We start from the raw sequence: 279,680 nt of genomic DNA, 5'->3' as shown, positions 1-279,680 counted from the left end.
AAAAACCCAAAAAACCCCAAAACCAACAAACTTACCAGGTGTACAGTTTTAGAAGTAGATAAGTGTAGTACTAATGAGAAATTGGCAAGTCAAAGCCAATTAGCCACAAAACAAAGAATTTAGGCTGGTTAAGACCGAATAGACCAAGGAGCACCGTAACTATGCATGCCCCGAAGACAAAGTTGAAAAGTTCAAGTGTGAAAAACACTTTAGAAGCCTTCAACAAAGACCCCAGAAGACCCCTGAAGTGCATGCGCAGTGCAAAGAATTATCTAATAACCATGAGATCATGCTATGTAAATGAGTTCTGGCATGTATGCCATGATGCTGTAATGACATAGCAACATCAAAGCAAAATTTACTGTATAAATATACCACAGCACTTTACAAAGGCAGGTGAGTTAGGAGGAAAAATCCCCCTTACCACCAACGCTGCAATAAACAACTATCTGTTCTATAAACACCAGTCTATGGGGATTTATTTCCAGCCTATCAGGTTTATGATGCCTGTCGGGCATCATAACTGTATTTCTCCACACTCCCCTTCAACCAATCCTTTCCCAAACTAACACCATATTGCCCGCTCTGGGTATGGGTTGCCGAGACCCTTTCTCGGTGCCTCTTACTGCTCCCTCTGGGTGTCCATGTCCTTAAGTACCTCTGGGAGAATGTGCAAACCATCTCAACATTCTCTGAAAGGACTCTTCCGAGGTATTTTGGGATCCTCATCCCTATAGTCACTACCCTTTTTAGACTTTTCTTTGTTGCCCAACCTGGGCATCCTGCCATGTTTTACTCCCCGAAATTGTACTCAGCAGTGAGATTTGCTGACACCCTTTCTCAACTTTACTGCCCCTTCTGGGTGTCAATATCCTGTGGACTCTTCACGGACCCCTCTGGTCCACCTCTCATCTGCCTCCTGGACAGTCTCAGGTACCCAATCAATTGCCTGGTGCTGGCCAGTGCTGAAGGGAGCTGGTCACCTAAAAACTGGTTGAGGCACGCCTCCAGCTCCTCTTGCCGTGTGCCAGACCCAGACTGTGGAAGGATCCTGGACAAGGCTGCAGTTGTCAGGAAAACCACAAACGCCAGAGGTTTATGTTATAAACGAGGCGGGCAACTTTTTGGCAGGTTAACTCGTTTATTAATTAGCAACTGAGAACGAGGACCCAAGATAAGCTCAGGCCCTACATTACAAGCCAGAAAAATGAACAATGTGACACATCGGGTACTCCCTTGGACCACAAGTTTCCACCAGAGAACCTGGTACTGAGCACTTGGTCAGTTTTTATAGTCTCTGTCACCTCCAGGACTGGTGCGCTTTCAATCTCACTGATTGGCCACTTTCCGGTGTTCTGATTGCCTTTTAACATGGTGCATCCTTGAGCAATCATTTCTAATTGGATCCATTCCATTGGTCGGCTCGTTTTCCAGTCAGGGTCTTGGGTACTGATATCGTCTCATGGGGTAATGGTTCTAGAAGGTTCCTTCTATAAAGTCCATCAGGTTCCTGTTGTACCTGCCTCTAATGGTTATACCCATGCATTGCTTCCTGTACACCCGTGCGCTTAACTCATTAGCTTATAACTATTTAAATTCATTGTACATTAATTAGGCACTTTATTTACCAATTCATCAACTAATTATCGATATATAGGTAACCAACCTGTGAAAGCCAACCATCTGTAACAGTTTATGTCCAAAAAAGAGACAGAGGAGGCCTTCAGCTTTATTCAAATAAAGGGAGAGGGTCCACCAGGGCACACGCCCACAAGGTTTTCTCTCTCTCTCTTAGGAGGGTGCAGCCTCCTTTAATCCTAACTCCAGACCGCATGTTGCCCTCTAACTTTCCCCATTGGCTGAGGTAGTAGGAAAGTACAGCATTTCCAATCCACCTACTACATATTTCCCCCTTGAACCTATTATGTTATCTCAAAGTTCAGAAGTTCAGGCTTGTGCAGACCCTTGTCCGTTTCAGGAGCCAAGCTGTCTGGGCTCTGTAACAAACCTGCTGCCCAAAGTTAGTAAAGACATTAAGACCCATTTCAAAGATAGTAACACCCATAATTTCACCTATCAAATTGTTTACAAAGACATTAGCTTTCCTCTCATCCTTTTGACCTTTTGTCCTTTTCCCTGTAAATGTTTTGAGCCTGTCGTTAGTGGGAGTCCCTGCACTAGCCAAAGGTGCCAACCTCCAACTGACACAGGTGGCCTGTACACTCCAAAACCTCTGACTGCCACCCCCATAGGTGGTCTCCACACAGGAAAGAATTTCTTCCTCATGTTCAGGCAGAACTTCAGGCTTAAGGGTTTTTGCCCATTGCCTCTTGTCCCATTGCTGGGCACCACCGAGCAGGGCTGGGCTGCAGCCTCTTGGCACCCCTCTTTAGATATTCACACACGCCGATGAGGTAAATGCAGGACAACGCATGCCCAGAGGGACCCTGGGCTGCAGCCACAGACGAGGCGAGGCAGCCTCAGCAGGAGCAGGACCTGTGTGAGGCCCTGCCCAGCCCAGTGGGGAGCAGCGCCCGCAGAGGCACCTTGGCCCCTCTGCTCTGGGGCTGTGGCAGGGCTGGGGCTGCTGCGACTCCCCCCAGGGCTGCCGCCCACAGCAGAAGATGGAACGAGCCCTGCTGGGCCCAGCCCGAGTGATGGGGGAAAACAGCGGGAGCCGCTGCCTTCCTTAGGTCCCCAGCTGTTTCTTATCTCATCACCTGGGAAAGGACAGGCCCTTGATGGCAGCTGTGCTCTGGCATCCCAGCTTCCAGCCCGTTTAACCCCCCTGCAGTGGCACCGTTCCACCCACCGTGCCAGACCGGCCCTCGCTCACAGACCACCACTGCTGAGCAGCTGCATTACCCTGCCCCACGGAGGGTGGGAAAAAAAGGGAGAAAACTCAGAACAGCATTTGGGCCTCCACCTTTTCCCTGCCTCCCTCCTCTGGGCAGGCGAGACCCAAAGGCCACGTGGCAGAGCAGTGCCCAGATGGAGACGCTGCTGTCCACCCCCAGCACAGCGACAGCGAGTGCTCATGCAGAGCTTGTGCAGAGCTTCTGGGGCAGCTCGGTCTGAGGAGAAAGGGCCCTGCAAAACGGATCACAAGGCAAAGACATCATTGTCCTTCACACAAGGTGAAAGCTAGGCTGCCTCGAATGCTGTCCCTGACAGCAGAGCTTGCTGTACAAGACAAAAAATGCTGGTTACTCCTTATCTCCCTAGCTGATATTCCCTGTAAAATTGGGTCGCAGTGTGGCTGAGGCTGTAGAAGGGCAGAGCACGGGACAGGTTACAGCAGGGGAAAATGCACAGGTGCGGTTTGGCCTGGATTGGAGGAAGCACATGCAAGGCCTTAGGAGTAAACTTTTTATTGATAGAACAAGGGTGTGAGGTCTGTGTTTGCCGTCCGGGGGGTCTTCAGCTCTCCTGCCACACGCCTTGCTCGCCTCAGACCAGCTTTGGGTGCACTGATCTGTGCCGTGCTTTGGCCTGGGCAGGGGGCTTCGGACCCACCGGAGGGATGGAGTGTTGGGAAAACTGTGGGTCCAGGGAGGGGAGAGTGTCCTCAGCAGCACAGCTCTCCTCTCCACCTTGGGATGTGGCTGGGTTTGGGGATAGGTCATTGAAAATTCTCTTCAGGGGGTGGTGCAGGTATACACTTACAAATCTTCCTGAATACAGACTGAACGGCCTGTTTTGTTGTGCTTGTATCACTTATATCCGAAATGTTGACTGAGATTGCTGGACTCCCTTCTCTCACCAAACCCTCCTCCACCTCTTCCTCTTCCACCTCTTCCTCCTCCACCTCTTCCTCCTCCACCTTTTTCTCCACCACCTCTTCCTCTACCTTTTTCTCCTCCACCTCTTTGTCCTCCACCTCTTTCTCTTCCACTGCAGGATCCTCAGGCTCCAGGGTTTCAGCACAGCCAGTCCCTTCTGCAGGGAGCTCTGGCCCTAAGGGAGACAACTTTAGTCCCATGCTCACTTCCTGGCTTTGCTGTTTGGATGCTCCAGGGAATCCTGGCTGCATCTGTCTGTTGGAGACCTTACCCCTGGGAAGCTCGGCGTACTCGCAGCTGGAGTCTTCTTCAAACTGAGAAGCTACCATGGATTTCAAGAGGCAGTGAACACTCTCAATAACTTGTCTGGTGAGATTGTCAAGCAAAGCCTGCACACGAGCTCTGTCTGAGGAGGCTGTTTCAGCTTCCTTGGATTTGTCTGCTCGGGTGGCTCCTCCATCAACAGGCTGCTCCTTCCGCCTGGGTGCCCTCCCTTGCTCTGAAGCTTTGGACTCCAGACGGTTCCCCAAGTTCTCCAACACCATTGCTAGAAGCTCCTTGGCCACCATTTCCATTTCCTGATGGTGGTCTAGAGGTGTTTCTACAGGCTCTGTTCTCATGCAGCTGCTGAAAACTGTTCCTCTGATCCCCTGGGCAGCATTCCTTAAAAAGTTGACACGCTGATCCCGAGGGACCTTCAGTCTTGCAAACACTTTGTGTACAATGGCCTCAACCACGTCTTGCAGCTTCTGGGCTTCTACTGCAGTCAGTCGCTCAAAGACAGCTTTAAAGAGGCCGTCAGCAGTGTTGTCCGGCTTCCTCTGGGAGCCAGCGGCAGTGCTGGCATCGTCCTGGCCCAGCTCAGCTCTGGAGTAGGTTTGGCCCTCGTCAAAAGCTATTTTCCTCCTTCTGAATCTCCCCGATTTCAGGGGGGTCTCTCTGCTTTTCTGTGGATGTGGGCAAGAAGGTTTCTGTGGCTTCAGGTGCCGCTCTGCCTGGCAGGAAGTGTCAGTGGTTCCTGGCAGTTTGAGGCCAACCTTTAATTTGGCCAGGGGTGGCAGAAGCCATTCCTGAAAGATGACACCAGGCTGTGGCTCATGTTGTCTGGACAAGCGCTCGGCCCCTGCGTGCTGAGGCTTCCCGTGGGCCCAGGCCAGCACTCTGCTTCAGCCAGGCCACGAGGGCAGGAGAGGAGGGCTTCCCTCATCCCTGCGCGTGCCTGCACGTGGCCGTGCTGCCCGTGCCCAGCCCAGCGCCCTGCGCTGGCTCAGCTCCCAGCCGCTGAGTCCTTTCCCCACCACTGCGCCCGGCCCAGCAGCACAGCCCTCCTCTCTTCTGCACTGACCACGCCCCCCTCAAGGAACGCCCCAGCCCTGGGCACCGCCATCCCCGTGCCCCTGAACACCCCACTCTGCCTACCTCTTGCTGCCCCAAGATCTGTTCTGCCTCCAGCTTGAGCCTGGGTCAGGTAGTGCCTGTACTCATTGAAGTCCTTCACAGTGCAAACCACCTGTGGAGGGACGAGGGCAGAATCCCCCAAGCACTGTCAAGCCATGCAGATGGCCATCCCCAAAACAGCCCGGCCCCAGTGGGAGGGGAGCTGCCCCCAAGTCCTCCCCCCTGCCCCGGTGTCAGGGCCCCTGATGTTCCCCCAGCCAGGGCTGAGCAGGGCTCCTCACCCCAGCTCTGGGACTTGCCAGGGGGATGTTGTTGCTGCTTCTGCTCTCAGGGACACCAGCACATGGCCCTGCCCTCTGGCAGCAGCAGGCGGCTGCAGCAAGGGCTGTGGGAGCCCCACTTGAAGAGGGCTGTTCTTGATCAGCCTGATATCCAAACCTACCTTGTTGTCACAGGTGACGAAGCCCTGTCTCTTCAGCAACCGCAGGATGTCCTTGCGATTGTGGTAGTATCGAAGGTGGGGGTCATGCAGGCAGTTGTATTTCAGGCTGAATTGGTGCAAGTAGGGATCGTCCAGATTGAAAGAAAGACCTGGCACATGAATCTGTAAGAGCAATTTTTCGGAGTATGAAGGAGGCAGGTAAGAGCAGCAAAGTGGTGCCATGTGGTACTTGTGAAAAGCTGCCAGAACCAGTGAAGAGAACAAACAAATGCTTTTTCTCTGTGTTCCAGGGAGCCTGGAGCTTCCCTCTGCTGCCCAGCCCTTTTCGATTGAAAGGCTGCAGTTCCTGCTCTAGGTGGCCAAAAGAACTCCGCATGATGGGAACCCCATGAAAGCGAAGGGCTTTTCTACCTTTCTCTTCTTCCTTTACCTTTTCCCCCAGCTTGCCCCTGCAGAACACAGGCTTGGGTCTGGGTTTCACATGGATCTTGACTCCAAGTGGCAGGTCCAGCAGGAAAGAATCCATTTCACCCGAATCTCCTTCTCACAGGTGTGGTCTTCTGTGGCCAATCTGTGAAGACACAGACACTCAGGCACTAGCTCAGTATTCTGCATGGCAGGTGCAAGAGAGCACAGGCCCTAGAGCAGCCCCCCGAGCCCCAGGCTCCCTGGCTGAGCCCCTCTATCAGCCCTGCTCTCCTCCCCCCTAATTCCCAGTGCACTCAGCAGTGCCTCTGCCTTTTGGCAGGACACCAGCAGTGAGATGGAGCTCCACAGCTCATTCCAAGAGCTCTTGTGGTGCTGTGATGCTGAGCAGTGCTCCACAGATCCTTCCAGGAGCTCTCATGGTGCTGCAATCCCTAGCCGACTCCTCATGCTCCAGAGGTCTCCCAGCGATGGGGCATTGTTACATCACGGTGATGTCACATCACCGCATTGTCACATCACTGCGCTGGCATTGTGTCACATGGAAACCGCTCACCACACCCGGGGGGGAGGGGTGACCTCCTGGAGGCCCCTTTGGACAGCCCTGTGTGTTATTCATGAAATTATGGAGTTGGCTTTTGCATGATTGAATGTTTAGATTTTGTAGGTTTAATTAATTAAGATAATTAAAAATAATCATTTAAGTGGTTAAAAAGGGTTGATAATCGTTGTTGAACCTTGTTATTCCCTGTTAAAATTGTTTATGTCCCCTAGTTACATGTTTGATGGTGATTACTGTTCACATCTTTTTTGATTACCAGGTTTGGTGGTTAAGAATTAGTGATGAAGTTGTGTTGGTCAGGTCACTCCTTTTATTAAATCACTTGCTGATTACAATTTTTTTTTAACGGTAAACTTAATAATCCATTGTAAGTGTCTCCCTCCCCAGAGACTTCAAACCGTCCCCACAGGCAGCACCCCAGAGCTATCCCTGAGGGATTGCAACTTGACTCCTTGGCAACCGTGCATACAAATGAGAAGCCTTTCCCACCACAGAAGGAGATGACATCGCCCCTTCCCGCTGTCCCCTAGCAGCAGGGAGCCATTGGAGGAAAGACATTACCTCAGAGATCCCCTCCCCAATCATCTGAAGCCTTGAAGGCAGGACTGTGGGCGGTCTGTGGGTGTATCTGGGAGGGAACAGAGGATATAAAACCCCGATACAGACTGAAAATTTGTCCTTTCTCCTTGGATTAGCTGTTAGAGCGATGTGACGCTGGGACATTTGGTCCTGATCTCTATTTAGAGACCCTGTTAAAGAATTTTGGCCTCAGATTAGTTGAGGCCTACCCAGCATCGCTGGATTGCTGCATTGAGGCATATAGCCGGTTCGGCTTAGAGTTTTTGATATCTGCGCCTGGACTTTTTACCTTTTGTTTTAACTTTTTCTTTTCCACAATAAATCACTTGTTCTTGGACAACCACACCAAGAGTTGTTGGTTTTTTTTAACACAGTGTGGGCCACCCCCTCCATGTGACCCGGCTGCAAGAGCTCCTGTTCACAGGCCCCTTCCCCCCTCCCCTGTCCTGTCATTCTGTGAGGCAAAGTGTCCTTGACAGCAGGAAGGAATGGGAGGAATTGCCACACCAGAGATGCCCGGTTTGGGCTCTGCTTTTCCCCCTTTCCCTTTTTAGACCTTCTTCCCTATTGTAGCGGGCTGGGTTTGTAACTGGGCAGAAACACCAATTTAGTGTAGTGGTTTGGTCCAAAATACTCATTACTGTTTACCTTCTGTGAGATAAGAATTAGGAGAAACGCAAAGCAGGCACCAAACTTGAATGAATATAAAGAAATTTATTAACAGACCTAAAAGAAGAAGGAAAAAAAATTTATACCACACCTTCAGAACTCTTCTCCTCCCCCCACCTTCCTCCCTTCTCCCACTGACAATGTAAAAAGACAACCCTTGAGATGTTCAGTCTGTTTACCAGATGTTTAGCACTTGTTCAGATGTTTACCACTTCCATAATAACCTTGTTCAGTCCATTTAGGAAGAGGAGTCTTTTGCTCATGCTATGAACACATTATCACAACGAGACAGCCGCCCACTTCCAAATGACTTTGTTCAGTCCATTTAGGAAGAGGAGTCTCTCTGCTCACATGTGAGTCCCTTCCCCCAACTTGCAGCTTTTCCCACAACTGCTTTCGAGGGTCCGCTCTTGAAGCTTTTTGGGGTACAATTTTAAGGTCAAGCCGTTCAGAAACAAAAGTTCTCTTCACTCATCTCTGGGAGCATTTCATCTCTAAGAACAGAGACCCTTCTCCTTCCCTGGGAGCAAAGGGTCCTCCTCATCTTCATCTCTAGGACTATCTCTGGGAGCATCTCTAGGAACTGAGGTTTTCTCCTTTCCCATTTGGAGCCAAAGTCCTTATCGCTTCCATCTCTCCCTGTCCAAACTTCTCATGAAATTACAGCTGCGTCAGCATCTGCCTATCTCAGCGCAGGTGCTTTTGCTCACGAGTTGAACACTCCACCCCCCAGATCTTCATGAAATTACAACGGGATACTCTGATGTATCATAGCTTCACAACAGAATTTCAGCTTAAAGCATCTCCTCTTTCTCTTCCCTCACCCTCAGGTTTTCAGCTCTTCACAGCACTAAAAGGGTTAATCTCACCTAGGCCTTGCAGCTGGAATGTGGCTTATCACAGTGGAGGGGGGGGGAGCCAAGCCGCTCTGGCTGCCCACAGCAAGGCTTTGGGGGGGGAGGGGGGGTTCCGTGGGTGGATCAGGGCCCATCGGCTCCAGGATGGCCGTGGCCCGGCCCGGCCTGGCCCGAGCAGGGCCTGGGCCGGGCTCGCTGGCCCCCACACGGGGCCCACAGCCACCTGTCCCAGCACCGGAGACGAGAGAGAGAGGCTCTGCCTCGAAGTTTCCTATTCTTAAGTGTGCATCACAGAGGCGGTCACAACTCTAAGTGGCTTAAAGAATTGTCCATATTTGAACTGGCCATCTGATAGGTTCTGTCAGGTCATAGAGGAAGCTGTAAGAACAACATCACTTCCGAGACTCAGCTTGCTAACCTGTGACAGCCTGTCACTGTCAGCCACAGCAGAGGCTGTGAGAAAAGGCAAAGGCCAACTTTCCATTTCTCCCTGTCCTCAGAGCACCAGATTCACAGTGCATACAGACAACTTGTTTCAAAACTCACGTGGCTCACCAAGGGCGTCAGAAAAAGCACCTCACAACCAAGGCTAGCAGGAAGAGGCCAGCAGAAATCCATGCTGATGGTTGTCCAAGCCCTCATGTCCAATGGGCCAATGGATATTGGCATTTGGACACTGCTCCTGCCAATGGCCCTTGGATATTGGCCCTGCAGCCACCAGTAGGAACCAGTATAAACCAGCAACCACGTCCCTTCCAGCCCTAACGTATCCCTGCATCTGCCAGTATGGACCCATATAAACCAGTATTGATCAGAATAAATCAGCAACTACCCCCCTTCGAGCCCAAAAGCCCTCCTGCACCTACCAGTATGGCCCAGAATAAACCCATACAGACCGGGATGGCCCAGCAACCATGCCCTGTTACAGGCCTAAAACTAGCCTGTACTCAGAAACCAGTATGCACCAGTATCCATCCCCCTTTCCAGCTGTAAACCCCCTACAGCCACAAGTGTGGACCAGTCCATTCCAGAACTCACTTAGGGGTGCCTCGACCTCCAGAGGCAGGGGGGTGGTAGGGGTGTTAGGGGGAGCAGGAGCTCCTCTACCTGGGGAGGGGGAGTATAAACCAGTATAAACCAGTCCAGACTGGGGCAGGTGGGGAAAATTCAGAGTCACAAGGGGCCAGTGGCAGTGAGGCAGGGAGGGGCGGGAGTGATCAGCCGGGGAGGGGGAGAGGGGGAAGTGCCAGCCTCAGCCGGACCCCCCTCATTGATTGACAAGTGGGGAGCGGCTCCCGCCCAACCGGCGGGCGGGGAAAAGCGCCCTCAGTCATTGGCTGGGCGGGACAGGGGGCGGGGCGAGAGCTGTTCCCGCCTCAGCCGAACTCCCCTCAGTCATTGGCTGGGCGGGACAGGGGGCGGGGCGAGAGCTGTTCCCGCCTCAGCCGAACTCCCCTCAGTCATTGGCTGGGCGGGACAGGGGGCGGGGCGAGAGCTGTTCCCGCCTCAGCCGAACTCCCCTCAGTCATTGGCTGGGGGTGGACACGGGGCCAGGGAGGGAGGCAGCGGAGTGAAGCTGCCTTTGTGAAGGCCATGCAGTGCCACAAGAAAGAGAACAAACAAAAGGGTGCGTCCACAGCAGGGACAGGGAGAGGCAAGGAAACAAGCAGAGGACTCCAAAGTGCTGTCTGGGAACACGTGTCATGTTCCAGAGGAGCCCAAGGTTTTGCAGAGGCAGTGAAAGCCCACTTTACCTGCTCCTGATCCTGGGCTCGGCATTGCCTTCAGGCCTCTGTGTCTTCTTTTTTTCTGGTCTGCCAAACACTTCCTGAAATTCCAGGATGGTCTCTGAGACAGTTGACAACTGTGCCTCTTCTGCACCAACAGCCTGATGGGTATTCAGAGAGAGGATGATTCCATTTCTTTTCAAAAGTTGTACCTCAGAAATCTCCATCTCGGGAAGCATCCTTGAAGCTCCAGCAGTGCAGCTGCTCTTCAGCCCTCGGTACAAAACTCTGCTCAGTTCAGTCCATCACTCTACTCACCTGCTCAGCTCCTTTCCACACCAAATCTCAACCAGCCTGTGTTGGATCCCCTTGCGTGGGCACGGGTGAAGCAGTTCCCCATGCCCAGCTTTTGGCCTGGACCTGCATTTAAGGGAAATCTGCAGAGTCATTCAGTGTCAGTCGTTCAAGGCTTTCCATGAAAATATTTCACTGGAGCCAGAGAAAGAACTGCACACCCTTGCCTAAAGTCCTTCTCCAGCTATCTTCCCTACTAGTTCATTCTCATAGTGTGTTGGTGTAATAAATGAATCAGTTTCGGGGTGTTGATCGTTACTGTTTGGATAGGATATAAAAGAGGAGAGTTGAAAGTTGAATAAATGGGCATGTTAACTGAAGAGAGATTGCGAGTACGGGTGTAATGCTGGAATGTAACCACTGGATGGGGGTATAACAAGGACCAATGGGTTTAATCGAAGGAACTTTCCAGCACATTACCTCAATAGGGTACAAGGGATGAGGATGACGCCCTAGACTGTGATTGGAGAACGAGCCAACCAATGAAGTGGACTTGTTTGAAAATGATTGGTGAGGAATGCACGAAGGTATAGACCAACCAGTGAACAGGAAAGGGACCAATCAGCGCGAGGATTAAGAAACGCACCAGTCCGGTGGTACCAAAGACTGTAAAAGCCACCAGGTGCTCTGTACCGCGTCCTCCTGTGGAACTTGGGGTCCAAGGGAGCACCCAGTGGGTCTCACTGTCTTTTTTGTGTGCGTTGATTTATTCTGGCTTGCCACGTGGAGCCTGGGCTTATCCTGGGTTCCCGCTCTCAGCTGTTAATAAATAAACGAGTTGGCTTTTCTTTTTAAAAAAGTCTCAGCCTCGTTTACAACACAGGGGTTGCAGTAAAGACCCCGAGATGGATCTGACAGCTCCACGTCAGCTGGCAAAAACTGTGATTTTGCGAACATGTGGACGTCCCTGCAGGGAAATGCAGTGAAGTTTACAGAGCAGAAGTGCAGGTGCTCAGAGTGAACCATCTTTTTCGCCATGGTCCTTATATCCAAACTGTTGCCTGAGATTGCTGGATTCCCTTCTCTCACCAAGCTCTCCTTCACCATTGCAGGATCCTCAGGCTCCACGGTTTTGGCACAGCCAGTCCCTTCTGCATGGAGCTGTGGTCCTAAGGCAGGCAGCTTTACTCCTGTGCTTGATTCCTGGCTCTGTTCTTCAGATGCTCCAGGGAATCCTGGCTGCATCTGTCTGTTGGAGACCTTACCCCTGGGAAGCTCGGCGTACTCGCAGCTGGAGTCTTCTTCAAACTGAGAAGCTACCATGGATTTCAAGAGGCAGGAAACACTTTTATCAACTTGTCTGGTGAGATTGTCAAGCAAAGCCTGCACACGAGCTCTGTATGAGGAGGCTGTTTCAGCTTCCTTGGATTTGTCTGCTCGGGTGGCTCCTCCATCAACAGGCTGCTCCTTCCGCCTGGGTGCCCTCCCTTGCTCTGAAGCTTTGGACTCCAGACGGTTCCCCAAGTTCTCCAACACCATTGCTAGAAGCTCCTTGGCCACCATTTCCATTTCCTGATGGTGGTCTAGAGGTGTTTCTACAGGCTCTGTTCTCATGCAGCTGCTGAAAACTGTTCCTCTGATCCCCCGGGCAGTGTTCCTTGAAAACTGTGCACCCTGATCCCGAGGGACCTTCAGTCTTGCAAACACTTTGTGTACAATGGCCTCAACCACGTCTTGCAGCTTCTGGGCTTCTACTGCAGTCAGTCGCTCAAAGACAGCTTTAAAGAGGCCGTCAGCAGTGTTGTCCGGCTTCCTCTGGGAGCCAGCGGCAGTGCTGGCATCGTCCTGGCCCAGCTCAGCTCTGGAGTAGGTTTGGCCCTAGTCCAAGCTATTTTCCCTCTTCTGGATCTCCCCGATTTCAGGGGGGTCTCTCTGCTTTTCTGTGGATGTGGGCAAGAAGGTTTCTGTGGCTGCAGCTGCCACTCAGCCTGTTAGGTGGCCTCCCGTGGGCTCTGAGGACCCTGAGAAGGTGTCAGCATGTACTGACCAAAGGGGAAGCGGTACTTTAGCTCCACCTGGGTGCCAAAACACGCCAGTGCTAAAGCCGCTGTGTCAGGGCTCTGCAATCAGGTCTCTTGTTCTCCTGTTTATACACAAAGCGATAATGGATAACACATCACCAGTGTCCTGGTACTGGACTGGGCCAGAAAGGAGGGTATTGAGTGGATTTTTCACATATTACTATCCCAAGGGAAATGTGGTGCTGGAGTGTGCAAATGGTTTGTTAAAATACTGTCTGAAAGCACACAAAGCTGGATGAGATGAAAGGTTATCTCCTGTATGAGAAAAACAACGATAGGGACTGATGTGCAGGCCTGTATCTTGGGGTTTCCTGAGCTCCAAGTCTTTCAAATCAGATACAAAGAATAAAACTGAATCTTTTCAGGACAATCTGAAGGTGGGCCAGCCAATCATGGTCAAATTACCCCGAATTCTGATTGTACCTATGACTCTAACAGCTGTCCAAGAACCACTCTCCTGGGTGGCTACTGCCCCTAATGGCCACCAACACAGAATCGGTTCCAGATGGATATTGCCCATGTTCTAATTTCTGAAAATGAACCAATCTCTGGTGCATCTGCCAAGATATCTTAGTTTATTTTAGAGGTTAATGATTGCTGTTGGTCATCATGCTGCTGGTAACACCTGAAACACTGCCATGGATAGCAGTATCCTTCAAATGCCTCAGAGGCCACCCTAAGTGGGGGCTTGTGAGCACAATAGGTCTCGTGGGCCAGTTTATAACTGTCTAAAAGGATGTCCTTGTCTGCAGCTGGTAGATGGTCGTGCAACAGGCAGAAGTCCTTTGGAAGCCTGCAGAAAACACAACCAAAATAGAAACACAGAACATGGAACATCACTGGTCTCACCCTGAACCTAAACCACTATAAATCAAAAATTATAAAACCAGTTAAAACACCTTGTGACCTTGTGAGTGTGTCCTGGAGTGTGCAAGTGTGCCTAGCATACCCCTATCTAAATCAGCTGTCTAAATTAATTATCTAAAATAAATTAACTGTCAAAAACACTGTAAAATTGCCCCCAAACATCTCACTGCTTGGACTCTAAGTAGTCAAATCAGTTGGACAACAACAAATATTGTCTAATACCACTTGGTCCTTAAAGAGAGCAGAAATGTCCATGCAAACCGAGGTGACAGCTACCAGACCAAAGTGTTCGCTTTTCATAGGTACCTCTTCTCCTGGAGGGTGTTCCTGGCAGAATGAGAGGACAACTTCACCTTAGAAGGGATGTAACTGGTACATTAAGAACCTGGAAGGGGATATTAAACACCACCGATTTTGAAACCCTGGCTAATAAATTAGGCACAAACATTAGTGATTTGAGTACTACAGAGCAACCTTTAAAGTCCTCCTGATGCACTTCAGGAAACACCCAGTGGTCTGCTTCGACTCTCTTTTCCATCTCAGGAAAATAGCAGGATCCTAATCAGCAGTGACTGGCTGATGCTTTGGGAATTGTTCCAAGCACTGTGTCTCCAGCACTAACTGTATCCGAGCTCACCCACAGCTACCGTCTGCCACCACCGTGATAATCAGAGAAGGAGAAAATGAATTTTTACCCATTGAAATTTGAAAGATAATTTGGGACAATGCATTGGCTGTAAGAAAAAATCACACATACATGTGGCAAACAGTTGATGTAAATGCCTGCATGGTGAGAGAGGGATTTATATGTGAAAGTAACCCGCTGAAAGTCCAGAACAAAGGGTCTGTCACATTGAAATATACTCCAACAATGATCCTTAATCCATCCTGGTATAGATAGGACAATATCTATGTTTTCAGAACCCCCTGTGACAACTTAACAGTAGATAACACATCCAGTTTGCCAATCACTCAAAAGTAGGTATTTGTAACTTTACTAACATAGCAGGATGTATTTCAACTATTACCTACTAGAAGCTGTGTTACAGAACCTCCACATCAACTTTTCTCCAACACCAGTTGGAATGGACATTATCCTGGACAAAAAACTGTTGGAACATCCTGGCCTGCACAAACTGCTACAACAGCTGAAGAAGAAAAGTCAGAAGACACTGATCAGTGTCCATCACAATAAGAAAAAGGCACATCATGTCCTAGAACATATGAAGAGGGATGGAGCAAATCACTGGTGGGAAAACTTTCTTGGCTGGTCCCCAACTGCCACAGGCTTTTTCAACTTAAGGCTACATCCTGCAGTTGTGGTACTGGCACTAGCTGGGATTGGGTTTGTGTCAATAACTGCAGTGTACGTAAGAGTGTGGTACCTAATCCAGCAATCAAGAAAATGAACTCATCCAGAAATACAGAGTTTGAAGGAAGGAAAAGCAATGTGTTTGTTTTGCCAGAACCAGATGCTGTGTTTTATTTCATAGATATTGCTAAGTTTTAACATTTTGATATAAGAACTAACACCTTTTAAGTCATGTGGGTTAAGGTAAATGACAAAACATAGGAGACTGATGTTTCTGAACACATTTGCCCATACTCTTTACATACACCATGGACACTTCCACAGCAGAGACAGAAAAGGTACCTGCACGACCACTCCAGGAGGCAAAGACTGTCTACACTCATGGGGTGGGTGTAGCAGGATGCTCTGCTTGAGCTGGCCTAGAGCAGCTTGAACTTTGTCTTACTTACAAATTATCAGGGATGGACTCAGCAAGGAGGCTCTGCTGGTTTTAGTGCTGAAGGGTGCTGAGACCAAGGACCTGGAATTAGACCCAAAATAGCACAAAATTAGACAGGTGCTTCCTGACTGAGGCTGGCATCAGCAGGAGCCTGCAGGCTGAGAGAAGGGAGAGTCACGAGTGTCAAGTAGAAGAAATGAAAGAGCTGATAACATCTTTTTCAGCAATATTTTGCTGAGCCGGTGTATTGGGTTGAACCTGAGTTGATGGACAGTCTTTTAGACCAATGACGCTTCTCACAATTTACATATTTAAACCGCACAGAAAGGCGGGACTTCCCCTTTTTGTCGGAGCTCGCCTGCTGGAAGGTGGGGGGGCTCCGAGCCTCCCGGCCCCGCTGGGCTGGGCCGGGGCCACTGCCCCTTCCCCCCTTCCCAACACTGCGGCACGGACTCTGGGTCACTGCGGGGGGACTGTCCCAGAGCTGCAGGCATCTAAAACCACCATGGACTGCTCACAGCTAAACCCATCCAGCGCGGCTTCTGGGGACAGGCGGGTCCCTCTCCTCTCCATGCGGAGCCGACGGAGCCAGCGGGAGCCGGCAGAGCCTCCTGTCTGCAGCCAGCACACTTCGTGCTGAACTGAAGAAGACACCACACAGCCAGCAGCACAAAGGGAGCGAGGCTTTCTCCACCATAAAGCCTGAACAAGAATGCTCGTCAGCATGGCAGCTTCAGAGTCAGAGAGAAAGAGAAAGTGAGTGACGTGAGACGAAGCTGAACATGGCAATGGGAGAAAAGGGGGTGGTGCCGCAATTCTCGCACGTAGCTTAAAAACCTTCTTGCATGCCATGGTAAGAAACTGTAATACCACAAACTGTTTGTCTCTTTAATCCATTTAAAGAACATGGGGGGATGGAGAATCCTCGTGTGGCCTGTGAAGATTGTGAAGAGTGCCTATGCCAGGCTATATAGAAGTAGTAAGAGGCTGTTAGAGACTTGTGGCGAAGAAAAGCCTTTGTGTGCAGGCCAAAATAACTTATCCTTAAAAAGATTAATAACCCCATGTGATGGCCCATGTTTTGCAGTGTGAAGGAACTGTGAGATTTTTCATGGGAGAGATGTTTTACACACAGCAGATTGATTGTTTCTGGGCGGGTCTGCTGTTAGTAGCAGATTGGGAACCACATGCAACTGAAGAAAAACCCTTTTTTCCTTAAGCATAAGAGAGAAGACTTTTCAAGAACTGGAACACTGACTAACATCCCATGTTCTGTTATCCTTTGTGCAAGCTGGGTAAAAGGAGAGAAGTGCTGGAAGCGGGGGGGGGGGATTTGCTTTAATTTCTTGTTATTTTCTCTTTACTTTTAATTCTATTAGTAATAAAACTCTTTCATTGTACTGCAACTGTTTAAGGTTTGTGCCTGCTTTGCTTTTCTCCTAATTCTTACCTCACAGAAGGAAAATAAGTAAGTAATGAATATTTTGAACCAAAACCACTACACTTAATTGGTGTTTCTGCCTGGTTTCGAACTCAACCCGCTACAGCCGGCATGACAACACCTGAATTAAAATTGTGTCTGACTGACTGTCAATCACTTTATACTGTTACAGACCAATCCCACATTTTCCTAGCAAGGATTTCTTGCCTGCCTCCCTAAGGTGTGTGAAAATCCTTCCCTTGGGAGGAGACATCCCTCAAGGATACAGCTCGAGGCTGGGTGAAAGAAATTGCCCATGGTCACTGGAATGAGTGAATAACATCAATCTATTTGAAAAGATAGCTCTAATATAACTGATTTAATAAGAAGGGCACTATATTAGCTATTCTATTGTGTAGTAAATAATTCCAATTAAAGCCTTCCGTCCTTTTGTCCTTTTCCTTGTAGATGTGTTGAGCCTTTCATTAGTGGGAGTCCCTGCACTAGCCAAAGATGCCAACCTCCAACTGACACAGGTGGTCTGTACACTCGAAAACCTCTGACTGCCACCCCCACTTGGATTGTATTACTCCAAGAGGGAGAACATTTGAACACAGAAGCAGTCTTGGAAAATGGAACAGCTGGAGATTGCTCCAGGTCAGCCACAGGGGGGAAGATTTGGATGAACTTTGCTGTTTCAGTCTTACAAATAACAATAGACCAATAGAAGCCAAATTCTGAAATTTCAAGCTTTAGTACAACTGTAATAAAAACAGGACCTGAAAGAGATAGACTGGTGGAACAGCCTGTCAAATCTATTTCCTTCTATTACCTCAATATTGAAACAATTTCTGAGTTTGGTATTAAAGAGGCTCACATTTTTATTTATCATAGAGATCGCAGTCTTACTCAAGATTGAGTCCTTCTTAAGTAGGGCCAACAGGTCTGTTATAAATAAAGGGGTTTTCATAGACTGATTGAGTGGTTAATAATGTTAACGAGTTACCTAAGTTAGATAGTGCTGAGTATAGTAATTTGTTAATTGAAACGTTGTATTAATTACCAAATGATATGCGATGATGTACAGGTATAATACTTTTATGTCACCATCAGGGCGTGTACATGGGTTTGTTCCATGGGAAGGGTTCACTAGAACCTTCCAACAGGACATTGTGATTACATCATCCTAAACGTGGATTGGAGGACAAGATGAGCCAATGAGATGGACTCCTGATCAAATGAGCCAGTGACATCACGGATCAAGAAAAGGACCAATCCCATTTCAGGACAAGTTATAAGAACTTTCCTGGTGCCTAGCACCAGGTCCTCCTGCTGTGTACCTGGCGGTAGGAGCACCCGGCATAGCGCGCACTGTGCTAGACTCTGCTTCATTGTTCGGTTCACTGAGCTTATCTCAGGTTCCCATTTCCAGTTGTTATTAATAAACCAGTTAAAATTTCAGCAGAGTCAGACCATTACGTCTGATAGGTCTTGCTCAAGTTCATGGATACAAATATGATTCTGCTCTGATTTAAAGTGTGCAGGGCACGTTGTGTGCGAAGAAACTGCAATCTAAAGGTGACTTTGCAGACACGAGCAAGAGAACTTGACTGACAGCAACCTGCCTGTGTAAGGGATTCTGTTCTTAGAACTGTGAGAGATAAAATAATGTTTTGCTTGAGCCATTGTTTCAGCCATAAGAAGGTACACTTATGTGACATAGGCAAAGATGTAGCTAGTACGGGACTAGGCCTTGTGAGCGTGGGGCAGGAGGAAAAGGAGAGTGAACCAATGCTTGTCACTAGGGAGAGAAAGGGGAGAGGAAAGGAGGTGTTGGTTTGAGCCCGGTAGGCAGCTGGAAAGAATGTGAGTTATTGAGTACCCAGCCAATGGGAAAGAGGACAGGGACCCCCACCAGCTGGGGAAGAGCATAAAAGTGTGTGCATTTTAGGGGGAGGTGTGCCTCCTCAGTGGGATGCATCCAGCTCAGCTGACTTGTTTATATTAATAAATAGTTTTGCTTTGATGTCCTCATTCAGTTTTATCAGTGACCGTGTATTTCTCACAGAACAAAACACATCAAATTGCCTGAAAACAGCAAAGTTTCAACAAAACTGTGCAAACTTAGCGAGTATTTCTTGTGCCTGATTTCACTTGCTTGGCAACATCTTCCATGTAATACCTTCAGGGCAGGGCCAGCAGCCACACACTGGCCTCACAGTCCCACAGCTCCCCAGGCGGGGATGAGGGGCTGAGGATACCACTGGGCTCCTGCTCCCACAGAATCCCTGGATGGGTCAGCTGGACAGGATGACAGTGGCTCATCTGGTCTGTTAGAAATGAACTAACTTTTAGATACAATTAAATGGGGACAAAGTAGTGGAAGCAAAACAAAACTGCTTATTAGTGATGATTCAGTTGAGCCAAGTGTATCCCTCTCTCCTGAGGGCCAGACACACACCCACTCCAAAAAAATGGCTACCTTTTATAACTTTTCCTGGCCGGGGCAGTTTCCTGTCCCCTTTCCCATTGGCTGGGTACTCGGGAACTTACATTCTCTCCTGACCGCCTACTTTTCTGTCCCCTCCCCTCTCACGCTACTTCCATTTTGGTCAGGTCTTCAACCCTGCCCCTCTCCTAGCTCACAGCAACACCCAAGAAACCCACCAGAACAAATCCAAACCACAAACAACACCACATAGAACCAACAACTTTCATTATTTAAGTTAATAACCTTTTGGCTTCAGCAAAATATCACCTCATCTCTCACAATCCACCCTTTCCTTTTATTATCCTTTTTTGCTGAAGGCCTTGAATTATCCTGTCTGGCCAGCATAAACTGACTCGTTTTGCCAAGTAGTTATAAATAAGATTAATCAGTCTTTTATTAGGTTGGTGTTAAATTCAGTCTATTTATCTCATATCTGGTGTTCGAATAGGATCTTAGCCACATTTGAGGTATTGAGTTGCAGTTGAGGTAGGAAATGCTTCTACCCAGTGGGTAAGGTGGTCAACTATTACAAGAAGATATTTCCATCACTGTATTTTGGGGAATTCAGTGTAATCTATTTGTATATTTTGAAAGGGTCTAAGGGCTAGGGCTCTTCCCCCACTAGGGTGTTTTCTCATCACTTTTCTATTCACTCTTAGACAGATTACATATCGTTCTGTCACTTGCTTGGCTATTGTGTAGATTCCAATATAACCATAGGTTCTTAAAAACTGGTCACATAAAGCTTGCATTCTACAGCGTGCTTCCTGATACAATCTAATTAAAATTTCTCTAGCAATTGCTTTATTCACTATTTGCCTCCCATCCAGTAAAAGCTACTTGCCTTCCTGATTTCTTTCACCTCCTAATTTTTGTAACTGTTCCTCTTCTTCCTTTGTAAACACCAGGAGTTTTACCTTCTCTGCCTTTCCACTAGGTACTACTGCTAGCATCTTACTAGGTACTACTGCTAGCATCTTTGTTTCCTCCTCCTCTGCGGCCTCTTTAGCTAGCCTGTCAGCTAGATAGTTGCCCTTTATTTCTAAAGTTCCTCCTTTCTGGTGTCCCATTATATGAACCACTGCAATTTCTTCGGGCAGTCCCAGAGTTTCTAGGACTTCTGAGACCAATTGTTCATGCACTAGCTCCTTCTCTCTGGAAGAAATTAGTCCACGTTCCTTCCATATTTTTCCAAAGGTGTGTAATACTCCAAAAGCATATTTAGAATCAGTATATATAGTTCCTTTTTTTCCTCTGAGTAGTTCCAGGGCTCATTTTAAGGCATATAATTCACATGTCCAAGCTGACCAGTTATTAGGTAACTTCCCTTTTTCTAGCAAACTGCTTTGCTCACCATCCACAATAGCATAATCATTACAGTGTTTCCCATTTATAAACCGATACATCAATAAAGATTCTTTTCCTTCAGCTAAGGGAGTTTCTTGTAGTGTGTCTTGGTTTGAAAGACAGGTGTCTGCTAAGGAAGGCAGAAGCCTCCCTTGGAATGGCAGATGGAAACCCCTTCCCTCCGAGTTATTATAATTTTGAAATCAAGGGGCTTTTTAGGTGAAGATGTGGGAAATAGGAATAACAGTTCTTTACTATTATATATGTATATGTGTATAACCAGCCAAACAAACAACAATAACTATGGCAGTAGCAGCAAACAATCACAAACCCAGCCCCAGCCTTCTCGGCTGTCGGGCCCTTTCCCCTCGGGTGCAGTTCTGCTCGCAGCCGGCAGGGGCGCTGGCGGCTCCCGGCGAGCAGGGCAGGTGCGATGGTTCCCCCGCGGCTGCAGGGGGCGCTCCGGAGCGAGCTCGGGGAGCACGCGGCACCGGTGCCCCGGGATCCCGGGAAGGGATGGGACAAAGGCTTCACAAACCGCTGGGCAGCTGATCCCGGTGTCCAGCCGGACCCTCGGGAACAGCAGGCTGGAACGGCAGGGATGAGCACAAATCCCCGATGGCAGACGAGGTGTATCCAAATGGAGAACCCCCCTGGAGGTCAGGGCAGGCAGGGCGAGCACGGCTACAACGTAGCGAAGGCTCGAAGCAGTGGCGGGGCAGGGCGGCCGCAGCCCGGCTCCCAGCGGGGCAGGGAAGGTGGGCTTGGGATCCCGGGGCTGCTCCAGCAGAAAGAAAAACAGCCGAAGAACAAGCAGCTTCCCTCTCTCTCTGAATGCTGAGACTGACTGACCACACACCCAGGTGAAACAAAAAGAGAAAAAGAGCAGCCAAGTCTTTTGTTCTTCTTAAGCATCTGACCATTTGTTCCCCTAGCAACATGTATGAGGGGAAAATTCCTTTAACAGAAAAAAATCCCCAAAAAAACCAGGGGAGCTCCTAAAACCCCAGCATAGTGCCTCTCTAATCTTTATTTGATATTCAATGATCACCATGCAGTCATGTTCAGGGATTTCTACTCCTGCATTTCCGTATAAAAACTGAGAGGAGTTTAAACTTTTGTCTTGTGATTAATGTCAAATCCTCCTTCTCCATTAGAATAGTTTCATATTTCAAAATTCTAGAATCTGTCAGCCACCTCCCAGACTTTTGATTTAAAACGGTACTGATCATATGCAGAGTAGCTACAATTAAAGTACCTCCGAAAGTTAATTTTCTGCTCTCGTCTACTGATAAAGTAGTAGCAGCTATAGCTTGAACACCGGTGGGCCATCCTCAGGATACTGGATCTAACATTCTTGAAAGGTATGCCACAGGTCTCTTCTGCCCTCCCCACATTTGGGTTAATATTTCATAAGCTGTCCCTTCTTCCACACATACAGATAAAAAGGTTTTTCCTAAGGAGGGCAGTGCTAAAACAGGTGCTTGAATTAATTTCTTTTTATACATGTTCAAATTGCTGTTTCTGACCCCTATCTGAATTGACTTTTTCCCCTTCCTCTTGTAGTTTTTCATACAAAAACTTTAAATGCTGGGTATAATTCTCAATCCATAGGTGGCAATACCCAAGCAAACCTAAGAATTTTCTTATTTCTTGTTTGGTTTTAGGAAGGTGCATAGAAACTATACCAAAAATATGTTCCAGGGTTATCCTCCTCCACCCTTCACATATCAGATGCCCAAGATATTTTACCTCTTTCTCCACAAATTGTAATTTATTCTTAGACACCCTTAGTCCTTTTTCTCCCAAAAAGTTCAACAGCTTAATTGTGACATCTTGGACTTTCTTTCTCTTCCCCTGATATTAACAGATCGTCCACATATTGTAACAACTTTGCCTCTGGATTTAGATTAAACTCTTCAAGCATCTGTTCTAGAATTTCCCAAAACAAATTTGAAGACTCTGTAAATCCCTGTGGTAAAGAGGTCCATCGTAACTTTGCTTTCTCCCGGTAGTGGGGTCTTCCCATTCAAAGGCAAATATATCTCTGCTGTTTTATGCTAGTGGACATGTCCAAAAGGCATTTTTCAAGTCAATTACACTGAACCACATATGATTATGGGGAGTCTTGCTTAGTAAAGTATATGGATTAAGGACTACGGGTGGCGTACTTGTTAAAGTTTATTTAATTCTCTCAAATCTTGAATAAGTCTATATGTCCCATCTGGTTTCCTGATAGGTAAAATAGGGGTATTGTAAGGGGACATGCAGGGTTGTAACAATCCATCCTTTAAAAGTTCTTCAATTATATTTTGTAATCCCCTTCTTCCTTCCAAAGATATAGGGTATTGTTTCACATGGACAGGTTGGTTCCCTTCCTTCAATTTTATTTCCAGGGAAGAGATATTCAGCTGCCCTCTATTATCTTTAGCCACCCACACCACCAGTTTTATTTCCCTCTCATCTTCTATAGTCAATTTAAATAGCTTTACCACCCTTCTATCCTCCTTTAGAATCACCCCAATCCCCAATTGCACTTGTAGATCTCTCCCTAACAAGTCGGTGCCAGCCTCTGGTATTATTACAAAACAAGACGTTATTTCTTTACCATTTCCCAAAACTTTCACTTGTTCTACTGTGGCATTTAAGTAAAACCTTATAAAATGAAGGCCTTGTTGCCTTTGTAAAATTATGGCTCAGGCCTGTTACTTTGGCTAGAGAAGGAGTGTGAGAAAAGTCCATGAGAACAAAAACAATTTGTTTTTACTGATGAGAAAGTAGTATCAGCAGAAGCAAGAAAGTTAAACAGTAGAAGGAGAAAACAGCAACATATCTGCACCTGTTATTTTTCTGAATGCTTGAGTGCTTATGCTATAGGTAGCCAATGGTAGTATGTTGTAGTTAGCAAGAGCCAGTGAGTCTGTTGTAATAGTTTAGCAGCCAATGAATCTGTAACATGAATGATAACATACAAAAAGTGCATAAAAGAGGCTGCTTTGTTTAATAAACGGCTTTTTGGCCCTTGAAAGAGGCACTGTCCGTGTGTCGTGACTGCCCCAACAGCGACATTCTACTATGGGGGCATGAAATCCCTCCCCTTTCACTCCAATTATTCTAGTTTGGTCAGTCCCTTTCACACACCCACGGGGGATTTTAATTAAACTTGATCTCTCAGCTCCTGAATAAACCATAAACTCGTATTATTCTTCCTGGGGTCCTAATTTTAAATTTAGCAAGGGCTCTTCATGGTATTTGGACCACCAAAAATAGAGCCCCTGACACCCCTTGTGCATAAGCTCCTGCTTCCATCATTTGAAACTACTACTCTGTGTAGTTCTGGGCATTCTCTTTTAAAATATCCCACTTTTCCACAGTAGAAATGTTTCTTGGGATCTGTGTGCCAGGTGGTCATCCCCCATCCTCTTCCCTGGGGCCTCCTAACATTAGGCTGGTGCCTTCCCCTGGCAACTCCTCTGCCTCTCCCAGCCTCATTTCCAGTTCATTATTTTAGTACTTGTTCTACAGTGGCCACCATTAACTTGGTCTTATTTTTCTGTTTTTCATCATCCCTTCTAACATAAACTTTCTGAACTTCCTTCAGCAATTCTTTATCACTCCAATCCTCTATTTTTTCCAATTTCTTCTTCATGTCTGGCCATGCTTTGGTAACAAAATTTACTTTTAATAGTTCTCAGCCTGCAGCACTTTCAAGATCTATTCTGGAATGGTGCTGCATATTCTTTCAGAGCCTTTGTGACCAGGCAGTGGGCGGCTAATCATGTTGTTTATTTTCAAATGCCTTTTCAAAATTCTGTCCTTTTGGTGCTGCCTCCTTGATTCCTCTTATCACCAATCTTTTATAATCAGACATGTTATTCCTTCCCTCAATTGTATTCTGATCCCAATTAGGTTTTACTATGGGAAATTTCTGTTCACCGGGTATTCCCTCTTGAACATCGGGTGGATTTTCTCTCTCCCATATTCTTATTCCTGCAATTCTTACCATTTGTCTTTCCTCTGGGGTAAATAGAATTCCTGAAATAGATGCGTTTCCTCCCAGGTATAAATATTTGGGCCTAAGAATTGATCCAGTAGTTTTGCTACCCCCAAGGGGTCCTCATTTCCCTTTTAAATTCTCTTCCTTCAATACTGTTTAGAGGTACATTAGCAAACCCTACCCTTCCTTGTGCTCCATGCATAGGTACCTCTCTCAGGGGAAACATGGACATATTTGTGTTAGCATCTGAGGTGGTACTTGAAAGGGGGAAGGGGAAATTTTGGACATCTCTCTTTAAGTGTGCTAGCTCTCTAGTCCTTGTCCTCTGTGACAGCTGGTCTGTCCTGCTTTGAGATTTTCAGTACAACCAGCCCCACTACATGGGCCCACCATTTTGTGGGGACCAGCTCCACCACAAAAATCTGTCATTTTAGGGGGACCAGCCCTACCACGTGGATCCACCATTTTAGGGGGACCAGCTCTGCCGTTATTGTCCCTTTGCTGCTCTGCTGCTTCTTCCTCTAAATTTAGACCATTCGGTCCCCTGTCAGGCACATAGGGAGAGGGTAGGTGGTCTAAGGGGTCCCATTTTTCCCTCTTTCTCTCCCCTTTAAGCTCCCTTAAGCTCTTAGTTACAAATATGGACGAATATTTTCTCTAGCAAGCAGCATAATCCCTCTCTTCTATCTTGTGAGGTTCTTTTGTGTTTACATAAAAATTTAGTGCCTGACATACCCATTCGTCTGACAACCCATATCTCAGCCAGTGCAATAGGTCTGACCCAATAGGTTCCTTCATCCATTCCAACATACAATTCCAGATCATTTTTCCCTGATCCTTCCCCTGGGTACAAGCCAGCTCCTCTTGTCTCCGGTTCCTGAGCATCCTCCCTAAGGGAGGTATGCTCGGAGTGGAGCTCTTACGTCCCTCTCCACTCCTCCTGACCTTCCTGCTGCAGCTGTTGCCCATTTCCTAACACTCCCGCCAGGACTCCTTTCTCTCAAAACCACTCCCTTCATCCCTTCTCTGGCTGCACCCCTTGCAGGATAACAAAACCGCAGTTAGAAGGACTCCACACTTGCTTTGCAGGCAATTTTGCATCTCAAGCACACTCAGTCCTGCTTCTCCCAGCCACCCAGGTAATACTCGACAGGCAATTTCTTACCTGGCTCCTGTGCACAGGTGTTACTGGATGACGTGCGTGAACTCTGCTCTTTCTCTGCCTTTTCTCTCTCTCTACTTTTCCTCTACCCTCTTTTACTTCGAGAGTCCCCTGTCCGGGTCTCACCTGCAGCCCTCAAGGGACACGACAACAGGTCGGGGCTGCTGAAATTAGTACGGTGTGCCTCCCCTCCTCCCGTTGTCCTGTCTTGAAGGATCAGAGGTCAAGGATCCCGGACGAGTTCCCAGATTGTTAGAAATGAACTAACTTTTAGATACAATTAAATGGGGACAAAGTAGTGGAAGCAAAACAAAACTGCTTATTAGTGATGATTCAGTTGAGCCAAGTGTATCCCTCTCTCCTGAGGGCCAGACACACACCCACTCCAAAAAAATGGCTACCTTTTATAACTTTTCCTGGCCGGGGCAGTTCCTGTCCCCTTTCCCATTGGCTGGGTACTCGGGAACTTACATTCTCTCCTGACCGCCTACTTTTCTGTCCCCTCCCCTCTCACGCTACTTCCATTTTGGTCAGGTCTTCAACCCCGCCCCTCTCCTAGCTCACAGCAACACCCAAGAAACCCACCAGAACAAATCCAAACCACAAACAACACCACATAGAACCAACAACTCTCATTATTTAAGTTAATAACCTTTTGGCTTCAGCAGAATATCACCTCATCTCTCACAGGACCAACCTTGCTGCTCAACAGGGGTCATCCCATAGCATCTAACACAGGATTGTGTCCACATGGTTCTCCAATATCTCGAGCGAGGGAGACTCCACACCCTCTCTGGGCAATTTCACCTATCAAATTGTTTACAAAGACATTAGCTTTCCTCTCATCCTTCTGACCTTTTGTCCTTTTCCCTGTAAATGTTTTGAGCCTGTCGTTAGTGGGAGTCCCTGCACTAGCCAAAGATGCCAACCTCCAACTGACACAGGTGGCCTGTACACTCCAAAACCTCTGACTGCCACCCCCATAGGTGGTCTCCACACAGGAAAGAATTTCTTCCTCATGTTCAGGCAGAACTTCAGGCTTAAGGGTTTTTGCCCATTGCCTCTTGTCCCATTGCTGGGCACCACCGAGCAGGGCTGGGCTGCAGCCTCTTGGCACCCCCTCTTTAGATATTCACACACGCCGATGAGGTAAATGCAGGACACGCATGCCCAGAGGGACCCTGGGCTGCAGCCACAGACGAGGCGAGGCAGCCTCAGCAGGAGCAGGACCTGTGTGAGGCCCTGCCCAGCCCCAGTGGGGAGCAGCGCCCGCAGAGGCACCTTGGCCCCTCTGCTCTGGGGCTGTGGCAGGGCTGGGGCTGCTGCGACTCCCCCAGGGCTGCCGCCCACAGCAGAAGATGGAACGAGCCCTGCTGGGCCCAGCCCGAGTGATGGGGGAAACAGCGGGAGCCGCTGCCTTCCTTAGGTCCCCAGCTGTTCCTTATCTCATCACCTGGGGAAAGGACAGGCCCTTGATGGCAGCTGTGCTCTGGCATCCCAGCTTCCAGCCCGTTTAACCCCCCTGCAGTGGCACCGTTCCACCCACCGTGCCAGACCGGCCCTCGCTCACAGACCACCACTGCTGAGCAGCTGCATTACCCTGCCCCACGGAGGGTGGGAAAAAAAGGAGAAAACTCAGAACAGCATTTGGGCCTCCACCTTTTCCCTGCCTCCCTCCTCTGGGCAGGCGAGACCCAAAGGCCACGTGGCAGAGCAGTGCCCAGATGGAGACGCTGCTGTCCACCCCCAGCACAGCGACAGCGAGTGCTCATGCAGAGCTTGTGCAGAGCTTCTGGGGCAGCTCGGTCTGAGGAGAAAGGGCCCTGCAAAAAGGATCACAAGGCAAAGACATCATTGTCCTTCACACAAGGTGAAAGCCAGGCTGCCTCGAATGCTGTCCCTGACAGCAGAGCTTGCTGTACAAGACAAAAAATGCTGGTTACTCCTTATCTCCCTAGCTGATATTCCCTGTAAAATTGGGTCGCAGTGTGGCTGAGGCTGTAGAAGGGCAGAGCACGGGACAGGTTACAGCAGGGAAAATGCACAGGTGCGGTTTGGCCTGGATTGGAGGAAGCACATGCAAGGCCTTAGGAGTAAACTTTTTATTGATAGAACAAGGGTGTGAGGTCTGTGTTTGCTGTCTAGGGGCCCTTCAGCTCTCCTGCCACACGCCTTGCTCGCCTCAGACCAGCTTTGGGTGCACTGATCTGTGCCGTGCTTTGGCCTGGGCAGGGGGCTTCGGACCCACCGGAGGGATGGAGTGTTGGGAAAACTGTGGGTCCAGGGAGGGGAGAGTGTCCTCAGCAGCACAGCTCTCCTCTCCACCTTGGGATGTGGCTGGGTTTGGGGATAGGTCCTTGAAAATTGTCTCTGGGGGTTGATGCAGGCCCATGCTGACCAATCCGGTCCAATAGAGACTGAACAATCCGATTCGCCATGGTCCTTATATCCAAACTGTTGCCTGAGGCTTCTGGATTCCCTTCTCTCACCAAGCTCTCCTTCACCATTGCAGGATCTTCAGGCTCCATGGTTTTGGCATAGCCAGTCCCTTCTGCATGGAGCTGTGGTCCTAAGGCAGGCAGCTTTACTCCTGTGCTTGATTCCTGGCTCTGTTCTTCAGATGCTCCAGGGAATCCTGGCTGCATCTGTCTGTTGGAGACCTTACCCCTGGGAAGCCCCAGGATTTTGGTGTACTCGCAGCTGGAGTCTCCTTCAAACTGAGAAGCTACCATGGATTTCAAGAGGCAGCGAGCATTCTTAACAACTTGTCTGGTGAGATTGTCAAGGCAAGCCTGTAGACGAGCTCTGTCTGAGGAGGCTGTTTCAGCTTTCTTGGATTTGTCTGCTCTGGTGGCTCCTCCATCAACAGGCTGCTCCTTCCGCCTGGGTGCCCTTCCTTGCTCTGAAGCTTTGGACTCCAGACGGTTCCCCAAGTTCTCCAACACCATTGCTAGAAGCTCCTTGGCCACCATTTCCATTTCTTGACGGTGGTCTAGAGGTGTTTCTACAGGGTCTGTTCTCACACAGCCACCAAAAACTATTCCTCTGATCCTCTGGGCAGCCTTCCTTAAAAAGCTGACATACTGATCCTGAGGGACTCTGAGCCTCCCAAAGACTTCATGCACCACAGTGTCCACCACGTCTTGCAGCTTCTGGGCTTCTACTGCAGTCAGTCGCTCAAAGACAGCTTTAAAGAGGCCGTCAGCAGTGTTGTCCGGCTTCCTCTGGGAGCCAGCGGCAGTGCTGGCATCGTCCTGGCCCAGCTCAGCTCTGGAATAGGTTTGGCCCTTGTCCAAAGCTATTTTCCCTCTTCTGGATCTCCCCGATTTCAGGGGGGTCTCTCTGCTTTTCTGTCGACATGGGCAAGAAGGTTTCTGTGGCTTCAGGTGCCGCTCTGCCTGGCAGGAAGTGTCAGTGGTTCCTGGCAGTTTGGGGCCAACCTTTAATTTGGCCAGGGGTGGCAGAAGCCATTCCTGAAAGATGACACCAGGCTGTGGCTCATGTTGTCTGGACAAGCGCTCGGCCCCTGCGTGCTGAGGCTTCCCGTGGGCCCAGGCCAGCACTCTGCTTCAGCCAGGCCACGAGGGCAGGAGAGGAGGGCTTCCCTCATCCCTGCGCGTGCCTGCACGTGGCCGTGCTGCCTGTGCCCAGCCCAGTGCCCTGCGCTGGCTCAGCTCCCAGCCACTGAGTCCTTTCCCCACCACTGCGCCCGGCCCAGCAGCACAGCCCTCCTCTCTTCTGCACTGACCACGTCCCCCTCAAGGAACGCCCCAGCCCTGGGCACCGCCATCCCGTGCCCCTGAACACCCCACTCTGCCTACCTCTTGCTGCCCCAAGATCTGTTCTGCCTCCAGCTTGAGCCTGGTCAGGTAGTGCCTGTACTCATTGAAGTCCTTCACAGTGCAAACCACCTGTGGAGGGATGAGGGCAGAATCCCCCAAGCACTGTCAAGCCATGCAGATGGCCATCCCCAAAACAGCCCGGCCCCAGTGGGAGGGGAGCTGCCCCCAAGTCCTCCCCCCTGCCCCGGTGTCAGGGCCCCTGATGTCCCCCCAGCCAGGGCTGAGCAGGGCTCCTCGCCCCAGCTCTGGGACTTGCCAGGGGGATGTTGTTGCTGCTTCTGCTCTCAGGGACACCAGCACATGGCCCTGCCCTCTGGCAGCAGCAGGCGGCTGCAGCAAGGGCTGTGGGAGCCCCACTTGAAGAGGGCTGTTCTTGATCAGCCTGATATCCAAACCTACCTTGTTGTCACAGGTGATAACACCCTGTTTCTTCAGCATCCGCAGGATGTCCTTGCGCTTGTGGTAGTCCCGAAGGTGGGGGTCATGCAGGCAGTTGTATTTCAGCCAGTTGAATTGGTGCAAGTAGGGATCGTCCAGATTGAAAGAAAGACCTGGTGCATGAAGCTGTAAGAGCAAGTTTTGGGAGTGTGAAGGAGGCAGGAGAGAGCAGCAAAGTGGTGCCATGTGGTACTTGTGAAAATAGCAAGGTACTTTGAAGACCAACACTCTTCTCCATCCTCCTGAAGGCACAGAGGCCCTCAAGGAAAGACTGCCAGGCCATGCTGGGCCAGGCTGGGCTGTGATGGGATGGGCTGAGGGAGAGAAGACAAACCCCGGTAGCAACCCCACCAGTAAATAGACCTCTTAGGCCACCAGGAAGAACTGCTGACCCACCCGGAAATGAACCTTCCAACTGAAACGGTCAAGCCCAGTGCTTCAATGTAGAATGGATGAAACCAGTCTCCTTGGGCTAGGCAGGCCCAAGGGCTGTGCCAGCTGCCTCTGCCTTTGCCTCCAGCAAGTCTCTGCCTTGGGAAGGTGCAGTGCAAGCTGGAGGAGGAAGACAGTGTGTGCATTCCCCAGACAGGGAAATCCAGGCTCTTCCAAATATGCCAACAGAATAAGCAGGAAAAGGTTGGAGTTTCCCTCAAAGGTGCACCAGAACCTGGCTCGACATTGTGAGATGAGCTGGAGGGGCTCATTGCCCTGGCACCCAGACACACACAGCCGCCTGCTGCAGGCAGGGGCCTGGCCACACACATGCCTGGTGCCAGAAACCAGTGAGGAGACTGACAAGTGCTTCTCTGTGTTCAGGGAGCCTGGAGCTTCCCTCTGCTGCCCAGCCCGGCCTGACTGAAGGGTTGCAGCTTCGGTGGCCACAAGAACTTCTGTGCATGATGGGGACCCCATGAAAGGGGAGAGCTTTTCTACCCTCTTTTACTTCCTTTACCTCTTCCCCCAGCTTGCCCCTGCAGAACACAGGCTTGGGTCTGGGTTGCACATGGATCTTGACTCCAAGTGGCAGGTCCAGCAGGAAAGAATCCATCAACCCAGCGGCTCAGTTTCCTGGGTGTGGTGTTCTGGGGCCGAGCTGGGAGGATACAGACACTCAGGCAGTAGCTCAAGAAGCATCCTGCACTGCAGGTGCAAGAGAGCACAGGTCCTGAGGCCCTAGAGCAGCCCCCTGAGCCCCAGGCTCACCGGCTGAGCCCCCTCTATCAGCCCTGCTCTCCTCCCCCCTAATTCCCAGCACACTCAGCAGTGCCTCTGCCTTTTGGCAGGACACCAGCAGTGAGATGGAGCTCCACAGCTCATTCCAAGAGCTCTTGTGGTGCTGCAATCCCTAGCCGACTCCTCGTGCTCCAGAGGTCTCCCAGTGATGGGGCATTGTTACATCACGGTGATGTCACATCACCGCATTGTCACATCACTGCGCTGGCACTGCGTCACACAGAAACTGCCCACCACACCCGGGGGGGAGGGGTGACCTCCTGGAGGCCCCTTTGGACAGCCCTGTGGGCCACCCCCTCCATGTGACCCGGCTGCAAGAGCTCCTGTTCACAGGCCCCTTCCCCCCTCCCCTGTCCTGTCATTCTGTGAGGCAAAGTGTCCTTGACAGCAGGAAGGAATGGGAGGAATTGCCACACCAGAGATGCCCGGTTTGAGCTCTGCTTTTCCCCCTTTCCATTTTTAGGCCTTCTTACCTATTGTAGCGGGTTAGGTTTGTAACTGGGCAGAAACATCAATTTAGTGTAGTGGTTTGGTCCAAAATACTCATTACTGTTTACCTTCTGTGAGATAGGAATTAGGAGAAACACAAAGCAGTCACCAAACTTGAATGAATATAAAGAAGTTTATTAACAGACCTAAAAGGAGGAAAAAAAATATACCACACCTTCAGAACTCTTCTCCTCCCCCCACCTTCCTCCCTTCTCCCACTGACAATGTAAAAAGACAACCCTTGAGATGTTCAGTCTGTTTACCACTTCCATAATAACCTTGTTCAGTCCATTTAGGAAGAAGAGTCTCTTGCTCATGCTATGAAAGCATTATCACAACGAGACAGCCGCTCACTTCCAAATGACTTTGTTCAGTCCATTTAGGAAGAGGAGTCTCTCTGCTCACATGTGAGTCCCTTCCCCCAACTTGCAGCTTTTCCCACAACTGCTTTCGAGGGTCCGCTCTTGAAGCTTTTTGGGGTACAATTTTAAGGTTGAGCCGTTCAGAAACAAAAGTTCTCTTCACCCATCTCTGGGAGCATTTCATCTCTAAGAACAGAGACCCTTCTCCTTCCCTGGGAGCAAAGGGTCCTCCTCATCTTCATCTCTAGGACTATCTCTGGGAGCATCTCTAGGAACTGAGGTTTTCTCCTTTCCCATTTGGAGCCAAAGTCCTTATCGCTTCCATCTCTCCCTGTCCAAACTTCTCATGAAATTACAGCTGCGTCAGCATCTGCCTATCTCAGCGCAGGTGCTTTTGCTCACGAGTTGAACACTCCACCCCCCAGATCTTCATGAAATTACAACAGGATACTCTGATATATCATAGCTTCACAACAGAATTTCAGCTTAAAGCATCTCCTCTCTCTCTTCCCTCAGGTTTTCAGCTCTTCAGAGCACTAAAAGGGTTAATCTCACCTAGGCCTTGCAGCTGGAATGTGGCTTATCGCAGTGGAGGGGGGGGGGGGCGGCTCCGGCTGCCCACAGCAAGGCAGAGGGGGGTACCACGGCTGGAACAGGCCCATCGGCTCCAGGATGGCCGTGGCCCGGCCCAGCCTGGCCCAAGCAGGGCCTGGCCGGGCCCGCTGGCCCCCACACGGGGCCCGCAGCCACCTGTCCCAGCACCGGAGACGAGAGAGAGCTTGGGGGGGAGTTTTTCTATTCTTAAGTGTGGATCACAGAGGCGGTCACAATTTTAAGTGGCTCAAAGAATTGTCTGTCATACATGAAATCCCTATTTGTGCTTGGTCTTTGCATATTAAGTGCTTTAATTAATTAATTTTGAGTTAATTATTTTTAAATTGAATGTTACAATTAACCCATCAGCCCAGGTACAAAAATCCAGTTCCATTATCAGGGTTTTCATTTGTTTAAAGTAGTTTATTAAGAGAGTTGCACCCTTCCCAGTTAAAATTTTCCCAGTTAAAAATCACAAACTTGCCCCTTCTCAAACTTCAAACCACCTATACATCGTAAGAGTTACCTTTCCTGTGTTTACTGTATACTTTTACAAGTGTTTTGAGATGTGTTGGACTTGCATTCTGATTCCAAGGCCAAAACCCCACCCAGTCTTAATAGCCAGCAGCTATTTTTAGCTACAGAGCCATTACTCTGCAGGCATGTTCCGTGGCAACCTGAATACCTGAATTTTAATGAAGGCATTGTATTCCTTTATCTCAACTGATACCACCCCCTCCCCCCCCCTCCCCGACAACGATGAGCCATTGGTGGACGGAGATGATCCATCAAAGGGAAAGCACCAATCACTTTGGACCAAAGGGGCGGGCTGTGGGTGGGCTGTGGGTGGACTGGTGTGGGTGGGCTGTGGGTGGACTGGGGGCGGAGCAAAAACTATAAAAAGGACGAAGTGGCGAGGCGGGCTCTCTTTTCCCCTCTTGCTCTCTCCAGAGTAGCTGTGGGAGATGTTGGTGCTGGGGCATTCAAAGCCTTACCCCTTTTAAGGGGCTTTTAGTAATTTTTTTAAAGTCAACCCAGCACTGCAAGTTCTTTTTCTCTACCTGACGTCTAGTGCTGTCTCAGCCAGAAGATCTCACATCCCTGCGCTCCTGGGGCATACCATCTACTGAGCCATAGGATCCCAAATTTTTATATTTTTCTGATTTCTGTAATTTTTCAATTTTTCTGTTTTCAATAAATTAATCTTTTTAAGAGTTGTCTCATTTCTCACATTGTCCATATTCAAACTGGCCAGCTGATAGGTTCTGTCAGGTCATGGGGAAAGCTGTAAGCACTCCTTTGCGAGAACATCACTTCTGAGACTATGCTAGCTAACCCATGACACCTGTCGTGACCAAGCAGCCACAACTGGGGAAATTTCAGTAAACTGGATATTTGGCCCATCCCTGGCAACATCTATTTCCTGGGTCACATCTTGAGAAACAGAAGAGAAGCACAGGCTAAGGGAAAGCCCTCTCCTCCCCTTTCCTCAGGTTCCCCTTCAGCCCAGACACCCCTCTGCTGCCTTCCCAGTCTCCCCTGCCCTGGCTTCCACTGCTCCTGTCTTCTCTTGTTATGCATATTTTGATCAAATAATCCATTAAATCATATAAAAGGGTTAGCTATGATTTTAAGTACAAAATTGGGAAGTATAAGGTGTAGGTTTCGGGGGTTCTGGGGTCCAGTCGGGACGGCCGGACGTAGACGGTAACGGATGGAGACGAGAGATCTCTATAGGCAGGTCTCGGGACACAGCCGGTTTATTGTAAAGGGCGTGGGTATTGGGGCACTGCTCAGAGCTGCTAGACTCAGCTCTGAGCAGGCCCAAGAGAGCAAGAGAGTGAACGGGTGAGAGAGAGAGTGTAAGAGCAAGAGTAAGAGCAAGAGAGTGAACGGGTGAGAGAGAGAGTGTAAGAGCAAGAGTAAGAGCAAGAGTAGAAGTGGAAGAGAGAAGTATGAGAATCGAAGTAGAAGTGAAGAGAGAATGAGAATGTCTGAAGTCCTGGTTACAATACAATAAATCATCTTCTGTACTGAATATTCTAATTGTCACTAACCAATCTAATACAAGATACAAATCCTATAGCATTTACATACAGCCTATAGGAGTTCTTATATTACCATAGAGTGTTACATCTTAACTTCTAAAAACTACTCTTTGGACCCCTTCTGCTGAGCTAGTAGGGTCTGCTCTGACCCTTGGACCTGCCTGCTAGCAGAGGGTATTGTTCAATCAAAAGGGGATTACTTCAGTGGCCATACCATTGTTTTCCAGTTGTTCAGTAACTAAGACCTGGTATTTCAAAAGTGGCTTTCATTTCGATGTTGCCTGTAGTTTTCATATTCCCAAAATCTTTTGTCAGGCAATCATATTTCCAAGGCTTTCCTGTTTCATCTTCCCCAACAATAAGGTACAGAAATATCAGGAGTGCTGTGTTTGGAATGTGTAACTGTAGAAACCTCCCGAGGAAGTTACTAGACCTTTCTATTTCAGTCGTGCTCACCAGTTATGCTGCTTGGAAACCCACTACCCTTCCCATCTTGCTTTTAATATTAAGGATTCCAATCAGTAGACCTCAGGAGAGATGGCCAATGATTGTTTTAGGATAAGAATATTGATCATGTTATAAAGTATTAGAACCATTCAATGTAAAGGTTGAATTTAAGAGCAGGCATAGTATGCACAGTTATGTAAAAGAACGTACATAACAATGATTCAGCAGAAGAATATATAAAATGGATGGGTTTTAAGTGGAACATGTTTCTGGAGGAGTTATCCCCCATGTTCCCCGCCTGAATAAAGAAGTGTCTGCATATTCACATAAAATTGGTGTTGGGTAAGTTTATTTTGTCCCGTTTGGTGACACTCTCACTTCCTACCCCTTCTTGGCTGCATTTGGTGACGTCTCCAGTGCCTGTTCCTCCAGCCCATCTGGTTCCTTGGGGCAGCTTTTGCACTGCAGAGTCCTGCCAGCCTCGCTCCTTGCACAAAGGCAAGAGACAGGCAGAGCAATCTGTTGGAAGTGCAGTGATTACCACGGGTCTCTTGGGAAACAGCGAGGGGCACAGCCCAGGGATGGTGTCCTCTCCTCACAACGCAGTTTCTGGCACACGCTCCAGCTGCAGCTCTTCTCCAGCTCGCCAGGCGGAGGAGCAGCATCGGCTGCGCCCCAGCTTCCCTGTGCCACATGTCCTGCCCAGCCGCAAGGGCCGTGAGCCCCGCAGTGTGTTCATACACATCCTCACCTCGGGCAGTGCTCAGGCAGCTCCGGCAGCTCCAGCATGCGGTCCCAGGAGGCTGAGCAGGAGGCCCTGTGTGCAGTTCCTTGGCAGCTGCAAAGCACAGGTGCTGAGGAATACACCTGGTGCAGGGAGCTCAGGGTGCAGCTGCAGTGCCAGCTCCAGGCTGAGCTCTGGCTGGTGGGAGCCTGAGGCAAGATCCCATGACCTGCTGACCTTGGCAGGACCCAAAGGGCCCAGGGACTTGTAGCACAGCCAGGTCAGTGGACACTCAGAGACAGGGCAGATGCCTGACTCAGGAGGAAGAGCTGAGCACACTTTGGTGTGATTGGACTGTGAAGGGATAAAAGCCCAGTGGTTCAAGGTCCCTTCCCAGAGGTACTGGCTCGAGCTGTGTTCCTGCACCGTGAATAAATTGTTTTGTGGAATGAGACGTGTGAGACTCTGCTATGGGAAGCCTGGTCTGACTGTGTGAGAGTGGGGAGAGTGCAAGGAGTCAAGGGGGGGCACTCTTTTGCTCACTTGAGCTGCCCACTGTGAAGGGGATTTGGTGCCAAGCAGGAACAGTCTGGCGGTGGGAGTATGACTGCCAGAGTTCCTCCGAGATGCTCAGGGAAGTTTCCTTAACGAGAGAGCTGCCTGAGAGCTGGAGCAGAGCCCAGACCGTGCACCTGCTGGGCTCTGCCTGTAAGAAACCAGGCAAGGTGCAGCAGAGTGCCCTGGGCAGGGGAAGGCAGGTAGGCAGAAAAGGAAAAGGAACAAGTGAAACCGCACCCCCACAGTTTTGTCAGACCCCTGTGTCTGCGTGCCCGTCCTCTTGGACTTCACTTCGGGATTGGGGTAGGCGCAGAGCATTGGGAAAGGGAGGGCAAGGCAGGGCAAGGCGAAAGGCAAGGCCACGCCGGAAGATTTGTCTCATGGCTTGGCTGTCGCAGGAGAAAAGGCCAAAGGTGTAATTACTGACAGTTCCACTGGATGGCTCCCGAAGCCCAGCGGGGACAGCAATGCTGAGCGCAGCCGGCACACTCGATTCAGCTCCAGCCGCTCTCTCGTACCACAGCCCAGTGTTACCAACCACAACAGTGATAACCTTAGCCCAGAGCCAGGGAGGATGAACATTCCCACGGGAACACGTACGCCAGGAAGGGTTTTATAAAATGCACCTGTGAGCACACGGGCAGGAACTCCGAGAGCAAACTGTGACCCGCAGCTATTAAATAAATACAAGAGATGCTTACAACACTTTGTTTCAACACACTCTGTTCAGATCTATTGTTATCTCAACTCTGTGCCCCAGGTTGAGCACCAGTAAGGACTGTTGTGGTTTAACCCCAGTCTGTTGTGGTTTAATCCCAGCCAGGAACTCAGTCCCATGCAGCCACTCTCTGCTCTGGTGAGATGGGGGGAGATTTAGGAAAAGGTAAAACCCAAGGGTTGACACAAGAACAGCTTAATAACTGAAACACAACTAAATATATTTATATTACTGCTAGTACTACTTCTACTTTGACCAGTGAAAAGGAGAGAGAAAGAAATAAAACCCAAGAGAAACCAGCAGTGCCCAAGAGTTGCTCGTCGCCCAGTGACCAATGCCCAGCCCCTTCCCCAGCAGCGATCGGCGGCTCCCGGCCAACCCCCTCCCAGTGTCTGTACTGGGCAGGAGGTTCTGTGGTCCGGAATATCCCTCTGGCCAGTTGGGGTCAGCTCTCCTGGCCATGCTCCCCCCTCGCTGGCAGAGCACGGGGCACCAAAAAGTCCTTGACTTGGAGTGAGCGCGACTGGGCTCCAACTCATGCGTTACCAACGTTGTTCTCACTCTGAATCCCAAACACTGGGCTGGACCAGCTTCTGGGGAGAAAATTCTCTCTCCCAGTCAAAACCAAGACATCCAGCAACCCCTGAAACTCCATTCCTGTGAGCCCTGACTGCCGCTGTCCCCACCTCCCTCAGTCACCCTTCAGCTCTCCCCACCACCCCTTGAGCCCCCGCCCCACCAACAGCTCCCCATGACCCCGGAATGCTCCAGCCATGCCCTGTGTCCCCCCGCAAACCCCCAGTGACACCCCCTAGACCCACTCACTCCTTTGGCTGCTTGAGGGCCATGATGGGCACTGTGGGGAGACCCCTGCCTGGAGCTGCTGCTGCTGCCCGGTGCCTGCTGCCGCTGCCCAGTGCTTGGTGCTCTGTTCCGCCGCCCTGCACTGCAGCCTTGGCCCCTCTTGGCACAAGTTTCTATTCCCTGCTGCACACACAGGAAATGTAGCTTTTAATCTCAGAAACAGCAGCCACAGAGGAGCAGAAAGACATGCATGGAGGGTGAGGGGACCATGACTATGGTGCAGGGACATGCGGATACAGTTACAGGCCCAGGGCCATCAGGCCATAGCCATGGGGATGTGGCTGTGAGGGCTACCTGGCAATAGGAGTATGGCCATGGTGGGGGTATGCAGGTGAGGGATGTGCTGTTTTCCCTTCTCATGGGGTCACATGATCCAGGGGCACACTGGGATGAATGCAGCCACTTGGCTTCCATGTCCACATGATGGGTAGGGTTCTTCTTGCCCTGGAGGTGGGGACCATCTTCACCTCTGCCTGAACCAGTTGGTGGCTTCACAGAGATCCTGGTGCTCCTGGCACCATGCCAAAGCCCTCTACGCCTTCTCATTCCCTGTCCTGTCCCCATAGAGCTCCGTCTCCCCAGACCCGACCTCTCTGTCCTGCCTGGGCACAAGGTGACTGTGGGAGCTGACGTGATGCTGCGCTGCACCCCCACACACCCCAGCACCGGCTGTTACCTGTACCTGGAGGGCCAGATCCGAGCCCAGCTGCTCCCAAGGGAACAAGGTGACTACAACCTCTCCCACGTGCAGAAAGGTGACGGCGGCCGCTACAGCTGCCAGTGCTACGCCATCAATGCTTCGAGAGAATGGTCTGCTGTCAGCAGGACCCTGGACTTGGTGGTGAGAGGTGAGACATCCCCCAGCCACATCCTGCTCTACTCTTCCTCCCTGCAATCTGTCACATCCTGGGGGAACTAGAAAAGAGGATTTAGGGCAGGAAAGCAGCTGTAAGAGGGGTCCAAGCAGAGGGTTCCAGCTTCCTTCAGCTGTGTTTGAGCCTGGCCAGCCCCTCAGAGAGCCTAGAGATGACCTACAGACCCTACAGATACAGGATTGCTGGGCTGACAGGTGGGGATAAGAGTCAGAGGACACCTCTCCCTGCACCAGCCCAGAAAGCACCCCTGTCCTGGGCTGCATCCCCAGCAACGTGGGCAGCACGGGAGGGAGGGGATTCAGCCGATGGTGGACAGCTGCTCCACCTGCCCAGGACACCCTTCCCACGGCATCCAGGGCCTCAGGCTGTGGCAGGGATGGAGCTGGGCACTGACAGCCAGTGGAGAGCAGCTGAGCTGTCCCTCAGGGCAGCTGTTGGGGCAAAGCCACGAGAGATTTGGAGGGAAAAAGGGAAGAAAAGGAAGAAGGGGAAGCGCCATTTCTCACTGAACCTTGATTCCTGCTGTGCACTCTCCACCCCTTTGTTTGATAACACCTCAAATTCCCATTACATATTGCAGGGAATACCTCTGGCCTCAAGAAGGGAAATTGTGTAAGAGCTTGCAATAGCCTCACTGTGCCAGTGAAAAATAATTTTCTTCTGAAAAAAATTTTATTAAAAAAAAATTTAAAATGTCTGGCTCTAGGAGATGCTTGCAAATGCAAACACCACAAACACTGTTAATTGTTTGTAGCGCAGTCTTTGTGTCCTTTTGAGTAGCTGCCCTCAGACAGATGCACTCACAAGTCTTACTGTTGAGGGATTATGCATTTCTTGTTTGGGCTTCCTTCTCCATACATCATTCTCTCTCCTTACCTATGTCTTTGTTCTCACATATTCACAGTTTGTCCCCAGAAATCATCTGCTTCACGAAATAATGCTTCATAGATCCTAATCCTCAACATAAGGTGAGGTTTGACAACACCAGCTGAATGCAAGACGAACAGATGTAAAAGGCAGGGAGTAGCCCTGCCCTGAGGAGTTGATCCCATTTCTCATATCCATGAGCTCTTTGTCTTAGCAGAAATCCTTCCATTCAAATGGAGACCAGAGGTGCTGCTACCTCAGGTCATCATCGCTTCTGGCAGGTCTGGCTCTTGGATGCTTGGGATGTCTCTCCAGAGACTGATGGCCCAGGGATGTCTGTGCAGAGTTAAGGCTCAGAGACTGATCCAGCTTCCGAGTCTCTGCTTCCAGAACAGCAGCTTTGGGCTCCTTGAGCACAGCTGCAAAGGAGCAGGACAGCTCCCGGTGAAGGTCTGACAGCTCCTGGCTGGTCCTTGCACACCTCTCAATGTAGTTCTGCCGGTGCTGTTGGTCTTGGGCCAGCTGTGACTGCAGCAAGGACACCTGAAAGAGGCAGAAAGCCCAGCTCAGTCAAGCCCACGCGGGCAGGAGCATCCGCAGCCCCACGGTACCGGCTGTGGGGGCAGACACAGCCTCCAACTCCAGCCCTCACCAACACTCTGCCCCTGGGGAAGGGGAAAGGAACAGGTTCCCTCACTGCCCCTGAACGGAGCTCAGATGATCAACAAGTCCAGTTCACGGCTGGCAAACCCTTCCCTCATACAACCCTCAGCCACCACAGGTCTGGGAGAGAGAGTTCCAACAGCATTTAGGAACCCAGCTCTGATTCCCAAAGCATGCATTCGGGCCACTGACCCCTTTCTCCACGGGCTGTGCCTCAGCACGAGGGCTGCAGCTCCCCTGAGCTACTGGAGGACTCTTCTATTTGAGCTCCTGGACAGGCAGCTGAGGAACAGGGAGCAAACTCTCCCTCTCTCAAACTTTAGAGTATTCCACACAGGAGCAGAGCACAATGTGGGCAACAAAGCCCAGTGGAATAATAAGCCTCTGGCATTGCCTCAGATCCCTGGATCGCTGCTAAAATGCAAGCTCCACTGTTACGGAGTCAAGAGAAAATGGAAACAGGCAACAAAGGAGAACATCCTGGCCCAGACTGCCCAGGGAAGGGTTCAGAAAACAAGTAGCTGTGGGGCTTCGGGCCACAGTTTAGTGTTGGGATTGACAATGCTGGCTTAATAGTTGGACTAGATGATCTCAGAGGGCTTTTCCAATCTTAAGCATTTTATGATTCTATGATTCTGGTATTTTCAGATGATTTCCAGCGTTCTGAATTTCATCCTATCCCTCTCCCCCACTGGCTGATCTTTAGACAAGTCAGAGATAAGACCAAGGCAAAGGATGCTGTTTGGTTGTTGCCAACAGGTGCATGACTGACGATACCTGCTGTACTCACTTCCTGACAGCCAAACCCAACTTGGGCTGCAGCAGCAGGCACAGCTGTGCCCATTAGTACAGCCACAGCAGCCTTTGATGGGAGTTTTCCTACTCCTCACCTGGTTCTGTAACTCAGCTAAGCGCTGACTGCAGTGAGCATGAGACTCCTCCTGTGAAGAAAATGAAAGGATGGTTTTTCAGTCTGTTTGGTCATGGCCACGGGCGATATTCAACTTCTATTAGGTCTCTACTGTAGGGCTGCTGCCACTGGGATTTCCCATCATTCCTCTGTATGACCAAAGCCTCCTCACACCAAAGAAAATGCTGTTCTCACCTGTCCAGAAGTGGGCAACTTGTGCTGCTCAGACTCAGAGAGAGAAAATCCACAGGTATTGGGGAGTAATCGACCCCTAAAACATCTCTTCAGTTTCCTCCGTTCGTGTTCCACCTGCACGTTGGATGGGAGAAAGGGTCACAGAAACCTGTCAGCAAACATGGGGCAAAAGGACCTCTGGACATCAAGGCGAGGAGATCTCTGCTCAGAGACCCTCAATTGCACCAGACAACACTGGGGGCAAAGAGCTCTCGCTGGGGGCTGTGCAGGAGAGGCCAGTGTGTGTGCGGGGACACGGGGCCAGGGAGGGAGGCAGCGGAGTGAAGGTGCCTTTGTGAAAGCCATGGGCTGCCACAACAGAGAGAACAAACAAAAGGGTGCACCCACAGCAGGGACAGGGAGAGGCAAGGAAACAAGCAGAGGACTCCAGAGCACTGCCTGGGCACACGTGTCATGCTCCAGAGGAGCCTGAGGCTCTGCAGAGGCAGCGAAAGCCCACTTTACCTGCTCGAGAGTCCCCCTGAGTTCAGTGTTTTGTTGCTTGAGCTCCACCTTTTCATCTTCCAGCCTTGCAACTGCTCGCTGCAGACATTCGAGGCTCTGCAACATGAGTCTCTTCTCAGAGAGGCATGACAGCTGCTCCCCTTCAGCAACAGCCTGCTGGGCATTCAGAGAGGAGATTCCATGAGCTGATGCTACGTAAAGGTTAGAAGGGTGTTACAATCAATACATCGGGGAGAGTGACCACAAGAATGGACTGGTCCTTCTTCTTAAGTCCTTCTTCTCCTCCTTGTCCACAGGCCAACACAACACACTCTAGGGGCCCTCCTTCAACTCCCGTTGGGGAATTGAGTAGTTTGTTCTGGATCTGCTTCCCGATAGTTTTGTTCAGTGTTCCCCATTCTGGTTTTGAGACACTGGAAGCACTGATTTCCTATCCAGCCACTTCATGGTTTTACAAAGTTCTCTTGTGTCTCCACCTCCCTCTCTCTCAGCCATTTCTTGTTGGTTGTGAAGACTTACACATTTACATCTTCCTCTCAGGGAAGTTATTTACCATCTTTGGTCATCCTCTTTGACCATCACTGTAAATTCTCTTACCTACAGTTCTACTCTCTGTCCTTAGGCAACCAACCATGTGCAAGATGTGGGTGAAGCATGTACTTCTGCAGTGATAAAACTATGGTTCTGTTCTCTATTCTCTTTACCTGTTACATCCTCATACAGATCTGCTCATTGAAAATATCATGTTATCAATCAGGCCATATGCACTGCTCTGAACCTAGTCAGGAGCCAACTCCCCCCCTTTGTGCTTTTCTTCATGAACTGCTCCTTGGAGCACCTATAAATGTAGTCTTGGTATCAGCACTAAACCAATCTGTGTATGCAACTGCATTACCTGACTGAATGCTCTTGCATACCTGACCTACATGGATGTAACTAAAATCTCCTGCTCTTTTCACATTTCTTACCCTTGTCACTTCTTTACTTCCCATCAACACATCACAATACTTGTCAGCATCCTGATCAGGCTGCAAGTAGTATTTCCCAAGTCATAAGTAAATGTATAATGCATAAATACAGTGTTTTCTTAGTGCACTTTTAACATGCCAATATACTAAGGAATACTAGAATATAAGCAAATTCTTGGCAAAGCTGCAGCACAGGCCATTGCAGCTGTTCCACTAGCAGGACCTGAATCAGTTCACTTTGGAGAAATCCACACAAATTTGCCTCCCATGATTTTTGGATGGCAGTACAAACAATGTCCTGAATGCATAATTAAGCATTTAACCTGACCAGGCAATGATAGAAATCCCATTCTTTTAATATGCTGAAAAAGAAATCTCCATCTCAGGAAGCATCCTCAAAGCTCCAGCAGTGCAGCTGCTCTTCAGCCCTCGCTACAGAACTCTGCTCACTTCAGTCCATCACTCTGCTCACCTGCTCCATTCCTTTCCACACCAAATCCAACCCCCACCTGTTGCCTCCCCTTGCCTGGGCACGGGAGAAGCAATTCCCCATGCCCAGCTTTTGGCCTGGAGCTGATTTGAACAGCAGCTCCAGAGCTGCATCAGTCGTTCCAGGCGTGCCAGCAAACAATCTGGCAGCCAATGGTCTCTGGCTGGAGCCAGGCAGACACACAAGGCTGCCTGCTGCAGCCCGGGCTGCTTTGCCCAAGCAGGCCTAGACTGACAGGGATCTAGAATCCCACCTCTTCATGGGAAACTTTATTGGAATCCTTCAGGGATGTTTGAGTAGACTGAAGATCAATCCCAGTGCCTACCTGTTGATGAAATCGGTCTGTGTCTCTCTCTGAAACCATTCTCTGCAGGATGGTTATTTCTTTCTTCAGATTCCCATTGGCCATTTCACTTTTGCTAAGGGCAGCGCTCAGGACTTGAGCGTTCTCTCTCCATTCATGTTCTCTGCTTTCTCTCTGATTCAAAGCAGCAGCCACACACTCCAACTCTTCACCACTGGCTTCCCTCTCAGCTTCCAACTGTTGGGGTATTTCCTTCTGCCTTTGCAAGAGATGGTCTCTCTCCTGGAGAATTTTCCTCTTCTCTACTTCCTCTTCCTCCCATTTTTGGAGTTCTTGGATTTGTTTTTTTAGGGTTTCCCCTTCACCTTTCCATCGCAAAGCCAATGTTAATTCTTTCAGGAGTTCACTCTGCTTCCTAAGTTCTTGTTCTCTCTCTATCAGAGTCTTCTTTAAATACTTGATTCTGTCTGTCTGGTACTTGATCTCTTTATCCTTCTTTGTCAGAGTCTGCTGAACATGCTGGAGATCTTCCCGAAGACCTCTTATTTCCTCTTCTAACTGCTTTTGCTCACTTTGAGCCTTGATCTCTCCTTCTCTCTCAGGGAAGGCTTCTTTCAGGAGCTCTTGCTCTCCACCATGTCTAACCTCTTCATTCTTCTCAGTTAGCCTAAGCTGGAGATTCTGCAAAGTCTTCAGTTCTTCTTCAAGGTGCTGGAGTTTTTGCCTAAGAGTGTCATTGTCTTCATCTTTCTTCCTCACCAGTTCCTCAAGCAGAGTCACTTGCTTCTGGCATGATGTTAGTGCTACTTTCACGCTTTCTTCACGAAGCTGGAATGTGTTCATTTGCTCTGTCTGCTTGAGGAACTCCAAATGGTTCTTCTGCAAAATCTGGCTCACTTTGTCTAGATCCTGCTCTAGACTTCTGGCCTGCTTGCCTGCCACCTCCTTCTGCTCTCGAAGGTCCTGGAGATGCTCTTGCAAAGACACTATCTCTTGATCTCTAGCTTCAAGAGAAGATTCAGCATATTCTAGTTTATGCAGTATGGCTTTAGTCTGCACTGCTGTCTCTTCCTTCTGCTGTTGAAGCTTTGTGATGGCCTCCTCCAGAACCCAAATCTTTTCCTCTTTTTCTTTCAGAGTCAGTGTTGTTGCTTGGAAATTTCTTTGCTCAGCTTCATGCTTTTCCTCCTTTTCCTTGCATGCCTCACATTGCTTTCTAAGGGACAAAATTTCCTGCTCTTTTTCCTTTAGTTCCACTTGAAGATGCTGCAGAATTTGCTTCTGCTGTTCAGAGTCTTGCTTTTCTTTTTGGAAGGTCTCAATCAGTTCCTTCTGAGATTCAATCATTAGATCCTTTTCTTTCAGTATTGTCTTAGAGTATTCTAAGTCTCTGTGCAAGACATTCATCTGTTCTTCTGTTTTTTCCTCGTAGCTCCTTGTTTGTTGCTTTTGGATGTCCATAAGTCTGTCTTTCTCTTTCAACGTTGCTAAAGTCTGCTCCAGTTGGTCACGCACAGTCCTTAACTGCATTTCCATGACTTCTTCAACTTCCTGCATTTGCTTTTGTTGTGACTCAAGCTCTTGATCTTTTTTAGATAAAGAAAGTGTCATGATTTCTACTTTACCAAGAAGCTCTTCCAAATGCCCATCTTGCTGTTCCTTTTGCTGCTGCAAGAGCCTTAACTCTTCCCTTTGAGTGTCACACTCACTCTCTCTGTCCTTAAGAACAGCCCTCAGGTGTTCAAGGCTAGCATTTAGAGATTTCACATCTTCTCTCTCCTTTTCCAGTTCTTGAATCTGCTGAGTCAGAGAAAGAAGCTCCAGCCTTTTCTCCTTCAGGTTTCCTTTCATATCATCAAGATCCACAAGCAGATTTCTGACTTGTACTGCACCATGCTGTTCTAGAATCATTATTTTCTCCTCCTGGAATTTGATCTCAAGGTGTCTCTCCTCCAGCTCTTTGTTCATCCTGCTGACAGCAGAGTTCTGCAATTCCAACTGCTTCTCCAGCTCCCTTATCAGTTCTTGCTGGGATCTGATCTCCCGATCCTTCTCTTCCAGCTCTTGGGTCATTTTGCTTAAAACAATCCTTTGCTTTTCTTGCTGCTTCTCCAGCTCCTGTATCTGTTCCTGTTGAGATTCTGTCTTCTGTTCTTTCTCTGTTATGTCCTTAATAACCTGATTAAGAGCAGTTTTATGCATTTCTTTCTGCTTTTCCAGCATTCTCATCTGCTCTTGGTACAACTTAATTTCTCCCTCCCTCTCTGACAGGATGTCAGTCACACGAGTGAGATGCTCCTGCAAAGCTTTGGTCTCTGCTGCCTCTTTCTGAAGAATCTCCATTTTCTTCCCCTGGTTTTGCAATTCCTCATTTTTAATTTTTAACATGGACAGTGCATTTTGGAGTTCTTGTTCAAGGGAGTGATTCCTGTCTATTGCTGTATTTGCCCGGGTTTCAGAAGCTGTGACTGATTCCTCCAGAAGTTTTATCTCACACTCTAGTTTTTCTTTATCTGCCTGCAGCCTGTCCTGTTCATGCTGCAAAACAGGGAGAAAAAGGGTCACTCATTCCCTCTCTGGGTTTGCTTTTCATACCAGATCGGGACTCCTGCCACAGGCAGGCAAAGGCTGCCCCTCTCTCTCTGCCTCTCGGGATGCCTCAGACCTTTGCTGGGGCCACCCTTGACGCTGAGTCTTTCCCAGCTCACTCAGCCCATCCCAGCTCCCTTTCTGCCCTTCCCCGACCTCTTGCAGCTCCACTCGAGTGTTCCTTTGGGGAGCAGCTGCCAGAACTGCAGCCAGGATTCCAAGCCCATGCTAAGCAGGATTTAGGCAGTGCCTAAATGAGGATGTGCTCTCCATCAGGGAGAAAGGGAAGAGCAAACACCCCCAGCAATTCATTCCCTGCAGTTGGGCTGACAGGAGTGGTTTTTGAGCTCTCCTGTGTAGAGTTTCCATGGCACCATCCCCAAGAGCCCCACTGCCCTCGCTTGGAGCAGCAATGGCCACATCAGTCTGTCATTCTCTGCTGCCACTCAGGACGAGTTCTCCCCTTGCAGGCACACGTCCTTATCTGCATCAGCACTTTGCTTTTCTCTCTTTTCTCCCCACTGGCTGCTCTCTGATGGCCAAGGCCAAACACCTTTCTATTAACAGCAAACTTGGCCTTCTCACCCCTCGTTCCAGGTCCAGGTATTTGAAATCTGAACGTGGGTTTGGACACGAGGAATTGCCCAGACCATGCAATGTCCATGGAGCCAGTGTGGACATTGAGAACTACAGCTTGTAGGGCACAAAACTCCAGCATGGAGGAAAACCAGCAGCCTCAGCACTAACTGGCTTTGACATGACTACGACATCTTTTCCTCCTTATTCAGAAGAATGCAATTTGACAAGTTCAACTGCAAAGAGGTGCTCCTTAGAACTATTAACACAAGGGCCAAACATAGCTAGGAAATGGCCCTTCATGGCATCTGCCCTTCTCACCAGCACATCCTTCCTTTCCTTCTCCAGGCTCTCCAGTTTCCTCTGCAGAGATGCCACCTCCTGATGAAGAGTCACAGCCTCTTCCTTCAGGGCAATGGCCTCTTTCTCCAGGGCAGTTTCTTGAGAGGTCTTCTGGTGTTCTGCCCTCCACATCGCTGCAGCAGGAAGGAGAAGGAGAATGAGAACAGCAAAGCAAAGGCAAACTGATGTGCATCCTGCAGGGACAACAGCACTGTCTTCTCGGCCTGCCTGTGTTTGCCAGCCCCTAAGGCCACAAGGGCTTCCAAAGCTGACAGAAATGAAGGAGAAAAAAGCAGGAATCAAAGGGGCAAGGTTCAGAGGAATAGGAAAGTGTCTTTGCTCTTGGGCTTGTGCAGAATGAGCAATCCAAGAGAGACAAAGGAGCGGGGATGCCTGTGCAGCCCTGCTCCAGAGAGGCCAATAGCCTGGAGGCTCTGGCAGGGCCTGGAGTTGGGGGGAATCGAGCTGAGGCATCCAGCTACAGCTCCTCAGCACAGACACAGCACCTGAAAGGCACCACCTGTGCACGGGATCAGCCATAGCACAGCCAGATGGCACTGCCAGCCACGGCATCTTTCTCGAGAAAAAGCTTTCACTGGCACTGGATGGATAAATCTCCTGCTGGTTGTTCTTCCCCTCTGCCATCTCTGGGCACTTTTGCTCTGCACGGGATCAGAGATCCCTGCTGGTGAGACAGGATGGAGCAGTGGGTGCGAGAGGAGAAGCTGTACCTGCTCGAATTTCATCCAACTGTTTCAGCAGCTCCTGATTGCTGGCTCTGAGATTGTCCCTCTCAGCCTGCCCCGTGCCCAGCTCCAGCTCCAAGGCCTGTATCTTCTTCCTCGCATCACTCTGGAAGAAGAGGTAAGAGGAGCAGAATCACCTCACAGGGCCACTGCTGGCAGGAGACAAAGGGCTACAAACACTAAGGCAGAAATAGCCCAGGTGGGAGAGGGCAGCTGGACAGAACTGGTAGATGTGATCGTGATCCTCCTTCCTCCCCATGGCAGTGAGCCAACCCCCCTACAAGGACTGCCACCCATCCTGGCCTTGGCACTCTGCTTGTCCAGCATCCCAGCAGCAGGACAGGATTTATGGGTGCATATTACCAGATCTTTCTGGGAATGCTCCAGGTGCTGCTGCAGGTCTTGCAGAGCTGCTGCCACTCTGTCCACTGTGAGCTCTGCGGGGACATCGCCATCCTGAGAAGCACTTAGGCCCAAGACATGACCCTTTTCTGAAAAGAGAAGACATTGTTTCAAGATTTAATCCAGTGGTCTCCAACAAACAAGGCCTCTTTCTACCTAGGAGGAGGTGCCTTTGTCATTGTCCTAGAGCTCGCCTTGCAGCAGGATGTGTGTCACAGGCTGACGTTATTTTGATGACCACTAATGTCAGCACTGCCCCAAAGACAACTGCATGGGCCCTGTGGCTTGACAGGACTTGGGCCCTTCTCCCTTCTGACTCTGATCAGTTCTCTACATACAAACATGGACTTGTGTCTCTGCAGGGAGACAAGACTTCCCAAGGCCTGAGTCAGCCTGAACTGACAGGGTGAGTGTGTCATACCAGGATGACCCAGGAACCACCCCCTCACTCCACCTGCTCTCCCAGCCTCCCACACTTGCCTGAGCTCCAGGTAACCAAGTCTCTGCTGTCCCTGATCATGTGGTGGAGAACCAGGAGCAGTTTGTCCAGCTGGGATTGAGTTTCCTGGTGAGCACCACTGGCCTGTTGACACTTTGTGGCCAAGGCCTCTGCTCTGTTCTCAGAGCTCTGGAGCCTCACACGCAGCTCAGACACCTCAGTTTCCAGCTCCTGCTTCTCTCGAGTTGCCTGGGTAGCCTCCATCTCCAGCACTGCATCCTGCAGGGCCCGCATCTGGAAGATGGATACACAGAGCCTCAGGGACAGTGCTGCTCCTGAGGCAGCAGAGCAGGCAGTAGAGCAAGCAACAAAGGAGAAATGACTTCAGGCAAAACCACGCCCAAAACAGAAGGCACAGAGCCAAGGATTCCAATGGAAACAAATGTCCTGAAAACAGGGAAAGGGAGCCAATGGGCATCCTTGAGGCTGCAGCTCTGAACACCGGCTGAACTGGCTGCGGTGGAAGTGCCCTCCCCAGCCTGCCATAGCCACGTCTGTGTGCCCACATTGCTCGGTGCCCAGCACAGGCACCAACTCCATCTGGGACAACACTGCTAACAGAGGGATGGAGAAGCTCCAAAGGAGTCTGCTGCTGCTTCTCCTCCCACATTTCCTGCTGGGACCCGGGAGAGAACGGGGGAAAACATCGGCAGCAGACACCAGATCCAGCCTTGGCCTGTGGGTGCAGCAGCACCCCGGGGCAGAACACGGCAGCAGTGGATGCTGCCGGGAGGGGAAAGCAGTTGGGGCCTCCAAGCCAAAGGTGATGATGTGTGTCCCTGGAGAAGAGGATGCCAGGGCACAGATTACCTGGGTGTTGAGATCCAGCAGTTCTCTTCTATGTTCTGAGTGGAGCTCCTCAGCCTGGTGAAGAGCAGAACGAAGCTGAGATGCCTGATTGATCTGGGCCAGGTTCTTTTCTTCCAGGGTTCTGAGGCTCAGATCCTTCTCTTCCAGAGACAGAGTCAGCCTGTGGAGCGAGGCAACAGATGGCCATGAGAGACATTCATGTCCCTTGGGTGCCTCAGAGTGGGTGGTGGAGTTGACCACTATGTGAGGCAACACTTGGAACGTGTCAAGCCCTGTCTTGGGGTAGATGATGAGCGAGTCCAGAGCTTACGAGTCAGGATAAAAGGACAGACAAGTAAGGGTGACATTGCTATGGGTGTCTGCTAGAGGCCACCTGAACAGGAGGAGAAGTGGATGAGGCTTTCTACAGGCAACATAAAGCAACCTCAAAGTCACAGGCCCTGGTTCTTGTGCAGGACTTCAGCTTCCCTGCCATCAGCTAGAGAAGCAACACAGTGTGGGATGTTCCCGGAAAGCATCGATGACAACTTGCTGTCATGGGCAGTGGAGGATCCCCCAAGGAACAGCATGCTGCTCAACCTTACCCTAACAATCAGGGAAGGCCGTGTTGGACATGTGAAGCTTGGGGTCAGCCTTGGCTGCACTGCCTATGAATGGGACTGTGGTGTTCAGCTGGGGGGGAGGGCAAAGCAGGGCAGCAAGCAAGATTACAACCATGGACCTCAGGAGAACTAACTTCAGCCTCTCCAGGGATCTTCGTGAAAGAAGCACATGGGAACAGGCCCTGCAGGGTAAAGGGGTCTAAGTTGATATTCGAGAATCATTTCCTCCAGGCTCAACAACACAGCATCCTAGTGAGCAACAAACTGGGCAAAGAGGGCAAGAGATCTGTGTGGATAAGCAAAGAACTCCTGTCGTTCCTCAAGCGCAAGCAGGAAGCTCAGGCCACTTGGAATGAATATAGACAGATAGTCGGAGTAAGTAGAAATGAGACAAGGAAGGCCAAGGCCCACCTGAAACTAAGTCTGGGCAAGGAGGTCAAGGACAACAAGAAGAGCTTTTTAAAATACAACAATAACAAAAGGAAAACACGCAAGGATCATGTGTGTCTGTTCCTAAATGGAGCAGAGACCCTGGTAACAGAGGATGCAGAGAAGGCAGAGTTCCTGAGTGCCTTTCTTTGCATTGGTCTCTACTGAACAAGACCAGCCCTCAGGGATCTCTGGCCCAGGAAACCAGGCTAAAGGCCTGTTGGAAGGAAGACTATCCCTTGGCAAGACCTTCCTTTCAAGGAGGACTGCGTTAGCGACTGCCTTGGCAAACTTGACACCCACAAGTCCATGGGCCCTGACATGATGTGTCCACGAGTGCTGAGGGAGCTTGTGGACACCAGAGAGAGGCCACTCCCCATTATCTTTGAAAGGTCATGGAGATCAGGAGAGGTGCCTGGAAGCTGGAAGGAAGCAAATGTCATTCTGGTCTTCAAAAAGGGCATGGAGGAGGACCCAGGGAACTATGGGCCTGTCAGGCTCATCTCAATCCCTGGAAAGGTGATGGAGCACCTCATTCTGGAGGCCACCTCTACCCATATGGAAGGACAAGAAGATGGTCAGGAATGGTCAGCATGGATTCACTAAAGGTAAATCATGCCTGACCAACCTGATTGCCTTCTACAATGAAACAACTACCTGCGTGGATGAAGGGAGAGCAGTGGATATTGTCTACCTTGATTTCAGCAAGGCTTTTGACACTGTCTCTCACAACATCCTCCTGGGGAAACTCAGGCAGTGGGGGCTGGAGGAGTGGACAATGGGCTGGACTGAGAACTGGCAGAAGGGTGGAAGGCAGAGGGTTGTAATCAGTGGCACAGGGCCTCGTTAGAGGCCTGTCATTAGTGGTGTCCCCCAGGGTTCACTCCTGGGCCCACTATTGTTGAACTTGTTCATCAATGACTTGGATGAGGCGGCCAATGGCTCCCCATCAGGGTCACTGTGCATCCCCTCAGAGGGATCTCAGCAGGTTGGAGAGATGGGCAGAGAGGAACCTTCTGAAACTCAACAAGGGTCCCGCACCTGGGGAGGGACAGCCCCAGGCACCTGCACAGGCTGGAGCCAACCTGCTGGGAAGCAGCTTTGTGGAGAAGGACCTGGGGGCCCTGGTGGACAAGAAACTCCCCATGAGCCAGCAGTGTGTCCTTGTGGCCAAGGTGGCCACTGGGATCCTGGAAAGCACTGGGAAAAGCATTGCCAGCAGGTCAGGGAGGGGATCCTGCCCCTCTCTTCAGCCCTGTGAGGCACATCTGGAGTGCTGTGTCCAGTTCTGGGTTCTTCTGGACAGGAGGGACAGGGAGCTCCTGGAGCGGGGCCGGTGGAGGCTGCACAGCTGAGGAAGGGACAGAAGCATCTTTCTGATGAGGAAAGGCTGAGGGAGCCAGGGCTGCTCAGCCTCAAGAGGAGCCCCAGCTGAGAGGGGCCCTCAGCCCTGGGTGTCCCTGGCTGCAGGGAGGGCTCAGGGCAGGGCCCTGGCTCTGCTCCAGGGCCCAGCAATGGCACCAGAGCACCGGGCAGGGCCTGAGCCCAGGAAGTTCTACCTGGACAGGAGGAAGAAATTCTTTCCAGTGCAGTGACTGAGCACTGAACAGGCTGCCCAGGGAGGGTGCGAAGTCTCCCTCACTAGTGATATTTCAGAATCGTATGGACACAATCCTGTTCCACGTGCTCTGGGATGACCCTGCTTGAGGGATGGAGGTGGGACCGGATGAGCCACTGTGGTCCCTCCAACCTTACACATTCTGTGATTCGGTTCACCCAGCTTAGATAACAAATCATGGGTTTAACGTGTCTTATGCCAACAAAAGGCATCAGGCTGCCAGGCTGATCCAGATGCCAAAGGCTTCAAGTTACAGGACCCAAGGCGGAGCTGCTGGATGTGTCCAGCTCCTTACACTAAAAGCCTTTGTCTTCAGGAAAACTCTAACTGAAGGCTTGAAAGAAAAGAAAATGAAACACAACATCCAGACAACGAGACGCGTCTGCACGGAGAGTTCAGAACTCTGCCACGTAGGAGATGCTGCCAGAGCCCCTGGCAGGTGCAAAGATGGCAAAGAGGGAATCCATTCCCACAAGGCAGAGTCCCACAGGCTTTCATTTACCTGGCTTTTTCCTTCTCTAGGGCATCCAAGGAAGCCCGAAATCCTGAATTTTGGCGTGCCACTTCTTCCCATTGACTCCCTTCCAGCTCCAAGTTCTTCAGGTGCACTTGCAGCTCCTTGTTCTGATGTTCTGCCTCCTCCAGCATCTTCTGGAGGTGCTCAACCTCCAACAGCTTCTGCCTTGACTGCTCCTGGGCCCAGCTCACATCTTGCTGGGCTCTCTGAACAATCGTTGCCTGGGACTCTCTGGAGGCTGCCAGCTGAGATGTCAACTCTCCCACCTCCAGTCAAACAGAACAAAGCAGTCAGAGGCTACAGCCACAGCCTGTCACTGTCAGCCACAGCAGAGGCTGTGAGAAAAGGCAAAGGCCAACTTTCCATTTCTCCCTGTCCTCAGAGCACCAGATTCACAATGCATACACACAACTTGTTTCAATCTCTACGTGGCCCACCAAGGGCACCTGAAAAAGCACCTCCCACACCAAGGCTAGCAAGAAGAGGCCAGCAGGAATCCATGCTGATGGTTGCTGGCCAACAGCCCAGAGGACTAGCCCAGCTGTCCAGGGCAGCAGCTGAGATTCAGCAGAGCACTGAGGGTCCTGCAGAGCAGCTGCCAAGGAGCCCAGAGCACGAGGCAGCCCCAGGGACCACCCCAGCAGCTGCTGCTCTGCCATGGAAAAGCAAGAAGGGCACAGAGCACCCGCTGGATGACTGCGGTGCCACTGCTGTTTCACTCACCTGCTTTGGTAGAGCCTCCCTCTGCTCAAGGAGGAGATTCATTTCCTCTTTGATGCCCACTAGCAGGAAATTGTTTGAGTCCTGCCTAGCAGAAAGCTCTTCTCTCAGGGCCTGCAGGAATGAGCAGGGAAAGAGCACAAATGAACAATAAGGAGCAGGGAAGGTGCTCCAGAGAGCTGGAAGAAGCAGCTAGCAGAGACAGCTCCCCTGAAGGCAAAAGCTGTGCTGAGGGGGTGGGCATCAAGGAGAGAAAAGCAGTAGAACACAGAGCTGGGGAGACCAGCAAGGCAGTGCAGGACCATGAGTATGAAGGTGAGAGAAAGCGCCTCAGGTGGCTGAGGGAATGGAAAGGTGTCGAGCTGAGCAAGGCCTCAGCACTGAGCCTGTGGCCACTGGGGAAGACACAGAAGTTCTCACCCGTGTTGCCCCTCGCATCCTTGCCAGTGCTTCCAGAACCAATCCAAAGGCATGCCCTGTATCAATAGATCTTGGAGCTGAGAAGATGTCTCCAGAGTCTGCATGCAGGGAACTGTCAGTGCAGATAATGCTGACCATGCTGTCACTGTCGTCTAACACCATCTGAAAGCCCACATCCAGCTGTTAGTCTTTGCTCCTTTTACTTGAGTTTCTTTATCTTGTTTTCCTTTTCCTCCCATTTTATCCTGGAGTCATCAAAAACTCAATTCTCTCATTTCTTCGGTCCACAAAGAAGGTTTGTCCCTGTGGCTACAAGTACTCCAGGGATTCCTGAATACAGCTACTCTTCACAAGTGTGAAGGGGCTGGAGGCTGCCCGAACACTCACCTTCTTGCAGCTGTGTAGAAGAGCTGACAATTAAACCCTTCTCTATTAAGAGAACTTTAGGACTAAGTTAAGGTTACCCCTGAAAGTTGTGATTCTGGGGAGATTATAACGGTCAGTGAACACAGAGGGAAAGAGTAGAGTTAGCAAATGTATCGACTGAGAAAGTGACCTTTCATAAAGGTCTGAAGAATAACAGAGTCATTGCTCAAAGAGGGTGGGGGAATTGCCCAAGAAACACTGGAATACAAATGTCAGGAAAACACAGTCTAAGAGAGACCTAAGTGGGGTGGTGAAGGCAAAGTTACTGAAACTTCTAGTGACTCAGCTGAATTGTCACAGGACAGCAAACTCACAAGCTGTAACAGGTTCTGTGTCAGAAAAGTGGTCTAAAAATTACACAGGCAATGGCAGTTAACACAGATACATGTTATGTACTAACTCTAGTCCTTGGGCCAGTCTGTTGCCCTGCTCAAGTACTTTAAAATCAAATTTACAGGGATGTGGTCTCTGTACCAACTCTATACTCACCTCAGTGATGCTTTTTATGAGCTTTTGAAGGAAAAGATTCTCTTCTTTGGCACTGTTAGTCAATGAAGCTGCAAATTCTTTCTCTATCCAACCTGATTCCTGAGAACAGAATAAAGAAAGGGTGGGCAGGGAAGAGCTGCTCCCATCTGCAGCGTTGCCATCCTCAGTAGCATTGTCACACTGCTAAGTCTCAGGTCTAGTGATTCCAGTTTATTCCTGCCCATAACTATTCCACTTCTTCTTTGCTAAAACTAAGAGGACCAACAGCTAGTTTTTATAGACTGCTATTAAACTGTCAGTTCCAAGGAACTCTGATCCCCAGAGACCTGAAGTCCAGGCACAAAAGCATTGGTGCCACCTCTCAGAGGAAGACACCTGAACTGTCAGCAGTTCCTCTGCCACTGCCTGCACCTGGACTGATGCCACATCTGGCAAACATAGAAGGAGCACTTTGGCAAGGTGCCTGATGTTCCCATACACTGGGCATCTTCACCACTGTTTCTCCTGAGGAAGCCACACCTCTGTGTTCAGGCTGGAGAGCAAAGACTGGGCTATCTCCCAGGTAAAGATAAAACATACTAGAATCTCCACTGTGTCGTTAAGTGTTTTCATGGTCTTCTCCTTCTCCTCGTTCTGCTTCTGAGACTGTACAAGCAAGGCTGAGAGCTCCATCACCCTGAGAAGAGAAGGTCTATGTGCCATTCCAAAAGCTTTGCACACCAGCACCTGTTAAAGAGCCAAGCAGGTCCCCAAAGCATAGCAGAGAAAAGTTCAACCCAGGAAACACAGCAAAGGCAGCATTCATCTCTAGAGGTTAGTAGGCTTGATGCTGCAAAATTGCACTTCTTGCCCCCAAGGCCTCTGCACTCAGTCTTGCAAGGAATTGTCAGCACCAAGGTGCTACAGTGCTCATGACAGCCCCAGGCAAATTCCTCCCAGATCCATCAGCACAGCCCTGAGTAGTAAAAGGGTTGTACAAGAAACAACCCTCTTTATGTTGAACTAAGTTTTTCACCAAGAATCAGTTAACAGCAAAAGCACTATCAGAGGCCATCTCTCTTCCAGTCTTGCCTTACTTGGAAGAACTTCTGTCAGGCAGATACTTTTTTCCATCCTTTCTGTTGAAGGCAAGAGTTTGACTGGGGACAGAAGCAGGGCTGTGCAGAAGGGGTATGTTCTAAATGTGAGCACAGCCCAGCCGTGAATCCAAGAAGCTGCCACAAAAGATAAGGTTGGTAATAGCAAAGTTAGAACACCTTTACCTGTCCTGAAGCTCTTTCTTTTCCATGTCCCACCTGACTTGTAAGGCTATCACTTCCTGAGCTGTCTGGTTTATTTTTGGTTCCACTTGCTGCTCTGCCTGATCCTTCAGGACAGGTTTACCCGGAGTGATGGACTCCCTGAGCTGCACACAGGAGTTCAGGCGGGAGCAGTTTACAAGAATAGACCCAGAAAGCCTCATTTGTTCCGCCTTCAGCTCTGACAAATCTCTGAAAAGGAACCAAGAAAGAGCCACCGTTCACTCCACCATCTTTGTCAGCTGACTCACTTCTGAAGCATGCAATCAGGCATCAGGAAGAGCTGGCAGTCAAGGTGATATCTTCATTGGGGACAAGTCATTCACCTGACACTTGGGGACCAGGACACATCTTGACAGCTGAGCAATGACTTTACCAGGTAATCAAGTGAGGAGTCTGTTTTCTCCTCAGATATAAGAAGTAAGATATGACACAGGCCAGAAGGCCTCAAGCACCTCTAATTACTCTTATTAACATACTCTAATTATCATTAATAGATATCAGGAATTTTACCAAGATCCCCAGCTTTTATACACTGTGCTCTTAAGTGCTCTGTTACCATTCCCACTTGGACTGCTAAGAGGCTCAAGACTATACTATAGTATATTATATTATACTATATAATAAAACATTTCAGGAAGGTGGTGTAAGAATCAGCCTGAAATGCTGTAACATAAAAGCACAAACAACACAAGGACTAAGTAGCAGGTCAGACGGGCACTACACAATATGGAAGACTTATAATCAAATAAGACAAATGGCTGACAGTAACCCAGAGCTTGAAATTGCGTGCTGACACCAGAAGAAGGTACTATTATGGCTACACTATTTTTCTTGGTGTAGAAAGCAAATGGGAGAAAAGAACCTCAGAGAGCCCAAGAACAACAAAACAATCATAAAAAGAGGTATCAAACTAAGCAAAATAAATTGGCCAAATGCAGTAACAGAGTAGAGAAGCTATTCTTTCTCTCAACAATGCTGGAAGAGGAGTAAGTAGATACAGATTGACCAGAATAAATGTATGCTGGAAAAGAAAAGGGAAAAAATATGCATTAATGATCTTTCTCTTAGGAGCAGTGGGAAAAGAAACCTGGTAAGATTTTTTAAAGGCAGGTTTTCATAATTTTATGAAAGGGACCACTCTGTATGCTGCATGCACAGCTTCAGTGAGTCTCTTCCCAGGTGTCCACACATTCCAGTGCCTGTGTTCATATGCCCACACATCACCACAGTCATCACCTGCTCAGGGCCTCTCATGGCCCAAGCCCTTCAAGTTTATTTGAAAACCAGCAGCAAATAACTCTTCTAAGAACAGCCCGAAGCATGCTGAATGGCATTGCTTCTGACTGCCAAAGGTGAAATCCTACCTCTTGCTGTAACTAATGCAACATCGTGGGTCAAAAAGCAGGACCTAAAAGCAAGCAAGCCACATTTTTTCAGCAGAAGATCTCGCCTTAGCTTCCACTCACCGGTCTGTGGCAGTCTTCATTTCCAGGAAATGGCGGCGGAAGGTCACCACCTGACGCCACAGGCTGAGCAGACGGTTATGTTCCCCCCTTAAGTAGTTGTCATAAAGCTAAACATGCAAAGACAAAAAGAAAAGCCAATTCAGCCTTCACTGTCACTGTAACATCTCTCAGATAGGAGAAAGTAAAACATCATCACCAGGTGCCCTTTAGTAACTACTGCACCAGGGGCATCAGGGACTGAAGAGGTACCACAGAGGCTCACAGCAGACCTGCCAAGAAGGGAACATCTATACTTCTCCTGTAGCAGTGGGTAGCAGCAAAGCAAGCTGATCATGATTCATCACCTTGCCTTGCAGAGGTGTCTCAAAGTCTCGGCAGAGGAAGACAAACACAAGCCCCTCCAAGCCAAGTGTCAGGCTGGCTTACAACAGCCAGTCAGTACAGGACACCTGTCTTGTTCTTCTGTTGGCCACTTTGGATCTGAACAAACACAGACTGGTCTCCCTTGGTCAAAACAAGGATTTAGGAAGTATTAAGGAGACAAGCATTCCTGTGACTGCCCTACAGAAGACAGTGCCCAGCTCTGTCTTCACGACCGAGCAGTGCAGTCACAGCAGGTGGGCATCAACCCCGAGCACCATCTGCTGACACTCCTCCCTCCCACACCCCTGTCCAGCACCAGTACATCCTCGGCAGAGCCACAACTTCCACACAGCAAGTTCTCTATGCCAGCAGCAGAACGCATTCCCATTCCCCTCTGGCATCACGGCTGCCATTCCCGTAGCTCATCCTCACCTCACGTTCACTGCGCCATTCACTCTCCTTCAACTCCAGCTCCTCCCGGGCCTTCATCCAATCCACCGTCAGCTTTCCAACATCTTCTCTGAGGGCGGAATTAACCTCGCTGGCTTTATCAAGGTGCTCCCGCAGGAGAGTGTTCACTTCTGCCAGATTCTCACACCTTGGAAAGAGAGAGAAACAGCAATGAGATCACTGAACAAACAGCTCTTCAGCATCCCTGTGATTTTCCAGCTCCCTCAACACTGACTTTGTTGTCTGAGAGGCAGTAAAAGCACTTTCTAGGGTTAACTAACATTTCTTTGTGATGAAAACCTCATTTGTTTCTCTGTGCTTTAAGCTTTCAATTTCCATCTATGATTTTGGTTTCCCCTTCAACCTTGACGATGCCCACAGGTAACAACTTGCCCCCTCTTCATGCTGATGGTCACTGGATATACCACCTTTCTCTAGCACTGTCCAGACTTGTTCATCTACTGAACCACAGAATAATTTAGGCTGGAAAGGGACCTTTCACCCGGAATACACACACCACCTCCCCACTCAAAGCAGAGCCATTCAGCACACAGCACTATTACTGCACCACAGAAAGCAGATTGTGGACCTTTCTCCTGTCAAAGCAGCTTGCCCAACCGCTTCCCTTGGGGAGACCAGGTAGCATCGACAGGTTTTCCCTCACTTCCACGAGCATCCAGGATACCAAGTATGAAGAAATGCTTCTTCCTTGTACCTTTGCTGCTCCTCTTCCACCTGAAGCAGTGCTTTCTCCAGGCTGTGGTCTGCTGTGGCTTCCCACCTGCCTGGAAGGGATCCCTTTAAGAAAGGAAATGTTTAGTCAAATGCTGGTGTTTCCTTCACCACTGTCTGCATTCACCATTTTCCGGGTATCTCAGGAGCTCATGGCTTCTTCCAGGTGTAACAGTGTTGTGACTACAGTGAGGAAGGGATGGGAAGGGTGTTACTCAGTCTAAGCAGGTCTCCTCACTCTCCCACTGCTACGTATCCTCAGTTGATGACCTCAAGTGTTGACTTTGACTTGAAGCCTGGGAATGCTCTCCTATTCTCCTTCTCTTTCGTTTCTAGGTTTACTTTAGCCATGAAGCAGAAAGAAAAGCATAGAGCCAGTTCTGTATATTGAACACCAGCCTTCCTGTCTTCCAAAATGCTGTTTCAACTGGTTATTTCTCCAGGACAGCTGCATCATGTAACACGCAGCACACTCCTCTCCCGAGACCCAGGACAAATGTAACTCCAATAAAGCACTCTTTCACAAAATCAAAATCCTCAAGTGGGTTTTCTGGACTGGCATTTCTGGGACTACTGACTGTTCTAAGAATGGCAACTGGACAAAACACTGACGAAAAACTCATAGCGCTTCTCTAAACCCTCAGACGGTAAAAATCTGCTTTCCCGTCATTGGCTTGTGGAGGGGTTTTATTGGTCTGCATTTGGGAACAGTAGATACACTCTCTTTAGTTCACAACCTGCACACTCACCCCTCCAGCTTTCACTTGCTGCTCCAACTCTCGACACCAGGTCTGGTACTGGAGTACCTGAATGGATACAGAGAACAAAGATGAGAGAAGCAGCTTGTAATAGACTCTGCTCCCCGTGCATTAACTTTTCACTGAGTCTGTACAACCCAAGCACAGTGATGCTGATACACTTAACAAGAAGTCAATGCAATATAGGGAAGCTTCACTTTAATATGACAGAGATTGAGGCGGGGCTTCTTTTACACTGAGCGCTGTCGGCTCACCTGAGACAGACAGCAAGCGGAACGATGGGACAGGTGTAGGCAGCTCTGCCTGACCTACGGCCCCCACGTACCCCCAGCCAACCTGTGGCTGTTCAAGGGGGTCCCTGAAGCGATCGAAATGAGTTTTCAAACTTGCTTTGCAAGCAAACCGGCCCGACTCCTGCCCGGGACAAACCCTGCTCACGGGGGCGAACAGCAGCGATGCTGCAGGCACCGAGCTCAGGAGGGGCTCGGCAGCGAGACCGCGGAGGGACGGGCGGTGCCGGGGCCTCCCCGCCCCGAGCTCGGCGCCGCCCGCCCAGGGAGGCCCCGCGGGCTCCCGCCAAGTGCCCCCGGGCAGCACGGGCGGCTGCCGCCCCGCCGCCGGGCACCCCCCGCTCCTCACCTCGTCCTGCAGCTGCCGCACCAGCCCCGCCTGGCGCTGCTGCGCCTCCTCCGCGCTCCGCAGCCGCCGCCGCAGCGAGCCCGGGCTGAGCTCCCCGTGCCCCGCACTTCCCGCCATGGCCAGCCCGGCCCGGCCGCTCCGCCCGGGCTCTGCCCCGCCCGCCCCGAGGGTCCCGCCCCGCCGGCCGCGGGCGGAGGCAGCGCAGGCTCCGTGAGGGGCGGCGGGGCCTTCTCGTTGCGGGCCCCTCACGGCGCTTGCGCTCCGCTGAGCGGGCAGGGAATGCAATTAGAAAAAACAGTGGTAGCGAACCCTCCGCTTTCATCGGGAATTGTTCTGGGAGTTAGTAAAGCTCATTGCTAAAAATATGTTTCATTTTGTATTTGGCTGCTGAATGACGCCGACGCGTTTTCGGTCCCTGCTTTTTCCTGTGACTATGAATGCTTCATCACTGACATTCTGGTTTTTTAAAGAGGTAGAACAAATTAATTGCCACCGAAATTCTCTTTGGTCAGCTAACTTGGGATCTCTGAATCTCTCTCTCAAATCTTGTATCCTTTAAACGGGCGTCTATTGCAAAGATGAACAATAGCTATAGAAGGCGACTCAGGCTAATTAACATTGTATACCAAATGGGAGGGACTCTAAGTAAATAGGCTTCAAGGAGCTTGAAATAAACCCTGTATTTCTCTAACTGGTAACAGGCAGAGATACCAAAAATTACGAAAAAAAAAATTTCCTCTTAATTCAGAGCTGGGGGAGTTAGGTACATCTGTGGAATCAAGAAACAAAAGTAAGACTCCCACTCAGGATATTCCATGATTCTATGATTCTGTGCCTTGTAGTTCATTACTGTTCGAAGATGTGGCCAAGTTTCTTGATAACTAATGACACAATTATTTCTTTGGACTTCCAATTTTTTATTTAAAATCACAACAGTGTAGCACAGTGTTTTAAAATTATGCCACCTTCACATGGAAGTGGAAACCATTACATTTATTTTGCTCTGGCCCAATACAAGCAAGTTTTAATTAAAACATCTGTGAGTTTTGTGCAATTTTTTCCTTTTGAAAAGCACAGAGCTGTTAAGTTGCTTCCTAAAATTATAACTTCATACTTCTAAAAAACAGTTCCCCAAGAGCTAAGGTGCAGAGGTCTAAAATCCTCACAGAAGTAGAATGTTAATTAGTTTCAATAAGCAAAAACAGTGTGACAGCAAATGGCCTAATATGGAGTTAACTCAATCCTGTAAGTCCTTTCTGGAAATTAGTTCACCTGGGAAAGGACAATGAAATTCCTCATAGATGACTAGAATAAAGATCTCCACGTGCAGCTTCAACTGCAAGTTTGCAGCAGTGAACAAATTCTAACTCTTGGCATCGCGTATCCAACGGAGCTGCTTATCCTCAGGGAATGGCAATGTTTTCAACACTATGAAATCTTCCTCTGGCTCCCCAGAGTGATCCTTTCCTCTAGACCATGCTGGACATCCAGAAGGGCTCGTTGAGATTGCCTGAGAAGGTGTCACAGCTCATGTAGGCATAATCTGGGGATATGGAGAACAGCAGGGAGTGCACTCCCACGGAGCAGGGACCCGGGTGGTCCTCCCTTTTCAAATCCCTACTCACACTGTGTGAGGGAGGATCTGCTGTCACAGAACGGGCCAAGAAGGACAGGTGGGCGATACGAGCCCAGCCACTTGATGGTGCACAGGAATTTGGCTGGTGGTGAGCATTTTGAGGCTCGGAGCACCGCTTCCACTGTGTCCTGTATCTGATGCAAAGCCTCACCAGCAGGAGAGTTCCTAGCTACATACTGAAGATACCAGTGGAGTTTGAGTTTAGCCAGCTGGAATAACTCCACTTTGGTGTAGGGTTCATAGGAACCCCCCAGTCTGTGGGTCTTGTTCATGGTCAGCATTCCACTCTGGGGGCTGTGGGGCTTGGTGCACTCTACAGCATCTGTGCTCCCATGGATCCAAGCACTGAGATGCAGTTTGCTTCAAGAGAGCCTCTTTTAAAGAGAGAGATTAGTTTACACAGCTTGTTTTGCTTGCTTTTCCTTTCTCTTTCTGTCTAGCTCTATCCAGCCCACTAAGATATTTTAATCTCAGACATGTAAATATTCTTTGAACATATGAACAATTATGCTTTTAATCTGATTTACTAAGACAAGACCCATGTAATCACATTGTCCTACCTCCTGCTCTTTCATGTCCATCTCTTAAATTGTTTGTAAATCTGTTTGCAAATCTCAGCCAAGTTTGATAGAGCAAATGACCTTTTAAAGATATTAAATTCTGACAAGCATTGTGAAAGCTGGAAGCTGGATAGATTAAAAGTGGAAACTCAACATTTAGCTACTTTTGTGGCTTACTGGCAAGCTGATCAATACCACCATGGCACAGAACCAGACACAGCACACCACCCAGCAGAAAGGTGGGCAATATGGGAAGGACAAAATGATGGCATGGCTGGGAGGGCCATGGGATGGTGTGGAGTAACTGCTGAGGAATGGTTTTACCAGAGGTAAATCCCAGGAGAAGCTGCTTTATTTTGTAGGGAAATATCAAAAGCACAACTGACACCAGAGGAAGGGCCATTAGATCAAAATCGGGAGGATCATGATTTGAATTTACCTTATTTGTGACATCTGCAAAATCACTGAACTCTTCTATCCTTCAGTTCCTCCATCAAAACCAGTGAAGCATTCAGAGCTCCTCATGTCATGCAGGTTGTTATTTATGAAGGTAGTTCAGTGTTTCTGATACTAGTCAGGGTGCGTGGGGAATGCTACAGCACACACAGAACAAGCTAAAAGGTGGTGTACCTTTTCCCTTTCTTCTTAACTCAGAAAGAAAAAGCAATTGCAGGAGAAGGACTGGGTTTAGCATCAGTGCAAGATGAGAGATGGGTACCAGTAATCCCTGTTGAGTCCAGCCCAGTGCCTCTTTTCTTGAAGGCTCATTTAGATCAACAGTTCAGTTTTTGCAGCTTATGAAAGACACACTTGCTCCACACTCTCTTCTGGATGGCTGAAAGCCGCAGGACAGTCGTGACCGTGAGGAACGCTGGTTTTGACCTGCAGCCTTCCTGGAGCCCCGGGGTCAGCAGCTCTTGGACATTTTGCATCTAATATTAAAACAAACGCTGGTGTTCAGCAGTCTCTGGAGGAAAGACGGGGTTCGGCCTGACTCCAGCTCCCGAGTGGCTCTGGAGAAGAAGGAGGAGGAGGAGGAGGATGGCTGCCTGCAGGGTGCACTGCTGCCCCACAGCACCGCGCCCGCCCCACGGGGCATCCCCTCCGGCAGGAGCTGCTTCTCCAGCTGGGCTGACACCGGTTTTTTTAAGCACAGCAATAAATAAGCCAAAATACACTGACTGCGGGCACGGCCCTGTTGTGTTTGTGTAAAATTAAATGTTACCCTCGTTAAGCGCCTGCGTTACAGCGCAGCCCTTCAGTCACAGAGGGACGAAGTGAAGCCACTGTTACAGTTCTCTGGCAAAAGAGATACATGAATTATTTCTAAATTAGTTTATGTATGTGTCCAGTGGACTGTGTGACAGGTCTCAGTTGTTGATCTTGCAGTTTGTCCTGTCTAAACGTGAAGTTCATCGAGGGCTGAGGCAGAGGTCATACTGCCACTTGAAAAGGCATCCTCTGGAGTTTTGAGCCTGTGGAGCTGTTTCACATGAGGCAGAGTATGACTCATGCTAATGAAAAGGGTAAAGAAGATTTTTTTAAAGAAATATATCGCAGTTAAATTAGTTTAGACAGCATGACATCAGAGAGTAATTAAATAGGTTTGTTGGAATTCCGTTTCCAATTCCAGAGTTCAGGTTTGTAAAAGATTTCTGAGCACCTGCAGGTCTCTGTGTGTGAAATATTTTCACTGGAAAGGATTCAAAACTCAAAACTTTAAAAAAACCTTTTAACACAGAGGCAGCATTACGCCATTCTTCCTTCTTGGAAAAAAAAAAAAAGCCTTGGATTTAAACAAGACTCCTTCAAGTTTTCAGTCAGTTTTACAGAAGAAAACGAGGTGGTAAACTTTCTCTTTTCAAGAACAAGTTCTTTATAGCTGCTAACTGAAGTCAGGGGAGATCATATCTGAGTACATGAGCATTTCCACTATGGGACTGGATACAAGTATTGAACAACGATATTTGAAATGTTTTAATCTCAAACGAAAACCATTTTTGCTAACTTTGGTTTTTAATTTCTTTCATGTTTTCTTCTGCCAAACTGGAGGAACCTTTTCTGATTTTTTCTTTAGTGGCATTCAGAGGAAGACCAGAGGATGAAAATCCTGCATTTTCTCACTTTACTGCTTTGGCATTTGACTTGGCTGTCTCTGGATCTAGTTCCTGGAGCGCTGAGTAATTCTGAAGCAGGCCAGGGTAACCCAGGATCTAAACTAGGTTTTTTGAAAGCAGAAGGAAAGGAGAGGAATCCCTCCGCACGGGCAGGTACACTGAGGACTGCAAGCCATGGATACAGTGCTGGGACCTCAAAGGCCAGGACTAAAAGCAGTGCTGTTCAGGCTGGAGCTCTGCTGGCCAAGAATGATGAGTCAAAGAAGGTTCCCTCAAGAACAGCAGCCACGGAGGGCAAGGTAGGACATCTCCCCAGCAGACCTTCTGGAGTAAGGACAGTGACTCCAAAGGTTCAAAATCTTAGCAGCAAGGTGGCTTTGAAAAAAACTGGCACAAGCAGTACTGACACTGATTCTTTCAAAACCAAAAAGACTAAAGAGCCTGTAACCCAGAGGGAAGCTAAGGAAACTTTCCGACATCCCCCGATAACGCCACATGAATACATGCTCTCTTTGTACAGGACTCTCTCAGATGCAGAAAGAAAGGGTGTTAATGGAAGTGTAAAACTGGAGGCTGGACTTGCCAATACAATAACCAGCTTTATAGACAAAGGACAAGGTAAGAAAGGAGCTTGTGTGTGAGTGTGGACAGAGAGAGATGTCTGAGTGTGTTTATAAATGCAGAGAGTATTGGAAAATAATCATACTTTGTTAAAGTCAAATAGCTCTTTTTAATGTAAATGAAATCACACAACTTTGCTGCAGATTTTGTCCTCCTCCCTTATCTTGGAAAACTCATTTACAGGCAGAACTAGATGGTTGTGTGGCAGCCAAAGAAAACATTTAGAAAGTATTTTAGATGCATATTGTTGAAAATCAATCAGTCTTTGCATGCTTAGGTGTTTAAAAACCTTTTGCATTTTTTTCTTATTTTCTTTCTGACTAGCTGGAAACTAGCTCATGGAAACGGATAATGTTAGACTGTAGTGTGCCTAAGAACATATATGCTAAGAACGGAGTTATTCTGTGAAAAAAACCCACAAATTGCAGTATGAAAGGGCCAGTGTGGTTTGTTCAAGGTAGAATTGTAAGGAACTACACTGCAGACCCAGGAGTCATTATCCTGTGGGGTGGGTGTATCTGTACTAGCTCAAAACTTTCAGGTACCACCAAGGAGCCCACAGCTCTGCACAGACTACCAAGGGTAATAACTTCCGGGACTCCAGAACCTGCAGCTCAACATTCCGGTTCCAAACACTTTTGGAAATTTGGGCTAGTGTTTGCTTTCACAGGAGAAATAACCAAGGTCCCAACGAATGATGTTCACCTCACCACTCTGCCTGGGGAGCCCCATGTTGCTTCCAGTGACATTTGTAAGAATTTTGTCACACTCTTAAGGAAGCAACACAGGCTACAGCTGGTGAAGGAATTGTGATGAAAGACTCACCAGGACTGGATTTGTTTGCCATCTCTTCATTAATAGCTTGGCTGCTGGGAAGGGGGGATACACTGCTCGCAAGTGCTGCCTTCAGGTTCTCAGCTTGCCACTGGAAGGCACTGTTAATGGCACGTCACTGGAAGGCTGGCTCAGCCATATTCCTCACCAGCTGAAGCAAGCAAACGTAAAGTCAGGATAAAGGGAGGGATGTTTCTCTGCCCAGTTTGAAAAATTGTGAATCATGTGGGGTTTAGTTAATTAGGCAATTATCCTTGTGTCTGGCAGTTCCTGGGGATGCTGATTTTAAAGGACTAATTCACTATTGTATCATCTAAGGGTAAATTTGCTCATGTTTGGAGCCAGCATGAGGCCTGGCTACCACTGAAGCTCTGTTTCAGTAATTTAAGTCAGATATAAGTGGTGAATAGGTCCTGTGAGTGCTCAGCCCTTAAAAAGCATTATTTTTCAATTGGCTAATCACAACTTTGAAGGCAGAAAATGCCACTGGTGAAATAAATGAGATTTCTACAAGGCAGACTCAGAAGCTCATTTCCCTAGTGAGTCCCTGAGTTCTTCTGAGTCCCTGCATGGAGCTGATCCCTTAGACAAAAATTGCTCTTTCTGTTCAGTGGGCTAAATTCCAGGCTTATGAGCAAATTTGAGGAAAACCATTAAGAATTGAATAACTGATATTGGTCTGTGCTTGATATACATTTAAAAATGTGTGTGCTTTTTTTAGATGAGCGAACACCAACTATAAGAAAACAAAAATATATTTTTGACATCAGTGCATTAGAAAAAGATGGTTTGCTGGGAGCAGAGCTTCGAATACTGAGAAAAAAACCTTCTGATACATGGAAGTCTCATTCTTCTGGAAAAACTTCCCAAGTGAAATTATTTAGTTGCTCTACAAACAGACAAGCCTCAACACTCCTGGACTCTCGAACTGTCAGTATCACTGATACACCCAAGTGGGAAGTGTTTGACATCTGGAAACTTTTCAGAAACTTTAAAAACTTGGTGAACTTGTGTTTTGAGCTGGAAACTTTTGACAGGGGGAGAGCTGTTGACCTCAGGAGTGTGGGATTTAATAGAACGGGAAGACAGGTCAATGAGAAGGCTCTGTTCTTGGTGTTTGGGAGGACGAAAAAAAGAGACTTATTCTTCAATGAAATCAAAGCTAGATCCGGCCAAGATGACAAAACTGTTTATGAGTACTTATTCAATCAGAGGCGGAAGAGAAGAGCTCCTCTAGCAACACGGCAAGGGAAGAGGCCCACCAAGAATCTGAAGGCGAGGTGTAGCAGAAAAGCCCTCCACGTGAATTTTAAGGATATGGGCTGGGATGACTGGATAATAGCCCCTCTGGAGTATGAAGCATATCACTGCGAAGGGCTCTGTGAATTCCCCCTCCGATCCCACCTGGAGCCCACCAACCACGCAGTTATCCAGACATTAATGAACTCGATGGACCCGGAATCAACCCCCCCGACTTGCTGTGTCCCAACCCGTCTGAGCCCCATCAGCATCCTTTTCATTGACTCTGCAAACAACGTGGTCTACAAGCAGTACGAGGACATGGTGGTGGAGTCGTGTGGTTGTAGGTAGCAGAACAGCTGCTCACATGAATATGTTATGAAAAGTAATACAACACATTGGACATAGCTTCTCCTCAATCACGGTTAACTAGATTTCTTACCTCTAGCGTAAGTATGTTTACAAGGATGTAGCAATAAATCCAGTGTTTCTGTATGTCACTCCATGGACATATTTCAGTAGCATTTGGATGCTGTCACTCAGCTGGATTTAAGGCCTTGTGCCGCTGGCAACACAGGACTGACTCTAAGTGAAGTCCATGACAGAGAAGATGATATCTCTACACCTTGAGATCTCCTGCCTTTAGCCTTGAGGCAGTGGATAGAGATGGTATCAGTGAGCTGTGGATATGACCTGTTTGTTCCTTTGAACATTGTTCTTGAGACTGAATTTCTGTCTGATTCCCGTGTGCTTTGTCCATTCATAAATGTCAGAAAAGAGTCCCAATATTGAGAAGAGTTGTGTTCTGGTGTGTCCCCATCTTGGTGTAAATAGTTGCACTGTAATATGATTTCTTTCTGATTAGCTCTTGAAACTATGCATATATTAAAAGGGGTCATTAAATATAATATGTTGGTTTAGTTTTAAGTTTTACATGAAAATAGGTGATGCAGGAGGTATTTGCTTCCATGTATGTTTTCCTCCAAGCTACATATCTTTCTTAAGTATCCACCTTTCCATTATTATGTAGCAAAATATATTATTCTGTATAAGGTCCAAGTTGTTCTCAAATGCTCATAGTAAAAGTGTTCAATTATTGCATAAGATGTAATAAATTATTGACACAGTGCTGCATTGTGCCTAGTTGTCCAACTCTGCATAATTATAACGCAATTAAGAAATTTTTTTATGTTTTTGTACAATAAATACAAGTGAAAGGGACTTTTCTGTGCAGCAGAATACCAGGGGTATGCAAAACATGTCTGTGTATTTTGCTGCCACAGAGAGAAACTATGGAAACATTGAAAGAAAGATCTGAAAGGAAGGCCTGGTTTGATCTGGTGGGGAATGACACTATCACTTGATGTATTTGGGGCAAAAATGAGTTATGCAGATGGTTGCAAAAGAGCTTTGGTATCCTTTTATTCCACCCTCCAAGGGCTGTGTGCTTGTATATCCCCTTTATCTATTCCAGACATGGATTTTAAATGGTATTGCTCCTGTATGTTTCCACCCACAAAAGTAGTACCAAATGTTCAACTACAGACGGATCAGCAAGGTCCTATGAACCATCAGAAATTACTGAAGGAGTTTATCAATAGTACAAAATAGAAATGCTAAGGTTTGATTTTCCTTAGACCATCATGCCATAAGATTTCCTGGCTCTGCACAGCATCACAGGTGTGGGTACTGGCAGGGAGCTGAGTACAGTCCCCAAGGTCCTTTTGCTCAGTACCCCAGTCTGGACATGCTCAAGCTCACACCAGCAGCAAACCATCCTAAATTCCTGGTCAACGGCCAAAAACAGTGACATAAAGCTCTGCCCTTCCTCCTGCACTCTCTGGGCAGCTGAGCCTTTAACCAGCTTAACATGCCTGGATAAGCAGCCTTGCTGCCAGACACCTGGGGAAGCCCTGTGCAGGTGACCTGCCCTGTGCCCTCACCTGCAGCTCGGGGATGCAGAACAGCCCTGCAGGGAGATTTGGTCTGTGAGATTTGCTCAGCGCTGTCATTCCTGCCTGCAGGGGCTGACACTGCCTGGTTTTCCTGCCTGCTGCAAACCCGGAGACCAGAAAGCTGCCCTTGCCCGGACAGTGAATGCCCAGCGTGCAGGGCAGCAGGCACAGAGAATAATGAGCGCTTGCAGCTACTTCGTAACAAGTGCATGAGAAATTCGGGCATTTTATGGGTCGGGGCTGCCCGCAGGGATGCTCCATCTCCCTTCCGGACTCTCAGTGTGCACTCCCAGGTCCTGCTCTTCCTCATCCTGATGGAGCCTTAGGCCAGGCCCAGCAGTTACTAACCCCAGCACTAACTACTTATCACCAGCCAATCTTTCAAAACTTCAAGTATAAGCTTTACTAAAAGCTGATTTTTACCATTGCTACTGTAGGAGAGAAAACATTCCCCTGCCAAGTCCACAGCCAGGAGGGCAGCTCAGGCTTTTTTCCCCCAATCTGTTCAAGCAGTTCTTTTTCTTCTCCTGGCTGTTTTCAGGTGTGTTTGCAGCTTCCTCTAGCACTGGCTCCAGCTATCTCCTGGAGAGGTTTGCTAGATGACCATGACAAAGGGTTGTCTCCTTTCTTCCTTAGGTAAGTGCTGCTCCCACTCTCTGGGAATGCTGTTTGCACATTCCCAAGGAAATCTCTGTTCTGACGTATGAGACACAGCTGTGCCATGCCAGTTATTAACCACACAGGCATGTACCTCAGTGGCTCAGGGTGATCAGTTTAAAATAGCAAATACGGCCTATTTAAATACACTTGAAGCAAATCTAAGTTAAGACAAGTTAACTCCTGGGATTAGGACTGCCTGCATGGGGCAGTTTGCTTCAGTACCACCTGGGTTCATCAGGTGCTGGAACAACTTTGGTGGACAAAAGCACTGGTAGTACACACAAGGCATGATGATAGTTTGGAAATCTGAGGGGGAAAATTCCTGCTCAGTTCACGCTGCAGAGCTGGTGACCAACCTGCAAGTCCTGGTGAGTCTGGTCACGATAGAAAGTTTCTAAAGCCTAGTTGGTATAAAACTCTGAGGTTCTTTCTTGCTGTCCTTGTATGACTTTTTCAGTGCATGAAAAAAGCAAGATAAGGGTTCAGGTAAATTGTATTTAAATTGAGTATGTATCAGCATCTAAATGGAAAAATATGCCAAGGTTTTGCAATTATCCCAAAACAAACAGTATGATCTGAGGAAAAATTAAAAGAAATACTGACAAACTAAAGTATTCAAAAACGCCCTTTGGTAATCATTCAAAAGCCCATATTCTGGTTGGTTATACCTAGAAAGAAAAAGCAAAAAACCAAACCACAAGTAGGTCTGTAATATCACTTCAAACAAATTTGAAACTACAGACAGTAAAATGCTGGAATTATAATGGATTGTTACTGCTTCAAAATTGGGTTTGGCCAAAACAGAAGCAGTTTCAGCCCAAGTGTCCAGGTTAGGAGGTAACATGACATTCAGTTTGCTTGGCTGGTCTCTCAAATGTGGTGACATCCAGAAGGGACAGCCCTGGCACTGCTCAAGATTGGTTCAGCTCTAAGTGAGGAGTTTATAATCATGGGCAGAGGAACAAGGGAGGTTTTTTCACTTTTAGGTCTTAAATTGTATTCTTGGTTTATACCATTAGTTATAAACCAGTATGGTGATGTCCTTTTGCATTTACATTGGGAAATTGTTCGATAACACTGGGAATTGTGGTTCAACACTATTTTATTCTGGAATGCTCTGCTGACTTTCCCCATGGTGTAAATGTGTACTAGCCTATAGGTGCTTTACTGGTACATTGTTGGAGGCATTGGAATCCCCTAGCACAGACTTCTGTCTACTCACAAATTGTTGCCAATCTTGTCAAGACTTTACATGGCAATCTGCAGTTTCAGTTACCTGGCATGAGAACAGAAACAGGCATCGAAACTTCCCAAGGTACACATATGTCACAGATGAGCACAAAAGAAAAACCCAGGCGGGGTTCACTCAATCTTCATTCCCCTCCAAACCCAGGGGTTTAGGAATAAGGCACACCCTGGAGTTGACACCCAGCACAGAAACTGGAGAGAAATAGAACCTTGACATTGGCCAAGGAAGCGGTGGAGTCACCATCCCTGGAAGTGTTCAGCAAACAAGCAGATGGGACATTTGGTGATGTGGTTTAGTGGAGGTCTTTTCCAACCTGAGTGATTCTGTGATTCTATGACTGCAGGATCTTGGCACTACTTTCTTTAGCCAGGTCATTATATAACGTGCAAAGATGGACACCCTAAATTATTATTACGGCTTTCTTCCCATGGGTGAGTTGGTGTGAGCAACTGGATGGCAGAAACCTGAGCTGTAAAGCAATACAGGTTAAAAGTTCAGCTTTCCACCTTTATGATGGCAGGTTTCACTCTCTCACTGAAAATGCCTCATTTGTATTTACTTTTTAGGGTCATTATCTGTCCCATGAGAGTCTTTGTGAAGGTCCAAATTTCAAATAAACAGTACACTATAAGACAGGTATGTGTGGATAATTTTTGTTGTGTTTGGCTAAAATATGGGTACTAAGCTCAATAGGTAAACATAAAAGTATGCCATTGAAAACAATGCATTCCCATTAGTGTTTGAATATGTGCCTAAACTCCGTGTACACTTTTACATGGTTATGTCATTTCCTGTGTAAAATGGGCTTGTTTATACAGCAGCCATATGAAAGATGCAGGAACCCGCTATGTGGGCTATTTGAAGCTTTCTTTAAAAAACATAAAAACCCCTTGACCCTTGTATAATAAAAGGTGTTAAAAGATACTGCTTTTATAACATCTTAGCCAAGACTAATAAGAATGTACAAAGCAAACAATATTTTTTTTTACTCCATAGTCCTGGTCAATCGTGTTATTTTATGGATTTACTATTGCTGTTGGGTAGTAAAATGATATTTAAAAATAAAATTGCAGGAGATTTCATTGCTTCTCAACAAATTCAATAAACAATAATCTTAACATTTTTTGAAAAACAGTAAATATGGAGCACTAAATGCACTTTGCTGAGTGCTCAGAATAGCCCATTTATTCTGTCATTCTGAGTTCACTGATGTCCCTGTTTTCCTGGTTGTTTTTTATCAGAACTAGTTTCAACTTTCTGCAGTGATTTGGCCAGCTGAAGTAATGCAAATGGATTCAGTTTCCCCTGATGTCATTTTGAAGGGCACAGCTGTCAAGAAAAAATGACTTAGTCAACAATAACAGTGATTAATTGGCTGACCCTCTGCTAGGGGACAGAAAATGTTCTTTTCACTGTTTTTTCTCTTAGAATCTCTTTGATATAATATCTTAAGCCATACTTTGCCATTCAGGAATCCAGGCTGATCAGCCTCTGCCCATCATACTGCCAGAGAAATGCCATTAAACTAATTAAATTGAATTAAAATGAAGGTATTGCTTCTGCACATCCGGTTTCCATCTGCCTGTTTTTACACAATGCCATTGATTGTGTAAAAGTCAGAAATAAGCCTCTAACTGATAAAACCAGACACATTTGAGTTTGCTCATGCAAATGCCTTCAAAACATTAATCTTTCCCCAGAAATTCTAGAAGAGAAACACAACTTGGGTCCTCCCCATGCTGAGAGAAAGGGATAGATATCTTCCCTTCAGCTCTCTTTTCTGCAAAGGTGAAACAAGACTCATAAACTTCAGATGGCAAAGAGGTCGTTAACTCATAGGATTGGTGATCAGGTTACAGGAACCCAGCTAGGGAGGATAAAGGGCTAAAGGCAGTGAGGGGAGAAGCAGGAGGAGGTGCTCTAAGGGAGCTCTAAGGGAATGTGGCTTGGGAGAGAGGACCTGGGGACAAGTGGCTCTCGGGGGGATGCAGACAGGCAGCCCCCACAGCAGGAGACGACAGCAGGGGCTGAGACTGGGTAAAAGAACTGAATAATAAGGTGGAGCAAATGCAGGAGCAGCTATAGAGCGGATGTACCTCCAAGTATGCATGAGCTGGGTGGGTGTCAATGCTGCCAGTGGAACAGACATATCCCAGGTAACAAACACCAGGACAAGAGGACACAGACTCAAGGTGTGCCAGGGGAGGTTCAGGTTGGCCATCAGGAAGAATTTCTGCACAGAAAAAGTTGTCAAGCGTTGGCAGGGGCTGCCCAGGGCAGTGGTGGAGTCACCATTCCTGGAGGTGTTGAAGAAACAACTGGATGTGACACTCAGTGCTGTGGTCTAGTTGACAAGGTGGTGATCAGCCAAAGGTTGGTTTTAGGATTAAATGATCTCAGAGGTTTTCTCCAACCTAAATGATTCTGTGATTCTCTCAATGTACCTACCAGGAAAAAAACCCCTTATTCTGAGGGCTTGGTGCAAGTAATTCTTTCTTAGCACTTGCCTGTCCTTCCCATGCTAGTGGCTTCCAGAGCTTTACTGAGAGCTCTAGCCCAGGAGCTGCTGAAGGCTTAGAGCAAGAGCAGGCTGCTGGATCATGGGATGAAACAATTGTCAAGGTTGGAAAAGACCTCCAAGATCATGGAGTCCAACCCTTAACCAAACATTGCCAGGTTTACCACTAACCCATGTCCCTATGTGCCACATCCACACATTTTTGAACACCTCCAGGGATGGTGACTCCACCACTGCCATGGGCAGCCTGTTCAATGACTGACCACCCTTTCAATGAAAAAATTGTCCTTAATATCCAACCTAAACCTCCCCTGGCATAACTTGAGACTGTTTTCTCTTGTCCTGCCACTTGTTCACCTGGGTGAAGAGACCAACCCCCACCTGGTGACAATTTCCTTCTCTCCTCAGTATCCTTTTCTCCAGGCTGAGCCCGCCCAGCTCTCTCAGCTTCTTCTCCTCACACCTGTGCTCCAGACCCTTCCCCAGCTCCACTGCCATTCTCTGGACACACTTCAGCCCCTCAATGTCTTTCTTGTCATGAGGGACCCAGAACTAGTCCCAGGATTCAAGGTGCCCAGCACTGGAGGATGATCCCTGCCCCGGTCCTGCTGGCCACACCTTTGCTGGTGCAATATTTCAGAAGCTCAGCAGAGGCAAATAATTTCTGACAGTGGCATTGAACAGCCAAGAACAGCAGTAACTTTCCCACAACACTGACTATGTGCTGTTGTGGGAGTCCAAACCAACAGAGGTTAGAAACCTGAGTCTGGATGATGAGGGACTTTCATTTATGAGACTTTCAGGTGGATCACAAATGCCTTTGCTGGGCCACAGGCACAAGCAGTCCGTCTTCTCCTCTAGCCATGTGCAGCCTGGGCTTAAAAGGTAGCTCTGGACTTTACAAAGTGCTTAACTTTGGCATTTTTGTGCTTTTCACAGCAGCCCTTGGCTCCAGCCGCTGATTCAGAGCACTAAAGTAAGCAGCTTCCCCCAGAGCAAGAGGGAAGAGCCAGGCCCTGGGAGAGTAAGCTGAAGTGTCTGTGCAGAGCAGGTACTGGTGACTGACACCAGGCACAGCGTCCCAAACAAGCCTCCTGGCTGGGCACAGCTACTGGTATTTGGGTCCCTCTGTCCTGCTGGGATTCAGATGCAGGCATGAGAGGATCTTACTGTCCAGGGAAAAAAGGAGTAGAGAGGCTCCTGTTAAACACAAGAGGCTCTGGGTTTGTTGGGGGTTTTTTATTGCCAAGGTGATGAGAGCTTGGGCCCAGTTCCTTTTCCCTGCTGCAGTTCTACCTGGCTAGGGGCACCAGGAGGGGAACACCCCATGCCTCCCACTGCTACTGGGAAAGTCACATGCCTGCCTGTGCCCCACAATACGAAGCTGGACAGCTTGCAAAGCGGGGCTGAGACAGACACCTACCCCTGTACACCCTTAGGGGAACAGCTGATCTGACCTCGAGGAAGGACTTAAAGTACATGCTTCCACATTTTACTGATTCCTTTTACTTCCTGTGTTCTTAGGTAAGGTTACCTAAGAAAGTTACAGCTGGTTACAGACAGCCTGGTAGTTCAGGAGCATTGTGAGAACAGCTGCTGGATTAATCAATAGACAGGCAAGAAACACTGAGTGTGAGGAAGGAGAGAGGAGAGAAAGAAAGGACTTGAGCAACTGGCAGGAGCATAAAAATATTTGATCAGTAAACTCCAGAAAATATAAGAAAATACAAGATGGAATCTTTCAGTGGCATAGAAACTTTAAACACAATTTGATTCTTTGGAATTCTAGAAAAATGACCTGCTCTTTATCTCAAAACACAGTGGAACTATCCGTCTCCCAAGACATTATAATATTTTTGGTAAGAGAAAAAGCCATAACAAATAATTCACTTCTTGCAACAGTAATGAAATATTCCCCATGCCAGTAAGATAAGAAAGTGATGACGAGCATGTGCTGGCATTGTCAGTGTTTTAAAACATTCAACCTGCACCAATAAGCCTACTGGTTTTTAATAAATCTTAGGATTTTGGGGAAATTCCAGAGGTTTGGGAGTCTCAAGAGAAAAGGAGCTTAATTCAGTACTTTAAAGGGTGGCTGTTCTGAACTGGCAATTATAAGCAAATTCTGGGGCTGTTGATACTGCATCTAATAACGTGTTTGAAGGATGGTAATTTAATTCACAGGTGATAAGGGCAAGAAGAACAATGAGGATCATTTGGCCCGATGAGCTCTGCTTACCCCAGGTAAAAAATTTTCCTTCTGAGTCCCTGAAGTGTCAGCTCCGTTTTCACAAAAATCAGAGAAGCAAATACAACTTTAGGAATGACTGAGAGGGAAATAGAGAATAAATGAGAAAACAATATGCAGCCACTGGACACAACTCTGAAACACTTCGGGATACAAAAGAGCTGGAGAAGGGCAGTAAGAAGGACGGGAAGTTTGGAACAGCTTCTGTGAGAGGAGTAATTAGACTGGAGCCCTTCCGTGAAAGGTGACTGGGGCAAAAAGGAAAAGTGGTGAGGACTAAGAATGTGAACTGGGAGCAAGTTTTCTCTCAAACAAGAACCACAGCGCACCAAATGAATAGTGGCTCAGGACAGGCTTGAAGCAAGCAGAAAGACACTGATTCCCCCAGGGTAGCCCAGCTGCAGAACTCCTGAGCACACCCTGGATGGGATGCTAGAATTTATGTATGTTTAAAAAAAAAAAAGGAAGAAAAATCCATTAAAAGCTGCTGACCATGAATGAGTCCATGGGACTTTCTAAGCCCCTGGTAGCTGGAAGTTCAAAAGCTCTGCCAAGAAAACCTTGCTGCACATTTGTCCTGTCTTTATTTTCTTTGTAGTGATCTGCTGTTCCCTATAGGAGATGAGCTCCATGGGATCCATGGTCTAACTTGGCAAAACCATTCTTCCATATGAAGCCCAAAACTCAGAGTAAACTGCTACAATGGGACATCATGGCTCAAACCAGTAGGACTTACCAGGGGTTGGCCAGTGTCCTGTTAGAGGAGCATGGCAGTCTGATGTGGTGCCTCTTTTCCCATCTATTTTTTTTTAAAAGCCTATTTTTAAAGTTCTGTGGAATTAAATGACGCTACGTAATAGCTGGGTATTACATATTTGGAAAGAGAGATTCAGGATTGATTTAAAGACCGAAAGTTTTAAAAAGCTCACCACATTCAGCTCTAAGCTAATTCTGGGAATATTAGCACTTCATTTTTTAATAAGCAGCTATTTCTACTTACTGTCCAGTTTCCACTTTGAATTACTGAATTGGCTTCTTTGTCTGCTGCATGAAAAAACTTACTCCCATGGGCATTGTTCTACCTGTGCAGACTGTGATGAATGTTTTACTCTTATTTTTTGTGGAAGGGGTTGATCGACTTTGTTCTGCTTTTACTGTGTACCTTAGTTACCAGATTTTTTTTTCTTGGGGTTTTCCTTTAGGCTCTCACTTCTCCAAATACTTTTAGTATGTAAACACCAGAACTCATTTAATGTTGCAGTAACAGTCTCATCAACACCACAGAGGCACTACTAACTTTCTACTTTTACTGGATTTTGACCTTTACAGTCTGGGGATCAGCTTTCCCTCTCAGCTCCAGCATCACGTTAGGAGTTCAGAATCAGCTTTCTATTATAACCAACCCTGCTTTTCCATAATCGCTGCTTTCTAATGAAAAGCTTTCCATTTTATAAGTTCTTGCCTCAGAGTTGAAAATCCTTGTTTACAGCTGAGTTAAAAACCAGTTCGGTGCCACTAAAAAGTCTCTGCTTGACATGATTTATGTAATTCCTGTTACTCATTATGAAGTAAAAGTTACTTTGCTTTTTAGGGTGAGGTGTTGGGACAAGTGAAGGTGGAACCTCATGAGCCCTGTCAGTGTCAGGCTTCAGAGCAGAGCCCAGGGTCCCAGGCTGGAGGGGTCACCACCATCCCACCTCCATCCTAGGAGGAGCAAGCTCCTCAAGAAGTCGTAGAAGAAGGATGCTGGCAGCATTCTGTACATCTGGAATGGTGAGGTGCTGGGCTTCAAGAGCTGGGCAGGGGACTGACAAACCCTCTGCTGCTCACACATATTTGCTAAAACCCTTTGTCCCAGGACATTCTCCAGACATTCCAAGGATGTGAAGATCAAGATGTGCTCTCTTTGGCATGGACTTAAAGTTTGCTTGACAGCTGCTCTGGACCGGATGCCTGATTCCTACAGATTTAGTTCTGCTGTCAGCCCTGGGAAGCACACGCTCTCAGATCGCTGGAGGAGGTTTGCACCTCCTGCTGTGAGTCCATACGGCGCCTCTGTAACCTGCTTGCAACCTGCTTGTAACATGCTTGTAGCCACTTATTCCTGGCAGAGGGCACATGCCATGCCAGCGTTCTCACCAATGCCATGCTTTCCCAACACAGTGCCAGCTGTCTTGAGGTTTACATTTTGGACACTGGGTGGTTGGTTTTTTTCTCCAGTGGTGCCCAGTGCAGCCAGTACAGACACCCCAGAGCAACATTGGCTCCCCTGGGCCAGGAGGAGTTGTTCAGGCACCCCAAGGGCTCCTGGGCTGCTGTGACTCACCAGCCTCCGAGAAGCTGTAGGAGTGCACTGCTGGACACAGCCCTTCTAATGAGGCTGGGCCTTATCCTTGTTCTTCTGGGATACAGGCAGTACACTGGCACTGCATGAGCCATCCTGTAGCTCAGTCCCTCAAGATTCTTCAGAGCAGCAAAAGCTTCTCCCTGCCACTGCATGCCCTATTCACAGCGTGGGGCTCTTGTTGGGAACCATGTGAAGGGAGGGAAGAAGGAATGACTGCTGGAAGGTGGTGGGGTGAGGGATGGTGGGGCCATTTCTCAGTTAGAATTGCTCAGTCTTTGCTAGGAAGGACTGACAGCGTGTCTCTGGTAGATTATCCCGGATAGCCAGACCTTGCCCCATATTATATGGTTTTCATCACAAACATAAAAGTACTTGGTATAAAACAGAAGGTCAGGAAGGTTTAAGACATGGTATATGAGAAAACATTTTCCAGATTTCAGCTTCCTCCAAGGTAATATGCAAGTGTAATTAAAACAGAACCTGGAAATATAGAGTACAGTACCCTATTGAAAGTGTGTTGTATGAGCTGAACTCCCTTCATTGATAGTTTTCCAAAACACACAGCTGCAATAATCTTTATCCAGGAGAAGGGAATAAATTAAGTCTGAACACCTCTGCATATAGTACAGTACAGTGTATAGCCCTGCACCCCATATAACCTCGGAGAGGTAATGGAAAGCTGAAGGAGGCGCAAGTGGAAAACCTCTCTGACCAGCAAACACTTTCTTCTTCTGAAAGCAGACAGATGGGAAGAAAAGCTCATGAAACAGAGGCAGCTTAAGTACTGGGATGTCTCGTTTCTGCTCAAGTCGTTGAGACTGTGCAGTGGCAGGGTGCCAAAGCACACTCCAGGTTTGACAGGTGGGGAGGGGAACGTCCTGGGCTTGCCCAGCAAACAGGGAGTATTGATGGCCAGCTAACGTGAACAAAAAGGAGTTTATCATATTTAACAGTAGCAGCAGCCACTAGGATATAAAAGCCTGGAAAAAGTAACCAGGTCCTATTTCTACTCCCCCTGAACAGTTTAGCCATGGAGTTCAGGTTGTGCTTGCCAGGCTTCACCAAACTCAGCGAGGTGCAGCACTGAGCCGCCTGTTCTGCTTCACGTCTGCTTTTCCTCCTGCAGCACTGGTGCAAGAAGAGGGGTAACTCCCTTCTGGAGACCAGAGCAAGGACTGCTTTGCACCTCTAGTACCTCCAGATCATGGAACTGATCTCCATACTTGCCAAACCTTTCAAGGTACATAGTGAATTGTAAGGATTGTACTTTTAATGAAAAATACATCTTAATTTCTTATTTTTAAATAGCATTTTTCCTTGGAAATGGCAACAGAAAAACATATGCACACTGACACCCCAAACGGAGTGGGGAGGACTAAGCACCTTTATATTGCTAAAATATAATTTACTTCCATTAGAAGTCCTTTTTCAGTTTGTAATGTATTCCTAAGGGTAGACTTGGCCTCAAAGTGTTCAGATTTACTCCATATGAAAAGGAGAAAAATTTTGCAAGAGTGAAGTATGACAAATTTGTTTATGAACTACCAGTTCAAGCTTAGAAATGCCCTTTTCCTTCAGCGACAGCCAGAGGCAGGAATCCAGTGAACCCAGGTTTCCCCGTGTGGTCAGATGGCCCCTCACCACACTGCTGGAACTCGGAGTTCTGCTAAGAGCAGTGCAGACACATCCAGGAAAGCTCTGGAAGAAGTCAATCCACATATACCAGTGCTCCAAGGTATATGTTATCACTGATCTGCACTTCCAGTCCTAAAGGAGTGCGTGAGACAGGATACAGTGCCAGATCCACACTGGCTCCAGTGGTACATACAAAGCCCTTTCAGAACCTGGAGCACTGGGAAAGACACTCATGTAGTTGTGGGGGCCAGCTGGCACTTCTGCACTATTGGCACAGAACCAGAATTAATAAGACCTGTTGGACTTGAACTGAGTTTTTTCTATTGGGTTTCTCTTTATCATGATCTCCACAGTATCCTGGAATACCCATAAGGACTATTTTCCCTCTTGTTAGCTAGAATGTCCCAGCCCTGCTTGTCCCTGGTAACATGGACAGATCCTCTTTCCTCACATGGCCATGAGATTCCTTTGACTTTCCTTCTGCAGAAGCCGGAACAGGTGTTCAAGAAGGGAAATTATTACAATTTAAAATCTTTACTTAGACAGGAATTCGAGAATGAGCAGAGGAAAGATCGAATTTGGAAGATTTGTACTTTTGCCCTGGTCTAAAGCTCTATTTGTTTTTCAGAAGGAGTGAGCTCCCCCCAGCAAATGTTGGGCTAACAACTGCCTTATCAAGATGATTTTGATTCTTATATGTCCAAGAAAAGAAAAATACAAGAGGCTGTTATGGGACTTTACTGCAAGATGGTCAGTTAACCTGCATAGTTAACATTTTAGAATATAAAAGCACAGGCCTGCATAAAAATGATCAGTCTGCTTTTCCATGTGAAAACAGGAAAAGCATGTGCTATGATAACATTCAAAATAAAATTATACGCTGATGGGGAATGAAGAGGACAGGAAGATCAAATATTTAAATGTCTTCATTTAAAAGTTATTTATCATTCCTTGTTAATTAGGACAAAAAAGGAAAGAGAGTTGTAGTAATGACCAGTGAACCAGCCTGGGAGAGGTTAAATGCGTAATTTCAGGACCACAGTAGTCCAAGGATCTCTGTGTAGTGTATGGAAAGTCTTTTGATAGTGGACAGAAATACCTAAATTACGAAAACACACAAAAAATTGGTTTCCTGGTGAGTTAGACACAGTCTGATTGCAGAGTGGTCTGCATGGAACATCATCCCTGCAGGAGAGGAGAAATTGGGGCAAGTAAAAATTACCAGGAGAGGTCATAAAGGTGCCTGTGTCTGAAGCCTGAAAAGTGGAAAATCCACGAAAGATTTAACCTGGAGATTCCAGCTTAGATGTGTGTGTTAGCAATAGGATCCTGCAATTCCTCACTCCCTCCCTTCAGTGCCTCTGCCCCCCGCCAAACTCGAAGTCTGTGCTCATTGCTGTCTCCATGTGCTGGTGCCCGATGAGTCTCCTCTCACTCTCTGCATGCACATACATCCAGCCTTACCACTGCATGCGTCAGCACTTTCAAGGAAGGGTGTTCTTCTGTCCGTCTTTGTTTTCCATTTCTCCTTCACTTAAACTCTTCTGGACTGCTTTCTCCCAGTCCTTGATTTGTGGCCCCTTATCTCCTCCCTGTAAGAGCTGCTCCCTCCAGCCTCTTGGAATGGTAAACTCAGAGGCACGTTTGCAAGTAAGAGAGAAGACAGGATTGAGGCCAAATCAGGAGGCCCATTAAATATAATGTATTAATCAATGAGTTATTATTATAAATAATAAGAAATTTATTTTAGCATTTATTATATACATTAAACATCATCATATCCTTTTTGATCCTTCTTTTCTGTTCAGCCACATGAACATCTGAGGCCATTGCTGATGTTCCCCAACATGTTTCAGCAGATGACAGCAAGTTTCTCAGCCTCTTTAGTGGCCTCAGGTGACAATCTCCCAGGAAGAGGAGAATCTTCCACATGAAAGATTCATTATCTCAGATATAAGATCCATGTAGCTGTGGAGCTGCCCACTAAGCAGAGCTGAGTGGAGGAGCTTAAGGACAGCAAAAGGGTATGTAATGGGGAATAAATTGCCAGTGCTCTGACTGAGGGAATCCCATCAGAACTGAAACTGAAATTGAAATTCAGGTCCACAGCCAACTGTTCTGGCTTCATGTCCCATCAGAGGCTTTGCTGTTCTGCTCCCTCAGGGAGCTGTGTTCAGACAGACTGACAAGGAAAGGACTTGGTGCTACATGGAGCAGTGACAGGCAGAGGAATCTTAGGTGGGACAGTAACTTTCTCCAACTGAAGTGTGTCAGAATCCTTCTGTGCATCATTAGGTAGGACTAACACAAACCCAGGTGAGTGTCAGTATTTATCAGACACAGCTCTGAGTCAGGAAGTGTCCACTGTGGTGGACAGACCATGTCACGCCACTGAGAGACTGCTGGTGGCAAGAGCCTTTTCTCTGCATGACTACACACTGTAGGGCCTCTTGAACATTGTCATTTTTAATGGCTGTAACTTATTAATGGCAAAGAGGGTTCACAAAAGTGTTATCATTCCCCTCCATCACCTTCCCATAAAAAATTTGCTGTCAACAATGGTATTTAATATTGCTTTGAGTGTAGTGCACAAAGGGCAGCTTAGCCAATAGAAAGCAACAAAACCAGCTTTAACCTTCCTGCCTGGAATTTGCCACAGGCACAAGAACAAAATGAAATGTAGCATTTCCCCAACAGAGATCCCACAGTTCCCTGCATTGTTCAACATCCTGCCTCGTGTCAGAACAACTTGTTCACTAAACACCTTGTCAGACACAGTTAAACCCCCTTCAGCAGATAGCTGTGGGGAGTCAGAACATCTCGGGAAAGACCTGCTGCAAGCACAGGGATCTGGGATGCCTGTGGATAGGAAGTCCAGACAGGTGATTCCATTGGTCCCCCGAGGCCTGATATTTAAGAACATATGAAAGATTTCTAAGGACTACTGTGAAGTTTCAGGGCCATTAAAGCAGCTGCTACTGCCCTCTTGAGATGCTGACATCCCAGTTAATGTGCTGGGAAAGAGAGGAGGACAATATTATAGTTCCCCAAGCCCTCTAAGCCAGCGCTCCTGACGACAGCACAGCCTTGCTCCCTGCCCCAGCTGCTGCTGCTCACATCTGCACCAGCACTGAGTTTGTGAGGTGATGTGGATGTGATCCAGATTCAGTCTAACCTGGCAAAACAAGCCAGCTCGGTTCACCCCGTCGGGTCACTGCTCAGGCTCACTCTGAGGCCTCATGAAAGCTGGTGCCAGCAGCAGCCAGGAGCAGGGAACACGCAACAGGGACAGGTGGGATGTCTCTTGGCAGGGAATATGTGGCAGGGACATGCAGGGTGGCTCCTGGCAGGAGCATGTAGCAGGGACAGCGGGATGGCTCCTGGCAGCAAGGTGCTGGCTCTGGGGGACTCTGGGTGAGGGACTCTGCCATCTTCTCCTGGTACTATCCCAGTGCTAATACCTGTACAGGCTCACATTGATGCTTGGGGCAGCCAGGATGGCCTTACCAACCTCAGCCACGGGATCTATGGCTGCTTCCATGCCAATCTCCCTGCTGCCCCGGGGCAGAGCCACCATCCCCCAGGACATGGCTGACAGCAGCAGGCAGGCACAGCTCTGCCACCTCTGCCCCTCCCAAACCAAACCCCAGCACAGACCTGGAGCCTCCCATACTGTTGCAAAATGTGGTATATGTTAAGATTATCTTAAGTTAGGATGTTCTTTGGTGTAAGGTCTTTGTGTACTTTCAAGCCTAATGGTCAAGAAAGGAGACCCCGTCAGTGGAACATCCTCTACCCATGGACATCCTGTAACTAACAAGCTTTAAGGATGTCGTAAATCAAGATGCTGGTATATGTCTATGTCTACACTGCTGACCTGGCAAAGTACTCAAGGTGCATGTATCCTATAGGTGAACTATGTTCATTGTAACACTAAAAAATCATGCCTACATGTCAAAAAGACTCCTGGGTTATGTAACTTATATGGAAACTACTAACCAATCCTAACAGAGGGGCTGTACTTGGGAAGTTACTAACTCTGAATTTCTGTGTCTAAAAAATGCTGCTCAAAGTCTGCTGGAGCATGCTGGACTTCTGGAAAATCACCAAGCACCCAGGCTTGCACAACCCTGAAATAAATAATCTTGCTGACCTTTACTTCCATTGGGCAGACGATCATACACAGCACCAAGAGTAGAACTAGATGCTTCCATTCTCAAGGAAAGGTGGTGACATTCACATGCAGATCCCAGTTTGGCATCAGGAGCTCAGCTCCAAGGTTGAACATGTCCAGGGATTGCTACAACGCAACAGGTTCCAAGAAAGAAAGGTCTTGCTGGCCTTTGCCTCCTGTTGGGCAGCCCATCATCTGCACCTGGAACACAGGGGCTACTTGCTTTCCTTTCCATGGAAAAGCACTGTCATTCCCATTCAGGGGCCCATCACCAAAATTTATGATACCATCTCCAATACTGAAGACATCTGAGGATTGCTCACACACAAAAGGTGCCAGGACAGAAAAGTCTTGCTGGCCTTTACCACCACTAGGCAGGTGATCACCTGCAGCACCAACACGAGGAATAGGTGTTTCCTTTCCCAAGGAAAGGTGCTTTCTGGACCCCACCTTTGCAATTTGGTGGCAAAATTTGTTCCAAAACTGAATAGATCTGGGGATTGCTCCTACATGAGATGTGAGAGGTCAGAAAGCTGTTGCTGGCTTTTACTGTTGAGGAATAAATCTGCTCCAGATAACTCGGCCTGCAAACTGAAGACTTCAATGAAGACTGAAATGCAGATTGAGCTCAGGGTGGGAGCCAGGAGCTGCCAACCTTTGGTTAACAAAAGGCACAAAGACAGGTCCAGGTGACTGAACACTGAGAAACATAGCAGGAGCCAGGGAAGTGGATGGACACAGAGAGGCCGACGGGAGCCAAAGACTCAGGAGGAAGAGCTGAGCACACTTTGGTGTGATTGGACTGTGAAGGGATAAAAGCCCAGGGGTTCAAGGTCCCTCCCCAGAGGGACCGGCTCGAGCTGTTTCTGTGTTCCTGCGCCGTGAATAAATTGTTTTGTGGAATGAGACGTGTGAGACTCTGCTATGGGAAGCCTGGTCTGACTGTGTGAGAGTGGGGAGAGTGCAGGGAGTCAAGGGGGGCACCCTTCGGGTCACTTGAGCCGCCCACTGTGAAGCGGCTTCGGTTTGAAAAAAATGAATACAGAAGCTAAATTTTTAGCAATATAATATTGAACATTTATTAGTAGAACAAAGGCAAATCACAGCTCTGGGGCGCTTGGCAATATTGCCAGAGGCGCCCTCCATTCATTTTACTGTGGACTTAAGGACTCTCTTAAACTGTTACATATTCATTAAGGCCAGAAAGTCATTTACACTTCACTCAACTTTCCCCCCTCTCCGGTCTCTGCCCCTTCCGCCAGCACGCCGCCGCCTCGGTGCTCTGGATCGCTTCAGAATTGAAGGCAGGCACCCCCCTCCGGTGCCTCCCCAGTCTCCAGCCTCATTTGCAGCTGCCAGTTCCCGTGGGAGGTGTGAGTTCTGATGGGAGAACAGTCTTCCTGGGATGCATGCGGTTTATCTTCTTTGTTTCTCTAAGATGTCTTGGTTCCTGGCTCTGTGGTTTCTCAACTCAAAAGACATTTATTACCATGTGTTTATTAATACATTTCTTAAAATATTACAACTATTTCGAAGTTACAATTTACCCTAATGGTAAAATTATGGTTTCTACTTAACTACATTTTACCTTAACACTGTTTCTACATAGTACATCATCACTTATAAATGTTAAAATCCTGTATGCGAAAGACAACATCTATCATTCACTCATTTATCACAGGTTCCAGCAGTGAAAGTCTCTGACCTTTGGCAGTGTGACTGCCAGGGAGTCACAGAATGGTCAGAATGGGAAGCTTCCTTAACACTGACACCCATGGGCAGCCTATAACCTGCGCTTTAAACACTGGGGAAAGGTGCTCTCCTTCCCGTGGACACACAATTACATAATTACTCTCTCGGGCGGGTCGTTCTCGGCTCGTCGCACGCCGGGGAAGGATCCCGATGCTGTGGGCCAGCGCCGCGCCGCACGCCCGCCTCACGCCGCCTGACGCCGCCATGCCGCCCGGCGCTTCCCGCGGAAGGGGCAGGGCCGCGCCGGCGGAAGCGGCGCCGGGGACTGATGGCGGCGCTGGTGCGGGCCCTGGTGAGTAGAGGGAGGAGGGACGGAGCGAAGGAAGGAGGGGGGAGAGCGCTGGTGGTGAGGGGGCGAGCGGCGTGTGGAGCCGGGGCTGTGCCCGCGCCGCCCCTGTGGCGGCCTCCCCCTGCAGCCCGAGGGGTGTCAGCAGGGGCTACTCCCGCTTCCCGCCCTGTGGCCTCGCACCCCATGTCTGGCGGAGCAGCGGGTCGAGCGTTTCCCGCGGAGTTTGTGTTTGCCGAAGGGTTAGTGGGGGGTTGGAGCGTGTTCAGGGATGGGAACGGAGCTGGGGAAAGGGCTGGAGCACTAGGAGCGGCTGAGGGAGCTGGGAGGGGCTCAGCTTGGAGAAAAGGAGGCTCAGAGGGAATCTTCTGGTTCTCCACAACTCCCCGACAGGAGGGTGCAACCAGGTGGGGTTCGGACTCTGTTCCCAGGGAACAGCGGACAGGATGAGAGGAAGCAGCTTCAAACTGTGCCAGAGGAGGTTCAGCTTGGACATCAGGAGGAATTTCTACACTGAAAGGGTGGTCAGGCATTGGAAGGGGCTGGCTAGGCAGGTGGTGGCGTCACCATCCCTGGGGGTGTTTAAGGGACTCAGTGCCATGGTCTAGTTGACGTGGTGGTATTGGGGTTACAGGTTGAACTCGATGATCTCAGAGGTCTTTTCCAGCCTAATTGATCCTTTGATTCTGTTGTGTAAGGATTTGGGCTCCTGGTGGGGGCTGGAGACACGTGTCTGCCAGTGGGACTCCTCTGGGCTCAGTGTGTGTCCCGTGGGGTGGGCACTGCCCTTATGGGAGCATCCCCTCTCACTCCGGAGCTGTTTGATAGCAAGGATAGTGTAAAGATTCCAGTTCTGGTACCACCACAGGGCAGTGGTGGAGTCACCATCCCTGGAAGAGCTCGAACACCATGTAGATGTAGCACTTGGTGACATGGTTTAGTAATGGACCCAGCAGTGCTGGGTTAGTGGTTGGACTTGATCATCTTAGAGGGCTTTTCCAGTCCTAGTGGTTCTGTGATTCAGATTGGAAGTGTTTGGGTTCCTGTGAAAGTGTGGAATTCTGATCACTCCACTCCTTTCTTCTTTCCCATGCATTTGTATGCGTTTTTTCTTTCTATTAGCCTTTGAAGCATCTGCAGCAGAGCTCCTCTTTTTAGCCTATTTTCTAGAAAAGGGAATTTTGTACCTGGATGTGATCTTACATCACCACACAAATACAGGGGTGGCCAGTGCTGCTAAGTAGGGACAGACTTCCCAGTAACGGGAAAGGCCTTTGGTAAGGGGGCAATATCCACTTATGAAATCAGTCCCCCAGGTGCTCGGAGCCGATGGCTCAGGGCGTGGTTTCCCCAAGCACGGTGAGCCCTGCCCTTTCCGCTCTCAAGGTGAAAGCAGCCAAGCACAAACCTGCCCGAGAACAGCTGAAATGCAGCGATCTTGAGTTCCTGCTTTCTTCTCCCACCCCTGCCCTTTCTCTGTGCTTTGTCCTTGCTTTGTTGCCTGCCTTTTTCTTAGCCCCCGTAATCCAAGTGCTGGAGCAGCAGAACAGTGGCAACAGGTTCTGCAGTTTGAAAGCATTTAAGAGGCAATGGTCAGCAGACAGGCAGGAAGGGAGCAGGGAGAGCAGTAGGGAAGCAGTGAGGCACCAGAAGGGCTCAGTTGTCTGTGGAGCTGCACCCTCAGGGCAGGGTTTGCAATGAAAACCTGCTTCCGAAGGGGAAGGATTTGCCTCCTGGGCTTACCTATCCCCGGGCAGCTCCTCACCCAGCTGCTGCTGGCGTTCATGTGGCAAAGTAAGCTGATTCGATTTTTCAGCCTGACTAGAAAAGTTTCTCTTTAGAGAGGAGATGAGGTAGTTATCTGCCATTTTTGTAATCTGAAGTATGCTCAGCTTCAGCTCAAGAACTGCTCATCCCTGGCATTTCTCAGCACCTGTTTCTGCATTAGAATTTAGTGGTTGCCTAGTTGTATGAAAAAGAGTCTTCAAACCTACTGTATTTCTTCCTTCTACTGGAAATAAGGAAAGTGTTTTTTTGTCTGACTTCGAGCTCCTGGTGTATGATACAGCCCTGACATTTCAGCTCTACTCCTTAATATTGGCATTATGATAAATCTGGCTTTTGCCCAAGACACCTTGATAAATAGCTTGTCTGCTACCTAAGACTTTCCTAAAGGCTGCCAAGAGGATTTAGAAGACCAGTGATATTCTTTCATCTCTGCCTTGACAAGGCAGCTGACTGCAGACTATTCCTGAGCAATCCTGTTCAGTTTAGGCTTGGTACATTTTCTTTCAGCCAAGGGGAGAAGCAAAAGTAGCACTTGTAATTTGAAAGGAAGGCTGTGTTCTGCAAACAGTGATGCTGGCTTAGAGAAAATTCCTTAGCCCCTCGTGTTCCCTGCTGTCTCCTGGTGTCTGTTTTCTTTATTACGGAATTGTTTATCACATCTCAGCTTTTAAGTGTGTGTATGCTTATTTTTTGTTTTGATATGTGTCTGTCCAGTTTTGTTGCAGTTGTGCTTTTCAACAGCTCTAAACCTCAGTATATTCAAGCTCTAAGCCATATCCCAACGTGTGCATGTTACAGAGAAAAAGCCTCAAAAAAGTTCTGTCAGATCCTTGGAATCTTGTAGTAATTGCTCACAAAAAAAGGTTACTTCTTTCTTACTGAAGTGTTTGTTAAACTGTTTATGTCAGAACACTGGATTATCTCAAAAAGTACTTTGTGGGACTCAGCTGAAATAGTTTTTTGGATAGAAATGTCTCATTTTCATAATTTCACTTGCTGACAGTGGTGTTACATCCAAAGATCAGAAGCCTGAGTAGTCTTGCTACAGTAGAAGTGGGAAGGTGTAGTAGCAGTGAACACTAATCACATTTGTCATGGTAGAGCATCTCTCCCTTTGCAGTTTTTAAAACCCCAAATCAGTTCCCTTAACGAATTCAAAGTGCAGCTCTGGGGGGAGTTGAGGGACAGCCTGCGAGGCCAATGGCCACACCTGAGGGACAGCAGTGACTGTGTGGGTCACAGGAGGAGAACAGGAACTCAGGTTGGTTTGTGTCTGTTCCTCTTACCTCTGGGCAGATCTGCTGCTCTTGTGGCTGTTCTTCCACTGGGCACCACCAAGGACAGACTGACTGCTCTCCCCACCAGGTGTTAATACAAATTGATAAAATTTCCCTGAAGTCTTCTTTTCAGAAAACTAATCCTCTCCTCATATGTTGGATGCTTCAGTCTCTTAATCATCTTTGTGGCCAACCAAAAATGAAGCTATTTTTATTAGAAAAAGGCATCTCCATTCTAATAAGATACATATTATTTCCAGTGTTAATGTAGTGCATGTATGAAGGAGGCAAATATTGTACTAACTTGAATATTGCAGAAAGTGAAAGGTGCAAAGAAAGTGCAGGCAAAGAGAGCCCCACCTCTTCTTTGTATTGCTGACATTTTCATGACAGAAAATAATTATCTTCACTGAATTTTATCAGGACAATATGTGCTTTTAGAATACTAAAATTCTTAACTGTGCCTGAGTAATGTAAGACAAAGATGCATAAAAGCTAAGTTGGATGAGGGCTTTTTAGAGCTCACTCAGTCAACTGAAGAATGCTTCTTAAGCATTTGAATTTATTGTGTAGACAGAGAAGTTGTGGTGTGGTTTTTTGATGTAGACAGCCCACCATTTCCTTTCCTTCTGTTTCTGCCATCAGACTTGGGTTGGATACTTGTACTGGAAGGCAAAATATTTTTATAATCAAAATTTATACTCCTGTCAAGCACAAGTTGGGAGTTGAATCTGAGGATTGTTAGAATCATGGAATATCCTGAGCTGGAAGGGACCCGCAAGGATCGTTGAGTCCAATGCCCAGCCCTGCACAGACACCCCAACACCCTGTGCCTGAGAGCACTGTCCAAACGCTCCTGGAGCCTCGGGGCTGTGCCCATTCCCTGGGGAGCCTGGTCAGTGCCCAGCAGCCTTTGGGGGAAGAACCTTTCCTGATATCCAACCTAACCCCTCCCCCCATCCCGACACCGGTCCATGTTGTTCTTGTCATATGAATGTGGAAGCAGAAGGACAGTTGAAGTATTTCTGCATATTTGGGTCCTTTTCTTCATTGCTCATCTCCTCGTTGCAGAGCTGCCAGACTGGAGTAACCCAGTGGATAGCTGGATGCAGTGGATTGCTACAGACCGCCGCAGTCCCGGGCCGGTGTAGGCGGATGCTCTGCAGTATTTTCCAGGTAGGATATCAGAGCATGTTAAAGTGTGTAAAAAATTGAGTGATCTTAAATTATCAAGAAAAAGTCATGGTTTTTCAATAAAGAGGCTTCCAAAAGTGATATCTTCACTGTGTATTGTGGAAATATCAAGGCAAGTCTAGAGCTCTCTGCTGCTGCAAGAGTGAGCTTCTACTCTTGTTACAGGTGTCTCTTTTAATAGATCCAAATGATCTGTCATGAGAAGATTAAATACAGAAGTCCAAATGGAGGTGTTACTTTTCCAAATGAGCTATTACAAGCTAGTCACGACTGCATGTAGTTTCCAGCATTTTATTTTAGAAAGCACTTTATTTTATAGAGTGTCTCCACTGTATAGTGGCCTTGGACTTCCTAGTACTGATGGTGTTTACCTTGCACAGCACATTTAGTGTTGTACCAGTGGAACAACAGTTTGGCTCCCAGTTGTGGGACAGCCAGCGTAGTGCCAGACAGTGTGTCTGTCCAGAGTAAATCAACTAAAGCATTGTGTAATAGCAGTTAATGATAAAGGGGTGAAAAATGTGTAGAAAATGGGAATAGATGCCAGCTCTTGGAATAGAATGAGAGTGAATTTCTTGAGTTTCTTTCCTGCATTTAATGAAGCAAAATGGGGTTAAGCCTCTTCTTTGTCCTCCTGTATATCACAACTTGTGTCATAGAGCCACGATGTACAGACTTCAATTCCCCTGTAAGCTCTTTGGCTTGAGTATTTTTTTTCAGAGGAGATCTTCCAGTCCTGGGAAAATTGCCAGTGATTTTGTGACACAACTCTGCTATGAAAGCACCAGTCCACACCAGTAGCACGTGCCATTGGGACTAGAGGTGGAAATGCGCAGTTGTGAAGTTATTAATGAGGTTGGGCTTACTCTGAGCCACCAGTACATTCAGTACATGTCTGAGGATGACTGCTCTGAACAGCATATTTACTTTGTTTGAATTAATTGATAACAAGGTACTGCTATGTTGCGTGTGTTGGGAGGCTGTGAGAGTGTTCTGTTGAGGTGGAGCTTCTTTCCTGGGGAGCCCACTTGCTCCTGTTTGAGAGTTTTCTTTGTTGCCCAGTAGCTCTGATTGAACTCATGTGCCTGAAGTTATAGGGGCTGTAGTGGTAGCTTTTACACTGCAATTTGTGTTTTTTCAAGTCCTGGCCACAAAGACAATTGAATAGGCTATAAAGTTGTAGATAGAAATAGCTGTTTGTCTGCTAAATCAGAGGAAACAGTTATTCTTTATTAAGAGACCAACCCCATAATTAGAAGTAGTGTGAGAGTCAGAGAGCCTGTGGCTTTTGAGTGCAGTGTTCTGCCAGTCCATTCCATCAGTACATTCATGGAACATTGGAAAATGAGGTGTGGAGCATTAAGCATGGACAGCCATTTTGTTTGTAACAGTTCTAATAAGTTTGTGCTTTTTGTGATACAGAATTTTTCAGGATTAGCCAGGTTTAATTGACTTGGAAGCAAACTACGGGTGGTTGGTGTAAAGTTAAATCAGTGGTCTCTTAATTTTTTTTCTTTTCTTTTATCATTTATGCTAGAGACACAAGGCTGGCCCCTTCCAACTTTCTAAATTCTATGGTGGATTGATTCAAGCCAATGGAGCCATCACACAGCAAAACAGATCCTTTTACAATACAAATAAGGTGAGAAGAGTTGGGTATTTTTATTGTTGGAAGGCACATGTGCTAGGGATTCTACAGAGACAGGAGGCAAAACACTTCTCAGAACACATAGGAGAGGATTCAACTTTTCTCTAAGATGTTCTAGTATAATGTGAACAATGGGTCTGGTAATTTGAGAAGGAATTCTGTTCCTTTCCAGCAGATGAAGGGCTGGCATAGGAAGGTGCAGTTACAGTTGGGTTATCAGGGTGAAGGTTCCATTGACAAGGCTGAGGGCTTCTGTCCAATGAGGAAAGAAATTAAGGCAAGGTGTTGGGGCAGATGTTCCTTCCACACATATTAGAAGTGATGTTTCCTGATTCTTTAGTGTGGGAATAACGTGTGGTGACAGTTTTGCTATCTGCTAAACACTGCAAATTGTCATGCAGTCTACTAACAGCAGCTAATTATTGTGTAATAATTTACTGTTCATCTGTGCTATTTTGTTAATATGTCATGTATGTGTCTTGTACACGTATTATCTTTTGTCTTGGAATAGAAGTTTTCTGAGGCATGAATCAACTCCATAAGATCAGTTTACCACTTAAACTAAGGGTGTTAGCATCTCTCAACTAATAAATATCCTGATCCTGCTCTTGTAAACCCAGTGTGAGGAAAATGGCAAAATGGAGTGCATGCATGAGAAATGAGAGGACAGAAGGAAAAAGAGTTAGGGACTGATGGGTAAAACTTCCATTAAAACAATAATCCCGGTTTTCTGTCTAGCTAATAGTGCATTTTGCTGATGTGGAGTTAGAGGTACATACTAAGAAGGATTTTAAATTGGTTATTTTGACATGGATAGAAAAAATGAAGTAAAAACAGAAGTGTGCAAGGGAAGAACCCATGCCTGCTCTTTGCATTTACTTCCTAACTAGAGGGTTTCTTTCTTATAGTCAATTTTTCAGTGTTTTTCAGCTGTTGAGATAAACCAAACATTTTGCAGATGGAGATTGAAGCATATACAAAGGGGTTGCACAATTTATCACAGCCAGAGCTAAAGATGTAATCCAGGCTCCCAAACATGGTGCATGCCCCTAATCCCCATTCCTGCCTGCAATGCTCTCTGAGACCTGCACAGGCAGCACTTGCAGAGCAGATCTGGGAGAGCAGTGGGTGACAAGACAGTAGATCAAACAAACCAGGGGTGCCATGAAGATCTTCAAGGCAGGACTCAAGATTTGCTTTTGGTATATTGGAAAAGGCAAGGGGAGGGGTACAGGGGTTGAAAGATGGATGGGGAAACTTCCCAGTTAAAATAGCCGTGGTGTAAGAAGCCAGGCAGGATTTATGACCAGAGAGGAAGCAGTTTACAACAGTGTAGGTTTGAGGTGGGTTTTTGGACTGCAACTTCATTATTTTGAATAGAGAAGTACTTACTCATCTTTAAAATGTGAACTTGACTATGCACTCCTGGTGGGAAAGTGGTTTGGAATTAATGGTGAGCTCCAGATGTTTCAATTTATGTTTGGTGTCAAAATTAAAATGATTGTTTGCTTTAAGCACTGCATTTCAGGTATTGAGCAGGAAAGGCAGCCTGAGTTGGGCTTATGTCCCTTGCAGTGTCTTGATGAGCTTGTTTTGAGTGAGCTGTAAAATACATTTTTGAAGTTTTCTCTCTCTCTCTGTGTCGTGGTTTTAGCCCAGCTGGCAATTAAGCACCACACAGCTTTCCCCCTCCTCACCCCAGTGTTTCCTAGATCTGATTTTACAGACGCACAGAGGATTGTTTAGTTGCATTTGGCTGCAGCCCTGGCGTTGGCAGGATGAGCTGCAGGCCTCTATGCATAGGTTGAACCAAGCACTCTCTGCTTAAATCCCTTCTCCATCTCCTGAGCTAGTTCAGGCTGAGTTGCAGAAGAGTGAAGCAAGAAACATGGCATTTCCTAGAAAAACCTGCTTGTTGGTTAGCCATTGTTTTAGTGACGAGCTAACAACAGATTAATTGTGATAATTTTTGTTTTTAACTTAACGCATAATGAAAAACCTGTACTGAGGGAGACTTCATAATGCATTTGTAGATAAGAGGCATGTAGTGAAGTTCTGCCTGGGTTCACTAGAGATTCCGTGTGATTTGAATTTCTGTGGAGGAGATGAATGTTGATTTAGTGAGTGTGGCAGTGGTTATTGGACACAAGTTCTGCCTTGAGCAGTTCTTATCATTACCTAGCTGAAGGGGATTATGGAGTTACAATGGAGGGTTAGGAGTCATTTGTAGTATAGCTGAGAGTATTGCATTGCATAATCCTGAGGAGAAGGTACTAAAATTGGTTTAAATACCCATGTACGTGTCGGTGGAATCAGTGGGTCCGTGACATGTGGCAGATGGTGCAATGTGCCTCTGCAGACATTGGTAAGAGGGGACGTTGTGAATGGGTTTAATGACCAGCATTCAGTGGAGGAACTGGGTATCACAGGAGGTCCTGGGCAGTGTTTACACTGTCTGGGTGGTTGACAGACATTAAAATAGTGCTGGGTGTGTTTCTCCCCGTTTACCTGAGTGCTGGGCGTGGCAGGATTCCAGCCACTGGCAGCCATCCATGGACAGTGCACAAGTGCAGAGTGTTTTATCTCAAATGCTCAGGCTTGTGTGTGGATATGCACAGGGATGGGTTATGTCTCAGAGCTCCAATTCCTGTCACCTTTACAGTTAGTTTTTAATTAAGTATAGCAACTTGTGCAGAGTACGGATCTGTACTTTAATCTGTATCTGAATATGTATTTACTTATCATTCATGCCATTTCATTACTATATTAATGCTAGGAAGGCTGTAGAGAATGATCAGAAATGGGAAAAGCTTTCAATATGAGAATAGCCTATTTTAGGACCCTTCTATACTAAGGAGCATATGTATTATACTGGCCTATAAAAGTAATAAAAGATACTGAAAAGTGGGATAGGAAATGGTTGTTCGCAGGTTCTTATGGGAAAATTCGGAGCATCCAAGGATCATAGAATAGTTTGGGTTGGAAGGGACCTTTAAAGATCATCTAGTCCAAATTACAAGGTTGGATTTTAAAAAGGCACAAGGGATTTTTTTTTTTCCTTTACACTATGAAACTCTGAAACCCAACTTACCACAGCTTTGTGTTACGAACGCTGGGATACTGAAGGTGTATCCAGTTGCAGCTGATAAAAAAGTGAATAGATACATTTTCTTGCGCAGCAATGTCTGTCAAAAGCTGGACAGGTACATCCCAGAAGGCTGGGGGTTGAGAGCTGTATTTCACTGCTTTTGTGTCATCCCCAAGGATCTGCTCCTGGTCCTTGCTGGAGTTAGCATCCTGGTCTCATTGCTTTTGCAGATTTTAATGGCTCTCAGCTGTATTTCCTCAAGTATATGTAGGAGATTCATGCGCAATAGATGGGTTCAAAGTAATTTTTTGATAGCAAAAAGTCTGTACTGCGTACTTAATTAATGGAAATTATTTGCTTGAGTACCAGTGGTGATTACAGCTGGCTGATGGCTGCTGCCAGGGTGCTTAGAGGCAGAATGCCATGAAGTTTTCTTACCAGTTGTGCTGCTTTGGACTGGGGCAGAGTAAATTTTCTTCCCAATAGCTGGTATGGACTGTGGTTTGGATTTGTGCTGGACACAGTTCTGATAACCCAGGAATGTTTTAGTTACTGAGCAGGGCTGACAGAAGGTCAAGGCCTCTCCTGCTCCTCACTCCACCAGTGGAGTAGCTGGGGGTGCACAAGGAGTTGCAGGGACATAGTGGGGACAGCTGATCCCAACTGACCCTGGGGACATTCCAGACCATCCAGCATCATTCTCACATAAAAAGCTTGGAAGAAGGAGGAGGGGGGTGACATTGGTGTGATGTTACTCTGATGGAGCTTGGCCCTCCTGGGGATGGCTGAGCACCCGCCTGCCTTGGGGAAGTGGGAAATGAATTCCTTCTTTTGCTTTGCTTGTGTCTGTGGCTTTTGTTTTACTGATTAAACTGCTCTTATCTCAACCCGTGAATTTTCTCACTTTTACCCTCCCAGTTCTCTCCCCTATCCCCAGCTGCCCACTGGGCTTAAGCCACAGCATCAGCCCGGGGGTGTTTAAGGTGTGTAGTGAGTCTGGAAGAGAACATTTATCTTCATGTTTGCAGACACTGCAAATCATTGCTGAATAAGTACTTTGCTGATCTGGATTTTCTACAAGTACTCTGTACATTAACTGCAAGGGGAATGACAGTCGGGGGGAGCTCTGGTAAGAATGGTGGGTTCACATATCTTCATTGGTTTTAAAACAGAGCTGATTGGTTTATATAGTGTGTAATTACTGTAGAATGCCTGTGAGAGGAAGAGAAAGAAAATGTGAAAGGTTAGCTTTATTTGCTCATTTTATCTGCAAAAGACTTAAGCCCAAGTAAAGACACCTAGAAAGAGTATGGGAGTCTTAAGATAGCAGCCATATTTTGGAAAGCAGGTTTCTGTTCAGACTATTTGAAAGTGAGCTTTCAGTGGGATATTTTAATCACAATGGTTATGCAATGTTTGTATTCATAAACAGAGGAATGTCATATATGAAAACCAGTGGAATATTTTCAGAGGAGACCTAAACAGTGTTTTGTTTTGTTGAACAAAGAAAGCAAACAAAAAAGCCCTAAATTTCTCTGTTAAATTTGTAGCTTTGCTAACTGAAATATGTCAGATTTAATTGCTGAGACTGAAATATATGCTATTTCAATTTTACAGCATCTTTCTGCAAAAGATTCCTTGCAGCCATCTGAAGAAAAAGTGGGTGCTTTTACAAGGATAATAGAAGCAATGGGGTTCACAGGACCACTCAAGTACAGCAGATGGGTAAAGCAGTAATTTAATAATTCTTTTGGTTGTTTGATAGTTCTCAAAAGCAGACAAAAAACACCCCACTTTTTTTTCTTACGATAGGAGCAGTACTTAATGGAAAAGTTTTAATGTGAATTCCTGTTTTCTGAAGTAAGGAATTAATAATCCATATCTTGAACCTCCATTAATCTATGTATTGCCATCATTGACAATGCAGCAATACTGTATTTGGTTTGTAGGGTCTAAATCCTTCTTGAATTTCTTCAGATATCTGATTTTTCACTTCATTTGTCCACCAAAGAACAGAGTAAGAGCCTTAACAAGGGTGTCTTCTGAGCAGTCAGTGGTGAGATTTGGTGTGGTTGCTGTTCAGGTCACTGCTCAGTGGTAGCTGACTAGGGCAGAGTCACAAATAGGTCCTTCTCTTTCTTCTTTTCTTTTTAAATAGCCCTTTCATAAAATTGTTGTTAACACTGACCAAGTGAGAGCAGCTCTGTAAGAGATGCTTTTGGTTCCTTATGCAGAAGAAAAAAGATGAAATTCATAATTCCTTTTCTCTGAACTAAGGAAGAGTACAAAAGAATGAGAGGAAAAGGCAGCTTGAAAGAAGGACTGAGCCCAATTGTGTTGGAATTAAAACCAGTTATTTGAATAAAAAGATTAAAAATAATAGAAGTTTTAAGGTGCTTTGAATAGCTGCAAGGCAGAGGGCACCTCCTCAGGGACTGATCTGAAACTGTTGCTGATTGCATGCTGCTCCTCGGAAAGTGTAAAGCAAAGATAAATGACCTGTAACAGGCTTAGGTATTTTGGTTAAAATCAGTTGCTTTAATCAGGTGATACTAAACCTCTTGAGAGTGTAGTTTCTCTCCCATGTGCTTGTGTACATATTGTTGTAATAAAGATTCTTGTTAGCTCTAAGTGTTGATTTCAGAGTTCTCCTTAATTGCTGCTCTTTACTGCCTGCTTTTGGCTGGGGAACCTGGGTTGGGAGAGAGTTATTTTGTGGTTAGGGCCCAAGAGACCTGAGTTCATTTTTGGCCTTGCCAGTGCTCTCTAGGAGATCTTTGGGAAGTTTCTTAATATTTCTCTTGCTTTTTTCTGTTTTATTCTCCCTTCCCCCACACCTTTTCTACCCCCTAAAACTCCCATGATTAAATTTCATCAGTTTCTCCTTTGTTACCTGCATTATTTAAGGGCTGGATTGTGGGGACTGTTCTTTACAATATGTTTTTAATGTCTAGTAATGCCTGCTCTGGGGCAGTGACTCTCACCAGGGAGATCTCTGTTCACAGGCCAGGCAGTGTTTCGCTTAAAAGGGAAACCTTCAGAATTCCTGTAAGCAATGTAAATCATTTTACTTCAAGAAGTTTAGATATATGTTCGATTTTTGACAGAAGCCTGAGATTACTGATGAAGAAAAATAATGGGGTCCTGTGTTTCCTCAGCAATCAGTTGCAACTTCTTTATTTTCCTTTTGGTTGGAGGAGACACAAATAATTACTTTGGTGATTTGAACTGCCGTTTAGCAGGCAGGGTGCTCATCACTGCGATGTGGTGAGCACTGAGATGATCACTGGTATATATCACTAGAAAAAACAAAAAACTAAACCAAAGCAATCCAAACCCAATGCTGCTTCTCTTTAAGATCTTTGCTATTAGTTGCTGTGCTTTTTGAAGCTTCAGCACATGTCTGTGTTCTAGATGATGCACTGGAGGTGTTTTGGGTGCAGTGGCAGGCCAGGAACAAAACGAGACATGCTAAAGCACCTGGGAATACCTCATGTTGTTCATCATTCGGGATTCCTTTCTCACTTGTGTAGTCAGTCAGGTTTCATTTTTCTAGGAAAAAGAAAAGCTATTTTTAGGACACGTCTGGTATGTGACTTCTTTAATATTTAAAACTTAAATTACACAAAACACTCTTAGTGGTATACATCACTTAAAGTTATTGGAGGAAACCAGGAGTTGTGAATTGGGATCTTTGGAGACTCTGTAAGTAAGGCCATTTAATTTATATATTCTGAAATTATATCAAGTAGTATAGCACACTAGATTTGGAAGGATATTCAGGAAGACATTTAATAATTTCTTTTCCTTCAAGGCAAGATTAATTATACTCATGCCATTACTGGCAGATACAATAGTACAATGTGCTCCTGAAAATCTCAAGTGATAGTGATTCTCAAAAGAAGTGTTTTCAGAAAATGGCAGTGTATTTAACAAAACCAGTAGTGTTCACCAGCTCTGGTGATGAATGCTTCAAGTGTTGTCTCTTCTTTTTGTTTAGAAGATCAAGGTGGCAGCGCTGCGCATGTACACGTGCTGTGTGGAGAAAACTGACTTTGAGGAGTTCTTTAACAGTAAGTGGGGGACTGATGGTATTTGAACTGCTGTCCTGGTAAGAGAACTTACGATGGAATTACGTCACTGGATATATTTACGCCGATAAAGGCAACAACAAAAAGACTTGTCAGATCCTACCAGGGCGTAGTCAGCTGGAAGGTGACTGTACTGCAGCATTCCCTTAAATTCTGCAGTGACAGAGGTACAAGGGCAGACTCTGGAGTCTGGCATTGTTACATTTTCCCTCCTGCAGTGGGGAACAGGAACTGGGGTGAGATGGGTAAAACTCAGAATATCCTGGACTTTGAAGGGTCTTGCCATTTTTTATTACCAGGGATGGGATAAACTAAGAATCCAACTATCTCTTCCCTTTTTATGGTGGTCAGATGGTGGCTGTGTCCTGCCCTGTGCCATCCCCAGTATAACTGGGATGCAGATAAGGGAATCACACCCATCCACTAACACACAACTTTTTTATGATACAAGGTCAATTAGATCACAGGGATCTCCTGTCTCTCCCTGTCATGGATGGGGCAGGTTTGGGTACAACTTAAGAGACTTTCTACATTTTTTACTGACCCTGACAGCATTAAATCAGGACACATTTCTTGACTGGATAGAGAGTATGACTAGAACAGAGATACAAGTCCCTCCTATAAGTATATAGGTATATTAGTGACTTGGATTGGGATGGTTTTTTTGACATTGTACACAGTGTTTTAACTATTAACTAAAAAATCTGTTGCAGCTTTGAATAGTTTCAAATCTGGTTGATTAAGGGGGAAGATGTACTTTTGAGACTTATGTAAGCTACAATAATATTTTTTTCTTATGTGAATCATTTCCCATGTCACTGTGATTTAGCTGATAGTAAGCCCATTACTGGATCTGGCCTGTCACCTGGATTCCTGAGCTACCAGATGCTTTCTTACAGCACAGGTTGGGGCTGCTGCCTCCTGAGAGATCAGCTGAAGGGACACCTTCATCCAGTGCAGAGCTTATTGAGGGTGGTTTGTTACATGGTGTTGCTACTGCAAGATTTCCAAGTGGTTTTCAGAAGGTTTTCCGAACCTGTGATACGGTTTTGGCAGTTGCAGGAGTGAGAATTCTGTGAGCAGTAGGATTCATCACTAGTGATCAAAACTTGAGAACCTCGTTTTCCCTGTGCACACCCTCTCCCAGCTGTGTGCCCTCCCAGGCTTGCTCATATAGAGTCTCCTCTGTTTGTGGTATTTATCTCTTAGACAGGGGCTTTGCTGTCTTTAACTGGTGTTTCACTATCCCTGTTTAATTGTACCAAGATCTATAAATGTTGCCCTAGCTTAAAATTTAAAGGAAGTTCAAAACATATCTGTGGAAAAAATACTGGCACAGATTTTCAGGCTCAATACTGAGTAAAGTAGCTTCAGTTGTGTTTTTGATGTTGTCTTACTGTCTTAAAAAGAAAATGTGTATTTTAAAGAGTAGGATGTGTTTGCATGGACTGAGACAGTTGTTGCCTAAGGGACAAGGCAGTTTTCTGGGATTGATGGAGTGCATGATGCACCTGTGGTGCTGGGATCAGTGCTTGTGCTTCCAATGAAATCATTATTTTTATATCAAAACAGGTAAAAGAAGTTTCTTTTGCTTCTGTCTACACAGAAATGCAGCTGTTTAGGGGATTAGCTCAAAAATTTAACAGGCTTGTGATCCATGTTAAAAAGTAGTTCCCCTAAAACAAAGGCAGTGTGGAATGGACAGGAAGCTTTTAACATGGTTTTGCTGTGTTTAGGCTGTGGTTCCATGGGCAACTGAGTTGAAGTAGCAGCCAAAGGGAAAAGTCTCACTTCTTCCTGTGCCCCTGTTCTGGACTGGGCAGTTGGGTCCTTGGGGAATGTTCAGGTCACTGAAAGAGAGCAGCCCAGTTTACTGGCATCCTAGTTTGCTGTATTGGTGAGCTGAAGTGGCACATGGAAGGGTCTGGTGGAGAGCAGCTGTGGCATAAAGCAGGTGCTAAGGAGTGCATACTTGAGAGGGGAACATGGCATGGAGCAAGATACCCAACTTCCACTTGAGTTCACAATGTCTTCATCAAACTGTGTCAGGAGCTGGTTTTTTCCTTTTTTCAACTAAAGATGGACATTGCTTAAGCCCATTGCTCCCTCCTGAAGGAGCAGCCTGTGGGACTGGTAGGAAAAGAAGCAAGTACCTGTGAACTCTGCTGTGGTGCTGCAACAGCAGGGCAGTGCCTGAGCCTGTGCTCCGTGGGTGCTGCACCCCTCCCGATGCCGACGCCGTGCTGGCCGGGGAGCCCCAGGGTGGGACGGTGCTGCCCGAGCCACAGCCGTGTGCTGAGCTGTGCTATGTTTGTGCTCTGCTGCCCCCAGCACTTCTGGCTCTAGCTGGAGGGTGTTGATATCCATGTAAGTGAACTGCTCAGAGTCAGCTTTGCTCTCTGGAGAGCTTATTAGCTCCTTCCCGGCCACGTGTGAGCCCTGTTTACCTGCTGAGCTGACCTGGGAAACCTGCAGCCATTCATGTGTGAAACCACTCGTGGGCTCGTTAAGCTGCATGAGCAGAACCAGTTCTTCACAGAACCCTCTTCAGTATTTCTGGATGTGCTTTTGTGGTGTGGTTGTGTTGTGGCATAAGGAACAACTGCACTGTGACCTTATGGAGCTTGGATTGGTGTGTGCAGTTTGTAGGGTAGCTCTCTTACAGAGGTGACAGTGTAAAGAGTGGATAGTGTGGTGGTGAGGACTAGGACAGTGATAGCATTTCATGTCTTGTGGGCCCTCTTCCTATCTCACTGCATTCCTGCTGATGCCCAGTGGAATTTCCATGACACAGTATTAGGGCCCTGTGAACTGCCTGTCTGTATATGCCTTAGAACAGCAGCTCCCAAAATACAGACTGTGGATATGCAAGTCATGAGGTCACTGTAGGATATAAAGAAGGTGTTTTAATTGAAACTCTTGAGTATGAAACTGCAGTTAATTTTATTATGCTTGCCATCCCTTTGTCTCTTGATATTGGATCACTCATGGACAAAAGTTTGGGAGCTCTCCTTTAGAGCCCATATCCCAAATGTCTGTACTGTGCTGCTTATGTGGAAAGTGGAGCTATTTTAGGACTTCAGCTGTTTCTTGTTTAAAGGAGAAGAGAGAAGCAGCAGAGGGAATAGCAAAGTTGCTGGTGCCGGGTTTAGCACAGAGCTTGGGTAGTTCCGATGCAGCAGAGGAGGCAGCCTGTGAGGAGAGAGCTTCATGCCTCACCTCAGACTTGAAAGGTCAAAAGAATTTTTAGGATCAGGCAGGTGATTCTCAGAGCTGAACTGGAGTTTGGCTGATGAATGTGGACTGTGGGGTAACCTTGGCTTCAGCTCAAACTATTAATGCTGTTAATTCTCTCAAGTCAGGCAGCGGCAGCAGTAGAGAGCTTGTCCTACCAAATCAGCCTTTTGGATGGCACCTTGTGGGGCTCAATGCAGCTCAAAAAGGCTGGAAGTTACAGGACTCTGATTCTTGTGTTTCCCATACCCCACCAGCTGCATTCCAGGCTCCTGCTGCTGCCTGCCACACTCGGGGAACACTGCCACAGCACACCTGGTTTTTTGCAGTATGTGGGGATATTATCCCATTGTGTCCTTCCTAAAGTTGTGGTAGTGGCAAAGATGACCCATCATGAAAAAGTCCACAGTCAAGTTTTGCATCCCTTACTTGATGAATTTTAAGTGCAGAATATGACTGCAGGAAAACACATGTCCTCATAATTCTGAACATTCCTGTCCCTTATAGTACTAGACACGTGACCAGGATGTGTTTGTGCACAGAACAGGTTTATTCCCCAGCTGATATCACAGTAATTTCATAGGTAGCTTTATCATCAGACATTTTTGTCTTTATCTAGTTTCATTCTGAGGAGAATGGTCCATCCTGTAATGAAACAGAGAATTATTCTCCCCAGATAGTTTACTAGAATAAAGTGTTCCAACTCCCCAAATTTTAGAATTCCATTCTTTTTACAAAGCTGATAGCTGAGGGCGAGCTTCTTGCCTTAAAGGAGCCACCCTTCCTTTAAATTTACCACGCAGACAGTCCAAATATAGAAGTTAAAAATGATTTATAAAAATAGAATTGCAACTCTTGGAAAGTTAGGGAAAAAATTCTTGCCTCCTGGGTACTGAATAGGTCTTTAAAAACTTTCCATATTTCCAGGAGCAGAGGTGTGAGCTTTGCTTTCCACTGCAGAGTGATTTCTGTGGTGGGGGACTGATCCATGGGAACTCCTACTGGAGAAACCTCTGTCTGAACTGAGTGTTTGACTCTTGACTTCATTTACTGAGATGGTTTGGTTAATGCAGGCATTGTGTGCTCCTGCCCTAGTTAGAGATGCCTTGGCGTGGCTTTAGCTCAAAGTAGTTATTTCTAGGCACAGGAACTATTTCTAATAGGAATGAGAGAGCCAAGAGGGTAGAAGGGTGAGGGAGATTTTTGTTTAATCTCCAAACATGGACTGTTAGTGCCTTTGTACTGTCTTAGAAGGTGATGTATGAGCACTGGTGCTGAAGCTTGGCACCTCCTAGACTGATGGAGTCATCTCTCTGGGGAGGCAGGAATAGTGGTGATCTGTCTGGCTCTTCTGACCAGAGCTGGCATATAAAAAGAAAGAGGCTGTGAAAGTATTGCTTCATGATCTAGGTGGATCTCCTTGGTAATACTTGACAGCCAAGAAGTAAAGGAGCCAGGAAGGAATCTATTCAACACAGAAGAGATGAGGTTGACTTCCCTAGGGCACACTGGACTGTAGAGTCACTTTCTGAAGGCTCTCTGGCCTTCTTCCAAGTAGGTTTGAACAGCTCAGAAGATGACACCAAGTGCTGGGTAGGGCAAGGTGACTGTCTCAGATCCTTCTCATTAGGGACTTCCCTTAAAAACTTCTCCAGGAAACAGATGCAGAAGTGTGCCCGGGAGGAAGGTTTAAGATTGACAGGAACTGAAGGATTTGGCATGCACAGAACCCACAGGTTCATTTTTTTCAAGCATGAGGAAGAGGAATATGGTTTTTGTGCCATGTGACCTAAATCTGCAGCCTCACATCCTAACAGCAAATGGAAATCCATCATGTGAACACACATATGGACAAGCCATCTCTGGGAAAACCAGTGGCTGTGGGAGTAGAGCTGAATCAGGAAACAGATTGTTTCTGTGGTTGGTTGATGGGTTTAATCCTAATGTAGCCTGGATGGAACACTTGGAGTGCTGTGGGCTGTGCAGCCATGGAGGAAATCCAAACAGTGGAGTGGGAGCAGAGACCCAGGTAACAGAATTCTGTCCCTGGCAGGAGACAGCAGCACATGGGAAGGAAGAGTGTAAGAACTGAGCAAAGCATCCATTGATTCCTCTGTATTATTCGCTGCTGCTTTGGGGCTCTCCAAGCTAGAAGCCACATGTTTGTCTCATTCTCCATTTTCCTGGAATTTTTTCCCCCTGTAAATGTTATCCAAGTGAGCTCTAAACACCTGAAATCTTTCAGAATCCACAGCATCCTGTGGCTGCATGTTCTAGAGTTTAAGCACAAACGTGACAGTAAATGATGTTTGATTCCAGTATGTATATACTGTTATTACTGAAAATAAATTACTTAAAATGCTTTTAGATTTTGGTGAAGTGAATTTCTGTTAAGCACAGAATGTGATTATATTCAATTTAATGTTTGGTTTTGGTTTTGTGTGGTTTTTTTTTTTTCCCTTCCATCAAGGATGCCAAATGCCTGATACCTTGAATTCATGGTTTCTAGTAGCCCAGCTTCATGTCTGGTAAGTGAAAAACAAAATAGTAATATAAGTATTTTCAGGAAATGGAGTTATATGCACTTTAATGTGAGAAAAAGTAGAGCCTTCTATCCATGGTTGATAATAGAGGTTATAGTCATGATGATTGTATTTCAGCAGTTTTCTGCTGAAGAACAAAAAGTCCCATAGAGAAGCTGACATCTCTTACATCTGCAAATTCCTCACTAGTGGAGTGATCTTTGCTGTGAGTTTTGTAAAAGCCTTGCTCAGGCTATGTGGAAAAATCTTACTTGGATGTTTTAGGAAAGGTTTAAATTTATGTAAAAGTCATTTAAATTGGGAGAATTTGTGGTGATGAGAAGCATTTAACAAATTATAGCACTGGCATTTATTCTTTCACCTCTGAAAGGTACATGCAGGGTTGTGAATGCCAGCTTGGCTGCATGTAAAAATATTTAACACCTTAAACATGAAGTTTTTTCCCTTTTTCGTTTGTGAAAATAGTAGCCAAAAAAATCAGGTTTTCATCTAGCATTACATACTTATAAAGGTCAGAGGATGCACAAGGGAGTACAGTAATTTTCTGAGTGCCAGATCTTTCAGGGAACTGAAGTCCATAGACTTGAGTTCAGCTGTACAAAGGCTGAAAGGAGGATTGTACTGAAATAGCTGCACTTAAGGCCCCTTATTTCCTTGCCTCCTCCTTTTTCCCTTCCTCCCTTTTAATTTCCTGACTCCTCAATATAGTGAAAGATGGGGCAGCTCATTACACTAAAGAGTGAATAAATTAGCAGAATCATTGCAATTATAATCAGTTAATGAAATCAGTGGAATCGAGTAAGGAAGACCCTTGAAATTTGCAGTTAATTTATTTCCTACTGTTCCCTTTGGGAAAAAGGCTTTAAAAATGAATTGATAAGCTAATAATTCATATAGGTATTTTGAAAATTGGTACAATATATGTTAAAAACCAGACTGTTTGTAAGTATCTGGGAAAACCTAAGAGAGCGAAGGTGAATCTGCAGAGAACACAGTTTTTTCACGTCATCTTGATTTCTCATTGACAGGACAATGTATCCTGTGATTAATACACAGCATCAAATTCAAGATTAATTATGAAAATAAACAAGGGAACTATGACAGAGATGAAACTGGTATAGGATAGGCAGAAGTTTCTAAGATCAAAAGAACATTGGCTTCTTTTGAAGGTGGCCGAGAGTTGCTGCACTTTGAGCTGGTGATGTTATGGAGAGATTTGCTGAGGAGAACTGAAATACCCTTTATGTGTAGGATATGGTGGACAGGTGCAATATCCTGCACAAGCAGGAAAGAACCAAATCCCTCTGCCTTGTTGTGACAGCAGTGAAAATTCAGGTGTGGAGGTTAGCACTAGAGCTTAATTTTTCTAGGGTTTATGAGCCTGGCTCCTCTGTGTTCCTGGCAGGTTCACCTAAGGAGCACTGTCATTCTGGACCACAAGTGAGAGATCCAGTTTGATATTCCAGGATACAGAGAAGCCTGTGACAGGCCTGCTCACTACCTGGGTCATTGGGAAATGCTGTAGGCATTGCTTATGATGAGATGGGTGACCAGCATCCTGCCATGACATACTTTGCTTTCCCAGGCAGGTTTATTGCTATGTTCTCTAGGATTGTCTTCCTTTAGGGAGTTTGACCTCGATAAAGTGGGAACAGAAGTGCTTCTGCTAGCTTTGGCAAGGTCAAGGACATCCTACTCCTGTCTGAAAACTCCAGTTCTCTCTTTCCTGCTGGACCATTTGCCTCAGGGGCTAGAAATCTTCCTGATCTGGTGGCGAACAACCTGCCAGGAGATTCTGATCACCATCTGTTCCTGTTCCCCCTAGCAGAGCAGTCTGCATCACTTTCTTATGTACTTACTTACTCCCTCTTATTCAGCAGTTCAGTTTCAACTGATTTAGAGTGTCTTCTGGAGCCAGAGATGATGGGAATTTTTCCTACTTTGGTAAACTTTGTCTCCGTTTCTTACTGTTGTCATTGTCAGCATATTCTTTGCATCCCAGCTTTTACAGACTTGCAGGGTTTGTCAGGGCATGTTGTTGTGTTACACATTCTGGTGGGTTCTCTTTGAATCTCTGGCTCTTACTTCTTCCTGTCTGTGAACAGAGTATTCCTACTGACCCCAGTCAGAAAGAGAGGAATTCAGGCCCTCATGTTTAGCCTCTGCTTTTGCAAACTTCTTTCAAGATAATGTTCCTTTAGAAACAATCCAGTGCCTTTCAATGCAGTGCTGAAATCATGCTTTAAAAAGTCAACCCATCAATATTATTTAGGAAACCAAACCATCATTTTTCTTTCCTGAATGCCATGTTTTTATAGGCTGTTTCTGTTACTTCACATCTTTGATGTCAGGAGGACTCTTGGTTTATATTTTGAAGTCCAGACCTTTAGAAAAGCTCTTTATTTCCTCTGCTGGATTTGCATTTTCCCATGCAGCTGAATCCAGAGCTGTTACCAAACTGCCAAAGAAATTACTTGGGTGACTGCTAAGGAATGTCTTGGTGCAGTATTTATCATGTAGATACCTAGTGCTCCCTTCATATTTTCACCAGACCAAACATGGTGACACCTCTGAAGTATTTAGGATCAAATAGAGTGGTGTTACAATTCCTGTTCTGAAAGACTTAGAGACCTGTTGCAAAAGTTCATCAAAGCATTGTTAAGGAAATCTGTGCTTAGGAAGGTTTTGATCAGCCTGAGGAAGTCCAGAGGAGAATGAGAACCACCGAGTATGTAGAAAACAGTTCCTGCAGGAAAAGATTTCTCAGATTTCTCTGATTTGCATAGAGAAGCCTGAGGACAGAATACCATTTTGAAATGCAGCACTTCAGAAGAAAGAGAATAAACTCTCTGTTTTGTGTCTTAATTGCATCAGAATAGTCTTGCTTGAGAGGGATTTTAAGAATTAGCTTATTTGGAATTTCTTAAGCATTTAGTTGATCCTGTCCTAACATGAGGGAATGGGCTACAACAGCCTTAACAAAGGCCTGAGGGGAGAGGAGACTGCACAGCCAGGCTGGGTTCTGTCACCTGGATAGAGCAGTGGTGGGGAGCTGGCCGGGCTGGAGCACAGGAGAACATGCAAACCTAATTAGGACCTGTTCAGAATTCTGCTGGTAATCATCATTCACTGAAGTGTAATGTCACAACAGAGCTGATGGAAAAATCGGTTCAGGAGCTTCCTGCTGTCCCCCAAGCTGGTAGCTGTTCATGAGTGGGTTAAACAGAATAAAGCCTTCCAAAAATGCTGTTGATATTTGTGTTGGTTATCCAAAGTAATTTCTTTGAGCAACGATAGCATAGCTGCAGAAATAGTTGCTCTGGAGCAACTGAGGAAGCAGGAATGAGTGGCCAGGAACGGGGACAGCAGGAAAGTCCGAGTAAGCTTTACCCTGAATGGCTCATCACACCTTGATGCATGGTACAGGGCACCTCACAGCAGTGATCAGGGGTTGTCAACCACCACTTCTGGTGTTTAGGCCAGTCTGGCACTCTGGCAACACTGACAGAAGCAGTTGTAGCTGAGGCTGTTGTGAGAAACTGCAACATCTCAGCTGAGATGAGTTACAGATGCTCCTGATCCTTTTCAGCCATCCTTCCATATCATTTTCTTCTAAGATAATCTCTCTGCATAACTTAAATACAGCAAAAATTATCCAACCCAACCAGGGTGAGGTAGACAGCTTTCTAAAGATAGTTTGGAGTAATTTTCCTTTCAGGGTTTGATGAAGATGAGTCAGTATTTGTCTAAACTACAGAACAGATTGTGCAGTGAAACGATGAAATGTTTCACACCATGGTGATCTATTAGGAGGTCTATAGGCTTTAAAGAGTCTGCACCTCAGACAGCAGGTGCAGTAACAAACTACCAAACTTTCAAATAAGCTGCAAAATTCCATGATCTCACTCGTGGTGCTGCAGAAGAGCTGTGTGACAGCACTGTGCATCCAAATGCAGAGCTGCCTCCTAGGCTCCATTGAGTAGCAGGTTTTCTTCTGAACACCACTCCAGTCCTGCTCGTCATTGACCAGTTGTTGCCTGTTGGTCTCTGCACTGCTCTCCTGCTTCACCACCACTGAAGGCGCACAGGATAGGAAACACTGTTTATGCTCAGGGGGAGCTTTTCTTGCCCCTGAACTTTTCACCCCTGAGTTCACCTATTCAGCAAGAGAAGTACAAAAATGCTTTATTTAGCCCAAAATTAGTCTTTTAGGCTGAGTCTTTTTCTCTTTGACTTGTTAAGAGTGAGTAAAAATTTTGAATTCAGTAATTCACTTCTTTGTACAGTTCAGTTATGAAAATGCACAAGAGAAACAAAGGTTTTGAAACTGGTAGCAGTAAACCGAAAGTTTTAAGCCCTTTGTGCATTTGTTTTGTGGAAGGTCTGGTACCTGGACAGCTGTTCTCGGACAGCTGTTCTCTGATCGCTGTTTGAACAGAAAGCTTTGTCATCCTTCTGTGAGAAAGTGAGGATTTGGTTTTGGTACCATCTTAATTGCATTTGTTTGCTGGGACAGTGGTTCTAACTAGCAATAAGAATATAGGACTGCTGCAGGGTTTTCTCCCTTCAGTTTTTGTCTCTGTGACTGTCCCTGGCAGTAAGTTTTACTTCTTCTGCATATTGAAAAATATTCCTCTACTAATCCATACACAAGACAGAACCCATCATAAAGATGGACCTCTGTCCTTTTACAAGTCATCTTAGCACACTTCAGCTGTTTGTGATTTTCCCTGTTTGAGCTGGCACTCATGGGTCACCAAATACTTGTAATGCTTATAGATCTTAAATTCACTAAAGAAATGAACCTATTAAAAAATAAATAATCATGTTTTCCTTTTAGCTCTTGTGGCACATTCACCATTGTTAGGGTGTACCAGCTCCACAGTGGCCTCCAGCAGCTCTGCTGTCTTGGTTTTACAGGAACTGGGAGCATTTTCCTACCTGTAGCATGTCTATGAAAAGCAGTGACTTCTCTCAGCTCCAGTGTTTGAGCATCACCTCGTCTATAGTGACTCAGTCAGTCCTGGATAGGCACTTCTGTCTTTCAGCACAGGAGCAGAGTTGCTGAATGAGGTAGAGAAGATGGGGCAGGTAATGGGACCGGTCCCAGCCCAGTGAGGAATCAGCCTGGGCTTCAGTTCATGCTCTTTACAGATGTTTTATAATAGGCAAAATAAAATGATTATTTTATTTTGTAGGCAGAACAGCAGCAATGAAGTTCAAGTGGCTTTAATGCTTTAAAAAAAAAAAAAAAGGTAAAACAACTCAGCCTGATATTCTCATTAAGATCTCACAACGTGCTTACAAACCTCTGAGTTGGTCTTTCATGTGGGGGTTTTGCCCGGTGCCCGGACATGTATCCAAAGACCCCTGCAGTTGAAATTCAGGACATTGCTGATGTGGATTGGTTGAAGACTGTAACTTGCTTAAGCTTTCCCAGCTTGGCTAGTTGGGCTCTTACAGCACTTGAGTGTACCAAGCTGAGCTACAGCTGGCTCAGAGCCTGGGATTAGACAAGCCATGTGTTCCTGCTCCAGAGGGTGAGGTGTTCTTAAGGCTGAGGAATTTAGGTTGCAGTAGTGTTTAACTAGATTACAGTACTGTCAACAAGAATAGAGTCCACTGTCACTCTTCCATGGCTGGATTGGCCAAAATCCAGCAGATACAGCTCCTGAGTACAGAATGGAAAAGCTTGTCATAGATTATTAAAAAAAAAATCTGTGTGTGTTTTTCTCCTGATCACAAACACATACCATAAGGAAAATCTTAAATGAGCTGGAATGTATTTAATGTACTCTTTCCTTTTTAAAAAAAGCTCAGGAGCTCTGACTGTGGTGTGTGCTCTTGCAGGATGTGCCTGGTGCGGCTGAAGCAGGAGGGCCGCACAGGGAAGTACATGTGTCGCTACATCGTTCACTGCATGTGGGAGGATGTCGAGCAGCGTGGGAAGGTGATGGGGGTAAGTCCTCTCTGGTGGTGTTAATCCCATTGGAATTGAAAGATTCCCATCTTTTAGTGCTTTTGTGGATTTGGGTATCTTAGAAAAATGCCTGAGAATCAACCTGTTTGATGTCTTTACCAGCTTCAGCTGGTACCTGCTGTATTGAGCCACCGGCCTTGTTCCTGAAAGCGTATCATGGCCTGGATAAAGGTTTTGATTTGTCTGAAATTAATTAATTTCCTACATGATTTGCCATGTGATTGCAGAAACGGATGCTGCTATAACAGAATGGGGATAGGAGTAAGCAGCTGGGGTAGGGGGGAATGTGACTAGTGCCAAATCTACAGCCACAACTTCAGTAATTCCAGCAGAGCTCTTGAGTTTCCTCTGTATCTAAAATGGTTAAAGGAAAGTTAATCAAAAAGGGGTTTTTGTCAAGTTCCTGCACATGACTGTAATTAGTCCTTAGTGTATTTTTCATTTTGGATTCTCTCTGTGCCTGATCTTTATCACAAAAAAGGTGTTCTAAGGAGAGAGTAGTTCTAAGGAGAGTTCATTTGCAAGTTTCAAGGAAGAGGAGGGTTGGATCATTCTGGCTTATTCTGAGGAAAGTTATGGTAGTTGGTTGTATTGGTAATTTCTGTCCTTAAAGTCTGAAAATGTGTTTCTCCAGTTGGGTGTTGGTAATTGCCTGAAGAGAAGGCATTGCAGAGGCAGTGGAAGTAGGTGACAGCAGACCTGATACTGGTGAGGCTGCCTGTGTTCCGGGCACTTCTGTGGGAGAACAGGGCTGGGAAAGATCTCCCGTGTTGTTGAAAAGGAAGAGAACTGTTCAGTTATTAAACAGAGGTTTGTCTATGAGTAAAATAAATTATGCTGCTAGAGAAGTGACAGTTTTCATATAGCAGTAATTAATGGTGTATTGTCAAGCCTTAGTTGTCAGTTCTGTTGGAGAAGCTGCCAGACAAGGGAATTAACCAGTGAGTTAGGATCTGGGATGCGATCATATTAGTAATGCAAGAAGTTTCTCTCTGATCCTTTGATTTGTATGTGGTTTTAGAAGGTGTTGGTTCTGGTGTAACTTCAGTTATTCCATCAGCAGGGTTTGAACAAACAGAGTTTGTTCCTAGTTGTTTGGAATTCCGTAGCTTTACTTCGTTACACGTTGCTTTTAAAGACAAGATATCCTGTTAATCTTCTTTTGAATTAAATCTAGATTCGTACATCTGAGAGTTTTTTGCTATATTAATGTGCTTAGATAAATTCCAGTATGGGAATCTCCTCTTTCTGGTAGGGCAGTGTGAGTGAGCCTGACAAATCAGATGTACTGGTGGAAAAGACTGAATGAAAGAGCTTCTTCATTTTTGTCCTTATCCAGTGCCTTCCATATCATACCACTGGTTGATTCTGCTTTCTCTAGGAACTGCACACAGCTCAGATCTTTACTCTGGGTGTAAATTTAAGGTTCTTCTTCTTGAAAAGCGAAAAAAATCCCAAACCCAAAACAAACCCCGGCCAAACACATCACCTCCCAAAGCACCTGAAAGTTTCTGTCTGATTCCATGAAGAAAATGAACCTTTGGAGCAGAAAATGATTTGTCTGTTTCTTTTGACCCTCATTTTGTCTTCTATGAACAGAGTGCTGGTTTGTAGTTTTCTGTGCAGGGTTGGAAGCAGCAGACAGCAAAGAGGAGCAAAGCTGGCTGTTTGCTGCCCTTCCAAGCAATGCAGGACTCCAAAGTGAAGAATGCTGAAGGTTAGGCCTGTATTGAAAGCTTTACAGTAAACCTTAGGGGAAAAAAAATAGTGCTTAGTCAGTTCTTTTTAAAGGGATGCACAGGGTTTCCATTTATGCAAACTAAACGATTGCGTTGCTGCACAAAATTCCCCAAAGTATAAAAACCCCACCAGTGTCGTTATGTTTTCATCCAGTCTGTACCCTGAAGTGTTTATACATGCATTTTGCAGCAGCATGGTTGCTGTGTGATGAAACTGCAAGGAGCTCTGAAGTTTCTGGAATGCCATTCATTCCCTGCCTTGTCAGGTTAGGCATCTAGTCAGTTTATCCTTGAATTTAAATTTAAATTGTGCAGTCTTTGTAGGAATGACCCTGCAGTGGAATCTCCAGCATGCTTAGCTTGCATACTGTGATTCCTGTAATACACCAGGCTGTGGCCTGCTGCTAGCACAGCCTTTATGTGGCCACAGCAGATGCTCAGAGGAAGAACCTGCACATTTCAGGGCTTAATCTCCAAAGTAGTTACACCTGTGTGTGTATTTAGTACAGCTGAGCTGCACAGAGGCCCCTTGGTTTAATGAGCCTCCTTGGGTGAGAAGTGAACTCCTGAGCAGGCACTGAGGGGGAGTGAGAAAGCAGAGTGGACTCCCTGGGGGTAAATTTGGAAATCAGGACTGTTCTCTTCACCTGTAGTCTTGCAGTGGTTTGTTTTGTTCTTTTCTTTTCTTTAATCTTTTATTTATTCCTGATCTTATAGTCATTATTTGTAGTCAGTCCCCTATGGAGACAGGCTGAGAATGTTGGAGCTGTTGAGGCTGGAGAAGAGAAGGTTGTGTGGAGACCTCACAGTCCCTTTCCAGAATCTGAAGGGGCTACAGAGAAGCCAGAGAGGGACCCTTCCTCAGGAACTGCAGTGACAGGACAAAGGGGGATGGCTTCACATTGAAAGGGAGGGAATTTGGGTTAGACATGCAGAAGGAATTCTTCCCTGTGAGGGTGGGCAGGCCCTGGCACAGGGTGCCCAGAGAAGCTGTGGGTGCCCCTGGATCCCTGGAAGTGTTCAAGGCCAGGTTGGAGCAGCCTGGGACAGTGGAAGGTGTCCCTGCCCATGGCAGGGGTGGGATGGGGTGAGCTTTGAGGTCCCTGCAGCCCAAAGGTAATGGGATTTTGTTGAGATAAACAAACTTCTTAGTCTCTTCTGGTAGTATTTGTTGTATGTTAGATAAAAGTTATCTATGCACTGATGTTGGAAGATATTACCAATTCCCTTGTTCCTTATCACTGCTTTATTTTCCTTCCTCAGTGCCAGTGATTCTGGCTTCATATCCCACTTCACCCATGCCCCTGCATTTTTTTCCATGTTTGTTCACTCTTCTCCACTCACTTTCCTTCCTTTCACAGGGCTGTACCCTGACTGAAGTCTTTCTCACCTCTCACCTTTAGCAATTGCAAGGAATTTTGAGTGACCAATAAAGGGCAGTTTCCCTAGTGCTACTTTCTCTTTCTTAATCTTGATCTCTTTATCCCTAATGATTTTTTTTAAACTGAAGCTGAGGTAATAACAGAGGATTTGTGACCTGATGGAGGGATGTGTGCAATTTATTTTCAAGTAATGTAGTCCTGCAGTCAGTAAATATTCTGGCTCCAAAAGAAGGTGGTCAAATACATCAAGAATAGTAGATAAAAAGAAGATGACATTAATGTTCCTCTGTCAATGCTTTTAAATTTCAGAATCTGAGTCTTTTTCAGAAGTAAGGTAAATGAAAAGAAACTTTACTGAATACGTTCAGAGCACTAAATTATCATCTGCATAGATCGTAGGAGGTTAGGAAATCCATTCCTTGCCTTTTCTCTCATGCAGTGTATCAAAGGTCAAGATTTAACTCCCAATTCCTGTATTGTGGTACAAGTGACAGAGCACCTGGATGGAATTGCTGTCTGGATGCAATTAGTTTAACTTGTTGACATACAAAGTTGCAGTTCTTTAGCTTGCTTCCAATCTAGCAACAATGCCAACACTTGATGCAGAAAATGGACACTGTATTCCTGAAGTGATACTGATGGTTTATTGAAATGTGCCATCTGCTCTTAACTGGTTCATTGAAGCCAAAAGGGGTAGAATGTAAAGCATTTTAACTGCTAATTTACATCAGCTCCAGCTCCAAATGGAGTTTGTATTATTTCAAAACCTGGTTGTTAAAACTGCTGAGATTTAAATCTCTGCTAAAAAGTTTTGGGACCTGTTAGCCTGAGCTCCTTCAGCACTCCTGAATGTCGGCAAGAGTCAGAAACCCAAACTTGACACAGCTGTAAAAACACACGGAGAGCCTGTGGCCTCAGCAAATTCTACTGGTGCAGGCATATTTCAGATATAAATTTTACTCTGCTGTCCCTAGTACTAATGAAGTCAGTCTCTTTTGGTGGGTTTGCAGCCAGGTGTGTCCAGTTCTGTGGCTAACCAGTGCTCTTTACTTAATTTTTCCACTAGTGACATTTCTATCAAACTTTAAAAACAAACAGAAAAATTGGCTTGATGCAATGGCTCCAAGTGTTAATAGTAACATTAGGCTGGGTAAAAGACTTCCTTTGGATCCTGCTTTGCCAGAGATCTCCACCTCGTGGCTTGCAGGGAATAGCTTTATACCGTGCAAACTGGCAGCTGCCTCATCAGTTTGGAAAGGGAATTCTCTCAGGACTAGACATTGCTGCTATTTTATCCCTAAGGGAGTTCTGGAGCTACCTGAGTATTAACCTGGCTGATCTCAGTACTGTGCTTTAGTAACTCTGTGGATTTAAAAGTTGTTACAAGTTTAAGTGTATTTTAATACCCTTAGATGAAGCTGCAGAGTTGATCAGAAGGACATGTAGGTGTCCCCTGGAACGAGATTTCAGCTGATAACAGGACAAGAGGTATGAGGGTTAAATAAATAAAGAAATTATAGACTTTCAACCACTCAAAAAATCCCAAACCAAAAAAACCCAAACACCCCTTCCTCCTCCAGGCACCCCACACTAATACTTGTGGGTGCAAATCCTGTAGTATCTCAGGAAGATCCATCAGGCTTTATTCCAATACTTGTAACTGGTTGTAGGTTCACTTCACCTGCCTTGATCGTGTGTGTTGTGGTGGCATTCTGCTGCTGAAGAATTAAAGTTGTTTTCAGTGCAAAATGACAATTCATTTTATAATGAATAAATGTTCTAAAAGAGATAAGACTAGGAGGGGCTGTCCAGCCCAGTGTGCCAAACCTGTTTTAATTTATCATAATCTCACTTTCCTGTTTTCCCACCAGACCACTTAGACTCCTACCCCCTTTTTTTTCCAGGAACACATCTAGGTGTCTTTTGAATTCGTTTATTGGCTCTGCTGTGTGTTGCACAATACAGCCTTTGTTACACTTTTAGCTAGAGCTGTTTGTACCCAGTGACCCATAATTTGCTCTCAATTACACTCATGTACATCTGAAGTAACAGCATCAGAATCGATACACGTAACTGAGAGCTGAAATTGGCTTGGGAACTTGAACACCATTTTCTGTCTTGATACTCTTTCCACAATTAAAATATTTCAGTTTATTAATAATGCCAATTTACTTTACAGTAGCTGCAGATCCTGAACTCAGTTTAATTCTGTTTAAGTTATTCTTACTGTGGAGAACAGAAAGTTTGACCCTTGTAACTAAACGCTCAGAAGGCATGGTTGGAGTGAGACCAGTAAGTTGTAGAAGGGCTTTAGAGGATGAGAGGACAGGGTGTAAAATTGATACCATTTTAAAACAGAACTTGATCTTTGTATGAATGGAAGTGGGAAGCTGCTGTACTGCGATGTTGAGGGGTCCTTTCCAGGCCTGTCTCTGAAATCTGATGGGAAGTCACGGAGTCTATTTTGGATGCACAGGAGAGAAACTACATTTTTGAGAGAGATTGGGGCAGAAGGGAAGTGGGTGCAGTATTTTGGGGCTGGAATGGGTAGTTGGGATGAAGGGAATATACTGAAGTGAAATATTGCAGTGAAGGTACTGATTTTGTTTGAGGAAATGGACTGGGGAGAGGATGTTCAGTACAGGTAAAAAAGGTTTTTAAAAACCTATAAAACTAAAGAAGAGAAGTTTGAGTTTTAAATTATCTATATATTTTTTGAAATGCTTTACTAGGACTTTTTAAGGAGAAAGATGTTATATTTTTTGGTAACCACTTAGAAGATATAAAATCTCACCAGTTTCTAGTGTTCCCTTTTATAAAAAGCAAAGAAACTAAACCCTTGCCAAAGCAGTGAGATACCAAATTGGTCTGTATGGTTTTTGTGGGGTTTTTTAATAGGATGCCAGACACTGTATGATTAGCTGAAGTTACTGTTTCAAGAACATCATCAAAAAAAGTTCATCGACCCTTGAAATTTTCTCAAAGAGCTTGAGAGTTCACAGTAAGTTTCCAGTGCTTTGTCATTTCATAAATGAATAATAGTAGCAGGTACTTTTCCAGAGTAAATTTGATTCTGGAAATCTTAATAACTTAAATATGTAGGACAGTGCATGAATGTGGAATTTTACCTTGAATTATCTCAACTGTGATGATGTCTGAAACAAACAGTAATGATGCAAATTTAGCTTTACCAGCACACGGAGTTTTGAAATAGGGGTCTCTTTCTCAGGTTGCTTTTGATGTGGTTGTTCTAGAGACAGCATCTGTGGAACCAACACACCTGGGTGAAATGTTTGGGCCATGCTGACGATGCCTGGTATTGAAATAAAGATACAATAAATGCTTGGGTTCTTTTCAGCTGGCCTGCCCCAGTTTTCTGGCATAAAAAAATCAATTCTGGCATAAAAAAATCAATTTAAATTTCCCAGATGTGTTGGATCCTGTTACTGTAAGGTGGTGTCCTTGGCCTGTTCTGTGCCTTGCTAGAGTGGCTGCAGGAATTACACTGGAAGCTGCCTTGTGGCACCTTTGCTAGAGGTACCTTTTTTTTTCAGTATTACGTATTTTTTCAGTATTATATTACTCTATGTCCATTATATAGGGAAAGGTTCTTCTCCCAGAATGTGCTTTTAAGCTCCTTCATAAAAACAGAAATAATACCAAGACCAGTGTCCTAAATCAAACCAAACAAACCATTGAGAGGTTCTCTGTTGTCCCCATAGATTTTAATCACATTGTTGCTTGTGGTTTTCACTGCAGAAAGTCACTGACATCTTCTGCTTCCACTTCAGCAGTGAGTCTTGTGTTTTCTTGTTAGAGCTTGGTTTAGCTTTTGCTTCCATTTTCTGAGTTCCCTGGCCCGTTTTATCCATTTGCAGAACTGACAGCTCTTTGAAACCCCTTTTTTTTTTTTGACTGCTTTTGCTAACTGCTCCCACAGATAATTATCAGGAAGTGCAAGTGCAATCCCCTCAGTAATCCCAGTGCCTGCTTCCACACTTGCTCACTCCTCTGATTTCTTTTACAACCCTAGTATAAGCAACAGCAGAGGATACTTTTGTACACATCTAGGGAAGCTCAGGTGCTTTTCTGTTTTCCATCCTGGTCTGAGAATCTCAGTGGATTCTATTCCTTTGTGTGTCCTCAGTTGTCTCTTTTCTTTCTGGTCTTACACAGCACTTGCTTTATCTCTATTAACTAGTTAATTACCATTACACTTCTGTAAGAGCTTGAATTTTGTTATTTCATTCAAAGGTCAGGAAATAATGCCAAAACTTAAAAGTTTTGACCTAAATACCAGCATATCTAATCTTAGAGATCTCTCTTTGTTGCTAGCAAAGTGTGCATCATGTTGACTTTCAAGTTAGTCCGGAGGCCTTGGGGCCAGGAGAATAAGTGCACATAAAAAGGGACATTTTTATGGTTGGGATGTCATGGGTGAGAGATGGGGTCAGTACAATCTTGGTCAATGTGAAATGAGCAACCCTGGTCTAAATGGGTTTTCACAGAGCTTGGGCATCCAGAAGGATCTGGCAGGGAACAGAAGGCAGGCCCGGTGCAGTGGTTTTAGGGGGTGTCCCCATAGCTATGGAGTAATTTCTCACTGATGCTGAGTACCAGCAGTTCTGTTGGAGATGCTGTTTGAAGACTTCATTTTTTAAAAGTGGGGAAGTGGCAGAGCCCCTGTAATTGGTGGAAACACACGATTAAAGCCCCAGAGGACAGAGCCAGGTACCAAGGAGCTTAAAAATAAAGTGTCTTCTTGAAAGCATCCTGAATTTGCCCATTTGTATTTCCTGTTTTATGATGTCCTTGCAGAAAGGAAGATAACCACTTATATAGGTTTAATCCACATTATTCAGGAACCTGTGTAAGGAAGATCTTGGCTTCTTAAAATCCTTGCCCATGCTTTTAGGATCTTCTGGAAGTTTACTTATTCACAGCAGCATTGAGTCTGAATGAAATGCAGAAGTAAGATGGAAAACTCACAATATCTTACCATGCAGCATTTTCATAGTTCACTTTCCTCCTCTGCCTTTTACTTGAGGGCAGAAGTAGGGTAGAGAAATAATTTTTGTTCTCTTCTGAAAGGTTACAGTAATAAAGAAACTCTTGTTAACATCAGAGTATATGGCAGGCAGGAGTTTTCACAGTCTGGCATTGTTTATTTTACCAGCAATTTGGAACCTTCTGCACTCTTAAAATATTGGCAAGAAAATATTTAACTGTTAACTGTTCTGTGGCCTGCGTGTGTTTGAAGCCCTGGGGAGGAGGAATGCTTGGGGAAATCGGGTTTTTCTCAGCTTATGATTGAAACCAGAAGGTGCAGAATATTGGTAGAAGGTGAAAGCAATGTGACTTCAAATTAGATTTTTACCCAAATGTGGAACTGATGGGAGAATGTCAAACAGGTCATGTATGAGCAGGGTCCTGCTAGGAGAGAGTGGGAAGGCTGATGGAGCAAACACAAATCAGCCAGTCTGCCAGGCACTACAGAAATGAATTTTAAAAGGTGATACTAATTGTGAGTATTTGCATTTGTCCTGGCTTCAGTCACTGGATAAAGGTTGTAGCAGTAAGGATTAGGCTGGTCAATTGCTGACTAATTGTATGGACTCTAGCAATTGTCACTCCATTTGAAATGAAATAAACATTTTTTTGGACAGGTTTTTTAGGAGAGGAGATGGGTGCCTTGCTGTTCCCCTCCAACAGCAGCTTGTTCTGGTCCCAAATTCTTGGAGAAAGAATGTTTTTTTGTGTTCTTACTATTTTTCCCCTAGGGGTGGATGACCTATTTGGTATGAGCAGGATCATTCTTGCTCATATTACTACATAAAATGTAGCCTCTTCCCATGAGGGTATTAAAGGCTATGGTAAAGGCAGCAATTTTTTAATTGCACTAGCACTTTTCAGGTGAAATTCCTGCCAAGTCAGCAAAGTGACCTGATGTCTGGTGTCCAGGATCATCTAATGAGCTGTGCCTGTCTTGATGGAGGTCAGGGCAGGAAAGAATAGAGACCCAGGCAGGAGAGATACCAGCCAGTGTCTGCAAAGGTCAGCAAAAAATGGACAAAACTGAACATGCTCAGAACTCCTGCTGCTGTCAGATGAAGATCCAGTGTGTGCTGTGGCTGCCAATGACCAGAGATATTTGGGATAAAGGATAAGAAACAGAATTGTGGGTCAGTTCCTTCTGGTATATTCTCCTGGCATTTACTAACAGGTAACCCGAGAGCTGCACAGGGACCGCCGTGTCCGGGATCACTGACAGAAATCCTCCAGGAATGTGCAGGCCTTTTGTTACCTCTTCCATATTTTTTGCTCTTTAATGCCCTGTGGCAGTAACTTCTGCCTCTTAAATTCATTGCATGAGAAAGCACCTAAATTTTGAAGTATTATTTGGTCATTTCATCAGATTCCTTTCTACATCTTTTTTAATGAGAAACAGTGGACAGTAATTTCTTGTTTATCTGCTTGATACCACTCATGATTTTACCTCTCCACCATCTTCTTCTTCATTTCACCCTGAATATAACGAGTGTTTCTTCATATGTCTCATTGTGTCATCATGGACTTTTCTATGTGGTTTCCACTACTTTTAGATGTGTTCTGAGATTAAAAGGTAACAATTATGTGCAGCATTTTATATGCAGGTACATTGTGGATTTATGGCAGAATAGGGTTCCTCTTTTGGTTTATATTCCTTTCATTATAATGCCTAAAATTTATTTATCTTTTTCTTCACTACTGAATTGTTGAACTTAGTTCAATGGATTTAGTAAAATGGATTTTAAAGATCCATTTCCAAACTGTAGCTGCCAAATGTGTGCACATTGTTAAATAGGTTTTATGAATTACTTTTTTTAACACCTACTACTCGTACCTTTATCAGCACTGAATATCACTGGTCATAAGTATCTGTGATTTTTATTTTCATTTACTGTATTTTCTACTAATTTGTACTTGCCTGTTTCTGCTGAAGTACTTTTCAGAATGGATGCCACCTTTCCTGTCTCTGCAGCCCTGTTAATGTTAGCTAATGTGTTTCACTTAGTTTAGTACTTAATAATCCCTGGAATTTTGTTGCTCCTGACTTTTTTAAAGTTACCTGAAGCCTTTCACTATGGGCAGATCATATCACCTGGAATATGATGGACTGGGAGTGTCCAAGGCCAGGTTGGACAGGGCTTGGAGCAACCTGGTCTGGTGGAAGGTGTCCCTACCCATGGCAGGGGGTGGAAATGGATGGGATTGAAGGTCCCTTCCATTCCAAACCAGTGTGGGATCCTTCTCTGACTCTCAGAATCCTGAGTGCTGTGAGAAGGTGATGGAGCAATGAGTATTCACTGCCTGATCCTGTGGAAGGACTGGGCCAGCAGATGAAACCAGCAGGAGCCAGTTTCAGGGGGAACAGACCAGGGTGCTTCTTGCTGAAGCACATGGTGGGTGCAGAAAGTTCGCTGGACATAGAGACCTTTTGGAGGTTACTCTCTAAACAAGCAGCAAAAGTTGGGAGGTATCCTGAGCTGAAATTGGTTGGGAGAATCCTTGGAGGAAGTAGGTACCATCTTTTGTAGGGTTTGACCTTTTCTCAGGGATTCTGGCTGCTGTTGAAGGCAGGATATGCTGGTAGCTGGCCCCTTGGTCTGATCAGTGTTCCTGGTGTGTGACACTTTATGACAGTCCCTGAGGTTTGTCTAAGTGAGGAGCTGGAGCTTTACAGGATCTCTGTGAGTGCTCATGGTGCATGTTTAACTTAATGATTTATCTACCTTTACTACTGTCTTCTTCAAGTGCCTCTTTTAAACTTGGTTGTGAAATTTCCTTTATCAGTTTTTCAGGTTGAATTCCTGATTCTGGTGTGTTCAGAAACACGTTGGTGATTAGCTTTAGGCTTGTAGCAACTAGTTTTTTCAAGAGGCATTACAGGAAAATCCCTTGACAGCTGCTTACCTTACAGAGAATCAGCACAACTTGACAGAGCACAGCAATTTGACCTCTTTTCCCTGATCCTTCTCTTGAGAGGTTGTCAGTGAGCTCTGCCAGCCACATTCTGCAGGGAAGCAGGAATTTGGAATAAGCCATTGAATACAGTTCAGATTGTACTGTGATCTCCTCTGCATCTGTAACTGGTACCATGGCAGAGCTTCCAAATTAATAAACTGCAAGATAGGAACAAAGCTCATTTTCTGGGTAGCAGATAGGTAGCTGTGAGCATTTGCTTTTGCTGAAAGATGTAGGTAATATTGTATAACTTGCTTTTCTGTGTCTGCTTGGAATAAACTTCCTCTGAGGAGCCTTATTGATGATTGCACAATTGTTATGAAGGTAGAAGAGCACGAACAACTTTTTCCATTAACATATTGTTTTTATGGATTGAAGATTTTGGCAGGAGCTGGTTCTGCTGCGACCTAACATTTAGCTTTTGTCTAAGTTAAAAGAATATTAGAGTAGGTTATCGCTGAATACCGAAGAAGGCTTTAAAGATTGTTCTCTGAAGTTAATGATTATGGAGGTGTATTACAAAATTACTTCAAATTTAAAAAATAGAGAATTTATCAGAAGAGTTATTATTTAAAGCATACAGGACTCAAGCTGTGGCTAATTACAAGCAGTGATATGCTTTGCAGACAAAGTAGCAGAGCATTTGATAAAAAGCTCAAAAATTGAAGATTGGAAAAATAATTTCTTTGATATCTTTGTCATTTCACAAGTATGTGCCTGAAGGAACTGGCCCCTTGCTACAGAAATCTTCCTCATCTGTTTTATTAATTTAATCTTTTTGATCCTAGCTACAGTCTCAATAATTTCAAAATTACTGTCCTGCAAGCAGGAGTGATGTTATAGGATGAAATAAAAGGGCTGCATTTGCCCACTTAATGTCATGTGTGTTTTAACAGTGTTTTGAGCAAGCACTCAAAAAAGCCCATACATAAGTGCTTATGTATTATTTATAAATAACATAAACCGTATTACAAGTAATTCTGTCCAATTGCAACTTGAGAGAAGGGGCATAAAAAAGCCTAAATATTTGTGGAATGACATTTTTTATCATGAAAGATCAGTCCTGTGTCTCCTTCAGGATTGCTGATATTCCTGCTCCAGCAGTCAGAAGTGTCAGTGAGAGTGGTTGATGTTTATGGCAGCGGAGCTGCAGAAGTCCCCAGAGCGGACTCAGCCATGACAGCATGAGTGTACTCAGACCAGTGGAACTTGTTTTGCACAAGGGATGGATTAATTTTTACTGTATCAGCATAAACCACTACTTTGCTGTTGCAACTTTGACCCCTCCAGGAGTGTGCTGCTGACGTGGTGTGACAGTGCACCTGGAAGAGCCTAGTCTTAGTTTGAAAAGATGACTGTGCCAACACATCCGTTGTGTACAGGTACAGGAGCAAACGCATTGTACAGAAGAGGCTATTTATTCTAGCAGGAATGGTATAATGAGAATGAGGGGGTGGAAACCCAAGCCAGAAAATTCAAATATGAAATGAGATACACATGTTCAACTGTGAGGGTGATATGCTTTAGCCAAACACAACTTAGTGAGCTTAGTACAGGGGGAACTCGGTGAAGTGTAATGGTCTGTGATATGCAGAGGGTCAGGTTCTATGATCTAATCATTTCTTCTGGCTGAAATCTCTTCATAAAAAAGTCTAGTTCAAGCATAACGTACAGCCTAAAGAGAGGAATTGCTGCCTGGAATTCAATGACTAGTGCTTGTACGAGGCAGTTAGAAGTGCCCCTTCTGGCTTTATAGTCTATGGAAGGATTAATGTGTTAAAGTAGCTTAAGGGTGCAACACATGCTGGCAAAAGCTGAAGCAGAAAGAAACTCCTGTTGCAGTGCTCTCAGTGCAGCCTGTTGGCCATCCCAGCTTGGGCAGCGCTGGCAGGACACAGGTGTGCAGTGACACTGCCAGGGATCCCGTGTGCTGCACCTTGGCGGCCCTGGGCTCATCCCTGGGCTGATGGCTCTGGGCAGGCAGAGCACATCAGAGCTCATGGAGTCACAGAATTGTTAAGATGGGGAAACACATTTCAGATCATCTGGTCACCATCAGTCAATCCAACACCACCGCCCCCATGTTCACCATTAAACCATGTCCTCAACTGCCACACCCACACGTTTCTGAACCAGGGATGGTGACCCCACCACTGCCCTGGGAAGCCTGTGCCAATGTTTTAAAACTCTTTCTGTTGTTTCTTTTCCCTCATATCCAATCTAAACCTCTCCTCACACAATTTGAGGCCGTTCCTCTTGTCCTGCCATTTGTTACCTTCCAGTCTGTGCACACTGATCCTACTCTGCACCATGAGCCAAAGCAAGTGGGGAGAAGGAGGAGATTCATTACCAAAGGACGCTCTTGATCCATCACAGGACACTGATATGGACTTATTCTAGAGCAGCATTCACTTTAAATACCATGTCCACGTGTTAGGTCTTTTGCTACGTGTCCAGCAGTACAGGAGAGCAGTATGCTCTTACCTCCCTAGAAATCCTCTTAGAATACAAAACCTTCTGTGAGAGTTGGTGCTGTCACTTGTCTGCTGCAGTCACCCTCAGCATGTGGCTGTTGGATGATGCACATGAACTCGCTGAGGCTGAAGACGGTTTCTTCACTGTGACATGGAAAATCCAGCAGCTGCTTGCTGCAGTTGTCCCCCAGGCAGAACGTGGGCTCATGGAGCCTTTCAGAGAACAGTTGTGACATGTAGCAGGAAGATAATGTTAGCTGTACATTTCCTTGTTTCAGAGGTCTTGTAAAGGTGAGATGTGTACCAAAAATGGGTTCCTTGTTTTGAACTAACATAGTCCTGTGTCCTGCAGGCCATAGCACATAAATCTGTCCAGTGACAGCTCTGCACTGGGCTGTTCCAAGGAAGGCAAAGGGGCAAAGTCCCAAGAAGAGCTCCAGATGTTACTGATTTTTTCCTTGTTATTAGCAATTACTCACTTGAAATTCTCTAGCAGTTTTTCTTCTTAATAACAAACTGTGGAAGAGTCAGCAGAATCATGACCAATCAGATCCTGAAACTGCCCAGTGGTAAGAACTTGTACGAGCTTCAAAAGAGGAAGCGCTTCCAGCAAACACTGATTTGGATTTGCTCATTTTTCTTGATTTATAAAGAAGGGATTTTTCCTTCAATGTTTATACTTGACCAATGCCAGTTGTATTCTTCAGAAACTGCAATATACCTTCATTTCATTGCCTAAGATACAGCTCCATCCCCAAACTCAGATTTTATATCTGAAACTGTCTTTTAAGATGTATTTATTGCCATGTTTGTTTAACTTGGTTATCTCCTTCATCGATCTGTTTCTTGCTAACTTAAAGCTGCTGCTCTTTGTTTTTAGTAGGGAAAGCTGCTTCCCCAGGGATGTATGGTCCAGGACTTGTCTCTGTAATGGGACTATTTGTTTTCTTTGCCCCTTGCAGTTGCCTGCTGTAACATTTGTAGTATGTGTTAAGTAATCCTTGAGGTAACATTTTTATTATGTCATAAAAAGTGCGTGGCAAATATATAATAACTCATGGAATTTGTTTGTTTAAAATGGAAGGATAATTTATTGAGTGTGTTACATGAGACCTGCTCCCCCTTATTAGAGCTGTAGAAGTGCAGCTTATTTAGAAGTATGTTCTATTGAGAAAAACCACGATCTCTGACATGCATAGAAGGTTTGAGCATGGTTGGGTAGAAATGACATCATAGTTTATGTACTCAATAAAAATTTAATTAAGTCATTACAGAAGTTGCAGTCATCATTTAACCCTCTAATTTCTTATGTTTAGTTCTTTTTTTAAACATTCAGTAATAACCAGTCTCCAAATCTTGATAGCCTATAAAGTATCTGCATGAATTTTAATAGTTTATATTAATGGAAAAATATGAGTAACTGACATAAAAGGAATTTTCCTTGTGTTTGCACTATGTGCATTTCTATAAAAATTAGATGAAAAAAGACAGTGGTTTAAGGGAAGAGTATATGAACTGGAAATTTGTTCACTTGGCAGAAACTAACTCATATTTCGATAGAAAAGCTGCTGTGTAATTGCCAAGGTGAATACTTGCAAGGATACTGAGAGAGTATTCAGGACAAGGGGTTCCCAGTGTGGTGGGTGTGATGGGCTGGTGTCTCGTGTGTAAATCCTGTCTCTGCAAAGTGCAGTGTCACACCTGAGTGTCCTGCTGGCGTGCAGGGCTGATGCACCTTGTCATTTGTACTTCTGGAGCGTGTGAGAGCTGTGGAAAAGAAATGCTTTGTGTCTCTTGGATCCCTCCTGGCAGTCACTACAGAGAAGAAGCTTTACCAAAGTGTAGCTGGGCCCTTGGGAGAGGAACTGCATCACTTTGTTGGTAGAAGTAACGAGTCCAGGCAAGAGGGACAGACAGTGTGGATGAGGGAGATGTACAGGAGGCATTTCAGCCATCCCTCTGCACCCAGCGGTTGGTCAGTCCCATTTTAGGCTCACATGGGGTCAGTTCTCATGCCAATGGGTGGCTTAGGCCAACCCAGCAAATACTTAAGCAGTTATTAAATTTAGTTAAAGGTCAGTGTGGAACTTTGACTGAGTCACACTTAGAGCATGGGGAAAGTTGCTGGGTCATCACAGACTGAAAGAAATTTAGTCATAGTCAAAAACTTGTAAGTCTGAGCTGCTAGAGATGCCGGAGAGGCAGAATTCGTGTTCTTGCTGGCTGAGAGTTTGTCTGGACAGTACAGGAGGAGCAGTGGCAGGATGGTGTCTCTGTCTTTAGCATTCCAGTACTTCTTCTGTTGTAGAAGAACATCCAGCCCTGCAGTCTGCGCTTTGGGGAAAAAAAGCTGAAAAACCTTTGAGTTTCTATGGATGAATGAAGGTCTGGAATAACTGCTCAATAGTTAAACTACAGAGGAGTCTCCATGCTCTTGGGCTGTGCTGCCACTGCAAGGGCAGCCTTGGTTCATGCTCCCCCAGCAGCATTTTCTCTGCACTCCTGCAGCTGTTGGCAGAGCTGTTGGCTGGGGATGTTCCTGCCAGTTGTGTACTGAGTAACACCGACCTCAGGTGTGTCAGAATTAACAGAGCTGTGTCACAGGGGCTTCCAAAGTGACTGACACTTGCTCGCAGCCAAATCTCAGTGAGGTGGGCTGGGGCACTGGTGGTTCTTTCTTATCCACTCACAGTGAAACTGGGAATATTTTCTCCTCACATCTTCCTTAGAGCCTGTACTGATGGTTTTCTGGTTTGTTTTTCAGATTAATTCTGCTGTTCTAAAAGAAGACTTGAAAAGGATGGTAGAAAATTTCTATGCAGCTCTGTTTGGATACGATGAGGTAAGGTGGCTGTTTTCAGGGAATGTACAACAAATAGACCATCTAATTCCTGAACACAGAATAGTCCAGATGGGTAAAACATTCACCGTCCATTTCTTTGGAGAAATATTATGTTGGGGAAGCAGCCTTGAATGAAAGTTCTTGGAGGAAACCAGAAAGCACAGAGCATATGGATTTAAACCATGGGGTGTGGAAGGTGGGCTGTTCTTTGTGCTGCTTCACCATCCCTGCTTGGCCATCACTAAATCATTTCCTCCCTCTGAATCCTGTTGTACTCAGCTGTACTTTGAAAGCAAAGAGAGGATTTATAGAGTATTTATAGGGAGTTTATGCAAGAATATTAATAGGCAGTACCTAATAATACAGGGAGGCAAAAGCACCACTCTGCACAAGAGTCTGCAGGACTTTCAAGAGGAAAAGACATCATTTTTTTGCTCTAGTGAGTGTTGCTCTTCAGATGCTCTTATTCACATTGTGGTATTATTTTTTTGCGCAGTGATTTGCATTATTAATATACTGTACATGTAACCTCATAGAGTTGTGGACAGTGCTACACATGCAAGGCTTAATCTAGTTTTAAGTATAGCCAGGATGTGTCTGCCTGTGTTTTGTTGACAATCTTTTTGGAAACAAAATGTTTGATTCGATTAAAGATGTGTGGACCTTTTTTTATTTCTAACTGGATATTTTAAAGTCTTTTGCCTTTGGCAAATGTGTCAACAGAAGATGAGAATTATGAGCCTGTGGTGACACCACCACATAATCTAAAAAGACAATAAAAGTTCAAGAGAGTTTGGACAAATAACATTAATGGATGTGGTTCTTGTATAAACCAAAGCTAATATTAGATTTAACTGGAAAAATCTAGATAGTTCTTGATGAGCAAGATTTTTCTCTCATTTAGAATGAAAAGTAAAAAAGCAGAGAAAAATAGCAAACTCCAGACTACTGTTCTGCAATATTGGATTAAATATCCTTTAATTTTTCTTTTTAAAGTATCACAGGCTTCACACATTCCCATGAGGTGCTGCTGCCTTCTCTGTAAGATCACCATTTTTATGGTAAAGATTTCATAACATAGAAATGCAGTTATCAGCTCCGACGTTAGGAATACCCTGACCCAGATTTTTTCCAAATTAACTTGCCAGAAAATTGGTTACAGGCTGCTCTGTAAATTAATTTAAGGCCAGGGTTGTTTTTCCATTCTGGGAAAGAGTGATGTTGCTGCCTTTCCATGTGCAGAGCCCATGGCAGCTGTGGGCTCTGGGACAGGTGCTGTGGCCGGGGGCCAAATACACAAATGGGGGTGTCTTGTGTTCAAACCTTCTTCATGTGCAGTTTTTAATCCCCCTCTGTACTTCCCTTTAGGGAATCTTGTCTGATGATCATGTTCTGGCAGCAGCTCTTTGGAGAAACCTTTTTAACAGGAACTGTGATGACCCTCGGCACCTGGAGTTGCTTGTTGAGTATGTGCGCAAACAGGTACAGCCCCACTCTGCTCAGCCTCTGCTTCAGGACGTGCAGTGCTTTCTTTTATTGCTTGCATATGCAGCTCAGTTCTCATAAATAAATCTGATTTTAATATTCAGTGATCATTTTTAAGGAGAAGAAGGTAAAAATCTGAAAACTGGATGACATTTATTATAGAGTCGTGGAATGTCCTGAGCTGGAAGGGACCCTCAAGGATCATCCAGCCCAGCTCCAGGCCCTGCACAGACACCCCAACAACCCCACCCTGTGCCTGAGAGCGTTGTCCAAACGCTCCTGGAGCTCTGGCAGCCTCAGGGCCATGCCCATTCCCTGGGGAGCCTGGGGAGTGCCCAGCACCCTCTGGGGGAAGAACAACCTAACCCTTACATCCAGCCTAACCCTCCCTGACACAGCTCCAGCCATTCCCTCAGGTCCTGTCCCTGGTCACCAGAGAGAACAGATCATTACTGCAGTTTGATGACAAATGGCTGCAGAGAAATTAAATGGAATATTGAAAGCAATCCTGCTCATCTATTTCTGGAGCCATGCTATGGAGGGGCTTGACAAAATGTTTCAGAAATAGGCTGCAACTTGTAGAATTATTATCAATGTTAGAGAGTTGGGATTCTCTTCACAGTGAAATAGCACATAATTGAGCTTGAAAATTTCTTGGTGACTTTGAGGAAAAGAAGCAAAAGGGTTTGTTTTCCAGAATTCTTTCTGTTTCTTTCAGTGGTTACCTGGAGGAGACAATACTGAGTAGTGTTTGTCCTCTCAGCCCTGAGGGGGTTTGTGAACCAGATCTGTGGGAAATGTTGGTGAGATAGAGTCCATGTGGGCACCAAAGAAAAGGGGTGAGAGGTTATGGAGGAAAAGTGGAGGGTGTTAGACAGGAAGTTGAAGACCAGAACTTTCACAACATCATTCTCTGTAATGTTTCCAATACTATATTCAGCATCAGATAGAGGTATGGAGAGACAGTATTTCAGTGTGTGTCTGAGAAAATGGGAAATAAAGGGCTGAGCTTCCTAAGGGACTGAAGACACTTTGGGAATGCCAGAGAGTTCTTGGGAGGGACTGGCTTAATTTAATGCTGAAGGTTGCTGATGCTCAATGGTGAGGCTGTAGGAAAGTTTGCTGGGGGCAAACACATATAAAAAACATGTAATTTGGAATAATTTCTTGCCAGATGGGGAATTTGTTGCACTTCTGGATATTCAAGCAAAGGATAGGTCTGAAGCAAATCAGCAGTTGAATAGGAAAGGGTGATCAGGCAGGAAAATGTGGCACATTGGGGAGGAATCAGCACAGGTTCTATGCAGACAGGTCATTCCTGCAGATAAGTTGTGCACTTGGGGAAAACACAGCCAGCTTTACATATGTACCAATGAGCTGTGAACTGTTACCACGCAGGAATGAGGCCTTGAGATTACAATTTTATTATCAAAATGTCAGCTCAGCACTCCATAGAGTTTAAAAAAATGTAAAACAAATACTCAGAACTACTAGGGAAAGAATAAAGGATAAAATAGTGCTGTGGTACCAGCTTTACATCCCCGGTACCCTCGTGAGCTGGAATAATGTGTCTGGTTCAGGTGCTGACCATCAGGACAGATAAAATGTTAACTGAAGAAGGCTCAGAGAGGAGCACTAAGGGTGACAGTGAAACAGCTCCTTTATTAGCAGTGAGAAGAATCCCCTGCCTGAGAAAGAAAGGGAGAAAGAATGGGAGACAGCTCTGGGAAATCCCAAAGGCATGTGAAAGGTGAGCAAGGAAGGGTGTTCAGTGACACAGGAATGTGGGGACAGAACGTTGCCACTGTTGGTTGGGGTGCTGCAATTGCATGTGGGTTCCAAAGCCACTGGCAAAGTTTATGGAAGAAAAGTTTGGCCAGGGCTATTAAATCCACAACCACTTCAGACTCAAAATCTGTGAATTAACAGATTTTGCAAGGGAGGAAAAATGAACAAGGAAAAGAGCATTGTGTGCTGTGTTTAACTCCTCCTGGGGAAGCTGCTGGTGGTGACTGTCAGGAACAGGACATTGTGCTTAGGTGGCTTCCCAGTGTGACCCTCTGTGGCCGTGGGTGCATTCATTTCCCTGTTGAGAAACTCCTTGTTGAATTATCCTTTGTTTCCAATAACACTGTGTACCAGGTTGTCCCCACAGTTTCTTGTGGTTCCTGTCTTTAACAATGGCTATTAGTGGATGCCAGAGGAGAACCTACTGACAGGACAACATGTACTGTGGCCCTGGTCAGCTCTCCCAGCCTTCCTGAGCTAATGGTGGTGGGTTTGCCTTTGACTGATCCTTGAGAGACTTCTCTTTTTTCTTTTCCCCCCATTTCCCATATTTAGGGTGACCAGTGGCAGCAAGTTGACCCTCTGCTGTATGATGAGGGTTTTTTTTTTAAATTTTGCTTACATCACACCTTAAAATTACATTAGATCCCACCTGTCTTGCCCAGAGAGGTTGTGGCTGCCCCTGGATCCCTGGAAGTGTTCAAGGCCAGGCTGGACAGGGCTTGGAACAGCCTGGTCTAGTGGAAGGTGTCCCTGCCCATGGCAGGGGGTGGGACTGCGTGGGCTTTAAGGTCCCTTCCAGCCCAAATCATTCTGGGAGTTCTTCTGTTGTGAGGATGAGCATTCATTGCATGTTCACTTCTTCCAGCTCATGTGCTTTTATGTGATAAATCCCAGGTGTTCCCTGCTGATCAGGCCATTTTTCTGTAGCTAAAGCCTCATTTGTGTGAAGGATGGGAGCTCTCCGTGGGGTGCTGGTCCAGGCAGTGTCCCCTGCAGTAACCACCAGGAGGATGAAATGACTCAGGGCAGCTTTGCGTGGCTCCTCTTTGCCCTGTTGCCAAACTCAGAGGAGGCATTAGCTAAGGCATCAGTGACGCAGGTAACTCCAGAGGATCTGCAGATCCTTATCCTGGCCTTTCCATGACGCTTCGCAGTCGGAAGTGATCTTTTTAGGTCTACCTCACACAACTGGCAGAGTAGGCTGAAATCTCCCTGTTGTGCTTGCATTTTGGAAAGAAAGGTGTTTGTGTAGCTGCTGAAGGAGCTGCCTGGGTGATGGGACACGTGGCAGTGACTTGCTGTGCTTGCAGGTGCAGCACCTGGACGCGCTGAGCGGGGAGGACCTGCTGCTCACGGGCGAGGTGAGCTGGCGGCCGCTGGTGGAGAGCAACGCCCGCAGCATCCTCAAGCCCCTGTCCCCTGTTTACAACGACGAAGGACTCTGAGATCTGCGTGTCAGAACAGCTTGGGAAGCATGCCTGCAAGGGGACTGGGCTGAGGCTGTGTGGTCAGGAAGAAAAGTCTGCTGTTGGAAGGAAAATGTTTCGTTAGCTATCCCATCCGTGGTGCCTCAGTAGCTTCCTGGACAGCCGTACTCCTGAATCTTCACCCACAAATAAATGCTCGTTGTTTTAAGAACCTCTGTCCTTTTTATGGCCCTGAGTGGCCCTTGCTGACAAATGGACAGAGCTGCCTTCTGCCTTTAGGAAACCAGGTATTCACCATGATGTAGAGTTCTCTCAAGAAGACATTTCTGTCCCTTGCCTCATTTAAAGAGCTGCTACTCAGAGACACAGTGGTGTCCTCTGCTCCCTGAATGGTTGTGAAAGCAAATCTGAGCTTTGCATATTTAGATATTAAGTATATATTTTAAATGCCTGATATCAAGATGGAATGGTCCATCTTTGCTTTAGTGGAGTTAAGAATTGCTTTAACAGATTCTGAAGGGTTTTCTGTGAAAATCCCTTTTAGGAACTCTCTGCTTTGTTGCACAAGGATAAGAGAATGCAAAGAATAATGCACAGTCCCCAGCAATCCTCTGTGACTTTGGCTGTCTTAGGGAGATTAAAGCCCCAATTGTGGCTGGGCTGTCACTAAATGCTGCCTCAGTACTTGATGTTTCAGTCTGCCTTGCTGATACTTCCACATTCTTTGTAGAATTGTGCTCTAGGAACTCCTTTATGAAAAGAACATCCCTGTTTGTGTCCCTGGGACAGGACTCTGCCATCCTCCATCCCCCAGAGTAGTGGTCCAGGGCTTTTTAGCAAGATCCTTCAACACCAGTGACAACGTTCTATGGCTGTGCAGGCAAATGATGCCAACACAGTAATTAGGGGAGCAGGAGCTGCACTGATGAGACCAGCAGAGGCCAAGGTGCTCTGTGTGGGTGGAAGGTTCACCAGGCTGTTTCCAGGTCAGTGACAAAAACAGTTTTTATTTCTCTCCTGTCCAAAATCCGAGTCAATAATAAATGTCAGTCTGGGTAAAATTGCAGTGTGTTTGTTTTCTGTGCCATGTGTGCTTTTGATAAGAATAAGCCCTATAAAATCAGGATTTATTCCTAATAAAAGTATTAAGCAAAAGTAGAAGATGATAATCCTTAATTTGTGAATTTAATCCTTTATTTTGACTCCTTAGTCTGGTGAAAGTGTAACTGTGCCTGGCTGTGAGTGTACTTCCTTCTCAAGTTGCTTTCTTCATAGTGTGTGTGTTGGGGAATATTTGCCATCCCTTCCCCTTGTAAAAAGCACTGGGATGCAGCATAGAGGCTCCCAAACACTGCCTTGTGGGTTTGGTTTTTTTAAATCTTCTTTTAGGGAGCCTTCTGTGTATAAAAAAGGCATTTTGGTTTTTTTTTTCCAGGGTGAGCTTCCTCAGTTTAACTTGTTATAAAATGAGTCATGTAAAGAGCCCCTCTCTCTGTGTGAGGTGTATCCCTTCTCTGTGAAAACATTACAGCCCAAACAACTTGCTTGCAGTTTATTTAAGATGCTTTTGTTGAAAGCTGAGCTAAGCAGAGAAACCTCTTATGTGTGAAGTATTATACAGTGTGTGTGAGATAATAACACCTTGTAATTCATTACAGCTGGCTTGTATTTACATAAAAGAAGGCTGAGCTGTGTAGGAATTTGCTGATTAATTTATTTTTAATGAGAGTGAAGTATACCAAGTACCAAAATAAACTTTACTTTGTGTATCTTACTGCTCCTGAAATAGGTGGAAAAATTAATGGTAGATATTTTGGCTCAAAGCTACATACATTAATTCATATACAAAACAGTTATTTAAACTTTAACCCCTTTCCTGCTGTGTAATTTAAACCTGGGCTCATGTTATCCATGCCATGGGAACACGGGGCTGGGAGCACACCACCATCCAGCCCGGGGACCGTGCATGGCTGCAGGGAAGCCGGAGAGCTGCTGGAATTCTTGGAACGGCCAGCCTGGAGGTGAGAACGCCTTTGTGCTCTGAATGTGGGACAGCATGCGGTCAAAACTGAACCCTCCCCTGTGTTTATGGGCAGGAGGCTCCACAAGTGATGGTGCCAGATTGGAGTCATTGGCATCTGCCCTTGCACCTTTTATTAGGGTGAGAATAAAGACCTGTAATCACGGGCCATGAAATGCCTTCACCCACCCGCTCTAAGGGCTGAGCCAGCAGTGGTGCTTGGGTGTGTGGGGCCTGGTGAAAAACAAGGCAGATACTGTCTCTGAATTAAAAGGGTAATTTGTTAGAGAGGGAAAATCCACTGGAGGCTACACAGGACCAGGAAGACTTTGCTTCCCAGTCATTAGTTACCCAGAGACAGGATCATACAATATTAGATTGGGTATCAGGAAGAAATTCTTCCCTGTGAGGGTGGGGAGGCCCTGGCACAGGGTGCCCAGAGAAGCTTTGGCTGCCCCTGGATCCCTGGAAGTGTCCAAGGCCAGGTTGGACGGGGCTTGGAGCAGCCTGGGACAGTGGAAGGTGTCGCTGCCCATGGCAGGGGGTGGAACGAGATGAACTTTAAAGTTCCTTCCAATCCAAACCATTCTGGGACTCTAAACGTGACCCCTATTGCTCTCAAGAGGTGAAGAAAGGTGAGCTGGAAAGCTGCCATTGCCAGTATCTTATATAAGACATCTCTCCAGCCAGAAGGAAAGAAAATACATTTCCAGTAGCAAAATCTGCCCTCTGCAGCAGTGTTCCAGCAGCAGTGATTGGCAGGTGAGTGATTCCTGCACACATCTCTGCTTGAGGGCAGCAGAACAGAGGGGGTTTAACCAAATATTGTAAAGCCCATCTTCTCCTATTTTCAAAGTTTTCCAGAGGGAATCATTGAAGGTATTTCACTTATGGACAGTTCTTTGTTTTTGCTGTTGGGTTTTTGGAAAGTGGTCTCAGACCATCAGTTTGGAGGCACGTACTGTATTTAAATGAACATATCCATGTGAATTTCTTCCGGAAGGATCCACTTTATCATCCAGCCTGATCTCCTGTCTCATATACAGCATTTGGACATGGCTTAGGATTCCAAAGGATTTACTCTTCCAACTCTTCCAACACTTAAAATGAAGAGACAAAGCCCCTAGGAAGCACTCAGGATTTCAGCTGGATCCTGGGTTGCTCTCTGTGGGTAAAGGGTCAGTGCTCAGTGTCTTCCTTTCTTCTGTTTTGCACCATGGGAGAATAGGAGCATGTTTTTCCTCACAGGGTCAAACTTGGGCAGTCTCTTGCTTTAGGCTGATATTTTTGAGATGTTTTGGAGTACAGGGGACTCATCTGGTACTCTTCAATGCCCACTCTATTGGAGGTGGTTAAATGTTTTCCTGTGTCACCTTGGCTTCTGTGCTCACACCACTTTTGGGTGTTGAACTGTTTTCCCCTTCAAAGTGCTGAAGTGCTGAGAGCACAGGCATCCTGGATGATCTTCACATTTCCTGTGCTATCCAGTGCTTAAGCCCTGTTGAAGTGCAGTTACCATTTCCCAGATTTGTGACTCCTGTCCTCAGCTTCCACAAAGTGATGTTTTCAGTCATGTCTCTGCCCCACCAAGCCCTCAGGTCAGAACTGCTGCTCCTGAGTTGGAGCTTACACTGTCCTGTCTCCCTTACCCTGCCCTTGGCTCGGTAAATGTGGGAAGCAGAAACTGGACTCTAAAGAGCAAATTTTTCCACCAGAGTTTTCAATTAGATGGATGTAGAGTAGATGAAGAGTAGCAAAGCTGTGGTGGGGGGTGAGCATCAGCTGGGAGGGGACTGGTTCTGCAAGCATGGTCCCTGTGAGATGTGCCACTGCCACTGCATGGCACCGCTCTGAGGAGCTGTGGCAGCCATGCCCTACCCTGTGACCCACTCGTATTTTCCACATTCTCCCACTTGTTGGAGAATGGTTTAATCCTGAGCACGTACCAAAAGTCATCTGCATCCCAGGGATGTGCTGCAGTACTGCTTGAGCACTTGGAGAGGTTTGCTGATCCCCTCTACAGGTGTGCTGAATGAGGCATTGAGCTCCAAAGCTGAACTGGTTGCTTCCTTCCAGGAAGAGGAAAGTCCCAGTGTAGGGAATTATAAGTATTTAAGTTAATACCTAGAAACTGCTGTGTCTTTCTAATTCTTCTACTTAAGAGAGTTGTACCACAAATGCAGTGGTTATTTCAGGCCCCAGTGCAGGGGTTTGGTCATGGCCACAGCCTTGTATACAAGGTTTTTTCTTGGGTGATGCTGGTGGCAGCTAATTTAGAATCATAGAATATCCTGACCTGGAGGGACCCATCAGGATCACTGAGTCCAACTCCTGACTCTGTACAGGACCCCAAGAATCCCACCCTGTGCCTGACAGCATTTTCCAGGTTTCCTAGTGGAGACCTCCCTGTACGGTCCCCATCTGCCTCTTCACATCTGCCCTGCTTTGATCTCTGTTGTCCCCTTGATTAATGAACTCTAATCAAGGTTTCTCTGCTTTTTTCTCTTTGAGAGGCTGTGATGAACCCGTGTCCTGTCCTTCCCACTGACCTGCATTGTGTCCAGCTCTCCTGGGCCTTTGGTGACCCCAGGCTGAATGCACACCTCTCCCAGCTCTCTGGGTGATGATGTTCCTGTGCCACAGGGAACAGGATTTCCATCTTTTGGGCACATTGTGTCTGCACAGCCAGGCGCTCAGCATGCTCCATATTCTGAAGGTCTGAGAAGGCAAGGAGGGGACAGCAGTTTATGTGAGAGCCTGGGAAATTTGGCAAGGATGTAGGAAAGACCCTGAGGCTCAGCACCAGTGAACAGTGGGCTCTGCTGCTTATGCAGTGCCTGCCCCTCCTATGCCTGCAGAGGGACTATCACCTGTGGGCTGCCCAGCCTCCTGCACCCTGATGGGGCAGGTGCATATTAACAATCTTGTGATCCTTCTCAGATTCCTCTGGTGAGGTTTATTTTTGACCACTGCCCCTTCTTCAGGTGTTCAGGGCTGCCCTGTGCATCCTACATGTGTTCTTCCTGAAGTTGCTGAACATGTTGAGGGAGTACTTGTTTTGCTTACAGTCATTCAACCTGCTGAGCAGCTTTCTCTCCTCACTTGTGGGACAGGAGAGATGGCTGGGCCTCATCCTTCCACTGGGAATGCAGAGCTCACATGAGAGTGGTTCCACCTCCTGCTGTTACACTTCAGTGGCTGTTCCAGATGTGATATGCTGGGAGCAGCCAGGGAGTTTAGGTCAAGTGGCAATAGATCTGATGGAGGGACCTGGGGCAGGTTAGTGGAAACACTTCCAAACACTGCTTTGAATTTTTTTAATCTTCTTTTAGGGAGCCTTCTGTGTATAAAAAAGGCATTTTGTTATTTTTTTTTCCAAGGCAAATTTCCTCAGTTTAACTTGTCATGTAAAGAGCAAGATCTGTAACCAGCAACATCTGCTGTCCTGTTGTTGCTGTCTCGTGCAGATGTGTTTATGTAGGAGGGCCCTGCGCAAGCTGCTGAGCCTGGATCCTGTTGGGAAGCTGCTGCATCTCTCCCAGAGAGCTCCCTCATGCTCATTTTAGAAGTGAGGAGTCCTGCACATGCAAAGCCTTCTTTAATGACTACATCACAATGAGCTGGGCTCCTCATCCCACCTGCCAGCTCCTGGGCTGCTCCACATCCTGTCAAAACCAGGCATCTTAGGCAGATTTACTCAATGTCCCACATCCTTCCCTGTGCACCCTCTTCCTGCTGGTAGCCAGACCCAGTGATGTTACAACACCCAGTTCTGCCTCTGTGGATTCCCTTTGGAGGGAGACACAGAACGGGTGTCTGGAAGTGCTTCTTCCCATGTTCCATACAGGGCAGCAGCTGAGGGAAGCAGCATGCTGTGGTTCCTCTCCTGACAGCTGGGCATCAGCTCCCTGAGCAGCTCGAGGCTGGACCTCAGAGGGCCACCACAGCAGCTCCATGGGCACACATTGGCTTCCCTGCATGGCACAGGGGTGGTGGAGACCTCGGAGCTGCAACGGGAGAGAACCTCTGTGCTGGGCACACCACTGGGCAGGGGCAGCAGGGGGTGGGGGGGCCCTGCCTCCCCTGACATCATTCGTGGTTGGATCATTTGGCCTGTGGCTGGCAACTGGTGTCCAGTGCCCTCCTTCAGCTGTGCAGGTGTGAGGCTGCCTCTCCCCTGATTTGAGAGAGTCTTAACAAATGAATGGAAAAGATGAAACACGGAATTTGTGTGCTGCCACTGTGCTTAGATTCTGTAACACCATGGTTGGGAATCTTGGACAAAACTTGGGGAGATTTGACTTTGCACTGCTCTGTGGGTTCAGTGCTGACGGAGCTCGGTGCAGGAACTAAAACTGGGACTTTTCTCGTCCTGCTGTGCTGGCTGCGTGCATCTGGCCAGTGAACTCTGCACAGTGGAGCACTGCTATGCAGCGCCTTCCACAAATGCTGAGGAGCACCCTGATGTTTTGAGGTGGAAGATTGGGTTTCAGTCTGAAATAGAGGGGGGGGGAAGCAAATTGGCTTCTCGTGTTCCCAGGTGAGTGCTCTCCAAGATCTATCAGGAAACAGCTTGGCAGGTTGCCTCCCATGTGTGTGTGAAGAGGAAGCAGCAGGTACATTCTGTGGAAAGGCCAGGCAAGGTGTTGGTGTTTGCTAAGCTCCAAGAACACCTGTGGAATGGAAGAATGAAGTATTGCCTAACGCTTGGATCCTGGCTGAGCTCCGGTATCAGGTATCAGCCAGAGCAGAGCTGCTCAGGGACACTGACTTGGAAGTGGCACTTGGGGCATGTGTTCAGCCAGAGGGAATTTTCCCCTTGTCTTTCTCTGTTGATTGCAGAAGGTGTGTAGACAACAATTCCAGATAAGATCCCTGCTTTTAGCTGGCAAAACCGAGCTGATGCGATTCCCACATCCTGTGTTGGCCAATCAGCCTCTGGAGTGCCAATTATAGCCATTTTGCCAGACAGCAGGGACAGGACACCTCTCATCTAATTTTAGATGTCTGCATGGTAAACCTCTGTCACTGACTTAGGCAGCCCAAGCTCCTGCTGCTCAGGTGGGGAGAGATAAGCGCTTCCAAGGCGCATTTCATCCGACCTGTTCCAGGTGTCTGCAGGGTGAGGTAACTGACTCCTAGGAGTCTCTGCCTCTCCCCACCAACCCTGAAGGAGCCCAGCCTGACAAGCTGGGCTGGAGGTGTTTACATCGTGTGTGCTTTCATGTGCTGAGGACCATGAGAAATTACTGGAGGGAGAGTAGATCATTACCAAACACCAGCTGGAGACAGTGCAAATCCCTTTACAGAATTAGCAGCAGCAAATATACATTTGATGACTTTTTAAAAAATTCACACTCTTTTCAGCTCTTTAGGAAGGCAAACAGTAAGGTGGTGGTACACTTATTTTATGTTACCACCCTGGCAAAGCAGCTCCAGAAAAACACCCACCATGTTACAGCTCCTTCCCTTTGTTATTTTCCCCAAAACTCCTTACACTGGTTTGGCTGTTCACTTCACATTTTAAGTTATTCTTTAAGATGTTCTAGCATTTATTTTCACCTGTAACGCTTCTGTGCCAGCAGCTTTGTTACAGTTTTGTCCCATCCCTGCTTTGCCCTTGCTTGCTGCATCACAGCCAACTGGCAGCCGACTTCTGTTTTCTGATTCAGTCAATGCAGCTTTGCTTCTGTTCTTGCCATTTGCAGTCCTGCTGAGGCTTCATCCTGACTTCAGGCATCTAAAGACTAGACAACTAATCTGAGCTAATCATCCCACTCAGCTGTAGTGCTTGGAGAGTGATAGTCCCTTAGGTACATGATTCATCCCAGCTGACTTAGAGCCTGGTGTCTGGATGTGCTGGTTCACACTCAGGCATGGCCATCCCATTGACTATTGCCCCGTGGTTATTCCAGAGCACACATTTAGTTTTTAGATTACTTAATTTAATTTAATCTCAGGGGATTTTGTAGCTAAAAGGCCAGTTGATTACATCAACTCTTCATCCAGTTCTTCATTCCTTGGTTGCCTGTGTGGAGTTCAGTAGCTCCAGGGTGAGCTGATCTCTGCTCCTCTGCAGTTCTTCACACATTGTGTTCTCATGTGTGTTCCTACACAGTGCCTTAACTCACATAGCAATGTCTGCCTGTACTGTTCCTCCAAAACTTTTGGGAAGCTGGAGTTAACTAATCCCCAATAAGCAGCATGTGGGTAGTATCATCATCCACACAGCACCAGACTCCTAAGGTTGAATGTCCTTTCCTTGAAGGATTTCCAGGGAGATGCTAAAAGAGCATGTGAGGTGTTGCTCTTCCCACCTGCAATAGCTAATGACCAAGATTCCTGCTGTGATTCCTACAAACACTGTGACTCTGTGTGTCAAAAAATAGAGAGTTCTGGCTTCCCTTCCAGGTGCTGGTGTAGCAGAGCCAGGCTCCCAAGAAATGCTAAGGAGGAGCATTATCTGTGGCTCAGAGATGAGTAAGTCTCTTTGCCGAGTCTGATTACCCACTTGGGATATTTGTGTTTCGTTATAACTGACACTAAGCAGCATGTTTGATTTGGAACAAATTTCAAGCAGGAACAAGTTCCAGCATCTGCATTTCCACTGCAAGCACAGTGAGGGACAAAACAGGTTAGAGCCTGCTAGGCCAAGGGTGGGGACCTCTAGGGAAGGGAAGGGGAGGGGAGCACAGTACATTAATCAGTTACAAGGAAAAGGAAGGAACAGCTTGAAGAGCTGATACTCCTCCCTTGCAAAAGGGACACTCTAGGCACTGAGTATCAGGTGTGTGTCGGGGGAAGCCCGGTGAGGGAGCTGGGGAAAGCCGGCTCCTCCCCCCCGAGTGCGAGGCTGTACCTGGTGATTAAGGAGTTGAGCTTATGCTGAGTCCTGAAGGAACCTGTTGGGAGGAGCTCAGGAGTGCAGGAGGGGCAGAAAAGACCTGAATACGGACACAGGACTAATCCAGTGGGAGAGACACCTCTCAGCATCAGCAGCTCCAGTCATGTTCAACTACCTGGCAGTCGAGGTGAGGCCCCAGCTCCACCGCAGCTATGGGAGCCAGCAAGGGGTGTCTGGGCCACTGAAGAGCCGCCTGGAGCAGCTGAAGAAGCCGTGGTGGAGGGAGCCCACCCCGCTGGTGCTCCAGCACAGCGAGACAGCCAGGCTGGCCATCGACGCCTTTCTTGAGCAGGGGGAGCGTGGCTACCTGAGCGCCATCGCCGAGGAGAGGGAGCTGCCGTTTCTTTCCACCTTGGACATGGAATATATCAGCCGTCAGAGGAACCAAAGCTTTCCAGACTCCAGTGCAATGAAAGACAAAGAAGCCGACCCTGGTGATGGGGACACTGGAGACAGGTTCTCCCTCAACTCTGAACTAACGTCGGGCACCTACTTCCCCCTCATGTCTGATGTGCACCCTCCGGAGCTGGAGCTGGGGTGGCCAGGGACGCCACTCCTCACAGTGTCTGGCCAGACTCAAGCTACTGTCATTTTCCAGAGAAACAAAACGAACAGCATTAAGGATTCGGTCCGGTCTCTGATCAGCCGGGCACGGACGGTACGTATAGAGCTGTGTCCCTTGAGGGGAGCCTTGTGCCGCAGCGCCCGGGGCCGGTGGCTGGTCCCACACCTGTAACCACACGCTCCACGCTGTCGCTGCTCTCTACATGTCTGGCATGATGTGATTGCTTCTTCTGCAGCAGCCCTGTAGCTGTTCCTGCTCCTTTCCTTTCTTGTAATTTCTTTTTGCCTGGGATTTCATGTCATCCAAGCAGTGCCCTTGCAGGCTCTCTGTGTCTGTGGCTGCAGGGATGCAGAGCAGTCCCAGAGCCTGGAGTGGGTGCGTGGCAGGGCCTGCAGTGTCCTTGGCTCTGTGTGTCCCTGTCAGCCCTTCTCCCTTGGCCAGAGAGTCTGCACAGCTGGGGCTCTTCTCCAACCCTGGACATCATTAAGCTGGACAAGAGAATAGCACTGGTGAGTTGCTGTCACAGAGAGAATCTCAGAATGGTTTGCATTGGAAGGAACCTTAAAGACCATCTCATTCCATGCCCTGCCATGGGCAGGGACACCTTCCACTATCCCAGGTTGCTCCAAGCCCCGTCCAGCCTGGCCTTGGACACTTCCAGGGATCCAGGGGCAGCCACAGCTTCTCTGGGCAGCCTAGGCCAGGACCTCACCACATATGACCTAAGTAAATTTGTGGGACTGAAAATCACTGCCTGTGGTTTGAAGTAAGTTAGAATCCTGTCTCCTAGGTTTGATGTCTGTGCCTCTCTGGGGATGAGTAAGATCAGCCCATTTTGCCCCATTGCACAGTTTCTGGTGTGTTATTACAACCCTCAGATGTAATAAAAACCGGAAGACTACAGTGCCTGCCTACCAAGCACAATGCTGGCATGCATTTATTCACTCAATTATGCTGCTTGTTGTTTCTTTTGCTTTGCCAGTGTACTCTGTGTGGAAGAAGCAGCTCAGACAACTATCTCAGGCACATTTTCAGCTTTTGTCTTTGTCCTCTTTATGGTTCTTTTCAGCTGTTTCACATTAAACTTCTTTTGTAGTATTTGTGTTGAGATATTGAGGAAACATTTAGAGCAAAGTTCACTTTAACCAGTCAGCTTCTGGCAATTTCTCTTATCACACCAGTAATTTCCTATTTAACTTTACAGTCACTCCTTACATTCATTGTTGCCCGTGCAAAAGCGGGAGATAAGGAATCACCTGGACCTCTGTTTGCAACTCGCGTGTGATCTTCTATCACTGTCAGCAGAGCGGAGCAAATGAATTTATGTATTCCCAGCAGCTCACATTGCTGCACAGCATCAAAACATCCTCAAAGAGCCACATATCAGTGAAGTTTGGGCATGATATAAGGTGAATGGGGATCTTTTTTCTTTCGCCCAAAAGAGCATTTTGCCACACGAGCTGCTGCTCAGTCGTAAGCAGCCCTTGCTTAATGCCTGAACTTCTATTGCATCTTATAGGCAATTACAGGAAGTTTTCGTCCAGGAAGTAAGTGACAAAAAACGTTGTTTGTCTTTGCAGGCAGCTGATTTATGGTATCTTAAATGATCTGAAAAGTTCTGTGATATTGACTCCATCCTTGTCAGCAGTGGGGATTAAGGCACAGTCATGGCAGAATGCACAGAGTAAATGATTACCAAAAAATGTCCTCCCATCACCCAGCACGTGTCCCAGATTTTCAGTGATATTATGATCCTTTAAGCCACAGGAAAAACATCTTGCTGCTTCCTCAGTTCACAGGAGCTTCTCAGTTGCTGCGGGCAAGTTGCCCGGGCAGTGGATGCTTTATTGTACTTTCAGTGCATTCTGAGCTTTTTGCTTTCTTTGCTTGGGTTGACAAAGCCCTGACAATCTTCAGCCCTTCATGTTCAAGCTGGAGGTTTCACACTGTGTGTTTTACTGTTGTGTGAAATGTGAGAATGAGTTTTTAAGTATCTTACTGATTTATTACTGGTGTTCTACTGGCTTCTGGGTTAGCAGCTCTGGCCAGTGCTTCCCATGATTAACTCTATGATTGATGGTAATTCCAGCTCATTCACAACCCCAGTTACACATATTTAAGTACTTACTGAGTCATTTTGCTCAACAAACCATCCAAAAGGATGTTTCTTATGTGTCTTAAAACAGCAACCAGAGGTAAAAAACTTCCTTTGCTTGAAGTGCCAGTATGAACCATTTGGAGAACCACCTGGTTTTTTGCTCTGCAGCTGCTGTTTCTGTATTTCCAATATTTTTGCCACTAGACTTTTAGCTTTTGTCATAGATCCCTCTTTTAGAATGTTTCTCCTCCTGTGGGGGATACAGTGCTGATGTTGAGATCCCCAACTGCTTTTCCCAGATCCTGTAGACAGGTGTGTCTTGAAATGCTGTTTGCTTCTTCCCTGGTAAAGTCACACAGAACAATGCCAGCTGACATCTCTTGCAACAGCATATTTGTACAGACAAATTAGCATAAGCAGCATTTGTTTCATTAGCACCTTTTGCTGGTGCAGTTGGTCTTTCGCCTTCACTGTATTTAACCAGCTCTCTTTGAAGACGGATGTTCAGATTTGAGCTTTTCTCTTTGCAGACTGCATAAGAAGATGCAGTGCAGCCACACCTTTGTCTTCATTTGATAATACTATTACAATTTTGCTCTTGCTGGATGAGCTCCAACCTGGTTTGAACTGCCCATGATGCTTCTTTCACCCCTCTTGTACACCTTAGACTCTGGCTGTGTGCTCGTGTCTGTACCTGGTGGCAGAAGGGTCCCTGATGGTCCCCAGGGAAGCAAGAGATCAAATGGCACCACTGTAGTAATGACCCAAACCACACTGCTATTGGCAAATACCAGTAAAACCAGCTGTGCTGGTTAGAAACCAGACAGATGGCAAACCCCAGTGGGGTTCTGGTAAGCGCTGTAATTCCTAAAGTGATGACTCCAGTAATTGCTGAATTGTGAGTTTCCAGAAGTGGGTTTGGAAATGTCATGGTTTAACCCTACAATGGCAAGGTGTGATTTTTTTTTTAAAGCGTGTGGGGCAGCTGTGTCTCTGTAACATCCTGACCTGCCAAGGCCAAGCCATGGGCTCAGGGGCCGTGACCAGCATGGTGAGGAGCAGGGATGCTCCGAGCCAGCCCCAATCTTGCAGCCCCCACCACTGAAACAGAGGGGCTGGAGGCACTGACACAGGTTTAGGTTTGTGAGGTCCAATTGACTTGAATGCCCAAAGCTTTAAATGTGAGACATGAGTTGTCAGGAGCCTGAACGGCAGATGGTACTTGGATACCCAACTCCCACTGCTATAAAGAGCTGTTTGGAATGACCTTCAAAGCGGGTTGGTTTTGTTTTTTAATGACCATATGTTCTTAGGAGGTTTGAGGGGGAAAACCTTCCAGGGTCTTCTTCCCCCAAAATTTCTTGGGGTTGATCTTATGTTATTGTAAGAGCTGCCTGCTTTGATTTTCAAAAAGGTTGTGCTGATCTGAGGGCCCTTATGGATACCCTCAGTTAGAATGAGCAGCCCCGCACGGGCATCTCCCTGTGCAGGGAGGGCACAGCAGCACACACAGGGCTGCCGTCCTTCCTGCCCAGCATCGGCCGTGCTGCACACCAGGAGCGCTGGGAAGGAAGGTGTGAGCAGAGCTGCAGCCTGCTCCACCTCCCGACCAAGTAAAGACCCGCTCTGGAAAGCCTGGGTGTGGCTACCAGGGCTCCACCCAGCTTGCACAAGCTGGCCCCGCTGCCTGGGGCTCTCGCTGACGCCGCAGCCCGGCCACCAGGCTGCCAGGAGCCGCCTGCATCCAGCCTGGGCATCGGCTGCCACGGGGGACTGTGCCTTGTGCTGCTGCCTGCTCAGCCCCATCCCTCTCACAGTGAGCACTGAGGCCCTGGCAGTGCCAGTTTTGGGCAAGGATCAGCCCTGAATTGTGGCAACCAGCCCTGCCAAAGCCTGCACGCACTGGAAGAGGAAAGCAAGATGGTGTGAACCTCCTGTGCACCCTGGGTGCAGGCAGGGCCCCATAACATGTGGGATCAGGGGACAAAGGAGCATCGGTCTTCCTTGACTCCGTCACACTGACTTCCCAAGCAGAGTTTAGATTGTCCCCAGGACAAAGCCTGCCTCAAACTTAAGCTTGAGATGAGCTCGAATATCGCGAGGCGAAGTCTGGCTGAGAGGAACTTGCCTGAGGCTTTACACAAGGTCGGGGTATAGTTTTTTCACAGTGCTTCATCATCAGAGGATGTGCGACCCATCAAAGAAATTTGGCTAAATTGCAGTTGGCCTTTGGCTGGGGGACAGTGTGGAGAGATGTGGCAAAGTCCTTTTACACTGTGGGTCTCAGTGGTACCTTGTGCTGATGGACCAGCAGCAACGTTAATTTGGGAAGTTGAAGATGATTCTCAGTGCTTGCAGAGCTCCTCCAGGGCGTACTCTGCTCTCCATGAGATATGGGCACGTTTCAAGAGGGGAGAAGTTTGCCAAACCCTTGTAAGGCTTCTGGGAAGACAACACTGACAAGGGCTACAAAAAGAGGTGCCCTTGGGAGTCAGGTTCTGCAGCCTGTATCTCCCAGGGCCAGGGTGAGAGGGTGGAGATGTGGTTTTGGCCTGGACAGCAGGAATGATTTTTAGCTCTTGACAGCTGCCTTGTGTCCCATGTGGATGTCTGGGATCATCCAATCCCCTGGGAAGGTTCTTCCCCAAACCCTGCTGTGGTGAGCTGGGCCTCGGGCCTCTTGCAAGATGTTGAGGACCAATGACAGTGTGTTGGGGACAAAACAGAGCCACGAAATCTTGTCCCTCTGCAAAAGGGCTCAATCGCCAAGGGAGCAGGAATCAGCCTTGTGCCATTGCTGTCCTCTCTGCTGTGGCTCTGTGCAAAGGTCTCTCCATGGCATGTGCAGTCTGAGAGCAGCCAGCTCCCCAGGCAGAAGACTGGGCTGGAGAGCACGGGGAAGCCCAGGGGCCCCGCTCTGCCTGTGGCAGCACTGAGGCCACGAGTGTGAGGCTAGAAAGAGGCAGTTTATTAATGAAAATGGAGCAGAAGAGCTACTGGGCACTGAGCAATCTGGGCCAGTGTGGCAGTCTGGAGCAGAAATCCAAGGACAGTTAAACTTGGAGCTCCTCTCCTCTTTTCTGAAGCTATTCCAGATCAGATCCATGCCATGACTTCAATTTCCCCTGTTCCCATTTAAAGCTTGAATCACTGCACGTGTAAAAGCTGACCTCACTGCCATCCTCTGCTTTTAGCTCATGGTTTGAAGAGGAGCAGGTGAGCAGCAGCGGCAGAGGAAGGCTCACCCTGCAGGGGTGAGATCCACGGGGTGATTTGAACTATGGAGAGTTGCATTTGTGGCCATGCATGTAACACAGGCAGGGGAGGTGCTGGAAAACAGGCTCCCTCCTCACGGGGGCATGATGGCAGCAGGACTGACTGACTGACTGATGCATTTCGTGTGCCACGTGTGGTGCCAGGGCATGAACACTGAGAAGCAGAATAGTCTGTTGGAGCTTCACTCCCAATTTTAGTGGGTTTTGAGTCGTGTATTTGGGCATTCTCTGGTAGGTGCAGAAACACAAATCAGGGTTATACACCCAATTTACAAGCAGCAGTTACCTTATTCACTATGATATGGTAAAGATGGGGACTAAAGTACTTGGGCAGTTCCATTATTTTTTTCAGCTTTTGAAAAGAAGTTTGCCTGATGGTAAATCCTTCCCTACATTTTTTCATCCTGCAGTGTGTTCCCATCTTTCATGAGTTCTCAGTGTGAACTGCTGATGGTTCAAGATCTGTGACCAGGTTGCTCTGTACCCTCAGGTGCAGTGACAAATCATCCTGCTCAGCAAGTGCTCTCCTGCCTGTTCCTTCCTTCCCCCTGATTCCCACCACTGGCGGTGACAGCCAACAACAGATGGATCCCAACAGTCGCTTCCTCATCCAAATAATGGCCCTCTCAATTGTCTGCTGGCAACTTCACTCCATGAGGAACAGAGCAACAGGGTCTCCAATCCCATCTGAATCTATTTATGGCTGATTTCCCTTGATGCATTATTCTTGTTGCAGGTCATTCTGTACTTTGAATTTTCTAGTCCTGGGTCAACTCACTTGTAGTGGCTGCTTGTCATGACCTACCTTTTGTTTTCTGTATTTTCATTCCAGTTTTTGGATAATTCATGTAGCCATGACAGTCTGCTGCCTCCCACTCCATCTCCTCAGTGGGATGGATTGCCATGGCCTTTTTCAACCTTATTCTTTAAAGAACTGGCAGTTCTCTTTAAAATTCTTTTCCTTTTTAAGACCCCTTCCTTGGAGACTTTATCTTAACTTTACTGAGATACATGTATTTTTATTTTTATTTTTATTTTTATTTTTCAATAATCTTAGCGTTATTTCTTCTTTCTCCTGTCAGGTTTCATACCCATCACTTGCATCCCTGGCTGCATGAGCAGGAGTTCTGCCAGCAGGGAAAGGGAAGGGATCCTTTCCACACACATTATTCTCTGATTTTGTCTAGGCACCCTTAGGATCTAATCTTGGAACGAGGACTTGTACATACTTAATCAGGATACCTTCTCCCTCACCTGGCAGTGTGTCTGTCCTGAAAAAAAATTGTACTTTTTCATATTAATCTGCCAGTCATGTAGAGTCACTCTTGCTGATTGAACAATGATTTTGCTCAGTCTCAGCTCTTGTTTATATGCTTTGCTCTTGGCATATTTTCTTAAGGCAACACATACTTGTTGCACCACTGACATTCAAAGTTTGTGTACATGTTACCCTTTCAGCTATTCCTTTCTGCAAATAACAGATGAGACAGGAGGTACCTGGATGGGGATTGTCTTCATAATTATTAAAATTTGATTTTAGCTGCCACAGTGGGGTAAGAGCTGTTAAACACAAAGGTCCAGAATCATCTCCACTCACGTGGCCACAGAGGCTCAGTAACTCAGGAGGTTTGAATAGTTTAAAGCACATAGTTTAAAGCACAATTCACTTGGGCATGAGATTTCAACAGTCTCTTGTGTTTCTTTCCTCCCCCCACCCCCCCCCCCACCTCTTTTCTCCTGGCCAGGTGATAGCAATTGTGATGGATCTGTTTACAGACATGGAAATTCTGTGTGACCTGCTGGAGGCCTCAAGCAGACGGCACATCCCCGTTTACCTGATCCTGGATGAAGAGTACTTGAAGCATTTTGTGGAAATGTGCAATAAAATGGCTCTTACTCAGGACAGCTTCCCAGTAAGTTTTCAGTCACACACTGGATATGATAAACAGGTCTCGGAATTGATAAAAATGATGTACCCTGTGTTCTGTTGCCTCTGCCTGGTCCCTAGGACTCATCCCTTCTCCCTAGGATCTATCCCTTCTCTCACTGTCCCAGGCTAAGAGACCATGGCTGTTTGCTCTAGGAAATTGAGATCTGCCTGGACATAAAGAGGAAGGTGTGCAGGAGCCTACTAGTCCCATATATTGATGTTTTGTGGTCCTCACTTCAGTTTTCCATGCAGGGAATGGGAAGTTGGGGCCAATGAGATGCAGTGAGTTGCTGAGCATTTTGCTGGGCTGGTGCAGAGATGCAGAGGGAGGCCAGGAAATTTAGTTTATGTGAACCTGTATCATCTGGACACAGGAGGAGAGGGCACAGCCTCTGCTGTAGGACATAGAATTCCAAGAATTAAATTGCTCATAGTTCAGATCGCTGAGCTCAGGGATTTAAATTCTCCCCAGAGCTGCTGCAGGGCAATAGCTGGGAGGGCAAGCAGTGAGTCCCCTCAGATGTCCTGCTGCAAACCCCAGCACTTCCTTCTGCTGAACCCACAGGTTAAAAATCTCACATTAAGATCTGCTTTTAGGCTTTGCAATTCAGTTGTGAGTCCATGAGGGATTTGTGAAAAACCCAATTCCTGCTCAGTGGGTGCCCATCCCCCAGCGTGTGGGGCCCAGAGCAGATAAACAGTAAAAATGAACATGACAGCGCCACAAGCTCTCTTGGGAACTTGCAGCCCCATAGATGCACCCCAGTATCCTGCTCTCCCCATTTCTGGCTACCACCCATCCATGGAAGTTGGTTCTTTTGTTGTCATTTGTTATTCCTGTAAAGCCAGCAGTGCTGGCTATGCTCCTTCCCTGAGTGTGAGGATTCCCTGGAGCACTGACTCTACTGCAGCCACCAGTTTGATAGGTTTTCCCTTCAATTTTGTGGGGAACAGTTGAAAAATTTCCAGTTAGCTCAAAAGCATTCCTAGCTAAAAAACAAGCTAGGGACAATGCAAAAATAATGTTTTACAGCATATTCCAAATAGATGCAGTCATAAATGTCTTAATTTTCCCTCATTTTTAACCTGTCTACACAAAGGTTAATTTAGAGAGGCTTCTTTAGAGAAGCACTCAGTGCTATGGTCCAGTTGACAAGGTTGGACTTGATGACCTTGAATGTCTTTTCCAACCTAAATGATTCTGTGATTCTTCCACTGTGCTGGGGAAGCTCTGTCCTGTCTTGCTTTTTACAAGCCAGACCCATTTCATCCTGCCTCTTGAGATGGCAGCTCTTAGGGAAAACTGCTCCATGCTGGAGCATGTTTGCTTCCACAAATAGCTTCCTCACTGAAGTGACCTGGTGGGTTCAGATGAATTCCATCTCTCCAAAATATATTTTATTGCTTCTTATCCAAGAGGTGCCCATTTTTAAAATTAAAGTTAAAAGGAGTTTATATCCATGGAGATGCCTATGTGTCTTTGTTAGGCCTGATGTCATGTCTTGTGCTTGAATGGGTAATTAACACTTGCCTCCCCATTCCATGACTCACTAGCAGCTCTCCATCTGAAGTGTCTCTTATGCTGATGCACCTAAGCAGTCCATTACCTACAGGCTGGATACACATCTGAGTGGAATGAGGGTACATATTTTATGCCTGCCTCTAAGTTGTGACAGGATGTGGTGGTAAATCTCCATTTGGAATAATTGGTGACAATTTGGGGTTGAATGGGGAATTTGGGGTAATTGCCCCTCTGGCGTCTTACTTCTGACAACAACATGTGAGTCTGCTGGTGGCAAATTCCAGTGCTGAGCATCAGAAAATCCCACGTGGAGCATCGGGCAGCGGTGACAGAAGAAGCCTGAACTTGGAGTTTTCAAGCATCCATCTGCTGCATCTGGAACTACTGCCTGGATGGAGCAAGAGTAGTACCTGGCAGTCCTGCAAGACTGCAGGATTCTCATCTTGTTGGGTTGATTCAGGGCCTGGGTTGACAAGAGGAAGAAGAGGATGATTAAAATCAACCAAATATCAGAAACTCACCCAGCCTTGGAAGGGATAAAGGGAGTGAAGAAATACTGTGGTGACAAATTTATAGAATGTCCCTTACCTGAAGTTGTTTTAATTTCCCCAGGAAGGAGGGGGGGAGGAAGCTCCTCCCAGTGAGAACCAGTATTACTAAAACCTTGGCACTGGAAGAAAAAAATCCCTGTGTTGACTGGCCACAGGACAAGGTGAACCCCTCCCCAGGTATCCAGCGTTATCTTGGTCTGATTCAGGAACTTGTGGTGTCATTTCAGAGGATCACAGGTTAATGCAAGTCAGCAGGGACCTTAGGATGTCATCAAGTCCAGCCTCCCACTCAAACCAGCGTCGCCTGTGAGGTCAGGGCCTTACCTGGTCTCGTCTTGCAGATCTCCAAGCATGGAGACTGCACAGTCTCTCTGGATAACTTGTTCCAATGCACAACTGTCCTTACAGGGAAAAGGTTTCTCCCTGCTCATAGGTAGCAGATGAGGGTATGTTCTGGGACAGAAAAAGCCAACAAGTGAGAGCCACAGTGTGAAAATTGTGAAGTTTCAGCTCCGTCCCTTCTAGAAGTTTCCATGAACTCGAAAGAAGACTGAACCAGTACTTGGAGGAGAGATCATGGTGGGGTTCCCACTGAGACAAACCACAAGAAGCTCAGGAAATCTCCTGAGCAGAAAACAGGGGCAGCAGCAATATTAGGGGCAGCATCATAAATGATGGCCCTCTTCCTGCTCTTCCCAGCTGCCATGGCCCACTGCAAGAGGGAGCTGGGTAGGCTCTGGTCTGGAGGAGCAGATTTGCTGCTGCTGTGCAGCCCTGGAGGGCAATGGTGCTCCTGGGTGGGCTGGGAGACCCTCACTGCAATGTGAGAGCCCAGCCTTTCCCACCTGGCGGGTGTTCCCGGAGAGAAGCACAGCTCCTGCCCGCGGGGACTCAGGTGGCAGAGGGAAGCCACCCGGGGGGAGCCGCTGCCCAGGAGCCTCCTGCTCCTCACCCGAGGGTGCCAGGCTGCCCCGAGCCCCGTGGGGGGCAGGAGAAGGGGGCACAGGGGTGCCCAGGGGCGGCTCGGGAAGGGTGGAAGGGGAGCAGCGGGGAACATCTGCAGGCGAATCCCAGCAGCTGGTGCTTGTCCCCGGCCTGAGCCGGGCCAGAAATCTGCTGGGTTGGCGGAGGGGCACGGCCACGTTCCCCGAGCGCCCACCTCTGCCAGGGGCAGATCGGCCCCGACACCGAACCAGCTGCTGTAAGGCTTTGTCTGTCGCTGGGCTGATGCTCCGCAGGGATGAGGTGCCCACAGAGGAATCTGCCGGTCAAATGCAGCTGGTGACAGCTTGTGACAGCTCCTGGGATTCCAGAGGTGCTACAGGTGTCAGGGGAGCTGGCCTGGAGGGCAGGAAGAGTGGCCTGGAGGACAGGAAGGGATGACCTGGCAGCCCCGCGTAGGTGTAAGCCTTAGGGATGTTTATTTACATGCCAGATGTTTTGTTTGGCACTGTATCACACAGAGCAGGTCAGTAACAGTTTCCAGTGACTGTTCTGCTCTTCTGCCTCCCTCACCCGAGGTGCAAGTAACGTTATGGGCAAACACCTCACATTATGAAAAAGGCTCCTGATGGATACCAAGAGCCATATTCCCCAGTTTATTCTGGGCAGTTGGTTTTACAGGCCAAAGCTGTATCAGACAGGTATTTGCAGTTTTCAAACAGTGGAGCATCAGTTGAGTACAGCACCTGAAAATGTTAATATCATTTAAAATTTTATTGATAAAAGGAAATCCTTAAAATGTAGATATTCCTCTCTCTAAGTCTTTTTTTCATTGAGCGATGTTTTAGTTTTAAGCCTGTCATTGTATAAAATCAGAGCAGACATTCTATTGATTAGAAACTAGTAGGCTGTTTTGGCCAAAATTTAGTTCAATGCAGAGCCATCAGCTAGTGTGGGGAGTTGAATGTTATTAATAATCTGGAAGAAATTGCATAGTTTTACATGCTTCAGAAGTGATCTGTAGGCTCTTAGGATTCTCCCAAGTTTTTTTCAAACTAGAATTTGCACTTGAGTGCAACTTGTTAATTTTTGCCGTTGTTTTTATCCTGTAGAAGCCGGCAGTGTGACAAAATACTTGGTATGTAGGAGCCAAGAAATACTTAATGCCTTGTTGAGTTCTACCTCTTGGCACGAGCTCGAGGGAGTCCAGCAGTGATGCACAAGGGAACATCTCAGTTTAGTTCAGTACATGGCCCCTTACCAACTCTCCTTGCTTTGGTTTCAGAACATGCGCATAAGATGCCTGAGTGGAGACACGTACTACAGCAAAGCAGGCAAGAAATTTGCAGGCCAGGTTCTGGAGAAGTTTGTCCTGGTTGATTGTGACCAAGTTCTTGCTGGTACATACAGGTAAGAAAATACAGCAACTACTGTGGCAGAGACTGTTGTCACTGAGGAAATATTCCTTACCAAAATACTGAATGATGTAACTCCTAGTGCTGCATGTTGGTTCAGCAGCTGCCCTGCATTCACCTCAGGCAGTGCTTTCACAGTTTTCCAAGCCTCCATCTTATCCACCCTCCCTGCCCTTTCCTTAGCTGAAGACCTCAGACTTTTCAGTCTTTCCTCATACAGCGGCTGCTGCATCCCTCAGCCTTTTTAATTCTGTTTTTCTGCACTCTCTCTGACCTCACTACCTCCTTCTTGAGGTGCAGAGACCAGAACTGCATGTGGTCCCCCTGATACGCTGCACCAAGGTGTTCGAGAGGGGTAAAAGGTGCCCAGACTCTGGTTTGTGATTGTGGCCCTTGCTGGCAGGGGCCAACACTCACTGCATGTTTTAGTTGCCATTGCACTCCAAGTTGATAATGTCAGACAACTGCTGCTGCTGATTCCGAGCTCCTTTCTGAGCTGCTCCAGGTTCAGCACCATACAGACCATTTTCCCCTATGGATACACCACATTTTCCTTTACTGAAGTTCATCTGCCACATATTTGTCCACTTGCTCCGTTCTGTGAGGTCCTTCTGGATTCGCTCACCTTCAGTGAGGTATCCAACCACCTGAAGGAACTGAGCATCTTCTGCAAACCTGGGGATTTCACTGCACCCCTCCATGCCTGAGGGCATCCATGTGCTCACTGGCTCCCTCACCAAGCTCCAGCAGGTTCGTGAGGCTGGGCTTGCCTTTGCCTTTGCCCTGTTGTCCGTGCTTCTCCATACTAGCAGGAATCTTTTTCTTCACAGCACACTCTGCATGCCCCAGGGTAGAGGGCAGCTCCAGTGGTGTGTGGGCCTCAAGACCACATTCAGAGGCCTCTCTGTAGGTGTGGTCATACTGGAAACCTCCCAGCCCTTGGCCTTTCTGGTGGTGCTGATACACAGGAGTGAAACACATCTCAGTGCCACCAACACCAGGGATAGATGCAGGAAGTTCATTGAGGTTCTCAGCTATGGCCTTGCCATCACCCTTTTGACCCCCAGGCCTCAAATGAGCCCACTGATTCCTTGGCTGCCAGTACAGCACTTGTGAGCAACCTACAGCCCCAGTCATCCTGGGGATTTTTGGTCTTCTCCCTTTCAACTCTTTTTGACCTATTGCTGCATTTTTACATAGTTGACTTTCTTGAAATTGAACCTCCACATGCTGCATTTATTTAGTTTGCTCTCCACTAAAGAGTTAAAATTGTGTTGTGATCATTCTTACAAACGGGTTCTTCCACTTCTGCCTCTGGAACCAAGTCTTACACACCATTCTAGACCACATCCTGAATCACATCTTTTCTTGTGGGTCAAACAATTTAGACTAGTTAATTCTAGCATGTAATAATTTATTGCTTCCAAAAAGTTTTCTCCATGGTTCATCCCAGTGAAGCATTAACCTGTATGTGTATGAGTGGGTGAAATCTCCCACTATTGCTGCCCATCCTAATTTTGCAGCCTCTGTGATCTCAGTTAACATTGTTCTCCATCACAGTTCTGATCAGAGGGTCAGGACTACTGTTCTGGTGCTATATTTTTATTACTAGACTCTTTTTAGTTACTTTTCCACCTGCAGATCTTTCCCACAGTATTTTCACACTGTTGAGCATCATATTATCCTTCATGAACAGTGCAGCTCCTCAGGACAGCCTGCTCTGATATTTCTGTGAATTTGGTGTCCTGGCAATACTTTTATTCTCCTTCCACCAGATCTCCTTGAACACTGCTCTCCCTCTCCCTTTCTCTCTCTTTCCATCTCTCTGTGAGCATGTGCTGGACCCTCAGGCTACCAGTGTCCTTGTCAGTGCTGTAACTTCAAGCTCCACTTTCTCCTCTGGTGTTGACTTCATCATCTCCAAGAGTGGAGGTCTCATCTCATCAAACTCTGGCAAAATGAATGAAAAATGGAAATACGTGGTTGAACATGGTTGTGTCAAATCTCTAAGCAACATGGACAGCAGTGTCTGGTAGCATTTTGACCATCCTAAGACACTTAAAAACAATGGAGTGAATCACTGCCTGGAAACACAGGATCCTAGAATCATAGAATTGGTTAGGTTGGAAAAGGCCTCTAAGACCCTTGAGTCCAAGCATTCCCTCAGCACTGCTGAGCCCACAACTAACCCACGTCACATCTACTCATCTTTTAAACCCCCTATCCATCTCCATGGGCTGCAGGAGCAGGGAGCACATAACTGGACCACTCAGTTTTGAATGGCTAAAGCTGAGCATGTGTCAGCTGGATTGAACTGCACAGCTGGAGGAATATCTGATTTCCCTGGGGCCCAGAGTCAGGGTATTGCTGAAAATGCAGGTGCAGCTCTCTGGGTCAGTTCCTCCCCGTGCTGTTCAGGGCAGGGACTGGGGGCTGTCATGTGCTCTCTTTCTACAGATCTCTGCAGAGCTGAAACTTCTGGAATTCTGGAAGATAGTATTTCAGTTGAATAGGGTCTTACATCTGATTCTGTGGTGTGCCAGTAAGCACAGGATGTTCTGGACTAACAGAAACAGTCTCTTCTCAAGGAATTTGTTCAACAGTTGTCAGAAACACTTCCACAGGAGAAAATCAGGATGTCTGCTCCTGAGTTAGTGCAACCTGTATAGGAGATATTTCAATTACTGTCCCTGCAGATGGGAAAGCCAGATGCAAAGGATAAGAACAGTTACCGAGTAAAGCCAAAGATCCAGGGTGGAACCAGGGATGTCTCGGGATGATACAGGAATGAGGGTAAGAGTGTCCTTACCCTGCAGCAGGTTTTGCAGTTCACCAATGCAGTGTGCAAGGATCAGGGGTTTCAGAACTCTGGGGTTTTATGTTGTACGTGCTTCTCTATGTTCAGTTTACCATCAGAGACTCTTTCCCACCATGTCTGGCCTCCATGATACCCTCTGGCAATGGCTTATGCAGTTTAATTTATGTTTTGTGTGAAGAAGTGATCCATGGTGTTTACAGTAGACCTACTGCTAGATAATTATATTTGATGTCCCCAAAGTCCCACAAAATCAGTGGGTACAGAAAATCAGTGTTTCCTATTTACTTTCTTGACTGCATCCATGATTTTACCCTCCCCCATTATAATCCCTCATGTGAATCACCTCTTCTCCAGGTGAAGTATCCTTGGCTTTTTAGTAATTTCTTGTATCCAGAGTTTGAATTTATTGACATTTAATTGTCCATCATTTTGTCACATATTCCCCCCTTACAATAAGATCCTCTTGTAGCTTCTGTTTATCCAGTTTTCTTTTGATCCACAATAATTTTGCCACGAGCTCTGACACGGACAATTTCTACAGTTTTTTAGGACTTGCCTCAATATGTTGAACAGCATTGATCCCAGCACAAAACCTGTGGGTTTCCGGTGGCTAAATTAAACCTATTGCAAATGTTTGTATCTTTAATCAACTGCTACTTCTTGAGAGGACCTTCCTTTGTAGGTACTCCATGATCACTTAATTTTTCTAGCAACAAAAATGGTCTTTGCTGAATGACCATGTCAAAATCTCTTTGAAAGTTCAATTTTGATACATCAAGCACATCTGTGTGCTTGCTGCCTCCTACAAAGATCTGTAAGAGGCTTTTGAGGCATGGCTTCCTTCCACAAAAACATGCTGAGTCTACAGCATTATGATTATAGTTATTTATGCATCTAATCATTTTACTCCCTATTTGCTTCTACCAGTTTGTTCAGTATGGAAATAAGACTGGCTGGTTTGTAGTTTTCCAGAAGCTCTTTAAAAGGTTCCCATGTAATACTTTCCATTCCTCTGCTACTATGTTCAATATTAAATGATAGGTTGTTCCCTGGTTCATAATTGGAAAATCGCTGACTTCCAGTTTTTGAAGGCTGTTTGCTTTAATATTTTTGGTTAATGCACCTTTTAACTATGGTGAGTTTTTTTAATGATTTAAAATGTCTTTATTTTGATAGGTACATTTTCTCTGAGATCTAATATAGCATCTTTAAACAATCTTCATGCCACCTCAAGCATTTAACCTTTTCGATTACTCTTTTAAATTTCTTTTTAATAGCATTCTTTGCTTTCTCTTTGAAGTTAAGCATTACTGTTGTGGATTATTTTGGTCCTGAAAGAATATTTGATATGGGTAGGTCATGGTTATTTTTTGCTGAGTGGCCTTCCCAAAGAAACTCCCTGAACTGTTGATGTTATTTCTCCTTCTGTTGGCTTTCTGGTTCGTTTTTCCAAAAAGTGGTCATTTATAGTGTCTAAAATGCAGTCTCGGCAACTCTCCTTATAGTGGCCCCCATTCAACCTGGCAGGATCTCCCTTTATCCCTCTGCTTTCTGCCTTCTTAGTCTCTCAGCACCCCCTCAACGTGGCTTATTTACCATCAGCAGCACTCTGCTCGCAAAGTTCCCACTACAGCCACTGTGCACTTTTCTAAACACAGCTTTATTTGTTCAGATGTTCTCCATTGATTCTAGTTCCTTACCCAAGTGTCACTGATTTCCATCCTGTCCTTTTATCAGAATACAGTTTTCTTGCATTTATTTTTAAAGTGAAGCATGTGATCCCAAACTGTGTGACCTTCTACATGTCCCAGCTTTGGTCTGTAGCAATCCACTGCTTCCTGCTGTCCATTGGGTTACTCCAGTCTGGCAGCTCTGCAACGAGGAGATGAGCAATGAAGAAAAGGACCCAAATATGCAGAAATACTTCAACTGTCCTTCTGCTTCCACAGGTTTTATTCATGCATACTACAAGAACAACATGGAACTGTGTCAGGGGGGTTTAGGCTGGAGATCAGGGAAAGGCTCTTCCCCCAGAGGGTGCTGGGCACTGCCCAGGCTCCCCAGGGAATGGGCACGGCCCCAAGGCTGCCAGAGCTCCAGGAGCGTTTGGACAATGCTCTCAGGCACAGGGTGGGATTGTTGGGATGCCTGTGCAGGGCCAGGGGTTGGAGTGGATCATCCCAGTGGGTCCCTTCCCACTCAGGATGTTCTGTGATTCTATGATTCTTTAACTTATTCTGATCTATTGCTGCCTATTGGTACAGATCAAGCATATTTTGCAGCATTTTCTAAATATGGAAACTAAGCTCACTGCTCTTGTCTTAAACAAATGTAGGCAAATTAGTTTAGACCCTTCAACTCTTACGTGTACATTGATTAAATGTTTAACATTGTATTTCTTCTAAATGAAGGGGAAAAAAAACTAGATTGAGGTATCTAGGCAAAGCAATAATCTAAAATCTTAAATGTAATTATATATCTAGCTATTTAGGATTATTCTGGGCACCAGAAGAAATAGGGTGTTTATTTGAGCACTTAAGGTATTTACTGTTTCAGCAGGTGAGAGGAGCCCAAGGGCAAATAGGGGCTAGAGCTAAACAGGATCTTGAACAGGAAAAGAAAAGTAAACACTTGCCAGGCTAGAAACAGAGAAAAGAGCTGGTATTGTCAGCCTGAAAGGGAGTTATGTGGCTGTTTGAGTTGTCTTAGAGGAGATTAAATTTCTCTGCTGAAAATGAAAGATGGTCACGCTATCAGGGTGTGCCTTGCCATGGGCACAGAGAGGAAGGAGCTCAGTGTTTGCTGTAGTGGGAAACTCAAGATCTGGGGTTGAAGCTGACACAGCAGCTGAAACTGAAAAATGAGAGGCAAAAGTTTACAGGAGTACAAAAGCTCTGCACGTGGCTTCAGGAGAAATAAATCTGAAGTACAGAAGTGTTCGGCAATGGACAGATAAACTACATGGGTTTGAAGCTGGAGGAAGCTTAGAATTTCTTTCAAAGAAAGGTGCTTATACTCGCAGGTATCCATGGCCCAAGCAAAAGGAAAGAGCTTTGAAGGGGGAGTTCCAGATCTAGCTTGATGAGGAGTCACCTCAAGAAAGAAATTCTAATTAAGCAGGAAGTGAGTGTGTAAGGAGTGGGAAGCACAGTGCATCAACAAGGGAACCCCAGGTGACACACACAGCAGTGCAGTGACATCACCAGGAGATGAGTTATGGACAGCCTTGCTGGGCACACCAAAGCAGGGAGGAGCAAATCCTCAGGTGTGTAAATAAAAAGTGAATCCAGGAGAAAGAGACAAGGTCTGCTGCTGGAAGGATGAATAAGAAGTAAGAGATAACAGACATGGGTGCCCAAATTAGTTGAATACATTGCATGGTTTGGATCAAAAGGAAGATGAAAATCAAGGAATGGAAATTATTTCAAGTGTGTTGGGAGCAAGCTAAAAGAGCTTGCTGCAATAAAGGCAGGTCGTTGTTACCTTATCAAAGAAAATGTCACTTGAAATGGAAGGTCTAGTAATGAGTGTTATGTGGTACATGCATTTAGCCATGAGCAAAAAAAAACCCATAGAAGTTTGTGTTGGCATATGGAAAGAAAAGAATGGCTTTGTGACAGCCCAAGTGACGCAAGAGCAATAAAGATGAGTTTGAGAAACTATTGAAAGAAGCAAAAAACCTTCTGCTGCAAATTGGTATCTCGTCTGTTGGAAAGAGCTGAAGCAGAGAGGCTGAGTGTGGAGATCTGGAGTCACCCGTACAAACAGCTGAGGAAAGGCAAAGGCCACCGTGACCCCAAAGCAGAGCACGGCTCTACAGGGGGGCACGCAGGGAACTAATCTGGGTGTCGAAAATGCTGCTGAGACAGAGACTTGTGGAATACCGCAGGTGCTCTCCCCACTCCTGCTCGGCCCACGCCAGAGCCCCGGGGCAGGGGATGCTGCGAGGACTGGCCCGGGTCCCCCACGGCCCGGAGGTGATGCTGCACCTCCATCTCCCGGCCAAGGGCTGAGCTGCACCGCTCCCGGAGAGTCCGAAGGCAGGGTAGGGAGGAGGGGATCCTATCCTGCAGCCATCCTCTCTCAGAATCCTTTGTGTCCCAGGGTGATCTAGAACTGCTGTGAGAAGCAGTTTTTTTATAGGGGAAAAACAATGTCAGGAAAATCCAACCTCTCTCAGATGCTCCCGTGAAGTTTTAGCATCCAGGGTGGCCTGCAGGAGGAGGAGCTCCACAGCCCACGAGGGTGTTCTGTTGTGCAAAGAAGTACCTCTTCTTGTCTGTATTGGATTTGTAACCTGTGAACTTCAGCCAGTGCCTCACTTTTACACCAGAAATCATTCCCTGGCTATTTCCTCCAGGCCATTCTGGGAAGAAAAGACCTTTATCAGTTTGTAGTGATGGGAATAGCCATGGCTGGTGAGACCCACATTGTCCTACCCTGGAAACCTGTCCTGTGGCAAGGAGGGCTGTGCCACCAGGGGACTTGGATGATTCCTTCCAGAGCCTGTCATGACACAGAGTGAGCAGGACCCCATTGGATCAGCACGGGAAACTGGGACACAGGAATGCCTGGACTGGGGCAAGAGCTGTAAGAGGCACCAGGGACAGGGACAGTCATAAGGCTGGGGAAGTGCTTTCCCCTCACAGGGGGAAGGGCAGTTCACATGGGTGAGAGGAGATGGCTGGGTGCACTGGGACTGGGGACAATGTTGTGACAATGTGGCCAGAGCCACCAGCACTCTTGGGAGCCAGGAAGTGCCCTGGGACAGATGCCTTTGACAGTGTCGATCCATGAAATCTCTCCTGTCTGGACTCCTGCATTTCTTCAAAGAACTCTCAGGGCTTTTTGAGAGATAACATTCCTTTGCCAAAGCTGTCTTTCCTATTATCTCATGTTTCCTATGTGGCCATAAATTGTATTCTTTAGAAGAGTCTCTAGTAATTTCTGTATCTACACAACTTGTATCTATCTAATTTGTGAGACTTAATGGTCTGGAACATTAAAAACATTATATCACATTAGCACCCTCCCATTCTCCTGATAGCCAGAGCCCTTTCAAGTGGGAGATAGCACAGCCTGGTTAGGAGCTGAGCTATTGCATCCTGGCATTCCCTTGGTGCTCTTGGGTTGATGTTCACCACTCCTGCCCAGTGGCTGATATCTGCTCTGTTGATGTTTTCCAAACTCTTCTACAGAGATCTCAACAGGAGACTGATCCTCCCTTATGTTCTGTACAAAGGGGGGCTCAGGGCAGCCCAAGCTCCTGTACAATAAAGGGATGCAGAGGAATTATCTGAACACTCCTGTTACACACGGACCATGTGCCTCAAAAAGAGCTGAATATTTCTTCTTTCACCTTTTGCAATGTGTGACCCAACCTTTTTCAAAGATGGTCTCTCTGGGCTATGGAGCTTCTTCTCTGTCATTTAGCCATCCCAGCTAGTTTCTGGTTTGGTTTTTTTCCCCTAATATCTCTGTGAAGGGATGCATTTGCTTTGAGCCTCCAGAATGGTATTTCTGAGTACTCTTCATGCCACCCACAAAGATCTTTTCATTCTTTTACTACTTTTTCATTCTTACCTAATGTACCTGGTTTGATATGAAGCAGCAGAGTATTTTTTTCATTTTATGCTTCTCTTTGGGGTGTGATTGCTGAGTGTAAACATAACCAACACCAGTCCGACCTATAACAACTGCCGAGTGCTCAGGGACAAGCCTCAAGAGCTGGATTTCCTACTACAAGTTCCCAAATAGCTGTCTTGTGAGCTAAACATTGACAAGGTCCCAAAACACAGTGCCAGTATCTTGTCCTGAAATGACATTTACTTGAGAATGTAATCTCCCATGGCAATTGCTATCCTGGAGCTCCTGTCATTTTATCCTGCTCTTCAGAATCAGTGTCTTGCTTTAGCAGCCGATAACACAGCACTCAGCTGGTACTGCCACCTCTGAAAATTCTGGTTTATTTGACACATTTAGTCTGCTGGTCTGGTTTGACTACAGGAAGAATAAAAAATCAGCTGATGACTGGGATGACCAGAAGCCTGGGGATCCCACTCTGGAAGGAACTTCCCTGTTTAATCAGGAAAAGGAAGATTAGGAGAATGTGGTTACAGTCTGTAGCTATATTGGGGAAGAGCTAAATAGGGTACAGTTTGGGCACAAACAAGAGGTAGGGTTAAACACGTAAGGAAAATTTGCAGAGTGGCAATTAATGGAAGTTTTTCCTCAGCTAGGGCAAAACCACTTTGGTTTTAAGGTAGAACATGACAAGCTCCCAGAAAAGATCCCAAAACACTTAACTGTGAGGGCAGGGACTGTTGAGCCAAGAATGAACTTCTATTGCATTTGGGAATCCCGCAGCAATGCTTATAGCAAACATCACCAGCCTTCCTGGTTCTGAGGTATTCCTGTGGTCTCTGGAGACCTTCATTCCTCAAGGCAGTGCCCAGGAGCTCCGTTCCTCACTTCCTGCCTGCCCAAGCAGCTCCTACAAGCCCATCATGTGTTGCAGATGTCAGGACATGAGACTCCTGCCAAGACGAGGGGGCCCCAAGCTGAAATTAAACAACCACTTTAGGGCTGCTCTTTTGTAATTATGTGATGAGCATGTTCATCTCCATGAGCAGTCTCACACCTGCCTACTTAGAGAAAGTTTTAACACGACAAATTGGGTAGCAATCCATCACTAGGATGTTAAAATCCATGCTAGGCATTTTGGCACTCTGTGAACTAAAGTTACATGTGTTTGTTTCTTTTCCTGCAGTTTCACCTGGCTTTGCAGCCAAGTCCACACTGGCCTGGTGACCCACTTCCGTGGGCAAATTGTTGCAGAGTTTGACAAGGAATTCCGGTACTTGTATGCAGAGTCCAGAGCAGTGACCAGCTTCTGTGTGCCAGATCCCGGGACATGTCTCTCTTCTTGGAATACCTCAAAAGTTGACAACTGTCTTTTAAAACCCACTCAGGGGAATGATACTGAGACCCTAAGCCCCTCCAGCAGCCTTTCCAATGTGAGCATCAGGAGCATAAAAGTGTCTCCCTTTATGAAAAACTCCAGCTGCAGTGCACACCAGGAAAAGCAAGATTCCAGCTCCGATTCTGGCAATAAAAAGGGGAAGGAAGACACATTCCTGAAGCCCACTTGCCCTAAACAGCAAGAAGAACCACCAGACTCAGCAAACAGTCCTCCAAATAAACCCACCCCAGCCTCGTATCCCAAATCAAACCTCATAACAGCAAGGACATTCCTGCAGCCAGAGCCTTCCTCCAATAAACCTGGTTATCAGGGGGACACTAAGGCCGACAGCAGCCACTGCTCCCCACCGAGAGCAGGGCAGCTGCTGCAGTCCCTGTCGGAGGGTACCGGGAGCAATGGGACAAGCCTGAAGCAGAGAGGGCCTGTGGCCACCTCCGGGGAGCTGCCAGCTGAAAATGAGAATGTGTTTTATGGGGTGGAAAAGAGACAGAGCCCTGGACACGGCCATTTTGACCTGTTCTCCCCATACAACCACCTCAAACGGGATAAAAAGTCCGTAGTGCCTTGCTACGACAAGTTCCCGGAGGACGTGCTGCTGGAAAAGAACAGCGCGTATGGGGCGGAGAAGAGAATGACTCTGGGGCACAGCAAGCTGGACCTGATCACCAAGTACAACAAGCTAAAATCCAAACACATACACAGTCGGTTCGAACTGTGACCTAGGCCTCGAGCTGGCCTCTGGTCTGATTTTCCAGGGGGTGCTTTTCCCCACCCAATCATCACACCTGGGGCTTGGAATCAAAACACGGGTGGCAAATTAGTCTTGTTCCTGTTAAAAGGTGTCTAATCTATGTAGATGACTGATTCAGACGAGCTTAGCACTACAGCTCAAATTTTCAATTACATGATTGTGGCAGGAGGGAGAAAAGCACATAAACATAATCCACAATCTTTTTACCCATTTGGGAAAGAACCATTTCCCCTCAAACTTACAGCAAAGCCATTGCTACAGCTAGAAACTGGCCACTGAGGTCTTCAGGGCGAGTCCTGGTTCTCTCCATGCTGAGCAATTCCTCTCCTCTTATCCATATGGTGAAAATGAAATGGCCAAAGGCAGGGGGATGTGAAAAATAAAGGAGTTGTTCTGCTGGAAAAAGCCGTGTTGGGTCCTGGTGGGAGGGTGAGCACTGAGCATGGCCAGGGCCCTGCCATACTGAGCTGTGCCAGGCCAGGAGGGGCAGGGACGTGTCTGGGCACATGTTTGGCATCTGCACACGGCTGACATTGGCACATCAGTGGTGTCAGCACACGGATGGGGGCTGCTCCTTGGGCACACCTGAACACTGGTGGCAGCTGACACAGGTGGCCCTGGTGTAGAAGGAGTGAGGCGCTCAGGTGGCACCTGGGTCATGGGTGGCCTGTCAGCACACAGGTGACACGTCTGCTGTCCTACACCACGAGTGACAGCACGGAGGGGATGCCCAGGCACGGCTCGTGCTGGGACAGGGACAGGGACAGCACCTGGGGGCACCAGGGCATGGGCTGGGGCTGCTCACAGATGGGGGTGGCCCACAGTGGCCAGGGACAGGGACAGCACTGGAGCACCCGGCACAGGCACAGAGACAACCACAGCACACCTGGCACCGGCACAGAGCAGGGACAGCCATGGCACACCCGGTACAGGCACAGAGCAGCGACAGCCATGGCACACCCGGTACAGGCACAGAGCGGGGACAACCACAGCACACCTGGCACCGGCACAGAGCAGGGACAGCCATGGCACACCCGGTACAGGCACAGAGCAGGGACGGCCATGGCACACCTGGCACCGGCACAGGGGCAGCGATGCCGCACGTGAACCCGTGGCGGCCCCTGCAGGCTGTGCGGACACACGGGCCGGCTCAGCCCCAAGCGGGATCTGGGCATGCGGGGGCGGGTTGTGTCCCCCAGGGCCGTGGCGAGGCCCGGGCTGGTCCCTGCTGGGCCGGGGTCGGTGCCGCTCCCTCAGCGTGTCCCGGGGAGGTCCCGCCCCCGCCCCCGCCGTGGCGGCGCGCCCTGGGCGCTCTCACCTCCCGGCCGCTTGGGGGCGCTGTCCCCTACAAGCACGGCCGGTGCCGCTCTGCCCCGCTGCGCCCCCGCCGGAAGCGGAAGCGGCGGCGCCTCGTGGTTCCGGCTGAGGCGGTGGCGCTCGGAGCCATCGCGGCCCGTTCCTGTTTCGGGCTCCATTTCCATTTCTGCCTCCTTCCCGGCCCCGACCCCGCCTAGTTCCCGTTCTCGCCCCGTTCTTGGTCCTGTTCCGGCTTCCTTACCGGACCTAGCTCTGTTCCCATTCTTAGTCCCGTTCCCCGCTCCCTTCTCGTTCCCATTCCCGGCCCCGTTCCCGGCTCCATTCCCGGCCCCGCACGCATTCCCCTTCCTGCCATGGCGGTCCGCGCCAGCTTTGAGAACAACAACGAGCTGGGCTGTTTCGCCAAGCTCACCAACGCCTATTGCCTCGTGGCCATCGGCGGCTCCGAGAACTTCTACAGGTGAGGGGGCCCTGCCCTGCCCGGCCCTGCCCGGCCCTGCCCGCGGCCCCGTGGGGCCCTGACGCGGCGCTTTGTCTTTGCAGCGTGTTCGAGGGGGAGCTCTTCGGGACCATCCCGGTGGTTCACGCCTCCATCGCCGGCTGCCGCATCATCGGCAGGATGTGTGTGGGTACGTGAGGCGGGAGGAGCCCCGGCGGGGACGGGGAAAGGTCGCGGGTTCGGTCGGAGCCGCACCGGGGTCTGAGCCGTGCCGGGGAGCCCGTGGGGCAGCGCCCCTCGCCCTCGGGGGTTGTTTTAATGCCTCGAGTGTGTGAGGAGGAGGAAGGATGATTTCAAAGATCATTTCCAACCTGGCGAATTCTGTGAAGGACGGAGGGGAACAGAGACTCGCCCGGGAGCCGGGCTGGGGGGAGTGTTGGCTTTTGGGGCCAGGGAAGCTCCGCTGTTCCTCAGTGCCGGCCCGGGCAGGGGAGGCATTACCGAATGTGAAAGTCAGGGAAAAGCCTTTCACGTGTCTCTGCCTGGTGAGACCCTGTTAGGTCAGACCAGCTTCTTGCTTATTTGTTCCTTTAACCCTTCAGTCGTGCTGCCACAGTCACACAAACAGTAGCACCTGGGCCTTTTGTAGGGCAAATGGCATCTGCAGGGAGAGTTCCTTCTAAAGTGTCTCACTGAGAGCCTCGGGCTTCCTTTAGTCCTGTTGGAAGAGAGAAGGGAGTGAAGACAGTGCCGTTCACCCACACTCCGTGCTTCAGCCTGGATTTTCTTTTCCCGTGGTGCAGGTTATTTTTAAATCTCCTGGGCTGAATTCTGGGCTCGGAAGGAGCACACAGAGCAAGAGCAGCTCAAGCCACGTGTGAACAGCAGGGAAGTGCTAGGGCACCCTGTAGAAACATTCTTTTCATTCTATTCTATTTTCTTTTGTCGTTTTAGGGAACAGACACGGGCTGCTGGTCCCGAGCAGCACGACAGACCAAGAGCTTCAGCACATCCGCAACAGCCTCCCGGATTCCGTGCGGATCCAGCGCGTGGAGGAGCGGCTGTCAGCTCTGGGCAATGTCACCACATGCAATGACTATGTGGCCCTGGTTCACCCAGATCTGGACAGGGTACGGGGCTCTGGGACACTCCCACATTCAAAGTGGGGCTGGGGAGGCTGCCCAGGCTGCAGCTGGAATTGTTCCCTCCGGCTCAGCTGTGGTCAGTGTGCTCTGGAGAATGGAGGAGTGGGGGGTCATGTGTATCATGGGACAGGACACGGGGAATGGCTCCCCTCTGACAGAGGGCAGGGCTAGATGGGATATTGGGAAGGAATTCTCCCCTGTGAGGGTGGTGAGGCCCTGGCACAGGGTGCCCAGAGAAGCTCCAAGCCCCATCCCTGGCAGTGCCCAAGGCCAGGTTGGATGTGGCTTGGAGCAACCTGGTTTAGTAGAAGGTGTCCCTGCCCATGGCAGGGGTGGAATGAGATGAGTTTTAAGGTCCCTCCAACCCAAACCATTCTGTGATTCAGTGATCATTGGGTGCAGTTTGCTTTGTGTGCATAAAATTGAGTGAATTAGAGTGTGCACAGGTCTAGTAAAGAGCGTAAGGAGGAGTGCAGTGAGGACCACAGAAGGAGTTACAAGCTACAGCTGAGTGAGCCAGAGCATGTCATAGCTGAAAGAGACCATGGATGTGCATGATTACAGGGGTCTGAAAGAAAAAGAAAAGGTTCTTGTATGAGAGTTTAAAATAAGGGCAGAGGAGACAAAGCAGTCCTATTTTATGTCTGAGAACTGATACCTTAACAGCATTGAGAGCGATGTGTTGTGTGGCTGCAGCTCCTGACAGTGTTTGCTTCCAGCTTCTGCTAAAGGTGATGAAGAGATGGGACTTCGTGGCAGGAGTGCAAAGGGAAAAAGGGGATGGGAGAAGGCTTTGCACTATATGTTTTAAAAAAGTGTAAAAAGTAAAGTAAGATGGCCAGAGAGAGAGAAATCAAAATAATTCACAGTGAAACTTAGAGAGGAAGGAAGTTGTTAGAGTTATAAGGATAATACCATTTTGTCCCAGTGGTTTGAGGCCAAAGGGGACTGGTTTTCTGGGAATTAATACAAATTATGTACTGCCAACAGAAAGGGGGGATTTGGGCATTTCTCAGCAAAAGCATGAGGTTGTGTTTATAGTGACACAGGAAACTGGGAACACATGGAGCTTGGCTTTGTGTGCTACCGTGGCTGGGTTGCAATGGGCTGTGCAGTGTGGGAGGCTCCCAGCTGAGGGCTGTGTGCAGGAATAACTTGACTTCCCACTCCACAATACTGTTTAGCTGAAGGCTTTATCCTCCTTCCATTTGCAGGAGACAGAAGAGATCTTGGCAGATGTGCTGAAGGTGGAGGTTTTCAGACAAACAGTAGCAGACCAGGTGCTGGTAGGAAGTTACTGTGTTTTTAGTAATCAAGGAGGAATCGTGCACCCCAAAACTTCAATCGATGACCAGGACGAACTGTCTTCTTTGCTGCAGGTCCCACTCGTGGTAAGGCATTTTTGGACTGTTAGCTCTTCCCATTCCCTCCCGACTCAGTTGCAGTGTTTCTCCAGCTCAGGGGCTCCCAGATACTGTTTCACTGTGAAGTTATTCTGAGTGGGAGGTGAGGAAAAGACTTGAACCAAGTCTTCCAGACAGTTTCTTGTCTTTCCTGAGTCTGAATAAGCTGCTTAGTGCTTACAGCTGCATTCTGAAATGTTGCTCTGCTGGGATTGTGCAAGTTTTGCAGATACAGAATGTGAGGCTGTCTGTGGTTTGGCTGAAGCCAATGTTTGAAATGGTTAAGTAAGAAACTCCTGTGCCTGCTCAGTTGGATGTGTGAATGCTATTATCCTTCCTGCTTATTGGATTCTCTTTCACTGAAAGCCACACTGATTTCTCACCAGAGTAAAGGCTGTTCATCATTTTATCTGACACCTTCAGAACTTTGCTGGTGGCAGAGCTCATCTTTTCAGCGGTGTGAGCCGAGCCCTCCAGTAAAGCCCTGTGCCAGCAGTGTGTGAGGAGCTGTGCAGTGCCAGCTCCTGCTCACTGCTGCTGTGTCCCTGGCAGGCGGGGACGGTGAACCGCGGCAGCGAGGTGATCGCAGCAGGGATGGTGGTCAACGACTGGTGCGCCTTCTGTGGGCTGGACACCACCAGCACCGAGCTCTCCGTCATCGAGAGCATCTTCAGGCTCAACGAGGCTCAGCCAAGCACCATTGCCACCAACATGAGGGATTCCCTGATTGACAGGTAGGGAGGATCTACCTCCAGGCAGAATCATGGTCAAAACAGGCGAGATTTTATTATAAAAGCAGCTGGTTTCACAGTTGAGCTATATTTTTTAATTATCATTTTTTCACTTCCTCTCCCCTTTTGTTGGTTACTGGCAGCAGTTACTCATTGGGTTATGGAATGTTTCATTGCAATGAGAATCCTTCTTGTGAGAAATAACATCTGTTTCAGCTGTGAGATTTTCTTTTCTAACTGTTCAGTGCTCAGCTATGACATGAATGGGTTTTTTTTAAAAACAAATCTTATTTTAAAAGTTAAAATACCAGTGACTTTGCTTGTCATCTTGGTTTTTGATTGCTGTAGTTATTCAGATGTTATTTCAAATGCTTGCTATAACCATTGCTGGAGGCAGAAAGACTGTGGAACTTGTCAGCTGCTGCTTCCTTAAACTTCTTATATTTAAAACTGCTAACTTGAATTTTTTTTAAGCCTTTTTGTTAAAGGCTTTGTCCAAGATACTTTTTAATGTGAGGCAGGTGTTGTTTTCTGTCTGGAGTGGTAATGATATGGGACCTTCCCCATTCATTAATGTGTGCAAATGTTTTTACATTTAGGCCTAAGCATAGATTAATGTCCTGTGGGAACTGTATTTGGGCTTTGAGTTACAACCCTGAGGACCACTGATGTGCTAAAAGTGTGTTCCTGAATGACCTGAGCATTGTAACTTGGTGGCTGAGTTCTCAGCCACAATCTGGGAATTGTTTATGGCATGAGGAATTCCTTCAGTGGAGAACCCTTTAAAGAATTCTCTGCCCTGTTACAGTTTGGGTACAAAGTCTTGATGTCTCTGAGCATATCAGAGCCATAATTAAACCTGCTCTGAGCTGTTGATCATTACCTGGGCCAGGCTGAATGTGCATTTTGCCTTTGCCAGCCTGAGAGGTCTGTTCCTGTGGCTGGCTGTTAGCAGCCACATCATCTTGCTTCCCTCTTTTCAGAGGTCATTTTCTAGGAAGGGAAATATTTTCTGGGCCTTTGTAGTGGGAAGGTGAGAACTGACTGAAGCTGGTATTTTGAAATGCCTTCTGCACTCTGGCACTACTAAGCCTTCTTTCTGTTTTGTCTTTTAGCCTGACATGAGCAGTGTTGGTTCCTACTTCCCAGAAAGCTCCTAAGGAGTGAAGTGTTGAGCTGCACTTTGGATCACAGACATCCAGACCTTCTGATGATGTTTCTGCAGGCCTGGCCCAAGGGAGAGGCTCCAAAACCAAATTTTTGTCATCTTTTGTAAACTGTTACCACAAAAACTGACAAATAACATGCGTAAGATACAAATAAGGAATGCTCTCTATCCCTTTGCTCAGTTCTTCAGCTCTGCTTTCTGGTTTTGTGATGCCAACTGAGCCCCTCAAATTACCCCACAATATTTACTCTTGTTGCTCTTGGATGTTGGTCACTAGAGATTATTTTGCCTTAAGTCTTGCACCAGTGTCCTGCTGCACAGCAGTTTGTTTTGGCACGACATACGCTGCCCTCTCTTTCCACACTCCTGTTCAAGTGGTGTTTCTGCTGTAGGTACACATAAGACCCCTCTGTATGTCCAATACCAAAAATACAGTAGTTTACTTGCCACAAAATAATTCAAAAGTCATCACCTGCTTTTTTGCCCCCACTTGCAGCTCTTCCCATGGGATGGTGATTCTGAAGTGATCAGCTTGGATAAAAATGAGTTTTTCAGTGTCAATCCAAGGGCTTTTAACAACAACAGTATGGGAGTCCCTGGGGCAGTGTTTGACCTGGTGTCACCTGTGCTGCTTCTGAGGCACCTGCAAGAGAGCCCAAAAGGCAGACTGTTGCCAGTGTAATTTGTCCTGCAGGAGTTCACCTCCTACAACGGGAAACTCTTCGAAGTCAGCAAATCCCAATGAATTTGGACCACCTCATCTGGAGTTACCTTGGAGACAAAGGTTAAATAACAACAGTTCTAAGCAGTCACATCATCAGTCAGAGGCTACAGATTTGGGAGCTTCCTCATGAAGAGCTTGGCCTGTGCCAGATGGAAAGCAGCTGTAGGTGCTGCTTTTGGGCAGAAGATAGTAATTTCTTTCTACACAGCTGTTGCTCAGTGATATCTCATTTCAGTTGCTTTCCTGCTTGTCCATTAAGGGTGCACTGAAGGCATAGAAGTGCCTCTATTTCCCATCCTGAGGGTAAGAGGAAGCTGTCACTTGTCTCCACACAGCTGCCTTGCTCTCAGCTGGGTTCTCCTGAGGAATGATGACCTGAGGGCCGTACGGGCAGAGCTCTTTTCAGCCCAGGTGCTTTGGGCTTTGTAGAAAATTGAGTAAATTTCCATTTTTGTTTTACTGTCTGGATGTTCAGGGAAGGCTTTGTAAGATTTGGCTGATAAAAGGTTACTCCTTAAACTTTAAAATAAAGATTGCCATGATCATCTCTGATCAGATATCAACCCTTTGATATCATGCACCACCTGTCCTGGCACTGACTCCAGGTCTCCTCTCAGCCTGTCTCAGTATTTAGAGTGAGAAGCTGCTTCCCTTTGGCCACCTCACAGGGCTCAGCTTTTAGGTGGAGCAAATGTGATACCTGTTCTGAACATGGGTCTGTGGGAATTCTGAACTAGAGAGATGGACCTGTGTACAAGGAAAACAAACTATAATAAAGAATGGATTTAGAAACATGGATCATGAGAGAGGATAAACGTGGTGTTTCAATGGCAAGTTGTGTCTCAGAAGACCTGTGCAGCTCTTGAAGGAGTCCACAGGGATAGGGAGAAGGTCTCTTGTACTGTTAGTTGTATTCTCAAAAGGCATTTGGCAGGATTTTGTGCCCAAGGCATTTAGGGACCTTGGGTGAGTGATCCCATGGAATGAGGGAAGCCTTCTTAAATGTCTGCTTTAGGAAAGGCAGTGGATGAGGGCAGGGAATTGTGGCCACACTGACTTTGACTAGTGAGGATGAGGACTGGACAGAAGGGTAAATTTAGTGCAGCTGAGTGTGAAGTGAAGCACATTTGGTTAAGAATCCAAATTTCACCCCGTAGTGGTGAACTCTGGGCAGTACAAGAGCACATTCCTGATGGAAGGTCCATATTGGAACGGATGTGCTCAGGCTTCAGCAATGGTCAAGAAAGCAAACAATGTCTGCAGCTAATTAGGAAAACAAAGCCCAAACAGCTCAAAGCAGCATGAGCTGTAAATCCATGAAGCATCTTTAGCCCGAGCACTATGTGTAGATGAGATGCAAATATTGCACAGTGGTTGCCAAGCGTTTCTGCAAATAGGTATTTTGGGGTAATGCTCATCTACATTAAATTTTGGGTCTCAAGAACTCCAAAAGAAGCTGGGGAAAGGAGAAGTGAAATTTTCATGGCACTGCCCATTACTTCCCCTGAGATCCTGCCCTGCAGTGCCAGAGCTGGCAGGAGCAGGGTGGTGAGGAGGAGGCTGAGCACAGCAATGTGCCTCAGCAAGGGTGAAATGAGCCCAGGTGCAGGGTTACAGAACAGCAGGTGACGGGCCCTTGGCATCACAGCCCGAGGCACAAGCACAGTGACTGACCAGCACTTGACTGACCCTTTCCATGTACTTTCATCTCCAAGGCAACACACAATAAAATCAAGTTGTATGTCCCCAGAGCTGGGCTCCCACGGGTTCTTGGGATTCTTAAAAATGAAATTGCTGAGCTACAAAGCTGTGGGTTACAGACCATGGCTAAAGCCATCTGGCACCTTTGCCATCAGGCAGTGGAAGGCAACACGTGATTTCAGCTGCTAGGAAGGGTTGCAGGAATGATCTGAGGAACTGAAGGTGTGCTGGACAAATAGGTGATACCATGAGAAGGGCTGGAATCTAGCCATGGGATGAATGTGACAGGAGGGAGAAATTAAAGTCTCATAACTGGGTTCAGTGAGGTCTTGGGGTGTGTAGCTGTGTGTGCTTTAATGGCCAAAAACTTTCATCAGGATCCTTTACAGAGGTTTTTAAACCTCTGGGTCCTCACGGTGTGAGATGGGAGATCTTGAGGTTTAATGACTAGTTATAAGTTAGGAATAATTAATCTGCCTTAGTGGAGGACCAACTTTTGTGAATGTAGTGATCATGCATCCCAGCAAATGTCTAAATTTCCTGGGATGATGAGCCTGAATGGTGATGAAATTATTCAAAGTAGTCAAAACTGGAAAAAAACCAAATAGGATATTGAGTGCAGTACAGTGAGCGTGGCACCCTGGCAGCTTGTCCAGGGTGTTCCGGGGTCCCTGGGCTGTCCAAACCCCCGTGCTGCAGAGCAGGATCACAGGAATACACTTAGAACAGCCTTTTGCTTGTGAGAGTTGAATTAGCACTGCTGATCCCTGCTCCCCTGTGGGAACAACATGTCCTGCACTTCTGGACAGGAGCTGGAACACAGCCCCTGCCTACAGAGAGCTTTGGCCAGGCTGATGGGCAGCGAGTCCAGTGCTGCAGCACAGCACAGGATCCCAGCAAAGAGCTCAGGGGTGGGAACTGTCCCTTACACAAAAAACATGTTTGTGCCCAGATCCAAGTTACCCTAGGACTGTCCAGGGGCTGATCATAGCAAAACAGAGATGATAACAAATGGGATTGTGCTGGAGGAAAGCTGCTTACCCCCCTGTGGCTGCAGAGTGCTGTTCTCACCCCCTGAACACCTCCTGCAATACCTCACCCCCTGGAAACTCCAACACCATAACACCTGCCCCAGGGCAGGTAGAAAAGGCCCCGAGGTATTTCTGTGGCTCTGTGGAGCAGCAGCTGAGGCTGGGTTTTGGCAGCCCAGGACAGCAGCTCAGGCTGGGTTTTGGCAGCCCAGGACAGCAGCTCGCCTTGCTGCAGCCGGGCACACTGCTCAGCCTCCAGTGCACCCAGGCACTGCGCTGCCTGAGCAGCTCGTTCCTTGGACAGGCCAAAACCCTACCTTTGCAGCAGGGAGGAGAAAATACAAACAAACCCAGACATGGCTCTCCATTGTAAATTTTTTTTTAATTTTTTTTTTTTTTTTTTAAATGATGGCTGTTGGAAGTTGCTCAAAGGCTTGGGCTGTCGCAGTCCCAGCGAGATGGCAGCGTACAGATGAGACCGAGGTGCCATGTGGCTGTGGCGTCCGTGGTGTGTGTCCCACCACACCTCTGGTACACAGAGCAACGCGGAGTAGCGTGGGGGTGTCTGATCAGTAGCTCTGACTTTGTTTGGTCCTTCGCACTCCCTTCACCCATCATGAGACGTTAGCACGTTTTGTCACTACAGTTCAAAGTTTCGCATCTACGAGCTTCTCACTTACTTTGTAATATGTTGGTAATAGTTTATGTTTAAACACAATAAACAGCTTGGCTATGGAAATCAGTTATGAAGGACAAAATACAATTTGAAACCACGCGTTAATGCAGTCCTAGTGGGCTTCACCAGACGAATCTATGTGTCTATCCTGCTTCACCAGAGCAATATTTGAGCACTAATTAGCAATCCGGAATGCTAACAATCTCTCTGCTGCTTTGTTCCTCATTGTAATTAGGAATAGTTTTAGCATGTTTGTAGTCCTTGGGGCTTTTTTCAGAGCTGACATTATAAAGCTGTACTTTTTCTATACTAAGTGGACATTCTGTGCATTGCACTTCCATTGCACTCAATAGAATTCAGTTATAGGCAGAGGGTTTAGGTTAATCACCTGTTCCCCAGGGTGAGCAGGCAAAGCAATTCCTGTGCTGACATGGATGGCACTTCTGTACAGTGCTGGACTTCACTGTTACACTGCGCTGCAATAGACTCTTCCACTCTTATTCAACATGGTAAAAATATCAGCATCAACATGAAAATCAAAAGTTTATGGTTAGGGCACAATGTCCTGAACCACTTGCAACTGTAAGAGGGATAAATAGAAGCTACTGTTGTAGGAAGAGATCTGTGGAAAGTCACTAGCTGAAAGTTAAGGTGGTTTTTTTGCCTTTACCTGATTTTTATGGCTCTGTCAAACATGGTCAACTCATTCTACTGTGTGGCATGCTTCCTTTGGTCCTTGCCAAATATTTGCCTGTGAAGACGTGAGTGAAACAAAAAATAACCCCCAATTTTGAAGGCATACAATGTTTGTAACATCTACAGGGGTTGGATTTAGTTTTATAAACAGGCCTAATTCTTACTGTACCTTGATTATTTCAGCAAAATATAATGACAACCTCACTCCAAACAAACATTTCCATTCTCCTGAAACCCAACGTACAAATTCCACAATCTAGTTACACATGCCACGGAACAACAACTCATCTTTTCCCAGCGTCTTAACAGGCAGAGTGCAGTCTGCATCTATACACATTCCTGGTATTTTGGTAACCATTGGTTCTTGCTGGCAGGAGCTTAAACCAACTTACATGACATTTAAATATTTCTTTCATGAGTGGCTCCCAAAACAAAAACCATGATTGTTTTTTGGTTGGTTTTTTTATTTTTAGACCAAATTACTTTGTCTTCAGATTGTCCCAGTCTAGGGCTTGATGTTGCCAGGTGTCTGTTTGGTGCTTCTTGAGCTTCTGCTCCACACTCCGGTACCTCTTTGAGTGCTCGGTGGTTCCTTGTGCACTGTGCTGAGTGGCAGCATTGATTAGTTATGAATGTACAAAACATCTGACCAGCAGGTATTGGAAAATTGTATCCAGGCAGATCCCTGGATTTTGTAATAAACTAAGAAGATTTTTTAGAATGATTCAGCATCAGAATGTCTTCTGCTTATGACACTGAAATTGTTCTTGTTCATAGATTTCATGATCTTAATTCATTTATGAGACAGCTATTAAAAAAATGGTTCTGTTCAGAGGTGGTTTAGCTACACTGGAGAATGCTGGGTTTAACAGGGAGCACTGGTGCAGGGAACTGAAGGAAGTTTCCCAGATCAGTTGAAACCTGTCTCGAAGACTCTGGTGCTGGCAGAGCGAGCCAGTGGATGGCACCGCGACCGGCAGGTGACCTAAGCAGCACGAAGGAAGGAGGCTCCACGCTGCAAGGCTGCCTGCCTGTATTTTTTCCAGTTTTCCTGCTTATTTCCATCCCAGGGTGTTCAAAACTTGTAGGTCACTGAAGTAGTTTTGTTTGGTAGGCTTTTCAATGCATTTTCTCTTTTTTGTGTGTGTCCATAGTCCTAATCAGCTCAATGAGTTGAAATGTGCAGCGGGCTGTGTCATACCCATTCCTGGACAGGTCTTTTGTAGTACACAACATTTTGCTGCACCTCTTTGTTTTTAAACTGGAAGATTGTGTATACCAGGACAAGGATACACAGGGACAGGATGCAGGGGATCACCACTGCGATGGCATTGACAGTGCTGGGCACGTCGTTTATTGTCACCATGATATCCACGTCGTCATGCGGGAGGCGCCGGTCCTTGCTCCGCTCAACATCCTTCTGGTTACAGCCCATCCAGTCCCTGAGGATCGACCTGGGGTAGCCTGGCTCCACATTCAGCCGCTGGTTATCAAACTTCCAGTACTCTTTCCCTTTGTAAAAGTAGGTGTAAACTAGGAGACAAAACAAAGAGTATTTCTCACTATTTCCGGTTAATGACCTGTGCTTGTGGAAGGACATTAAGGGAGCCTGGACAACTGAAACTAGCCACTACCTAAGTCAATAAAACACTTTTATCCAGGGCATTCCCAAGCCATTGTAAAGTCAATGTGGTTTTGGAGCTGGGATTTAAAGGAGAAGCTATAACCCTGGCTTGTGTGTTCAACATTGCCCATGGAACACCATTCCCCTTGGCCAAGACAAGCTGAGAATTAAAAAACAAAGCCCTACTAACTTTAAAGGAAGGGTTCTGCACTGAGTTATTTTTTACTACAGCATCTGTAAAGATGTGCTCGTCATTACCAAGTGATTAACATCATCTGCAGGGTGCCAACATGTGCCTGGGTGTGACAGTGTTTGGAAGAACACCAGGCTTCTGTTCATTCAGCCTGAGGGAGCAAATGCTGAGTAAGATGAATCCTTTTGCCACAGAATCACGAAGATTTGGCCTGTGTTAAGGAGCAGTGCTGTCCTGCTGCTAATAAAAGGGTGATGCTTTATGCTACATGTTGTTTGAAGCACCTCTCTCTCCCCAGATGACTCATTTTCTAATGACTCTCAAGTTATTAGAAAAAAAGGAAAGAGAACAGGAGAAGGGAGCTGTGGTGAAAAGTGCTGGTCTCCTGCACTGTTCCCCAGCTTAGCTGGTCTCACTGCTATCCTCCAGCCTGGCCCAGCCCTACAGCCCTCCTCTCACACCACAGCTCCAGATTTGAACACAGCCTCAATGGCACAAGCCCCTTCTGTTGGCTCTTTCCCTAACTGGAGGAGGAGGAACTCTTCAAATCAGAGAAAGAAATGTGTTGGAAGGAGCCTCTCTGGAGCTCCAAGCCCCTACTCAGAGCATAACTTCAAGGCTAACTGCTAACATCAGACAGGTTGGAGCCTTCAGCAGAGAGCCAGAGCTCACCACAGGTAAATTAGGAGGAAATGTAACTTCCAGCATCCTCAGAAACAGGGCCCAGGAAAAGTTGGGTCTATTGTGACAGAAAAATCCCATTCCCTATGAGCTGGATTGTCATAATGTGGTTTAGCAGCTGAAGGAGGTGTGTGGGTTGGGACAAGGGTCAGGAAGGATCTCAAACTGCTGCTGCTCACAAAGCCCAGATGACCCCAGGGCTTCTGAGACTTGATTCCTGGATCAGAAAATACTCAAAACACTCCACATCCAACTGCCCAGCTCCCAGCACAGACCAGCTCTTCCCAATCTCACAGCTGTAATGACTGCAGACACATACAGCCTTCCTTGCTGATGAAAGCCCCCTGAGGAGCCTGAGGGATTCCTCTCCACACGGTGATGGGCTTTGGGTATCCTGGGTCCGTTGCTCTCTTGTCCTCGTTGTACCTCCAGTACCTGTCCCCCTTGAAGAAGTACGTTTTGCCCACGGGCTCCCAGCGCAGCGCCGTGTCGATGCCCTCCCGGGGCAGGCAGTTCCCCAGCTCCACCAGGCTGTGAGGGTAGCCTGGCTCTGCCGTCACTTCCTTAAAAACCCAGTACTTATCTCCTAGAGGTGAGTGAGGACACAAACAACAAACAGATTGGCCTGGTTAGGAGTTGAATCAATACGAACCTAAACCAACTGCAGTGAACCATAGGATGCTGAGGGCTTCCAGGCTTAACTGTAATCTGTGAAAAAGCTGCTCCTCCATTTTGAATCTGAAACCTTATTTCATCTGCTGCTTGTCAGCTCTTGTTTTGGGAGAGCTGTTGAACAGCCCTTTCCCATTTACCTTCTCATGCCAGTAATGATTTCAAAGACTTGTCTCATCCCCTGTCTGCCATCCCTTGCTCAGGCTGAGGTCTTGGTCAGCCCAAGCTTTTTAGACATTTCTGTTGCCTTTCCCTGAGCCTTCTCAAGTTTTCATACAGTTTAAAAAGCTGAGGTACTGAAGCTGCAGACACAAATTCAGAAGCCTGTGGTTTTGTACTGGACATGCTTTCCAGCCACGCTTCCTTGCTCACAACTTGCTCTCAAGTTACAGGATCCTGTTCAGACACTGTCACCATACAAGGAGTTAAAGTGGGTCCCAGCACAAGGTTGGTCATTTTGTCTCTTTAGGAGACGCTTGTCCAGAAATGAGGTTTGGGAGTGCCCTGTACCTGGAGAGGCCTCAGTGCCCTGGTGAAAGGTGTTCAAGGATAGGGGGGGAACTGACACTCCCTGGGAAATAGGAGCTGTTTCTTGTTATCACATGAAAGTCAACTTCCCCTAATTGATCTTAACTCTATACAGAGATTTCCCTGGCAAGGCCAGCCCACACTGAACTGTATTTGAAGGATCAATGTGGCTGCTTGAAGTGCCCCCTTGGAAAAGGACAAGGGTGCAGCGTACCTGTTTTCACCATTTTCATGCCCTAAAAGCAGCCTGAGGTGAGGCAGGAGTGGTTGGCTCATACTGAACTGTACTGTACCTTTGAAGAAAACGAATTTGCCATCAGAGCGCTCATAGGCTGCGTCGATCTTTGCAGGGAGGCCCTTCCAGAACTGCTCAATCTGCATGGGATACCCCTCCTGCACCCGGTTGTTGCGCAGACGCCAGAACCAGCGATCCTGAGAAAACCAGAAGCCTCTTGAGACTAAGTATTTTTGTCTTGCAGTCAGACCTGGCTGGGTCCAGCATCCAGCACTGCTAATTCTTGCCTAGGCCCCACAACCATTACAGACACAAGTCCTGCTTCAGGTGACAGCTCCAACCCAGCCCAACACTGTCTTCAGTGTGGGAAGTGCTCTGGGGGGAAGATGGCAGCCCAAAGGGGGAGATGTTGATTGATGGTGCTGTGAAAAAGGGTGGAAAGAAGGAGAGGGAAAAGGAGCAGGGGGAAGAGAGTCCACAGCTGTAAGCATTGTGACCTCTCCATGTCTTGTCACTGAGGTGTCCTGCTTGTCCTGGTACAGTTGAAGCTCAACTCTCAGAGGCCAGGAGAGCCAGACAGCCTGAACATTACCTGGTGACTGTGTGAAACACACAAGGTCTGAAGGCACAAAGGAGTTATGAAATATTCCTTTAGATATTAGATCATTAGTTAAAGCTGCAGTGGATGCTCAGGGATGAGCATGAGCAGGACAGAACCTGTGAGACTTCTCCCAGATACCATCCCAACCTTCAACTAGTTTCATTTCAGTAATATTCTGCAATTGATGTGGTTTGTCCATTTAATAACCCTCAATATATCTCTCTCCACACTTCATACCCATTGGGCAGAGTGAAAGCTACTGGTATTTTGGGAAGGGGATCATGGATGTCCATATTCAAGGCACCCTAATGGGTTATTGAGCAAAGCCTCTCCTTCCTCCCTGGCTGTAGTTTACAAGGAAGGTTGACTCAAACTCCCCAGGTAGGCTGAGTGTTCCCAAAGCCCCAGTTCTGTGCATGTCACCTCTGAGACAACGAGGCTTGTTCCCACAGAAGCTGTGGCTGCCCCATCCCTGGAAGTGTTTCAGGCCAGCTTGGATGGGGCTTGGTCTAGTGGAAGGTGTCCCTGTCCACGGCAGGGAGTGGAACAAGATGGTCTTTAAGGTCCCTCCCAGCCCAAACCGCTCTAGGATTCTGTGGTTAACCGTGGCACTGGTATTGCTCCCTGGCTTTACAGGTGGCTCCTCTCAGGCTTGGTGGTGTCTGAATTCTCTGCCAATGCACCCAGTTCACATTTTGGAGCACAGGCTGCCTGGGCATTTTGTAAATCCCATCAGGCACTGTTTCCAAATATTACAGAGCCAATCTGCTTACACTTCCTTCCAATACTGCTCAGTCATCACCCCCAGAGGAACAGAGCTATTTTCACAGCCATTTCAAATCTCACTACCAAATACTTCTATTAACCCTTTCCAGCAATAAAATGAAGGGAAGACTCATGGGTAAGCGGGAATTCTTAGTACCTTGAAAACAAACATTTCTCCTCTAAAGAGAGCCACAGTGTTAAAGTTGCCATCACAGATGTTCGGTTTGGAGCCAGGGAGAGCTGGCCTGTCACCCAGAGGAGGACTGGGAGGCCGTGGCTGTCTCTCGTGTTTTCTTTCCGAAGTGGAGTGAATTCTGCGAACAGGAAGAGTTGGTAAAGGCCTGGTTGGCTCCAGGGGCTCAACAGGAGGACCTAGAAGTGAAAAGGAATATATTTAGTAAATTGGACACGCTTGGTTTTTCTGTAAGCTTTAAAAGGCTCCAGGCTGGATGGACAGCACTGCCAGGGATTTACATACTCCTGATGCAGAGCTCACTTCCTAGAAATGGGGAGCAGAATGAGATGCATCCACAAGTGAAAACTATCCCAAAACAGACAAGTGATAAGAACTGAAGAAGAGCCAGAATGTTTTTGTAGGTCTTCCCAAGGAGGCTGGAGCTAAAAGGAAGGAGGAGCCACACCAGTCACGTTCCCAACTGAAATGAAAGGTCGTAACCCTTGAATAGAAATGTTTAGTAGACCATAAAAAAAGGCAACAAAAAACCCTAGAAACCAAAGCAAAACCAGAAAAAAAAAATGGTGTGAAAACCAATGCTACATTGTAGGGGAACTGCAGGGAATACTTTATTACAGGTCAGTTACCAATCTGTGCTTTCCCTGACAAACAGGTGTTACAAGGAACCTTATCCCACTCAAGTGATGCCCTCCCAGCACAGCTCTCCCTTTCCATCCTTCCCCAGCTCAGCTCTGGGATGTGACAAGGCTGCAGGAATGTACAGAGAAATAAAAGTATGAGTGAGTTAGACTGGAGCAGAGGTCTTAAACTGCCTCTGCAGTTTTTCATTAACAGTTAGAGGGAAATCTGGACCACATCTCACTCAGAGAGTCCCAGGTTCCTTGTTGCTTCTCAGAGAAGGCCACGAGTTAACATGGCAAGAAACAGAAGGCCACTAGAGCAAGAGATTTCGGTGAGCTTGAGATCTGAAGATGGTTTATTTGCTGGGATCAAGGTTTCAATTCCATTCTGAGCCTGTAGGACAGAATGGGGGCTGCTGTCATGGGTGCTGTTTCAGTGTCACTGTTTTGGGCCAAGGTGCTGCACCCCAGCTGGGGGTGAACACTGGCCCTGGACAAGGCTCATCCTCACAGCCTGGAAGAGTCACCCCGAGCTGGGCACCTGCCCAAAGCCAGGGAAGGGATTTATGAGGAAGGATTGAGGTACCTGTGGAGGCCACACATCTGTGGGGTTAGAAGAGGGTTTTTGCAGACAAACACTTTGAACTGTGCAGTCTGAAATGATGGTTTGGTGCCTGAGTCCCCATGGCAGCTTAACTCTTAAATGTTCCATTTTCAAAGGGTTCCTAAAATGGATGAGTGCTTAACATGTCCTGGAAAGGGGACCAGATTAGGAAAATCCTCACAGCTAATGACAAAGAAGCCATCAGAGAAAGCCATCTCAATAACTGTCAATAAGGATGTAACAGTAAGGATCTCGTGTCCAGGTTTCATGGATATTATGTTCAGAAAGTACCACTTGGATGATAAAGTTCAACTTCCTGCAGTACCAGGCCAGAAACCTCCACCAGCGAGTCCTGTGGTGAGCCCAGTGTTTCCAGGGCAGATACAGCCCATTTTCTAGATTTCAAGCATAGAAAATCCTCTATAATGCACAGTAAACTGCTCTAATGATTAAGCCCTATCACAGTTGAAGTCAGCCTTACCCATTGCCTGAGTTTGTGCAGGATTAAATTCAGTGTTTTCTTTCTTATGTCCAGCATCTCAACATTTAATCATTTATAGATTTTGATGGGAATGCTTTTAAAATTCTCTTCAATGAACTAAATAGAGCAGTTCCTTTGGTCTGTTGCTGCAATGGATTTTGGTTTCAAGGTCTTGAGACTTACACCTCTTTCCTGAAGCTTTTCAAATGGATGACTGTATTTATTCAAGGCAATTTGTCCTCATAACACTTTGTACCATATGCAGTTATTAGCAACTATTTGTATTTACTTTATCCCAGAGCTTTAATAAAAGACATCAGATATTGCTTACAGAAATACTTTAGATGAGGCTTCTTGGAAAGCTGTCTACATGAAATGGATACAAATACTATACTGATACTGTGTATTTCTTATCCCCTCCCAATCTTACCTGGTCAGTGCCCAGTGGTTTAGCTGACCATAGAATTTCCAAACTCTGATACTGCTACTGCCAGAGACCTGTGGATTTTCCCCAGATGGGATGCAGCCAAGGTCTCCAGACAGTGCCTGTGACCTGAGCAGCAGGGCTGGACCAGGCAGGGTGGGCACATCCACAGCAGTGCTGCAGTGCAGCTCAGGAAGTGCTTTTGGAGCCTGGTCCTTGCAACTGCTGTGCTTTTGGTCACACTCAGGTTCATTAAATACATCCTTTCTGGACCAACCTAAACTTGAAGATGCATTTCTTGAGCACAATCCAGGATGCTGCAGCTGCAAACAGGCACCACAGGGCACAGCAAGAGCTGACCCACAAAACCACCTCCTTCCTCAAAATATATACACAGCAGGTGTCTCAGTCCTCAGGACCTTATTTATTTCACACCATCCCTGTGTACTGCTGGCTCTCCACATGTACTGCTGCTATTCTTGCTGGCAGCCACTGACACTGTCTGCTCCCACACCCACAGGACCTTTCTGTGGTGTGAAGCAAAGGCACCTCCCCAAGGGCAGCACGTCAGCTGGATGTCTGGCACAGGCTGGAAAGCTCCTGAAGGCAGGACTGAGTTGGTACAGTGGGGCATGCACAGCTAGGAGTGGGGAAAGAGGCCCCAGACAGACCCTGCACAAGGACAGACGGGGTTCTGGTTTGTTCACATGGGAGGGGGCAGCAGGGTTCAGCTCCTGCCTGGAACAACTAAAGGAGCAGGAAGTTCACAACCAGTTTTGGATGTCAAAAATGGCACTTGGTGCCAGTGACAGAACCCAAGTAAATGAAGTCTGAAAACCAACAATTTACATGCTCAGTGAAGACGGAAATGCTTGCTTTAGGAAAGAGAAGTTTTGACTGGGACCTAAGCAAGGGGACAATAATTGGTGATTTACTGAGCACTGCAGACGCTCATTAAACAGCAGAATGACCCCTTCCCTCCTGTGCTGCCTTCCCCATGGCTTTCAGTGGATGTGGTTGGTAAATAACACTGGAAAACCTCTAATGCCTGTCCTACCTGACAGGATTCCCCTGCCAGCAGCCTGGCACAAGGGTCAGCTATAGCCCATTGCTGCAGAAACACAGGGGAGGTGTTTGCTGTTCCCTCCCCTTTGCAAGGGGCAAATGCTGCCATGCACTGACCAAGGTGCATGAGGTGCATTTCTGTTGCCAGAGATGACCACAAGCAGTAAGATGAGAACACGACATTAATTCCTTCTCCCTCTCTTTTAACAGGAAAAAAGGGTGAGACAGGAATAGTACCTTAAAAAAAAAAAAAAAAGATGAATGTGTCTGATGACAAAGAGCCATCGGACACAGAGAATCTGACACACACAGAATCTGACACACAGAGAATCTGACACACAGAGAATCTGACCATAAGGTGCAGAACAGGCACTATAGTGTTACGCTTTTATGATGGAAATTTAACACCTCCTGCATGACTGGAGTTACTAATCCACTGTCTCTGCACAAGTGAGGACCACCTGTGTACCCAGTCACAGCCTGCCCTGCCCTGTACAGGCAGTCCCATACAGCTCCCCTGTTCACCTTCAGTGCCCAAGGCCTGTCACAGTCATCTGTGGAGAAGAGGAAAGTTCAAACAGCACCTGCAACCCAGGGGACCAATGTAAAGGTTTTAATTAGCCCTAAAATGCCACTGTAGCCACACACAGAGAAGTGCACGGCAGAAGCAGTTGTACACACCGTGGTCAGGATGGTGCCAAGCAGCAAGGATTCAGATGAACCAGGGATTTGCATTAAGGAAAACATTTGCTAGGACAGTGGAGAGAGATCTCAAGTCAGGCCCAACAAGGGAAGCTGGCCCTGTATGTACTCACTGCTGGCCATGGCCAAAACAGAGCTGAGCACACTGCTCTGAAGGGGGACCTGGCCCTGGCAAGGCTTCCTACACGTGCTGCAGGTGGTCTGCAACCTGCTTGGATGCAGATTTTGTCATTTCACTTCAAATATTCCTCTTACTGTCTTTCCCTGCCAGCCACAGATGTTTCCTTGCTATCTTTCACTCCTTTGTTTTTATAAACCAGGCCTTCTAATTTATTCTGATGGAAGGCTTGTCTCCTCTCATACTTACATGGACTGCCCTTTTATTTTTAATTGCTGCCTCCACTTTGTCCCTGAGTGTGGCTAAAGGTGGGAGGTGATCCAACAACTGTACACATGAGAAGAGCACAGGAGCACACAGAAAACATGGAAATCCTCAGGTCCAAGTACTACTCAAGCAGAATTTGGTGGACAGGTTTGGGAATGGGAAGCAGAAGCACAGCCTGTGCATTGGTGGAGAAAGATGCTCCCTCATAAGACCTAAGGCACTGCAGAGCCCAACCTGGCATGCAAGCAGAATGAGCAGACCCCATCCATTAGGAAAGCTCCCCGGTCATTCCCATTTCCAGACTTCATCACAGTAACCTGCCTCCAAAACAGCTCAAGGCAGGATGGAACAGGTTTACCAGCAGCACAGATGAGTGTGTGAACAAAGGGTCACTTAAGACGTGCTGTGGTATTTAATACAGGGACTGATCACACACACCAGTGTGTGACTGACCAGGCAACATCCTCTGTCACTACACTTCCGAGCAACTTCAGAGAATCAGACAGAGGAAAAATATCTAATTAGAAAAACCTGAGTGAGAGAGGTTATTGCATGGGTCTGCAAATGGGCCTGAACCCAGTCACCTAGTTATGATGTGTGATCCCAGCAGAAGAGCCAAGTCCACCCATGGGACTGATCCTGCAGCCACTTCCACACGGGAAGCAGGAAAGAAATCTCCTGGAGCTGGAAACTACACATTCTGCAGGGAAGCAACTTGCTGGGACTTTACAGACACTGTGTGGAGAAGAAGTGTTTCTTCCTCTCTATCAGAAGCAAGGCAAAGAATGTCAGAAAGCTTTTGGGTCACAGCAGATCACCTTCAGAGTGTGACTTCCACCACTGGCACTTAGCCTCCTCCCTTCATGCTTCCTCTGTCGCAGACCATCTGAATACCAAGGTGACCTGTGAAGATAACACAGAGAGAGGAGGCATTTAGGAGCCACTGTGTCGATAGTTGAGGACAAAATATAATTGTACTGTCCTCCTGGCTATTGACAGAGTGTTCCCTCAGCTGCACAGCACCTGCCTGGAGGCTCAGCACCTTTGTGGCTCAGCCTGTCCCAGCCAGTGGCTCCCCGAACCTGCCAGCACAGAAGAGGCTTTGGGTCAGCTCAGGGGAGAGAACCATCCACTTGCAAACAAAGGCCTGTCCTTATCTTCTTAATATTCACTCCAAGAAGAAAACTATCCTCCTGGCTGCAGTTATGGTTTGAATAACACAGAGGAGGGTTTTGGTTTGAAAAAGCTGAGCTGCCTGCGTGTTTCTGTGGCACTGAACCAGCTGTCCGGGTACACAGGCAAGGCTCTTCAGCTTAAAATCAAAGCCTACAATCCAAGGGAGCTAGGGAGAGCAAGAGAAACCCACCTGGCTGCTCTGCAGGCTCCAGGGCAGTGCAGAGAGGCCCCTGTTCACACTACATGATGCAGCTGCCAACAAGCCACCTCAGGGGCCAGAGATTGTCCACAAAACTCCAAGTGCAGGAAGGACTCCTTCCCCTCACTCACTTGATAAACTCACCCAGAGAGCACTTTGCACTTCTGGGCTCAGCCTTCAAGGCTGAAGTGAATTAAGATGTTCCAGATAGCCTGGATCCTTGCCACAGTGCAGAACAAGCCCCAGCACCCACAGAACAACGGGCGGACAGTCAAGGCCCCCATGATCATCACTGGGTGGCAGGAAGGGTTTCTCAAGCCCTTCTCACATGGACATTCTCCTCTGAATGACAACTGCCCTGCAGGTGATAGAGCATTCACCTGGCAGACAAGTGTCCGCAGCAGACATCTTTGCTCTAAGCCAAAGGGAACGCTCTCCTGGGCTCTGGAACGAGGTGATTCACCTTGCACTTGGGTTCTCTGCTTTGGGTGCCAGAAAACTGGGTCAAAAATTCCCAGGCTTGGGCAGGCAAATGATGAGAGGTTGGGACTCTGCAAGATGCTCCAGTTTCCTTCTGGAAAAACTTTCAGAAGCCTGACATCTGCTCCACAGCAAAACAGAACATTTTCCTACACTCAGAAGAATCTGTAGGATGAGAAAAGTATTTCCTACCCAGCCATAACACACACCAGTGTTTTTCCACCAGCTGAGAAACCTCCCAAGAGAGATGGGCTCTCTCTCAGCCTCCCCTTTGGCAGAATCCTCCAGGTGTCAGGTGGAGCCCAAGGAGAGCACCAGGAACCAGGCAGTTACTCCCTGTGTTCCAGAGGAATGGCATACAGCAGGTGAGATCTGTGGATGCACCAGAGGTGGAGTCTGATGTTTTCTGCTGGGTTCAACAGAGTCCGTGGACAGGAGGAAAGGTGCAAATGAAGTGATGCAACATAGAGAGGGGATCTGGTATCTCTGCAGCATGCCAGAGATGTGGCACCAGGGCACATCCCTCCAGATTCCTGAGTGCCAAGCATTTGCCTTCCCCTCTCCTATGAGCACAGCACCACGGGACATGGATCCACAAGTCCCAAGTCTTGCAGCTTCTACAGATGAGGTCTTGGATGTTATTTTATTTCCTCCTCATGTACAAGAGGACATTTTCAGAGAACACTTCCAGGTCCTGCATGACAGCAAAGCTTGCGCTGATGGTCCCAGTGCAGTGTCACTACATGGAAATTCTCCACCAGGTCTTTCTGCTGTTCCCTCACAAGCCATCTCACACACAGGTGTAGTTTACAAGGATCTGGGATGGTCACAAGAGTCTGTAGGTTACAAGAATCTCTATGGCTGGCACTGGGAAAAGGGGGGGGAGGTTATGGAACCCGTGCACACTGCACTGGGGAGGCGGGACTGGCAGAAGGTTCTGTTTGCTCATGGACACTGTGCCCTGCTGATCCCCTGTTCCTGGATGTCAGAGCTGGTGTTGTCCAGTTCCTCGGCCAGGGACTAGAGTGGTTTCATGACCACTCTGGACCTCAGGCCTCAGGGGTGCAGCATGTGCACTGACTGGGAGCTCTTCTCTTGAGCTGCACGAAAGATGTGCGAGGCTGAGACTTCCTCAGTGGGATTTGGGATGACTCAGATCTTTGAGGTTGTCTCCTGGTCTACCTTTGAGTGGTTAGGAGACCTCCCCTTTGTGACCCTAGGCTTTGAAAGGCCCTTGAAGGCAATGGCCTGGTTAACCAGCCTGTGGACATGAGTTTCCCTGCACATCATGTCAAGCCCTCTGCTCCCCAGACACAGTATCACAAGAGTCACTCCCAGTGAGAGGCTGCTTCATCACCCACTGCAAACCAGTACAGAGAGCAGGACTTGAAGAATAATGGAATCACAGAATCAGTCGGGTTGGAAAAGGCCTCTGAGATGATCAACCCTTAACCCAGCACTGCCAAGCCCATCACTAAACCCTGTCACCAAGTGCCACATTCACACTTTTTTGAATACCACCAGGGATGGTGACTCCATCACTGCCCTGGGCAGCCTGTCCCAGTGCCTGACCACCCTTTTAGTGAAGAAATTTCCCCTAATACCCAGCCTAAAACTCCCCTGACACAACTTGAGGCTGTTTTGTTTTGTCCTGTCACTTGTAACCTGGGAGAACGCCGAGTCCCACCTGCCTGCACCTTCCTGTCAGGACAGGGTGACCACTGCTGCAGTGACCAGTTCAGGCTCAGCTGAGCATCTCTCCTCTCTCCACCCTGCAGCCCTGGATTCAAAACTAGCAAGTTAAGAGGCAACTCAACAGGATATCCAGGGGACCTACAAACTGGTATCATTTCCAGTTCAATTCCTTCCTGGGCATGTCACTTGTGACATGGGCACCTAAGTACAGAGGGAGATATCCTTCTGAAAAACACACATAAAGAAAAGTCTCGGTGTTTCCTTGTTTTGTCAAGGAATATGCCACAGGAAGCAGCTCAGGAGATGGGAATATTGCTGACTTGTGTTGCAGCTCTGTCACACAGGGAGCTGCTGGCCTTGTCCTCAGTAGCTCAAAATGGAAGTAACATTTTAAACATTGACCTTATACTAATCAGCATGAAGCACAAACAAGAGTTCACATCACCTACTGACTCTTTGGGTGAGTTTTGAATTAAATTCAGCAGAAAATAAATTAAAAATTCAACAAATCATTATATGACAGGTCTGGACATATTTAAAACACATTTGAAACGCATCATTCTCAAAAGAAGGAGACAAAATAGACTTCAGCTTTAGTAGAGCCTCTGTTCTTTGTTTTAGCAACTTCAGTGGAATGAAAAATTGGAAGTTTTAATTATAATTATTTTTTTTAAAGGATGCTACAGGCAAGACAGTGGCTCTGTGTCTGACTTTGCAGAGTAGGTTACTAAATAATACATATTGAGCACATGCTGCTGCACTGTAGAGAATGTCAAAGCAGCAAGAAAGCAGGAGATTTTTGTTTTGGAGAGGTTCTCTGGTAGATGGGCTTTTGGCATTCCCAAGGCACAACAAAGCAGAGTGGCACTGTGGAAATAAAATGCATTAGTTGAATGTTCCTGCTAAAGCTACAAGAAGGATATTTCAGCAGGCCCTTCTCAGTTGTAAGATAAGATAAGATAAAGGGTTCTGTTCTTTCCCATTAGTTCCAGGGAGAAACCTTCACCTTCATTTTCCATAATTTCTTTGTGAACCATAAGCATAATACCTAATTTTAAATTCAACTTCATTTTTTGGACTGTAACTCCGTACTAAGGGCCAAAATCTCTACCTGGGGGAAGCAAAGCTCCTGCTGCAGAAGCTGCTCCTTCTTCTCCCCACAGGATGAGTTATCTCTACAACCCCCAACACCATCCCCAGCCCACTCCAGCTCAAAGGCCTCAGAGCCCCATTCTGGGCAGTGCTGGTCCCAGCTCAGCCCCTGCTGATCTTGGCTTGAACCCCAAAAGTGGAGCAGGAAGGTTGTCAGCTCCTTATCTGCTCCCTTTCCAAAAACACATCAGAAAACAGAGAAACCAGTCATTTTTTCTTGATTGCACTTCCACTGTCTGCAATAAATTATGGTTTTTTTCTTTTCTGCTTAATCAAAGTTCACAGGAACTAAATCAACATTTCAAAACAGAAACAGCACAATGACATTTTGCCAGCTTTCAAAAATTAACACCTAGGTCTATTACTTAATGAAAGTTTAACACTGACTACCACAGCACTTTATTTCAAAACTCTCCAGAGTCTCCACTATCCTGAGCACCAGAACACGTACTATGTTAAAGTATTCATAATTAAACAACACCACAGGACAATTAACATTCAACTTCAGCCTGGTAATGATCAATAAGAAGATGTACCAATGAGACAAGATAGTTCCCCTGGGTGTACCTTAAGCCACCTTATTTTACATGTTGGACCTTGCTTGGATATCTGCCTCACACTGAGGCTGGACTGCACTCTATAAATGCCTGGTTTTTCCCACTGCCCGCCCAAGTCAGAGAAATTAGCCCAGAAAGAGACTTTGCCAGGCATCTGCACTTAAATAAATGAATCTCAATCCAGTCACAGAAAATAAACACCAAATCTGGCTCAAACAGCTGAGATACAGTTTAGACCTCTAAAGTCTTGCTGCACTGCTTTAGAGTCTCACAGGTCTTGACACAAATTCTATTAGCAGCAATTTCAAATTCACTGGCAGATCACTGATGCAAACATTGACTAGTGTCAGGCCTGCCACCAACCTCTGCAGCAAGCCCTGAGAAACACCAGCTTTCCCACTGACAACCACCTTCCAAGTATTTTTTTCACCTTTAGTTCATACCATATCTGCTCTACGGCTTCTGGGAGCTAATATTTGACTCCAGCTGCACAGTTACACAGCACAACTGCTCTGTGCTGCATTTATTAAGTAACCTCTCTGTCAAACTTGCACCTTCCACAAAGAATGAAATCAGGGATGTTGGACAAAACCTGTTTTCCGCAGACTGCCACAGACTGTGGCCACTAGTCTCAGTCTCCCCTTGAGCTCCTAGAACCTGGATTTCTCTTTGGTCCCAGAGTGTCCTTCAGCCAGTAAGTCTGCAAGTTCCTGTCCTCACACCCTGGTATTCATGATCCCATCACAGGGCACCACATCATCTGCAGCTCCTTGGTTTTTTCCCATAATCTCTCTGCCCCTTTTCCCTATTTTTCTTGAGCCAAATATCTTTGTGACACACGCTGTACAATACGTTCAGCTGGAGATTAAAAGAAGCAAAGTGTTCCCTAAGCAGATCCAAACTTTCTTTCCCTACCTTATATATAACAGGAAAAAAACGAGTGCATAAATACTTTTTACCTTTCCTTGATGTTGCAGGCTCTTTGCATTCTTTCCCTTTATTTGCACTGGTTGTTCTTAATGGACAAACCTTGGGTACAGCAAAGCCTGTTTTTCCCTTTGCAGTCCTCCTTGATTTGGGGACACAGTGAGGGATGAAGCAGCAGTGGGATCACAGAGGTTTGGTTATCCTGACTTTTGCAGTCATCTGGTACTTAGTCCTGGATCAAGGGCTTTAAACAGTTCCCCACTCGGCTCTGGCAGCAGGCATTTGGGGGCTAATTGTAAAATAGTCTCTAGGCTCAAACTTGGTGTAAGTAGAGAAGTAGATAGGGTTGCTCACCGTAGATTTTCTGAATTCCTTGCAGGTCATCCTGGGGCAGTTTGAAGTTGTGTGTTTCCATGTACTGGTAGAAAGGAGCCATGATAGCACTGGGATCATTGGAGTGTTCCAGACCCAGCGCATGCCCCAGCTCATGGACTGCAACCAGGAAGAGATCGTTCCCTGTGGGAGGAAGGCACAGCCAGGTTAGCACACAGCCACGGCCTGAGGCCATCCCAAGCCCCTCTTGCCCATAAAGCCAGAAGCAAATGCTTTGCTCTCCTCCTGCACAGCAGGTCACAGTGCCAGGGTCAGCTCCTGGAGATGGTTTTAGTCCCAAAAGTCTGCACAGCCTTTAGCCATTGTCATGGAATGGGCCAGAGGCTGCCAGCCCCAGACAGAGCAGGCAAAACAGGCAGTGCCTGCAGTGAAAGGACACTGACTGTAGACTCTCTTGTAGAGAATTTACAGAAAATGGCCAACAAAATGGTCACTCTGATACCACCGGCTCCTTATCTGAGTGCTGCCAGGAGAGGTGAGAACACAGACAGTCTGCTAATCCATGGTGGGGTGGGTGCTTTGTGCCCCTTCTGGGTCCTCTGGTGCTGTGCTCTGATCTGCCCTGGGCCAACAAATTGTAGGGGAGGTCTGAAGGCACTTGGCAAGGCAGGAGGAAGGACAGAGAAGACCAGGATAAGACCCACTGTCCCATGTGGGCAGCCCCATCTCCTCCAGTGCAGGCTCTTCGATGCGCTTTTACTCTGCTGGACCCCTGGCACTGCCATGTGTGCAGGAGCTGAGCACAGGTAGCTCCGTCCCACACGGGGAAAAGGTTGGGTTGGATCCCAGTGGTGGAAGACAAAGGAAGGAGGAGGAAAGAAGGGTCAGGACTCTTCCTGACAGGAAGAGGAAGGGTTCAGGAGCCCTGTCTGGTGCAGAAGCTGGGAGGAGTGCAAAGTAGGGGTACCTTCAACTCTACAGGCACACATTCCTCTTCAGTCCCACGGGTCTGGGACCCTCATCTCTTTGATCTAGTGTGGTCCCTGGATGTCCTACTCCATAAGGGCACTGGAAAGTGACCCAGGCAATGCTATGTAGGGATGAAGACAGAGCCAACAAGGACTGATGTAAGGGTCTCTTCATGGCAGGAAAATGTCTGAGCCCTCAATTCTGCCTGAATTTGGGCTCCTCTGGTTTTGTATTTTTTTGGCAAGGCAGAAACCAAGAGCACTTGCAATCAGACACTTGCAATCAGTTGTCAGTGGCAGTTCAGTGGCTGCTCCGCAGCCTCTCCAAAGAGCTTCCCCACACCTCCAACTGCCCCTGCCTTGGAGGTACCAATGCTCAGCTCTGTGCACAAGGCTGAGCTCTCCCTGAGACAGGAGTTGCAACAGTGACTCGCACAGAACCATCTCCACTTTTTAAATAGTTACTGCTTCACTGTTGCCCATAAAAACATGACAGAGCAGTTTCAGGGGTCTGTGAGTCTCCACAGCAGGGAGCTTTGCCAGCATCTGAAGATACCTAAAGTCAGTACCAAGCAGTGCTTCCCCAGCCACACGTACCACACCAAAACAGTTAAGTGCTCTAAACATTTGAGTTGGAGGGTGAAAGCATCTGAATACACAAGATATGTAAAAATATACAAATGCATTTCAAATAAATTTTCAAATACAAATGTCCAAAAACATATATAGCCTAAAATGTTAGAATTTCTGTATTTGGGAAATCCACATGGAGACCTACTTAGTTATTTTTTTCTCATCTGTGGCTGAAAAACCTGGTTTGTGCAGAACAAGTCAATACCATGTCCAACAGCGTAGTATAAAATGCATGAAGTAGTTTTATGGTAAAGTTCGGAGGACTGATCAGGGGTTTTCAAAAACACTCAAGCTTAGAAGAAGCACCCAAATTCCAAACAGGAATCAGAGATTCAATGTAGTCTTGCAAAATTGAATGGACTTCTGTATCACCCTAAATGCTCGTGAAAGCATCATTTTCACTGCTACCACAACTACTCGCACGTGGAAGTCCACGGCAAAGGTCAGTACAGAGCTGACCTCATGAGACTCTGCTCATCACTCACCACAGGCTCACAGGCTCTGCCTGTGCTCAGGGACATCTTCCTTCACCTTCCCTCGGTGGCATTGCTAAAGTATCTGCAGTATTTGTGCTGCCAGCAGGTCTAGAACTTTTCTCTCTGTAAATCTGCATATAAATTTATGGAAGTGACTTGCCTCTATGTCCTAAACCTTTACCAGGAACATAAGATCAGGCACTACCTTAAGCTAAATTAGTTTTAAACAGCTTTCAATCACTTGTTGCTGCCCAAAATAAATGCCAGCCCACTTTACAGGTGGAAAACAAATCCCACAGACTCACAGGATGGTCGAGGCTGGAAGGCATCTCTGGAGATTGTCTAGTCCAATGCCCAGCTCAAGCAAGGTCAAGTAAAGCAGGTTGTCTTGTCAGGTTTTGAATGTCAAGTTTCTTGTACTGGGAAGCCGTGCCCAGGGCACTCCAGATGTGCCAAGCAGAAAGGAAGGATCATCCTTGCTGGCACTGACCTGCTGGCAACGTTCTTCCAGAGGCAGCCATGGATGCTGTCAGCCTTCTGTGCTGCTGACTCACGTTCAACTTGCTGTCATCCAGGAGCCCCAGGTCCTTCTCTGCAAAGCTGCTTCCCAATCTCTGGGCCACCAACAAAACCCAGGGGCAGGGCTGTGCATTTCCCCTTGCTCACCTTCCTTAGGTTCCTGTCAGCCTGTTCCTCCAGCCTCTCGAGGTCTCTGAACCACAGCATCACTAGGCAGTGTTATCAACCACTCCTCCAAATTTCCTGTCATCTTCAAACTCACTGAATGTGCACTCTGCTGCATCACTAATGTCATTTCATCAAGGTATTACAGTACTGACCTCATGCAACCCCTCTGACACATATCCTGAACATCTCCATCTTGTGGTTACTGCAGCTAAGGATGTAACTCATCTTCACAATACCCACATTTCTTCAGGTATCAGGTCCAGCAGATCATCCTTGTTTGTTCCTGGATCACCAGTAAGACAAACAGTAAGAGTTCTGTGATAATCAGCAAGCCCAGGAAGATGGAGGCTCATTCCTGAAGAAGTACCTCAGCCACCAAGGTGGTGTGTATTTCTTGTCCAAACAGCATTCCTGAAAGCGTTCATCTTCTTGGAGCAAGGTTCAGATGGAGACCTAACAGCCTAGCATGATGCCTTGCTATGGAAACATGGTCAGGCAATGGGATAGAGGCTCCTTAATTTCCTGTTCAACCCACTCCCCCAAGACCAAGAAACATGAAAAACTTGCACTCACAGTATCCCAGCCACCTGGGTAAGACAGTAGGGTGAAGAAGGAACTGACTCCTCTTGCTCTGTACTTGCAGGAAACAGTCCCAAGAGAAATACAACAATTTTTGCTCATTTGCACCATCTGTATAAAATGAACAGGTCTGGTCAGAGACCTGCCTGAGCTTCCTCCTTCCCAATTCTCAGGAGGCAGCCAAAACTCCACCAATAAGCACCAGAGAGAGGATGACCCTGTAAAACTCGGGGGAGTAAGTTGGTTCACTGAGTAAATTAGTTTGACCTGCTATGCTAAAGAAACACAGTTAATTTAGCTTTGAAGTTGCTGATGTGTTTTCTTTACCAGAACAATGTTATTACCATGGAAAATGACAACTGAGGACACACCTATAGCACTATAAAAGCATCCTCCTTTATCATGAATGCACTGCTTACCTAACATCCAGATCAATGGCTCTATACAACTTGAAACATAGGTTTAAGTTGAATTTTCTTAATTAAAAGCAATCTGTGTTCAGGATAAATCTCATTAGCTGGTGTGCTCCCAGCTCAGCTAACTTACTTTAGATAAATTGCAATATAATCCCATATCAAACCCAGCTCTTTGGTGAAAGGACTCTCAAATTGTTTGTAACATTCTACCTTTCCCTGCAGTTAGGAAACACATGGTTTTATTGCAACACAGAGAACACTGGAGTCATAGATAAACTGACTTATGTATGAACTTCCTTCAACTCTCAAACTCCATCCCTCCTGATTCTTCGATTTTTAATCTTCCTCTGGAAAACCATTCCATAGGTAACAGACATCTTGAGACAGATTTTCTTTGTGAAGTTGCCAGCACATGCCTTCTTGGACAGTTTCATTCCTTTTAACTATGAAAATCCATATCAAAACACTTTATTTTGCTAAGTAACTCACTGAATAATTGCTTTAGGTCAGTGAAGCCACTTGCTGAAATGCCTGTCAGTTCACAGCAGCAGGTCACGGGGACTCCATTGTGGCACTGCTATCAGTTATTGCCATCAGTGTTCACCCCTGAGCACAGCTGTGAGTGTGGGTAGGCTCTGGAGAGCACACAGCACTGGGGACTGTAAATCCAGGACACAGCTTCTAAGATAACTGAAGTACAAATAATATTGCATATCAGATTGACAGGAGAAAAGAGACTGAATCTCTGCTCTTTGTCATGTTAGTTTTATACTTTATGAACTGTATCGCTCTGCCAACACATCTACATATTGCAGTGTACTCAGACACAATTCAAAAGACATATGAAGGTTGTATTTTGAATTTTTATTAAAGTAAGAATGATACTGAAGAAGTCAGATAATTGATTGTGTGTGACAATAGCATGCCTCAAGTAATTACAGAAGAGATGGTGTGAACTAAACATGCTTTAAATACAGTAAAATGAGTCCTTCCACCCCAACAGCCACATAGAAACAACTGTTTCCCAAGCACAACTTAAAGAAGCTTTAGAGCTACTCTAAGCTATGCCTTGGTTCTTGCATCTTCAGACCTGGCAGGTCTGACCTGTCCAACAGAAGAACATGTCATTTGTCTGTGCTCCTCCATTCACCTCCACAACATGCTCTGCTCAAGGAAAGCTTTTCAGTCTTCTGAAGACCCTGAAGAAGGGGTGATACTGCTCTGTGGAATTCTGTGGAAAACAGCTTTTCTATCTAGAAAGGAAGAAAATACGCGTTAAAAAGAAATACAGGTGTCACTTTGTTCATAAGCAATTATTGTTGCTTGTAGCAATGAACATGATGCTTCTCAAGGAATTACTGAAAACTGAAGAGCATGTGAACAGCTTCACTAGAGAAAGAAGGAGTGATCTGCAGTTCTAACAGCAACTGTACCACAGCTACATTAAACTGATCCCCATGAGACCAAGTGACTGCAGAAGGACAAAGAGCCACATTGTGTTACAAATGTGAAAGGTAATTTGCCTTTATTGCCCAAAAGGCAGTGTGCAAATCAGGGCTGGTAGCTGTGCTACACACCTTACTAATGGTGCAAGCTGGACTTTATCTGACATGCATGGAGGACACTATGAGGACAACCTCCTGCAGAAATTCAGAGGAAAAACACAAACTAATGGTCTGCAGTGGTGAGACCAAAAGTGGCAGAGTGGGCAGCCAGAGAGCTGTGCCACTTCAGCTGGCTCAGCAGCCTGACAGTCAGCAGAGTAAGAGCATTCTGCTGAAAGATTAACCCCATCTTTCCCAAATGTAGGTTGTAATTCCATAAACAATTCAATATCAAAGAATTACTGATCCCAAAATGAAAATTCCTATTTGCCAATTCCAGCATAGAATTTAGTAAAACAGATGGTAAAGCAGTAAAGAAAATAAAAAATCACAGAAACACAAAAAATGTAGATTTGACTTTCATTCCATCAGTCTTGAAAAGAAGCTATTATTTATATTTTTAAAGTATTTAAATACAGCAGGGTTTATAGACAGAATTCAGTCCTGACCCAGCAGTGGAAACACCAGAGGGTAACTAAAAAACCCTAGGTCCTGGCATAAGCAGTATGGACAAACCAATCTGTGCTACTTGGAATCCTTTTCTGCCCATCAGGTTGAAATGAAATTTAATTCCTGATGCTGGCAACAGAGCAAGTGTTGTTCTGGAAGCTGTGAGAGTAGCTCTGTGCCACAGAGAGGGCGTTCTCTAGAACAGGAGACTTTCTGTCTTTGCCCCCCCGACACAGAAGTTCCTGATGGGGCTGTAAAGACTGAGCAGTACTGAGACACAAGAGAGCTGGGATGGAAGAGATTTCCCCCTCAGAGTCATATTCTTGGTGGATGTGGGTACAGAAGGGAATACTTGTCTTACTGCTTTCAAACCTTGAGCTCTTCTTCAGAAACAGGAGAGAAAAGAAGAAAGTAATTTAAACAACTCCCAAGTTTGCTGCTTGCATGTGATGTCAAAATCCAGAGCACTGGGTGTCATTTCCCTGCTGATGCTACAATCCACCTCTGCCTGTGATGACCTGCAAACTCTTTTCAAGAATTCCTCTATTTTTCTTTTTCTTTCTTTCTTCCTGATGGCCTGTTGTTTTTCTCCTCCCCGCTTCAGCAAGTGGAATGCAGCAAGTTTATTAAACACACTGCTCCATTTTGGCTCATTTCACATCATCAGTTTCTGCTTTACAAAAGGAAAGTGACAAAAAGAGACTTTTTGGCTCACCTTGATTCTCACGACCTGTTTTTTTTCACAGTTGGTTTTTTTTCTTCCTTTTTAAGAGAATGACACATCATTTTGACCCTTACTGGCTCTTTTCTGTGAATTGCAGAGTACTTCCTTCTCTGTGGAAAGAAGTAAAGTACTTTACTTTGACTATACATAAATCCACAGGATTCCAAATATCTACAAAACTATATTCATACTCTGTGTATTGAGTGACTACTGACAAAAGCAATGGGATAACATTTTTCTTTAAAGAACACTATAAACATCAGGTGTATTGAGAAGTACCATCAGGTGTATTTACAAGTACAGTGTTTTGAAAATGGAATTTGGAGATGACCCCTATTAATGAATTTCAGCTGTAATCAATAACTAGCACTAGTTATTGCTAGTTACTGCTACAGGCTTCAAAATCCAGCCTGCACTGTGAAGCCACTGCTGTGTTTGTAGAATGACAGCAAACATACCAAAAGAAAGCACTACTTACAGAGAGGCTGTCCAGGGGCAGAGAGGAGAACCTGAAGACAGAAATCTTCCCCATGTGCTGATGGGCTTCCTCTCTTCTCCTTTAGGTTGACAGGACAGGGGTGCAATCTCAAGATGTTGCTGATTTAAGCTGCCTGATTTGATTTCTTTTTACTGTGGCTGGCTGTCTTGAAATCATGTGTCTATATCCCTGCTCAAATTTGTTCAACATTAGCACAGGATATGAGAGAGCTCTGGCTTACGGGAATGAGTCTCTCCCTAAGCAGCTACAGGATGAAACCAGTGTTAAGTAGGTATGTCCTGGAGACTAAACACTGAACTGGTCTTCAGTGAACAAAGTACTGAGTAACAGCATGACATCAAAAGGCCCTGAGAGAATAAATTGAAATTTTAATACAATTTATGCCCCACTTGACTTCCAACATGTATATCAAATTCTTCCAGGTCTTCTGTGCTAAAGGACACGTGAGTAACTTCAAAGCAGCTCTGGTTTTTGCTCTGGAAAACGCCGATGCTCATTTTCAACAACAGTGTCAAAAGCCTGAAAAATAATGATGGATTCAAAATGCCATTTGTTAGAACAAAACTCTTTAGATGTGGAGATGTTCTGTACCTGAGAAATTAGAGAAAGAAAATTAAAAATCTACTTGGCAGCCAAACAGCACAAAAACTACACGCGTTCTCTGTTGTGAGTTACTCATTGTATTCACACTCTGTAGATTGCTGGCTTCAGTACTTCCATAGAAAATGAACATGAGAAAAAGTGGTAACATAAGAAAGAAATGAGACAAAGCGAGGCAAGATGCAGAGGAAACAGGAATTAATCAAGGAGAAAAGACTACCGAGTTCTGGCAATTTGCTGGGTGAAAGTACAGGGGGTTAAGGTGCATTTTCTTTTCCAAGCAGGCACTGCACTTGCACAAGGCACGTAAGCAGGGAGCAAGCAGAGAGAGTCAACCTAGGAAAGTGGATGCCAATACAAATCTCAAAGAAAAAAAGAAAGCAACAGCTGGATACTCTGCATTCCTGTTAGTTCCCTCCCCCCACATAAAATGTCACAACTGTAATCAAACAAAACAAATAGGATAAAGAACATTTAGCCAGCATTGTTTCCAAAGTGACTGGAAACACCTGGGAGTCTTTGATAATGAGGAACTATATGGCTAGGTAAAAAGAAAAATCCAAATCTACTGCTACATCCACCTTAATACCAGGGAATCTGCTGGATGTTCTAACATACATTCTATGTTTATAGGATTAGTCTAGTCAATGCTCCAGAAACCTTGTACATTCAGTTATTTAAAAAAAACATAAAAGGAACAGTCAGAGGTGGTTCTTCAAAAGGATTAAACATCTAGCAAAAAATATTGCCAGCTACCTTTTCATGCACCTGTGAGCATCACCAGTCCTCCCTCATGAAAGATTTCCATATTAAACAGTCCTGTTTTTAGAAGGGGACTTGGTGATAAAAACAGAGAATTTTATGAGCTGAATACCTTGCTATGGCTCAGAGTTGCCACAAGAAATAACTGCAATTTGCTTTTTAGTTCTAGGAACTCCAATTCTGTCTATGGCAGTGCTAAAGAATTGTGGAAAACTGTAGATTGAAAGGCATGGCTGGAAGTCACCAAGTTTAACTTTCTGCTTCAAGCAGGGCTTATCTCAAAATTACATCACGTTGCTCAGGACATCATCCAGCCACATTCCAAAAGTCTCAAAGGATGCAGTCCCCACCACCTCTCCAGGTGCAGCCTCTGAGTTCTACCACTCTGTTGGTGAAGAAGTTTTTACCTTACACCCAGGTGGGGTTTTTCTTGCTGCAGCTTGTGCCCCTTGCCTTTTGTTCCTTTTTCTGGTCCTCCACCTCATGTGCCTCTGTCCTCTCTCTAGTATCTCCTCAGGTGGAAGACTGCTATTAGATGATTCCTCCTCATCCTCCTCCTCCTCACCAGGCTGACCAAGCCCAGTTCCCCTGGTTTCATCTTGCTTACAGGGATACAAATGTCCAAAGAATCAAGAAGGTTTGTGATGTTAATACTGCCAGGACAGAAAACAGCAGATCTCCATTGAAGACACTGCTTTGAACACACTGATCAGCAGATTAAACATCTGCTCAAAGCTCTGCATTCCCCCAAGCAGGCCTGTCATGATCACTGGCTGTCAGTAAGCTCCAAAATTAGCTCCCCCAATCAAAATTTTCTCCTTGAGATCCTTGCTGAATATTCACATTCGTCAGCCTAGACAGCATTTGGCTGTCCTGAAAAAGCTGCTCAGGTTCCTGAACATATGCCATGTCCAGATGGTGACTCCAGGAGTGCTTGCTCTGCTGTGCAGGTAAATGTCCACTGAAACAATGCTAGTTCTTGTGGTAGAATCACAGGGAGAAAGCTGTCCAATTCCTCTCCTCACTGGCTGACAGAACCTTCCCAAAGGCAGTTCAGGCCCTTTTCCTCCAGAGCTTCTGCAGAAGCTCCTGCACTGAATTAGCACTGAATTAGCACTGAGTTAGCACTGAAGGTGACCCGTGAGATCTCATCTCCCATACTGGTTCTGGCAGTGTCTTGCAAACTCTGGCACTATTTTTGATTGGCTTTCTTTCAGAAGTCCTGAACAGGAAGCTTTCCAAAGAAGACTCAGCAGGAACCCACTGGGATCTGTGGGGGACACACTCAATTGTAACAATTGTAAAATTTGTTTACTTGCTGTTAGCAAAGCTCAGCATTTCTTGCCAACATCTAAAAAGCTGCCACAGTAGTCATTCTACATTTACAGAGAGAACTTGGTACAGGTGTGGAAGAGAGGCACTGGAGGATGAACCCTGTGATCTGTACAATGATCACACAATGTGAAGTTGAGCCACACTGGAGATGGTACAGAAATAACTCGTCAGCTGTGGGTGTTTCTTGAAGGAGCTGAAGTGGCTGCCCTGGGCACACTCCCACCTACAGTGCTACGTGACAATATATAATAGGGAGGGTCTTAGAGGCCAACTCTGGGCATGGTGAAAGAAAGAAAATCTGGTGATCCCTGGCAGAGTATGGATACCCCAGTTCTTACCTCACCTTAGTATTAAAAAGATTCTCTCATCTAGCTGCAGGGGGTTGGCAGACACCACTGATTTAGTGGTATGATGTAAGCAACATGCGTAACAGCAACATATTTTTGCTTTTAAACCATCAGGAGGAAGATTTGCCTGGGATTATTATTAATACTATTCATAATGTTAAACTGGAGATAGAAACTTACTTTCTGTAATTAACCTGGGTTAAACAAATGTTTGAGTTGTCAAAGGTGTGTAAGAGCTGCTTGTGCCCTGTGGATATTTAAACTGACAGAACTAACTTCCAGTCACTCAAGATTCCTTTCCAACTTGTTTTTGGAGTTACATACATCTATACTTATTATTTCCATATAAAGGATAGGAAATACTTGGTTTGGCCAGTTAATAATGGATTTCATGCATCACCTCTATGCTTGAGCTGAGTCAGGTGCCAAGAGAGAGAGATCCCAGCACTGTCAAGTCTCTTCACCCCCTTTCAGGCTTTTGCTGCCTGAGCAATGTGTCGGCGTCGTGAGTCTTGAGATAGGCAGTTCAAAGCCTGCTCGGCTGTTTCTACAGCACATTTCAAGTAAAAAATGCCCAAAACTTCAAGAAAGTAGTGGAAAATCGGGTGTCCCTTCTGATAAAACCAGCAGCTGGGACACTGAGACTGTGCTGACACATGCAGGTGACCAAATGCTGCGTCTGAGCAGCCAAGAGAGGCCCCGCGGCCAGGGAGCAGCTATACCGCAGGTCCTGCTGAAAGACAGGGACGCCAAACACAGCTTCACCCGCCTGCATGTGCCAGGCAACAAAGCCTAACAAGTCTGGGACCAGCTAAAGGCCAAGAGCTGCTTTCATTGCCACTGAAGAGCACCTTCCAGGAAAAACATGATGTAAGTCCCACCACTGCAACCATGCCAGCTGCTCCTCATGTGTGGTTGTGTAGATGATTTATCACTAAATGTAAAAAACACACTCCTCCTCTTTTTCAGTTGCATCTTGTTTGCCACATCACTTCCCTGATTTGCCTTGGTTCCTCCAAATTCCAATGTTCTGCTTCGTGCTCCCAGCTGCTCCCATCGACATTGTCACCGGAAAACAAATGAATTCTGCACCCCATGATCCCAGTTAATAAGAGCTGCTCCAGGAGTTCAACTTCCTACCTTTTGCCCATCCTCATCATAAGATTATCTAAATTAATCTTCCACAGCTTGTTTATGAGAATGCCAGAGAAGGCAGTACAATTATGAAGAGAAATCAGCAATCACAGATTGGAAGTACAGTCTTACTCGGCTAAAGAAACTGAATGCCTGAGTGGAATTGTAACTATTATCCAGGGGAAAGGAAACTTTGCATTCACTTTGAGAGCCTATGCAGGGATCATTCTTCACAGCAGAAGAAAATAGAAGGGTTGGTGCATGTGCCCCTATTACCAAGGGCTCAAGAGGACAACCAACAGCATCACAGCTATTATGATTACACCAATAATTTTAAGGGACATGGTAGAGGCCATGCTGTCCACAAGGGCAAAATCAGTATAATGATGACAATGCAAAATGATAATGAGTATATAAATCCCAACTAACTATCCCCTAGCTGGGATGATAAAGTTGCCAATAACCCCAGTGGATTACCACAAGGCATCTTTACAAGACAGAAGCCTTCATCAACAGGATACACCACATTCTCCATGTACAAATTGGAGACGGCTGTTTGCATAGAAAGATCTGCTGAAATCATTCTTATTTTTCCTGACTGGATAAAATTTCATGTGAAACATTTCACTTTTATCCATATAATTTGTACTGCTAGTGAAGACTGCAAAGCAGCTCTTCTGTGGGGTGACAGCTGCTTCCAAACACAGACAGGCTGGACCTCTGCAGGTGCCACAATACAGTGTAACAAATGCAGAACCACAAAAGCAAATCTTCAGATCAGACTGTAATAACTGTAATAAAACTATATGGATAAGAGATCAGCCAAATATTCTAAGGATCTACAGCACTCGCTTCAGCATTCTGCTCCGTTGACAGGAGATTTATGTTCACAATTGCAAGGCTAAGAGAGCTCCGAGGCAGAATACTCAAATTTTCCCTTCAACTAATACACATTCTTGTCAGGAATGGAACATTTTACACTGTGATATTTTGTGGGTTGATGTAAAGATACCATTGTTACCTCAGTCTTATTTCAAGATTCTTATAATCATTGAACAGATAGTGAGTGGCCAAACCAGTTTCTCTTTTGCATGTGAATAAATGAGAGCTTTGCTAATGATTTACTGGTAGAGGTTTTTTATTTTTTCACTGAGGCTTCTTCAGTTCCAGACTGATCAACCCCATTGCCACAAAATACATATCTTAAGGACAAGCAAGACCACGTTTGAAGAAATACTTCCTATTAAACAGATGACACTGTCCCCATTAATACCTTATTTTCAATGAAAACAGGCAGTGAACTGAGCAGGAAACCTCTGACCAAGAAGAAACTCTCCAAGCCCTGCTAAAAGCATTTCAAATAGAACACATCAAGAGGTGAGAACCTGAAGCGAGTGACTGCTCCAGTGACAAGGAATAGTGAAACAGAAGGAAATCCCTCCCTAAAGAGGTCTGGATCATACAGTGAGGAAGCAGGACATCTTCACAACCGCACACTAAAGATAAGGATGCAGGCAAAACCAATTTCCTCACACAACATGCCTATAATGCTCTGACTACAGCCTTACCCCGTCCACCCTCAAAACATCAAACTCCCCTTCTACCATCAACACTTCCCCCAGATAGAAGGGAAAAATACAACCCCACCATTCTCAACATCCTCACTGGTGACTTTTTAAAAGAGCCTGTGCAGCCCAGTCTATGCAGCATGGTTATCTGAAAGCAAATAAATACACAGGTGACATCCTCTGAATAGGAAATCTCAATTCATCTATTAATTCTTACACAAAGTGCACACCAGCCCCTCAAACACCAATCCATGCACTTTGAGGACACCACTCATAACAGTCACTCAGCACACCAGAAAAATACACCATTTTTGAAAGAGCCACATGGATAAGAATAGCATAAAGAATAGCTGTTGTAAAAAGAGAGACCCTCTACTCATTGTACGCATTGCTCTCAAACACCATCCTAAAAACTGCATCAAAATAAATCCTCAAAGAAGTGATCACCTATGGTAGAACATCCTACCAAAGGATGGAAAGTCTTCTGCAGAGCCACCCCTGCCAGCCTTTAAGCTGATTCCCAACCTTGCTAAGTTTATCTCAGAAGTAAGCCTTTTGTGCAGAATGTGAGAATAGAAAAAAACAAGTACAACTTGTCAAAACCTTCACTTCCACCTTCCTGTAAGGACCTTCTACCCCAGACACCAGCACTCCCAGGTCTCATACGTGGGCTTTCCTGAGAAGTCATATCTAATACCTGGGCCTCCCACACTCCCACACTCGAGCTCAAATAACTACTGAGACCAGACTGAAGTGACATAGGGCACTGACACACACAAACACACCTCCCTGCTGCAGCTCTCACAAGGTAACCACTCAGTCTCTGACTGTCTGTCACTCCTGATCCTGGAGGGAGCCCTCCAGCCACAAACCTAGGAACAAACATTTCTAACATTTCAAGACAGCAAAACACTGCTTCTGTGTCACACTGTAACCTCCCACAGCCTCCACACTCTCCCCCGCTCCACACCCCAGCTCTCTCTTTCTCAGCCTACACCTCCTCTAGTCATTTACACATGCCAGGAAACATTACGTCTCTTTCTCTACAAAGACAAGTATCATATCATTTCTGCTTTCCTACAAATTAGCACTCCCTCGCTGAACCTGACAGCTCCGTTTCCTGTCAAAGATGATCTGATACCGACTCACAACTCTGAGGGATTTTCCCCATTTGCAATCCAGTCTGAAAGCAAGCTGTCACCTTCAGGCCTGGCCTGAAGGTGGCTTGTGTGCCTGAAAGCTTTTCTTCTTTTCAAACGACACTGTTTGGTCTAATGAAAGACATCACCTCTGCATATGTCCTATGGCATCATGGGCACAACAACATTGCTGTTTTTATACAGTTTAAAAATCAAGACATATTTACAGTCCAAGTAAACTTTTATCAAAATATCAAAACATGATTTTGAATCCCTAAAGACTTAAAGACACGCCATTCTTCCCAAACCATTATGACTGTGGAAACTGGAGAGCTATTTTGTGAGGCCACTGTGAAATTCTGATTATCAGCCTGAACTTTTTACAAGGTGTCACTATCCTCAATCAAAGGTTTGAAAATAGAACAGAAAGAGCTCATTGCCTTTAGAGAGTGAGATAAAGCTAGGAAGATGCAGAAAGTCTTCATGCTTAATAAGATAAAAACAGTTGCCACAATCATCAGTCTTCCTTAACTAACCAGCCAGCCCCAACCTCCAACAGGAGGAGGAATTCCAGAGTGTGAGAAAACAAATATGGATCAAAACAACTTAACATTCTAACGTCTTCACTCTCAACTTTCTATTCACCATTATGACTGACTCTAATTGCCCTTGATAAGTACCCCACTTGATACAATTTCAACACTCTTCTGTCCATCTTTTCCCTCCCAGCGTTGTGGTTTTTGTAGCAATTAAGGCCCAAATCTTGAGAGATGTAAGAAGCCAGCAGACACACTCTTCTGTTCACTCCTAAAATTCACACCATGCACAGCCACAAACAAACTGATAATATTCTTTTCCCATTTAAGATAGAATACATGTTTAGAAAGCATCTGAACGAGTGTATGGGAGGTGAAAGTTCTACCAAGCAAATACTTTCTAGTTGAAAGCCTGTCAGTGTGTCTGCATCCAACTTATCCTTGCTGGGAAAGATGACCTGCACTCTTACCATCATGATTAGAATTTCCCAGGGTCCATGGCTCATCTGAGTCAAAGTGAGTGTCTCCTCCAATTCCCGGTCCAGGAAAGTATGCGTGAGCCAGGAATCCACCTTCTCCATCAAACGGAGAACTGTCTCCATGGAAACCAGAAGCAAAAAATATCATAATATCTGCCTCCTTTCTGTCATTTTTAATTTCATGGTAAGGGACCTCTTCAAAGGTAAGTGGTGTCACTCTCTGCCAAACATCAAAGGCCTGACGAATGGCCCTCCTTGTATCAATCTCGCCAACCTTGGGGGTGTAGTTGTGTACACTGTGGGAATGAGAAAGAAGGGATGTTTCAATTTGCAGAACACATTTGAGGCTTACCAATATATAGCCACACAGTTTCAACTTTCAAAGGGAATTTTTTTGCAGACACTACTCTGCGCATGCAAAGTTTTGCTGTTACAAAGAAAGTTACCAACAAAACTACCACGCTGATGTGAAGTCTACATTTATTAACAAGAATCCTCATAATGCTTTGGTTGATTTTGGATCACTTCCTAAAAACCTGACAACCTTTCAAATCTGGGTGTAGACAGCTGAGTAATTTTTAAAAAAATGTAAATTATTTCAGATTTTGTCTGAAGTTATGCTAAGATGGAACCTACTATATGAAAAAAAAACCTGACCACTAAAGTTCATTTTGAGAAACAAACTTCCGGTAAACTACACAACCTTACTTATATGACCCGCTTCATTCTCCGAACTACTTAAAATATTTTAGAGCTCATAAGAGTGATGGATCTGCCAGTTTTGTGCAGCCCAGTCCAAGACAGCTAAAGATACAGAGTTTGGGGACAGTAAGGGGCATTTAACTGCACATAAATTTCCCATAATTCTAAACTTTATCTTAAAAATGCTGTTCATGATGTGTTTTGTGTGTGTGCATATAATAGCCTCATGATCTATTAAACTTGACCTAGGGAATATGAAAGATCTATGTCATGGGAACAATTTTCAGTCTTTAATGAAGCTGGCTCAATTTGATGCAAACACACTGTAACACATTCAGTGACGAATCAAGACACCCATCACTGGAATGCACACCACAAATACTGAAATTGGAAAGCTAGACAACTACTGGTTTAACAAAGGCAGCAGTGCAGCCATCTGCCAATCTGCTTCTCTTGCTTATGCATATGCTTAAGACATATTTTATTTATATGATTCCATACCATTTTTCCCTAAGGTCCAGAAAAGGTTAGAAAAAGGATCTGACTCTCAGCCCTTCGCATACAGAAGGTGCCCCTTTACAATTCGAGTTAAAGTAATAATTATTGGTGGAAGCTTTGAACTAGTCACCAGAACAGGTCCCTCCTCCCAGTCTCTGCAGTCCCTCACCGTTACTTGAAGCATCCTCCTCCTTTCTCAGAATTCTTGGCAGAAGCGACAGAATGCCCCAGTCCCTGACCCTCTTTCCCTTCACACCATCATTTCCTACACATTCTGGCACTTTCCCCATGCTGGTCACCCACATTTCTACCTCTTCACTGCTGACTCTCTTTCTGTCTTAGTCTTACCCAGATCTTCTCCCTAATGCCTACATCTCTAAATTTCATTCCTTTGCAATTTCCTTTCCTGCTCCAAAAATTTAGAAGGCTGTAATTTCAGCTAGAGGGTGGGTTAATTTTATTTTGAAGTGACATTCTTATTGCCAGAAACCTCCACTGGCCATCTTTCAGCAATTGCCTTTCAAAAGCTCACGGCCAGACTGACTCAGAACACTTCTCTGGGAAACTATCGCCCCTCTGCAACACTCTTGACACCTGTAGCTCACTTCAGCTGGCCTAACCTCAGCTGGTCTAAGCCTGGACAAAAGCAAGAGCTCTACTACAGGAGCAAAAGTAAAACCTCTGCAAAAATAAATGTTGCAAATCAGTAGAAGGAGAAAGCATCTTGTCCCCAAACAGTGATGTTCCTTCTGCTCTGATGGTTTGTTGAAGGTGACACATGATCTAAAGGTTAGAGCCTTAGATTTCTAACAGAAGAAAAAGGGCCTTTTACTAAGATCTTCCTGCCAAAATTACACAACTGATGGCTGGGATTTAGGTGCCTTTACTGATCAGTTATTTCCTAATTGATAACAGACTCTTCAGTTAATCCAGTGCTCTGAAAGTATTCCCCTCCACCACATTCTGAGAATGAAAGCCTGGGCTAGACATTACAGGGAGGATCCAGTTTAAATTTAAAAGTACTTACAAATTCTGCATGCCAAACAAGTACAGACCATTTTTTCCCCATCAAAAAGGGGGAGGGAGGGGGCTGTACCTGTAGGTTATGTGCTTCTGTCTCCACTTCTGGCCAGTGAGTGCATACCGTTTTTTCCTCCGGCTGTGACGTAGGTGGGGATGATCCGGGACTCCACACCGAGGCTTCTTCATCCACCTGCAAGTAAAGGAAAAAAAAAAGCAAGCTACGCAAAGAGTTTGGAAAAGAGATTCCAAAGAACTCAGGAGGTGACTGGAAGTCCTCTGAGAGATGGCCAGTGCTGACCCCAAGAAGGGTTCAGTCCTTCCTCTGTCAGGTTTATCCTCTTAGCGCAGGGCTGTACACCCCACCTCTGCTGGCAATCCACACACCTCAGCACACCAAAACCACTTCATTTTTCCTTTTGGAAACACAGATTCCAGATCAGGTAGCCCCTATGCTTGACAAGAGCTTAATGATGATAATGCCACAAGCGACCCAAATCAAAATCGCAGGTGGGTGTGCCCTGGGATCAAACTCAGCTATCACCTACTGGATCCACTCTCCATCTGGTAAAGTGCTCCTGTGCCACTGAAAAACAAATCCAGTTCATACCTCACTAGGTAAAACTGAACAAGGGCAAGCACAACCCTTCCAGGTAATAACTAAGGCTTTCACCTGGAATGACCAGAACAGATCCCTCCAGTCTCTGGGTCACACACACCAAATTCCATTAGGTTCTCCCCATAATCCTTGACTCTTGATGTCACTCATGATGTAGGAAAGTCTAGTCTCTATTGCCAAGTGAACTGGAAGAGCAAAGGATGCTGTCCCTTGCACAGGGATTCAGGCAATATTGTCAGAGAAGTCCACTCTCCTTCCCTACCTCCTTTACCTCCAGCCTTGACAGATCTTTTGTTTCTTTCTTGTAGCAGCTTGGGGGTGGTCAAACACTGGCAGAGGTTGCCCAGAGACGTGGCAGAATCTCCATCCTTGGAGAGGTTTTGGAGATATTCAAAACCCAACTGGAAATGATCCTGGGCAACCTGCTCTAGATGTCCCTGTTTTAGCAGAGGGTTGGAGTAGATGATCTCAAGACGTTCCTTCCAACCTCAATGATTCTCTGACAGAGAATCAAGGAGAAATAGACTGTTCCTCAAAATACACTTGCTCGTGTGGGCACACTCCAGAGAAGCCAGAAGTGGCTTATGGAGAAACAAATCTGCCCATCACTGCATGTGGCAGCTGGGGAAGAAAGAAACAAGGACAGAGACTGAGGAACTACAGGTACTGGTCTCCACAGGCCCCCAGTCACATCCTTTAAGATTTTGCAGTGCAGCCCAGGACAGGAGAGCAGAGCCCAGGAATAACACAAGCAGTCTCTGGCCACAGCCTCCCTAAGGCACTGCCTCAGCCACTGGAATTCTTCAGGCGTTTCATGCATTTGGCCCACTAACTATGATGGCAAAGGCAACTGTCCAGTGTGACACAAAGCCCTTAAGAACACTTTGCAAGACATGCCACTGCCTCATTACACACAAGAAAAGCACTGTAGCCAGTCCTGGCCCACTTCTCACACAGGACACCAAATTCTCTCCCTCCTCCTCAGTAAGGTTTCTCCCACATCCTTGGCCACCCAGGGGCCAACTTTTGGCCTCCAAATGCAGACATTCCTCCATCAACTGTAGCCAGCCAATGGCAAGTAGTCCATGCTTGTGCCTAAACAATGTATATCTTATTCTTATATTAGCCCCAGACCTTCAGGAGAGTCTCCCATCACCAGTAGATGGTTTACAAGACTTTTTGCCAGGACACTTTTTAAATTTAAAGCAACCAGACAAACAAACACTGTGCCTCACCAGAACATTCTTTCAGAACACACACACCTGCTCCCAGTTCAGGCAGCCACGCAGCCCTTTCCTGATTCTACTTCCTATATGTAACTCTGGTTGCTTATAAATTTCAGTGCAGTCATCTGTCATCATCTTCCCACCAAGAACAGAGCAAATGAGAGCTGTTATACACATTGCACTGTACCTGACAAGAACCCAAGCTGTGTATATAAAGGCAGCACAGATCTTCCCCACTTACATCACCTCACATTTATCAGCACTGTACATCTTTCAGAAATCCAGGCAACCTGTAGAAATTGGATCTGTCTTGCCCACACAACTGCTGCCACCTTCAAAGAAAAGCAGTACATCTAAGATTTGCTTTTAGATATATCAATTCAACCTGAACACACTGTGTTTTTCCAAGTGTCCTTTATTTGCGCTCTTTTGCATTGCTTCTAGCACTTTCCTAGCAAGACCTCACACTTACTGTCACCTCTATTCTCCCAGATACTTCCTGAGTTTTCAGGGTTTTTTTTAATTCCACTCATATGTTATGATACAATGTTTTTATTATAACCTTATACAAGCCATAGTGTGAATCAGGTTTTCACCTCTTGAGCATCATGGGAACTCCAGTAGTCTGAACAGCATCATCATCAGGCCCTGACTATAGTCAGAAAAAAGCCTTCTGTTTTATCCTTACCAGTATCATCTAGAAGATAAAAATTTAACAGAGCAGTACTACCAAACCAGCCTACATGTGTAGAGAAGTCACTGGGGCTGTCCAGGGCAGTGCTGACACACCAGCAGGACCTCACACCTCAGCATCTGTTTCCTGTAAGAAAACCTTGGCAAGTTCCCAACACTTGCCCTATGCCCAGCTGGCCACAGGAATTCACCCTCCCACAGCTCAGTCCCCTGTTATCAAAGCCAGAGCTGCACAGAGACCCCACAGAAACTGAATTCCCTCCAACAGTCAAATTCCCTGCCCCTTTGCCAGCTCCAGGTACAGGCTGTTCCAGAGGAAGCTGCAATACCAACACCTGAGGCTTCAAGGACTTCTTGAGCCAAAGCTTCCAAGGTAGAGATGCCAAGAGACTCATGCTGCCCCATGGCCCCTAACTACTCTCTCAACCCCATTTCACTTAGGCCTGTCTGAACCCCCATATTCTACCACTGTTTGTTCCAGAGTTCAGCTACTGCCTGTCTGAAGCCAAGTAACAGAGCCCAGGTACCTGGTTGGAGCTCAGCAGCACCCAAGCTGTCAACAACCTGAGCTAATGTCAAACTGAGAATGTTTATCTGGATCAGGGTACAAATCCAGCCATCTCTCCTCTCAGCAGGGCAAGTCTGTGGCAAAATATCCACAAAGCTGTAGCTTGCTGCTGTTCATCATCTGTAGCTGAGCTTTATGACAGACATTCTCTACTGAGCAGTTTGGACAACCCTCTCTGTGTTCCAGGGGAAATCATCACATCAGAAACAACAAAAGACAATTACTTGAAGCAAGATTCAGATACTTACGGTTGCTTCCCCCCCTCCCTATTTTTTTAAATGGGAACACTGGATCATCAAAATTTATACTTGGCACTCTTGAGGCACAGACTATTGCATTCCTCCAGCTGCTTGGCATGAGAAAACAGGCAATTTCCAAAAGCAGTGACATCCAGTTCTTGTCCAGACACAGCTGCTTTCCCCAGCTCAGGCTCCAAGCCCTTCACAAGACTCTCCTAAAGAGAGGAAGCTGTCACTCTCAATCCCCTACACTTGAGCTGGTGGGAGTGGTATCTTTAAACAGTTCTGGTGCACCCCAAGGTGAGAGAGCCACACAACAGGCTCAAGACAAAGCACAACACACTTCCAATACAAGTAAGATCATTTCTCAGATCCCTCCAAGGCCATGTGATTGACCATAACAAAGACAAATCACCACTTCTGTTCAGCACTAGTGTGCCTTCTCTCCAGCATGCTCCAGGACTATATCCTTGCCCAGCTGCTCAGTTCAGCCCACCAGCTGCAGGCAGACACAAAATTTGCTGAGGCACCATCAGTTGCAGGGTCTGAGGAGGCCGTTTTATATATTCTCCCTGCTCTCTTTACAGGAAACTACATAGCCACAAGACAGACCCTCTGCTGAATGGACTCCCACCCAACTTTCCTTTGGGGTACCAAAAAGCATCACCAGTGGTGGTGTTTCTTTCAATCTCCCACTAGCAGCACCTGCATGGTGACTCCACATGCTCGGGTACCAATCTTGGGGGAAAAAACAAGCTCAGGATTTGAGGGCATGTGGGAAAGGAGACGAGAAACTTTAGGCTTCCATAATAAGTGTAAATAGAATATGCAGAATTTGTTGCCTAACAAAGAAACCACAGAAAATAATAACTTTGCACAACTCTGATTCTTACAGTCACTTTAAAGAGACAGAACTTATGACACTGATGGACGTGACAGAAAAATTCATAACTGAAGTCTCAAAACTCATACCACAGACTGAAACAACAGCTTAGTAAATGCTTGAGTAATTCAGAGCCCTTGGAGGCAGCCTGCCTTGCCAGCTCTTTTCCTTCTGCTCAGCTTCCACAACCAGGTCTGAGGAAGTGACAGCCCAACACAGCCCAGGCAGATGCCCCTCCAGCTCAAACAACAGGCTCACAGCTAACAGCAATCTGGACCTCTTTTTCCATTCATGTAATTTCTAGGAAAATTCCACCCTGCCATACAACATATGGAACCACTGACTCAGGACAGATGGAGGCAGAGCAACCCAACATGCCTCCAAAGCACACCAGAGTCTGGTTGCAGCTGAGGTATCAAGCTTTTGGAGACTTGAGGTTTCAGAAGAGGGAATCATCTGGGTTTTTCACTCATCAGCCTTTGGGTGTTCATGCACTGATCAACCCCTACCCATAAATACAAACTCACTAAAATGTGGGCAACACCTTCCTTTCCTTCAGAAAAACTTTTTCTTAGTAAAGCAGGTACTCCCACATGCAGTTTGCTCCTTTCCCCTGTCACCCACAAGGCAGCAGAAGCAGCTCCTTAACTTTCCAAACTAGCACCCCAATATCACAGCCCTTCTTTCCCCATCCCCTTCCAAATCATCAGCATCCCAGATTCAAGCTTCTGCACACCAAACGCACACATAGAGCCTTGCTCGATGGCTCTACTTCAGCATTCACCTACAAACCATGTTATTAATGGCAAAGAGATCTCAGATGGAAAATTCCCACCTTTAAAAAGCATTTTGTTTTCAACGCATTTGAAAAGCAAACAGGATTTTCTCTGTCCCTCAATGGAGAACAAGGAGCTCTTCCAGTGAGCTAAAGAAGGGAACGCTATGTTCACTGGAGAGGTAGTCCCAGCCCAGGACGATCCCCTCCTGCCCAATTCACTAGTTTCTTCTGTTTCTCCCTCTTCTTGCAGTCTGGAAGGCATAAAACCAAACCCCTTTGTTCTTTACATTATTTGGTTACTTTGTGGCCCTTTTTTTTGTGCTGTGGTGTCCCTTTTGCCAGCAGTGTGCCCCCTAAGAGGAGAGACTAAGAACCAGGCAGAGCATGCTCTGAAAAGGTCTGCTAATGTAGCAAGGGGCAGGGGCAACTAGGCAGGGCCTAAGCAAGTTCCATTGGGCTTCCTCTTTTTGCTCACCATGAGATGCTTTTTCCCCCATAAAGCCTTAGGAAAACCTTCTCTGCATTCTGCTTTAGCCAGCAGATGCTCCCCAGACCAAGAGCAGATGGATCCAGCCATATACACAACACCCAAGTGACCAGACAAGGAGCCACTTCCACACCACCCTTTGCAGCCCACATTGATGAGAAGACTAAAGAACAAAGTCCCTCCAGCCCTGGTGATTTACACCAATTCCTCTGGGCTGCCAAAACTCTGATCACAAACAACAACACATGGCCAACATACAGCAGAGAACATCTAATGTCCAAAAAATGGCAACTATGGGCAGTTAAGTAGCCCTGACTATCATCATCAGACTACAATAACTCACTTCAGTTCAAACGATGGATCTCCACAAATAGCACCTACGGAGATACACAAATCCAATTAATTAAGAAATAGATTAGAAGCCATTTCTAGAGCCAGAATTTTAACCTAAATTCAGACGGAGATGGAAATAAATGAAACCCTTGATGTCCTCCACTTTTAGAAGCTCACAGGATTCATGCTTTGATTGTGCACCAGCAATGGGGATCTGTGTTCAAAGAACAACAGTAACAAGAGCTTCTCCTCACACTCACAAAAAATACTGTTGACAAAAAGAAAAGTGGAATTGCCCACATGTTTTTGTTAGAAACACCTTTCAATAATCAAGACTTCTTTGATACAGTCAGTCAGGCAAATCTATCCCTTTTGAAGACTTCTTGCACCTGGAATAATTACCCAGGAAATATGACAATGCATTAAGAAAGACAAAGACAAAAGTAGCCTATATTAATCTTACTCAATAGTTGTCTGGTCCAAAACTCCTGTTACTGGGATTCCATAAAACTGTTGCATAGTGGCAACTGCAGACTGCACAGCTTTTCCCGACTGCAAGGCAGACATTTGGCTGTCAGATGGAAGTAAGTAGCCGTAAGTTTTTAACCAACCCTGAAAAAGAAAGAAACAGATGGTAAGATGCCACAGTAAGTTTTCAACATAACAGTTCAGAACATTTCCTCAAAAGAAAAAGTGACAAACTAGCTCAAAAAATTCAGCCATCTCTCTTTTTTTTGGTTAGGTTTGGTAATACCAGCTGATCCCTAGGAAGGGCTGAAGACCCAGCTTAATATCACCTTTCCTGATGGGACAAGGCAGACCTACCAATCAAAAATGAACATCATCCCTACTGGGCAACTGGGGCAGACTTAGGTCTTGAGAGCACCAGAAATGCCCAAGAAGCTTTGTTCTTGTTCCAGGGACTTCCTGTGCACCCTGTCCCCTTGCCATCATGAGACTCCTCAGTCCCCACAGCAGCAAGCTCCCAAGAGCCCACTGCCTACCACCCACTGCTGTCTCTGGACCATCATTCCAAGAAAACAGCTTAATAGCCCTGAGTTCAGCTTTGCACTTGCAATAAGCACAGGAATAATTCTAAAAAAACTCAAATGAACCAAAACAAACAAATAAACAACAAAAAAAACCACACTCAGAAACTTTGAAGACTCTGATTAGGTGGGTGTTTCCTCTACCAACAGCTAATACCAGCGAACTGTCAGAACAGGAAAACAGCCAACTCTCCTCAAGGAGTTCTGTCCCTTTTCCCTGCCTCCACCCTAAAACGCAGCCTTAGATAAAACCATGTGTCAAACTTGTCAAAATGCTAAGGACAGCATTTTCAAAAACACACATTAATTCAGGGGTTTTTTTCCTCTCCTGCCTTCCCCTCCCTCACTTTGATACGGGGAGAAACCAGAATATTAAGTAATAATAATAACAATAATAATAGAATAAAAACTTGTTTTCATAAACCTTTCCCCATAACTTTTCACGCACACCCCCTAGTGCTTCATTCTTCTGGTTGATTCAACACTTAGACCAGGATTAATATGAGACCAACATATATCCCATAAGCTTTTTCCCAATCCGTCTGACCCACAGGACAGTCCTCACCACGTAAGCACTGATAAATCATCTGCATGCACTGTTCTTCCACTGACAGCATGATCACTCCGGGAAAGGGGAGAGAAGAGGCTTGTTCTCCCTTAACATAACACAGCAGCAGGAAAGGGGCTCAAGTCAGGAGAAGCACAAGTGGGAGAACAATCCCTGTTTCTTTGTGGCAACAATAAGATGCCAGAAGCCATTAGGGAGAGAGAAAGGAGGCTTTGCTTCCAAAGCAGGAAAAAGAATCATAGAAGGATTGAAAGCCCATCTCATTCCACTCCCCTGCCATGGCCAGGCACACCTTCCACTGTGGTCTACTTGGTTGCTCCAAGTCCCGTCCAACCTGGCCTTGGACACTTCCAGGGATCCAGGGGCAGCCACAGCTTCTCTGGGCACCCTGTGCCAGGGTCTCACGGCCCTCACATTCCTTCCCAATCTCCCATCCATCCCTGCCCTCTGGCAGTGGGAAGCCATTCCCCCTTGTCCTGTCCCTCCATGCCTTGTCCCAAGTCCTTCTCCAGCTCTCTTGGAGCCTCTTTAGGCACTGGAAGGGGCTCTGAGGTGTCCCCAGAGACTTCTCTTCTCCAGGTGAACACCCCCAGCTCTCCCAACCTGGCTCAGAGCAGTGGAGTGCCAGTCCTCAGAGTATCTCTGTGGCCTCCTCTAGCCTTGTGCCAGCAGCTCCTCGTTGGCCTCGTGTTAGGAGCCCCAGAGCCACAGGCAGTGCTCCAGGTGGGGTAGAGAAGCGACACGAGAGCACGGGCTGGGCACGCCGAAGTTCCCCAAGGGCGGGCACATACAGTGTCACTAAACACGGACATTACCAATGGCTCCAGACAAAGCTAAGCTGCAAAACTGCTCCAAGACCATTTGCTACCCCTGCCTTGGCCTCTGACAAGCAGAGCAATGCGGAAACACTTCATTATGACCAACATTAGCTGCCCTCCAGCAGCGACGGCAGAGCACAGTAACCAAAACAGCTCGGAGTGGGGCTGGCCTCGCGTATCCCCGTTCCTTCCCGGCCGCACTCGGAGGCGGCAGCGGGAAAGGGGCATCAGACGATGGCCACCTGGACACGCCGAGAAACTCCTCCCGGGGACTGATGCTCATGACCACCCAGGAGGGGCACGGCTGCTTCTCCAGCCGGTCCCCAACTTGCCGAGGCGCGGCCGGAGGAGCTGTGCCCGCACAACCGAGCTCAGCCCGGCCCTGCGGGAGATGATGGAAGGTTTCTGGCAGAGGAGGCGGAGGAACCGCTGCCCGCTCGGCTTTCCGGCCCACCCCGCGACACCCAGCGCACATCGCGGCCCCGGGACGCCGGTGGCAGCCGCGGCCCCGCCCGGCCCCGCTCGCGTACCTACCCGGCCGGTGCTGGTGTCGGCGGCGGCGCGGAGCAGCGCGCAGAGCAGCGGCAGCAGCGGCCCCGCCGCGCCCAGCGCCCGGCGCGGGCAGCGCGCCATGGCCCCGGCGGGGCCCGGGCCCGGGTCGGCACCGGCGGGGCTCGGAGCGCTCCGGCCCCGGCGCCGCAGCTGCGGCTGCGCGGCTGCCCGGAAGGGGAAGGGGGAAGGGGGACGGGGAAAGAGGAAAGGGAAAGGGAAAGGGAAGGCGGGCAGCGGAATCCGCTGTTTCCTCTGCCGGTCGGCCCGGGGCTGCCCCGCGGGGAGCACCGCCGCGGGTCGCCGGGACCGGCCGGCGTGTTGCAAAGCGTGGAATAAGCCAAGTTTTCTGAAGAAAGGCTGTTCGTTGGTGTTTGATCTCTGAGACCATCTCCGGAGAGAATGTGATGCCAGCTGCGGGTAGCCGACAGCAGGACAGCTGGAGGGGTAGTCAGCAGGGACATTGCTCAGGGAATGAGGGCTATGTTGTGCAGAAATTTACTAGCTCGAACTTGTAGAAGGCCTTCCCAGATGAACTGCTATGTACCAGAGGTAGCAGGCGGCGGATCAAGCTCAGCCACGAACTTCGCCAGTCTCTCTCCTTCCAAATGCACCCCATTTCCCAGGACACTTCCAGCACATCAGGATCAGCAGGACTCGCCCCGACACCTGCACAGCCAGCCCCGTCTCTCGCAGGCAGGAGCCCTTCCCTCCTGCGAGGCCAAACCATAGCTCCCTCCCGTTCGCCGGCAATTCGGTCTGCATGCAGGGAGGGCATTGCTCGCTGCGGGCAGCCAGTTCTGCCTCTGAGCAGCTTGGCGCTTTGGAGCCTCTTCTCAGTCAGGTCAGCACTGGAAAGTACCAGCAGCCAGAAGATCTTCCCTCTGCTGCTTCAGCCTTGCAAGATCACTCTGGATTCTGTTCTGAGTTTTCTTCTTTTTTTCATGCCCTGTCCTGGATGGGAATGACAATCCTACGTTCCATTTGGGACATGGCTGTGTAACCACTGGGGCTGTGAGGATGGAGGCAGACAGTGCTGCGTTCCTCTGTCCCCTCTGACCATCAGCCCCTGCCAGGACTTTGGGCAGAGACCTCCTTCTTCCCACCCTCACTGAGCACCTGCAGTTCTACTCTGTAATCTTCAGTGCATTTCCCTGCAGGGATGTCCCCATGCTCTCAAAATCACAGTCTATGCCGGCTGACATGGAGCTATTAGACCCTTTCCAGAATCTTTACTGTGACCCCAAAGCACTACAAGGATGAACTAGTTTTTGTTTTTGAAATGATGGAACTACAGAGGTATGGTTAAACCTTCTTTGGGGTGAGTTTCACTTGTTCCTTTTCTGCCTACCTGCCTTCCCCTGCCCAGGGCACTCTGCTGCACCTTGCCTGGTTTCTTACAGGCAGAGCCCAGCAGGTGCACGGTCTGGGCTCTGCTCCAGCTCTCAGGCAGCTCTCTCGTTAAGGAAACTTCCCTGAGCATCCCGGAAGAACTCTGGCAGTCACACTCCCACCACCAGACTGTTCCTGCTGGCACCAAATCCCCTTCACAGTGGGCAGCTCAAGTGAGCAAAAGAGTGCCCCCCTTGCACTCCCTGCACTCTCCCCACTCTCACACAGTCAGACCAGGCTTCCCATAGCAGAGTCTCACACGTCTCATTCCACAAAACAATTTATTCACGGTGCAGGAACACAGCTCGAGCCAGTGCCTCTGGGAAGGGACCTTGAACCACTGGGCTTTTATCCCTTCACAGCCCAATCACACCAAAGTGTCGCAGTGACCACTCTTTGCAGCCCGGCTAGCACCTGCGGTGTGCGGCAGCAGTGGGGAGCAGCCGAAGGCACAAAGCATTAAAGCTGCTCCTCTGGAGTTCAGCTCTGCCCAGGGGAGCTGAAGCTCCAGGTGCTACGGCTGTCAGCAGCCCCGACGAGGGAGAAGATAAAAGGTAGCAAGGAGGCTTGTCTCTGGATACAGTCCCAAGTTTACTCGCAGGAGGGACTCCAGGAGAACAAGCCCCCACCAAGCATGTACAACAACTTATAAAGGAGGGTGTTACAAAGGGAGTGGCCCGACCAGGGACCAATAGGGATTTCTGGGGGAGGGATATGGACAGGGACACACATACACACAGACCAATGGTCTTAACAGCCAGAGGGAAAGGGATCACATGCCCCAATGGGGTGTCGAGGTTTAGGGGATTTCCAGAGGGGAGGTGTCAGAAGGGGCAGGGTCTCCGGGGGTTGACAAGAACCAGGGAGGGAGGGCCTAGGTGATGGACCCCGAACTGTCTGGAATAACAGGAGGGGTTTAGGTGATTGATGGAGAACCAACTAGAACAAGGGGAGGAGAGTAACCATGTAGGGATCATTGGGGGAGCAGCTAGGGTTTGGGGTGTACCAACTGGGAATTGGGGCAAAGGAGTAACAGGGTCAAACCATACAAAACATGTAGACATATAGTAAAACACCACACCACCACACCAGTGGTCCAAATATAAGTACGGGCAGGCCTGGCAATTGATTACATCACACTGCCTCAAACCCGCCAAGGCAAGCGCTGTGTGCTCACAGTGGTGGAAGCCACCACAGGATGGCTGGAGACCTACCCTGTGCCTCATGCTACTGCCTGGAACACCATCCTGGGCCTTGAAAAGCAAGTCCTGTGGAGGCATGGTACCCCTGAGAGAATTGAGTCCAATGGGACTCAATTCAAGAACAGCCTTATAAACACCTGGGCTAGAGAACATGGTATTGAATGGGTGTACCACATTGCCAACCATGCACCAGCCACTGGGAAAGTTGAGCAGTGCAACAGACTCTTAAAAACAGCACTGAAGGCAATGGGGGTGTGGGACCTTCAAGCAGTGGGATCTGCACTTAGCAAAGGCTACACGGTTAGTTAATACTGGAAGTTCCACCAACCAAGCTGGCCCTGCCCGATCCAAACCCCTGTGTACAGCAGATGGAGATAAGGTTCTGGTAGTGCATATGAGAGATATGCTAGGAAAGACTGTTTGGATTAATTCTGCCTTGAGCAAAGACAAACCCATCCGTGGGGTTGTCTTTGCTCAGGGACCAGGTTACGCTTGATGGGTGATACAGAAAGAAGGAGAAACACGATGTATACCACAAAGATACCTTGTTTTGGGGTCAATATATTTATATTTATTCATATTTATTATGCTTCTACTCCGTTTTAGTTAATTTCAAGAGATTCTTAAAGGGGTTTTGGGGGTTTTCTTGGTTTTGCCACATTTTAGTGCACAATCCACCTTTTCAACCCTCCACTGCTTAAATGTAACAAATATAGCCTTAAATTTTTTATACTTACTCAAATTTACTCCATTTTCGTCAGTTTTGTTGAAATTTCGAGGAGGTTTTGAGGCTTTTTTGGGCCATTTCCAGTACCCGCCCAGCCAATGACTGAGGGGAGTTCGGCTGAGGCGGGAACAGCTCTCGCCCCGCCCCCTGTCCCACCCAGCCAATGACTGAGGGCGCTTTTCCCCGCCCGCCGGTTGGGCGGGAGCCGCTCCCCACTTGTCAATCAATGAGGGGGGTCCGGCTGAGGCTGGCACTTCCCCCTCTCCCCCTCCCCGGCCAATCACTCCCGCCCCTCCCTGCCTCGCTGCCACTGGCCCCTTGTGACTCTGAATTTTCCCCACCTGCCCCAGTCCGGACTGGTTTATACTGGTTTATACTCCCCCTCCCCAGGCAGAGGAGCTCCTGAGCCCCCCACCCCCCACTGGGTAAAATTCACGTCGCTAGAAGTTCGTGTCCACAAAGGAGACAGAGGAGTCCTGTAAAAGTCCCTTGATTTGGAGAAAGGGAGAGAGTCCGTCAGGCGTGTGTCCAAGGGGGTCTCTCCCAATTAGATGGAGCAAGTAGCCTTCTTTTCTCCTCATTTCCCGGCTGCATTTTCTCCTCCTTCCCTTTCCCTGTTGGCTGAGGTACTTGGAAGGTACTTGGGACTTCCCGATCCGCCTATCCGTGTCCCCCCTTAGTATGTGCCCCTTTAGTAAAACACACAATCCATGATCATTACAATTAGCTAAATAAATAAATTTATTCTTGTAAGCTTTACTAATTGGCATGGACTTCTTCTCAGGGAAGAAGAATAAAGACTTACTAGGGTTTTGAATATTAACTTCTCCACCCAGAGTGGACTTAAAGCTAATTAGAGCCCCCCAAACTCCCGTGTCACCTCCCCCAGAACCTCCCCAGAGGACCCATCCTAACCCTTGCTGTGCTGGTGGATGAGTGACTCTATGTGTTTGGAGATGGAGAGGGGGCTTGGGGGTCCTGGGTGAGTCCTAGGGGGATTTGGGGGGAATACAGAACCGGGGGGCCTGGGGAGCTTGGGGGGTTGGGGGAAATTCAGAATGGGGGGAGAATGGTGGGGTTTGGGGGTCTGGGGTTGGCTATTCTACATGATTGGAGGTCGGGACAAGTCCTGAGGGGGGTTCTAGCGGGGTGTAGGTGAATCAGGGGAAGGAGGGGGAAGCAGAGGTTAAATGATTTGCTAAGAAGCTGTTTGTTAAAAACAATGGATACAGCTTGCTCAACACTTATTGTGCCTACCAAAGCAGGATGAGAAGATAGAAGACTATTGATAAAGGGAAGGAATCTTGACCAAAGATCCTGTTTTCGAACCTAAAACTAACTTAAATCAGCCTTGAAGTTTGGACTTGGGCCAGGGACATAAAGAGCATGCACAGGGAACCAAGGTGAAAAGTTCAGCCTGAGGAAGACCCTTTACTTCATCTGAGGAGGACTCTTACTTCATCCTGGAGACCCCTGCCCACGACCACCAGACAACACTGCGCAAGCGCAACGCGGATGTAAATGACTTTTGGGCTCATTGTAATAGGAGGCGAGGCTAGGGGGAGCTAGGTAACGAATATGTATAGGTGTACTGGGAAACTCAATGACTATGGAACTTGTAACCCGATAAATACCAAGCTGAATGCAGCTGTCGGCACGCATGGTTTTGGAGGAGCTATCCCCCATGCGTTCCAGTGCTGGAATAAACATACCTACTTTACTACTTATTTAGTAGTGGAGTCTTTGCCGCTCATCATTTTGGCGAGCAGCCAGGAGAAACTCTGTCCAGCTGCAGGATCGGCTTAGGAGCGGATGTCCTAGGCACGCCCCAGGGCTTTCCTGGAGGATCTCCGCCCCTCGGCTCGCTCACTGCGGCGGACAGACAACAACCTGCTGAAACTGCGGATAAACGGTATGCTTTGCATTTAGGGTGCCTGTGAGTCGTACGCGTGGCCAGGGCTGCTGGTAAGCCGCGAGGAGACGTCCCGCGCACAGTGTAGTCCCTGTGAGGGTAAAGGTGGGGCTTACGAGCAACCGGCTACCGGAGCCGGCAAGGGGGAATCACTGACCGACAGAGTGGCTGCCGGTGATCCTGAGAGCGGATCGGGTGATTCCAAAAAGGGGGGGCCCCGCCGGAACTTGTCACCATGTCGGGAAAATGTAAGCGGGACCCTGAAGTTATTAAAAGTGAGTGTTATGAATATTTTGGCTTCTAGTAGCTGGTTTGAATGTTGTTGTGTTGCTTATATGTCTATGTGGATATTGGTTGTTGTTGGACTGCTTTTATGTTGTTGTGTTTGTATGTTGTTGTGTGTTGTTTGAGGAAGTCGTATTGAAGCATTTGTTTGGAGCCATGCTAGATTATTGATTTTTGTCCTAATAAAATTAAAATTGTGGCTAGATGAGAGGTTAGAAGAACCTCTCGCCCTCTTGGTCTTGATTCTTGGGAATTTGTAAATCCAATAGAACATTGGATAGAGACAAGAGACTAACGAGTTCCTTTAGAGGGAATATATAGAACCTCTACAAGAAGATTAGTAGCTTTAGATTGGGAACAACCAGTGGCAGAGGATTTAGGTTTTGAAAAAATACATGGAATAACTTGTTTTTGTGGATGCATTAGAACTTTTCATTCAACAAGAGGATGGCATGCTGCATGAGTACTAATACAGTGTAATATTTGTAAGAGGTGGTACTGCTCTTCTGCCAGGCAGCAGAGCTTATGCTTTCAGTGTTATTGGAGGCACCCCAGTGAAGTTGATTTTGAGCCTGAGATTTTAAAGTTTGTGTGTGGGAAGTGGCATTTGGTACCTGAGGTTTGGGAGGTTCGGGAAGAAAGCTGGGAAGGAACTGTGAGAGAGTGCGAAGAAAGATTTGGGTAGAAGCGAGATAAAACTAGGAGACGGAGATAGAAACAACAGTGGCTAAGCAGGGAGGGAGGTTGTTGCCCCCCATCCCTCAGTAGCTATATGGTAAAAGCATAGCCCCGACTCTTTCTGTTCATGTGTCCTATCTGCATGAGTGATAGGAGGGACTCCCTGCTTTGTGTGTGTGGGGGTAAGAAAACTCCAGCCCCACACCGGCTGTGGGTCTTAGCTCAGTGCGGATTTTGTGGAAGTCGGAGATGTTATAATTCTATTTATTTAGCAAGCAGAAATCTGTGCCCAGAGTGTGGGAAGGCAAGGAACATTCTGTGTTGAAACTTTTGTGTGGCAAGGAGCATCACATTTCCTAAAATAGCGTGTGCTAGAAACAGATTGGGAGGAGATAGTAAAGACTTTTGAAGAAATTTCAAGTTGCAGCAAAGCAGGCTTGGCAGAAGGCATAGGAGAATTTATAAAGAGTGTCTTAAACACTATACAGGTGACCCGAAAGGGGTGGCACGGTATTTGAGTAAACTCAAACTCTGAATAGGATGGGAACCAGACAAAGTAAAGAAATTCCCAGAGCAAGCCAGCTGGGCTGTATCTTGGCACATTGGAAAGAGATAGTAGGAGCTGGAGGCACAGAAAATAAAAAGAACCCTTATAAAATATTGTACCCAGTGGTGGTCACTGTATAAATTAGAAAAGGAAGCAAAATGGCCATCTAATGGAACTTTAGATGATAATACCTTGCTCCAGTTAATGCTGTTTCTGAGACGGGAAGGTAAATGGGAAGAAGTTTCTTACACTGATGCATTTTTCTCCCTCCGAAATCACCCTGAATGGCAGAGAGATTGTGGAATCAAACCCCCCAGTGATCCTATGGTGCTAGCTCTGGAAAAAGAAAATAAAAAAGGCCGAGGAAGAATTAAGCAGTGTTGTTCGTCATGCAGTATAGATCAGAGATGTACAAGGTCAGACAAGTCTATCAAGCAGCAGCCCAGGGACAAGATGATGATGAACTAACAGATTTGCTTAAGCCTCCCCTTAGGAGACAGGAAGAGGATGCAGACTCGGAAGGAACACCAACGCCAACCCCCTCTCCCCCGGGCAGTCCTGTCTCGTCCCGAACCAGGAAACAGGCACCTCTGAGAGAGGCAGTGGCACCTGATGGGAATACAATGTTGATTAGAGTACCTTTCTCTACTGCTGACCTAGATGCATGGTATAACGTTGCCAAAAGTTACCGAAGTGATCCAGCTGAGCGCTTGCAACTTATAATCAAACAGCATAATCCAGATTGGGCTGATATACAATTATTACTGGGTGGACTAACAGAGACAGAGAGACAGTTAGTTTGAAAACAGCTCGAGACTTGGCAGAGGACTATTACAAAACGCAACAATTAGATATAAAGATTACTTCCCACTCCAGGAACCACACTGGAGTCCTAATAGAACAGCCCGAATTAGAGAAAATTAAAAAGTTATCAAGAATGGATAGCAAAAGGGGTGGAAAGGGCCATTCCCAAAACCCTAAATTGGTCAGCTTTGTATGCAGTAAGACAGGGTCCTTTTGAGTCACCATCCAAATTCCTGGATCGTCTGAGGGGACGGCAATGCACTGTAACACATGGCTGGATTTTGAGACCGAGGTAGGGGTACAACAGCTGCTATCTTTGTTTCTAGGACAATCCACAGGAGATATCAGACCTAAATTGCAAAAACCTCAGGGGCCAGAGGGGAGGGACCTGGAAACTCTATTAGATGCAGCTTGGAGGGTATTCAGTAATTGAGAAGAAAGTTACAAGCAAGGGATGAAGAAATTGGCAGCAGTAGTAAAGGAAGGAAATAGGGAAAAACCTAGACAGAGACCTCCCAGACAGGGCCCACCTCGGCTAAGTAAAGACCAACATGCCATTTGCAGGAGATTCGGTCATTGGAAGAACCAGTGCCCAGAAAGAAGACAAGAAGACCACCAGAACAGGGGAAACCAAGGAAGCGATATGCCAAACCCCGAAACCCCAGACAGTGAAAGAGTTACGGACTTTTCTGGGGATGACAGGATGGTGCAGATTGTGGATTTACAATTAAGGGCTGCTCGTGAAACCACTATATGAGCTCATTACAAAGGAAAGCAGAGATCTCCAGTGGACAAAGGAGGCCACGCGGGCCTTCAGCCAGCTAAAGAATGCCCTCATGTCAGCTCCAGCTCTAGGACTTCCAGACGTGAGTAAGCCATTCTTTCTATTTTCCCATGAGAAACAAGGGATCGCCCAGGGAATACTAGCACAGGACCTGGGCCCATACTGATGGGCAGTTGCCTATTTCTCTAAGCAGCAAGATGCAGCAGCCAAAGGATGGCCTGGGTGCCTCAGAGCTGTTGCAGCAGTCGTGCTAAACATCCAGGAAGCATGCAAATTCACCTTGGGTCAGAAAATGACTGTGCTGGTGTCCCACACGGTGTCCGCGGTGCTGGAAGTGAAAGGTGGGCACTGGCTCTCCCCACAAAGGCTCCTGAAATATCAAGCCATCATGGTAGAACAAGATGATGTAGAAATAGTGGTAACTAACATTGTCAACCCAGCTTCCTTTCTCAGCGGAAATCAAGGGGAACCGGTACGCCATGATTGCCTGGAGACTATCGAAGCTACCTACTCCAGCCGCCCGGATCTAAAGGATACCCCTTTAAGCAACACAGAGACCTGGTTTACTGATGGGGAGCAGCTACGTCATCAGTGGAAAGCGACATGCTGGGTATGCAGTTACCACCTGCTGGGAGGTGATAGAATCCGGACCCCTGCCAACAAACACCTCTGTGCAGAAGGCTGAAATAATCGCCCTAACCCGTGCCTTAGAGATGGCAAAAGGAAAGAAAATAAACATTTATGCAGACTCAAGGTATGCATTTGGAGTTGTACACGCACAAGGGGCCATTTGGAAAGAGAGAGGACTGTTAAATTCGCAGGGAAAGAACATCAAATTGATTTTACAGAAATTCCAAGAAAAGGGGGGTATCGATATTTACTAGTGCTGACAGACACTTTTTCAGGATGGCCAGAAGCTTTTCCTACTAGGACCGCTAAAGCTCGGGAAGTAACCAAAGCGTTACTACAAGAAATAATACCACGCTTCGGAGTTCCAGCCACAATGTCCTCAGATAGGGGACCACATTTTATTTCAAGGGTGGTACAACAAACCAGCCGACATTTAGGCATAGATTGGCAACTCCACACTCCATACCACCCCCAGTCGAGTGGCCAAGTAGAGAAAATGAACCATTTGATTAAACAGCAAATTGTGAGATTAGGGCAAGAAGCTAACCTACCCTGGCCCCAATCTCTTCCACTCGCATTGTTATGAATTCGGACCAAGCCCAGAATTAAGGAAAAGCTAAGTCCCTTTGAAATACTTTATGGGACACCATATGGGGTACAGAAAGGAATATCTACCAAATTGGGGAGGAGACCTAACCACCTATATGATTGCTTTAGAAAACAGCTTAGAGAAATTGAAAAATGTGGCTGGAACCCGAAGTCGAGGCTTGGACGGTCCTGTACATGACATTCAGCCTGGAGATTATGTATATGTTAAGTCTCTTACAGAAAAACTCTGGAACCACAGTGGGAAGGACCATTCCAGGTGCTTCTCACACTTACACCGCGATTAAGATCAGAGAGCAGAGTGCCTGGATTCACCATACTGGTAAAGAAGGCTCCAGAGGCCCCTTGGAAAGTGACCCCTGGGGATGATGAACTGAAATTGAAGTTTACCCAACAAAATGAAAATTACGGGTGGCACACAAGTATAACCCAGAAAATGGTTTTTTCAGTCATAATTAACCTTAGTGGGAAGTTATTCATAGGAGAGAAGACATATGGTCCCAAGCCTTTATGCGTTTACTGGACTCATGGGGAAATATTCTGATTTAAAGGATTTAAACCTGTGACTGTGGTCATGCATGGAAACCAAGTGTATACAAAGCAAGAATGGGAAAAACAAAGAACTTGGCAGCTCCAGGGAACTGTAGGAGAAAAAAATCAAGATAAGATGCCGAATGATTAATGGAACTACTCATAGAAAAGCAACCCAAATCAGTGTCTCAGCTACTCCTACAGACAAACATAATGAAATCTGTAGTCATTCAAGTGAAGCAGATTGTTGGTATAATTTTACATTAGTACAGACCGTTGAAGTAGTTTGTCTTTGGGGCCAGGACAGTAATGGGCTCTCATTCAAATTCCAGATAAATACCATGGCTAGCCCTACTACGACCTACACCGGCAATCGGATCCAAACCCAGGTCACATCACTTAAATCTGAACCAAAAGTTGATGAGATTGGCCCGTATGTAGTAAGGAACACAGGCCAGCAATTACTGCTGTTTAATCCAGAGTGGTCTCTTCAGTGTGTAGAACTACTAATGCAAATTAACATTTCTGAGATCCAACCAGCCTGCTCCCCTTTAATTCAAACATCCTTTGAAGGTGGACAGGCCTGGCTGCAGGAGCAAAGCCCCCTCAAGGGCAGAATGCGGAGAGACCTGACTGGCATGCTGGGAACAGGACTGGGAGTCATAAATGGGATTGATTCAGAGATACTGATGAATAAATTGGCCACAGCAACCAGTGACCTGACCAAATTAAAAACAGCCCCCTACAATCTTCCCTATTAGCATTGGGAAACAGCCAGCTGGCAAGTCTCAAAAATACTGCCAGACCTCGCCAAAATTCAGCGACCTGGACCACGAATGGATACTAAACACACTTGGGCACAGCTCAGGACCAATGTCTCATTAGCCCTTAGCTGCATGCAAGCTCAATTATGGATGCAGTCCGCAGCTTCCTTAATCATAAGAGAAGGTAATGAAGGTGTTTTTCCTATTGAAATCCGAGGAGCTGTTTGGGACAATGCTACTAAATTAGAAAGAAAGCTTCGATCCTGGTGGACCTTGGTAAATTTCACCTATGACCCAATGACTAACATAGCTACTCCTTCGTGCTTACGATACGGAATGCCACAGTTGATGTAATTCATCCTATTGTCGCATTGGGACTAAACCATAAAGGGACAGATTTTACCCCTCCGAACACAGAGTATGGGCTCGGATGGTGAGAGGAAAGCGGCAAATGGTAAATTTAGAATCTTGCATCACACAGGAACAACAAGGATTTATCTGAGCAAGTAATACACTTGATGCCAGAGACATATGTCTTGATGCAGAACAAGGCATGTGTCACTTTGAGATCCACCCAGACACTTCACCAAAACCAGTACTTGTATAGATTGGCCAAGGTTGTGTATGCTTAAGAACTATCTGCACTTTTATGATGATAGATGACAGTAAAATAAATGTAGCCACCAGGAATCACTCTAATTTTTGTATTTGTAATTTTACCAAGATTGTTGGGTGTGACTTACCGTATTTAGCATCGGTTGTGTCTCATCAATTGATAAGGTCTAACTACACCATATACCATAAATTGCTACCCACCCCTATTGGGATGGACCTCACATTAGTAAAGCAATTAGTGAAACATCAGGACCTAATTGAGATTTTAGAAGAAATCTGAAAGAATGGGAAAAAGACCTTAGTCACCATCCATCATGACACACAAGAAATAAGCAGAATCTTGCAAGGAGTAAAACAAGATGCAAGTCATAACTGGTTGTCCTAGTTTGAAAACAAACCAGTGGGAGACACCAAGTCAGAATAACAATTTAATATGGAAATAAAAGGAGGGGGAAAAAAAATAAAGGCGGAAATCACTGGGTTAAACCGACAGAGTCAGGATACAACCTAGCACCCTGTTAGTCAGGGTGGTGGTAGCAGTCCAGCAGAATGGTGGCTGCAGTCCTCTGAAGCGGTGATCCTGTAGAAAAAGGGTCTGCTCTTCCTCAGAAGGCCCAGTGGTGGCTGTGTAGCTCCTGTCCTCTGGAAATGCAGTGGAAAGGTTGTCTCTGGTGTTCAGAATCTCAGATTATATCCAGGATGGGATGCTTGGTTCCTCCCTCTGGGTGGAGCATCTCACAATGGGGTCATGAGTCATGAGGCCAAGTGTTGATTGGGCTCATTAACAGTAGATAGTCCGGAGGGAGTTATCTCTGAGTCATTCGGCAGGACAATGATGGGCCATTAACAGAAAGATAGTCTGGGGGGAGGAGGCAAGGAAACACAGCCCCACCTGATTTCAACAGCTCATGAGGATGGTACTAGAATACAGTGCAACCCAGGACACTGGTGGGACGTGCTTTTTGGGTGGTCACCTACCGCAACTGGCATTCTGAATACGTTATGTCACCCCATAATTGTTTTATTAATTTTGGTGAGTGCTTGCCTTGTGCTGTCTATGATGTTGCTTGCTTGGAAATACAGAGTGCTAAAGAAGTTATCAGTTTTAACTACCTTGTCAAATGCACACGGAAGAGCATTAAGGGATGCTTATTGTAAAATATTATTAGAAAAAGAATTTGTGTATTCGTAAAAGAATTTACTAACTCTATAGAAAAGGGGGAACTGAATCAGGGGGAGGAGGGGAAGCAGAGGTTAAATGAGTTGCTAAGAAGCTGTTTGTTAAAAACAATGGATACAGCTTGCTCAACACTTATTGTGCCTACCAAAGCAGGATGAGAAGATAGAAGACTATTGATAATGGGAAGGAATCTTGACCAAAGATCCTGTTTTTCAACCTAAAACTAACTTAAACCAGCCTTGAAGTTTGGACTTGGGCCAGGAACATAAAGAGCATGCGCAGGGAAGCAAGGTGAAAAGTTCAGAAGGAGGAAGACCCTTTATTTTGTCCCAGAGACCCCTGCCCACAACTACCAGACGACACTGCGCAAGCGCAACGCGGATGTAAATGACTTTTGGGCTCATTGTAATAGGAGGCGAGGCTAAGGGGAGCTAGGTAACGAATATGTATAGGTGTACTGGGAAACTTAATGACTATGGAACTTGTAACCTGATAAATACCAAGCTGAATGCAGCTGTCGGCACGCATGGTTTTGGAGGAGCTATCCCCCGTGTGTCCCAGCGCTGGAATAAACATACCTACTTTACTACATATTCCAGCAGCAGAGTCTTTTCTGTATATCACTGGAGACATTGTGGGAGTCTGTGGGAGGTGAGATGGGAGTTTGGGGGGACTCTAATTAGCTTTTTGTCCACACTAGGCAAATACATTAATATTCATAATCCTATAAAGTCTTTGTTCTTCTTCCCAAAGTTCAGGACTAGCATGACTTTGGCTGAGCAGCAGTGCATGCCAATTAGTAAAGCTTACTAAAATAAATCAATTGATTTAGCTAATTGTAATGATCATGGATCATGTGTTTTACAGGGGCACATGGATAGGCAGATCAGGAAGTCCCAAGTACCTTCCAAGTACCTCCCAACAGGGAAAGGCAAGGAGGGGAAAATGCGGCCGGGAAATGAGGAGAAAAGAAGGCTACTTGCTCCAACTAATTGGGAGAGACCCCCTTGGACACACGCCTGACGGACTCTCTCCCTTTCTCCAAATCAAGGGACTTTTACAGGACTCCTCTGTCTCCTTTGTGGACACGAACTTCTAGTGACGTGAATTTTACCCACTGGGGGGTGGGGGGCTCAGGAGCTCCTCTGCCTGGGGAGGGGGGAGGAAAAACCAGTATAAACCAGTCCAGACTGGGGCAGGTGGGGAAAATTCAGAGTCACAAGGGGCCAGTGGCAGCGAGGCAGGGAGGGGCGGGAGTGATTGGCCGGGGAGGGGGAGAGGGGGAAGTGCCAGCCTCAGCTGGACCCCCCTCATTGATTGACAAGTGGGGAGCGGCTCCCGCCCAACCGGCGGGCGGGGAAAAGCGCCCTCAGTCATTGGCTGGGTGGGACAGGGGGCGGGGCGAGAGCTGTTCCCGCCTCAGCCGAACTCCCCTCAGTCATTGGCTGGGCGGGACAGGGGGCGGGGCGAGAGCTGTTCCCGCCTCAGCCGAACTCCCCTCAGTCATTGGCTGAGCGGGACAGGGGGCGGGGCGAGAGCTGTTCCCGCCTCAGCCAGACTCCATTCCGAGATTGGCTGGGCGGGTACCGGAAATGACCCAAAGAAGCGTCAAAACCTCCTCGAAATTTCAGCAAAGCTGAGGAAAATGGAAGAAATTTAAATAAGTATGAAAAATATAAGGCTTTATTTTAGTTACATTTAAGCAATGGAGGGTTCAAAAGGTGGATTGTGCACTGAAACGTAGCAAAACCAAGAAAACTCCCAAAACCCCTTTAAGAATCCCTCGAAATTAAGTAAAATTGAGTGGAAGCATAATAAATATGAAGAAATATGAAGAAGTTAAAGCCCTTTTTAACGTATAATGAAAAAACAGGGAGGTGTGAAAGGGGCTTTGGGTGCTAAAATGCCTCAAGAAAGCACCAAAACACGCCAAGCACCAAATTCCCCTCATGCCGGGGCTGGCTGTCCAGCAGCTCAAGTAGGAGAGTCCTCCAGTAGCTCAGGGGAGCCGCAGCCCTCGTGCTGAGGCACAGCCCGTGGAGAAAGGGGTCAATGGCCCGAATGCATGCTTTGGGAATCAGAGCTGGGTTCCTAAATCCTGTCGGAACTCTCTCTCCCAGACCTGTGGTGGCTGAGGGTTGTATGAGGGAAGGGTTTGCCAGCCGTGAACTGGACTTGTTGATCATCTGAGCTCCGTTCAGGGGCAGTGTGGGAACCTGTTCCTTTCCCCTTCCCCAGGGGCAGAGTGTTGGTGAGGGCTGGAGTTGGAGGCTGTGTCTGCCCCCACAGCCGGTACCGTGGGGCTGCGGATGCTCCTGCCCGCGTGGGCTTGACTGAGCTGGGCTTTCTGCCTCTTTCAGGTGTCCTTGCTGCAGTCACAGCTGGCCCGAGACCAGCAGCACTGGCAGAACTACACTGAGAGGTGTGCAAGGACCAGCCAGGAGCTCAGACCTTCACGGGAGCTGTCCTGCTCCTTTGCAGCTGTGCTCAAGGAGCCCAAAGCTGCTGTTCTGGAAGCAGAGACTCGAAGCTGCATCGGTCTCTGAAGCTTAACTTGGCAGTGACATCCCTGGGCCGTCAGTCTCTGGAGAGACGGGCCCTGGAGAAGGCAGGTGCCGCTCTTCTCTTCCCCAGACCATTTGTACCCTGCCAGAAACCAATTCCTGTCAACTGAGGCACAAAAATCCTCCCTAGGACACAGACGAATGTTCTCAAAGATGAGGGAGAAAAATATCTACCAAAGCTTTTCCAAGCATTTGGTTCTGGAAGGTCTGTTCCTAGCGAGGTGTTCCGGTTTGGCCAAATTTAGAAATATATCCTCGGAAAGAAGGCACAACCACCCCTCCCCCACCAGGTTCGGGAAAAAATAAATTTTCCTCAAAGGAAAGTGAAGGAGATAAAACTATTTCTTTAACAAACACACGGGAAAAGGGAAATAATGCTAAATAATAAAATCTCTCACTGTGGAGAAAAAACCTGGGAAACTGTTAGAGTCCTCCTGTTGGTCTCCTCGGAGCTGGGGCTTGGCGCAGGGCCAGGCCCTCTGCGCTCGGTGGAAGGTCCTCCTGATGTGTTCTAATATTGTAGCAGTCCAGTGGAAAAGGGAGAAAGTCCGAAATTCCAGGGAAGGAAAAAATAATTCAACTCTCTCTCCGGAGAAAAAGCAGCTGAGCAACTGGCCAAAAGCTGACCGGGAAGCCGCAAGCCGGGTGCCTCCTCCCTCCCCTGCCGCAGCTGGAAAAAAACCCGCTATCTGTGTGTGACCTTGAACAAGCTGCAAACTGCTTTGAAAAAGTTGTACTCAGTTTAGAGGCATAGAAATTAATTTCTGGGCATAGGCAGCGATATGGGATACACATCATAAGGTCACCCCAAGACACGAGGAATCTTTGAAATAAGCAGCAAGACTTTTCTTCTGCCTAGAAGACCTAGTGATATATTGCCCAACAGAGAGCAGAGAAAAAAATGCACTTGTGTCTGTCTCGGGATTCTTAATCTCTTTTATGAGCCTTAAACACTGCAACTCTTGGCGTTTCTCTGTAGGACTTTGAAAAGACCCTGAAACACCATTTTTCCTCCTCATGTGGCTGTTCTAGATGCAAAGCTTTACTTTCCATGAATCTTTGTAAGCACCAAGAACCTTTTTAGGCTTTTTCTTACACCTCCCCTTTGTCAGGGGAGACAGACGAATTCCTGTGACTCAGGAACTAAGCACATCCCTAAAGAGCATGCGGGTCTCAGGAATGCTGAGCCTTAAAACTGATGCTGTCTGGGCCAGCAACTTTGAACTCATGTTACGAGGCAGGTCCCTGCCCAGCTGCCCAGCTGGGCTGTGGGGAAATGGGGGTGATGGTGCAGGTGCCGGGGCAGCAGTGAGCTGGGATGGGTGGAGAGCCAGGGGAGGGCCTCTCCAACAGCCCCTGGAATGTTGGGGTTTGCACCGTGGCAACCATCAACAGCCCCTGCAATGTTGGGCTTTGGAGGCTGGCAACCATCAACAGCCCATGGAATGCTGGGCTTTGCACCTTGGCAACCATCAACAGCCCATGGAATGCTGGGCTTTGCACCGTGGCAACCATCAACAGCCCATGGAATGTTGGGGTTTGCAGCCTGGCAACCATCAACAGCCCCTGGAATGTTGGGGTGTGCAGCCTGGCAACTGTCAACAGCTCCTGAACATTGGGGCTTTGACCTTGCAACGGCCAACAGCACTTTGATCTTGTGCTCTTGACCCAGCAAAGGCCAACGACTCTTGGATATTGGGGTTTGACCCTGCAAAGGCCAACGGCCTTTGGAGATTGGGGTTTGACCCTGTGAAGTCAAACAACCTTTGGAGATTGGGGTTTAGACCCTGCAAAGGCCAAAAGCCTTTGGAGATTGGGGTTTAGACCCTGCAAAGGCCAAAAGCCTTTGGACACTGGGGTTTAGACCCTGCAAAGGCCAACAGCCTTTGGACACTGACATTTGGTCACTGCTCGTGCCAAGGGGCAGATGGAGACCCGGCGGGTGAGTGAGAGAGCTGCTGCCCTCTTTGTGCCAAGCCCAGCAGGGGCCTGGGTGGGCCTGGGCTGTGCCGCTGGGAACAGTTCCCTTTGGGAATAGCAAGGGATTAACAGTTGGCTGTTCCGGAGCTGGCAGCAGCTTTGGTGCTGGCCGTGGGGACAGGCCTGGGAGGGAATGGGGGGGCTCCTGGCCATCCCAGAGCACACCCACATCTCCTCCTCCGTCCTTGTCCCACTGGAGGGTGTGGGCACAAACAAGGGAGCAGCTTTCATTGCCTTCCCCTCAGCCCAATTCACAGCGCAGCCTGAGCGCTTCCCAGAGACAAGAATGGGTTTCTCCCAGACATCTCCAAGATGATCCCCGGTGGGGCAGAGGAGGCCACGAGGATGACAGGAAGATGCTCCAAGGGCTGCAGCACCTGTGCCAAGGGAAAGGGATGAAAGAGTTGGGGTTGTTCAGCCTGGAGAAGGTTCCAGGGTGACCTTCCAATGCATGAAGGGGCTGGAAGAGAGCTGGAGAGAGACTTAAGCCAGGGGCCTGCAGGGACAGGACAGAGTTTAATGGGATATTGGGAGGGAATTCTTCCCTGTGAGGCTGCTTGAGGCCCTGGCACAGGTTGCCCAGAGAAGCTGTGGCTGCCCCTGGATCCCTGGCAGTGTTCAAGACCAGGTTGGATGGGGCTCTGGGCAATTCCCCTTGTGGTGCTCTAAGAAGTGATGGGACACCTTCCAGCATGTTTGTTTGTGCTGCTGTCAACCTACTGGGCTGAAAATATTCCCAAGGAGGGGAGGAAGGAGCTGAGCTGGAATTCCAGGCTGGGAAGCATTTAGAGGCAACTGCCTCAGGGGCAGCCATCCATGCAGTCTGAGTGTGCTCTTCCCTGTGCTCTTCCAGGGAGCTCGAGGCCTTTCTCACCAGGGACGTCTCTCCAGAGCCCCTGAGGTGAGTAAACTGCGCTGAGCTGGCTCGGATTTGAAACTGGTCCTCCACGAATGGACACTGGTTCTTGTGGAATCAGAAGAGGCATCTCAGTGGTACTTTGGAATAGGAACAGAGTACCTGACTAACAGCTGGATGTGGGCTTTCAGGTGCTGTTAGACGGCAGTGGCAGCATGGCCAGTTCCATCACCGGCACTGACCGTTCCCAGCATGCAGCCTCCAGGAACAGCCTCTCAACTCTGACATCCACTGATGCACAGCATCCCTTTAAATTGGTTTGGGAAGCCAAAGAGAATTGTGAGCGCTTGCAGCGAGGTTTTGAGAAAATGGAGGAGCAATGCAAGAGGCTCCGAAGCCACCAGGAGCAAATAGACTCTCTGATGGAAGAAATCAGAAGGTGAGTGTTTCTTCCTCCTCCTCCTGCGTTCCAGAGGCAATCTGCGTCCAGGTCTGGGCGTTCAGAGGTATTCTGGGCGAAGAACTCACCTGCCCTACCATGTGTAGGCCTCAGTGTGGCTCTCGAGCATCGTCCTGTCAGGGCTTTTCATGCTCTACTGTGACTCCCAAGGCTGCCTGGGAGATGCACAGCGATGTTGGAGTAGAATACTCCTTCCTCTCACTGTGCTGCTTCCCTGAATTCTGTTCTTTGGGTGCCCCTGTCCAGCCACTGCTTCTCACTGAAGGAAGGCAAAATCCTGCCTTCCTTTCCCTTTGCCTCTGGAGGATTTCCTTGGGAGGGAAAGAGCAAGGTCTTCCTTAGCCCACTGCCCCCAGCTCCATCGTGGAGGGTTGAAAATGGGATCGATGGCTCTTCAGGCCTCTTCCTTCTTCTGACTGAGCCTTGTCTCTGCAGTGACTGTGAAAACCTTGAGAAGTCCAAGGAAAATGTGCAGCAATGCACTGGAATCCCGGCAGCAGGAGCCTTGAGTCTGCGCCAGAAGAACAGCAAGCAGCTGAAGGAAGCGTCAGCCCAGGCGGAAAAGGCGGTGCAGCAGGACAGGATGGAGGTTGGTTTTGCAAATGAGGCTGGTTTTCCACTGAAAACTTGTCTTGCCCCTTCTTGTACAGTGGAGGACTTGGTGCACTCGAGGGAGAAGACCCATCACTGCAGAGGGAGCTGGAAGTCAACCGGCAGGCACTGGAGGAATTGCAGCTTCAGAGGGAGCTGCTGGAGCAAGAGGGGTGTGATGTTACCGTGGCTCTGGACACCTTATTCCTAGGCAGCACCTGTGAGAGTGGCAGTTGTGCCAGCCAGATCAGGCCAGATGCTGTTTCTGGCAGGAGAAGAGAGGGACACTGCTGTGCACACCTGGCTCAAGATGGCACACGCATTTATTAGCCAGGCATATGCATGTTCATCAGCAAAGGGTTACATGCTTCTGCAAAATGTGTTACTTTGGGCAGCCCCAGAGCCTCTAAAACAGGGAACGGAGCTGGGGAAGGGTCTGGAGCACAGGTGTGACAAGGAGCGGCTGAGGGAGCTGGGGGGGGCTGAGCCTGGAGAAAAGGAGGCTCAGGGGGCACCTTCTCGCTCTCTCCAAATCCCTGTGACAGGAAGGTGCAGCCAGGTGAGGGTTGGTCTGTGCTCCCAGGGAGCAAGGGACAGGACAAGAGGAAACGGCCCCAAGTGTGCCAGGGGAGGTTTGGATTGGGTGTTACAGGAGAGCTGTGAGAGAAGGGTTTGTTTCTGATGGTCTCTGTCAGACAGTCTCAGTTCTGGAGTATGTGGTAGGTTTGGCAAATACACAGCAGAGGTTTTGCTTTTGAAGACAAAAGCTCAAAACCACAGTGTAGTCTTCAGGCTTGAATACCAGCAAGGGCCATGAGACACCTTCTTTGTGTAAGACAAGTAAATGGTATTGTTGGTGTGAACTGCTGCACAAATAGAGTCTGCTTTGGCCACATCAGCCAGACTGCCATCAGTCACTAAAGGACTGCTCACCACAAGAGCCGTTTCCCTGCCAGGCATGCCCTCGTTGCAGAGAGCTGCTTTGCACACTGGAGGAGGGGACACTTTGCTGTGGGTTTTGTCCGAGAAGGAGAAATGCTGTGAATTTTCACTTGCTTCAGCAAGCAAAATTGCTTTCCTCAACCACCCTGGAAATGTCCAACACTGGAATAGATCCTGATAGACATTTTGTTGGTATGGGATTGTGCAAGGAGAACTGGTGTGATTTTTTGCAAGGCTGGAGCTGTGGGAGATGGCAGGCTATGGGGCTGTGTGGAGCATGCCCTCCATGTCTTCTACATTGAATTTGGGGAGGTGAAAGGTGAACAGGGCTATCTTTGGGCCCAGGAATGAGCCCTCTCCTAGGAAGCCAGGCAGAAACATCAGCTTTCCGTTGGGATTTTTGTGCTGCTCTTGTGCTCTGTTTTTCCAAGACTTACCTCGGAGGATCTGCACTGTTCTCTTACGGGTCCTCTTTTGGTGTGTACTGGTCGGTGTCCATAGCCAAACGGAGTTTGTAGGACTTTTCTTTTGTGGGCACAGGGAGGGCGCAGCAGGAACGCTGACAAGAGAAAAATCTTTTTAAAGACTCGCCTGGAGTATTTCTGAACAGCAACCCAGAGATGTCTCCTGGGCTGTGTTCTAAGTCACTTCCTGGGAAGCTGTGTCCCCCCCAGGGCAGACAGTGGCCCAGGGGAGCAGCAGCCGAGTGCTCTGAGAGCGCGTGAGCCCATCAGTCTTTGCCTCTTGGCACACAGAGTTTGCAGGGCAAGTGTCAAGCCCTCTGCTCTTTCCTTCTGTGCAGGTCCTGCTGGAAAAGCAGAAGGAGAAGAATTCTTTATCAGAGACACTGCTCCAAACTCGGGGACAGCTAAGCCGAGCCTGCCAGCAGGTGCAGCAGCTCAGGCAGGAGGTGAAAGAGCAGCAAGAGAAGGGGCAGGTAAGTCTGAGCAGGCAGGGAACAGAGTGCAGGGCAGTGGCAGGGGCACAAAAGGCAGGTGCTGGGAGTGAGGAGGCAAGGGCTGCTTCAGGCCCTGGCAGCAGAGAGCCTGGCAAGCTCCAGAGCTCAGGCCCGGGAAGGAAGGCTTGCAATGGAAGCAGAGCTGGGTAGAGAAGCCAAAAGAAGTCGCTGAAGGAATGGGATTTTGAGACAGCAAGTGGGAAAAGCTGAGCCTGAGGGCAGGTCCCAGGAAGTTGCTCTGCATTTTGTTGCCAGACCATCGAGGCAAAGCTGCAAGCTGAGCTGCAGGAAGCTCGGAGGGAAATCCAGGCAGCGCAGAAGAGGCACGAGGAAGAACTACGAGGCATCAAAGAGGAAATGAATCTCCTCCTTGAGCAGAGGGAGGCTCTAGAAAAGCAGGTGAGTGAAACAGCAGTGGCACTGCAGCATCCAGCAGGGGGTCTGTGCCCTTCTTGCTTTTCCATGGCAGAGCAGCAGCTGCTGGGGTGGTCCCTGGGGCTGCCTCGTGCTCTGGGCTCCTTGGCAGCTGCTCTGCAGGACCCTCAGTGCTCTGCTGAATCTCAGCTGCTGCCCTGGACAGCTGGGCTAGTCCTCTGGGCTGTTGGCCAGCAACCATCAGCATGGATTCCTGCTGGCCTCTTCTTGCTAGCCTTGGTGTGGGAGGTGCTTTTTCAGGTGCCCTTGGTGGGCCACGTAGAGATTGAAACAAGTTGTGTGTATGCATTGTGAATCTGGTGCTCTGAGGACAGGGAGAAATGGAAAGTTGGCCTTTGCCTTTTCTCACAGCCTCTGCTGTGGCTGACAGTGACAGGCTGTGGCTGTAGCCTCTGACTGCTTTGTTCTGTTTGACTGGAGGTGGGAGAGTTGACATCTCAGCTGGCAGCCTCCAGAGAGTCCCAGGCAACGATTGTTCAGAGAGCCCAGCAAGATGTGAGCTGGGCCCAGGAGCAGTCAAGGCAGAAGCTGTTGGAGGTTGAGCACCTCCAGAAGATGCTGGAGGAGGCAGAACATCAGAACAAGGAGCTGCAAGTGCACCTGAAGAACTTGGAGCTGGAAGGGAGTCAATGGGAAGAAGTGGCACGCCAAAATTCAGGATTTCGGGCTTCCTTGGACGCCCTAGAGAAGGAAAAAGCCAGGTAAATGAAAGCCTGTGGGACTCTGCCTTGTGGGAATGGATTCCCTCTTTGCCATCTTTGCACCTGCCAGGGGCTCTGGCAGCATCTCCTACGTGGCAGAGTTCTGAACTCTCGGTGCAGACGCGTCTCGTTGTCTGGATGTTGTGTTTCATTTTCTTTTCTTTCAAGCCTTCAGTTAGAGTTTTTCTCAAGACAAAGGCTTTTGGAGTAGCTCTTTCCCTCTGGGGGTGTGTTCTGTTGTGAGGTGGGTGTGCTAACACTGCCCAAGCTGCAGTGTAAGGAGCTGGACACATGCAGCAGCTCCGCCTTGGGTCCTGTAACTTGAAGCCTTTGGCATCTGGATCAGCCTGGCAGCCTGATGCCTTTGCTTGGCAGAACCATCTCAAGGCCCTGATTGCTGACCTAGGCCAGATTCCCCTCAAAGGCACCCAAGAACCAAGAATGTCTCTGTTGCATCGTTCCTCAGAAAATGCCCCCAGGTGCCTGGAGGGGCTCAAGCAGGGTCCCTGCCACCCTCCAGAGTCACAGGCAATACTGACTGTGCAAAGAATGCAAGAAACAAGACCAAGGTTGGCGGGGCTCCTCCAGCTGACCAAGTCCTGCCGGTCTTCAGTGCCGCAGGATTCTTCTTCCAAGAAGAAGACAAAGAAAAGGCAGGGCACTCTTGCTTGCCTGCAGGTTGCTGCATCTTCCATCAGGTTGTGCTCCAAGGCTCTGTTGCCACTTCTGCTATTGGCCTTTGTTTCTCCAGCTGGAAGTAGGATGGGTGCTGGTAAATCTTAGGGATCTTCCCCGAGATCCGCTGGCTGTAGGGTGCTGCTCCTCCTACCTGGACATACAAGATGGGGCAAGGAAATGTCTCTTCCATGTTGACCAAACCTTTCCCCCTTGGAGCCTGGGTAGTCAGAAGAAAACTCTTCCTCTCCCCTAATCTCTTCATTGCAAGACTTTGTTAGGTCTGCATTCACATTCCCATCTCAAGAAGAAGGTAGGACATGTAGGCACGAACTCCCCGTTCTTTCATGAATAAAAGCAGAGTGGGCACATGCTGGGCTGTGACTGCAGGGGGAACAAACAGCCACGTTGTTTAGACAAACCTCATCAGACAGAGCAGTTTTCCCCGAGGTGGTGCGAGTCCTAAGAGTTCCTAAAATGTGATACCGTGTAGTAATGAGTTGCATGCTTCCCTTTTAGGCTGGTTCTGTCTCTGGAGGAAAAGAACCTGTGCCTCAGAACACTGGAAGAAAAGAACCAGGCACTGAACAATCAGGTGTCTCAGTTTCGTTCTGCTCTTCACGAGGCCGAGCAGCTCTGTTCAAACCGCACAGGACAACTGCTGGCGCTCAACATCCAGGTAATCTGTGCCCTGGCATCCTCTTCTCCAGGGACACACATCATCACCTTTGGCTTGGAGGCCCCAACTGCTTTCCCCTCCCAGCAGCATCCACTGCTGCCGTGTTCTGCCCCGGGGTGCTGCTGCACCCACAGGCCAAGGCTGGATCTGGTGTCTGCTGCCGATGTTTTCTCCCGTTCTCTCCCGGGTCCCAGCAGGAAATGTGGGAGGAGAAGCAGCAGCAGACTCCTTTGGAGCTTCTCCATCCCTCTGTTAGCAGTGTTGTCCCAGATGGAGTTGGTGCCTGTGCTGGGCACCGAGCAATGTGGGCACACAGACGTGGCTATGGCAGGCTGGGGATGGAATCCTTGGCTCTGTGCCTTCTGTTTTGGGCGTGGTTTTGCCTGAAGTCATTTCTCCTTTGTTGCTTGCTCTACTGCCTGCTCTGCTGCCTCAGGAGCAGCACTGTCCCTGAGGCTCTGTGTATCCATCTTCCAGATGTGGGCCCTGCAGGATGCAGTGCTGGAGATGGAGGCTACCCAGGCAACTCGAGAGAAGCAGCTGCTGCAGGAGCTGGAGGAGTCCCGAGCAGGAGAACGGAGCTTGAGGGACTCTGTGCACGTGCTGGAGGCTGAGGTGTCTGAGCTGCGTAGGAAGCTCCAGAGCTCTGATGACAAAGCACTTTCATTGGCCATAAAGTTTAACACCTCAGAGCTGGAGCTGAGGAAGACACAGGCTCAGTGGGACAATCTCAGAGCCTGCAACCAGGAGCTGCAGCAGGAGTTGGAGGAAAGTGAGCAAGGTAGAGCTTCTCCTCTCGCACCCACTGCCCCATCCTGTCTCGCCAGCAGGGATCTCTGATCCCGTGCAGAGCAAAAGTGCCCAGAGATGGCAGAGGGGAAGAACAACCAGCAGGAGATTTATCCATCCAGTGCCAGTGAAAGCGTTTTCTCGAGAAAGATGCCGTGGCTGGCAGTGCCATCTGGCTGTGCTATGGCTGATCCCGTGCACAGGTGGTGCCTTTCAGGTGCTGTGTCTGTGCTGAGGAGCTGTAGCTGGATGCCTCAGCTCGATTCCCCCCAACTCCAGGCCCTGCCAGAGCCTCCAGGCTATTGGCCTCTCTGGAGCAGGGCTGCACAGGCATCCCCGCTCCTTTGTCTCTCTTGGATTGCTCACTCTGCACAAGCCCAAGAGCAAAGACACTTTCCTGTTCCTCTGAACCTTGCCCCTTTGATTCCTGCTTTTTTCTCCTTCATTTCTGTCAGCTTTGGAAGCCCTTGTGGCCTTAGGGCCTGCAAACACAGGCAGGCCGAGAAGACAGTGCTGTTGTCCCTGCAGGATGCACATCAGTTTGCCTTTGCTTTGCTGTTCTCATTCTCCTTCTCCTTCCTGCTGCAGCGATGTGGAGGGCAGAACACCAGAAGACCTCTCGAGAAACTGCCCTGGAGAAAGAGGCCATTGCCCTGAAGGAAGAGGCTGTGACTCTTCATCAGGAGGTGGCATCTCTGCAGAGGAAACTGGAGAGCCTGGAGAAGGAAAGGAAGGATGTGCTGGTGAGAAGGGCAGATGCCATGAAGGGCCATTTCCTAGCTATGTTTGGCCCTTGTGTTAATAGTTCTAAGGAGCACCTCTTTGCAGTTGAACTTGTCAAATTGCATTCTTCTGAATAAGGAGGAAAAGATGTCGTAGTCATGTCAAAGCCAGTTAGTGCTGAGGCTGCTGGTTTTCCTCCATGCTGGAGTTTTGTGCCCTACAAGCTGTAGTTCTCAATGTCCACACTGGCTCTATGGACATTGCATGGTCTGGGCAATTCCTCGTGTCCAAACCCACGTTCAGATTTCAAATACCTGGACCTGGAACGAGGGGTGAGAAGGCCAAGTTTGCTGTTAATAGAAAGGTGTTTGGCCTTGGCCATCAGAGAGCAGCCAGTGGGGAGAAAAGAGAGAAAAGCAAAGTGCTGATGCAGATAAGGAAGTGTGCCTGCAAGGGGAGAACTCGTCCTGAGTGGCAGCAGAGAATGACAGACTGATGTGGCCATTGCTGCTCCAAGAGAGGGCAGTGGGGCTCTCGGGGATGGTGCCATGGAAACTCTACACAGGAGAGCTCAAAAACCACTCCTGTCAGCCCAACTGCAGGGAATGAATTGCTGGGGGTGTTTGCTCTTCCCTTTCTCCCTGATGGAGAGCACATCCTCATTTAGGCACTGCCTAAATCCTGCTTAGCATGGGCTTGGAATCCTGGCTGCAGTTCTGGCAGCTGCTCCCCAAAGGAACACTCGAGTGGAGCTGCAAGAGGTCGGGGAAGGGCAGAAAGGGAGCTGGGATGGGCTGAGTGAGCTGGGAAAGACTCAGCGTCAAGGGTGGCCCCAGCAAAGTCTGAGGCATCCCGAGAGGCAGAGAGAGAGGGGCAGCCTTTGCCTGCCTGTGGCAGGAGTCCCGATCTGGTATGAAAAGCAAACCCAGAGAGGGAATGAGTGACCTCCCTGTTTTGGCAGCGTGAACGGGAATTGTACGAGGAGCAGATGAGAGATCTGAAAAAGAAGAATGAAATGAAAACACCTGAAATTCCAAGAAAGGATACAACGCAACAATTGGACACTGAAAATGAAGGAAAACAGGAAGAGTTGGAGCATATGGCTGCTGCTTTGAAAGAAGGCAGTGGGAACACTCAAATCCTGTGTGCTCCACTGGCCAAGGGTAAAATTGCCAAAGAGGCTCTGAAGAAACGCTTGGCCTTCCTGAAGGGAAAGAGTCATCCCCAGGTAGGCACTGGCATTGATCTTCAGTCCACGTCAATGTCTCTCAGTGATTCCAATGAAGTTTCCCATGAAGAGGTGGGATTCTAGATCCCTGTCAGTCTAGGCCTGCTTGGGCAAAGCAGCCCGGGCTGCAGCAGGCAGCCTTGTGTGTCTGCCTGGCTCCAGCCAGAGACCATTGGCTGCCAGATTGTTTGCTGGCACGCCTGGAATGACTGATGCAGCTCTGGAGCTGCTGTTCAAATCAGCTCCAGGCCAAAAGCTGGGCATGGGGAATTGCTTCTCCCGTGCCCAGGCAAGGGGAGGCAACAGGTGGGGGTTGGATTTGGTGTGGAAAGGAATGGAGCAGGTGAGCAGAGTGATGGACTGAAGTGAGCAGAGTTCTGTAGCGAGGGCTGAAGAGCAGCTGCACTGCTGGAGCTTTGAGGATGCTTCCCAAGGTGGAGATATCTGAGGGACAGCTCTTGTGGTGTTTGAAATAAGGGAATCATCTCCTCTCTGAATTCCCAGCAGGCTGTTGGAGCAGAAGGGAAGCGGCTGTCAGAGCGCTCCAGGAAGGGTGTGGAATGTGTGCGGGACCAGGTTGCAGCAGCAGCAAAAGACAAGCCAGAGAAGCGTGAGCTCAGGAGAACTTTTGAGGTAAAGTGGGCTTTCGCTGCCTCTGCAGAGCCTCAGGCTCCTCTGGAGCATGACACGTGTGCCCAGGCAGTGCTCTGGAGTCCTCTGCTTGTTTCCTTGCCTCTCCCTGTCCCTGCTGTGGGTGCACCCTTTTGTTTGTTCTCTCTGTTGTGGCAGCCCATGGCTTTCACAAAGGCACTTTCACTCCGCTGCCTCCCTCCCTGGCCCCGTGTCCCCGCACACACACTGGCCTCTCCTGCACAGCCCCCAGCGAGAGCTCTTTGCCCCCAGTGTTGTCTGGTGCAATTGAGGGTCTCTGAGCAGAGATCTCCTCGCCTTGATGTCCAGAGGTCCTTTTGCCCCATGTTTGCTGACAGGTTTCTGTGACCCTTTCTCCCATCCAACGTGCAGGTGGAACCTGAAGGGAGGAGAATCAGAACTTTTAGGAGAGTGCTCCCCCACACTACTTTACATTGCCTGTCTCCCAGTCTGACCAGCAAAATGCATCAACCTCTGAAAGACAAGAGTCCTCCAGTAGCTCAGGGGAGCTGCAGCCCTCGTGCTGAGGCACAGCCCGTGGAGAAAGGGGTCAGTGGCCCGAATGCGTGCTTTGGGAATCAGAGCTGGGTTCCTAAATGCTGTTGGAACTCTCTCTCCCAGACCTGTGGTGGCTGAGGGTTGTATGAGGGAAGGGTTTGCCAGCCGTGAACTGGACTTGTTGATCATCTGAGCTCTGTTCAGGGGCAGTGTGGGAGCCTGTTCCTTTCCCCTTCCCCAGGGGCAGAGTGTTGGTGAGGGCTGGAGTTGGAGGCTGTGTCTGCCCCCACAGCCGGTACCGTGGGGCTGCGGATGCTCCTGCCCGCGTGGGCTTGACTGAGCTGGGCTTTCTGCCTCTTTCAGGTGTCCTTGCTGCAGTCACAGCTGGCCCGAGACCGGCAGGACAACCTGGAGAGCTGTGCAGGGAGCAGGCAGGAGATGCTCCCGTTGAGTCACAAGGACCTCCTTACTTCCTAGGCTTGTCAGAGAGGAGCCAGGGTGCAGCTGGATGCAGTTGTAGCCTCAGATTTTGTCCATAGTTTATGTTTAAAGGATTGCAGGTGTAACTGTAGGGTTGTAGGATAATAGGTGTAGTCGTTGCAGCAGTCGTAGCCTCAGATTTTGTCCATAGTTTATGTTTAAAGGATTGCAGGTGTAACTGTAGGATTGTAGGACAATAGGTGTAATTGAACCTTTCTATAACTGTGTTCCATAGGATGAAGGATATATTTATAGAAAATAAAGTGATTTCTAGAAAAATAAAATGATCATGATTAAATGAAAAGATCTTTATCAGAGTTCTTGACTACCCAGTCCAGAGAACTATAACTTCCACTATAGTGCATTACATTTGAAGCAACATGGAAGCAGTTATATTCAAGCCAGCAAAACCTATTATTAATTAAAGATTGATGCTTCTCACCCAAACCAGTGACCGTGGGCAAATATTTCTGTCAGCCTCAAGGAGTGACCTTGAGGGGCATCCTCACTCCAGGGAGGAATGTGCAGATGGGAGACACGTGACATGAACCACTTTGGTGAGGGCAGGAGAATCCTGTCATGTGTGGAGCTTTTCCATTTGTCCTTAGGAAACTGCAACCTGTTTTTTCTCCGAGTCACAGAATCTCAGGCTGGGGGAGGCTGGAGGCACCTCTGGAGGTCACCTTGCCCAGCCCCCTGCTCCGTCAGGGCCACCCAGAGCCGGCTGCCCAGGATGTGTCCAGGTGGCTTTTGAGTCTCTCCAGGGATGGAGACTCCACCACCTCCCCGGGCACCTGCACCAGTGCTCGGCCACCCTCCCAGTGCAGAAGTGTGTCCTGAGCTCGGAGGGCCCCTCCTATGTGTCAGTCTGTGCCCGTGGCTCCTGGGGCTGTCCCTGGCCCCATCCCCTCTGCAGCCTCCCCCCGGGTATTTGTCCACAGGGAGGAGATGCCCTGAGCCTGCTCTGCTCCAGGCTGGGCAGTCGCAGCTCTCTCAGCCTCTCCTCATGGCAGAGATGCTGCAGTCCCTCCATCACCTTGATGGCCCTGTGCTGGACTGTCTCCAGTCTGTCCCTGTCTCCTGTACTGGGCAGCCCAGCTCTGGGCCCAGCACTCCAGGGCTGCCCTCACTGGTGTGGAGCAGAGCGGAAGGATCCCCTCCCTCCGCCGGCTGTGACACAGCTCCCAGTGCAGCCCAGGACGCTGTTCTGCATTGCTGCAGGAGCACATTTCTGGCTCATGGGCATCCTGGTGTCCAGCAGGACCCTGCCAAACTTTAGTTTTCCAACTGGGTGGCCCCCAGCAGATACGGGTGCCTGTGGTTGTTCCTCCCCAAGGACAGGACTCAGCACTTGTCATTGAACTGTCACCCTCGTTGAACTGTCGTCCCTCTGGATGGCAGCACTTCTCTCTGGCCTATCAGCCACTCCCCCGCTTTTGTGGGAGGGCACAGCCTGCCCCATCACCCAGATGACTAAGAAAGGTGTCAGAAAGGACTGCACTCAGCACTGTCCTCCGGGGTACAGCACTAGACTTCATGCCCCTGATCACCAGGAATCCAAGAAGGTAGATTTGGTGCAAGGTGTCTTTGCTTGTATGTACGTATTCAGAAAGATTTGGCACGATTTACAGGGATTTCTGTTCCATATCTCATGTGGGAAAAAATGTAATGATCCATGCTCACTCTGACTAGTGGCAAAAGTGGTCCTGTTGTTGGTGACAGTGGATGTCACCTGCATGGCAGCTGTGCCAGGCTGGTGTGACATACTGTGGGAAGGAGCACTCTGAGGGAGGTAAAAGCTGGGGTGTAGAGATCATTTGAAGGCTGTTCTTCAAGCCATATAAGTCCCTGGTTTGTGGGCTTATATGGCTTGATCAGGGACAATTCCTAGGCAAGGGCTGAAACTGTGATTCTGTGAGCCCCTTTCCCTTCCAGATCAGTTTTTCCATTAATGATGAGTGATCGAAGTTGAAACTTGCCCAGCTGATAATACACTCATCTTCCTATGACCTTTGACAGGAGGGGAAGGAGTTCTTGATCCTGGAAACGCTCAAGAACTGCCTGAGGATGAGAAGGTCAGGGGTTGAGGCTGTGAAAAGTACATTTGATAGTGTTGGCTTTCGCAGATGGGTTGTGCATTGTAATGTTGGCTCCGTGAGAGTGGTTCTGTTGTTATGAGGGGAGGAGACTGGGTGTTGACTTTCACTGGGGTTTAGAGCTATTTTTAACAGGAAGGTTGTACTGAGGTAGGAGGATGGTTGTAATTGGATAACATCTAAGCAGTGAGGGAATCGAAACCTCTTGAATGTATGGAAAAGTAACAACTGCCCTAGACAAAGACAACTGCACACGCTCTAAAAAGGTGGGACAGGCGAGGAGCCATGTTAATTAGTTCAGAAAAGGTTTTAATATGAAAAATTATTTATAAATATGTAACTAGCTGATGCAATACCCAGGGGTATATAAGGGGGGTTGCTGCTGTTGACTGCGTGCCTCTGGCTGTGGCTCTGCACCCAGCGCTGTTACCTTTTGCCTTTGTTGACTTTGTCCCTTATTAAATCTTTCCAACTTTGAAAAGTGAGTTCTATTTCTCACAAGGGCCTAATTTAGAATAAGATAACTCAGCAAGGTGAAAAGCAGAATCACAGCCCTGGCTGACAGGAGATCAATTGAGCAGGGAACTTGTGATCAACCTCATCTCAGAAAGGACGAATGTGGAAGAAAAAATTGTGGAAGAAGAATCAAGTTATCCAGAAGGAGTGAACAGGAGGGGGAGAATAGTCAGGGAGCTCTTGAGCCAGGCATCCACCAGGTGTGAGGACCAGAGGAAGCTACAGGAGCTGTCTGTCATCTTCAAAAAAGCCTGGCCATTGAAGCTGGTTCCTGAGAACAGCAAAGAGTGTTACACCAGTCTTAAAGATGGGCACAAAAAAAGGAGGGTCTGAAGAACTACAGGCTAATCAGCTCCTTTGGAATCCCTGGGAAGGTGATGGAGCAAATGGTCCTGGACACCCTTTCAAGCAACTGCGAGGGAAGGGCACTGGGAACGGCCAGCACAGATTTACCACGGGGAAATCATGGCTGACCGACCTGATGGACTCTGTGAATAATGGGGGACCAGGGACGGTGCTGCCTGACATTGCAAAACATTCAACAGCCACACAGTCTCCTTACAGCCGGGCTGGCGAGGTATGGACCGAGTGAGCGGCAAAGTGAATAGCAAACTGCCCGAGCCAGCGGGCTCAGGACTGCTGGATCAGGTGCAGGAAGTGGCCAGGCTGTGGTGACAGCACGCACTGATCCTCCCTGGAGCCGGTATTACTGTTGATTAACGACTAATATTTACATGCAGAGGCTGTCTCCTCTAAGCAGATGTGTGTCATGAAACTTTACACCGGCTGTTTATTCCGTCAGGATCATACACATTCATTACAAGGTACTTCCTGGCTAATACATAAACATGACGTTCCTAGAACTAATTTACCCACCTCTGCCCCTTACTGGAAGTCCTTTTATGGTCTTAGAGGGTTATCTAAAGGGGTCTCTGGTGGTCGTATTTGCTGAGAGCCCCCAAAATTGTAAGTGACCTTGCCTTGAACTTCTCTTAGGGCGTGCACTGGTGTTCCTTGTTACATAACTTTGTCACAAATCCCACTTAGGTTCCTTATTATCTCTTTATCCACTGCTTTCAGCTCTGTTTAGCATCCTGTGTGTGTACTTTTACATTCTTTTATCTAATTTGCTAGTTAGTCTTTAAGCTCTATTTGCAACCGAAAATTTCTATTCTCCATGTTGTCTGTCACAGTGAGTGGCAGCGATGCATCTTCCTGGCGGGAGCCACCCCCCATTTCTGTGGTCCCTGAGGCTGACGGATGTGCCACGCACTGATGTCACGTCCAGCCTCAGCTCAGCTTGCATCCCTTGCCCAGACAGGGGAGACCCACAGGCAGGAGAGACAGAAGCCGTGTGCTCAGGCTACCCTGCCTTGAAGGCACGTAAGCCTCCGCTTTCTACAGCTGCTCAAGGGTCAGGGCACCTGGCAGTGAGCCTTCAGCACCGAGTGATGGCATCCCACTTTTGCAGTCTTGGCCCAACTGGATGACCTGGTCTCCTCAGGAGCTGCCCTTTGACCTTGTCAGGGACCACCCAATGGACATGATGCCATGGCAGCTTGGCACCCCCTGGATTCGCCATCCCTAGCGTGATGGTTCACCTCAGCATAGAATCCCCAACTGGTCTGGGATGGAGGGACCTCAAAGCTCATCCTATGCCCCCCCCGGCCATGGGCAGGGACATCTGCCACCAGACCAGGTTGCTCCAAGGCCCCTCCAACCTGGCCTTGGACACTTCTAGGCATGGGGCAGCCACAGCTTCTCTGGGCACCCTGTGCCAGGGCCTCCCCACCCTCCCAGGGAAGAATTTCTTCTAACCCTGCCCTCTGGAATGGAAAGCCATTCCCCTTGTCCTGGCATTCCAGGCCCACTCCCAGCTCCCCTGGAGCCCCTTTAGGCACTGGAAATGGCTCTAAGGTCTCCCCGGAGCCTTCTCTTCTCCAGGCTGAACACCCGCAGCTCTCCCAGCCCGGCTCGGAGCAGAGGGGCTCCGGCCCTTGGAGCATCTCTGCAGCCTCTCTGAACTCACTCCAGCAGCTCCACATCCTTCTGATGTTGGACCCCAGGGCTGGAGGCAGCTCTGCAGGTGGGATCTCAGCCAAGCAGGGCAGAGGGGCAGAATCCCCCTGTCCCCTGCTGCCCACGCTGTGAGGTCAGCCCAGGACATAGGGGGTTTCTGGGTGACAGTGCAAGGGGCTGGGGCACGTTGAGCTTTTTATCCACCGACACCCCCAAGTCCTTCTCCCCAGGGCGACTCTCGATCCATTCTCTGCCCAGCCCGAGTCTGTGCTTGGGACTGCCCTGATCGCTCTGCGCCGCCCCTTTCTTCACCCGCCGGCCAATCAGCGCGTGGCTCCGGAGGCGCGGGAAGGGCTGAACCAATGGGAGCGCAGCGCGCCTCACGGCGACGGCCAATCAGAGTGCGGTGGCCGTGAGGGACGGGCTGGGGCGGGGGGGAAATGGCGGCAAGAGAGGGAGAGGGGAGGAACATTGGGCGGCCTGAGGGGACCCGCCCACCGTTTCGGAGGCTCCCAAGCGCTTCAGCTGCCGTTGCGCAGTCCCCCCTCCGCACCGCTTTGCTTGAGAAGGGAGGGGCGGCTCCTGCCGAAACCGCGCTCGGGGAAAACTCCCCACAGGGGTTGGCTGGGCCAGGGGAGGGGGTGGGTGTGCGCCAGCGGTTCCCGCCTCAGCAAAACGTCCCCTCAGGGGTTGGCTGGGCGGAGTCACGACAGGACGGGACGCTCCAGAAGGACCCAAAAAAGACCCCAAACCCCTTCGGAATGTCAGGAAAACTAATCCAAAGCCACCAGAGGTTTATGTCCAAAAAGGAGACAAAGAAACCCTGTTACTTTATTTGCATAAAGGCAGAGATCATGGCCATTTCCTGTGGGATCTCTCAAGTTGTTGGAGGATCCAGCCTCCTTTTTATCCTAATTTCCTGGCCACATTTCCCTCTGTCTTTCCCCGTTGGCTGAGGTACTTGAGAGGTACAGACTTCCCGAATTGCCTAGGAACAGACTCCCTTCCAATGTGTACTCTCCCCTTCCCTCTCCCCCCCTCCCCCCTGTTTTCTTTTGCCTTGTGTTTCTGTTCTTTTTCTCTAAGTCCAGGGATTTAAGGCAGTCTTGAGTGAGTAACACTCCGTGTCAATTAGTGGAATTCCTATGGAATTTTTGGTTCCTCCCATTGCTTCTTTTACCTCTCAGTATCTGGCTTTATGTACAGCAGGCCCACAGTTTGTTTGTAAAGACGACTTCTCATTCCTGTCAGGAATTTAAACAAAACTGACGAAAATGGAGTAAATTTGAATAAATATGAGTAATTTAAGATGATATTTATGTTGTATTTCAGAAGTGGAGGGTTAAAAGATCATTTGGGCATTAAAGCACCTCAAAAAGACACAAAATGCCTCAACCACATTGGAAAGTTTTAATAAATGTAACTAAAATAGATCTAAATTGACTGAATTGGAATAAATTCAGGACATGGCATTATTTCTGGAATGTGGAGGATGAAAAGGCAATTTTGGTCCTAAAATGCCTCCAGAAAGCCCTGAAAAAGCACCCAGAAGCCTTAAGAGTCCCGAAGGAAAGCTCAGCTGCTCTCCAAAGGCCACAGGTTTCTGGGGGTTCTTACGGATTTGGGGGTGTCCTGGGAGTCTCACCACAGGCCACCATGAGTCCCCAATGCCGGTGGCTCTGGGCAAGGCACATTCCTGGGGTTCCCGAACCCCCCCACACCCGAGCCCTGCAGGGGGGGTCCAGTGGTGCCGATCCACATGGAACAGGTCGGTGCAGTTCACCCGGACACTGGACCTGCACAGGCGAGAGAGCGTGGCAGGGGTGGGGCAGGGGAGGGGCAGAGCAGGGCAGGGGCCAGGCAGGGGTGAGACAGGGTGGGGCAGATGAGGGGAAGGGTGCGGCAGGAATGAGCAAGGGGTGGGGCAGGGGTGGGGCAGGTGAGGGCAGCCCAATAAGTGCCCCCAGAGACCCCGAGAGCTGTCGCAGTGTAATAAATGGTCAAAAGTTTATTTTGTGGTTGAGAAGAAGTTAAAAGTTGCTTGTTAAAAAGATTGGGGATATGCAGTTAACGAGTTAATTGTTATTGCAAGACTGTATGGGTGTAATGGTGGAATGTGACCACTGGATGGGGATATAACAAGGACCCAATGGGTTTAATAGAAGGAACTTTCTAGTACATTGCTTCGTAGTGTACAAGGGATGAAGACGATGCCCTAGCCAGTGATTGGAGAATGAGCCAACCAATGAAGTGGACTTATTTGAAAATGATTGGTGAGGAATGCACGGAGGTATAGACCAACCAGCGAACAGGAAAGGGACCAATCAGCGCGAGGATTGAAAAGTGCACCAGCCCGGTGGCACCAGAGACTTTAAAAGCTACCTGCACCAAGGGGAGGGGTCCTCCTGCGGAACTTGGGGTCCAAAGGAGCACCCAGTGGGTCTCACTGTGGGTTTCACTGTCGCTTTTTTGTGTATTGTTTTATTCTGGCCTGTCGCACAGAGCCTTGGCTTATCCTGGGTTCCCGCTCTCAGCGGTTAACAAATAAACGAGTTGACTTTTCCTTTAAAAGTCTCGGCCTCGTTGACAATAGCAGGATCCTGTAACTCACCTCATGTCCCCCTGCTGAGGACCACCCAGAGACCTCCAGGACTCTGTACCCCCCATATCTTCCTCCCCAGCACCTTCAGGACCTCCCAAGAGCCTCCCAGGACCCCCCTGAGATGCCCCATACTTTCAGTGGAAGGCTGCTGCTCCCCGTATCTCCCCACCAAAGACCCCCAGGACTCTGTACCCCCCATATCTTCATCCCAGTCCCCTCCAGAGCCCCCTTAAGCCACCCCAGAACTTGGCAGATACCCCCCCAACCTGTCAGTGTAGGGCCCATACCCCCCAAGCCATCCCAGGGCCCCACAAAACTCCCCCCAGACCTCCCCGGACCCTCTACCCAACCGTATCTCCCTCCTAGACCCCCCAGGACTCTGTATCCCACATATTCCTCCCATATCTCCCCCTATATCCCCTCCCAGCCCTTCCCAGTACCCTCCCCAGGCACCCCCCTATATGTGGCAGTAGAGGGCTGGTGCCCCCCATGGATGAGGAGGGTTTGGGAGGAGGGTGGAAGACCATGGAGTAGCTGGTGGTGGGGGAGGGGGGGGCTTCCCTCCCACCCCTAAACCCCAAGCACTCCCACAGATTCCCTCCCCCCTCCAGTGGGAACTGGAGCAGCTCAGGAGAAAACGTCCTCGGGTGTGCAGCCTGGGGACAGGACCCCCAGATCAGGGGGAAACCCCATGTTATAAACAACCCAGATCCAATATGGAAATGAGTTATTAAAAATTTTGTTGAGAACTATAAAATCAGCAAAGCAAAAGGGATTGTGCTGGGAGCATGGCCAGGGGCCAGAGGCTCAATCACAAAATGGTGGTGCTACCTTTTATACCCCTGTGGTTGCATCAGCCTTATGCATATTGATGTACAGTTTTGCATAGTCTCACCCCATGTCACTCTTTTAGGAGCCGGCGCAGTTCTGTTGCAGTGCTCGTCGGGGTCCTCGTTGGATGGAGTCCCACTCCTTTTGTGAAAAACGAGGTTCACTCTCCTGTTAGGATTTAAAAGTTTAATAAAGGACAATAGGGGACAAAGACAATAAAGCAAAAGTCACAGCGCTGGGTGCTTTGGTGCTCAGCCAAGAGCGCACCTGCTATTGCAGAGACACCCTCTACACACCTGTCCTATTGCATCAGCCTAATGCATATTCATAATCAATCATGCATATTCGAACTTTCCCCCAAACTAGTTTACCTGTTTCAGGAGCTGTTTAGCATGGCTCCTCCTTGGATCTGCCTTTTTAGAGCGCGCACATTTCCTGGCTGTGGTTTCAGTCAGTTTTTATTATCACCTCCAGGGTGGGCTTTGGTCGATGGTTTCTGCAGACGGCAGTTGCCGATAGCTGGCATGTCAGTAGCAGGGTCTTCATCATGCGTTCATTGGATGTTATCCAACCAAGCAGACAGTTCGATTATCGCAAGCATAACTGTATCAGCTTTTTCACTGTTATGTCTAAGTTTAGTTAATGGCAGAAATAAAGGCATCAGTTATTGTTGCAAAACTGTGTCTTTATAACAATGATACTTTAACATTAAATCCTTTAACATTATTATTTAAATACTTTATACATATAGCATCCATTTTAACATTTGCGGAAAGCCAATATTATAATATGTATTTATCACACTTTTAGGGCTGTGTCTTCGAAGTTTGGCTAGCAACAGCTTGTCCCACTGCAAACTTACAGAACTGACATTACAGCACACAAAATCATACAACCCTTTGTCCTGGGTTGCAGTGTATTCTATTACCATCCCCATCAGCTGTTAAAATCAGGTGGGGCAGTGTTTCCTTGCCTCCTCCCCCCAGACTATCTTTCTGTTAATGGCCCATCATTGTCCTGCCGCCTGACTCAGAGATAACTCCCTCCGGACTATCTTCTGTTAATGAGCCTAATCAACACTTTGCCTCATGACTCGTTACCCCATTGTGAGATGCTCCACCCAGAGGGAGGAACCAAGCATCCCATCGTGGATATAATCTGAGGCTGAACACCAGAGACACTGGCTTCCCACTGGATTTCCAGAGGACAGGAGCTACACAGCCACCATTGGACTTCCTGAGGAAGAGCAGACTGTTTTACTACAGGATCACCGCTTCAGAGGACTGCAGCCACCATTCTACCAGACTGCTACCACCACCCTGCCTAACAGGGTGTCAGGTTGTACCTTGACTCTGTCAGTTTGACAGTGTTTTCTTTTACCTTTTTTTTCCCCTTTTCTTTAATTTCCATTAAATTGTTATTCTGACTTAGTGCCTCCCACTGGTTTGTTTTCAAACTAGTACATAATTTGGTGCCCAATGTGGGGCTTGCTCTGAGAAAAAGTCAGCATTACAATTTTGTATAAACAGAAATCTATTCACCATGGTGCTCAGCTGGTCTGCATGGGTACTGTATCTTGCTCTCTATATTTTTCCTCACATGGGGAACTACCTGCCTGTTGTATTACTCCTGTTAAAACCAGGGAATGGTATGAGAATTGCTTTATTGGTTTATTATGTCTACAGCATAATAACCTGTGAGGCGATGAATACCATTCGGAATATATACTCAGTTTTGTTTGGCTGTCCTAGTCTGGGCTCCTATGTCTGGGATCTCCTCAACAATCGCACCCAGCCCCTGGTGGGAGGAGTAGAGAGTGGTTTCTTCCAGCCTTTCAGGCCAGGCACAGCAGTTTTTGAAAATATTGAATTCCCTCTGGATGTCAAAGACGGCATAAACTTGCTGTCAGTTCTGCTTTGTCTTCTCTGTACAGCCTGCACCATGTACACCATGCTTAGAATCAGAGCTATGGCACAGCATCCTCAGGATGAGGGAGGGAAAAAGAGCAGAGCAACAAACACCATGCCTACGCAGACTGACACAGAGGAGAAAGGAACCAAATGCAAAGCAACAGCGTCCATGTCTACGCAGACTGTCACCGAGGAGAAAGAACCCAGATGCAAGACAACAGCGTCCATGTCCACGCAGACTGACACAGAGGAGAAGGGAACCAAAAGCACTGTCAGCGTCCCCATGCAAACCATCACTGAACCAGAACAGCCTAAACCAATTGCAGTTGCCCCCGTGCAGAAGAAGAAATCAAAAAGCAAATCAGTCCGCATAGTGACTGACGAGGATGCAGCGGGACCTTCGCACCCAGCAGAAGAAGCAGAGCCGGAGATCATCACTCGATCACTATCCCTGGGTGAGCTGCGTGACCTGTGGAGGGAATTCACCCGCCAGACAAACGAGTCTATCCTGACCTGGCTGCTCCGCATCTGGGACGCTGCAGCCAATGACACCATTCTGGACGGAAGTGAGGCCAGGCAACTGGGATCTCTGTCCCGGGATGTGGTCATTGACCAGGGGATCGGGAGAACCCAAGAAACCCTCAGCCTCTGGCGGCGACTGCTTACAAGTGTAAGGGACAAGTACCTTTGCAAAGAAGACCTCCAGGTGCACCAAGGAAAATGGAGCACAATGGAACAAGGTATCCGGTGCCTGAGGGAATTGGCTGTGCTGGAGATCATTTTCTCAGAAGACGAGAGATTTCCTAAGAGCCCAGATGGTGTCCAGTGCACGTCACAGATGTGGGTTGAGGTTCGCACGCCTTGGACCAGAGATATACTCCCGTTACCTGGCAACGCTGCAATGGAGGGAAGGCGAGGACAGGGTGGGCGTCTTGGTGAACAAACTGAGGATTTACGAGGACACCGTCACAGCCCCGTTTCGCACCCATGTCTCATCCGTGGAAACAAGTCTTTTGGCTGAGCAAGTCTGGAGCTTGATTGAAGAAGGCCATCAGAAATTGAAAAAGGAACTTAAGGAAGAGATTTACCAGATCTCACCAGAACCAACAAGAGTCTCTGCCATTAGGAGCCGGCGACCCCCAACCAGGGAGAGAGGATACACCCCACGAGGTAACCTCTGGTTTTTCCTTCAGGAACATGGAGAAGACATGAATAAGTGGGATGGAAAACCCACCTCCCTCCTTAGCAGCTCGGGTACGTGAACTAAAAAGAGGGACAACTACCACAAGAAGCGCATCTAGAGTCAACATTGCTCCGGTCTCCCGCACACAGAACTCCAGACGGTACCGGAATGATAATATGACCGATCCTCTTGAAGGGACCTCAGGAACGTATTCACCGGAAGGGAGCAACATGCAACATGACCAGGAATAGAGGGCCCTGCCTCTAGCCAGGTAGAGGAAAGGGAGAATCGGGTCTTTTGGACTGTGTGGGTCCGATGGCCTGGCACATCTGACCCACAAAGATACACGCTTTGGTTGACACCGGTGCTCAATGTACTCTGATGCCATCAAGGTATGTGGGAGCAGAACCCATTTCTATTTCTGGGGTGACAGGAGGATCCCAGCAGCTGACTGTACTGGAAGCTGAAGTGAGTTTAACTGGGAACGAGTGGCAGAAACACCCCATCGTGACTGGCCCGGAGGCCCCGTGCATTCTCGGCATAGACTATCTCAGAAATGGATATTTCAAGGACCCAAAAGGACATCGTTGGGCTTTTGGGATAGCTGCTGTGGAGACAGAAGATATCAGACAACTGAGTACATTGCCTGGCCTCTCAGATGGACCCCTCTGCCGTGGGACTGCTAAGAGTTGCAGAACAACAGTGCCAATCGCCACAGCTAACAGTGCACCTGCCGGCAATACCGCACCGACAGAGACTCTGTGGTTTCCCATCCATGAGATGATTCGCAAACTGGAGAGCCAAGGGGTGGTCAGCAAGGCCCATTCACCTTTTCAAACAGCCCTATATGGCCAGTGCGTAAGTCCAGTGGAGAATGGAGGCTGACGGTGGACTACTGTGGCCTGAATGAGGTCACGCCACCATGAGCGCCGCTGTGCCGGACATGTTGGGAACTTTCAGTACGAGCTGGAGTCCAAAGCAGCGAAGTGGGTCGCCACTATTGACATTGCCCAATGCCTTCTTCCTCCATTCCTTTGGCAGCAGAAATGCAGGCCCCAGTTGCTTTTACACTGGAAGGGTGTGCAATATCACCTGGAACCGACTGCTCCCAGGGGTCGGAAGCACAGTCCCACCATTTGCCACGGACTGATCCAGACTGCATTGGAAAAGGGTGAGGCTCCAGAACATCTGCAATACATCGATGACATCATCGTGTGGGGAAACACAGCAAAGGAAGTGTTTGAGAAAGGAGAGAAAATCATCCAGATTCTCCTGGAAGCCGGCTTTGCCATCAAAAGGAGCAAAGTCAAGGGACCTGCCCGAGAGATCCAGTTCCTGGGAGTAAAGTGGCAAGATGGACGACGTCAGATTCCCACCGAGGTCATCAATAAGATCACTGCGATGTCTCCACCCGACCCAGCAAGAGAAACACAAGCTTTCCTAGGCGCCATAGGTTTCTGGAGGATGCACATCCCGAGTACAGCCAGATCGTTGAGCCCTCTCTACCTGTTACCCGCAAGAAGAATGATTTCCACTGGGGCCTGCCCTGAACAGCAGCAAGCCTTTGCCCAGATCAAGCAGGAAATCGCTCATGCGGTAGCCCTTGGCCCAGTCAGGACAGGACCAGAGGTGAAGAATGTGCTCTACTCTGCAGCCGGGAACAATGGTCTGTCCTGGAGCCTCTGGCAGGAAAGGTGCCTGGTGAGACTCGTGGCCGACCACTGGGATTCTGGAGCCGAAGCTACAGAGGGTCTGAAGCCAACTACACTCCCACAGAGAAGGAAATCTTGGCAGCCTATGAAGGAGTCCAAGTTGCCTCAGAGGTTAATTGGCACTGAAGCACAGTTGCTTCTGGCACCCCGACTACCGGTGCTGGGTTGGATGTTCAAGGGAAAGGTTCCTTCCACGCATCATGCCACCGACACCACATGGAGCAAGTGGATCGCCCTCATCACACAGCGTGCCCGTATTGGAAACCCGAATCGCCTGGGATTCTAGAAATTATAACAAACTGGCCTGAAGGTGAGACTTTTGGATTTATCCTCTGAAGAAGAGGAAGAGCAAGTGACTCTGCTGAGGAAGCCCCACCATATAATGAGCTACTGGAGACTGAAAGAACGTTATGCCCTCTTCACTGATGGTTCCTGCCGAATTGTAGGCGCTAATCGAAAGTGGAAAGCTGCAGTATGGAGCCCCACACGACGAGTTGCACAAGCTACCGAGGGACAAGGTGGATCGAGTCAGGTTGCAGAGCTTAAAGCCGTCCAGCTGGCTTTGGATATTCGCTGAACGAGAGAAGTGGCCGAGGCTCTATCTCTACACCGACTCATGGATGGTAGCTAATGCTCTGTGGGGATGGCTGGATCGCTGGAGAAAGGCCAACTGGCAGCGCAGAGGGAAACCATCTGGGCCGCTTGAGATTTGGCAGGACATCGCCGCCCGAGTAGAGAAGCTGACCGTGAAGGTTCGACACGTGGATGCGCACGTACCCAAGAGTCGGGCTAATGAAGAGCATCGCAACAACGAGCAGGTGGACCGAGCTGCCAAGGTGAAAGTATCACAGGTGGATCTGGACTGGCAGCACAAGGGAGAATTATTCCTAGCTTGTTGGGCCCATGATGCCTCTGGTCATCAGGGGAGAGATGCAACATACCGAAGGGCCCGTGACCGAGGGGTGGACCTTTCCAGGGACAGGCATCTCACAGGTCATCCACAGTTGTGAGACCTGTGCTGCAATCAAACAGGCCAAGCGGGTGGAAGCGTCTGTGGTATGGTGGACGATGGTCAAAGTACAGGTATGGTGAAGCCTGGCAAGTTGACTACATCACCCTTCCCCAAACCCGCCAAGGCAAGCACTACGTGTTGACCATGGTTGAAGCAACCACTGGATGGCTGGAGACCTACCCTTGTGCCTCATGCTACAGCCCGGAACACCATCCTGGGCCTGGAAAAGCAAGTCCTGTGGAGACATGGCACCCCTGATAGGGATCGAGTCAAGACAACGGGACTCATTTTAAGAACAGCCTCATCAACACCTGGGCCAGAGAACACGGTATTGAATGGATAGTATCATATTCCTTATCATGCACCAGCTGCCCAGAAAAGTTGAACACTGCAATGGACCTACTTAAAACACCCTAAAGGCACTTGGGTGGGGGGACCTTCAAAAATTGGGAAGTGAACTTAGCAAAGGCCACCTGGATAGTCATACCCGAGGGTCCATCAATCAAGCTGGTCCTGCCGAGTCTGAACCCTTGCACACAGTGGATGGAGATAGAGTCCCTGTGGTACACCTGAGAGATATTTTAGGAAAGACTGTTTGGATTAATCCCACCTCAGGCAAAGACAAAACACCATCCGTGGGATTGTCTTTGCTCAAGGACCTGGTTTGCACTTGGTGGGTAATGCAGAAAGATGGGGAACCCGTTTGTGTACCACCAGGAGACCTAATCTTAGGTGAGAACGGTGTGTAGGTTTCACTGTGTATATGTATATAGATATATATATATGTATGTGTGTTTTAGGTTTAAGAAGGTATTGATTTGGGATAATGTGCATTGGTAATAGAATAAGGTGGATAATGTCCTGGGTTGCAGTGTATTTATTACCACCCCCATCAGCTGGTTAAAATCAGGTGGGGCAGTTTGTCCTTGCCTCCTCCCCCCGACTATCTTTCTGGTTAATGGCCCATCATTGTCCTGCCGCCTGACTCAGAGATAACTCCCTCCGGACTATCTTCTGTTAATGGAGCCTAATCAACACTTGCCTCATGACTCGTTACCCCATTGTGAGATGCTCCACCCAGAGGGAGGACCAAGCATCCCATCGTGGATATAATCTGAGGCTGAACACCAGAGACACTGGCTTCCCACTGGATTTCCAGAGGACAGGAGCTACACAGCCACCATGGACTTCCTGAGAAGAGCAGGACTGTTTTACTACAGATACCCGCTCAGAGGACTGCCAGCCACCATTCTACAGACTGCTACCACACCTGCTAACAGGGTGTCAGGTTGTACCTTGACTCTGTCAGTTTTGACAGTGTTTTCTTTTACCTTTTTTTTCCCCTTTTCTTTAATTTCCATTAAATTGTTATTCTGACTTAGTGCCTCCCACTGGTTTGTTTTCAAACTAGTACACCCTTATAAAAAACCAACTTTACAACCAGACTATTTTAACAACATGAAACATTTTAACATATACCATTGTCTTAATATTTCCCAAGGAAAATATCCTAATATTTAATAGTATAACTCATAATGTAATTCATAACCCATAAACATACGGCGAAAGCCAACTCTCTATAAGTTGTTTGTAACACCCCACAAGAGTAGATGGGACCCCCAGATCCCCCAGACCTCCCAAGATGGGAGACCCCCAAGACCTGCCCACCCCCTCAGATGCAAGGAGAACATGTCTTGTGGGGGACCCCAAAATCAAGGGGCTTTAAAATTGGGGGACACCCCAAAATCATGCTGTAAGACCCCAATATCAGGGTGACACCCCCGCCAAAGAAGCTGGGACCCCCGAGCTCCCCCACATGGTAGGAGAACATATCCGGGGAGGCATGAAATCAGAGGAAACCCCAAAATCAGGGGAACCCCCCGAACACTAGATGGGACCCCAGACCGCCAAGACTCCCACAGAGCTCCCCCCGGGTGGAAGGAGAACGCGTCCTTGGATGTGTGGCCTGGGGGTGTCACCAAAACTGCGAGAAAAACAAAGCCCTCACACAACATTTTTAATGTTAGAGAGTCAAGGCATTACTTTATTCTGGCCAGGATATTGTTCTGGCCAGGATGTACCCCAGAAATCATCTCATCCACACATAGCCCAGGTGTGCAGAGAGAATCATTCCATGACACATGGCTTCTACTAGATTTTCCAGATCTTTTATACAGTCAAAAGTGATAGAAACAAATTGGGTCAATGCTCATTGGTCCCAAGTGGGTGTAGTTCTTAGCAATTGCTCTCCTGTTGAATCCAGATTTCTTCTCTTCTGATGTTAATTAGATCTTCATTCCTTGATTTTCTTGTCAGTCTTTTGTGGAGGAGATGTCTCCAACTCTGCCAGAGGCAGAGTCTGGGGTAGATGTTCATAGATGGCCGCTGATGTTCTATTGATGTTCTGTTGATGGCCTGCATCTCTTTGGGGCTACTCCCTGTAGGAAGCTTTGGGGTTCAGTCTGGATCAGGGCCGTAGACCGGACGTGTGAACGGACGGCGACGGGGGGATCTCTATAGTCTGATCTTTGGAACATGCGGTTTATTGCAAGGGCGTGGTATAGGGGCACTGCTTAGAGCTGCAGCTGGCAGCTCTGAGCAGGCCCAAAGAGAGCAAGAGAGTAGCGAGTAAGTAAGGAGAGAGAGAGAGAGCGAGAGGAATGAGAGTGAAGAAGAAGTGATGAGAATAGAATGGAATGGTGAAGTCCTGGTTACAATACAATAAATCATCTCTGTACTGAATATTCTAATTGTCACTTAACCAATCTAATACAAGATACAGATCCTATAGCATTTACATACAGCCTATAAGAGTTCTTCTATTACCATAGAGTGTTACATCTTAACTTCTAAAAACTACTCTTGGACCCCTTCTGCTGAGCTAGTAGGGTCTGCTCTGACCCTTGGACCTGCTGCAAGCAGAGGGTATTGTTCAATCAAGAGGGGATTACCTTCAGTTGGCATACATTGTTTTCCAGTTGTTCAGTAACTAAGACTTGGTATTTCAAAAGTGGCTTTCATTTCGATGTCGCCTGTAGTTTTCATATTCCCAAAATCTTTTGTCAGGCAATCATATTTATAAGGCTTTCCTGTTTCATCTTCCCCAACACTCCCCTTTCTGATGAACAAATAAGATATTAGACACAGTCCTACTCGTCATTTTTTGCACACACTGAAGTATACTAGGTACTGCTACTAAAACTATAATTATTACTACTAGAATAATCAAGCCTATTTTACAGAGTTCCCTTAGCCAAGGTGCAAAGCTCCAACCATCAAACAAACTGTCTAGCCAAGACGGGTTATCTGTTGTAATTTGGTTAGCTAGGTCCCTTAGGTTTTGTAATTGTTTGTGAATGGAAACAGAATGATCGGATAAGTTCATACAGCATAATCCTTCAAAATCTTCACAGCCATGCCCATGTGCTAATAAAAGATAATCAATGGCAGCTCTATTTTGTAAAGTGGCATGTCTGACTGCCTCTTCATCGGTTAACAAGTCATTGATCATAGTAGAGGTGGCATTTACCTCCTTGCTGAGCCAACATCCCAACTTGTTTAACTGTTTTAATGCAATTGAGGAACTTAACTGAGGAAGAAAAATGCTCGCAACAATTGATTTTTCAGAGTTCCAAGGGTGAAAGTCACTATCACAGTCGCTCTCATACTGATGTCCCCAGGAAGATCTAATCTTTCTGTTTTTCTTTTTGATTACTTCTTTGACACTGGGAGCAATAATTGTAAGTTGTCCCAGAGCACAAGGGCCACCATCTATTTTGAAGGTATACCTTGCCAGGCTCTGTCTCCACAGATGAGCCAAATTCCTCTAGGGAATCGAATAGGAAGTTTGTTAAAACAATCTGCATGAGGTTCGTCATATATAAGAAGCTTAGCTTGATTGCACCAAGAAGTTACATTGCTATAAGCTGGGTGATATGGGGTAACGTTTAAATGAGGACCGTTTTCTCCTAGAAAGTGAAAGAAATAGCAGGTATCCATAGTTAATGAGCCTAGGATTTCTAGCTCTGGAAGGTCAGATTTATCAATTTTAGAATCAATGTAAGTTTGGTGTCTATGGCTGGGAGTTGGAGATACTTGATGATCGTCGTATGGCCAGTACTTATCAAGAGTAACATTATCAAAACCTTCTGGTAAAGGTATTCCAACTAAACAGGTTGAAAAAGGTTTGTCAGGGCTTGTGTCAGATAGACAGATGGTATCGGAGCCTGCAGATTTGGCTAAGGCAACCCAGACATTTGTCTTTGGTTGATTTACAGGTAAAGCTTCACTACAAAAACTAAAACATAAGAATAAAAGCAACATGCACGCGCGCAGATGAGAAAACTCCATTATTTTCTTGAGCTGTTTTTGGCAGATCACTTTCTTCTGGTGATTCTGCGCACTTCAGGTTTGGGTGCTTGCTTCCTGGCTTCCACTTGCAGGGTCACTGGCTGGTGTGGAGGCGTCGGCAGGTTTTGATGTGTGGTATGGCTTCACGTTTTTTGCTGGAACCCACTTGAGCTCTCCACCTGTGGAAACACACGCAAACCCCTTCCCCCATGTTACAAGATTGTATGGTCCTTCTATTTTTCCTGATTCTAGATTCTTAATTAAAACTGGGGGGTGCTCTTTCAGTTTTGCTTTTTTGTTGTTTAAGAAATGTCTGAAAATGAGGGGGTCAGGCTCTTCTGCAGAGCTGTTCAAGAAATTAAAAACATACAAGGCTTTATTCAACCTTCTTGGAGGTGTAGCCTGGGCTTTTCCCCTTTTCTGTTGATTTAAAATGCATTTTAAAGTTTGATGTGTTCCTTTTAGGGTACTTTTTAGCAGTTGTTTAAGATACGGTGAGCAAATGCCACTGTATCTTACAGCACTTTTTAGTTCTTTAATTTCGAGAGTGGGGATGGGAGCCCACGTTTTAGGACTGTCAGGCTGTTGGCTAGCTATCACAGGCTTAGTTAATAGACTAAGACTTTCATCTTTATAGATTTGGGGTCTTATTTCATGGCAATCTGTTAATTGAGAATAATCTGAGCACTTTGGAGGATTTTTTGATTCAGAAGGTAGCGCTGACAAACTCTCAGAACTCGTTTTCTCTTTCTGGGTTGCAAGATCCCCGCCGCTCGCTGGCGGGACTCTGGGGCTCATTGCAAACAAATCTGGCTGCTTTTCAGTGTTTACTTGTGTTAGATTTAAAACATCAGCTCCGGCAGAGGGGCTCTCCATCTCCCCTGCCACTGGAGCTGCATCATTTCCCTCCGTTCCCCCCCTGCTCGCGGCTTCTGAGGCGAGGCTGCGCTGCGCGGAGGGATACGGCTGCGCGGCGGAGGGATACGGCTGCGCGGTGTCGGGGGACCCCGGCGGGGGCGGCTGCGGCGCGGGGATGGGGCCCGGCGGGGGCGGTGATGGCACGGCAGAGCTCGGGAGTGGCACGGCAGAGCTCGGGAGTGGCACGGCCGATCTCGGTGGCGGCGGGCGAGGAGGCGGCGGGGCGGCGGGGGACTGGCTCCGTGACTCCGGCACGGCCGATTGAGGCGGCGGTGGGCGAGGGGGCGGGGCGGAGCTGCGCGGCGGTGGGGGGGGCGTGGCGAATAGTTCCATTAACGCTGCACAAGCCGGGATGAGTTCTGCGGTACTCTTGTCCCAGCGTGATATGGCATTAAATAATTTGATTCTCACTGAGTCCCAAAAGTCTCTGGTGTAGACTCCTGAACGGTCAGCATTTGGGAAATTAATCAGAGTCCATTCTAAGAGGTTTTTTAGCTCCTGTTTCGGTAACTGTCTTGAACCAGAGCTTATAAGTAAATGCTTAAGTTGCTTATAGAGATCTCTGTCATGGGTAGAGTGAGTTTGTCCCATTATTAGACCAGTATGATACTCAGATGATGTCGCAGGAGCAGTGTCCTTAGTCAGAGGTCCGTCGTGGGGGGCTGGCCAGGCACTCCACTCGGCACTCAGGACGCTGCTTTTGGGTCCTTTCTCAGAGCTCCGGTTTTAGGCGTCGCGTGGCAACGGCTTTCCGTGCTCAGGACCTCACGGGGTGCCACGGCAAACTTCCTCAAAGAGCTCCAGGTAGCCGCTGCGCAGCAGTGGCCGCCTGTGCTCGAGGACTGCCAGGCAATTCCCTCCAAGAGCTCCAGGTAATCCCCGTGCTCGAAGGCTGCCTCGGCAGAATTATAGAGCTCCGGCTTTTACGATGCGCAGCAACGGTATGCCGTGCTCACGACACGTTCTAGGTGGCTATAACTGGTCTTTTAGTTACCGTCCATGGAGAAGTCTCCCACAGATGGAAAAAGCTGAACCGGGCCTTCAATCACGTTGTGCGCCAGACTGTGGGAGCTTTGGGGTTCAGTCTGGACAGGGTGTAGACGGACGGTCACGGACGGCGACGGGGGATCTCTATAGTCTGATCTTGGAACATGCGGTTTATTGCAAAGGGCGTGGGTATAGGGGCACTGCTTAGAGCTGCAGCTGGCAGCTCTGAGCAGGCCCAAGAGAGCAAGAGAGTAAGCGAGTAAGTAAGGAGAGAGAGAGAGAGCGAGAGGAATGAGAGTGAAGAAGAAGTGATGAGAATAGAATGGAATGGTGAAGTCCTGGTTACAATACAATAAATCATCTTCTGTACTGAATATTCTAATTGTCACTAACCAATCTAATACAAGATACAGATCCTATAGCATTTACATACAGCCTATAAGAGTTCTTCTATTACCATAGAGTGTTACATCTTAACTTCTAAAAACTACTCTTTGGACCCCTTCTGCTGAGCTAGTAGGGTCTGCTCTGACCCTTGGACCTGCCTGCAAGCAGAGGGTATTGTTCAATCAAGAGGGGATTACCTTCAGTTGGCCATACCATTGTTTTCCAGTTGTTCAGTAACTAAGACTTGGTATTTCAAAAGTGGCTTTCATTTCGATGTCGCCTGTAGTTTTCATATTCCCAAAATCTTTTGTCAGGCAATCATATTTATAAGACTTTCCTGTTTCATCTTCCCCAACACTCCCAGTCTGTTGAAATGCTAAGCCCATCTCAGGCCTCACCTAGAGAAACAATGCCCTGGAAAGAAGCTTCAGTTCCCTTCCGCGGGGCAAAGGTGAATAAACCTGGCTAAAGTTATATAAAAAAAGTGTTTTTAAACTGGTTGGTTTTCCAACAGGGGGGGTCCCTTGGGCATTTCTAGGGACTAACAGGGGGGTTTGGGGGGGCTCTGGAGACATTCTGGGAGTCTGTGGGAGGTGAGATGGGAGTTTGGGGGGCTCTAATTAGCTTTTAATCCACCCTAGACAAAGATATTAATATTCATAATCCTATAAAGTCTTTGTTCTTCTTCCCAAAGTTCAGGACTTTAGCATGACTTTGGCTGAGCAGCAGTCCGTGCCAATTAGTAAAGCTTACTAAAAGGGATCAATTGATTTAGCTAATTGTAATGATCGTGGATCGTGTGTTTTACAGGGGACACATACTAAGGGGGGACACGGATAGGCGGATCGGGAAGTCCCAAGTACCTTCCAAGTACCTCAGCCAACAGGGAAAGGGAAGGAGGAGAAAATGCAACCGGGAAATGAGGAGAAAAGAAGGCTACTTGCTCCATCTAATTGGGAGAGACCCCCTTGAACACACGCCTGACGGACTCTCTCCCTTTCTCCAAATCAAGGGAATTTTACAGGACTCCTCTGTCTCCTTTGTGGACACGAACTTCTAGCGACGTGAATTTTACCCACTGGGGGGTGGGGGGCGCAGGAGCTCCTCTGCCTGGGGAGGGGGAGTATAAACCAGTATAAACCAGTCCAGACTGGGGCAGGTGGGGAAAATTCAGAGTCACAAGGGGCCAGTGGCAGCGAGGCAGGGAGGGGCGGGAGTGATCGGCCGGGAGGGGGAGAGGGGGAAGTGCCAGCCTCAGCCAGACCCCCCTCATTGATTGACAAGTGGGGAGCGGCTCCCGCCCAACCGGCGGGCGGGGAAAAGCGCCCTCAGTCATTGGCTGGGTGGGACAGGGGGCGGGGCGAGAGCTGTTCCCGCCTCAGCCAAACTCCCCTCAGTCATTGGCTGGGCGGGACAGGGGGCGGGGCGAGAGCTGTTCCCGCCTCAGCCAGACTCCATTCCGAGATTGGCTGGGCGGGTACCGGAAATGACCCAAAGAAGCCTCAAAACCTCTTCAAAATTTCAACAAAACTGACAACATTGGAATAAATTTGTATAAGTATGAAAAATTTAAGGCAATATTTGTTACATTTAAAGAATGGAGGGTTGAAAAGGCAGACTGTGCACTAAAACGTAGCAAAACCAAGAAAATCCCCAAAACCCCTTTAAGAATCCCTCGGGATTAAGTGAGATTAAGTGGAAGCATAATAAATATGAATAAATATAAAGAAGTTAAAGCCATACTTAACATATAATTAAAAAACGGGGTGGTGTGAAAGGGGCTTTGGGTGCTAAAATGCCTCAAGGAAGCACCAAAAAACCCCAAGTGTTATAAACGAGGTGGGAAACCTTTTGGCAGGCTAACTTGCTTATTAATTAGCAACTGAGAACGAGGACCCAAGATAAGCACAGGCCCTACATTACAAGCCAGAAAAATGAACAATGTGACACATCGGGTACTCCCTTGGACCACAAGTTTCCACCAGAGAACCTGGTACCGAGCACTTGGTCAGTTTTTATAGTCTCTGTCACCTCCAGGACTGGTGCGCTTTCAATCTCACTGATTGGCCACTTTCCGGTGTTCTGATTACCTTTTAACATGGTGCATCCTTGAGCAATCATTTCTAATTGGATCCATTCCATTGGTCGGCTCGTTTTCCAGTCAGGGTCTTGGGTACTGATATCGTCTCATGGGGTAATGGTTCTAGAAGGTTCCTTCTATAAAGTCCATCAGGTTCCTGTTGTACCTGCCTCTAATGGTTATACCCATGCATTGCTTCCTGTACACCCGTGCGCTTAATTCATTAGCTTATAACTATTTAAATTCATTGTACATTAATTAGGCACTTTATTTAACAATTCATCAACTAATTATCGATATATAGGTAACCAGCACCAAATTCCCCTCATACCAGGGCTGGCTGTTCAGCAGCTCAAGTAGGAGAGTCCTCCAGTAGCTCAGGGAAGCTGCAGCCCTCGTGCTGAGGCACAGCCCGTGGAGAAAGGGGTCAGTGGCCCGAATGCGTGCTTTGGGAATCAGAGCTGGGTTCCTAAATCCTGTTGGAACTCTCTCTCCCAGACCTGTGGTGGCTGAGGGTTGTATGAGGGAAGGGTTTGCCAGCCGTGAACTGGACTTGTTGATCATCTGAGCTCCGTTCAGGGGCAGTGTGGGAGCCTGTTCCTTTCCCCTTCCCCAGGGGCAGAGTGTTGGTGAGGGCTGGAGTTGGAGGCTGTGTCTGCCCCCACAGCCGGTACCGTGGGGCTGCGGATGCTCCTGCCCGCGTGGGCTTGACTGAGCTGGGCTTTCTGCCTCTTTCAGGTGTCCTTGCTGCAGTCACAGCTGGCCCGAGACCAGCAGCACTGGCAGAACTACACTGAGAGGTGTGCAAGGACCAGCCAGGAGCTCAGACCTTCACGGGAGCTGTCCTGATCCTTTGCAGCTGTGCTCAAGGAGCCCAAAGCTGCTGTTCTGGAAGCAGAGACTCGAAGCTGCATCGGTCCCTGAAGCTTAACTTGGCAGTGACATCCCTGGGCCGTCAGTCTCTGGAGAGACAGGCCCTGGAGAAGGCAGGTGCCGCTCTTCTCTTCCCCAGACCATTTGTACCCTGCCAGAAACCAATTCCTGTCAACTGGGGCACAAAAATCCTCCCTAGGACACAGACGAATGTTCTCAAAGATGAGGGAGAAAAATATCTACCAAAGCTTTTCCAAGCATTTGGTTCTGGAAGGTCTGTTCCTAGCGAGGTGTTCCGGTTTGGCCAAATTTAGAAATATATCCTCGGAGAGAAGGCACAACCACCCCTCCCCCACCAGGTTCGGGAAAAAATAAATTTTCCTCGAAGGAAAGTGAAGGAGATAAAACTATTTCTTTGACAAACACACGGGAAAAGGAAAATAATGCTAAATAATAAAATTTCTCACTGTGGAGAAAAAACCTGGGAAACTGTTAGAGTCCTCCTGTTGGTCTCCTCGGAGCTGGGGCTTGGCCCAGGGCCAGGCCCTCTGCGCTCGGTGGAAGGTCCTCCTGATGTGTTCTAATATTGTAGCAGTCCAGTGGAAAAGGGAGAAAGTCCGAAATTCCAGGGAAGGAAAAAAAAATTCAACTCTCTCTCTGGAGAAAAAGCAGCTGAACAACTGGCCAAAAGCTGACCGGGAAGCCGCAAGCCGGGTGCCTCCTCCCTCCCCTGCCGCAGCTGGAAAAAAAACGCTATCTGTGTGTGACCTTGAACAAGCTGCAAACTGCTTTGAAAAAGTTGTGTTCAGTTTAGAGGCATAGAAATTAATTTCTGGGCATAGGCAGCGATATGGGATACACATCATAAGGTCACCCCAAGACACGAGGAATCTTTGAAATAAGCAGCAAGACTTTTCTTCTGCCTAGAAGACCTAGTGATATATTGCCCAACAGAGAGCAGAGAAAAAAATGCACTTGTGTCTGTCTCGGAATTCTTAATCTCTTTTATGAGCCTTAAACACTGCAACTCTTGGCGTTTCTCTGTAGGAATTTGAAAAGACCCTGAAACATCATTTTTCCTCCTCATGTGGCTGTTCTAGATGCAAAGCTTTACTTTCCATGAATCTTTGTAAGCACCAAGAACCTTTTTAGGCTTTTTCTTACACCTCCCCTTTGTCAGGGGAGACAGACGAATTCCTGTGACTCAGGAACTAAGCACATCCCTAAAGAGCATGCGGGCCTCAGGAATGCTGAGCCTTAAAACTGATGCTGTCTGGGCCAGCAACTTTGAACTCATGTTACGAGCCAGGTCCCTGCCCAGCTGCCCAGCTGGGCTGTGGGGATGTGGGGGTGATGGTGCAGGTGCCGGGGCAGCAGTGAGCTGGGATGGGTGGAGAGCCAGGGGAGGGCCTCTCCAACAGCCCCTGGAATGTTGGGGTTTGCACCCTGGAAACCATCAACAGCCCCTGCAATGTTGGGCTTTGGAGCGTGGCAACCATCAACAGCCCCTGGAATGTTGGGGTTTGCAGCGTGGCAACCATCAACAGCCCATGGAATGTTGGGCTTTGGAGCGTGGCAACCATCAACAGCCCCTGGAATGTTGGGGTTTGCACCGTGGCAACCATCAACAGCCCATGGAATGTTGGGGTTTGCAGCCTGGCAACTGTCAACAGCTCCTGAACATTGGGGCTTTGACCTTGCAACGGCCAACAGCACTTTGATCTTGTGCTCTTGACCCAGCAAAGGCCAACGACCCTTGGATATTGGGGTTTGACCCTGCAAAGGCCAACGGCCTTTGGAGATTGGGGTTTGACCCTGTGAAGTCAAACAACCTTTGGAGATTGGGGTTTAGACCCTGCAAAGGCCAAAAGCCTTTGGACACTGGGGTTTAGACCCTGCAAAGGCCAAAAGCCTTTGGACACTGGGGTTTAGACCCTGCAAAGGCCAACGGCCTTTGGACACTGACATTTGGTCACTGCTCGTGCCAAGGGGCAGATGGAGACCCGGCGGGTGAGTGAGAGAGCTGCTGCCCTCTTTGTGCCAAGCCCAGCAGGGGCCTGGGTGGGCCTGGGCTGTGCCACTGGGAACAGTTCCCTTTGGGAATAGCAAGGGATTAACAGTTGGCTGTTCCGGAGCTGGCAGCAGCTTTGGTGCTGGCCGTGGGGACAGGCCTGGGAGGGAATGGGGGGGGCTCCTGGCCATCCCAGAGCACACCCACATCTCCTCCTCCGTCCTTGTCCCACTGGAGGGTGTGGGCACAAACAAGGGAGCAGCTTTCATTGCCTTCCCCTCAGCCCAATTCACAGCGCAGCCTGAGCGCTTCCCAGAGACAAGAATGGGTTTCTCCCAGACATTTCCAAGATGATCCCCGGTGGGGCAGAGGAGGCCACGAGGATGACAGGAAGATGCTCCAAGGGCTGCAGCACCTGTGCCAAGGGAAAAGGATGCAAGAGTTGGGGTTGTTCCAGCCTGGAGAAGGTTCCAGGGTGACCTTCCAATGCATGAAGGGGCTGGAAGAGAGCTGGAGAGAGACTTAAGCCAGGGGCCTGCAGGGACAGGACAGGGTTTAATGGGATATTGGGAGGGAATTCTTCCCTGTGAGGCTGCTTGAGGCCCTGGCACAGGTTGCCCAGAGAAGCTGTGGCTGCCCCTGGATCCCTGGCAGTGTTCAAGACCAGGTTGGATGGGGCTCTGGGCAATTCCCCTTGTGGTGCTCTAAGAAGTGATGAGACACCTTCCAGCATGTTTGTTTGTGCTGCTGTCAACCTACTGGGCTGAAAATATTCCCAAGGAGGGGAGGAAGGAGCTGAGCTGGAATTCCAGGCTGGGAAGCATTTAGAGGCGACTGCCTCAGGGGCAGCCATGCAGTCTGAGTGTGCTCTTCCCTGTGCTCTTCCAGGGAGCTCGAGGCCTTTCTCACCAGGGACGTTTCTCCAGAGCCCCTGAGGTGAGTAAACTGCGCTGAGCTGGCTCGGATTTGAAACTGGTCCTCCACGAATGGACACTGGTTCTTGTGGAATCAGAAGAGGCATCTCAGTGGTACTTTGGAATAGGAACAGAGTACCTGACTAACAGCTGGATGTGGGCTTTCAGGTGCTGTTAGACGGCAGTGGCAGCATGGCCAGTTCCATCACCGGCACTGACCGTTCCCAGCATGCAGCCTCCAGGAACAGCCTCTCAACTCTGACATCCACTGATGCACAGCATCCCTTTAAATTGGTTTGGGAAGCCACAGAGAGTTGTGGGCGCTTGCAGCGAGGTTTTGAGCAAATGGAGGAGCAATGCAAGAGGCTCCGAAGCCACCAGGAGCAAATAGACTCTCTGATGGAAGAAATCAGAAGGTGAGTGTTTCTTCCTCCTCCTCCTGCGTTCCAGAGGCAATCTGCGTCCAGGTCTGGGCGTTCAGAGGTGGTCTGGGCGAAGAACTCACCTGCCCTACCATGTGTAGGCCTCAGTGTGGCTCTCGAGCATCGTCCTGTCAGGGCTTTTCATGCTCTACTGTGACTCCCAAGGCTGCCTGGGAGATGCACAGCGATGTTGGAGTAGAATACTCCTTCCTCTCACTGTGCTGCTTCCCTGAATTCTGTTCTTTGGGTGCCCCTGTCCAGCCACTGCTTCTCACTGAAGGAAGGCAAAATCCTGCCTTCCTTTCCCTTTGCCTCTGGAGGATTTCCTTGGGAGGGAAAGAGCAAGGTCTTCCTTAGCCCACTGCCCCCAGCTCCATCGTGGAGGGTTGAAAATGGGATCGATGGCTCTTCAGGCCTCTTCCTTCTTCTGACTGAGCCTTGTCTCTGCAGTGACTGTGAAAACCTTGAGAAGTCCAAGGAAAAGCTGCAGCAATGCACTGGAATCCCGGCAGCAGGAGCCTTGAGTCTGCGCCAGAAGAACAGCAAGCAGCTGAAGGAAGCGTCAGCCCAGGCGGAAGAGGCGGTGCAGCAGGACAGGATGGAGGTTGGTTTTGGAAATGAGGCTGGTTTTCCATTGAAAACTTGTCTTGCCCCTTCTTGTACAGTGGAGGACTTGGTGCACTCGAGGGAGAAGACCCATCACTGCAGAGGGAGCTGAAGTCAACCGGCAGGCACTGGAGGAATTGCAGCTTCAGAGGGAGCTGCTGGAGCAAGAGGGGTGTGATGTTACCGTGGCTCTGGACACCTTATTCCTAGGCAGCACCTGTGAGAGTGGCAGTTGTGCCAGCCAGATCAGGCCAGATGCTGTTTCTGGCAGGAGAAGAGAGGGACACTGCTGTGCACACCTGGCTCAAGATGGCACACGCATTTATTAGCCAGGCATATGCATGTTCATCAGCAAAGGGTTACATGCTTCTGCAAAATGTGTTACTTTGGGCAGCCCCAGAGCCTCTAAAACAGGGAATGGAGCTGGGGAAGGGTCTGGAGCACAGGAGCGGCTGAGGGAGCTGGGGGGGGCTGAGCCTGGAGAAAAGGAGGCTCAGGGGGCACCTTCTCGCTCTCTCCAAATCCCTGTGACAGGAAGGTGCAGCCAGGTGAGGGTTGGTCTGTGCTCCCAGGGAGCAAGGGACAGGACAAGAGGAAACGGCCCCAAGTGTGCCAGGGGAGGTTTGGATTGGGTGTTACAGGAGAGCTGTGAGAGAAGGGTTTGTTTCTGATGGTCTCTGTCAGACAGTCTCAGTTCTGGAGTATGTGGTAGGTTTGGCAAAGACACAGCAGAGGTTTTGCTTTTGAAGACAAAAGCTCAAAACCACAGTGTAGTCTTCAGGCTTGAATACCAGCAAGGGCCATGAGACACCTTCTTTGTGTAAGACAAGGAAATGGTATTGTTGGTGTGTGAACTGCTGCACAAATAGAGTCTGCTTTGGCCACATCAGCCAGACTGCCATCAGTCACTAAAGGACTGCTCACCACAAGAGCCGTTTCCCTGCCAGGCATGCCCTCGTTGCAGAGAGCTGCTTTGCACACTGGAGGAGGGGACACTTTGCTGTGGGTTTTGTCCGAGAAGGAGAAACCCTGTGAATTTTCACTTGCTTCAGCAAGCAAAATTGCTTTCCTCAACCACCGTGGAAATGTCCAGCACCGGAATAGATCCGGATAGACATTTTGTTGGTACGGGATTGTGCAAGGAGAACTGGTGTGATTTTTTGCAAGGCTGGAGCTGTGGGAGATGGCAGGCTATGGGGCTGTGTGGAGCATGCCCTCCATGTCTTCTACATTGAATTTGGGGAGGTGAAAGGTGAACAGGGCTATCTTTGGGCCCAGGAATGAGCCCTCTCCTAGGAAGCCAGGCAGAAACATCAGCTTTCCGTTGGGATTTTTGTGCTGCTCTTGTGCTCTGTTTTTCCAAGACTTACCTCGGAGGATCTGCACTGTTCTCTTACGGGTCCTCTTTTGGTGTGCACTGGTCGGTGTCCATAGCCAAACGGAGTTTGTAGGACTTTTCTTTTGTGGGCACAGGGAGGGCGCAGCAGGAACGCTGACAAGAGAAAAATCTTTTTAAAGACTCGCCTGGGGTATTTCTGAACAGCAACCCAGAGATGTCTCCTGGGCTGTGTTCTAAGTCACTTCCTGGGAAGCTGTGTCCCCCCCAGGGCAGACAGTGGCCCAGGGGAGCAGCAGCCGAGTGCTCTGAGAGCGCGTGAGCCCATCAGTCTTTGCCTCTTGCCACACAGAGTTTGCAGGGCAAGTGTCAAGCCCTCTGCTCTTTCCTTCTGTGCAGGTCCTGCTGGAAAAGCAGAAGGAGAAGAATTCTTTATCAGAGACACTGCTCCAAACTCGGGGACAGCTAAGCCGAGCCTGCCAGCAGGTGCAGCAGCTCAGGCAGGAGGTGAAAGAGCAGCAAGAGAAGGGGCAGGTAAGTCTGAGCAGGCAGGGAACAGAGTGCAGGGCAGTGGCAGGGGCACAAAAGGCAGGTGCTGGGAGTGAGGAGGCAAGGGCTGCTTCAGGCCCTGGCAGCAGAGAGCCTGGCAAGCTCCAGAGCTCAGGCCCGGGAAGGAAGGCTTGCAATGGAAGCAGAGCTGGGTAGAGAAGCCAAAAGAAGTCGCTGAAGGAATGGGATTTTGAGACAGCAAGTGGGAAAAGCTGAGCCTGAGGGCAGGTCCCAGGAAGTTGCTCTGCATTTTGTTGCCAGACCATCGAGGCAAAGCTGCAAGCTGAGCTGCAGGAAGCTTGGAGGGAAATCCAGGCAGCGCAGAAGAGGCACAAGGAAGAACTACGAGGCATCAAAGAGGAAATGAATCTCCTCCTTGTGGAGAGGGAGGCTCTAGAAAAGCAGGTGAGTGAAACAGCAGTGGCACTGCAGCATCCAGCAGGGGGTCTGTGCCCTTCTTGCTTTTCCATGGCAGAGCAGCAGCTGCTGGGGTGGTCCCTGGGGCTGCCTCGTGCTCTGGGCTCCTTGGCAGCTGCTCTGCAGGACCCTCAGTGCTCTGCTGAATCTCAGCTGCTGCCCTGGACAGCTGGGCTAGTCCTCTGGGCTGTTGGCCAGCAACCATCAGCATGGATTCCTGCTGGCCTCTTCTTGCTAGCCTTGGTGTGGGAGGTGCTTTTTCAGGTGCCCTTGGTGGGCCACGTAGAGATTGAAACAAGTTGTGTGTATGCATTGTGAATCTGGTGCTCTGAGGACAGGGAGAAATGGAAAGTTGGCCTTTGCCTTTTCTCACAGCCTCTGCTGTGGCTGACAGTGACAGGCTGTGGCTGTAGCCTCTGACTGCTTTGTTCTGTTTGACTGGAGGTGGGAGAGTTGACATCTCAGCTGGCAGCCTCCAGAGAGTCCCAGGCAACGATTGTTCAGAGAGCCCAGCAAGATGTGAGCTGGGCCCAGGAGCAGTCAAGGCAGAAGCTGTTGGAGGTTGAGCACCTCCAGAAGATGCTGGAGGAGGCAGAACATCAGAACAAGGAGCTGCAAGTGCACCTGAAGAACTTGGAGCTGGAAGGGAGTCAATGGGAAGAAGTGGCACGCCAAAATTCAGGATTTCGGGCTTCCTTGGACGCCCTAGAGAAGGAAAAAGCCAGGTAAATGAAAGCCTGTGGGACTCTGCCTTGTGGGAATGGATTCCCTCTTTGCCATCTTTGCACCTGCCAGGGGCTCTGGCAGCATCTCCTACGTGGCAGAGTTCTGAACTCTCGGTGCAGACGCGTCTCGTTGTCTGGATGTTGTGTTTCATTTTCTTTTCTTTCAAGCCTTCAGTTAGAGTTTTTCTCAAGACAAAGGCTTTTGGAGTAGCTCTTTCCCTCTGGGGGTGTGTTCTGTTGTGAGGTGGGTGTGCTAACACTGCCCAAGCTGCAGTGTAAGGAGCTGGACACATGCAGCAGCTCCGCCTTGGGTCCTGTAACTTGAAGCCTTTGGCATCTGGATCAGCCTGGCAGCCTGATGCCTTTGCTTGGCAGAACCATCTCAAGGCCCTGATTGCTGACCTAGGCCAGATTCCCCTCAAAGGCACCCAAGAACCAAGAATGTCTCTGTTGCATCGTTCCTCAGAAAATGCCCCCAGGTGCCTGGAGGGGCTCAAGCAGGGTCCCTGCCACCCTCCAGAGTCACAGGCAATACTGACTGTGCAAAGAATGCAAGAAACAAGACCAAGGTTGGCGGGGCTCCTCCAGCTGACCAAGTCCTGCCGGTCTTCAGTGCCGCAGGATTCTTCTTCCAAGAAGAAGACAAAGAAAAGGCAGGGCACTCTTGCTTGCCTGCAGGTTGCTGCATCTTCCATCAGGTTGTGCTCCAAGGCTCTGTTGCCACTTCTGCTATCGGCCTTTGTTTCTCCAGCTGGAAGTAGGATGGGTGCTGGTAAATCTTAGGGATCTTCCCCGAGATCCGCTGGCTGTAGGGTGCTGCTCCTCCTACCTGGACATACAAGATGGGGCAAGGAAATGTCTCTTCCATGTTGACCAAACCTTTCCCCCTTGGAGCCTGGGTAGTCAGAAGAAAACTCTTCCTCTCCCCTAATCTCTTCATTGCAAGACTTTGTTAGGTCTGCATTCACATTCCCATCTCAAGAAGAAGGTAGGACATGTAGGCAGGAACTCCCCATTCTTTCATGAATAAAAGCAGAGTGGGCACATGCTGGGCTGTGACTGCAGGGGGAACAAACAAACAGCCACGTTGTTTAGACAAACCTCATCAGACAGAGCAGTTTTCCCCGAGGTGGTGCGAGTCCTAAGAGTTCCTAAAATGTGATACCGTGTAGTAATGAGTTGCATGCTTCCCTTTTAGGCTGGTTCTGTCTCTGGAGGAAAAGAACCTGTGCCTCAGAACACTGGAAGAAAAGAACCAGGCACTGAACAATCAGGTGTGTCATCTGCATTCTGTGCTTCAGGAGTCCGAGCAGCTGTGTTCTGAGCTTAGAAGACAACTGCTGGAGCTCAACACCCAGGTAATCTGTGCCCTGGCATCCTCTTCTCCTGGGACACACATCATCACCTTTGGCTTGGAGGCCCCAACTGCTTTCCCCTCCCAGCAGCATCCACTGCTGCCGTGTTCTGCCCCGGGGTGCTGCTGCACCCACAGGCCAAGGCTGGATCTGGTGTCTGCTGCCGATGTTTTCTCCCGTTCTCTCCCGGGTCCCAGCAGGAAATGTGGGAGGAGAAGCAGCAGCAGACTCCTTTGGAGCTTCTCCATCCCTCTGTTAGCAGTGTTGTCCCAGATGGAGTTGGTGCCTGTGCTGGGCACCGAGCAATGTGGGCACACAGATGTGGCTATGGCAGGCTGGGGAGGGCACTTCCACCGCAGCCAGTTCAGCCGGTGTTCAGAGCTGCAGCCTCAAGGATGCCCATTGGCTCCCTTTCCCTGTTTTCAGGACATTTGTCCATTGGAATCCTTGGCTCTGTGCCTTCTGTTTTGGGCGTGGTTTTGCCTGAAGTCATTTCTCCTTTGTTGCTTGCTCTACTGCCTGCTCTGCTGCCTCAGGAGCAGCCCTGTCCCTGAGGCTCTGTGCATCCATCTTCCAGATCCAGGCTGAGCTGGAAGCAGTGATCGAGAAGGAGGCTACCCAGGCAGCTCGAGAGAAGCAGCTGCTGCAGGAGCTGGAGGAGTCCCGAGCAGGAGAACGGAGCTTGAGGGACTCTGTGCACGTGCTGGAGGCTGAGGTGTCTGAGCTGCGTAGGAAGCTCCAGAGCTCTGATGACAAAGCACTTTCATTGGCCATAAAGTTTAACACCTCAGAGCTGGAGCTGAGGAAGACACAGGCTCAGTGGGACAATCTCAGAGCCTGCAACCAGGAGCTGCAGCAGGAGTTGGAGGAAAGTGAGCAAGGTAGAGCTTCTCCTCTCGCACCCACTGCCCCATCCTGTCTCGCCAGCAGGGATCTCTGATCCCGTGCAGAGCAAAAGTGCCCAGAGATGGCAGAGGGGAAGAACAACCAGCAGGAGATTTATCCATCCAGTGCCAGTGAAAGCGTTTTCTCGAGAAAGATGCCGTGGCTGGCAGTGCCATCTGGCTGTGCTATGGCTGATCCCGTGCACAGGTGGTGCCTTTCAGGTGCTGTGTCTGTGCTGAGGAGCTGTAGCTGGATGCCTCAGCTCGATTCCCCCCAACTCCAGGCCCTGCCAGAGCCTCCAGGCTATTGGCCTCTCTGGAGCAGGGCTGCACAGGCATCCCCGCTCCTTTGTCTCTCTTGGATTGCTCACTCTGCACAAGCCCAAGAGCAAAGACACTTTCCTGTTCCTCTGAACCTTACCCCTTTGATTCCTGCTTTTTTCTCCTTCATTTCTGTCAGCTTTGGAAGCCCTTGTGGCCTTAGGGCCTGCAAACACAGGCAGGCCGAGAAGACAGTGCTGTTGTCCCTGCAGGATGCACATCAGTTTGCCTTTGCTTTGCTGTTCTCATTCTCCTTCTCCTTCCTGCTGCAGCGATGTGGAGGGCAGAACACCAGAAGACCTCTCGAGAAACTGCCCTGGAGAAAGAGGCCATTGCCCTGAAGGAAGAGGCTGTGACTCTTCATCAGGAGGTGGCATCTCTGCAGAGGAAACTGGAGAGCCTGGAGAAGGAAAGGAAGGATGTGCTGGTGAGAAGGGCAGATGCCATGAAGGGCCATTTCCTAGCTATGTTTGGCCCTTGTGTTAATAGTTCTAAGGAGCACCTCTTTGCAGTTGAACTTGTCAAATTGCATTCTTCTGAATAAGGAGGAAAAGATGTCGTAGTCATGTCAAAGCCAGTTAGTGCTGAGGCTGCTGGTTTTCCTCCATGCTGGAGTTTTGTGCCCTACAAGCTGTAGTTCTCAATGTCCACACTGGCTCTATGGACATTGCATGGGTTGGGCAATTCCTCGTGTCCAAACCCACGTTCAGATTTCAAATACCTGGACCTGGAACGAGGGGTGAGAAGGCCAAGTTTGCTGTTAATAGAAAGGTGTTTGGCCTTGGCCATCAGAGAGCAGCCAGTGGGGAGAAAAGAGAGAAAAGCAAAGTGCTGATGCAGATAAGGAAGTGTGCCTGCAAGGGGAGAACTCGTCCTGAGTGGCAGCAGAGAATGACAGACTGATGTGGCCATTGCTGCTCCAAGAGAGGGCAGTGGGGCTCTTGGGGATGGTGCCATGGAAACTCTACACAGGAGAGCTCAAAAACCACTCCTGTCAGCCCAACTGCAGGGAATGAATTGCTGGGGGTGTTTGCTCTTCCCTTTCTCCCTGATGGAGAGCACATCCTCATTTAGG

General features: G+C 47.6%; 9 protein-coding genes and 2 long non-coding RNA genes across 18 annotated transcripts in view; 8 read left to right on the top strand and 3 right to left on the bottom strand.

Annotated features, from left to right (window-relative positions):
* Nucleotides 1-3,144: 3,144 nt before the first annotated feature.
* Nucleotides 3,145-12,305, bottom strand: LOC109950930. The gene is made up of 6 exons (XM_039563634.1): nucleotides 11,826-12,305; nucleotides 5,623-5,784; nucleotides 5,202-5,292; nucleotides 4,054-4,905; nucleotides 3,764-3,957; nucleotides 3,145-3,183 (listed from the first exon to the last, which is right to left on the bottom strand). The coding sequence occupies exons 1-6, from the start codon at nucleotides 12,303-12,305 to the stop codon at nucleotides 3,145-3,147; spliced, it is 1,818 nt and encodes a 605-aa protein (XP_039419568.1).
* A 3,815-nt stretch (nucleotides 12,306-16,120) lies between these two features.
* Nucleotides 16,121-18,316, top strand: LOC120411086. Its single transcript, XR_005603503.1, has 2 exons — nucleotides 16,121-16,288; nucleotides 17,324-18,316. It is a non-coding gene; the product is annotated as an uncharacterized LOC120411086 (long non-coding RNA).
* A 21,378-nt stretch (nucleotides 18,317-39,694) lies between these two features.
* CEP250 (centrosomal protein 250) lies at nucleotides 39,695-60,963 on the bottom strand. Its single transcript, XM_039563578.1, has 21 exons — nucleotides 60,840-60,963; nucleotides 60,192-60,248; nucleotides 59,426-59,508; nucleotides 58,693-58,858; nucleotides 57,898-58,004; nucleotides 56,393-56,620; nucleotides 55,710-55,806; nucleotides 55,131-55,229; nucleotides 54,216-54,377; nucleotides 53,799-53,909; nucleotides 53,061-53,341; nucleotides 49,910-50,069; nucleotides 49,081-49,333; nucleotides 48,562-48,689; nucleotides 48,184-48,304; nucleotides 47,432-47,586; nucleotides 43,967-46,483; nucleotides 42,184-42,339; nucleotides 41,680-41,793; nucleotides 41,465-41,515; nucleotides 39,695-40,454 (listed from the first exon to the last, which is right to left on the bottom strand). The coding sequence occupies exons 1-21, from the start codon at nucleotides 60,954-60,956 to the stop codon at nucleotides 40,164-40,166; spliced, it is 5,454 nt and encodes a 1,817-aa protein (XP_039419512.1). The 5' UTR covers nucleotides 60,957-60,963; the 3' UTR covers nucleotides 39,695-40,163.
* Nucleotides 60,964-64,819: 3,856 nt separating this feature from the next.
* Nucleotides 64,820-68,985, top strand: GDF5 (growth differentiation factor 5). The gene is made up of 2 exons (XM_010390745.2): nucleotides 64,820-65,770; nucleotides 67,329-68,985. The coding sequence occupies exons 1-2, from the start codon at nucleotides 65,137-65,139 to the stop codon at nucleotides 68,195-68,197; spliced, it is 1,503 nt and encodes a 500-aa protein (XP_010389047.1). The 5' UTR covers nucleotides 64,820-65,136; the 3' UTR covers nucleotides 68,198-68,985.
* A 17,607-nt stretch (nucleotides 68,986-86,592) lies between these two features.
* On the top strand, nucleotides 86,593-134,140 carry LOC104683781 (ubiquinol-cytochrome-c reductase complex assembly factor 1). Of its 2 annotated transcripts, XM_039563398.1 has the most exons (10): nucleotides 86,593-86,676; nucleotides 90,807-90,911; nucleotides 92,467-92,571; nucleotides 97,283-97,390; nucleotides 99,666-99,738; nucleotides 105,461-105,518; nucleotides 111,384-111,492; nucleotides 127,877-127,954; nucleotides 129,323-129,436; nucleotides 132,541-134,140. In XM_039563398.1, the coding sequence occupies exons 1-10, from the start codon at nucleotides 86,653-86,655 to the stop codon at nucleotides 132,673-132,675; spliced, it is 909 nt and encodes a 302-aa protein (XP_039419332.1). In that variant the 5' UTR covers nucleotides 86,593-86,652; the 3' UTR covers nucleotides 132,676-134,140. The 2 variants fall into 2 exon arrangements, with proteins under 2 accessions (XP_039419332.1, XP_039419333.1); XM_039563399.1 differs by lacking the exon at nucleotides 92,467-92,571.
* Nucleotides 134,141-141,408: 7,268 nt separating this feature from the next.
* Nucleotides 141,409-164,835, top strand: FAM83C (family with sequence similarity 83 member C). The gene is made up of 4 exons (XM_010390747.3): nucleotides 141,409-142,239; nucleotides 149,265-149,432; nucleotides 153,750-153,874; nucleotides 163,467-164,835. The coding sequence occupies exons 1-4, from the start codon at nucleotides 141,685-141,687 to the stop codon at nucleotides 164,395-164,397; spliced, it is 1,779 nt and encodes a 592-aa protein (XP_010389049.2). The 5' UTR covers nucleotides 141,409-141,684; the 3' UTR covers nucleotides 164,398-164,835.
* A 996-nt stretch (nucleotides 164,836-165,831) lies between these two features.
* EIF6 (eukaryotic translation initiation factor 6) lies at nucleotides 165,832-172,155 on the top strand. Its single transcript, XM_039563228.1, has 6 exons — nucleotides 165,832-166,207; nucleotides 166,291-166,376; nucleotides 167,141-167,316; nucleotides 168,546-168,722; nucleotides 169,287-169,468; nucleotides 170,581-172,155. Exons 1-6 carry the CDS (start codon nucleotides 166,101-166,103, stop codon nucleotides 170,588-170,590), a joined length of 738 nt encoding a protein of 245 aa, XP_039419162.1. The 5' UTR covers nucleotides 165,832-166,100; the 3' UTR covers nucleotides 170,591-172,155.
* A 2,301-nt stretch (nucleotides 172,156-174,456) lies between these two features.
* On the bottom strand, nucleotides 174,457-217,769 carry MMP24 (matrix metallopeptidase 24). The gene is made up of 9 exons (XM_039563226.1): nucleotides 217,708-217,769; nucleotides 215,202-215,350; nucleotides 208,989-209,105; nucleotides 206,684-206,988; nucleotides 191,778-191,939; nucleotides 180,918-181,132; nucleotides 179,453-179,591; nucleotides 178,279-178,545; nucleotides 174,457-176,994 (listed from the first exon to the last, which is right to left on the bottom strand). Exons 2-9 carry the CDS (start codon nucleotides 215,303-215,305, stop codon nucleotides 176,657-176,659), a joined length of 1,647 nt encoding a protein of 548 aa, XP_039419160.1. The 5' UTR covers nucleotides 215,306-215,350; nucleotides 217,708-217,769; the 3' UTR covers nucleotides 174,457-176,656.
* Nucleotides 217,770-217,945: 176 nt separating this feature from the next.
* LOC104683785 lies at nucleotides 217,946-223,443 on the top strand. The gene is made up of 2 exons (XR_005603442.1): nucleotides 217,946-219,043; nucleotides 222,309-223,443. It is a non-coding gene; the product is annotated as an uncharacterized LOC104683785 (long non-coding RNA).
* Nucleotides 223,444-234,829: 11,386 nt separating this feature from the next.
* The window catches only part of LOC120411065 (centrosome-associated protein CEP250-like), a 55,306-nt gene continuing 10,455 nt past the window's right edge, over nucleotides 234,830-279,680 (top strand). For 3 of the 5 annotated variants that reach the window (XM_039563556.1, XM_039563555.1, XM_039563557.1), the window contains exons 1-2: nucleotides 278,015-278,281; nucleotides 278,878-279,032. Coding sequence is in view for 2 of the 5 variants with exons in the window: in XM_039563553.1 (XP_039419487.1) it covers nucleotides 234,871-234,885; nucleotides 235,777-235,824; nucleotides 235,971-236,218; nucleotides 236,675-236,828 (465 nt within the window). In the remaining 3 variants the exon portion in view is untranslated. Of the gene's footprint in view, nucleotides 234,886-235,776; nucleotides 235,825-235,970; nucleotides 236,219-236,674; nucleotides 236,829-270,707; nucleotides 271,076-271,964; nucleotides 272,013-272,158; nucleotides 272,407-272,862; nucleotides 273,017-278,014; nucleotides 278,282-278,877; nucleotides 279,033-279,680 lie in introns of those variants that run through there. The other 2 variants (XM_039563553.1, XM_039563554.1) reach the window with 2 other exon arrangements.
* On the top strand, nucleotides 238,373-246,276 carry LOC120411066 (golgin subfamily A member 6-like protein 6). 3 transcript variants are annotated; one of them, XM_039563560.1, is made up of 10 exons: nucleotides 238,373-238,709; nucleotides 238,986-239,129; nucleotides 239,586-239,866; nucleotides 241,061-241,220; nucleotides 241,698-242,001; nucleotides 242,598-242,752; nucleotides 243,694-243,960; nucleotides 244,468-244,593; nucleotides 244,984-245,160; nucleotides 245,473-246,276. In XM_039563560.1, the coding sequence occupies exons 2-10, from the start codon at nucleotides 239,088-239,090 to the stop codon at nucleotides 245,584-245,586; spliced, it is 1,626 nt and encodes a 541-aa protein (XP_039419494.1). In that variant the 5' UTR covers nucleotides 238,373-238,709; nucleotides 238,986-239,087; the 3' UTR covers nucleotides 245,587-246,276. The 3 variants fall into 3 exon arrangements, with proteins under 3 accessions (XP_039419494.1, XP_039419492.1, XP_039419495.1); XM_039563558.1 differs by having other exon boundaries at nucleotides 238,374-238,709; nucleotides 244,465-244,593; nucleotides 245,473-246,275; XM_039563561.1 differs by lacking the exon at nucleotides 244,984-245,160 and having other exon boundaries at nucleotides 238,375-238,709; nucleotides 244,465-244,593; nucleotides 245,473-246,275.

This window comes from Corvus cornix, chromosome 20 (assembly GCF_000738735.6).
Source record: "Corvus cornix cornix isolate S_Up_H32 chromosome 20, ASM73873v5, whole genome shotgun sequence".
Taxonomy (NCBI): Eukaryota; Metazoa; Chordata; class Aves; order Passeriformes; family Corvidae; genus Corvus; species Corvus cornix.
The sequence above is the reverse complement of the archived record's forward strand: the minus strand, read 5'-3'. Positions and strand labels throughout refer to the sequence as shown.

Bases quoted from the DNA above. Each gene is read 5' to 3' on its own strand.
- LOC104683781 (XM_039563398.1), top strand. From the start codon at position 86,653: ATGGCGGCGCTGGTGCGGGCCCTG. The intron at 92,572-97,282 runs GTGAGAAGAGTT...TCAATTTTACAG, and splicing joins CCTTTTACAATACAAATAAG to CATCTTTCTGCAAAAGATTC. The intron at 105,519-111,383 runs GTAAGTGAAAAA...GTGCTCTTGCAG, and splicing joins GTAGCCCAGCTTCATGTCTG to GATGTGCCTGGTGCGGCTGA.
- FAM83C (XM_010390747.3), top strand. From the start codon at position 141,685: ATGTTCAACTACCTGGCAGTCGAGGTGAGGCCCCAGCTCCACCGCAGC. The intron at 149,433-153,749 runs GTAAGTTTTCAG...CTTTGGTTTCAG, and splicing joins TTACTCAGGACAGCTTCCCA to AACATGCGCATAAGATGCCT. The intron at 153,875-163,466 runs GTAAGAAAATAC...CTTTTCCTGCAG, and splicing joins GTTCTTGCTGGTACATACAG to TTTCACCTGGCTTTGCAGCC.
- EIF6 (XM_039563228.1), top strand. From the start codon at position 166,101: ATGGCGGTCCGCGCCAGCTTTGAGAACAACAACGAGCTGGGCTGTTTC. The intron at 166,208-166,290 runs GTGAGGGGGCCC...TTGTCTTTGCAG, and splicing joins GGCTCCGAGAACTTCTACAG to CGTGTTCGAGGGGGAGCTCT. The intron at 168,723-169,286 runs GTAAGGCATTTT...TGTCCCTGGCAG, and splicing joins TGCTGCAGGTCCCACTCGTG to GCGGGGACGGTGAACCGCGG.
- GDF5 (XM_010390745.2), top strand. From the start codon at position 65,137: ATGAAAATCCTGCATTTTCTCACTTTACTGCTTTGGCATTTGACTTGG. The intron at 65,771-67,328 runs GTAAGAAAGGAG...TGCTTTTTTTAG, and splicing joins CTTTATAGACAAAGGACAAG to ATGAGCGAACACCAACTATA.
- LOC120411066 (XM_039563558.1), top strand. From the start codon at position 239,088: ATGAATCTCCTCCTTGAGCAGAGGGAGGCTCTAGAAAAGCAG. The intron at 239,867-241,060 runs GTAAATGAAAGC...CTTCCCTTTTAG, and splicing joins CTAGAGAAGGAAAAAGCCAG to GCTGGTTCTGTCTCTGGAGG. The intron at 244,594-244,983 runs GTAAAGTGGGCT...TCCAACGTGCAG, and splicing joins AGCTCAGGAGAACTTTTGAG to GTGGAACCTGAAGGGAGGAG.
- MMP24 (XM_039563226.1), bottom strand. From the start codon at position 215,305: ATGTCTGCCTTGCAGTCGGGAAAAGCTGTGCAGTCTGCAGTTGCCACT. The intron at 191,940-206,683 runs GTAAGAGTGCAG...TTCCTCCCACAG, and splicing joins GGGAAATTCTAATCATGATG to GGAACGATCTCTTCCTGGTT. The intron at 179,592-180,917 runs GTACTAAGAATT...TGGTTTTCTCAG, and splicing joins GAGAAATGTTTGTTTTCAAG to GATCGCTGGTTCTGGCGTCT.
- LOC109950930 (XM_039563634.1), bottom strand. From the start codon at position 12,305: ATGGAAATGGTGGCCAAGGAGCTTCTAGCAATGGTGTTGGAGAACTTG. The intron at 5,785-11,825 runs GTGAGAGAAGGG...TTGCTCTTACAG, and splicing joins CAATGGTGAAGGAGAGCTTG to ATTCATGTGCCAGGTCTTTC. The intron at 3,958-4,053 runs GTAAGGTCTCCA...TGTCTCCCTTAG, and splicing joins GTACGCCGAGCTTCCCAGGG to GGCCAGAGCTCCCTGCAGAA.
- CEP250 (XM_039563578.1), bottom strand. From the start codon at position 60,956: ATGGCGGGAAGTGCGGGGCACGGGGAGCTCAGCCCGGGCTCGCTGCGG. The intron at 54,378-55,130 runs GTGAGTATAGAG...GTGGGCTTTCAG, and splicing joins TCATAAAAAGCATCACTGAG to ATGGTGTTAGACGACAGTGA. The intron at 42,340-43,966 runs GTAGGCACTGGG...CTGAATGCCCAG, and splicing joins CAGACCGATTTCATCAACAG to CAGGCTGTTGCTGAAGGGGA.